The sequence below is a fragment of the Drosophila grimshawi genome, unplaced genomic scaffold (assembly GCF_018153295.1).
Source record: "Drosophila grimshawi isolate 15287-2541.00 unplaced genomic scaffold, ASM1815329v1 contig_1377, whole genome shotgun sequence".
Lineage (NCBI taxonomy): Eukaryota > Metazoa > Arthropoda > Insecta > Diptera > Drosophilidae > Drosophila > Drosophila grimshawi.
Genome location: NW_025062900.1, coordinates 6228598 through 6495288, shown reverse-complemented (window position 1 = coordinate 6495288; position 266691 = coordinate 6228598). Strand labels below are relative to the sequence as shown.

The following is a 266691-nucleotide window of genomic DNA, read 5'->3' as shown; positions in this document are numbered from 1 at the left end:
CAATGGCTTGCCAATCAATTTACAACGTCAAACCAAATAAAGAACAGACCAGTAAAAAAAAGAAAAGAACAGAAACAGTTGGTTAATTAATTGCTTGGAGCGCATAGAACGCACAATCAATTTATTCAAACTACAACGCACACAAGCGCATAAATCGAGCCCATCTCGAGCTATCTGTGTGGATATCTTGTTTGAGTTTTATCTTTCGCGCTGTGTTTCTCTATGCAGAGAGTGGAATGATCGCATCTACAACTTTTCAAGGTTAACAGTGTCTTGGGCCTTGCCATGCGTCGCCGACATCATAGGCATCAATTTATGCTTAGCCCGTGCTGGCCAACTCTCAATTTTTAGCCATTAAGTCACGCATATGGAAATTGAACAGATTTCTTAGGCACAATTTGATAGTCGATTAGTTGTTACAATTAAATTGATGTTGACAAACATTCTGATTACGATTATTGAAAGGCTTCCAATTAACCAAAGTGAATATTGACAAATGTTGTACAATCTGTAGGGTATTTGGATAGTCTGCCTATTCTCTGCTTATTTAATTCAACAATTTGTTAACTGATTTGCATAAAATGTGCGTGAGGACAGCAGCTTCAAACTTTTTTGCATCTATTTGTTTGTTATTGCTGCTGTTGCTTCTCTAATTGTTGTTATTGTTTTAGTAGGCGGCCGGCAGATAAATTGAAATTTATGCCTTGCTAATAGGCAAATGTATCCATCTGCATAATGAGAAGCATTAATTGAATAAAACACCAATAGAATGCTAGCGAGAGAGAGAGCGAGAGAGAGAGAATATATGCAGATCGTGTCACAAATTGGGCACACATGCGAGCGCGTCAGCTGAGAGAGAGTGAAAGACAAACAGAGGACAGAGGAGCCGAGGAAATGGCAGCTGAAGTCAAAACGCCAACGCCAGCGACAGCGTTGTAGCTGATTGGTGCACGCCAGCACCATTTTTGACGACAACACCAACAGCAACAACAACAGCAGCAGCAGCAGCAGCAGCAACGTCAAGTTCTGTGAAATAAATAAATATATATAAACATATATATATATATATATATATGTGTGTCTATAAGTATAAGCATTTCTAATGAAGTCAATGAACTTTTTTATGCGCGCGATGCGGTAATTTTTTTTCGCTCGCAAAATTTCGTTTTGAGTATTATCAAAAAAAAAAAAAGAAAAAGCAGAAAAAAAAACAAAAACCTACAATAAGTCAAGCTCAAAGTGCTGCTGCTGTTGTTGTTATTGCTGTTGACTGAGTGCAATGACTGCTACAACAAAAGCAAATAGCAACAGCAAAAAAAAACAAGAAAACAAAAACAACAACAGCTATAAATAATCTGCGTGCTGACTGGTGTGGGAGCAACATACAAAATCTGACAAGCAATAAAACCAACGAGGCGTATGCGCAATATATTATTGTAAAAACTATGAATTAAACTGAAATCAAAGTCAAATATTAGCAAAGTGTGCCATATGATAATTTAACTGTGGCACAAGCCCCCCAACGAAACTGATAAAAGTGATAGTGCTCAGCAGTTGTTGTTGTTGTTGTTGTAGTTCTTGTTGTTATTATTATTTTTATTATGTATTTCAGCTCTTTCTTTCTTTTGCTTGGCAAACAGTGTTAAAAGCAACTTTCGTTACCTTTTTTTTTTTATAACGTTCTTGCTTTTATTTTCTTTGACAGGAACGTGCCACAAAGATAAAAATAAAAGAAAAAAAAAAACACAACCAGCAAATATCACAAGAACAAAAATTAGAAATACACGTTCAGCAGTCAAAAGTATTCGCTAGACACATTTCAAAGTGTGTGTGCGTGTGTGGCATGTGTGTGCGTGTGTGTCTGTGTGTGTGCGTGAAAAGTAAAATTAGAATTTTTGTGCGTACGGCGCGAATGGCTAATCATAACAAAATGCCTAACAAAAAAAAAAATATATATATATAAATGATTTTACTTGAGCATGGACAAGAAAAGCCAAAAATACACAGCCCAGTAAGCCTTTGTCAAGGTCATGTGAAACTTTTACCTACTAAAATAATGCTCATAAATTTACATTGAGACAACAATTAGTTTGACAGCATCGTACAAACATCTCATTATTTATAGAGTGGGCATAACATTTGACCATACATTATTAATTTTATACATAGCATCTCTACAATGTTTACAATAATTAATACCAACAGAAACAACATTTAACATATTGTCAGCAATAAAAAATATATCAAAATGAATTGAATATAACATTTTTAGTGTGCATTAAAACATGATAATAAATATTAAGCTTCAATAATTCCAATCATAACAAATAATATGAATCATAACAGTAACTAATAAGTCGACAGATCTACATAATCTGCATAGGTGTGTCCAGAATTTGGAACATAGCTCTTCATTTATAAAACGCAGTCAAACATTATTTTATTTTAATTTTCGATATTTTTAGCATATACCAATATATTCATCTATTTAAATGCGCCGATCTCAGAGATGTGCAGTGATAGAAACAGTAAATTTGGCACATATATAGAACACAGTGAAAGTTCCTCGAAAATGTTGCTATTTTTGGAATATTGGATTTATGTGTATTTTGACAGCAACTCAAAAATACTTTAAAGTCAGATCAGCCTAGAAGTATGCAAATTTGTATCAGCTACTTAATTAGTTCAGATGATTGATCGAAGAATCCTCAGATATCTGTAGATATATACAAATAAGCTTTATAAATATATATACACATGCACAGCTATCATTAAGTTGATATATGGATGTATTCGCATACAACCGTATTCAAACTTCATTTGGCCCTTCAGTTTATTAAGTTTTGTGTCTTTTCGTCTTTATTGTTTTTTGGGGTTTTGTTCTTTTTCTTTTTTGTTTGTTTGCTGGTCGAGCCAATTTGTTGTTGTCTTTCAAATGCAAAAAACTTGTTAAGTGGACTTTGATGAATCGCCATTTTCAGTGCGTGGTTCTTGTTCTTGTTCTTCTTCTTTGCTGTTTGCCTATTATTCATGCTATGTCTGCCCAAGCCTCAAGCCCCGCTGCCTAAAAATCATCCCACATACACACACACACACACACATATGTTGTTGTTCTAGCGATTTCGAATTAGAAACAAAAAGTCGCCGAAAGCAAAGTGCAGAGTGCGTGTGGAGGAGCAAAGAACAAGCAAGAATACCAAAAAAAAAATAGAAGAACAAAAAAACCGACGCCCGAAAAATAAAAGAGTTGAAGACGTAAGAAGCAATAGCGAATGGCAGTTTGTTTTTGTTGTAGCTGTTGCTATTCTTGCTGCTGCTGCTGCTGCTGCTGCGGCGATGTTGACGTCGCTCAGCAAAATGCGTGTATTGCATCATCAAATTTAGAAAAACAAATTTGAACGCACAGCAGAATAGCAACAACAAGTTGAAACGATTTAACGAAGCATAGCCGATGGTTGCCTTCGTTAAGAAGTGCGTTGCGCTCGTTCGTCTCGTTTCGTTTCGTTTTGATTCGTTTTATTTCGTTTCGTTTCGTTCGGCTTCTAGCTGCGACCGAAACGCAGCGTTTCTGCTGCTGCTGCTGCTGCTGCTGCTGCTGCTGCTGCTGCTGCTGATGTTTGCTGCTTGTTGTTGCTGTTTGCTGCTTTCGCAATGTATGATTTGTGTGCATGTGTTGGTGCGCGTGCCTATTTGTGTGTGTGCGGTACGCATTTATGCTGATCATTGGAATTTTTTTTGCACCAATACACACACACACACACACGGACAACACTTGCGCGGTTGGTTTAATTGTTGTCGCTGCTGCGTCGCTGCGTTGCTTACTGATTTTTTTTCTGATTCGCTGATTGTCTTGTTGTTGTTGCTGTTGCTGTTGCTGTCGCCATTTGAAAGTGCAATAACCTCGCAAAAAAAGTTGCTTAGTTCTATAGATATTGCTCGTCGTTGCGATAGAGAAAAGTTTGCGCAAATTTCAAGTGGCGTATACTTAATTTTTATTATTTTTTCTTTGACGTTTACTATTTGCTATTTGACGCAGTTGTGCAAATAAAATGAATAAACTAGAATATGGAAAATAGATAGAGAAATATTCCACTGTTCAAATGTAAATAAAATATGGGAACTATTTTGGTCTTAAGTGCAAGCAAAAAAAAGAGATCTGGCAATGTTATTATTGATTATGCCTCCACTACTTTACTGCCACAGCTCATATTCGTTGGTAAATTAATTGTGGTGTGAAGTGAGGTGTTTGGCTCACATGACGTATGCGCAATTTAATCAGCTCTTCACTGAGTTGTAAGATATTGCTTAATAAATGTAAATATTTGTATTTTCTTAAGCAATTTATTTTATTTAAAATACTTAAAGATACAAATGTTTCAGTTCTGGTTGCCCCGCCCCAATTCACTTGACTTATTCTGCTTTTGAACTTAACTTTTAAGAAGCACTCTTCTTCTATCATTTTGGGAGCTGCGGTTTAGCTGATGAGGCACGCATTCATCACATGATATGTGGCTGCCAAAATTCCATATAATGCCCATGCACACACACACAAGCACACACACACACACACAAAGTGGCAAAGTTGCTAAGCAGAGTAAATGCTGCTGCTGCTGCTGCTGCGGCAACTCAATACATTTGCTCATTTTAGAACAGTTCTCAGCATTTGCAGCACACAAAAGAGCAGCAATAACAAAAACAACCACAAAAACAACAACAACAATAACTGACTAAGTTGTTTACGAAAGTGCGTGTAAAGCAAGCAATGAGAATTATTCAGTCATTTGGCAAACAGCAAACGGCAACCAACAACAATAACACACAGCTAGCTATTGTTGTAGGTTCCCCAGCGTTCTACCTGCAACGTCCCACACACACACACACACACACACACACTAACACACACAGATAATAGCACAAACAGCATAGAAAACTACCTGTCATTATTATTTGTGCCTTTTTTTATAGTTCGCATTCGTTTTTTTTTTCTTTCCATCACTTTTTTTCCCTCTTTTATTGCGGCTCTGCTTCTATGACATTTTTTTATTTTGCTGCCGCTGCTGCTGCGCTGCTGCTGCGCTGCTGCGCTGCTCTTTTCACTCCTCACGCACTGCGACTGGAAATCAAAATGCGAAAAAAATTCTCAATTAATTTATAGTTGTTGTTGCTCTCTCTAAAAAAAAAAAAATAAAACGAAAAAAATAAAAAAAAATCACCACAGAACATGTAAGAACTTTAATCTTTGTCACGCCGAAGATGACATACCCTTGCAGACCGAAATTAATCCGATTTTTATTATTAAATTATTTATTTATATGTTTTCTGTTTTACGACTGACCTTGAGCTGAAATTTCCACATTTATATTGTAAGAGAAAAGATGAAATATCGACGTCTATCTCGATCCCACAGCTAAGATCTTATCCATCGACTGATTGGCTATATTGAATCATAAAGTATATATTTAAAAATATATATACATATATATTCAGTCCGTTACACATGTCATGACAAATTTATATTACCGCTCCAGAAGAGTATAAAAAGAGGGGAACCAAAATTGCTTCTATCGCATTTTTCAAAGTCAGTAACCCTCTAACCTTGAATGTTGCTCCTATGATTCTATGCCATGCCGACCCGAGCAGAGCTCCCTCCAGTCCACACCCCACTCCCCTCCCCCCATCCCCCTCGAACGTTTCTTCAGCTTTGGCCATATTCCAGTGCGTATATTATGCTATTCTTTTTTCTCTTTTTGTTCTTGTAGTTCTTTCATTATGGAACGCAGCGGGGTGCTTATAAGTAGAATCCAACAAAAATTTACAAATGTATTCATGTTTGTACTAGGCTAGATCTGCTAAATATATATATATATATATATATATGTGTGTGTGAGTGTGTGTGTGTGCGACAGACATTCTAAGTTGCAAGTGTGTATAATTAATCTCTATTATAAAGTCACTTACTGAAATATGAGGTTGGAGAGCATGCAGGCTATTTCTTACTCTGACTTTAATAGCAACACATTTTTTAAGGCTTCTTTTTTTACTTTTGGATTTGACATGCCAAACCTTTGTTCCAGCCAGGTGCACATTAAATAGTTTTCAACCTATATCTAATATTTTTAAAAAATTTTAATTTAATTTTTCTAAAGAGACAGTTTAATTAGTTTCCAAAGTAGTTTTGACTACTTTCAAAATCTCAAAAATATACTTTTTGAAGTATGAAATATAGCTTAATTATTATATATACAACTCTCTTTGTATTCACAATTAAATTTATATACTAACTCAACTCCTGTTTAGAGTATTAACAAGTTAGAATTATATAGTTTTCGTAATTTTATTTTTTGCTGCGTTGCAAGTGCGTATGATGAATATTTATTTTTAATTTGGTTTTATGCTTTTTATGCCCATGCCTCGTTAAGACTATTATTTTTTAATACATATATATATATATGTATATATATATATTTTTTTTATTTTTTTTTGTGGTTCTATCTATAAGTATTTCCGTCTGCTAATGACAAAACACCTTTGCGCTGCGATCGCTGCTATTTTGTGATTTTCTCAGTTGCTTTTTTAATGTTTATGGGTTCTATTTCAGCGCAAAGTGCGTAAGCTGCATGAGACAACGACGGCGACAACAAGAATATTAGCAACAATAGCAACAGAAGCAACAACAACAATAAAATTATTAACACAAAATGGCGATGCGTGTCATAAAAGACAGCTGTCAAATGCTGCGGTGAGTTCAGCTTTGATTAATGCTCTGTCGCTTGCTAATTTTGCATTTAAAGCGTTTACACACACACACACAGGCACACACACACACACACACACGCAACAAACACACACATACACACACAACAAACACTCACAATAATCAGTCACACGCACTTTGCTGTGCCCGGTCAGACACCTATGTGAAAATATTGGATGACATTTTGCTTATGGGTGGTCTTTCAGTCCATTCATATTTCTGTCTATATGTCTGACTTGCCTGAGTTGCTTTCGTACATTTTGTGATTTATTTTGAAGGCGTTTTCATTTTCCGGAAGTGGTAATGTTTTTGGCATTGCATTGACACAGTTCTTAGAACTGAATTGTGCAATTCTTGCCAAAAAATATACATATACTCTGAAGAAATTTCTACAATCAATCTGAGATTTATTAAAACAGATTATAAATTAAATTTTGATATATGTATGCAAACATTGTGAATAATTAATATGTGTAGTATTTGGAATATAAGTTCTCGTATAACATGAATTTCTTGAATTTCTTTTGTCTATCAGTCTGTCTGCCAATCTATCTGTCAGTTTCTATGCGAACTACTCAGTTTTAAGCTTAACTTTATAAAACTTGCCATGTTTCTGTCGTTTTCCTGCTGGTAAAAAGGCTGTACTCAACTGGATCAGATATACATATCACATAGCTGCACTAGAAACGATCGATTAAAGAATGAATTCTTTTATTGACATCTTTTTTGTTTAACATGATAATGATATTAATAACATTTAATAATATTCTAACTTGAGAAATAAGTAACAGGAACAGAAGGCAGCTACTACTTTTCCTCGTAATTAGAACAATCACTGAAACTATTCCTTTTCATAGAACTACAAATCACAGGCCATGCGCCAGTTGCCTTCGAGAATCCAAGCACACAATCTGATTAATTCAGATTTTACTTTAATCTATTAGCTAAGTTGACTGCTTGCAACTATGGCTGGGGTGGCAGGCAGTGGAGTGCACACGGCATTTCGTCATAACTGTCAACTTAATATCAAAAGCAAATAACTCAACGTGACACTCGCATGGTAATTAGAGAACAGTAATTAAATTGTATGCTTGAATACCGAATGAGACGACAGACAGCAAAGCCAGTCAAAAAGAAAGGGCATCCCACACAAAAAGCCCACAAAATACAAAGTGAAGTAGTCGCCACAGAAGCCAAAAGCCAAATAGACAAAAGAGATGAAATGAAACGAGTCGAAAAGAGTCAAAATGAGTCGAAATGAGTCGAAATGAGTCGAAAGTCGCGTGTGTGTCACACCTTTCAAATGGGCCAACAAAGCGGCAAGTGTGAATATGTAATTAAATTTTATGAAATAAACTCGTAAATATGTGCACATTTAACATGATACTACACATATTTTATAGGCACACCTCTGCCTATTTCAATTGCCTCTGACTATGCCGCCCTCGTGGCGTATACGCGATTTTCCATTTACTCTTGTACTCGATTTAAACTCGCGTGTAACTTTGTGATTTATGCATGTTGAATATAAATTGGGTGTGTGTGTGTGTGTGTGCTCTTTCTGACAAGTTGGCTTCTTGGCCAAGAACAGCTGACACTAAATAGAGCTTAGCCCATTGAATGACGGACGAGTTATGATTTTACTCATAAAATATTACTGCAGCAACACCATTTTTTTCTGTTCCAAATACAAATATAACTAGGCACAATATGCATATACTTGCCACTACCATAACTTTCTCAAAACTATGCAGATTTGCCGAGGCAAAAATAATTTAAGTGTCGATGCTTTTTACAGACCATAAATTGTGGGAATATTCAACCCACTGGCTGACCGGAAAATCGATAACATCGCTAAATACAAATCAATAAAGCCGTATATCTCTCATAATTGTGCTGCTAGACTCACCAGTAGATTACTGATGACGTCATTTAAAGACTGGCATATAAATTTATAAAGTTACAAGCCTCTTTTACTAGTTTAAGCGTAACATGATAATCGAGCCAGAATTTTGAGGCCCTCTCAACTTTAAGTTTAGTGTTGATATAGAGAAAAAAACCTTGCATTTGACAACATTTTAACAATGTATAAGTGTGCTAGAAGTCATGCAACAATTAAAAAATGATTGTTTTTGAAAATCTAACAACTTTTAACAGAGTTATGGCAGAGGGAAGTTTGTGACCATCTCCATTTCGAAAGTTTCTACCCGTTCATAAAAAGCTATATATATATATATACACGGAAATTTCTTCGTCAAATCCACCTCCAAACACAAAAATCAGGAAAACATCCAAAACATCCACCATTGTAGAGCTAAATGATAGAAAATACAGCAGACTTGCCTGCTTAACAACTTTTCGTCTGCTTGCTTAAAATATTTATATTATTTTCACTTAATCTCAATTTAAATTAAAAAGTTCAAAGTTAAGCGGCTTATAAATATGATAACTTGTTTTCTAATATAAACATAACATAAACGTGCAGAGAGGCACGTAACTTTAGTATTAGTTTTAACCAAAAACATGAATTTTAAATCAGCATGAAAAGTTGACTTCCTATGTCATAAAACGATCATTTTATCGCACACACAGTAAAAAAAAATAGATGCACACAATGCAAATTTGGACGGAAGAATTCAAGTCCGATGGCTTCATTTCGAATTCACGTGCATATTAATAGATTAGATTAAAACTGTTGTTTTTAATGGGGTACGTTCGAATGCAGGCAGTGAACAACCAACAACCAACAACCAGTTAACAGTCAGAGGTCAAGTTGACCACAAAAATAGAATGATGACCTTGAGAACGGGCGTCGAATACAGTTTACAAGTTACAATTTACAGCTCTATTTGAATATTTAAACAGCACAGCGAGGGGCGTGTTTGGTTTTTATTTTTTTTTTTTAATATACCCTAGCAAAGTATATAATGATTAATGTATAATTCGGTTGTTAAAATAAAACAATTATCTTAATGTTAATATTTAAGCTCTATATTTTCTTTAGATTTGAAGATATTTAAGATTAAGAAATCTGTAGAATAAATCTTTTTAAAGCATATAAATATATAATAGATATTTAAAAAAAAATATAAATCAATTCAAAGCAAACATTTCTTAATAATTATTCTATATATTAATATATTTTTACATATTCTTAAGAAATTCGAAAAAAGAATAAACACTTAAAAAAAAAGGTTGAAGAATGTTTTATATATATATTTATATATACATTCATCTACAAAAGTATAATGTAAGATATGACACATAAGATAAATATTAGAAAACTATAATAAATTTGGAGCAGCCATTTGTGGCATATTTTTTAAGTTGTTGATTAAAGAATTAGGCTTATAATAAAATATACTTTAACATTTGAAAATGATTAAATTTAAGAAATTGGTAAAAAATTAAATAAGCTTGTTTTAAGCTTATTATATTAATGAAAATATTTTGATACTTTCCCCCATCCCTTAAGATCCCATTTTATTATGCTGCACGCAACTTGTGCACGCGTTGTCAGTTGTTAAAAGTCTCATGTAAAAAAAAGAAGAAAAAACAAAAAAATCGTAGGAAGCAAACTAATTACTTTATATATATATTTAAGACAGCCTTGGGTCAGTTCAATGCTTCCTTTGCTGGGCCTGCAGTCTGCCAAGCCACACACATGCATAAACATAAACATGTGTAAAGCATGTATATATATATATATATATAATCCAGCCATATAATTGTATAATCAAATTTGTGCGCCTAATCAAATGTTTAGTGCGGAAATGAACGCACCGAAAAGAAAACGACAAGCGACCAACAACAATAAAGCTCTATAAATGTAAACTTGATGATTGAAGGGCCTCGACTACAACACCAACAACAGCAACAGCAACATGAACAACAACAACAGCAACAACAACAGAAACAGCAACAACAACAACAATAGCAGTATTTAATTGATATACGCATTGATAGCGTAGTCCGCAGCTTTTTAGCTTTGCTGGTTTAGGTTACTTTTTTTCTAGAAGGGCAACGCAATGCTTGCCTTGGTCATTGTCTGTATGTGAGTCTCTGTGAGTGTGTGTGTGTTTGTATCTGCGAGTGTATATATGTGTGTGTGTGTGTGTGTGTGTGAGTGCGCTTGTTGTGGGGCCCTTAACGAACTACTCGAGCAATACTTGTGCGTTACAAAGTGACCAAGGTCAGCAGCGCCCAGACAACAACAACAAACACATCTATCAATACCAAAAAAAAAAAACAAGAAAAAAAAAACAACGAAATATATTTAGCTTGAGCAAATGTAACGTCATTAAAGTTTATAACTTTTATTACAACTAAAGCATTGTGCTTAGAACTGCAGATTGGCAGATTGGCTTGAAACGAGTTCACGCCTTACTTATGATCATATTTTTTTTGGCATTTCGACCATTCAAAATAGGTAAAGGGTATATGGAAGTTGTGCAAAAGTGTGTAGCAGGCGGAAGCAACCATTTCCGACCTCAGCAAAAGTCGAGTCAATCTAGCCATGTCTCTATGAGCAATCCGATCTTAGACTCTCTAAGAAAGCAGCTCAGATGTATTTTATTTTATTGCCAACTCTCTCCATTTCGCGAATATCGATAAATATATATTTCCGATAGCAATAAATACAAAAATTGAAAAGATACAGCTTAATATTCATCTAAATAACCATTGTCAACTGTTAAAAATTCATCAAGATCGATTGACAAACACGGAAGAAAAACATATATATCTATATTTGCCACATTACACAGCAGTAAGCACACACACACACACACACAGATACAAACACACACACAGAAAACACACACACCCATTTTACACACACACATGAATATTTAAGACATGTAAATTTATAGATAAATAAAGATTTGGATTCACGTATTTCCTCGTCAAAGGTCTTTTATGAAACTATAAATCCGAATAAATTATTATTCTTATTCTTATTATTATTATTATTTTATGTCAAGTTTTACAACTTCAAATATTTAATTACTTGCAATTAGCAAGTAAGAGTAAGATTTAAAATGCAAATTTTGATTAAGCGATGCTTGATTTAAGATTTCAATAAATTGTTTACACATCTTTACCTGCTTTGCATATTCAAACAGGGGAATCACCAAACATAAATCTAACCATAAAAGGCTGATAAGCCCTAAACTAGAAATATGAAACTTAAAGAATCGATGAGAGAAAGATTAAAATATAAAAATGTTTCAAGCCAATTTCCACAAAATCTAATATAATAATAATAATAATAATACAGAATCAATTTAATATTTAATAGAAGGAAAAAAAACTGTTAACCTTGCTGAATATGTAATTAGAATTGCCACAATTGATATGATCATTTTAATTACATGCCCAAAAACAGTTCCTAAGTCCGAAATGCCTGAACATTAAAATGTATCTGAATGTACCTGAATGTATCTGAATGTAGCTGAATGTATCTGTATTTCGCCTATGAGTTGTGGCATTTGAATACAGTTTGCACTGCAAATACAAATCAGTTGCGTAAATAATGCGTATCGTCAGCCGCTAAACTACAACAACAATTATGACAAAAAAAAAAAAACTACAACATATTTATTTTTTTTTTTTTTAACTGCTTGTTAGGCATTTATAAATTACAGCGGGCGACAGGCCCGGAGAGCATTAAGCATTTTGATTAGCAGCTGCAAAAAAAAAGAAATAATAATACAAATACATACACGCACTGAAAATATACATAAACGACAACAGCAACAATAAAGTGACAAACGCACTAACGAAAATGAAAAAAAAAAAACAAAAAAAAAAACAACAACAAATCGAAACAAAAATTCGGTTTCGATGCGATGCGTATAGCCCTGAACATAACCTTGAATAGAGTCGCGTTCAGTTGAGTTCAGTGTGTGTGTGTGTTTATGTGTGTGTGTGTGTGCCTGTGCTTTTTTTCCATTTTTTTTATTTAAAGATTGGTTAAATTTTTTTTCAACAGCCCAGGCTGTTGAATAAATGCGTTAGAGCGAGGCGCAGTGAGCGAAGAGCTCCAACAAGCAACAGAAACAAATGCGTTACGCATATGAGCAGAAACACACACACACACACACACACACAAGCACAACTCACACACAATGCGAGTGCGTGTGCAAGCGAGAGAGAGTGAGAGTGCGAGTGCGAGTGCGAGTGAGAGAGAGAAAGGGATAGATAGATATTTGTGTAGCTAGTCGCGAGCGCATGACACTTGGAGAGTTATGCGTTGAGCTTTTGTTTGGGCTGCGTGGGCAGTTCGCATGCGCTTCAACGCAACAAACTGTTGAGAATTGCGTAGAGAGGCGTGACAAGTGTCATCTTCATTTGTCATCTGCATAACAATAGCGAAAAAAGCGCTCTGAATTAATCATTTTATGGGCGAGTGGGGGTTTTCTTTACACTATTTCTATTTTAAGTATCTCCATTAGTTTGAGGACGCGATAAGTGCCATTGAATAGATTATACATCTATCTATCTTTAATGCTGCATTTACTTGGAAAATGAAGTATAATGTTTTATTATAATTATTATAAAAAATTAAATTAAATCTTAAATTGTTTGCAAACCTTTATTAGACATAAATCTTCTAGTTCCTAATTTTCAAGAACATTTCTTTTGATTGCCAGCCAACTTTTGTAAGCTAAAGTTTCTCATAATACCAAATTGTGAAATAAATCAATCTGGAAACTTTTCATTTTTTATTTGGAACTTTATTTTATTTATCTAGTTTTTTTTCAATTAGTTAGCCAATATTTTGAAGTTGTTGACTATTTGTAGGGCACTTTAGTGTTTGAAAAGCTCTCCAGTCCTATGCTGCTCAAGAGTACGAAGCTGAAGCACAAAAGGCATCAGCGAATGACGAAGAGCCAGCAAAGACAAATACAAAAAGACAACGAAAACGAAAACTTTGCAAACGCATAAAATTCTGCGTATTTTGTGTGTGTTTGTTGCTAGATTTTGTTTGTTTGACCGAGCCAAGCCGAGCCGAGCCGAGCCAAGCTGAGCTTCGAAACAGGGCCCAGAGAGGAAACCAAGCGATTTTTCTTCGCATTTTGTATGCGGCTCCAAAGCTGACCAAATAAAAACCAGAAATTTTACTGTGAGATCAGCATGCGCTGCGTGTTGCCAACTGTCGTCCGTCTGTCTGGCTGTCTGTCTGTCTTCATGTCTTCTATTTTGTCTATGCGCGTCTCTGTGTGCGTATCTCACACGCATATTGTGCGTAAGGTCGCAGCCTCAGCGGCGCATTTATCTATGGAGCGTACAATAACCGGTAATTATGTGGCCAAAATTGGCTCCAAAGGAATGATGACGCTGCAAACACAACAGCGTTGGAGTTGGGGCATGTGAAAAACCTTTTTTCAGATTTTTGGTTATCAAACACGGCGGTATCATAAATCTTTGGCAACTTCCGCATTTCAATTGTCGATTGCCAATTAAAACTGATTTGTTTTGCGGCCATTTTGCAATTTTTCAAACTTAACGTTTAGTTCAAAACTTATTCAAGCTGCAAACCAACAAAACTTAACGAAGCTGTTAGCTTTCGTTCAAATAATTACGCCGCAGAGGCAATTGCACTCTTCGCTGCTGTATTGCGCTTCTCTTGCGATCGTTGAATCGCTTGACGAACTGTGCAATTTGCCGAATTTCCCATTTCCCCAGGCCGCACTGGGGCCTAACGATCAGTGCGAAGAGACTGCAGCAGACAAACAAACGACAAATTTCCCATTCATTTCGCTTCATGGACAATTGCACTCTTTGCCCAAAGTGCGCTGCGCTCTTGCTGCCAGCGCACGTCACTTTTGCTTTCGTTCAAACTGAACGAATCTTTTGAGAAGAGTCATTGGAAGCATTTCCCCTACCTCAACTGCACTCTTATTAAGTGCTCTTCCCAGTGTTTTGTGGTTCTCTTCGGAAACTGAATCGAATTTAGCTTCGTTGAGTTGTTAAATGAATTATGCATTAAGCGTTTAAACATATGCATAAATTGATAATTTTATATATTTTGTCACCTTTTTCAACATAGTTTCGTTGATTTCGTGCGAAATATAATTCATTCTTCTATTGCCTTTTCGTCTAGTCGTTTATCAGACATGTTTTGCGACTTTGCTGATAGGCATAAATTGAGTTCATTACAGGAAAATGTGCGCCATGTCTGATAATAATAATTATCACGTCTGCCTTGACACAAACTGCACAACAAGCATAATAATAAGAATTAATATTAATACATTTTTGTTCTAGCCAACAAAAAAACAACTTCGAATGTAGCAATAATTATGGCTGAAATTGAGTGAGCTTTTAATTGACTTCGGTTCGATTTGTAGCTGCTTGAGAAATGGCATTTTATATTACTTGCCTGACTTACTACTTTCTCACTAGTTTGAAAACATCGTAAAAATATTCTAAATAATGTTTAAAAAAAAATAAATAGACTTGAATTGCTCGTTAAATATGGGGGCATCAATTGAATTGAGTGTGAGGCCCGTTAAGGAGAACCTTTGGTGCCTCAAAAGTGAAATGGACCCACTAAAAATGAGGAAACAAACAACTTGCTGCAGCACAGAAGAAGTTGGGGTCGACACTTCAACAACAACTTGGCAATAAATGTCAAAATATAAGAATGAAAAACAAAAAAAAAAAACAAAACAAAAAACAAAAAAGGACACAAGAGCACTAAGCTGAGCTGAGGAGCCAGTGGACGGCCAATAAAACGGCGCTGTCAAACATACAAAAAGTTCTAATGACAGTTCAAAAAAGGACAGCGACAAGGAAGACGCGAGAACAAGTGAGGCGAGGACAGGACGAAACTGAACAGGAGAGGAGAGGAGAGGAGAGGAGAGGAGAGGACAGGGCAAAACTGCCAATACAAAGACATTAACATGTGGCGCACACAAAGAAGCAAAAACAAAGGCAATCGACGGAGAGGGTAAACAGAGAGAGAGAGAGAGAGAGAGAGACAAATGGAGACAGAGAGAGAGAGAGAGGGAGAGAGAAAGAGGGAAAGCGAAGACAAACAACGCATAAATAGGGGCCAAGTGACTTGAAGGTCCTTCTTCTTCTTCGTCTTCGTTTTTTTTTTTTGCCCTAACTGAACTGGGTCACTAGATGGCAATACGTTAAGTACTTGCCACCTCCACATCCTTCCAGCGCCGCATGACTTTCAACTTGCCAAAATTTGCCAGCCAGAACTTCTCTTTTATTTGATTGTTTTTGGTCAATGGCCACGCAAACAAATTGCCGCCTTAATAATACCAACAACAATAATAACAACAACAATAACAACAACAACAAAACAACAACAAGAATTTGACGCCACAACAAATATCGTCCAAAGTCTATAAAAATATGTGTAGATATTTCTGATTTTTATTATGCCTGAGCACAAAACTTTGCTTGCAGTTTGCTTTTTATATACTTGATTGGCCATCTTAAAGCAATTTAATCGGGGGAAACCCCCAAAATGGCGAACTTAATGTTAGCAAATTTCTGCTTTAAGTGTGAAACAAGATCTTGATTAAGAGCAGAAAAGAAAAAGAGAAAGAACATTAAAGTCATCAAAAGGTAGACTTGGAATATGCTTCAAGAATTATGAATAATGTTTTTTTCTCAGATCGGTCGTTAAAATTACAAAAAAGAGCAACAAATACAATGTGAAACCTAACCAAAGAAGTAAAAAAAATATTAATTTTATCCTTTCTCTTTAGTGCGTGCTTTGCTTGGCAACTGAATACTAATTGCTTAACTGATCAAAGAGAGCACTCTTACACGCACACACACAAACAGAAACATACACACGCGTCTCATATATATATATACACATAATATTTAAATCACATTTCCAAAAAAAAAAGGTTTTATTCTTATTACCACCACCCCATCCTACCTCCCCTACCCTACCCTACAAACCAACCCTGCTGACAACTTTCACTTTCTTAGGCACCCCCTGCTCAATATTTGTGTGTGTATCTCTATCATGCGACTGGCATCATCTTTGAGGCCATTCATGCAGTTTCCTAGACAGCCCCAAAACATTTTCCTTATCAATTTAATGGCCAAGTGGCGTCAGGCAGCGAAAAAGAAAGAAAAAAAAAGCACCAAAACTGCTGCTAAAATGTGGAGAAATATTTTACAAATGTCACAAACAGCAGCAAAAGGGCAAAACTGGCAATGTCAGATGTGTAGGCACAGTGCACTATATATATCTATATATATATATTTATATATAGTTATGTATATAAGCTGTACATAGGCAAAGCATTAAATGTAAGATGAACTGGCTCCAGTTCCAGGGCCAGTTTCATTTGATTTGAGCCACGTCGCCAGAATGCAATAACTGTGTCTGGCTAAGCGCAAAACAAGGTCAAAAGATTAAAAACAAAACTCGCACACATACATGCCACATGCCACATACTAACAGCTAGCAGGAGTCACCATATTTTGTTATGCTGCGAATTCTTACAGTTAGTTTGCCTTAACCCATCGAAGGACATTCTTTTTTTGCTAGCAAATGTGCAAAACTTACAAGGAACTTACGTTTATATCAGTTTATATCTTTTATTTATCATTTATATTTTGCTTTTCCATAAGAATTATGAAGTTCAATAAAAGTTGAATAGATAATATTAATAATTGATAGAAATAATAGATTAAAAATTTCACAATTTTAGGTTGATATTTACCTGTTAAGTCTTACTATAAAATAATTGTGTACTTTTTCTTGCTGAGATTTTCTTTCAACAAATATTTGCAATTATTTGAATATATTTTAAATATATCTGCCATATCGATTGTTCGATATTGGTAGCTGAAGGGCATTCAGAATGCGGCACTTTTCTATTAACTTCTCTTTGCTATTTTCGGGCTGGATTTTTATGGTGCCGTCTTCAGGCGCCAAGAATCCTGCTTCCTTTTCATAGGCTCTGCTGTGGCAGCAGTTTTCTTTTTTCACTTGCAACATTATCAGCTCATTGTTGTTATTTTTGTGTGTGGTGATTGGATTGCTTTGGTCTTCTGTTTGACGCGCTGCTTTTGTTTTTCGCATTTTTCTTGAACTAATTTGAATGATTTTAGTGGCGCGCTTGACTGAATTCCTTTCTTCATGCTGCTGTTTTTCTATTTTGCTCTTTTGGCTGCCTGTCATATAAATTTCTAGTTTTTATTATCATATTTTCTCCGAAGATTTCAGTTTGGTTGTTATTGTTGTTATTCGGTTGTAATAATCATAAATTGCTATCTGCACAAATATTATGCATAAAATTCACAATTTACAAATTGTGAAAATTAATGAAAAGCTGCGTCAGGATATTTTACATGTGTGTGTGTGCCATAAACTATGCCGAAAAACAATGCAAATGAGGAAAGGGACTCTAAGGTCCTACTTGAAATTGAATATATATGATTTATATAGAATATACATAACTAATAAAGCGAATATATTTTATATAGAAAACCGTTTTAGAATACAGCCAACCAGCTTAAGAAATCTAAGTTCCTACTTGAAATAGCATTTATGATATTTACAATATCATTTCAGAATACAGCCAACTATGAAAAGAAATATTTATATATATATATTAAGCATTTGGCTAATGACTTAGTTCTTATCAACTGAACCCATTAAAAATGGGAAAAACTGTTTAATGAAATTGTTGCAGAATGCAGCATCTTCAAACATAAAAAGTATCTTTAAACTTAATCAACAGCCTTTAAATACTATATAATATACACTGACATATTGCTGATCAACTGTAAAAATCTCATGAAAATCGGAAAAGAAACGCAGAGTTTATCAGCCAAAACATTTTTTCATATTGCATAATCTACTTTGATGTATTGAATAGCTGGATTCGGAGACTTTCAAGTCGAGCTCTCTCGACTAGATAATTTGAACTGGTTTTAGTATTATGAATGTAGAATGTAACCTACTTCCACATTACATTTTAACTGCTGTCCAGTTGCTCGCCCTTACCACCTCTGCTTGGATTAAAGACATTACATTACATTATTATTAGAAATAGTCATAAACATATATCATATTGCAAAATTTGCATATTTCTGGGACAGGCCTGCAGCGAATAAGTTCCATGAATTATTTCAACCCAACCACCCACTGACAAGCTAGGCAAGCACCCCCTCCTCTGCCTGAGGACACGCAACAAAAGGCAATTGAGGTGAGTAGGAAAAAACAACAAGAATTAGAAATGAAAACGCAATTTTGCAATAAAAATCCATTGAGGCAAATAATGAGTCCGAGTTACAAATTCAAATGCGCTGTCGAACCAAGCCTCAAAAATACAAAAAACCAAAAAACAAAAAAAAAACAGGAAAGTAATAACGAAAATTTCGAAATTATGAAATTACTTAATAGTGCGTAGAGTATTTGCTGAGAGAAGGGGTTGGTTATAGTTAAAGTATTGTCATATTAGCGGCACAGAAGGTGGTCGAATCATAAACGAAGCGCAAAGAATGAAAGTTCGCCTCAGCATGCAAGAAATTAACATTAAAATGCAATAAAGGGCACACAACAGCCAAGAAAATAGCAACAGCAACAGCAAAAGCAACACTAACTACTTGTAGTTGTGGCCAAAATTAGATTTATGACAAAATCATAAAATTAAAAGGCTGAACGGCAATTTTGTGGGCTGGGCTCACAGTGCGTATGTGTTTGTGGTTTGTGTTTTGTGTTTGTGTTGTATGATTTCTGAATATACGCATTCTTTATAGTTTTTATGGTCATTAGCAAACACACACACACACACACATATGCAGTGCTTGACCCTAGCGTAACCCATTGCGTATACATAATAATATTATTACGCATACGCCCCCGGTTTGTGTGTGGCGCTTAGGCGCAGCTTCGTGCAAACAAAAAAACCTTTTGCCAACATTTTCTTTGTTTTTGATATATGTTTTTGTAATTCTTATGTTATTTTTTGTATTTTTTGTATTTTTTTTTTATGACATTCACTGTGATTTGCGTTTTTCGGGGCATGTCCGCTCAGCTGCACAGTAGAAGAGGTGTGTTGGCACTGAACAAAAGGATAATCAAATAAAGAAAAATGGTTGGCTAACTATTGTTCAGTTTTTGATGGCCTTCATTGTATGATTTACCAATTTTGTTACTGCTGTTGTGCCACAAGGTATACTTGTTAAGCGGAAGCAAATTTGGCGAATATATCAAAAGTTTTTGGACTTTTGTTGGTTAAATGAAAAACATCTTTAAGAGTAACTATAAATTATTCTTATATATATTTTTTTTCTTAGAGTGTTCAGCTGTTCTTTCTATATACATTGACATATATATTCCTTAAATTACTCCCAACTTTGTTTCATCTACTTCCAAAGAGCATTTGCAATTCGTTTAGCTCAACGCACATTTTGTGCCTGGTTTGATTTATTATCGTATTAGTTTCCACGCACATTTTATTTTTTTTACACACTTTTGCCTTATTTTACGAACAACCTGCTGAAAATGCAAATTACAATAATTATGTGTGGTTTTCCTCAAATTCTTCCTTTTCGTTTCGGGTTGCGTGAAGCATTGCTTGGCGGCGTTGAAAGTGGAAAGTTGAAAGGTCCTGAGTGCAGCACACCCTTCTTGACTTTCACCTTGATTCACATTTTGATTAATTACACAAGGAGCGAACTGCTTTTGAGGCACAACTTCCACGCTTTGAATATCTGTGTGGCTCAATCTTATAATTGCCTGTAACAACCCAAGAAAACAACAACAACAACAAAACAAGACACATTTCCGGCTGTTACAAAAAGAGAACAGGTCCGAGATAGATCAAGAGAGCGCAAGGGAGAGGGGAAGAGAGAGAGAGAGAGTGCAAGTGGGAGAGGGAGAGCAAATGACCTACCATACAAGATTTTACATTCAGCTAAATTCGATAGAAGCAGTTGGCGCGGCGCAGTTGAGCAAGCACTGAATGAAGAAGAAGTTGAAGAATATAGCATAATCCGCAAGCAGATATGGCGACTGTCAAATACCCTGTAAGAAGCAGCAAATGCTAAATGAATAATCGTAGGCTACTTCTTTTTAATTTTTAATTTGAAGCCACCCTCTAAACTTAATTTAATTTTAGTTTTAACTGTAATTTTAAACTTTATTGCTCAATATATTTTTTTTTAATGTGATTTAGTACACTTTAAGTCAAATAAATATAAACCACATAAAATAATTGCTTTCAGTCACACATAGGCATATTTTTAACTGGGTTTCTGCATAATCATAACCTATTTATTAAAAACACTTTTACAGGGTATTAAAGATAGAAGCAGCAAAAAGCAACCGCATTGCCAAAGATCATTAATTAAAATGTTGCTGGACCAGTTCTTGAGCGCAGGGCAAAAGACTGGCAAAGGGAAAGGGCGCGGGAGACACGCACAAGTTACAGCAAGCGCAAAAGCTTCAGCAGCAGCAGCAGCAGCGCAGCAGCAGCAGCAGCACCAGCAATAGCAGCAGCAATAGCAGCAGCAATAGCAGCAGCAGCGCAGCAGCAATAGCAGCAGCAGCGCAGCAGCAGCAGCAATAGCAGCAGCAGCGCAGCAGCAGCAGCTCAGCAGCAGAGGCACTCACAGTCGCAATCGCCGCAGCAGAAGCAGCATTAATAAAAGATCGCACGCTTTTTTAATCAGCACATAGAACATAGAAGCACACACACACACACACACAGACACACGCACAACTGTACAGAACTGTGTTGGTGTGCGTTGGCCTCTAGCATACAAAGTGCGTCGCTTGCCTAGGCACCCCCCTCTGCTCCCCCACCCCCTTTCTGCCATCGTCTATGCTCTCTTCTTCTTTATATGCGCGCACGCATTCCATGCTTCGCTTTAGCTCTGCGCTTTTTAGTTTGCTCGCCTGCTTTTTTGGCGCTGACATTCGCTGCGATGAGGTAATCGCCACATGCGTGTGTGTGTGTGTGTGTGTGTGTATGTTGTGTGTGTGTGTTTTAGTTGGAGTGCGTGAGCGCAAAGCTTTGTCGTTCTCGTTGCACGCATTGAGTGAATCGCGCCCCCCTCGTCCCTTCCCTTCCCTTCGCTTCCCCTTTGCTGGCTTACCTAAACGCTCGCTGGCCTTCCCCACGTACATATATAGGTTCTGGTCTAGCGTCGTCTGTTCGGTCTGTCCGCCTGTCCGTCAGCTCGTCTGTCCATCTGCCTACTTAGTCGCCAGTCTTAGCAGCAGTCGTCGCACAGATTATGGCCCTTTGACATCCCATAAATTTCATGTCCAGCACAGCGCACAACATTTTGGGTAGATTAACGCAAAACAAGCGACTAAAGAACACCGATATTTATTTACCCTCTGCTATAGATGGGAACTGCTTTTTAATCTATTTATACCTTATCTATATATATATATTGTATATATATGTAAGTGTACAGTAATTGGAATAAATTACATATATACATCAACTAATTAGAATTTTCAAGTAATTGAAATCTTACTGAAAGCAATCAGAAGTGTTTTTTGTGTCACTTTAAATATAATTTCTTGTGAATTATATTCGTAGTAAATAACTCCTAACCTTTCCCAACCCAACCAACTTTAATCGACATCAGAAACATTTAAAAATATTTTATATTATGATCACTTAAGCATCGTGACTAAGTTATTGCACTCAACGCATGAGTGTACAAAACTTTAAGTAAATATGTAACTAAATATATATGTTCAAACCGGTTTGCCACTAAAGATTCTAAATGTATATATTATTTATATATTTATATATGTATGTATATATGTATGTATATATGTATGTATATATCTCATATTGAGAACAAAGCGCAAACTGCTTGTTTTTGCATTCAGGAAATACTTTATCAATATATTAGTATAAAATGCATGTATGTATGTAGTTATGTATATATGTATGTAGTTATGTATGTGGTTATGTATGGATATATATATGCAGCTGTTGTTGGATGCGCCTCACTAAGCACAACGCTTTGTAAAGACAACTACATTTTTCAACTTAAAAATATATACTGCATGATTCACCAGATAAAAAAGAATATATATCTATATTTTTTGCATGGCTTTTTCGAAATGATTTTTTGCGGTATAGAATTTTCGCATGAATTGCAAAAGAAAATCATTTTTCCAAATTTAAATGCAATCGCTTCACTTTTGTCTAAATTATGGCAGTAGAAAAGTAACGAAAGAATCTCGATTGCAGCTGAAATGCACATTAAATGCCGCAACTCAATAACAGTAACAGTAAATTAACAGTTATCGCACACTCAATGCACGCACACACACACACACACACACACACACAGTCAATTGCAATTGGCAAAAGTTGACGATCCGTTTGCAATCGCCATTTTTGCTCATCCAATGGGAAACCAGTTGGCATTCATTCTAATGCGCTATCTCGCTCGCACACACACTGTTGCTGCTGCAGTTGGCAGAGTTAAGCGAAAGCTTTGCGAGAATTGCAATTTGAGTGTGTGTCTTATGTGTACGTTAGCTGTCTCGCTCGCACTGCAGCGATCAATGGCGCGAGCTGATGCGGCGAATACTCAAAGAAAACTAATTAGCTACAAATTGGCAGATACGATAGAAAATGGTTTCTTGTTTTAGTTATTGACGTTGTTGTTGTTATTGTTATTGCTGTTGTTGTTGTTTTAGTTCGTCTTCGTCTTCCATTTTTTTTTTTTTTTGTTTTTTTGCTTTTTGCACATCATGTAATGGAGAAAATGATTGATTAACTCGAGCCAAGGGCCCTGCAGGCCCAACTATATCTAGCTTCTTTGACCTGCTCGAACTTGGCAGCCGAAAGATGCGCAAAATTGTTGCCTAGTTCTAATTGTTGTTGCTGTTGTTGCTGCCGCTGCTGCTGCTGCTGCTGGCGCTGCCGCTGCTGCTGCTCATTGCGGCAACTTAACCAAAGTCATTAATTTGCAATTAGTTTTGAGGCAAGCGGCACGCGTGGGAATTGAAGTTGGAATTGAATTTGGAATTGGTTGCGATTTGCTTTTGTGAAACTTTTGAGCAGCGACTCATTGAGAAAAAAATAAAAAAATAAACAACAACAAGGAAAAGGTTCGCAGGCAGCAACAAATGTTTATAATTACACGCCAACCCACAATGCCAACCCTCCTTTTTTTTGGCATCACTTTCTTTTAATATTCACAATTGCCTTTTTCGTTCTGCTTTTGTTTTTGTTGCCCCTCTTCCTCACCTCTCCCCTTACACACATCTTACACTCAATTGAATTCTTCCGGTTGCTGCTGCAAGCTTCCACATCTACAATTCATGCATAATAAACAAATAACAAAAGTCTGGAATAAATAAGTATGCTCATCCTTGTAATGCCCTATAATCAGTTCAAATGATATTTGTTAGATTTGTGCTGAGAAACTCAGGTTTTCCCAATACAATAGTAAAAATATCCTTAAGAAAGTAAAACTAAAACAAATTAAAAACACAAAAACAATACATACCCCGTTATGCACTCATTACAGAGTATTAGCCGAAAAACGCTTTAAAGGAGCATCTTCAGTTTTGGGGTTGTTTCAGCCATGTTTTTCAGCATTTTCTGTTTATTTTCATTTCTCTTATTGTTTTTTTTTTTATAAATATAAATATATATTTTGTGCATAAAATAAATATAAATAAAACATGGTAAAACTGAAGACAAAGCCAGGGAAGTAGTTGAGATTTGTGGTGGGAAATGTTCTTTTTATGGTTTGCTGGTTAGTTTTCCGCTGGTTTCGGCCTAATTTAATTTATGCCTAACCTTTCTGAAGGTCTTGTAATGGAATAAAGTACTTAATATTATGATGTGATTATGCCTCTTATTTGTTATGTGTGTGTTATTGATTTGCGGGGTTAGAGAGGATGAATCCAAATGCTGTCTCTCATATGTAGTTAGTTTTTGGGGATTAAACGATGCGTGCAACAACGTGGAAGGGGCAAAGATGCTTGATATGTGTCACGTAATCAATAAATATTACGATGTATTTGAGTAGTGCATAAATAGTTATCGATACTTATCACATTTCAGCGATTGCAGGCGGATATCAAAATTTGTTGGCCTAGGCATTAAGTTAACATCAAGTTTTTGGCAACAAATTGTCAACAAAATGTTAAGAGACATTTTTCAAATAATGTTTTTACTGATGCATCGTGGCTATAAAATCTAGCTCTGAAATACAGAGGGTTGTCGTAAGTCTAATATATATTAATATAACTAATAATTTTATTATATTATTCAAATAATATAAAGTTTCTAAGTCAACTTACAACTTTTACCTCTTTATTAATTTAAATCCCATGTCTCCTTGTAAAGTTGCCTCAAATTCAAAGCACTCACAGCTGTTGCTTATCTTGTGCCAGCGAGACAACCCCCACCCACCACTTCAACTGCCACTCGACAACACCCAGCAACCCTCCACACCCTCTCCGAATTTGGGCAATTCGCTCAGCAGGTTCCATAGATTACATAATTGCCCGGTGGTTGCACACAGACTGAGGCAGCAACGCTGACAGCGACAGCGACAGCGACGTCGACGTCGACGTTTGTTCATTTGCCTCTGCTGCGATTGATGGATTGCATTCTGACTGTTGCCACACCGCAGCCGAGCAGCACACAGCGGGCAGAGCGACTTATTCAACGGAGGCATGAAAGAGCAAAGATCAAAGACACAAAAAGAAAAAAAAAGAAAAAAATCATTTTACAGAAATTACAGCAGCAACAAAAGCAGCAGTGGCAGAAGCAACATTGCAACATCAACTAAAGCACAGAGAGAAAGACAAAGTGAGACATAGAGAGAAAGAGAGAGAGAGAGAGGGAGAGGGAGAGGGAGAGCAGCAGCACACGAGACGCACTCTAAATTATATGCATTGACCTAGTTTTAGTAACCAAAAAAAAAAAAAAAGAAAAAAAAAGAAAACAATTTTGGGACAAGAATTGCATGGCACAGAAGAAAATGAATGCGTCCGTGAGCTAGAGAGAGATAGAGAGAGAGAGAGAGAGGGTGAGAGTGTGGAAGAGACGGTTAGAGTGTGGCAAGAGATCAACGTGCGTCAATTAGATGCAAGGCGCAGTGGCAGCCACCTACCCACAAAACGCATAGCTCATCGGCAATTTGGTTTTTGTTTAGTTGTTGCCCCATCGAAATGTCAACTGCGAAGCACAGTGAAGCCCAAATAAAACTGACGCACAAACAATTGTTGTGTGAGGCAACAGCAGATTGGCAAAGGCACAAAACAAAACAAATAAAACAAATAAAAAAAACTTAAGCAAAGCGTTAAGAAATATTTAAATGTTATTTTGGATGTTTAAAAAAATATAAATATTAAAAGATAAAAGATATATACAAGATAAAAGATAAGAGATAAAATACAAAAAAAATTATAATCTTATAAAATTGACACACAATTAAATATTTGATTTTTATATTAAAATAATTACTCAAGAAATTTATTAAAATATATTAAAGAATTCAACAATTTTGTGTATTTTGTTTTTGTGGAGTTTCACTGTAGTTTTATTCGTTTTGATTGTAATTTGCATGCGTAATCATTATCGCCGAGTGTCGACCTTTCCTCCATTGTCTGTCCCATTACAACACGATGCGTCGCATTGTCTGCCACAAATTGTTGCCTCTGATATCGCGCATTAAGTATCTAGTATCTCGTTTCCCACATCTCTCTCTGTGTGTGTTTGTGTGTTGTTGACTACTGCGCAGCTAACTGCAACAACTGACGACAGTCAACACATGCGTGCGTGACCCAATTTCTATATACCTCACAACCCAACCCTTCCCCTCTTAGCCCCCCTTTCCCCACTCTTCTATTCCCCTTCTAGCCGAAGCGCGTTAATAGAGCAACGATTTGCTCTAGTTCACAAATTGCCCCTTTGAATTGCGGCGCAACAAAAAATAAATAAAAATACGCATATCAAATATGAACTGTGAATCAATTTTTTTTTTTTTTTTCTTTTTTGCGTTGCATGCAACTGAACTGGCTAATAGCATATTTAATGGAAAAGTTGTCACATCAGAAAGAGCTCGATTAGCTGTCCTGGAATATGCCAAGTTAAAAGCCTGCTTCAAGTTATGTTTTGCCAAATTGCTGGCTGAATAGAAGCAGGTCTTAAAGAGTCTCAAAACTAAGACTAAAACAGCACAAGTATATATATACATATTTATATATATTATTGCTGTATATAGGATATGCCAGCGCCTGCTGATTGTAATGGGATCCAAATGGGAATATATTTTGGACTACAACTTGCTTGTTTCTCATTTCTCTCTTGATCAATAATAGTTCAATTGGAATTGAATACCTTCAACTGAGTTTTGCTTTTATTGCTATCAGAAATCGATTTATATTAATATTCGCAAATAAAGTTGATCTGAACTTTGTTGCTGATCAAGAATATATATGTCCATTTGGGATTCAGCAGGAAAAACACTTTCGACTATCATTTTTAATAATAGCTAATTCACTTATCGCATTAGTTTTTTAATAATCGTTCTCTTTCTGATCGCTTTGTTTAATCAAAACTAATAAATGGCCAAATTTATTGTTTCAAATTAATCAGCGAAACTAGTTTTACAGCTGCGATTAGGCATCGAATACAAACAATTTTCACACCTTGCAATACCAAAACCCCATTTTGGATCTTCTGCCGCAGTTATAATGATCCAAAGTTGAAAAATATTATAAATTTATTAACCACTATGCTTCCTTCTGTGTGTTATATAAGCATGCACAACTGCATGATACCCTTTCAGCCATTTTTAATGGACTCTGTAAGATTACTCCTGTTCTTCCCAGCGAGTTAAGTTATCAATTATATATATATATATAATGCATGCAAATAACTGAATCTTTGACAATGCGCTCTTGACTTTTCTTCAAGTTCAGTCACCCCAAAACGTAATAATCGATTGGCCCGGCTAAATAACAGAAAAAAAAGAAGAAGAAACGAATAAAATAAAAAAAATAAAAAAAGGTAAACAAAGCCGCCGCGCAACATTTGAATTTGGTCTAAGGGAAACCTGTTGGGGCTGCTTGGCTGGGGGCTGGGGGGGAGCTGGGCACAAGGTGAAAAGGCAATCAATGTCGTCGTCCTAGAAGTGCCTTTTACGCTTCTGTTTTTTTTTTCTGCTGCTGCTGCTGCTGCCATATTATTATTTGAGTAATCCCCCCCCCCCGCCAGCGCCGCTTCCCTCGCTGATTGTGCGTAATAGAGCGTTAAACTCTTCAAGCAACAGCCTTTTTTTTTTATTTTATTATTACGTATTCTTCTTGGGCTGCTTCGTTTTATTTTATTCCATTTCTTTCTTTTCCTCTTACCTTTAACTCGAGCAATCCAGCGCAAGGGACGTTCTGCAATCCTGGCGCACATCTCCAAAAAAATTATTACATTAGCATTAGCCGACTTGGGCGGTCTGTGTGTGTGTGTGTGTGTGGGGGCGGGGGGGGGAGGGAGAGGGGGAGGTGCTGGGTTTGTCTGGCGAGCGTGTAAGGTAGTAAAAATTATGTGTAAAATGTCCTTGAACCCCTTTTTCCGTTGTTGTTGTTCTTGTTGTCTTGCCTTTTGTACATCTGTACTCTGTTTTCTCCACTCCCCTTTCGCTTTGTGCCCAGCACAACTGTTTTTCCTCTTCTTTTTTTACATCTGCTTCTGCTTCTGCTTCCTTTCGACTTTCTGAAGGATTATTTCGACTGCGTCATTGTTTTCGAATTATGGCAGAATCATTTTTTTTTTGTTTTCATTTTTTTTTTGTTTTTATTTTTTTTTCTGTTTTTATTTTTTTTTCTGTTTTTTTTTTTGGAATTCAACTTTGTCAACGTCACAATATGTAGTATACCCGCCACTTCCCCCACCCTCTCTCTTGTGTTACCTCCCCCCACCACCCCCCTCCGGTTGCAGCTACCCGTTGGGTCTCAGCGGGTTCGGCGGTTTTCTTTAAACTGTTGCCCCTAATTCAACTGGGTATTTTTTTCGCTGTAAAACGTCAATTTTTTGGCTTTGATGTTAGTCAAAACCATTTTTGTCGTTTACTTCTTGCGGTTGTGGTAGGAATCCTGCAGCAAAGCGCGAGTCCTTAATGATTGTTAAAGCAAGATGATGGCAAGCTTAAAAATGGCAACTTGTTGATTTGACACACAAATTCAGGACTAAAATGGAGCACAGAAATTACTTTAAAGAAGTGCAGTAAGTCACATATCCATTTTTAACCTGTTTATAATCGAACTATGGAAATATCAGCCATTTAACGCTAACTTTGACTATCAAATATAAACACATAAGAATTGTATCTCATAGGAATAGTATCTCATAGGAATAGTATCTCATAGGAATAGTATCTCATATTAGAAATTATTGATTTGCTTAATGTTGTGATTTATTTTATTTATTTATTTATTTTATTTATTTATTTTATTTATTTATTTTTATTTAATTATCCTAGCTGTAGAAGGCTGAGACTTATAGTCAAAAGAGTTAAATAAATTTAGGTAACAAATTAAAGTGCAAAAAATAGATATGGCTTAATGTTTAAATTTAATTATTGTAAAAATAATTGTTAACAATAAAGAGGAAGTTAATTTAAGTGATTTTGTTTGCTGTTTGCTACTCAGAAATTTGCGTAGTTGTAATTTGAAATGAGTTTGGTTGAGGGCAGTTAAATGATTAGTTTTACTAATTAAATAATAATTATTTAATTATTATTATTTAAGATTACATATATATATATATATTATGTAAAGAACTCCTTTCACTTTTGCCATATTTTCACATTGCTTTAAGTTATTTCCTTGAACGATTTTGGTTGAGAATGTCTCTTGTGTAATGCTGATTAGACATTCAAGCACAACACTCGCTCTCTCTCTCTCTTTCTCTATCTCTCTCTCTCTCTCTCTTTCGCTGTCACTATCTGTCTCTGTTCATGTGTCTCTTTCAGACACTTGTGCAACATCTCTGGCAGATATTACTTCATCTAATTAGCACAATTAATACCCTAGACACAATTCTACACACAATACATACATATGTACATACATATATATACATATATATATGTATATATATCTATATAGAGATGTGTTTATGTACAATATGTAATGCCTAGCCCAACATATGAAACAATTTCATTGTCAAGTGTGTGTGTGTGCTTGTCTGTGTATGTATGTATGTGTGTGTGTGTGTGTGTGTGTTTGTCAGTTGCCCAAACTAGTTAAAAATGTTGAAAATGCCAACGAGCATAAAACGCACTTAATGCAAGCGTGCAAATTGAGCGATCCGTTTCTAAATTTAAGTACTCAAATACACATACATACATACAAACATACACACATACATACATATATTTCTGTGTGTGAATGTAAATATTTGTGCTTTGTGGCGCAACATACGAAAACATGAATGTGCGCCAAATGCTACAAAAACAAATGATATCATCTTATCTGAAAGCGCAACAAAAATCCGTCGAAGCATTCGGATATGTTCATGAAAAATAAATAAATATATATATATATATGTGTGTGTGTGTGTGTGTGTGTCTGTGTGTATACATTACAAACACAAATACAAACAGAAAGCGAAACATTTGTTTTTTGTGCAATTGTATTGCTTTGTGGGTGGGTTGGAGTTGAGTTGGATTGGGTTGGGTTGGGTTGGGTTCGTTTAGAAGGTAAAAAAAAAATGCAGTATACACACATAACCGACAAAAGTTTTTAGCAGGGTCACACACACACTGACACACACACAAATACATAGCTACACATAATTGCCAGATAGTGTATATAACGGGCCTACGCAGCAGCAGCAGCAGTAGCAGCAGCAAAGAGCAGCGACGCAGCAGCAGCAGCAGCAGCAGCAGTCAAAATGCTCGCACATAACAAATAAATGCTAAAATTTCACAAAAACGCACACCCAAAAAAAGCAAAACGCACACACACATACACACACACAGAGACACACACACACAAGCGCAAGCTGCAAAAGTGCGTTCGTTTTAATGCTCAGTGCGAGTGAGTGGGTGAGAGAAAAGCAGCAGCAGTCAGCAGCAGCAGTAGCAGCAGCGGCCTGGCGCCAAAAATGTGGAGCATACATATATTTATATATAAATATATATGTATATATATAAACCGCCCCAAAAAACTGTACATAGCCCAACAACAACAGCAGCAGCAGCAGCAGGAGCAGCAAAACAAGAACAGCAACCAAAAAAAAATAATAAAAATTTGCTGTGTAGCAAAGCTAAGCAAAAAGTGCGTGCAGCACTGCAAACGCAAAGCGACGCCAACGTCGACGTCGACGCGCTTGGCGGCCATGCCAAAATACGCAATACATATACAATACATATATATATATATATATATATATGTGTGTGTGTGTGTGTACATCGTGCATACACGCATATAATGGCCTGCATTGGTGTGTGCGCGCAGCAAACGCACAAAACATTTTCTTATTGGATTTCTCGTAGGCAGCATAGGCAGCAACAGCAACAGCAGCAGCAGCAGCCACATAAGCGCCACTCACACTCACACACACGCACATACACAGAGCGTGAGCGCGAGAGCGAGAGAATGAGCGATAGAGAGAGAGAGCGGGGAGCCGCGCCAAAAAAACAAAAAATAAATAAAAATAAAAGCACGAAAAATGCTCTCGACGCTGCGCTTGGTTGCGTTGACCGCGCTGCTTGTCGCTCCACGTGTTTGTTTGAATTGCGTAAACTTGCTGCTGCGACTGCGACTGCGACGACGGCGGCGACGACGACGACTCTGTTGTTTTTGTTCTCGTTCTCGCCGTTTTGGCTGCTGTCGCTGTTGTTGTTGTTGTTGTTGTGTGCAGGCAGCAATAAAATGGCAGCGCCTCTTTAGTTTCGTTTTACTTATTTCATGTGTTGTTGTTGTTGTTTTTTTTTTGCGCGCGCTTTGCGCTCTCTGAGCGACATGCGCGCTCCCAGCTGGGGAAGTGCCATATGCCGAAAAAGCTCAAGCTCCCTCTCTCGCTCTCGCTCTCTCTCTTGCTCTTGTTGCCACTGCAAAATGAATGCGTATTGTTATTCTTTTTGTTGTTGTCGCTCGTGTCTCTGTGTGTGTGTGTGTGTGTGTGATTTTTTTGCTTTTGTTTCGCCACTGGAAGCGTGCAGGAGAAACGAGTTTTTCGCTCAATAGCAGCAGCAGCAGCAGCAGCAGCAGCAGCAGCAGCAGCAGTGTCAGTTTCTGCACTCAAAACTGAACGAGTGAGAAAACAAACGCTTCTAATTGTCTCTTTGAGCGCTTTTGGGATCTTTTTTTCTGTTGCGACTGGTTGCTAATAATCAACATTTAATTAATAATAGAAATTCGGCATATTTTTATAGAGTTTTTCAATGCTTTTGTTGTTTTTAAATTGAAATTGCTTGCACAGGAATTTGATATTTTTGTGGGAATTGCAGTAAAAATATTTTCACAAATATTGTAAAAGCGGAAATTAAAGATTATTGCTTTGGTGTTAAGGATGTGAATCAGCTTTATTATCTTCTTTCAGCATTATTATATATATATTATTAAGCTTGGATATTGATATTCAAGTTATTCCGACATTTTATTCAAAGCTTTTATTTTAAATTAAATTAAATTCTTTGTTTTTGCGGTCAACAGATATATTTTAAATATTTAATGATTACAAGTATAAAATTAAATTCAATTAGCTTAAAATTCAATTGTCATTTATTTTCTAAGTAAATTTATAAAAAATCATATTATTCTCCAGCTTATTAATTTGAGGGATATTTTTGATTTGCAAATGAATCGCTTTTGGGGAGAATCTTAGATTTAGATTAAAGAAACATTAGCAGATCTTCGAATTCCTTTAAAATAGCCCAGTTAATTGTGAAGGACTACACCTGGCCAGCTGATGCAATCAGAGTTCACTTATCTCTCCCCTACCCCCAACGCCTTCCCCGCCCATCCACCCTTCCACCCTCCCGCCGGACATCCCCTGCTGTGTGGCAAAAGCAAGTTTCTATTTTTGAAGCCTATTTCACATTTACCCACGAGCATTTTCCACATGAAGGACTTGCAAAGGACTCTCTCTCTCGCTCTCTCTCTCTCTCTTATACAGACACATACGCACTCTCTCTTTTTCGTTTTCTCTGTCTGTCTCTCTCTCTCTCTCTCTCTCTCTGTCTCTCTCTTGCTGTGGTGATTAGCTCATGCGACTTATGCAATTTGCCTGCACAGAGTGCGTTCTCTCAACAGATTGAAGAGAGCAAAAACTGCAAAGCTGAGTGTGAGAGAAACTCACCCCAAAAAAAGGAGGAGAGTGGTCCTGGAAGGAGGTGGGGGGAGGAGTTTGGGGGGTCAGCAGTGCATACACACAAAACATGCAAAGTTGCAGCAATGACATCATAAGTCAAGCATAAGCAGCGAGTTGAGCTTAAACATTATTCGGCAATGGTAAAGCTTAATGTACAGTTGATTGTTGATAAGCGTACAATTTTCATATTTCCTATTAGCTCCGCACTCACTGTAAACCCAATTGAAGATTGCAAGTCCGTGCATTCCAATTGGACTGAACGCGCAAAAAACATTGCACAGCCGCTGCGCAAGTGGTTGTCAGAGAAGAAAGCATGCAGGAGAGAGCGAACGAGTGAGCGAGCCAGCAAGAATGCTAGCGAAGAGAGCGCGCGCCAAAGTCCAATAAGAGAACATGAAACTCTCTCGCACACCAATGCAAATTCTGCATTTGCAACGGCAAAGCGAAACAAAATCAAAAACAAAAGCTCATACACACACACACACACACAGAGGCAATGCAAAATGGGCGCACTCTCGCAGCAGGGACAGCGCCAGCGGCAGCGGCAGCGACGCCAGGCCCCAACAACGGCGACAGCAGCTAAACTTGTTTTTGCTACGAACGGGTCGGCAGAGGGAAAGAAAAAAAAGCACGAGAGCGAAAACGCGCTCTCACGCTGTCCTCTCCTCTGTTAGTTTTTTTTTCGCTGCGCTTTGCTGCGTTCGGTTGCGTTTTACACTTACTCTCTTGGAGCTGTTGCGCTGCTGCTGCTGCTGCTACTGCTGGTGGTGACTCTGCCCGCTGCCCGTCGCTCTTCCGCAGTTCGTTTCTGTGTGTGTGCGTGTGTGTGCGTTTGGCCGTGTATGCGTGCATTTTGTAAGCTTGTGTGCGTCGACCGCCGTCGCCTGCCTGGTTTTAGGCCATAAACGCAATTTTTGAATTTCATGCTCGTCTATTCGGCGCTAGGTTTCGGTGGTGCGCAGCTCGCAGCAGCAGCGTTCGTTGTGTGCATTTCTCGTCTCGTCTCTTAACATTTCCCCACAACGGCAACGGCAACAGCAATTGAAACAGAAGCTGATTACAAAAAAAAACAAAAAAAAATAACGCAAAAAATACACAAAAATAACGCAAAAATAACATTTTCAAAATTAAGCAAAAATACGATTGTTCAATAAAATATTACAACAACGGCAATACCGAAATGCAGAAAAAAAATAAATACAAATCCATTTGATATAAATTGCAAGAAAAATATGAATTAAAATTCAAGCAGCCAAAAAGAAGCGCACAAATATTCTGTTCAAAATAACGAAAGTTTTCATTTGAACTCTGTTTTAATTTATTATTTAAGTTTAGTTTATGTTTCAAACAACAACATAATATATATACATATATATTTAACAAAAGTATAAAAATATAATAAAATAAAACCAACAAAACGTCCAAGGCCGGCAAACACATACATATACACACACACATATAATAATAATAATAATAAAAACAATTTTTGACGGTGTATCTTTCTATGTGTGTGAGTGTGTGCGTGAGTGTGTATGTGTGTGTGTGTATTTAACAAGTGATTGGAGGTAATTTCATTGTTTATTGTTATTAATCAATACACACGCAAAAGTATCGACAAGTACAAAACGTATACAATTATGCAACAACAAAATATAAATTTATTCAATTCAAATGCAAGCTGAATAAATCATAAAGAATTTAATAATTAATAAAAAAAATATTAAATATAAAAATGAAGAGCATTAAATGAGCTAAAAGTGTATATGTTTAATAATAAATCTATACAACTATGATGAAAGTTCTTAGTTCAAAATTCAAGTTTTACTGTGCCTAAAATGTCAAGCAAAAATATAGCACAACTTAAGTTCAGCAAAAATATAAAAATTCAAGTGCGTTTTTGTATCTTTAAGATACTCAAGATGTGATTTTAGTTGGCAATAAAGAGCAAGATCAGCAGCTCCACAAGTTCTCAACTCAGTTCCGGGACAAATCCATACAAATGCAATTCGCATTCGCATCCCAATTTTGACTATGCGTAACTAATTGCGTTTCTGTGTGTGTGTGTGTGGTGTGTGTGTGTGTGTGACTGTGTGTGTGTGTATGTGACTGTGTGTGTGCGTGTGTTTTTGTGATTTTTACATAGAGCAATTGGGGTTGCTCTGCATGCAACTGAAACTGGAAAACGCAGCAGCAGCAAACGCAAACCAGAAGCGAAAACTTCTGCATTTTTAATCAAGCAACAACAATAGCAACAACAACAGCAATAATAACAACAACAATAACAACTACAACAACAATAACAATAGGAAATGCGCCTCAAACAATAAACAACCCTACCCGCTCCGCCCCACAGCGGCAAGAAAGAAGAAAAAAAAGAACCCAAGGCAAAGATTTTGAACTACACACAAAAAAAAAAAAACTAGAACCCCTTTTTGCGGCACGTGTGTGTATGTTGTGTTTGTGAGTGTGTGAGTGCAACATGAAAAGTGCATAAGGATTATGAAGGAATATCAAATAAGCTGGGAATTAAAAAAAGATACACACAGGATATGCACTTTGAAGAGACACTTGTTTGAACTTGTTGAGAACTTTATTAGTTCTAAAATCCAAAAAAAAAAATCTAAAAATAATAATTTAAATAAATTATTACAAGCGGAAAATAGTTTAAAATAACTTTTAATTCAATTGAAAAGATGGAAATATGCTAAAATGCTTTAAAATAGCAATAAATATATGTATTTATTTATTTCTAATACTTGAAGCTTACTCAAATTAAAGCGATGGAAATTTAAGTAGCTTTTAAAACTAAAATATTGATTTAAGCATCAGCCAGATGCCCAATAACTTTTCTAAGAAATGCAATCAACAATGCAAAATATCATCTTAAATCTGCCTTTAGACAGCTCATAGGTATAGGCCCCTAAACAGAACAGAAAGAATATATATAAAACAATAAAAAATAAATATATATAAATCTAAATTATAGTTTATAGAGTTAAATAGAGAACTGGCTTGAAGCTCACAAAAATGTGAATTGAAACTTGGATTGATTGCAGCTGCATAGTATTTGTTTTTTGATTTTTGTTATTTGTTTTTTATTAATGGGCGATAAGCGTTGACAATTTCCTGAAGCAAAGCACATGTTTAAGTGCGCCTCCATGTTCAAGAGCATTTCGGAGGAAAACAACAATAGCAACAATTTGAAGCGCGATTAAAATGGAAACATTTTGATAGTGGCAAAAAATCAAATGCAATGCCTTTGAATTTGGGGCTTCAGATTAACGAATTAATGGAACTTTTAGCGAAACATGTTCGAAAACTGATAAGCCGCATTAGTTTTTCAATTATTTGGCTCATGAATGAATTTGTTTTTTGGTCCATCAATTTAATGTGGAGCAATAGAATAGAACAAAAATAATATTTCGACTTTGGCATGCTTAACTTGGAGATACCCTTGCCATAATGGCAAAGGAGGATAGAGTGTATTACAAAAATCACCAAAAAATATATATAAATATGTATAAATATTTTTAAAAAAATACCATATGATATTAATGCTGATCTCTATTGTATTTTGCAGGTCCCAAATGTCACTGTGAAAATGTCTGCACAAACTAATCACGATAAAATAACCAAAAATTGGCGCATGCAGCTAAATGCAAATGCAACAGCAATTTTCGAACATTTAACCAATTAAAAATTATCAATTTATATGAAACAAAGCAAGAACTAAAAACAAAAATGAACTGAACGTAAAAAATCGTATAATGCAAAAGCAAAATTTTAAATTGGCAAAAATAATTTAGGGCTACAAATTTCAAAAACAAAACAAAAGAAAGGAGAAAAAAAAGAAACTATTTTGGCAAGCTGCGTGCAAAAAGAAAAAGAAGGAAAAAACTAAAAATACAAAATCGAAAAATAATTATTTGGCTAATTGAAAAAGTATAAAATAAATGCAAAGAAAACACACATAAATATAAATAAGAAAAATAAAACATATTAAATGTAACACTTAAGGGAAACCGAGAAAAATCAACAAAACAAAATCAGCTAAGTAAAAACAAGGAAAACCCGCAAAAATTTAAGCCAACAACAAAATTGGACAACTCTTCAAAATTATTGGTTCGGACAAAACGCAATACTAAACACAGCAACACAACAACAACAACAACAACAACCGCAACAACAACATCAACAACAACAGCAATCACAACAATAAGCAGCCACAACAACAACAACAACATCAACCACAACAACAACAAGCAGCAGCAAAAAGTGTGTGTTAGTTTGCATAAAAATTTCGTTTCGATAAAACATAAAAGAATTATTGAAAAATTTCAACTAAAAAACAAAACAAAACAAAAACAAAAACAATTTATTCAAATACACATTAAAAGAAAATATTTATAAATATATATATGTAAACAACTATTGCTTAAAATTATATAAGCAACTATTTGGTAAACATTTTTGATAACAACAACTGAACTGTAAAAACAAAATCAACAACAAACACAGTACAGAAAAAAATTGATAAACTTTTGGTAGAAGTGCAGTGAAGTGCATACAACAAATTACAAAATATTGTAATTTAATTATTATAAAAAAAGAAAAAGAATACAATTTGTAAACATTTTTTACAATTAAAAACTAAGGCATTTTTTGGATTAACGCGCAAATTTGCAATTGGAACTTAAGGTGAGTGTTTGAGAAATAGCCAAGATTATTATCCCAACTAGAAATGCTACTTTTGTCAGACATAGTCTTGCCAATTTTGGATAGTAATCCCTTTGTTATGAAAGATATCTACATAAAAACTTGAACACTTGAAACACTACTAAAAAGTTGTATTTGTTCTTTAAGCTAACTTTTGAATACTAACCAACACTACAAGAAAATGCATTAAATTCTCCAATACTGCTTGCAATATAACCTCAAAAAAGAAGTTCATTCAATATTTATGCTAATGACGCAGCACATTTTGCCTTATACAACTTACCACCATTATCCACCACCTCAGTTAACTCTAGCCCTTTACCTGGCTCCCCGCCACTCCCTCCCGCTTAGGCCCTTGACCATAAAACATTGTCACACTCAGTAACAAGTCGAAAGCATTTTTTTGTTTCGAAAGTTTTTGTGCCTATTTTTTTGTTTTTTTGTTGTTGTTTTTTACATGTCGCGATGCGTCGCAAACAAACAATTGCAAACATTTGCAGACGCTGACACATAACGCATGTAATTATAATAACTTATAATTATAATTTATGCAAAAAAGAAAAGTGCTTGAAAAATGAGTTTTTGTATTTTCAACGCACTTTTTTCTCTTCTTTTTTTGGTGCTATATGGCTTACAAATGAGACTCAACGTTGCATATTAATAACAATTAGGCCTCAACTGAAGAAAAGCAAAAGTTGCTTACACACACACACACACACACTCGTACGCAACGCATAATCATTTTTTTCTTCTTTGCATAAATTAAACTTTTCTTATGCTGCTGCTGCGTCGCAGTCGCCGCTGCCGCTGCTGCTGCTGTTACTGCTGCTGCTAACACGCAACCCCCTTGCGGCATTGACGCTGCCGCTGTCGCTGCTGTCGGCGTCGCTGCCACTTTGACCTACTTTAAGCGCAGCGCGTTCCAAATATTTTTTCTGTGCGTTTTTGTCTGTTGAAGTACACTGTATTTGCTGTCTCGCTCGCACTTTGTGCGTGCGCTTAAATGTAGTTCTTCTCGTCATTGTTGTTGTTGTTGTTGCTGCCCTTTGTTGCGGGTCTTCCGCATTTAATTAAATGCAACAACAATTTGGTTTATTTTCAACCTTTTGTTTTATGTGTGTGCTTCGCTTTTAATGTTTGCGTGCTTTTGTTTTTGTTACTGTCGCTGTTGTTGTTGCTGTTGTTGTTGTCGTGTGTTTGTTGCATTTTCACTTGTCGGAAGTGCGCTTTTACCCAGCTCACCTTTGTATCTCTCCGTCTCTTTCCCTCTCTCTCTCTGTCTTTCGCAGCAAGCGCTCATTTGCACAATCGTCAAGTTTCCTAGAATACACACACACACACACACACATAGAAAGCTCCTTAGCCCAACTACTCACTCACTCTCTGTCTCCCCCTCTCCCTCTCTCCGGCGCAGACTGCGCGGCTTTTCAAACTGACGCAATGTTGCGTCTCTCATTATTATTATTGTTGCTGTTGTTGTTGTCGTCGTCGGCAGTTGCGTAAAGTGCGTCCATTGCATTTGAGTGTTGCGTCTTCCCCCCACCCCCACTCCCACTCCCACCACGACCCCCTGCCTGTACTCATTATAGCTGTTTCATGTTCTGCTGAATGCTGCTTGCTGCTTGCTTTAATAATTGTGGCATTTTTTATGAGCAGCCACTGCAGTTGCTTGAATTTTAATGTGTCTCTCGACTATCAAGAAGAAGAGAGCAATGGCTTAAGCCGCGCTACTCAGTTGTTATTATTACAGTTGTTCAGCGCTTGTTGACAAATCGCTCGTGTAAGAGAGAGAAAGGGAGTGGGAGGCGGACTCTTCTCACTCGTCTAAGTGTTCGCTGCGTATGCAACTTGAGTAAAGCTTCTGTTGCCGTTAAAGCTTCTTTTGCTTATACAGCACTCTGCACACTTCTTTCAAGTGGTCTCGTAAATTGGCTTCGAATTGGTCAACAAATGCCAAATAAATAATAATTGAAATATGAAACTACTCGGCTTAAATATGAAATGTTATATATAACTGCACATTTCTCTGGCACACTCAAAATGGCAGCCTGTCACCCATTTGAATTTGAACGAAAACATGAAATGCGTTTCTATTTGTGCAAACACACACACACACACATGCATACATTGTATAAGCAGCACTCGCCCACTCACACACACACATAGCACGCAGCCAGTAGAGGGCGCTTGACTAGTCAACGCAACTCTATCGACTGCATGCAAAAGTTTTGCCAGCCCATTTGCCGTAACGTGCGAGAGTGTAAGTGTAAGTAGTGCGAAATATGCGTGTGCGAGTGAGTGAGGGAGTGTGTGTGTGCGAGTGAGTTAGAGTGCGTTGGTGTGTATGCGTGTGCTTTGGCGAAGTGGAGCAAAAGGCAACTGGCAATTAGCAGCTGGGGAATAAACAGCTACACACAATACGAATAGTTTGGCAAAGTAGCATTGCACATAGGCAACGCCATATCAACAAAAACAGCGTGTACACACATACATACACGCATATTTACTCCAGCTCTATGCTCTCTCTTGCACACACGCACACAGACATACACCTACACGCAGTTTGCAGATAGCAACCATCATATTTGTCTGTGTGTGTGTGTGTGTAGGTTTAGGCCTAGGCATATGGCCAACTCAGCCGGCCAGCAATATATATATACATATGTGTGTGTTTGTGTGTGTATATTTAAGTGCTACAGGCAACAATATGAGAAAAACAAATACAATGAGTGACACTGACAGGTTTTCACTGTACTTGAATAATATTTAATAAAAATATTTATTCTCATTTCATGACTTTTCTTTCCTATTTCTGTTGGTTTTTATAATGAATTTGTCTTCGCGTTTTTGATAAGCTTAATTAGCACCACATAAAAGCGCTGATTTCGCATTTTATTTTTTAGTTTTTATGGGCATCAGCACATGCAAGTTTTATTTGTGGCATGGAAATGAAACTATATATCGTTATAATGGTATGCAATGCTAATCATAAAGTTGGTGCGTGTTTCGCTCTTTCTTTTTATAGGCCATGTAACGTGGCAATAAAATGGCATATAAATTAGTATATGTTGCAGGGTGTTAGTTTGAGAAAAGTTCTGACATGCAAATGAAATGAGTCACAAAATGGGTGGCAGGGTGGCAGACTGTGTGAGAGCGAGACGAAGAGAGAGGGAGCGAAGCATGAAGGAAAACCACACAAAGTTATTTGCAAAAGTTAATATTTTTATTTGAGTATTTATTTATTGTCAACTAAAGTCAGTCGACACGAAAAATGTTAAAAAAAAAACAGATTAAATTCAATTAAACTGAAATTAAAATAAAATGAAATGATTCCAAGCCTTTTGATAACCATAATCATATTTCCTGTAAGCTCAATATTAAAACAAATTGTGCATTCAATTTGCAGTTCGTCCACCAAAAAAAAAAAACTAATCTACAATTTTTATAGCATAGAAAAAAACCCAAACAGTTATTTGTATGTTATTGTACAAATTTGTCAATTATAGCACTAAAAACGGGCTGATATGAAAAATACACACAGATACACACACACATACAAACACACACACACACACATACACACGCAGAATGAGAAGGGCGCAGTAAAAAATAAAAAAATATCAAGTAAAGTAAAAAAAAAAAACGAAGAAACAGACCTATAAATAATGTAAGTTTTACACAAAAAACTACACACACACACATAAATACAGTGTATACATATGTGTGTGTGTGTGTGCAAACGCAGCGCAAAAATATTTACGTATTTTTTTTTTTATTGTTCGGCTATTTGTAGATTGTGTCAGAGTCGCATCTAAATTATTGCGGCCTACAATTAAATTGGCTGAAAGTGCCTGTGCAGAGGGAGGGATGGGGGTGGGGGTGAGGGGGTTGAGGCGCTGGGCGCGGGCCACAAGAGGGCAAGCAGAGGTCTATACGCTCTATCGCCAACGCCTGCACAGCAACAAAACGTTTCAACAAAAAAAAAAAAAAAACCAACAAAAAATAAAGAAACAAAAACAAAAAATATACAGCAGCGATAGAAAAAACCTTGAGCTCGCACAACATAATTAAAAATGTGCGTAGACGCACACACGCAGACACACACAAACACTTTGCAGCTTGCTGAGCTTTTGCTGCTTTACAAATGACATTCACGCGCAATACAATCTAACAACAACAGAAGCAACTAAGAAAAAGCTCAACTGCAAATACAACAATGCGCGTGCCCTCCAACAACAACAACAACAAGAACAACAACTACAGCAAGCTCTAAGGAAATCTAAAAATGGCTGCGTCGCTTTGCTAGCCAGCGCCAAAATAAAATACACCAAAAACAACTACAACTACAACAACAACAACAACTAATTTCATAGGCCTACATATTTTTTTTTGCCGCTCTCCCACAAATGCAAAAGCTGGCGACGCTTTTGTGCTCACACACAATTTTCGGAGCTTTTCGGCAAGCATCGTGTGAGAGCTTTTGCAGTCGTTGAGATCGCCATGCGACTGGGCTGGTTTAGATCATAAGCGTCCATCACAACGAGGCGTAGTTGAGTTCTCCTCTTCTTCTTCTTCTTCGTCTTCTTCTATCCGACTAAACGAAAACTCTGTGCAGATAGGTCGGAGTTGGAGTGGGCGGAGTTGGTCAATTGAATAGATGAATGCGGCATGTGGATTTAATTGTAACATAATCGCAATTTGCGCCATATACTTTTTGATGATTCACAAATTATCATAATAATCTAACAATTCCATTTAAATGTATTATTTTACTTGCTAAAAGAAAATGAAGTAGTTGAAATTCTAATAGAAAGAACCTCAATAACTGAATCATTTGTCTATTAAAATCCATATCCTTGCTATAAGCCTATTTTCGTGAGTAGATTGTGACGTATCATTTAAATATTTAAAAATAAATGTGTTATGTATTATGTATTATGTGAATTGTGAAAAATTTCTTTTCGCTTTTCCCAGTGACGCACAAAATGCAGAATATTCGCCAACAAGACAAGTCTAAAATTAGTCCATTTTAATTGGTTTAATTATTTATGATAATGCCATTTAAAATAAATGTTGCCTCTTCTGCTACCACATTTCTTCTAGCTGCATACTCAAAGCTAGCTGCAACTGCTACCAACGCCAACGCCACAACCTCCGAGTCTGTTCAAACGGAAGAAAAATGATTATTTAATTGTTAGGAGCCCCTTTTGTGTTTGTGTTTTTGTTTTTTTTTATTTGGTTCTCTTCTCCCAATTTGTTTTTAATAACAGCTTATTAAGTCAAGTATAATATATACGCATGTTAAACACACACTCCACAAAACGGAGAGAAAAAATCTCGACTCTGTAAATTGCCCCAATCTTCGAGCGCCGGCGTGTGTGTCACATGAGATTCTACTTCATACACACATATATACATATACATATATACATATATATATTTTGATTTTTCGTTTGATTTTTGTTTTTTTTTTTTGGCTACGCCTTTCTCAAGCCTTTTCTTCTCCCTCGCTTTTGGCTCACACAAACACACACATAAATATATATATATATAACCCTTGGGAGGCAAGTGAGGCAAAGACGTTTGGAGTGCACTCGTCGCAGTTATGCGAACAGAAGTGGAAACACAAAAAGCACAAAAGAAATTGTTAAGGAAATTAAAAAGCATAAAAACAACAGCAACAGCTTCCGTTAAAACAAAGAACAAACCAAAAAAACAAAAGCCCGAAACAGACTGCATGACAGACTGCTTGAGTTAGACAGAGAGAGAAAGATAATAGAGAGTGAGAGAGAGAACAATCATTGAAAAGGGGTTCCCAAAAAAAGAAGAAAAAAAAGAGCACACGCAACCGGCTCACATATGCAGCATTTACCGTTAGTACGTCAGCACGCCAGGAAAAGCAAAGAGCTCCGCTTAATTGCTGGCTTGGTTACGCGACTCGATTCGACTCGACTCCGACTCCGACTCCGACTCGACTGTGCCTCTTCAGCGTATGCAATACCCAATACTTTGCCTCTTAATGGGAAACAAGTAATTTTCATGGCAATCTGGCTGCTGCTGCTGCTGCTGCTGCTGCTGCTGCTGCCATTTCCATTTTGGTTGATTTTAAAGCACTAACTAACTGTACATGGGTCTAGTCATAATGTATTTTTAATATGCAACTACACAGCTAATTTAATTATAAAGTGGCTAGACACACTTCAGTCTTGATACTAACGGAAGCGAGAGGCAGGCAGTTGGGGCATATATAGTTAAAGTCTCGAAAAACCCCAGTAATTCTAGTCAGCGTATCAAGTTTACTTGTAGACAATATAGACTCGATCGATATGGATCAGGTTGTCAAACTGAAACGATTTCCGATTAAGATTGCAGTTTTAAGAAAACAATCATATTTGATCTGTATAAATCTTTGATCTGTAAAAACCTTAACTAGCTAGTCAATTTTATCTAAAAACAATTTACACATTTTCAATAAATTATTTTAGTTGTTTTTCTTATTTCTTCTTACTTTATGTAAAACGATTTTCAGTTAATATTGGAGTTTTAGGAAAATGTTTAAAAAACAATCATCTTTGATCTGTATACATCGACTCTGCATTATCGACAAGTAAACTTATCCATCTAATCAATTTTATTTAAAAACAATTTACACATTTTCATTATTTTTTTAGTTAGTTGTTTTTCTTATTTCTTTTTACTTTATGTAAAACTTCCACTAAAACTCATATCTGAAACTTAATCGATTGTTCTTTGAATTCGAACACACTTCTCACTCAAAGTAGTTCTTTATATGACAGTTCTCAACATGATAATATTTCATACTCTTCAAGCCAAACTCACTTTGCACTAATTTTCCCATTTAAAAACACATAACGCTATGAAAGACAAGCCCGATTTTAAACTACAGTCTTGTAACTCATTTTTTTTGTTTTCGACCAATTCTTTTCCACTGCGCCTCTAATGAACTCTTCAGAGTGCCCCTATCCGTGCTCCGATTTCCCCAACCCCCAATGGTGGTGAGCCCTGCACTTGCAACAAAGTCAGCGCTTCGCTCGTTGCCGTGGCTGCATTTGGTAATTAGAATGGGTAACTAGGTGGCCAGCAGCAGTAGCAGTAAACCTCCTCCCCCCCTCCCTCCGCTCTCGACTGCCTAACAGCCATGCAGCCATGTGTGCAGTTAACCCTTGCCCCCCAGCGAACACTCCCCCCAAGCACTCGACGAACTCCAACGAATGCGACGCGGTTCGACGTTGAGTGCACTTCAAAGTAGCAATTCAATTTCATGGTTACCAAGATTGCCGACGTGTTTCTTTTTTCTTGTTTGTCGGCTGTCTCTTTTTTTGTTGTTGTTGTTTTTGTTGTTATTTTTTTGGTTTTTTTTTTTTTGATCTACCATTTTTGGACTGGTTCTGTAAATCACGGCCATAAAAATGCAGTTTCTGTTGCCCATTTTATGAGCTCATTCACACCGCGCACAACGCGTCCAAATCACCAACTGCACTTGAATTAATTTCAAATAGTCTAACAAAAAAATGCTCAAAATATGCAAAAGCAAAAGCAAAATAAAGCAATAGAAAAACGCTGCAGGCGGTCAGAGCTGGGTGTAATTGAAGTTGGGATCACATTTCATTATCGCTGATCGGCGCAGTGTGTAAATGAGACACCTTGCAGCTAAAGCCACGCAGCATGGCAAGTTGACGGGGAGGCGGGGCAGTGAAAATGCAACCACGCATAACGTTTGCCTGAGAAAATGCATAAATTAGTCGCTGCAGAGAAGAGCACAAAGGGCTCCCTTACAACTGATGGCTGATTTCGTAAGAGACCCCATCCAAAAAACAAAAAAAAAAACAAAAAAAAAACAAAAGCCGCAATAGAAATGCATTGCTTCATGTACCACTCCCCCAACTCCCCTCCACCCCCTGGGCCACACCACTTTTAAAGTGTGACTTACAAGCGAAATTAGGCAACGAAGCGTAAGAAGTTAACTTGACTGCGACTTTTGAGTCAACAGAGCGCAAAGTGGCCCAAAGCCAAAGCCAGCGCCAGTGCCAGTGCCAGTTGCCAGTTGTGGCTTAAAGATGCGTTAACTGCACTCTTGACTCTATGACTCTATATACAGTATATATGTATATATGTATAGCCACTTTTATTGTTTTGCCTGGTTGCGTTCCGGCAACGCCAAGCTGTGCAATGGTCTGTAAATCGGAGCAGGCAGGCAGCTTTGGGGCTTAACGTAAATATAGAACAGGGCTAAATTTCGAATGCAAAGCTTCATTTAAATGCATAGCCAAGGTTTTTGAGTTGGTCGCGAAGAATATTTACTGAATATACACTAAACTATTAACTGATTGCTCTCTGATAAACTATGTACAATTTGTTAGCCTAAATATGATTTTGTGAATCGATGTTTTTAACATGAATCCAAATTTAAATGCAGTTGTATTCTATATGCCAAGTCCTTATAAAAAAGGACCTGTTTTTGAAAATCGCTGCAGTTGATGACATTGAAAAGTTTTTATCTGTTAAAATAATAATTTTCCAACAGACAGTAAATGTTTACAGCCTTAAATTAGCTAAAGTTGGATGGAAAATAGTTAAAAACTTTTGATGGCAATTCCACAAATACTAAATATATTTAAACCTTCATTTTAGTGTCACTTGCCTGAGAAATACTATAAACTTTTTCATATAAATATTTATATATTTTCCAAATTAATTTATGCAATTTTCTTTTCGCTTTTCTCCACTTTGCTTACAGGTGAGCGAACGCTTTGTGTGCCAACTAATTAGGCCGTCTAACTGCACGTAAGTTGCTGTTGTTGTTGTTGTTGTTGTTTTTCCCATTTTCCAGGGATTTGATTTTTTTTTATATGGCATTTTAGCCGTTTTGCTGCTTGCCCGATTTCTAGCCATAAATTTAGCAATTAATGACAAATTTCACTTTGTCTGCCACGACTGAGGCGAGTGCAGACTGCAGAAGCCTTGCTGCATGCAGATCCATTAACCCTCCTGGCAACCCCCCGCAACCCATCCACACTGAATTTGAATGCTTTTAGCCACGGCCAACGAAGCGTGCCCCATAGTACATAGAGAAACCCATTTGGCACCCAATGCGCCGCCCACTTACGGTCTGGTTCGTTCTGCAATTGCATTAAAAAGCATAAATTTACTTTAGCATTGGACGTTATAAAATCCATTTATGCACTTCACTTGCTGCCTTTTTTTTTTTGGTTTTTTCTAGAATATATTTTTTGTATTTTTATTTTTGCATGCCAGGACTGTGTTTCAGCGTCCTTTCGTTGCATGCTGGTCAGACATTGTCCGTTCTTGCCCCCCGCCCATCCACAATGCAATCTACAATAATTTCTGATTTCCTTGCTGTCCTTTTGCTGTTGCTCTCATTGTTGTTGTTGCTGTTGTTGTTGTTGTTGTTGTTGTTGCTGTTGCTGTTGTTTTTGTATTGCTACAAAAAATGCCAATTTCTGCAGCTGGCAAAGAAAAAAGAAAAGGGCCACAAACAACAACAATAACAACAATAACGGTCTATGCAATTTTTACGAAAAAATTCCCAAACGCCCATTGAGGCGTTTGCCACGCCCCGCTGCGGTGCGCTTTGTTCGCTTGCCTCCGTTTTTCGTTTGTGTTGATGATGATGAAGTTTAATTTAGACACGACTCGAGTGGCAGCCACAGCCGCAGCCTCTGCCACTGCCTCTGCCACTGCCCATGCCTCAGTCGCCTGCAGACGTCGGCGCCCGCATGTCCCCAACCCAACCAAAGGCTAACCCCAACCCCAACCGCCCCAACTGGCATTTTATTGCATGTCCTGTGCCCAGTCTCCCCACATGCAATCCAACAATCCAACAACAACATTAACGAGCAACTTTTTACACACAAGCAATTTTGCATAATCTGCGCTAAATAAATACAGCCATTTGTATACCCTAACCAGACTAGATATATCTAAATATATATATATATCTGATGAGCAACAAGTCGCTTTCAGATTCAAATTTAAATATAAATAGTCAAACTTTTATAATCATTTAATTTGAGCTGCTTTTGAAACTGTTTCCAATTTTGAGTGTTTTAATTGACACTTTAAACTGGATTATTTTAAGTCTGCCAGCAACTTTTTATATGCGTTTTTAATAATTCTATAACTCTTGTTCAAGTAGTCTCTCTATTGTAAATGCAAATCGAGAATATCTTTTGCAAGCTTAAGATACAAATGTATCTGCAAATGAACTGCAACTATGAACAGTTTTTATGATCAAAATACTAAATATATATATATATAAATATATCTCAAATTAAGCAGAATAAATTATACATTCTCAAATGTAACTGAATATTTATTTATTCATTTGCAACATTATTAAAATTAAAGTTAATTTTTGGTGATCTGTTAGCAGTTTGCACTTATTTAGAATAAGATCGATTGTTCCACCGGAAGTAGGCCAATAATCGAGCTCTCAAAGAAGAATACTCCAGTTTTTGTAGAGTATACAAATTCTCCTTAGAATGTCCAGTTAGAATATAGTTTTCTGCTCGTTGCAGTTCTGTTCTGTTTTCCACTTTCCACACTTTCCACACTTTTCCACTTTACTATGCTATTCATTGGGTGCCTCTTTTTTTTTGCCTTTTTTTGTTGTTCTTTTCTGCTTTTCTTTGCTACTCTGCACTCTTTCTGTATGCATATTTTGCACATTTCACTTTTTGCATCTACGCTTTCCACAACCCCACCACCCACCACCCACTCGTATGTCCATTTTCATTTCCGCTTTGCTGCTGGCTAATATAATTTCGATATTTGCCTGTGTCGCCTAAAAGTTCGTCTCCACCACGTTGTTTGGGGCGTGGCTGGGACAAAGTGCTGCAGTGACGCCTTCTGCACTGCAGTCCAAACAATCCGCAAACTGCAACAACAGCATAAAATAACATTTGTCTCTTTCCATTCGCTTTTTTACCCCATCCCCATCCCCATCCCATCCCAGCCATATATGTTTTTGCAGCAGTTTCTGTGAAATTTGTGTCTGGGTTTTAAGCGCCGCTTTTTGTTTGCTTTTGTAATTTGTTGTGCCTCTGTGTGTGTGTGTGTGTGTGTGTGTATTTTTGTTTGCATGCGCTTTTCTGCAGAATTTTCGGCAATATTCCATTAATACTTTGGCGTTGCCTTTTATTCATCCGTCTTTTTTTTTTTGTGCAATGCTTTGCTGTTTGTTTTGGCAACGTTGAAAAAAACTTTTTAATAAATAAATTTTACGATAAAGTGCAATGCAGAATTTTTTGCCATATTTCCCTTGCCTTTTTTTTTTGTTTTGTTTTTGTTTTTGTTTTTGTTGTTTTCTCTGCAGGCCCTGACTGTTTTTACAGCATAAATAAATCATCGATGCATTGGCGGATTTATTTGCCAGTCGCTTTTGGGTTTGCTTTCAAATATATTGAATGTGCCACACCCCCCTCCCCCGCCCTCAAGACCCCAACCCACCCGGAACACCATATGCAATCCACAATCGCAACAGCAATTGCAGTTTTGTGTATGAACAAAAATTTGGTTATCAAGCGAAAATTGAAATGCATGTTTCAGGTTTCCTTTTTTCTGCAAACATATTTGGTTATTTATGAATTTAATTCTAAAAGTGCCACAAAATTGAAGAGTTTCTATTTAAAGCAAGGAAGTCTAAGCAGTAAAACGTAGAAGTAAATTCAACAATTACAAAAGTAGCGATCTGTGCAGGTCTTGTGAAAGAGAGGAGGAATCCTCGATGCATATCCTAGCAGAATGTGTCGCCTTAGCTAGAAGAAGATGCAACATCCTAGGGATGCTTGTTGTGAATTTCAGAGATATAGATGACCTCAACCCAACAAAGATGCTCACATTCGTGCGGGAATTAAAGCTGATGGAAGAGCTATAGACTCAGAAGGGGGATCCATAGATCCCCTCATAATAATAATTAGACAATAATGAAATCAACTTTAAACTATTAAAAACAGATGAAGTGTCTCTTCACAACACAATAAGCACACTTGAGAGCAGAAAGATTAAGAAAACGACAGTAATAATTGGCAGATGAAAGGATTTCTTGGTTGATTTAAGTTCTTAGATTTTCATGATGAGCCTGAGCCTGATCTAAGAAAGTGATTGTGTCATGATTTGTGTCAAGAGAGTAGACTAAATGGTAGGTAGATAGTATATAGATTGTATGTGTCTAGCCAAGTTAGAAGCTAGAAGGGTTTTCCATTAGTATATCTTGAAAGGAACAAATGGCAAAACATCCATCAATTTATTTGTAATTACTCCTCTCTCGCCTGCATACGTAGATAAAAGCAATGCAATTGCGATTGAGCCATGTGGAATAGATATGCATTCGTTTGCCAGACAATATTCATGGCTTTCAGTTGGGACAGAAACGGGCAAGTTGAAGGAGTTATAGCCCCGTTGCCCATGCCCATGCCGTGCACAGAAATACGACAGCAAATCACACAAATTAACTAGTAGACAAAAGTGCCGCAGGAAGCCACACACACAAACACACACACACACACACACACACACATACACAAATTTCTAATGAAAAATACGTCAAGCTGAATAAAAAAATAAAAAAAAGAAGGCTAACTGCAATAAATGCGATAAATTGCTCAAGTGCAGAGAGTGCGCAGCCACAGAAAATGGGTAGCAACAGCAAAATGCAAGCAAATTATGACCCCAGCTCAAAGAGAGAGACAGACAGAGAGAGAGAGAGAGAGACAGAGAGACTGAGAGAGAGAGAGAGAGAGAGAGAGAGAGAGAGAGAAAAGAAAGGTAAAAGCAAAGCCACAGCCAGTGCAGCTCGATAGTAGTAAATAGTAGTAGAGCATAGTAGATAGTAGTACTACGATATATACTATATACTATATATATACCAGATGTATATATATATAGACACGAGTCAAACGGGCAAACGGTCCAAATGAATTTTCACTCATTTCCTTATCGTCTGTGATTTCCTTGCCAGACGGCAACACACACAAACACACACACACACACACACACACACACACACAGAAGCATACACAACTACAACATGCTGACAATTTTAAATGAATTTTCTATGCAGGCAGCAGCTATCTGGGCGGGCAGCAATCCACAACACACAACCCACAGCCCACAGCCCACAGCCCACAACCCTCTGCCGTCTGTCGCATTGTCTGCAGGCGGAGAGAAAAAATGCAGTTTGTGTTGAAACTTGGTTTTCTTTTTTCCGCCCGCAAAAGGCAAAAAATCAATGAAAATGTAAAAGACAGAAAGAGAGACAGAGAGAGAGAGAGATTGAGCGAGAGAGAGATGGAAAGAGAGAGAGAAAGAGAGTGGTGCATGGGGGTTGAACCTGCACAACGTCATTGTTATCATCGCCATCATCATCATCATCGCCATCATCACCATCATCATCATCATCATCAGTGTGATGATGAGGCAGCATCAACGTTTTTGGCTTGTCATCATTATGAAACACAACAACCCTCTGCAGCCTGCAGCAAGGCAGAGGGACGCCAGCTGACTGCACAACCCACCCAAAAAAAAAAGAAAAAAGAAAAAAAGAGGAAGAAAAACTGCAGAGCCCAAAAGACAGCATAGCCACATAGCGCATAACACACACACACACACACACACACACACACACACACACACACACAGAGCACCGTCATTCAAAGGCCAAAAAAGGAGCAGCAGAAACTTTCACTTTTTGCATGTAGATTGCCTCATGCGGCATTTATCGCATAGTGCAATGCGCCAAAAAGCAGACGAGGCATATGTACACACAAGAGGACAAAGCGAGACAGTGACAGAGTGAGACAGCTGACAGAGAGAGAGAGAGAGAGAGAGACAACTAGAGAGAGAGAGAGAGGGAGAGAGGGAGAGACTGTAACAGGTTTAGCAAATGCAAGCAACCCTGTTATGTAGTTGCAATTATTTCATAATATTTCCATTTTCCAAGTGCAGCGCCACAAACTATAGCATACTTTGTAGCTGCTACTCGGAGGGGTTGCAAATTGCAACCAGTTGTGGTCGGTGCAGGGTGCAGGGTGCAGGTTGCAGGGAGGGGGTTGGGTTTTGGGTGGTTTGTTCAAAACTTTCGTTGTACATGGCAAGGCGGAAATGCGAACGCTTGGAAAAACTTTTGCCACCAGCTGTGTCTGTGTGTGTGTCTGTGTGTGTGTGTGTGTGTGTGTGTGTTTGTTGCTGCTACTATTGCTGAGGGTTGTTGCATGCGACGTGCACGAGTGTAGATAAAAATATTTTAATTTATTTTACTAACGGCTGCAGCAAACTCACAGACATTGCTGAAAAGAACCAGCCAGCTTTTCCCCATTCGACTACTTCCACTTCCCCTTCCACTTCCACTTCCTCTTCGTCTTCTTCCTCCTTTTGTGTGTGTGTGTGTGTTTTTTCTGTTTCGGTTTCTGTTGTTTTTCGATTCCTGGAGCTATGCATTCTGTTTGCAGTGGCACTGCATATGTTGCCGCACATGGGAGGAATATGTTTCCACAGATTATGCTCCGCAGAGAGGAAGTGTGGCACTGCTGCAGCTAAAATGGTATATGCTTATGCTAGGGATTTCGCTAGAGAATGCTGCATATGTTTCCACCGATTATACCCTGTACATAAAGTTGATATATTTATGCTTTTGATGCAGCTACAAAATATGTTCGATTTTTATAGATATGCTTAACATGTTGTTCAATCGTTGTCGAGCTTAAGCAATTTCTAATCTTTTAATTAGTATTAATATATTTATAAGAGACTCCATAGCCAATTACTGGGTATGTGCTAGTCTAATTAGCGCCATTGGCCAATTTTGCAGCTGCATTGGCCGCCTGCATCGCCCAAAAAAAATTGAATTGGCCAAGTGAGCGTTGTCTGGTCTGCGACTCGTTTGGCTTGTTTGTTTTCTGCTTTTGCAGTCATTTTATTTATCTTTGATAAAAGGTTTTAGTTTTATATCTAAGAGAGTCTCCGTGTGTGTGTGGCTTAGGCTAAAAGGTTTTTTGTTAAAGGGATTGGACTGAACTGGCTCTGACTTGGCTGCTTCGCAAAACAGCTTAAAACAATCTGAATTCAATTTGCTTAAAGTATTCCAAAAGGATACCTTAGAATGATAGTTGCTGTATTTTGTAGTGCTTCCATTCGACATAAAATTGTTTGTGTTTTGATAACTATTCAACAAAATTGAATTCAACGTAATTTTATATACTTAATCGTTTATAATTCCCATTGAAGTTGAAGTTGAAGGGTCTCTGTGGCAATTGCAACAATTCAATTTATTGTTGCATTATTCAACAACTATTCACATTCACATTCATAATCAACAAATATATTGTGCAAAAAGTCAAATGTTTATAAAAATAATTGATTTTTAATTTATTATAAATAATGACAATAAAAAAAAACAAAGCAGAGCCAAACATGTCTTCCAGCAAGTCACTGGAAATGTGTGACGCATTCAGCGACGCCTACGACAAACACACACAACTTGCCACACACACACACAACTTGCCACACACACACTTAAACACCCACAAAAATGTTGTAGGTACTTCGTTTTGTACACAAATGCATAAAGTATATGTTTATATATATATCTATCTATATAGGTACAGATATCTGTATATCTATGTAAAGCCGGCACTCAAATTTGTCCCAGACGCGTTTGTCACGACTTCAACTGACACAAAAGACGCACAAAAAATAGAACAAAAAAATACAACAACAAAAATACAACAAACCAAAAATAAAATAAAACCAAACGAAACGCAAATGTCGCATGCAATTTACTGCAAAAAAAAAAAAACGAAAAAAAAACAATACAGAAAAAAGCAGAAATTTGCTTTGTCGCATGACTTTTACTTTTTACTTTTTGCTTGAGTGTTGGTGCACACACACACACACACACACACACACACAGAGAGAGACACTCGCACACATTTTATTTATGAGTGTTGCCTTTATTGCTGTTGTTGCTGCTGATTGCGTGCAACAACTTGGCAAATGCGACGGGGACCTCTGCTGGGGTCGACACTGGAGACTCGCAACTTGGCAGCGTTGCCGCCGTCTCAAAGAAAGCGAAAGTTATGACATTTTGGCAGCCAAACGAAAGTGCGACGCGGCCTCATTGTACACATTGAGTGTAACTGTGTGTGTGTGTGTGTGTGTGTAGGTGTTAGATTTGTATCTACAAATTGCAGTTGTCATAATGCTGAATTATGTATTCCCAGCTGTTGAAATTCAGTCAGGATATACTCACACTTTTATATATATATATATATATATATATACTTGGTTACCTTTATGTATATATATACATATTTTGTTAGAGGTATAAACTCTCCTCCTTCTTGTGCATATCAAACGGTTTGTGCTGACTGACAGCATGAAAGACGAGATTGCTGACCAATGAACAGCATTAAAGGTTATCGCCAGAAAAGTGAGACTTGAACCATAGTCGAAGGGTGCACATATTCCACAACCACAATCTGAACCGATTTCCAAAGGCTGCTTTAATCATTGTTCGACATTCCCATATTAAAATTGTGATTGTGATTCTTTTCAAGGAATCATGTTTATCTTGGTCGAGCAAGGAATTTTTAATCATCATTTTACTCATGATTTTATCAAAATTTTTTCAAAATTCATTCCACGAATTTAACCCTTAAATTTATATTTTGGAATGGGTGCAACTTGGTCAACTTGCAACTTGATCAAAACTGAACCGATTTACAAAAACAATTGCTTTTTGTTTATAGTTTGCCGCCTAGATTGAAACTACATTTAATTATTATTATTGTCATTACTTACATTTCTTTAAGCAAACCATTTGACTTTTGCTAATCAGATTATAGTCAGAGTATTCACACAAAATAATGTGGTATTTATTATTGTAAATACAACTGTTTATATGTAAATTGAAAATCCCTGTGACTCATATAAGTCGGTTATAATTTCTTTTCTTGCATCATTATGATGTGAAAAGCAAAAAAGCACAGCTGAAAAGAAAATCGTTTAAGCAGCAGCGAAGCTCCCACTTCATTCAGCGACTGAGCGGGGGGCTGGCTGGCTGACTGTATGAATGAAAATATTTATGCATATAAAGCAGCAACAAGACACAGATACACACACACACACACACACACACATATACTTAGACAAAGTATCTGCGTTGCTGTGCGGGCATGTAAAAAAGTAGCGTAAAAAGAAAAGGAAAAAAAGGCAGCTGAAATAAAATAAAATAAAATTTATCTTGAACTTGAACTTGAAACGAAGACATCGAAATCAACGTAGGGGGAAGCGACGACGTCGACGTCGTCGTGTCTGATAATGTTGTTGTTGTTGTTGTTGGTGGTAATACATTTAACGGCAATCTGTTGTGTCAGATGATAATGATAATGATGATGTTGATGTTGCTGTTGCCGAGCGCTTTAATGACGTGTTTTATTTGCTGTCAATACTGCATACAAATGTCAATCAAGTGCTTTCGTCGATTATATATACCTTTCTATATATATATATATAATAAAATAAATTTTAAAATTCAAGTGCACTGCGCAATTTTCAATGCACGGAAAAAAGAAGACTCCAAAATAAAATTGGGAATACCAAAAAAAAACAAAAAAAACCCGCATTTTTGCAGCAGCAATTTGCAATTAATTTGATTTCATTTTGTGTGTGTGTGTGTGTGTGTGTGTGTGTGTGTGTGTGTTTCTCACAACTGCCCCGCGCCGCTGCCTGCGTCTGCTGTCTATTTGTGTGTTGAATGTCATCAGCTCAAAGTCATCCAATTGTGACTTTGAAATTGCGCCAGACACACAACAAAAACTGCAGCAACAACAACAACAACAACAATAACAACAACAAGCCGAAAGAAACCCGAAAATGAATTTGTTTTGTTAAATGTCAGTCGGTTGTCAGACTGCAAGTGGGGCCTGTGCCGGCTGCCTTTGGGGTAGGGGGTGTGTTGTGTATTGTTTTTTTTTGTTTTTTTTTTGTATCCACTGCGCAAAAGGGGCAAAAATGGAATGCATACATAATGTGTCTTAATGAGATAATCGCTAAATAAAATAACTAAATGAGCTTAACTCTCCAAATGCTCGACTGATGTATATATATATACAGATATATATAACAGACTTGCTGTTGTTCGAGGCTTAACTGTACATAATATACTCAAAACTGCATAATGAATCTGAGGCTTAAATTCAAATGGTTCACAGAATGAAAAGCTGTTCAGCTTTTAACGAGTTTTTATTGAATTTCAGCGGCTCAGAAAAAGTTTTCTCTCTCAAAAAAAACAAACAATTTTGCAGAATATAAATTTCAACAGTTTTAGTTTTAAAGTCTGAAAATTATTCTCTCATAGTTGAAAACTGTTCATAACTAAAGTAAAAAGTCAAAACACATTTGACAAATTTATGAGCCATTGCATATTTTTGGAATGCTTCCGCAATAGAATCGAATGGCTGAGCGAGAGAGATACAAATAAAAAACAGATTCTATGTGTTTAAGAGATCAAATGCAAAAGTAGACAATAACAAAATTATATCAAATGACATAACAGTGCAAATAAAAAAAAAAAGTTTTAAAAAAATATCAACAAAAACAACAAACAAAACAGAAGAAAAAAAAACAGATAAAAACCGTAAACAAATACAATGCGAAATGCAAAAATTCATAAAATAAATGATATAATAAATAAAATAAATGTAAATAAGCGATACACGAATGCATGTAAGTATGTGTGTATGTATATATATATATATATATATAAGATACATATATACAGTTGCACGCCGCCAACGCAGTAAGTGCAAATAAAAAGAGCGCAAAAAACTTGTATCTTTCGCGACTGTGTGCAAAATGTATCTGCAGCTGTCTATCAGTCGCCATTGTATCTATAACTGTGTATAACAAAATTTCGCGGCTGACAGTTGTTGATTTTTTTTTGTTGTTGTTGTTATTATTATGTATTAGCGTTATTTTTTACTCGCTTTGCCGTATTATTCGCTGTGTGCGCTGTCGTCGTGGAAGCAGCGTAGAATGAAAGATTCGTGGAACTGGGACACTTGTGTGCAGTGTGTCTGCGCTTTTTTTTTATTTATTTCTTTTTTTTTTGTTTTTTTATTTTATTGTTGCGGCGTTTCTGTTTTCGGTGGGTTTGCCCTGTTTGCCCCGGCAGTCCGCTGCTACACGCTGCTGGCTGCGTGTATCTGTGAGATACTTTTTTTTTTTGTATGCTTGCGCGTGTCTTTTGCAATGCTGCAAAGTCGAAAACGCCGCCCAGCCCAGCTGCGACTGGGTGGCTCTCTCTCTACCTCTCTCTCGCTCTCTCTCTCGCAAGTAGTGCTGAAAATAAAATATCAAACTAACAATTCCAACAACAACAACAAATAAAACACTTTTTTTGCGCGTGTGGCATTCGAATGGAAAATTTTTGTTGTTATTTCAGTATAAATATTTTGTTTTGCGAAATTTTCAATTATCATTTTTGATCAATTTGTTAAGCTCTGCACTTGCAATTATGCATAATTCATTTAAATGTCGTCATTTAGCTGGGATGATGGGGCGTATGATTTATATTTCATATTTAACTGCAATTGACGCGCTTCCGTTTCGATCAGCAGCAGCTGTCGAGTTATTTGCATATCTAAAATGCAAATAATAAATTTGGAAAAAATGTCCAAAAAACCAGAGAGAGAGAAAAAAAAAAAAAAAAAAACTTGAAATGCGAAAAGAGTACGGCAAGAACAAGACTGATATTTTTTGCCAAACAAAAAACACAGTCAAGATTGCAACCAAGGTCAGCAATGACGAATACGGCAAAATGCGCTGCTGCTGCTGCTGCTCTTTGTTGTTGCTATTGTTGTTGTTGTTATTGCGCTCTGTACCAGTCGCAGATCTGAGCAAATATATACACACACACACACACACACAGACACACACACTGTGCATAGTCAAAGAGTATGTGCAAATGAGAGGGCCAAAGCTGTTTGCTTGTGCAACAGAGAGAGCGCAACAAATGCGCCTTTATTTTACTTATTTTTTTTTTATTTATTTATTTTTTTTTTGTATATTTTTTTTTTTGGTTTGTCGAACAAAAAGTAAATAATTTTTTATTTGTCAGCGCGAGTCAGTCCGAGTCCGGGTTCTGTGCGCGTACATAGAGGTTCTATACACTATAAATGTTCATATATAGTTGCTATATATGCTATATATATGTGCTAACGATCCGTATTTATAGTCGGAACTCAGTTAATTTGTGCATTTAACATGACGACAGCAGCAGTCAACTGCGAATTTCGGTGAATATAATCAATTTTCGCAAACTGAGAACAAAAAAAGAAATAACTCGCTAAAGTCCAGCGAATTACTGCATGTAAAAAAGATGCAGGTATTTTGATTATCTTGTATAGCAACTATATTATTATTTATATATATTAATATTGTTTGCATTGTGGTATATGGAAACTATTTAGGAGGCAAACGAACTTTAGTTGTTCCTTACAGAATTGACAGAACATCATATCTGATTAGATTTTGTAATTGTTAAATTAATTGAGGTATTATTTAATTAATCAGTTTCTTATTTTTAATTTGAATACGCTTCGCATTCAATATATTTGGCATATAATCAAAAAAGTTGCTTCATGTAGACCAATTTATTTTCAAATTATTGACTGTAAATCAAGTTCTTCCGATCAAGATTAATTTTAAGTTTAAGTTAATGACTTGTATTTATTTTTGAAGCATTCGTAACTTTAAAGATAGTCTTGGTTGCATATGAAAATCTCTTTTATGTGAAGGTCAATCCGCAAGTCAAAAATTTCACATTCAAATGTTGCATGGCTCACATGCATTAATTGCTTAATTGAAGACACTGTGCAAAGCTGCGCCTTTATTCAATTCATTCAATTTCGCATTCACAACAAACAAACACTTCAGCATATGTGTATATATATATATGTATATGTATATGACAAATAGAGATCCACGCGCAGAAAGATCTTGAAGTTTCTGTTCTCACCTATTGCATGCTCGATCAATTCCTGGAATTCCTTTGACTAACTAACACGAAGATCTCGTTGCTGTTGCTGTTGTTGTTTGCTGTTCGCACACGCGCAGCAAACAAATTGCAAAACAGTGATAGAGAAAGAGAGAGAGGGAGAGGGGGAGAGTGAGAAGAGCACATCGCAACAGCGACGAATATCCTTGAAAAATGCAAAAGCCGATAACAATAATGGCAAAAGTAAACGCAACGAAAGCTTGCCGAGCAGGCGCAGAAACTGCACAACAGCAGCGTCAACAACACAGCAACAACAACAACAACGGAAAAGATAAATCAAACAGTAACTAAACACACACACACACATACATACTGGCTGCTATGCACCAACTGGCAGTAAACCATTTTTTTGTTATTTATTTGCACATACCCTGTTAGCAATAAATTATTGCAAGAGATAATTTGATAGGTTGGAAGGCGGCTACAAGAAATAGGAAAATATTTAAGAAATATAAACTACAGCTGCTTTCCACGTTTGGAGCGATCAGCGTAAATTTGTATGAAATGTAGAAATTATGCAATTGTTTGCAAAGGGCATCTGGCAGTCGAGCATGCTCTGCCTTTGCTTCGGTTTTTTTGTTTTTATTTTTGGCAGTTCCGAATTTGCCGTCGTCGACTGAGCAAATAACTGCATTTGACCTTGTTTCGCAGTGCGCCTGTGTTGGTAGCTTAGAACAAACAAGATATGCCGATTGTGCGCGTGTGTGCAGATGTATGTGTGTGTGTGTGTGCAGATATACATGCATGTGTATGTGTACAATATATACATATATATATATATATATACATATTTGCTGCTTGCTTGCTTTGCTTCTCACATTCATGAAGAACTCAAACTTGCTTTGTTCCAGTGTGTGTGTGTGTGTGTGTGTGTTAGTTTCTGTCTGGCACAAGTGTATTAATTCAGCTGCGCATGGCACACACACACACACACACACACATACACACATACTGAGGGAGAGAGCGACTCACAAACATGTTGAGAATAACTGACTCAAACATAAATGCCTGAAACATAGATGACTAGAAAGTTTGCCCCAAAGCAGAATCAGAATTATACATCTGACAACAAGAAAAATGGAACCTACTCAAAAAACGCTTACATTCGCTCTCCCGCTCTGCCTCGTTTTCTCTCTCTCTCTCGCTGTCTCTGTTGCTCACTTCCCCGGGCCTGCACTTTATTTTCACATTTCGTTTTTTGCTGTTCATCGCCTTTGCCAAAATACAAAATGTAGGTTAAATTTGCGGAAATCACGCGAGTGCGCATATAAAAAAATAATACGCAAAAAAAAAAGAGCATAGAGGAATTAATATATATGTATATATATACATATGTATATAAATAAAGGCTATAAAAAACAGATACGTGCGCAGATAGCACACACACATACACACACACATGCGCGCATACGTTGTATTCTTTTATTGTTGCTGTTTGCTCTGACGTGTTTTCTGTTATTCTGTTATGCAATAATCACTAATTGTTGACTGATAGTCATTCGCTGAATAACAAAGTGTGTAACTGACAAACAGGTGCTAAAACATTTTGCGCCATACGGCATCGATATCTATAATATTCAAAAATATTACCATTCTTTATCTTTTGCTCTTTTAAATGCCATCCGAAATGTTTCATTAACAATTTAAATCACATTTTGATTGTTGTTTTGTTGTTGTTGTTGTTGTGTCTGGCGCGTGTCTAACGCACAACTTTATCTGATATGATTTGTGTGAATAGCATTCCAATTAGCTAAACGCCATTTATACGCATTCAATGCGTCCAATCAGAGCTGCACAATGCTGATATACTTATTAGTGTGCATACTGATGCGCTTGTGTGAGTGCATTTTTTTGCAAGCCAGCCACAGAGGCAGAGACAGAGACAGATGCAGAGAAATGAGAGCGAAATATTCAACGAACGACATTGAAATGATCGTTCAGTTCAGTTCAGTTGGTTCGGCAACTGTTCGGCTCACTGTGCGTTGTTGTTGCTGCTCTGCTCGTTGCAATTTATTCGCATGCGCTTTTTGCTTCGTCGTTTCAAGTTCGTGCATCGCAGTGAATTTTAATTCGTCGGCTTTTGTGACTTTTTGTTGCTTGCTTTATTTTTTTTAGTATTTACTTAGTGCACGAAGGCTGTTCGTTAAATAGTTGTTGTTGTTTCGGCTATACAAGCATTACATGCCATCTCCCATTGGTCAGCTGCAGTGTAAAGTGTGTTAGTGTGTGTGTGTGTGTGAGTTCTTTTTTCTTTTTTGAGTTGCATTCGTATTCGCTCTGGCAGTGTATTAGTCAGACTTTGTCATCAAAGTATGAGTGAGCGTATAAATAATGTGGATAATTAAATAAGATGCCGTGTTTTTTGCGGTATTTAATTGTTATCGTATATGTGGAGATATATATCAAAGATTAAGTAAGCAATGAATAAAAATGTGCTTTGTTTTATTTTTAGATAAACAATGATATTTGCATAATTATTTAAGTAATAAATCAATTGAGATACTTATTTATCTCTCTTTCTCTCTCTTTCATTGCAGGTAACTAAATATTTGCATAACAATTAACTAAACACTCACTCGCCGGATTCAGCTCCGTTAGCGTAAGTTCTTCCGCAGCTCATTATCGATTTACATTTACATCCCTAAGAGCAGCATTCAGGCCCTGAACAATAACATCATAAACATATGCCCAAACTGCCAAACAGCCAAACTGCCAGCAATGCCAAACCGGGGCAATTTCATTGTACAAAGCGAGAAAAAAAATGTTACTTTCGAGTTTGTTAACACCCCATACCGAAGAGCATAACAATTTTAGCCCACCCATAGCAACCACCGCACCACTGATGCTCAACAGCTGAATGCACACAGTGCAACCTCCTCCCCCCACCCTCACCACTCCTCCTACCACTTTAACATGCAACCTCAACAACAACAAGCAAGTAAGGAAGAAAAAAATGCAATTTCTTTTGAAGAAAATTCGAGTGTAAAGCGCCGTCGTCCTGGCAACCACCTTTGGCTCTATATATATCTATATATATTACCCGACACAAGCCGCACGGGAAAAAAGAGGAAAAATCTCGGACACGCAACGAGTGCAGCCTGCTGCCAAGCTAACTGTGTCCTGTGCCCTGCTCCGTGTTTTGAGGCACGTGCTGGAAATGTGCTGCGCTGATAATGAAGCCAGGGACACGCTGCACACGCTACTGCAACCCTCTCCTACTCCTGCTTCTGCTGCTGCTCCTGCTCCTGCTCCTACACATGCCACACAAGGGCCACAGGGTCGAGAGTGGCGCCCCTTTTCAAGGGGTGGATATCGCAACGTAAATCCGTTTGTCGTTTTTATTGCAGCTGCAACAGCAGCAGCCGCAACAGCAACGTCATCATCAAAAGCAACCACCGAATCAGTGAAGTGCAACACTGCGCACTGCGCTTGCAATCGCGGTTTTATTTCATTCTGGGGTCCAGTTAATTAAGCAACGTCGTCAGCATCTTTGTTGCAATTTCTGGGCAAGGGTTGCTTTTTCCCATTTCCCTTTCCCTTTCCGTTTTTCCCTTTCACTGCTGCCGCTAAGCTGTCAAAATTGCTGATGTGACAGGCGTGTGCCGTTGCCAACTAATTGCAGTTGCCACAAACAGCCGTTACGTTGACATATCCCCTTTATTTTCTTCCTTTCCTGATATCCTTAAACCGGTTTCTTCACCATATCGATGATGCCTGCCTTCTGTGTTCAAATAGCTGCTTTACTTACGCAGCTCTGAACTGCATGTTGACCAAGTGAGATTTGCCAAGGCTTTTGACTCATTTCGGACTCTTTTTTGGGGGTTGACAGACTGAAATTGCTTTTTAAGCGATACTTTTGAAAGCAATTTGTAAACGCAGATAAGAAGTTTTATGTATTTACTACAATTTTATGGCTACTATTTATAATTGTGGCATTTGTTTTAAGTGTATTAATTAGCTCCAATTGTGACTGAGTTTTCCTTCATGTTGAACTAATCCTGAGTGGGTTAATCAGGATCATTGTTGTGATATAACATAATAACTATTGCAATTTTTGTTTTATTATTTACTTGAATTGTTTATTTAAAGTTTTTTTGAGAATTAAACCTGAATTTTTTTAAAGGCACCCCAGTTAAACATTTTTTAATATTATTTCTGTTGTTTGTTTGCAGTCATGTTAAGAATAATAGGAAATAAAAAACTTTCTAGAGAAACCACAAATTAATTTGGTCCTGAAAGGGTTATTATCATAATATAATGAAAGTCTTTAAGTCTTCGTTAATATATATATATATTCTATATTAATATTATATAAACTCTCTTTACTAAATATTGAAAATAATATCTGAAAGAAAGTGTTAAACTTTACAGCTCTATTTCTAGCAATTGAGTATTAGATTATTGATTTAAAAGCTAAAATAAGAACTTTTCTCAACTATTCAATTATTAAGCAGCTACTCGAAGTAAGCAATTACAAAGCCATCTGTTTATAATTTACATATTTGGGCATACCACACAACAACTTTTAACTGCTTTTCACATTCAACCATTTCGCATTTCGACATTTCAAATTTGGCGAGCAAAATTGCAGTCGATTTGAAGAAGTCAGAATCAGCTATGCATAGCACGACAAATTATGGCCAGGGGCTAGTGCTAGTGCACAAAATGTAAAGATGTCATTTGTCTTCATAGCAATACCCAACCCACAACCCCCATTTACAGTCCCAACCCTGTCTAAGTAATCCCAGTTGCCTGCTGCCTGCTGCCTGCTGCAAATCAACTCAAGTAAAAGTGTCAAAACAATACAAACGACGCACAGGCGCACACTGGCGCCAATCTAAAGCCCAACTGGGCACATACACGCACACACACACACACACGCACACACACACACGCACACATACACACACACACAGATACTTATACACAAGGAGGAGCCGCACACGCACATAATTTATGCCCATGTACTTGGCATGAGAATGGAGGAGCGAGTTGGAGAGAGAAGTGGAGAGAAGTGTGTAAAAAGGGACTCTCGAAACTTGCGAGAATTGCGTTTCGCATGCGAAAGGCGAAGGCCTCTCGCAGCGCACATAAAACGCAGACTGCAGCCGAACATAACTGCGGAAAAATCAATTTTCTTTTGTGCTTAAGGGTGGCTACAGCCCACCGCATTGGGGTAGGGGGTTAATGCCAGTGGGCCGGGTATGGGGAGGTGGGGATGACAGCAACAAAATACTCGACATGGCCAGCCCGAAAAAAGCATCAACATTTATTTGGCTTTTGGGGGTTGCACACACAGAGAGACACACACACCCACACACACACACACACACCCACACACACACACACACGCAGCAAGCAGTTACGCATTTGTGCAGCAAATTGTCACCCAGTTTTTGGCAAATATTTACACACACACACACACACACATACACACACACAGCCCACCCCACCGCCCGCTGGAAGAGTGAAAGTGTGGAGGGAATTGTGTGTTGGCAGCGCTTTGAAGTGCAAAAGTGCAGCATAATTTTTGGGGCTAATGCAATTAGGCAATTATTTATTGAAATAATGAAAAAAAAGTGTGTGTGTGTGTGTGTGTGTGTGTGTAGGTGTGTATTATGTGTGTGTGTATACTGAGTACACACTGGCTGCGTCCTGCGGCTGCTAATTACTCATGCCGCACGCATTTTTGGCGCACTGAGGCGTATACACAATAATTTACAGCTAGGCCGTGAAACGTGCACCGAATGCGCGAAGATAGCGCAGAAAGTGAGTGAAGCAAAGCGATAAATAGAAAGAGAGAGGAAGACAGAGAGAGAGACAGAGAGAGAGAGAGACAGAGAGAGAGTTGGGGCATGAGTTACAGACAGCAAGCTTGGGGGCAACTGCAGCGTTTTATATTTACACAAGTGCCTAAAACAACAAGGAGAAAAAGGAGAAAAAAAACGCACAAAAAAGAAATGTCATTAAAAGGCGCACCAAATGCCTATAAGTGTGTGTGTGTGTGTGTGTGCTGGTGTGTGTGTTGGTGTGTGACACGCACAACACCCCAAAAAAAGGTGCACAAGAAACTGAACCGAATTTTGCACACTCTGCCTAAAAGTCAAATTGCAGGCAACTTGTAAAATCCAAACTCAAAGTCGCACTACAAACTACTGCTGATCAAGAATATGTACAGATATATATATATATATATATGTATGTGTATCTGCCTCAATTAAGTCACAATATGTTAAATGAGTGTACAAAACGCAGTTGCCAAAAAATGTATCCCCGCTGGCAGTTTGGCCAATGACGTCAGTGCCAGCAGAAAATTGTTGTTATTAAAAGGTTGCCAGTCGATCCAAGCAATGTCCATATTGGTCTTATTGTTGTTGTTATTGTTGCTGTTGCTGCTGGGCAATTGAACACAGGCGGTGGCAGCAACACAACAATTTCTGTTGCAGCCCCACAAAAAAAAGAAGTTTTTTGGGTTCGCTCGTCGACCCAAAATAACCCAAAATTGTAGGCACATAAACGTGACTGCTGCTCTGTGCTCTCTCTCTCTCTCTATCCCTCTCTCTCTCTCTCTCTTTCTCTCTCTCCCTCTCTCTCTCTCTCTCTCTCTCTCTCGCTCTCTCTCTTTCTCTCTCTGATGTGTTTGTGTGCAGATTGATAAGGATAAGCAAATGGTTGTGGGGCGGGATGGGGCGCCTGACACTATTGGAAATGTGTCAGGCAATAGTTGGGGTATTTGGCAGCACAGCAAACTGAACTGAAATTATGAAATAAAAGTTGAAATTGCATTTTAAAAAGTCTGCTTAGACAGCTCCCAAGCTCTTAATTATGTTGCATAGATTGAGTACGAGATAAATAGTTAGATCTAAACTGAGTTTTAAATACAGTTCCGAAACAGCTTTAATGGTTGTGTTTGAGCTGAAATCAAGCTGAGCACAGGAATTAGGAAGTGTATCTTAAAATAGATTTAATTAGAGAGGAAATGATTGTTTATCATAGTTTTTTAAAGCACAAAGTTCTCGATAAACAGCTTAAAACTTGTTAAGATAAACCAATTAAGAGAAAATTTGTTTGGATAAATAACAAATTTACGTGATAAATTGCAGCAGATTGACTTGATTTAAGAGTCTACCCTCGCCCGTGATTTAAATTTAAGTATTTCATTTTCAATATTCATAAGTTTCACGCATTATTTAAAGCGTTTTCTTTTTTTTTTGGTAGCCCCCTTTTTTTTTAGCTGTTTGTTGTGTCAACCCCTAATGAGTTGTGCGTGCGGCTGCCACGCCCACTTTTTAGCAAATCACTTGACTTTTTCATTAATAAAATTGAAGTTGGCTGATTTTTTGTATTTCTCCGCAATTTTTGTTGTTGATTAAATACAAAAAAAAATCATCAGACGCAAAGAGTTCGAGTGGAATATTGTATACCCCTGCCCCCCGCTACACCCTCTTGTGTGTGTGGCATTAGCTACACCCATGCGTCTGAACCCTTTTGCCACACACACGCACACACACAGACAGTTTGTTGCTGTTGTATTCAATTTCATAATTTTTTCCACATTTTTCCTGTTTTTTTTTTTTTTGTTGCGTCAACTGAGACACGCAAAATGTGGCTTACCAAAAAGTGAAAGGATATGCATTGAAATCGCGAGTTCCTTTCAATAGCGAACGCACACACACACCCACACACAAACACACTCGCACACTAATGCATTACAACCCTCAGCAAAATTCATAACTTTTTTTTGTTGTTTTCCATACGCATTAATGCAGCAATGCGTGCGCTTTGAAGGAGTTAAATAAATTGTGTTGTGAAGTGGGAACCTAAGCGAAAGGACACAATTGCTGCGTGGACATGAACATGTTTCGCTGGCTGCAACGACAGTCCTTGATATGCATTGTGGATTCCGCTGAGTTATTACTTTTCCAGCCGGCAACTGATTAACGGCCGTCTTTTGTTTTAGTAAAGTGTGGCAAGGAGTGGGAAGCAGAGATCGCTCTTGAATAAAATATACATATATTTATATATATATATATATTTATTTATATATTAGTCCAGATACTTATATATATTTATATATTTATATATATAAACATTAATCTAGTTGCGTATGAGCCTTTAAAAATGTTAAAAACAACAAAATTTCAAATGTTGTCGCAAACTAGAAACGTATTTATATAAAATACTATTAATAAACATATAAAAATAATAAATGAATAAATAATAAAATAAATAAATGTATAAAATACATTAATTTTGAGGAAAAATCCTTGTGTTTTCCAACTTGAATGGTCCATTTCTATAAGCCCAAGTAATTATCAGAAATTAAAAATCGTTTCAGTTTTCATCATTGAAAACTCGTTTCAACAATTTTGTTTAGTTTTTTCTGAGTGTGAATCCAGAAGTTTATTTAAAAACTAAATCCAAAGATTGTAAATAAATAAATATATACTTTTTAATGGGTGTTAAAGTTTTTGAAACTTTGCACATCATGTATGCCGCCAAAGTTGCCAAACTCATGGAAATTGAAGTTTCCTTTTGACCAGTTGCCACCTCAACCTTTTTGCGAGTCCTGCTGCCAATCCGTGCAAATCGCCAGCAGTTTTTAGCTCACACACAGCTGTATGTGTGTGTGTGTGTGTGTGTGCGTGTGTCGCGTCACTCGTCAGATCGCTGTTCAAAATTCAATGAGCAAAGTGCCGCACGGCCGTTGAATTTATTGAAAAATCATGATATGTGCCCATCAGGCGAGACTCCAGGAGACAGGCAGCAGTCAGCATGAGCAGGCGGGGGCGAGAGCGATTGTGGCACGAGGCAGCAATCCTTGGCATGCAAAAGCGTCGATATGACAGCTTGACTGAACTAAAAACCGCGTTCCATTTTAGCTGAGCAAAAGGTGGGCGGGGTTTGCGGGGGAGTTGGGGCAGTTGGGGGAAATGATGCTAGACAAAAGCCCGCACGCATACACGGAAATATGATTTTTTGTTCGTGCTGGCTGCACAGCGGGTGGTTGGGTGGTTAGTGGTGCTTGATCTAAGTCTGAGGCTGTGGCTGAGTCTGAGCCTGAGCCTACGACTGCTGCCCCGCCCGCAGCCGCTCCACAATGCTGATTGACGTGCCTTTTATTGATGCTCTTGATTGGTTTTTACCTTTTACACACACGCACACAGCCAGATGCGGGCTGACAAGCCTGCTCGGTACACTTAGAGAAAACTTTTGTGCTTAGTTCAAGTTGAAACGGAAGGTCATTTCTGCCATTTACTTAAAATTTTGTTCAGAGTTTATAGCATATTAAGAAATAAATATAAATCGCTCAATAATTTGAGATAAATTAGTTTAAAACTTTTTGACTCGAGTATGAAAAATCTTTAGGAGCAAATTTGTACTTGAAATCAAAGTAAAATATATATTTTATATAATTCAAATCAATTGGAATAAATAAAATCAGTTCTTAGCTGAGCTCTCTCATCATTTTTTCAACTGCTTTATTCATCAAAATTGTTAAATATAGTTTAAGTATTTCAAATTTGATATCATCTTCTTCAATTGGTTTCAAGTATTAAGTATTCCATTGAAATAAAGATTATACAATTTGTAATTCATCAAAATTGTTAAGTATTTAAATTTTGAAATCATCTTCTTCAATTGGTTTCAAGCATTAAACATTCAATTGAAATAATAATTATACAATTTGTGCAAAGTTTCCATACAAAGATATTTGAAACCAGATTTTGTTTCCCTGACGTAGAATTTGATTTCTTTATCAGATATCGATTATTTTTGTATTTGATTTGAGCTCAAAGCTCAGTCTGTATTCTTGCTGAGTGTATTCACTCGCACCCACACTACTCGCTACTCGCTGCTTGCTACTCGCTGCTTGCTGCTCACTGCTCGCTACTCGTTCCACTGCGAATGCGAGCTGATGCTGATGCTGCTGTGACGGTCGTTAGCTCAATATGTGCGTACGTGTGTCTTTTGAGCAAGCCACCCAACCACCCAACCACCCAGGTGCCCACACACAACAGTTATGATTTTTATTACAGGTAAACGAAAAACGGCGCTGATGAATTGTGTTTGTATTTGCTTTGGACATTCGTCGTTGTTAATTTTTTATGCGCATGGTTAATGCCCGGCCACTGGCAACCATTGAGTGTGTTCGACTGTTTGCGTTTTTAATCAAATGCTTGAAAAGCGCTTCCCGAAAGCAATACTTTGAATTTAGTCCTGAGTCCCCGAGTACCGGGTCCAGAGTGCCGCGTATCGCTTGCTTGTTTAACTTTTATATCGTAATTGCATATCACAACGAGTGTGAGTGCGGAAGTGAGTGTGAGTGTGAGTGCGAGTGTGAGTGCGAGTGCGAGTGTGAGTGCGAGTGAGCATTGCAAACAAACTAATCAAATGTCTGCAATCGTTGCTTGGCCAGTTTCCACTTCCGTTTCCGCTTGTCCACAGATCTATCTCTATCTAACAGGACCTTCCCCGTCTCCCCCTGTCTCTCTCTCTCTCTCTCTCTCTCTGCTCGAGCCTTTAGCTTCGCACGCGCTAATGCTTTAATCCTTGTCCAGAGAACCTTCTGCTGTCCGCGTGTATTAGATCGATGAAGTATTAACGACTTAATTGCATGTTTGTTAGCCATTTTGCACCCCTCTTATCATTCACTGCACCCCGTCCCGCCCCCCCCCCCCCCCCGCTCCACTCCACCTGCCTCTTTCAGCTGCTATGTTTCTTTTTGCCAATATTCCTGTTTGAAGTTTATTAAATTCCCGCACAGGAGGCGTTGCAGTTGAGACCTCTTCCGCATTCGATATTGTTGTTATTTTTGTTATTTTTATTGTTGTTGTTGTTGTTGCTGTTGCTGTTAGCTCATTTGCTGAAACTCACAAAAATTCGATTAAAGTAATGGCTTTTTGAGCAGCTTGTTGTGGTTAAACGTTGTCAGGGTTGGCGATTGTGTGGCATGTCCGTGTGTGACTGAAGAGGATTATTAGTTTGTTAGGGTATTAATCAAGTTATTTATTGGATGTGGGGTAAGTCGGAAAGATAGTGTATATAGGAGTGTATATAATCCAGTTAAAGGAACTGAGCCTGGCAACTTCAGCACACTTATGTTGTCATATGGAATATAAATATACATATTATTTTCCATCTTTATTTAGAGTGTCAGTGATATTATATCAACATCGATTCGCTAATGGATCTCGTTAGTTACTTGTTTTATACGGCATTGGCATCTGTATAGATTTGATGTACACACAGCCATTGTTCATTGTTAATCGAAAATGTCAATTCGAATCCAAATTCAAATTCAAATTCAATCCTTATCATTGCGAACCCATTCCGCAGACAACTGTGGCAGCAGCAAATTAAATAAAGCTCAATGACAAACTTCATTAGCCAAAAAAATCAACGGGGCCAAAATGCCAAACAACAAAAATAACAATTTGCCATTTAGCCCACACAGACACACACACACACACACACACACATGCCAGCAGACTTAGGTATTAGCTAGTCCACACACACCCCACTCCCCACCCCCTTTCCTAATCCTTTGCCTGCTATTTTTTTGGAGCTCTGTTGTCGATACAGAATGCTAGGCAAACGTGATGTCAAAAACTAAATTAAGATTGAAATGTAAAACTGAAAACGTTTTACACAATTATTGAACGCTGTAGCCAAATCGAATTGTCCTAGGCGATTGATGGACTGCGAGCTGGCAGAGAGAGAGAGCGAGAGAGAGAGAGAGAGAGAGAAAAGGGAACAGAGGTGACATATCCACGGCTAACAGCCTTAATCGTACAGCGAAATCCACTCCAAAAAAGGCTGTCCAGTTGCTAACCCTTGGACATTTTGACGATTTGTGCGAATCACTCGACTGCATAACTTACAATACCGTAAATATAAATTCTTTGAAACAAAACAGGGGTGTGTGAGTGTGTAGGGGGTGCGGGGTGGGTGGTGTGGGGTGGTGGGTAGGAAGGTGTGCTTGTTTCGTTTGTAGGCTGGCCGCGTACTAATGAATGTTATTTTTATTTTATTTTGCGCAGACTGGGGCCTCGTCCGCTTAACATTATCACTCCAGCATGCATTTTGCAAATGAAACGATTTCAGTACACCCCCCCCCCACTCCCCCCTCTTATACTCAAATGAAAGCAACTCCCCACACAAAAGAAAAGTCAATGTATGGAAATTTTTGTTCAATCACAAATCCAATGATGTTCGCTTCGACGCATTTTGACAGTTAGACAGACAGAGTTGAATAGAGAGAGAGAGAGAGAGAGAGAGAGAGAGACAGAGACAGAGACAGAGACAGAGACAGCGAGAGACAGTTGGGGGGCAAGTTGAATTCGTTTTGGGGGAGGCAGGGTTGGGGCACGAAGTTGAGGGTCACTTTGATGAATTCGCCTGTTCCTGCAACAGCAGCAGCAACAGCAGCAACAGCAGCAGGCGATTGTTGTTTGTTTGAAAGGCTGCTGCTGCTTTTTCTTCCACTTCTATTCGAACTGCATGTCCTGTCTGTCCTGCCTGCTGATAGGCCTCGTGTATTTTCCTAGTGTTTTCTATTCCTCTCTCTCTCTGTCTTTATCCTACTTGCTGCACATTGCCCATTGATTTTGGTATCTTTTTTTGTGTGTGTTTTTTATGCTTTTTGCTTTCTTTTTGGCATTTTGGCCTTTGTGACGCGTAGTGCATTGATTAGAATGTTTGGACTTGGAGTACGTAAATATTTTTGCTTGCTTGTCAATTAGTGCGCTTAGCTCTTCAATGCTACTTGAAAGCAGTTGGTGGGTGGGGATTTAAGCCAAACAATGCCATTGAGGCTGGTTGAGTGCTTGAAAGCCCCCGGCAAACTGGGGTTTGTTTTTAAAGAGAATTTAAGGTTCAAAGTAGCAGCAGCATCAATCCTCTCATATTCATTCATTTTGAATTAACTTTCAATATTTTTCAAATTATAATAATAATAAAACAAGTAAGAATGCTGTAGTCGAGTGAGCTCGACTACGATTTACCCTGAACTGAGCTGTTAAATATGTTCTAAAACTATTGGCAAATTTCCTCACTATAATTTTTGCACCCAAATGTGAGCAGGTCTGCAAGTTCACTCATTTCTTATAGCAAGCTCAGACACTGAAGAGTAAAAAACTTGAGTGTTTCTTAACCGATATTGATGAAACTTGGGCAGTTGATCAATAATATGCATATACATATTATATATTAATTAAAAGAGTCTGCCTTTAAAATTGTAGCATTTATTGCTATGGGAAATTTAAATGTATCGATAATCGAAAATCGGAATCAGTTATCGATAAAATAAAGCAAACTTGATCTGCGCCAGGTATACAAGAACCTATATTCCAAATTATAAGTTTCTAGCTCTTATAGTCTCCGAGAACTGTGACGGACATGGCTATATCGACTCGGCTCAAGAATATATATATTTTATGGGGCCGGAGATGCTTCCTTCTGCCTGTTACACACATTTGCACAAAACCCTTTTACCCATTTTTAAGAAAGTATAACAATTTTAATAATAATAAAATGATTTAAATCTACAAAAATGTATATAATTGCATAACAAATATAATTTAGTTTGTGTGCAATTCATCAAATTTTTGCCAATGCTAAAAATGAATAATAAAATATAGAATAATTGGAATAAGATTATAATAAATAAGAACTTCGTTCGTAATACTCGCAATAGCAGAGGGTAAAGTACTCCAAACACACCAGAGAAACTCTTTCTCTCTCTCTCTCTCTCTCTCAGACTGTGCCACAGTCCACGATTTCAATTAGCTGTTTGTAAGTCAAGCAACCCTTTGCACTTTGACACTTGCATAGCAGATTAGCAAATGCGGAATAAAAATGCATTTTATCCAAAGTTCAGTTTTGACTCAAACTGAGCTGCTAAACTTTTCTGACAGCTTGCAAAATTGCAAAATTGTTAAGACAATTTCAGCTGTCAGTGGCCGCTGCGAAGTTAGGGTTTAGGTTCAGATACACACAGAGAGAGAGAGAGAGAGAGAGAGAGAGAGAGAGAGAGAGAGAGAGAGTGAGACATATGCACACCTGTCGTTTTGACAGGGGAAACAATTGCGCATACGACGCGTGGACTGCGTGAAAATTGCAACATTACCGCATGTAACGCAAATATCCTGGCCAACGTCCTGGCTGTCTGCTGTCTGCTGCTGCTGCTGCTGCTGTTGCTGTTGCTGCTGTGCCTGTTACCTTTTTGACATTTGATTGAGATTTGCTATCGGCGTATTCATCAATGATATATACAATAAAAATACACACACAGACACACACACACACATACAGGCGCCAGACTCATTGAAACAAAAACAAATCAAAAAAACGCTCTGTGTCCTGTGTCCAGTGTCCCGTGTGTCCTTCGTCTGCTGTTGCTGGCTGGCAACACACGCCCACAATTCAGAGTAGTTATCGTGCGGGGCACAGTGACATTTTTAGGCATTTGTTCAATACGTGGCCAGGACAAGTCGTGGCAAGTCGAGTCACGACGTGGCCCGCCTGCCCGCCCGCCTGCCCGCCCGCCTGCCTGTTACTTCTATTAGATTTGTGACGCTGGCCAAAAAAAAAAAAGAGAAAAGAGAAAAGTAGACACACAGCAAGCAGCTGCTGTGCTGTGCTGTGCTGTGTCCTGGCCATCAGCAGCTCCTGGCTCTGTGTATTTTTGCAATAAACCAACGCACACAACCTACATAAAAGGGAGCGGGCAGCGGGGGGGAGGTTGGGGGGCTGCCACTCTGGCCATGCGTACCTTTCGATCCTTGTGTGACATTTGAATTCGCAGAATGAATGTAAACGAGTCGATGGCAGGAAGCCTGCAGTCCACTGAGCCGCATCAGCGTCTGTCTATTTGTGCTTCTTTTATAGAACTTCTGCCAGTCCCCCAATCCGCCTCCCCTCCGCCCCCTCTCAATGCGGCCCAAACCCAACGGGTTTTGCGTATCTATTTTTTAATTTTGCTGACGAGGCACGAAGAGTGGAAAACATACAAACGCAATTGTTCCTCGGTCCACAATGCATTCCACGGCGGCTGTCTACTGACATGTGTGCGTCTCATGCTGATAAGCAGCAACAGCAGACGCCCCACAATCCCCCTCAACCCCCTCAACCCACTCTGATTCGATTTGACGAGTCTGTGTCCATGCTCCATGCTCCATTCTCCACTCGGTCCAGCTCAGCCGCGAAATGAAAAGTTAAACTGTGTGACGCGCTGTAAATGCGTGGCAGCAAAAGGGGTTCGGGTTCGGGTTGGGGTTCGAATTGGGGTTCGAGTTGGGGTTTAGGTTCGGGTTCGAGTGTTCGGCTTTGCTGGGGTTCGGCTTGTGGGATATGTGCTGCTTGAGGTGGGGGGCGGGGCAGAGGCAGTTGCCATTCGTTTTTGGTTTGGCGTGATGAATATTTACTGCGTGCGCTAACTGCTAACTACCTACAGGTATTTCCATTTTTTGACATTTTTAATTGGGTTTGAGCAATGCACACACAACAACACACAGTCCAACACAACACAGGCACACACAACACAGGCCAACACAAAACAGGCCAACAAAACACGGCAACAACACGGCGACAACACGTGGAGAATACGTGGAGAATTTGTCGCGAGAACTGACAGTTTTTTGCCACTTGACGTTTGTCGAGTCGCGTTCCTGATATATGTTTGTCTAAAATGTTTGGGGGCGGCTATGTTTCGGTAATGGAACCCCCCCTATTAAAGTTGCCAGTAAATTTTGAGATATTGCTCACAATATAATAGGCAGTTAGCAAAGTTAGAACTGAGAACTGAATGCAGAATTTTGAAACTAATAATAACTATTATTATTATTGCTATTATTATTATTATTATTATTATTATTATTATTATTATTATTATTATTATTATTATTATTATTATTATTATTATTATTATTATTATTATTATTATTATTATTATTATTATTATTATTATTATTATTATTATTATTATTATTATTATTATTTTTATTATTATTATTATTATTATTATTATTATTATTATTATTATTAATAGGTATTCTTTTAATAGAAAGGCAACTCAAGTCTCTGCCTAAATCGCATATTGATCAAGCAATTATCTTTCAATCAAAAGCAACTAGTTTTTAATCAAAACAATGCTATAAATATTTATTATCTTTAAGCGAATTCACGTGTCTTAACTGCCATATATTACTATAACTATACTATATATATTTACTATTACTATGCTATATATATTTACTATAAATTTTTACACTATATATATTTACTATATATATTTACTATGTGTATTTATACTATATATGTATGTTACTACTTATGCAAGTAGCTACTTTCATTCTATTAAACATTATGCCTCGTTGGGTCCACTCGAACAGTAACTCTAATATTTTCCTAATGCTCTTCTTCTTGCAGGTAACTATGCATTGCCAGCAATCATTTTTCGCTGTGTATGGCTTTCCCACAGTAGAAGAACGGACTGCTTCCATGCCGAATTAGTAAGTAGGCACCAAATGTGGCAGCAGCAGCCAAATTCAGAGACATTCCCATACTAATTATGCCGTTATCTGAGCAATTAATTGGTTTACGCTCAGATTCTTGTTTATGTAATATCAAAACAATAAACAACAACAACAACAACAACTGCAGTCACAGCCACAATTACAATTACAATTACAATTACAATTCATAATTGCGTCAAGGCAAGCGTATCTTTAAGATACGCGTACATTAACACAATGTTTTCAGCTTATTTCTACATTTTCTTCTTCTTTTCGTTTCTATTTTTTTTTTTTAATTTAATTTTTTTTTTTTTGCTGTGTGCAGCGTTGCGTAAACGCATACCTGTCATCTAAGCGGGCTGCGTTTTAATGTTGCCTCATTTATTATCAGACACTTGCATTTCCATCAGCATTCTGTGACCTGAAACACGTTGCATAACTAATTAATCACATTGGATTTGACAGTCTGCCGAGAGTTGACCACTGACTGAACTTTACATAGATATTAAGCGATAAGCTGCTGCTTGTATTGTTCAGAACAAGTCTAAACTTTGTATGTGAAAAATGTAGTTTTCAATAATTTAATTTCATTTTTATATGTGCCATTTTACTAACTCGAAAGTGCTCATTTTGTGCAATAAACAGGAGAAACAGGATTAAATACTAAAGAGCCAGAATTGAGCTGAGTCAATTCTGTGACATTTAAACTGTTATGTCAGCCATTGTCAAAATTTGGCCATCAGCTATGCTGACATAACCTCTGACAGATGTCGTTGCCACACATGTGGAATATCTGTGAGTTTTGCATGCCTGTCAGTTGCAGCAACCTTGAATTACTCAATTGTTACCGCACACACTTGAACACCGAATCCAGTCTCTATTTGTGGGTTATGATATCGAACAGAACCGTTACTGTTTACCAGATGATACACGCCCATATTTAGCCGGCAAGCAGGAGGGCAGAACACACCCACTGCGATTTTGGAGGCATGTCATAACTCAGAGTCTCTGTTATTATCTCCATAATCCGTGTCTCGTTTTATGCAATATGCCACACGGCTCAAGATAGACACTAGGCTTTGATGTGTGCACCATGGGGCGCCACAAAGCACAGCGGCATGCCTTGCCACAAAACGGTTTGCCTCAACTGAACTCTTTGTTGCAATGCTTATGCCACATTTATTTTTGCGATATTCTTAAATTATTTTTGAGCACACACAAGTATGCTGCAACTGCAACTGTTACTGCTACTGCTGCTGCTGCTGCTGCTGCTGCTGCTGCTGCTGCTGCTTGTGGTATGCGAACATGTGTAATACCTGCGCTTACATGCCACCCACATGACCTTTACCGAGCCACAATTTCACGTTTCAAGTTGCGTCTTGTCAAGTACAGCACTTGCTGTGCCACAACTTGCCTTTGGGTGTCGACCACAGTTGCCACTGACAGTTGCTACCTGGTTGGCAATTCAACATTATTATTATTATTCACCCAGACCACCCTGTCTCCCCCGCCATAGCAATAAGTTCAAAGCAAAGCGCTTTCTCAGAGATTCTGCAATTGCACACCCATTTCTTGGGAGGCTTGTCTATAATATTTGTGCTGATACTCGGAAAACTTAACCCAAAATCCCCATTTAAACTGCAGCTTTAAAAAAATAATAATGTTGAATAGAAGTTGATAATTTACTGCTCCCATTTAGCTGCAGATAATTGTAGTTATAGTTTGACTTTAACAAAATGCATACAATAGTTTTTAGCAGACTTAACTTAGTAGTTTTTAGCAGAGATTATTATGAAACTGATTTATCATTATTATTATAGATAGATAGATATAAATATATATATAAATACAATATAATAATCTCATATTCCTTGGCTGCCACTTCAACAATAGTCAGCTGAAGTTCCTAAGTGAAATCCCAGTTACAGTTCAAGTTTTCAACTTTAAGAAGAATGTGGAAAGGTTTTAGATAATATTAGTTTGTATATTTGGGGTCCTTGTTCATCTAGGGTCTGTTGCTGCTGACGTACAAATATAATGCGTGTTTTGAGTAGTTGCCAGACAATTAGAAAGTTAATATTCATGTAGCTTAAAGACAAAACTGCACGAATTCAGAGAAGCTAGAAATAAGAAGTACTTCAAAACATGAATGAGCGAGAAACTGGTATTCAAATAAGAAGAAAAAGAGAAGCAAAAAAAAAACAAAACACTGAAAAACAGTCGAAATTGCACTTTGTTGATTGAGAAGAGATAAAGCTGAAGATGGAGCAGAACCAATACAAATACCAAAATCTGGTATTTCATAATAAAGTGCGTCATATGTTTGAATTAATTCACATTCACAATCGAATCAAGCGAATATGGCAACAATAACAAACAAATGTGCTAAGAGCGAGAGAGAGAGGAAGCGCGTGCGAGCGGCAGCAGAAGAGAGGAGCAATACAAGCAGACAAAAAAGTACAAAAAATACAAAAAATAATATAAAAAAATAACAATAATAACTCGCTTCAATTTACGAACTGCAACTTTTGAAAATGTGAATCGTGTGATTCATTTATTTTGTATTCTTATGGCAATATCAAAGTAGTGCACAAGGTCAATTAGTTGAAATACCAGAAAAATATAGCAATTAAATTTTAAATTTTATTTATCGATAAAATTTAGATTTTTTGTCTTTTTCTTTTTCTTCTTTTAATTTTTTTTTTGTATTGCAAATGCAGCGTTTATTTATTCTGCTGATTTTTCGAGGCTATTGCGTAATTTGATTTGGAGTTTTGTTTTCAATGTTCTATGACGATTCCCATTGTTGTTAGAAAAGTGCGTTTGTCAGAGCCCAAAGAGAGAGAGAGAGAGAGAGAGGGAGAGAGCGAGAACAACCCCCAAAACGCAATGCGAATCCCTTCCTGTTCCAGTCCAGTCAGAAGCCATAAGACAACAACAACAACAACAGCAATTCAAATAAAATAATGCGAGAAAAAAAGCTGCTCAGCTTCTTTGTGTGTGCGTCTTCCAGGAACACACGTTGTGTATTAACATCTGTGTGTGTGTGTTGTGTGTGTGTGTGTGTGTGTGTGTGTGTGTGTGCGTGTGTGTGTGTGTGTTGTGTGAAAAGGATTTACGCGTTGTTATTTTGCTTGTATGTTTCGCACATGGCCTCAAAACAGATAGCTCAACAGATACCTGAGAGCTATTTTGCCTTCGACTCGATAAAGGTAAAAAGAAAAAAACTAAAAGAAAAAAATGTATTTCAAGTCCCAACTGCCTTCAGGTGTCGTCATTTGGTTCGGCAAACAACTGAGCTGAGAATTGAAAGCTAAACAGAATCAGGAGCACTCACTGATCCTACGGAATTTGCTCTATTTTTTCATTTGGTTTTTTTTTTTTTTTTATCACATTGTTGTTTGTTGTGTAATTGAAAAGCATTTGAAGTAAAAGAAGAGAAGCATTTCATATGCAGCTGCGTAAATTTTTGGCTGTTTTGTTGTTATTGTTGTTGTTGTTGTTTGCTCGTCAAGAAGTACAGTCGCATGCAAAGTCTTACATAGGGATTTTTGAGGATATGCTTTTCAGCTGTAAGGTGAATGACGGAAAAGGTTTATTCTCCAGTAAAAATGCAGATTGAAAAACAGTAAAAAGTCTAAAAAATTGATTAGAAAGTTTAATAAACTAGTTTCTTCGCATTCAATCTGTTAATGTGGATTGATCTAGATCAGTGATGAAAACAATTTGTGTATTCATATTTGAGAGTAAATTTTCTAAAATATTTGCAGCTGGGTTTGAGTTTATAGTCCTTCAATTAAGCTAGTTTATTGAACAAGCACAAAGCTCGTCCAGCAGCTGTCAAATGTCCAATGCAGCAATTCGAAACACTGACCAATTTGTGTTGTGGCCAAAACAACTTTGAACACTCACTCGCAAAATATCCGCTAACACTCGAGCCAAAATTGGCGCTGCTGCTGCTGCTGCTGCTGCTTCAGTTAACCGAACCTGAAAAAGAAGCAAAAGAACACAACTGCAAACTTCCCAGGAATTTGTTAATAGCTTTTTACCGATATCTTTTTGGGGCCAAATCATTCAGCGAGGCGACCGAAACCGTTGATTTTGAAAGAAACACACACACACACACACACACACATATATAGAGAGCAATATGGCCTGAAGGCGAAGAAGGTTCTGGCTTCCACATAACAGCGCAGCAAGCGGTGCGGGGCGGGGCGGGGCGGGGCGGCGCGGTACGTTGCAGGGTTTTGGGTGCAGGCAGACACAGGCAAAAGAGAGCAGAAAACAAAAAAGGAAAAAAGTGGCGCGGTCGCATTTTTCTAACGATTAAACAAATTCGAGGAAAAAAAGCGCATCCCATGCAACGGCAACGGCGCAGCCGCAACAGCGGCAACAGCGGCAACATCCACATTGACTTCCATAGTGGCCGTCACCTGCAGTTTCCAGGAATTGTGAATTTTGGCCAGCGTTCAAGGTTTTGAGACACGCAAAGGAAAGGGAAACCGTAGACGAGGCGCAGCGAAGAAAAAGAAAAAAAGAAAAAAACAAACCTGAAAAAGAAAAGGGAAAAAGTTTTGGTTGCATCGCTTGGCGGCGGCATTTTTGAGCGCGCCTAATTCCACGAATTAAATCGTATATCTTTTTGGGGTGCTCCACACTAAATGCTCGATTAATTTCTAATAAATTGGCTGCTGGCCAACGGAAATACTGCTGCAGTCGCAGTCAGTCGCAGTAACAGCCGCAGTCGCCACCGCAGTCGCAGTCGCAGTCGCAGTCATCGTGCCCTTCAATATAGAATTACGCACACAAATGCATTTCGTTCGATTTCGCCTTGCGACTTTGAAATTTGAGGCTTCTAAACTTTTTCTCAGAACTTGACGAAGCACGAAGCCTGAGCGAGCGAGACACAAACACAGAGAGAGTGTGCATGTGTGTGTAAGTGCGTGTGTGTGCGTGTGAGGCTGTGTGAGAGCGAGCTTTATTTCTATTTATGAGCTTTATGTGTGTTGTTATTGCATTTTACATTCGGATTTGAAGCTGAGAAAGTGCAAAGCTAAGCAGGCGCTGAATTTGTCTTCGATATTGAGTTATGTGAACAACAACGCATCAACATCTTAACTAATCAAAATCCAAAACAATTTCTCTCTCGTCATTCTCGTTGCAGCATTTGTCGTGTTCGGAGTGCGCGTCCTGAAATTCAACTGCTCTCTCTCACTCTCTGTAAACGAAGCGAAACCAAAACCAAAACAAACAAATAAATAAATAAATAAATAAATAAAACGACGTTGCAGCTAAATCATACGAAACAAATTGCAACCACAACAATAATAATAATAATAACAATAATAAATAAATAAATAATTGCATGCGCAAGTCATTGTCGACGCTCAACAACAAACGCAACAAACAATTGCAAAATTCCCTTTGGCTAAGAATTAATAGCGGCCAAATTGCTTTTATGCAAAGCCGGCTAAACAATTCGACGAAATTCCATTTTGGCAACATTGAAAACAAACTTAAAATTAACAACAAACAATTCACGCAACACAACAAGAACAACAACAACAACAACAACAACCAATCAAACAGTCCGCAAATTGTGGGCAGCAGCAGCAGCAGCCACTGCTTCCATTGGCCCTGGCCCGATCCTTTGACCAACCAACGAGCGAGCGCCACACAACAGCAACAACAACAACAAAAAGAACAAGAAGGACAACAACAAAGAAGATAAACAAGCAACAAAATGGATCCACAACAGCAGTTTTGCCTCAAATGGAACAGTTACTCGTCCAACTTGGCAATAACGTTCTCCAATCTTTTCAAATCAGATCTGTTAGCCGATGTCACATTATCCTGCGATGGTAAGTGAAACAATCTCTATATTATTATCCCTGAAAATTGAATTTAGCATTGACATATTACTTGAATTCGTACAAATTTTATGTTCTGACATCAAACGCAATGTTGAATTTTAAATTAAGTATGAAAATATATATTTTCAGCTGATTAGCTATGTAAAATGTATTCAGTATCGAATGGGTCGATATATATTTATACATAATTTAAATAAGAAATCAGTTCAGCTGAAACTATATACGAAATTTGATTATGATATGAAATTTAATATTAATTGTTCTGTATATATTAAGGAAATCCATAAATCGCATCATTTTCATTTAGCACTCAGTTTTGCCTTGTAAAAATATATATTTCTTAGACAAAAAAAATGAAAGTTACAAATTTTGTCATTTATTATAAATTATGAATATAAAATTCAATCAATATATTTATCAATCACAATAATTATCAGTATATAGAAATGTGTTCCCCGTTCTCTGAATTCCACTCTCGTTTCAATTCTACGCCAATTTCATATAAAGTTTACGGTCCAAGTTCCATTTAAATTTGAGCCTTAGCTAAATATTTGGTGGAAGATGAACTGAAGAAGACATCACCTGGTTTTTAGACTTAAGTTAGACGCACTTAGCATGGCTAACAATCAATAAATCGACTTTGTGCTTCTGCAACAGACACGCAAAGGCAGACAAAACCTGAAAGATGGACAGACGGAGGGACAGACCAAGAACAGGCAACAGACAACAGACAACAGACAATGGGACAAACGCACATAAATTGAGTTCCTTTTCTTTTTTTTTTTTTTTGGTTGCTTTGTTTTCTTTTTGGCTAATAAGCCGCCAAAGTGGCATAAAAGGCAAAAGGCTACCGGCAACATTTTCCAATCGCCCAAAAAGCGGCAGACATTGATTTTTCCTTCGCAGCTTGAAGTAGATAGAGTAGGGGGAGGGGACGGGGGGGAGGTGTTGCCGAAAGACGCGGCTCCTTTTTATGGGCCGTCTCGCTGTCTGTTGCGCTATATATGTGTGTGTAAATATATATGTGTGTATGTGTGTGTGTGTGTTACTATTTCATTTACAGCATTTTACTACAGTTTTATGGCAGCTTATTAAATGAATATAAATGTGGACGAACTCTCGTTGGCATTTAGCTCAGATACATAGGTATACATATATATATATATGTACATATATATTTATATGTTTATTTTGTATATAGGTTATGTATAGGCCTATATTTGCCAAATAAAATCTGAAGCCGCTGCTTATTGTGTAAGGTCAGTAATTTCTTTTTGTTGTTTGGGGCTTTTGCCGCTTTGCCGACTCATTTTCATTTTTGGGACCCTTCTCGGCCTTTTTATGCACGCGTTTTGATTTGGGTTTAAATATGCTGCGAGTACGTGTGTCAGCATCTTGGGCAACCATATATACATATATATATACATATACTTAGATATCCCGTTTTATGTGGGCTTATGTTTTAATGCGCAAATTGTTGCGCTGAACAAAAAAAAAACAAACTTTGCTTTAAGTTGGCAGACTTAAATTTTGAAAAATTGCGCATACGCCGTGTGTGCTGCGTATCCTGCGCGTATTTACAGTTATTGTAAAAGCAACCGGCAATTGTACGCTTTACATATCTGTCTGTCTGTCTGTCTGTTTGTTGACGTAGTCGCGCATATTTTTGTCGGTGGGATTATACCTTTACCTTTCCCTATCGCAGAGACTCAGTCTGTGGCCAGACGTCCTGTGCCTCGCCAGCCGGTGCCAAGGGTTTCCACAAATCCTGACCAACCAACAAAAAAAAAAAAACAAAAAATGACATACTCTAAAACCCTTTGCCTTTGCCTAGCTGCCGTTGTCATCCATATCAATCGAAGTGCTACTACTTTTGATTAAAATTTTGAAATGCGCCCCACCCAAAAAACAACAAATCAAAAAAAAATATTCATTCTTGTTCGTCCTTTTTTTTGGAGTACCGCTTTTAATTGTGGTTTTTAATATTTTTCATTCTAAAATATCACATATTCTAACGTATTCATATCCATTTTATGTTTGATTTACCATTTCTATTTTCTTCTTTTTTTTTTTTGTATTTTTGTACATTTTCGAAATGAAGCATTAAATATTTGCCAGTCCTTCGAACAAAGGCAAATAGCAAATATGTTTTCGATTGTTTTTTAATATTCATGTGCGCTTTGCTTTGGTTCTCTGTATTTGTTTTTTTCCACTTCTTTTATTGGTAGATGGGGTTACATTGGTTTCGGGCATTTTCAGCACTTGAGAAATGAGCATTTTTGCGAAATGAACATTTGCTTGGCCTTGGGCCATTCTCGATGAGTTTATTTTTTCGGGGGTTGCTATTCACCGAACGGCAGCAGAGTCATTAACAAGTACTCGCATTAGGTGTACTAATGGATTCAGACTTTGGCTAAGCTTTTTGGAGTTGCAAAAAACAAAAAAAAAAAAAAAACAAACATAATTTTTAAAGTTTCAATACAAAATTTAAAGCACTATGGAAATTTGCTATGGCAGCTTTATATATATATGCTCTACAATATTCATGTAAATATTGATATTTGTGCTAGCAACTCTTAAAAAGTCTTCACGCAATCTCTTCATAAAAAACCTTGACTTTTTAATCCCTCCCAATGGCGTCGCACTATTTTGCACTTGAGAACAGTGCATAAAAACATATAAATATGAATCATCGGCTCTTAGAGACGATAAGATTATATATATATGCAGAAACAAAAACAGCTTTCAACTGTTGCCATTGTATTAATGAATTTTAAAGTGCACCCGAAATCAAAACATATTTTCTAATAGTTTAATAGTTAATTGCTCAGATACATATATATATTATACATATATATATATATATATATATATATATGTGTGTAATACATACGCTTACGCTGCGAGGCAGAACGTAAACAACGCCAGTCAATTAGTATGGCATTTGTTGTTATTTTCCATTTCTTTTTCCCCCCATTTTTATTTGTTTATCAGCGAATAATCGCACACATATGCATTGGTGAAATATGCGTATATTTTCGGGTTTTGAATTGTTTTTTTTGCGTTTTCTTTGAGGCGCTTGTGACCTAATTTCTGTTGTATCAAGTGTTAGAAATTAAGCAAAAAAAAAATATATATATATATATATATGGGAATAAAAATAGAAAAATGAACGAAATAAAAATGTTAATCTACAAATAACAATTGATGTGGTTTAAATTAAATGCTGCGCATGCATTTCGATTATATAAGAGCTGTACATTTTTATATACCCTACATTTATATACCCTGACGAAAAGCATATAACAACCCGACTAAGAATGCTCTGCTAAATACTGCAATGCTAGCATTAACAGGCAGTTTTTTCGAATTTTGATAGTAGATAGGCCAAAATTGGTTATTGCTTTTGATTGATAAACAATTGCACTTAATTGGCTAGGAAAAAATTGTAAGTTTGATTGCATAAAAAAGACAGTAATCATAGACATTCTATTAGATCTTGTCTGCATTTATTGCTTTAGTGCATTTCCTCTCTCTCTCTCTCTCCCTCCCTCTCTCTCAGTTGTTTTGATTCCACAAGTAAATTTAGTAAGAAGTCACATCGGCTGATAGGCAACGCTTATCAGCCACATGGCAATATAAAAATTGACACACATTTCTGCTGAAAATAATTTGCTACAGCTGCACTTTGATTAGATTAAAGGCTCCGCCAACTTACATATTTTTGCAATCGACGAAAACTTTGCAAAGTATTGTAGAAATAAATCGAGCTATATATGAATATCTTGCGAGTTGTGTGCCAGTGCGCGCTTGTCGTTTCAATTTGACTTAAGTAGCACGCGGCACAAGTACAACAAGTGCCCCATAAACTTACAGCACAACCCAACCCTTGGTCTTAGCCATTGCTTGCCAAAAAAAAAAAAAGTAAAAGCGTGAAAAATGCCAACACACAGAAGCCGAGACCCAAAACTATACCCCGTCCACAGAGATGTGGTATATAACAAAAGGCAGCCAGCGACGACTAGTCAAGAAAACACATAAAAATATACTTATACTGTCGAAGGGTGGTGGGGTGGGGGGTGGTTGCAAAAGGGATATTGCGTATACGCCACAGCAGAAGCAGCAGCAGCAGCAGCAGCTGGTTTTGTATGTCACAGGTACACACACACACACACACACACACACACACAGCGGAGAAAAAGATGTCGGCCAAGACGTTGATGTTGAATAATAACTCAGACACACACACACACACAGACAATGTGTGTGTGTTTGCGAGTAGAGTCAAGAGCAAGGAAATGATTTCCTTGCTCGACTTTTATTATGCTTTTGTGTGCCTGATATCTATGCTTATTTTTATATATAAGTATATATAAGTGAATGTGTGTGTGTGTGTGTGACATGATTTTTATGAGTTCAAGGTCTCTAAGCGTTTTATGCTTGCGGCGCCACCTGTTGGCCGCATTTTATAGCCGAGCGCCGGAAAGTATGCTTTAATTTCTTTACTATTCGCATTGCGCCACAATGTGCGCTATAAAATCGGCTTTTGGGGCAAAACTCTGTTTGCCTATTTATATTATATTGATTTAAGCTGCCTTCTTGTATAAGCTTTAATACAGTTGATCTAGCGACTTACTTTTACACATGTATTTACATTAATAAGTATTTAGTTTTTCTATAATTTGCATTTACTCGTACTTTTGCTATAATTTATGATAGCAAAACTAAACCGATATTTGGAAACTGCGCCTTTTTGTTATTGTTAACTAAAATAGATACTCTAAGCTCTTGTTTTCCTTTTACTTTCTCAAATATTATCACTCCATTTATTTCTTTCCATTTTAGGCGCCGTTTTCCGAGCACACAAACTAATATTGGCCGCCTGTTCGAAAAAGTTTGCCGATCTGTTTGAGAATACGCCGACAAATGGCCAGTGCGTTATCATATTGGAGGCGACCACGCCGGACAACATGGCCGCGCTGCTGGAGTTTATGTATAAGGGCGAAGTCCATGTCTCCCAGGAGGCGCTCAACAGTTTTCTCAAATCCGCCGAGAGTCTACAGGTGAGAGTTTCGTTGATAGATTTTCACCTGATTTCTAACTAACACTTTCCGTTTGATCAGGTCAAGGGTCTGTCCACAGAGACGGGCCGTTTGGCGGCACAGCAGGCGCAGCAGCAACACATGGGTGGCGATAGCTCACCGCTTGATTCACCCACTGGGAGGCGCAACATGCGCAACAGTTTAAGTGGCAGCGGTGGCGGCAACAACAACAACAACAACAGCGGCATCGGCATCGGTTTGGGTGGCGCCAACAGCGGCGCCATTGCCGGCAATGGGCTGAGCCTGGCGGGCGCACTTAGCGGCATGGCTGCTGCTGGTGGCATGGCTGCGGCGGCAAGCGTTGCGGCAAGCGGCCTAAGCGCTCTGGCGGCCAGTGCTGGTGCGCTGGATCGTTGCGGCAGCGCTGGTGGCAACATCATTAGCGGCTCCGCGTCAAGCGTTGGTCCAATGAGCACGGGCTCTGCAGCTGGCGTTGGTGGCGGTAATAATGTTGGCGTTGGCGGTGGCAACAATGGACCCATCAGTCTGGGCAGCAGCGTTGTCGCAATGCATTTAGGCGGCTCCACGGGCAGCCTAAAGCAGGAATGTGACTCACTGATGCATCCGAGCAGCTCCACATCGCTGGGCGCCATGTCTGGCTATGTGCCGCCAATGTACCACCGTCCCATGTCCTTCAACGAGCCGCTGCGCAAGCGCGCCCTACGCAGTCCCTTCGCCGAGCAGGAGTTGCGCGGCAGCGTTCTGCGCGATGGCTCCAAAAACTCCTCGGAGTGTCCCAGCCCCATCAATAAGCCACCGTACCATCGGCCCTCGTCCAGCGCCTCCTCAACGGCGCCCACAGAGGCAGACACAATGCACTCTGAACGTGCCTCACCGCAGTCCAGGTAAGCGCCACCAAAATGTAGAGCGGGTTGTCCACAGCATCCAACATTGATGAATAATTAATATTAGGATGGGATGGGAAGGAGATGGGAAGGGGAATGGATATATAGAGATGGATCGAAACTTTGCAGAGCCATAACTTCGTTAAAAGTCATCAGATTTTGAATTTTCTCTCATTGCTTGACTTCAACATAAATGCTAAATTTAAAGCTGGAAAAGCATTTCTGGCTCGGAGTTAATGATATGATTAGACTCCCAAAAAAGTGCTAAATCTTTTCAGAACAATAACTTTCAAAAGTTATGCACAAAAATCCCAACAAAAAAAACGATTTAAAGTTTGGGCAAATGATTTTTGGTGGAAAGTAGTTAGCATCATCTATTAGAGCCAGGTATTCAGCTGCAATTCTTTGATAAGCCAATATTTATATATAGATTACTAATAATATCAATCAATTTGCAGCCGCTATGAGAACCACAGTCCGAGCACCACCGCCGGCAATGGGAATGCGCCCAGCAGTTTGGATCGCATTGTGAAATCGGAGCGGAATAATGGCAGTGCCAATGAGGCTAACGACGACGAACGCGAACTGATGGATGAGTCAACAGATGTATGCAGAACTGAAACTCAAAGCGAATTACCTAAAGATTACTAAAAGAAAACCCTTCTTTTCCCCTCTTCCTCTCTCTCTCTCTGTTTATCTACAGAATGGCGCTGAGGATTTGCGTGTGAAGCTGGAGAATTCAAGCTTTACGCCGCCGAAATTCGAACCAAATTCGAACACATCATCGACGACACCGAATGCGCTGCTGGAGAATCTAAAGAACGCGGATGGTTCGCTCTCTGGCAATTTGGCAGCATCGATAGCACCAGCTGACATGTTGAACGTGTGGAATGCCACCAAGATGAACAACAAGAACAGTGTCAACACAGCCGATGGCAAGAAATTGAAGTGTTTGTATTGCGATCGTCTGTACGGCTATGAGACGAATCTGCGGGCACACATCCGTCAGCGGCATCAGGGCATCCGTGTGCCGTGCCCCTTCTGCGAGAGGACATTCACGCGCAACAATACGGTGCGTCGGCACATTGCCCGGGAGCATAAGCAGGAGATTGGTTTGGCTGCCGGGGCGACAATTGCGCCGGCGCATGTGGCAGCAGCGGCGGCGGCAGCGGCAGCCGCCAATCATTCACCATAGGAAGCGGCCGCAACGGCAGCGGCAGCAGTAGTCATGAGCGCCCACAAGGAGGCGGCTAAGCAGCGTAAACGTAAATCACTCAAAATGGCATTGGAGAAGTGTATGCAGCGGCGGGATGCGATGGCATCCGCTGAGGCAGTGACTGGGGGAGATCATCATCATCATCATCAACAACAACAACATCATCAAATTGGAGGGGGCGTAGGATCATCGGGCGGGGAGACGACGACAACGACGACGTCGACGACGATGGCATCATCGACGGCAGCGGCGGCATCAGCGGCTGCGGCAGCGGCACTGCTCAGTTTTGAGCATCAGCAGCAGCATCGGCAGCAGGTGCATCAGGAGCTGGCGTTGCAAATTAAGGCGGCAATGGCCGCTGAACAGGAGCAACGTGAACAGCAGCAGCACCAGCAGCAAGCGGCGGCAGCGGAGGCGGCGGAGGCCATGGATACCACGGCCAATACAACAGCAACAACAACAACAACTGCGACAACAACAACAACAGATTGCAGCGATGCGGAGGCAAGCGATGTCAGTGAGGCAGCCAAGCAGGCGGCCACCACCATGGATATCGATGAGCCGATGCGTTCGCCAGATCCCGAGTCCGAGCTTGTTGTAGTTGAGCCCAAAATAGAGCCGCTGTCCGACAGCGAGGAGGAGGAGGAGGCGGAGCAGGAGCAGGAGCATGAGCATGAGCATGAGGAGCAGCATCAGGAAGATCAGCAGCAGCAACAGCAGCTGTATGAATCGGAAGCTGAATTGCAACGCACGCCCACTTCGACGCCCACCAGCCCCATGATGATGATTATGCCACACGAACCACCCACATTGACCTCAACGCCCAAGCTCAATGTGGATGTCAGTGAGCAGTAAGCAAATGATGATGAAAAAACACCCGCCACAAGCACCCCCCCACACCCCACCCCCCCAAAATGCCCCCGACAACCCTCTAAAATATTAAGAATTTATAAATGATTTATTGATGATGAGTGATTGAGTGATTGAGTGATGATGATTGATGAAAAAGAGACGTTTATGCGCAGATCAAGAAGAACAGCTGATCTGAAAAAAGAAATGAAGATAATGACTACTGTTGCAACTGTTGTTGCCCTCGGAGACCACCTAAAAAAGTCCCAGACTCTTAGAAGTCTTGGCAAAATGTTTACTATAAACTAATCTAATACTAAACTAACCTTAAACACACACACACACACACACACACACACAGTACACACACATACAAGTACACAACTGCAGTATTTGATGTTTTTAAATGATGAATTTTATTGACAATTTTAATTTCAGACAACAACAACAACAATTAACAAACAAACAAACAAACAAACAGACTAACAACAAATTAGCAAAGCAAAGCGCAGATTAAACATTTTACATTTTTTATTATTAAAACAAAAAAAGAAAAAGGAAAAAGCTGCAAAGCAAAGAGAACACAACAAAATGCAATCCGGCTGAAAAATCGTTTTCAGGGTGCTAATTAAAACAAAGGAAAACTAAAACCAAGTCAACAAAAACCAAGTCAGAGAAAAGCGCATACAAATATGGAACAGCAAAAATAGTTTATGCTTAAATAACAGAAAGTTTGAACGTTTTTGATTGGTGCCGCCAAACGTAGCTGCAAAAAATTAAATAATTGTTTGTGTATTTAATATAAATATAAATCGCAATTATTGTTTTTTGTAAAATACACACAAAATATATTCATTTTTAAACAAGAAACAAACGAAAAACAAAAACAAAAACAAAAAAACCACTGCAAGTTGCCTCAAATCAAAAAACAAAAAGACAAACAAATAACTGAATTTAAAATAGTGAATAAATAATAAAACAAAAAATAGCTACATACTACAACAACAACAAACTACAAAGAAACAATAGCAACAAAAACCGCAACCACAAGTACCTGCAATAATTAAATAGTATAAAGCGAATACAAAAAAACAAAAAAACAAAAACAAAAACAAAAAAACTAAAATACAAAAGCATTTAATTTTTTAAAACAACAAGAAGAAGAACAACAAAAAGACGGCGTGAAGCCGGCTGCAAGTTTTTTGCCAAGTTTTTTGTAAATAATTTTATTAAATTTATAAATACAAAAGGCAAAAAAACAGAAAAACAGTTGGCTGCCACGCCCCCTCTTCCCACACAGATGTGCGTTATTTTGTTTTAATGCAGAATCTTTCATTTATTACCAGAACATTTTTGGGCTTCTCAAAATTCACACACGCACAGCAAACTTTTTGGCCAAAATCAACTGCAAATGCAAAAGAAATTTTATTTATATCATTTTTTATTTTGTTCAACAACAATAAATAATTAAAACAATTGGTAAATTGGGTGCCTATAAAAAATATATAAATTAAACAACTATTAGTAAAATTTTATAAACAAAATAAAAATAACAAAATGCTTATATATTTAAATAAAGAACGAAAGTAAAAAATATAATTATAGCAAAAAAAAAAAAAACAAAAACAAAAATTGAGAAAGGAACTTGTTGAAAGTTAAATGCAAACAAAATGAAAACCACTCAAAAACGTTCTCAACAAACTTTGGTAAAGAAAAGCAACAAACAAACAAAGAAGCAACAACAAAAATTACAGCAAAATGTAAACAAACAAAAATTCGAAATCAAAAACTTTTGGCACACCTTTGGAAAACATTTTTCAAGAAACAACATTTTTTTTTTTGTTTTCATTTTCCCCCTAAAACCAAAATCAACAACCCAAAAATCCAGACAAAAAATGACAAAAACAAGAAGTAAATTTCGTAAATTCAAAATTCTGTTTTTCGGCTCTATATAATTTTTGTAAACAAAATGCTGTAAAAAAAAAATATTAATTGATAATTCTTGTTGTAAGCAAAAATTGAATTGCCAACGCCTTCTTATATATGAGAGGGCGTGCCCAGGCACTGTAAATAATGGAAAAAAAAATACAAAAAACACATACACACACACACAAACACACACACACAGCTTATGAATTAAGGCTCAGATGTAAAATGATATATTGGCATATTGAATGCCTAATCTTATGTATATATATATACATATATATACATATATGTATATGTATATGTATATGTATATTAAGCGCATATGTAGGAACACTTAGGCTCGCCAAAAGTTGCTTGCATGTAGATTTTTTCTTTTAGTTTTTCCTAACACTTTCTCTCTTTAAGTTGACACAATAGTGCAAGATTTTCGTTTACATATAACTACAGGGTGATACACACACACACATACACACACACACACAACATACACACACACACAGACACACACACACACAATTACAATAGTTGAAGAAGCAAATACACTCAAATAGTATTCAGATAACGGAATAGCCAAATGTTAAAGTATATGAAATATCTAGTTACATACATACAACTATATATATCAAATGTTAATACACAATATACACCCACACACACCCACACACACACATGTACACGCACACTTCGAATGGCTTCCCATATCCGCATAGATATCGGCCATTTTGAACCGTTACATTTTCTTTGTGTAGTTCTTACGTAAATGTACCCAAAAGCCCAGTTTGTTCTGTGATGTGCAGCGCTCGAACCACGTTTGACGCTGCAAAGATTTTTGTTTTCTACATATTTTTTTTAATATATAGTTCTTCGACCCTTGCTTCCTAACTCCTTAACAACTCGAACTCGAAAACACAAGAAAACACAAACTAAAATGAAGAAATATAATTGCAATAACTTACTTTAAAAACAAAAAACAAAAAAAACAAAAAACAAAACTAAATACTACAACAAACATAATAATAATTAATGTCTATGCACATATATATATTTTGTTGCTCCCATGGTCCCGTTCCCATCCTCCCCCCCCCCCTCCCCCATCGCTCAAAAAGCTACCTGGCCACGCCCCCATCCTCCCAGTTGATTGCAGCAACGCCTTTGCCGCAGCAACGTTCTCTGGAGTCTGAATTACATATTATTTTTAAGTACGTTGCTGTCGGCGTTGGCGTTCTTTCGGCTGCAAGTGGGCGTGGCAGCTGCGAACGCGTAATTGCTTTACAATTATGTTACAAATAATTATTACTAATAATTTGTCGTCAAAATATGCTTAGGATTTTGTTTTATAGCACTTAGTTTTATATATATATATATATATATATATATATATATATATATATGTATGTTTAGACTTATGTACCATATTGTATATGTACGTATGTAAATCAAACTCAGGAACTCATATACCTCAGAATGGAAACTACCTCTTTGTTTTTTTTTTTTATGGTTTGGCAAACAGCAGACAAACAATATGAAGAAAGAAAAAAAAACAACCAATCTAATTTGAAGATGCTAAAAAAAAAACAGCTTTAGTTCTTAGTCATGTATTTTTTATTGTTTAGTTTTTATATGATTTAAATCCTATCACGTAATTATTATACTAATCGTACGTAATATGCAAAAGACACACACAAAACAATAGCAACAATTACAACAAAGCAAATAGCAATAAAATATCGAACTGCAATAGTTAACTGAACTACCTCAATGGGCCCCAATAGACTGCGCATATTGCAAAAAATATCTTAAAATCTAAAAAATATACAGAAAACCTCAACAACAACAACAACAAACGAAAAAACTTAAAAACTATACAATTTTCTTTTTTAGTTTTCATTGTAAAATGGTGACACACAGACTATACACACACTTACACCTATACACACACACACACACACACACCTCCACACCTTTTGGCTTTTCATTTCGAAATATTTACAAAAACACTCGAGTAACAAAATTAATTTGCATCACACTTTTTGGCTTTAGAATAAAATAACAACAACAAAAAAAAAAACAAACCTACAAAATTTGAATGTAAAAAAATTACAACAACAACAACAACTTTGGCAAACAAGAAATGTTTTTTTTTTTGTATAGGTTTTTGTAAATATGCGCTAAATTAAACACGAAATTTCAACAAATACACGAAAATAAGAACATTTAATGTAAAGTTACAATCTTTGGCTATATAACTAACTATAACTAATTTAAAAAAAATTTTACTTTGTATGTATATGTGTAGAGGCAAGTAAGAAAGAAAAATGTGTATACATAATTTTCGGCAAAGCAACTAAATGAGGCAAAAACAAACAAAAACAAAAAAAAAAAACAACACAAAACATTACATTATATGAACTAAATATGTAAAACTACAATAACAAACAAAATACAAAGAAATTATTTTAAGGCTATAAAAATTATGAGAACTTAAAATTAACGAAAAAAAAAAAAACCAACACAAACGCTAAATAACGGTATACTTTTGCTAGAGCTACGCGTAACTGTCCAAAGAATTTTGTTGACAGCCACACAGAAAACAAAAAAAAAAAAAACAAAAACAAAAAAGAAAAAGAAAATTTAATTAAATTCAATTCAAAGCGAAACCCAATGGTTATAAAAATTAAAAATATGTAAAACTAAAATACAAACTTTAAATACAAAAAAATCTTTCTTAAAGAAATTTTGCATACATAAAAGCAAAAACTAAGCATATAAACCATTTTAGGCTTAAAATTTCGGCTTAAATTTAACAACAACAAAAAATTGCAAAAAAAAAAATGAAAATCGTAAAAAACAAGATATTTTTATGTAAAACTTAACGCAAAAACAAAAACAATTAGGCACTCGCAGAACATAAAATATAATGAAAAAAACAAAAAACAAAAACAAAAAAACAATTACCAGATATTTGCATAAATATTTATTTAGAGCGAAAAACGTAAAGTAAACATTAAGTTTTAGGCCAACTTTCGACAAAAGCGGCCTAAAATAATTTCTTTGTAAAAATGTAAGTGACAAAAATGCATAAATTAAAAACTAAATTTAACAAGAACACAAAAACACAAAAATGTCGCCATTTTGCATTTAGAGCGTTAAAAGTTGAAACAACAATCACAACAACAACAAAAGGCAAGCACCGAAAAAAAAAGATAAAAAATGTGTTGTGAAAAAAAGAAACCGTAAACTTTTAATGTACATACATACAACTAATTTAATACATAAATACAAATTAAACTAAAAATACTTGTGTATGTACTATAAATATATATATATATATATATATATATATATATATATATATATATATATATATATGTATATATATTTTGTGTTTATAACATTTTAAATGCTGTACAATTGTTTAATTTTATTTCATTTAATTTCCCCTTATTTTTCGTTGTATAAATTAATTTGTAAGCATGAGAAGTTTTCGATAAAACCAAAACGAAAAATTGTAATACTTGAATATGTGTAATGTGCACAGGTACAAAGAGCTACATTTAAAATATTAAAATAAAATACAAACCTATGCTAAAAACTGACAAAAAACAAAGTCAACAAAAAAAAAAAAAAAAAAAAAAAACGAAAGCAAAATGAAAATTGAAATAAAGTTCGTTGTATAAAGAAAAACGCGCGATGTAAGTAATTTTTGTTATATATTTTTGTTAGTACTTGTTTTCTATTAATATTTAGTTGAATATCATAAAGATGAAACAGAAAAAATACAACAACAACAACAACAAGCCAATTGTACTTATCCAGGCAACACACAACCTTTTTTACTTTCCATTTTTTCAAGTACACTCAAAAAAAAAAAAAAAAAATGAATTCAGCCACAAGCTAGTCACAGGACATTGACTAAAAGTAAAGGCGTTAATTTCGTTTTTGGTTTGGTTTACCTCCTGTGTATTTATTTCTTCTGCACAAAATCTTATCTAAGTTATTTGAAATAACTATAAAATGAAATATCAAGAAGAAGAACAAGAAGAAGAAGAAGCAACAGAAATGAAATTAATTTTAAGTGAAAATGTATGTGAAATATATTCTATATTATTTTGTAACATTATGTTTTATGTTGTACAATTATAATTTGCTAATTCAGCACGCAAATTGGCTTGTTTACCTCTTTTTAATTTGTAACGTTTATGTTTAAAAAAGAAACTAAATTTATTATATATACACACAATATATATATATATAAACATATATATACAATATATATACGCTAAATTAATGCAACTAAATAAATGTTAAAAACCAAAAAAAAAAAAAACACGACAAATTTGACGAATTGGCAATTTTTTATTGGTATCACGTATTTTTTCTTTGTTTAATGAAATAAAACAAAATTTATGAATTATTATTTTTGCAGTTATTTTAGCACGCGGACAACAGCAATTTAGTTTGTATATATGTATCTAAACCACATTAAAAACAAATCACACATCTATGTGAAGGCAAATACATATACTACAATTTAAAAAAAAAGAAAAGAAAACACAAACCACAAAGTTAATAACAGCAAAAAAAAAAAAACATAAGAGCAAAATGTGTTTAGGCCTAAGCGACTTTACAGTTCAGTTCAGCGTTATATCTATATATGTATATGGCAAAATATTAGGCTTAGACCACATAAAATCGGTGTTTGTACTCAACTCCTCCCTCCTCTCTATGAATGTGTAAATCAAGTTGTTGTAAAATTGTCTAAATGGAAATCGAAGAAATCGAAGCGAGTACAAATTAAATTTAATCTATGTGCGTATTTAATATTTGATTTTTATCTATTTTTCTGTACTTTAATGGTTTTCTTTATGTCTTCATTTGTAATTAAATTAAATGTAGGTCACACATAAAAAAAAAAACATAAAACGAAAAAAAAATTATGTAAAAAAAAAACAATTAAGGCAAATGCATACAAAACACTTTTGGAACAATGACAAGTACAAAATTTCAGGTAATACAAAATTTAGCAGTTAAATTTTAAATTAACAAATATATTATGAAAATACGTACAAATTTTTCGGCATAAAGGATAAAGTGAAAACAAAACAAAAAAAAAATACAAGTTAAGAGACAACTGCCAAATATTTGGCAATTGGTGTGACTTTTAGGACGGTTCAGTTGAAAAGCGAAATGGAATTATTTCAAACTATAATTTGATTAGTTTTTCATTTTGAAAAGAAAAATGCAACAAAACTTGAGTTACACAGACAACAACAAAGAATAGTAAACAATATTTTGACTATGTGCTGAACTGCAAAGTGTGCAAAATTGAAAATAAACCAAGAAAAATTTTATATTTTCAACCGTTTTTTTAACGAATGCAGAAATATGCAGTGCAAAGAAGAAGACGAAGAAGAAGAAGAAGTCCACATAAAATAATAAATTATGCAAATAAACTCTAAATACTTATATGGTGTGTACATATACATATGTATAATAAAGGCAAGCATAAATACATAGTTTTAAAGAAAAATCCGTTTGGAGCAAACTCAGGGCATTATCAAGACTCACGACGATGTATACATGCATTTAATACAAAACTAAAATATTTAAAAAAAAAAAAACATTTTTTCGATATGTATTACAACAAATGAAAATAAAAAATAAAAAAACAAAAAAAATGACGAAGACGATGACGAATACGAAGCAAGTGTAATAATCATGCAAAACGATTATGAACAACTCAGGAATTAAATATTAAATGAAATATTTTTAAAAATCAATGAACAAAGAAAACGACGGTCAAGTCAACATTTTCAAAAGTTGTGCAATATTCTTAAAGTTTTCTAAATACGTAATAGTATTAATCAATCTAATAACATGAGATAATACGAAATGAAAAATGAAAAAAGGAATGAAGATAAATCTAATGAGTGTTCATAAAAGAAATGGAGAAAAATGAAAGTAAGGCATGGGATTAGGCTGGGTAGAGTATGGTGAGTTTTTGAAGCACATGACGACTTAGCATATAGTACATACACACATACATAAATACATAAATACATACATAAATACATACATACATACATGCATACTTACACATAAGAATGCACTTGTTTATCATTAACTGATTTGATGGATTTTTATGTTATTACCAACCCAGAAAACACAATTACAACAACAACTATCACAACAAACAACTAAAACAACAAGCAACACATACACACACACACAGACACACGCATACACAAAGCGACAAGCGAAAATAGTGAAATAAATAGCTAAATGAAAATGAGTTTATATAAAGAAGGAAAACATAAAACTGTGATTACATTTGATTGTCGATGCGTTGATAAGAAAATGTTGCATAATTAATGATTGGTTGAAATACGAATACGAAATGAAAAAAAATATGAGAAATTAAAAATGAGAAACTTATTTAAACAGCTTTTGATTTCTTTTTCTATGTATGAAGACGAGTATTGGCAAAATGTCTATGAATGCGTAATGCGTAACTAAATAAATATTTAATTAGCCGAAATATTAAACTTCAAAAGATTTACTAAGAATAAAGAAAAAAACAAAAAACAAAATACAAATTATAATTACTTATTAAATTGATTTGACAATTAGAAAATAATGAAAGTCATATGCAAATTATTTTTCAGACTTTTTTTCATTTTGCAATAACTCTTAACAATTTACGATTACTATTTAAAGAAAAGAAAAAAAAACATCATATTTAGTTCACATTTCACTGAACACTTTCTGTATGTAGTGCACTTTAGTTAAAAATTAAAGTCTGAGATTTTACATTTATATGGTCAAAGTATACACCTAATTAAAAATATAAAAAAAAAACTTAAAAAAAAAACAACAAAAAAAATATTAAAAAATTGACTAAGTTTATGATTATTAAACTACTTATGAAACAGACAGAGAAGCACACACACACTCACACACATTCACACATTTGTATTTGGCTATATACTATAAATGTATGAAAGAAAAAAAAACGAAATTAAAAAAGTGTGTAAGAAAAATAGGGAAAGAAGGGAAAAGAAATGAATCTAAAACTGTATTTTCACTCTGTGCGTATGATTTCTATATATCTGGTATATGTGCAAGCGAGAAATTTAAGTAAACAGCTTAAATATATTTTTAATGACAATTCGGATTAAAAATTTACGATTATGGCATAAACTTTTGTGTAAAATATAAAATCTAAGCTATACACAACCAAAAAAAAGACATACAGAAAAAACGCATTGTAACAAAAACTCACACAGCATGGAAAATGGGGAAACAGATATTGAGCATAAGAAGTATATGAACGAAAAATCTAAATTCAATAAACTTGTTGCTAAAAATATAATACAAAAAAAAAACCAGTAGTTTTATTTAAATTTTAAATAGCAAATGCGTGACAATTCAAGAAACCGCAATGCCAATAGCGGACTGGCATAGATATCGATACTTGCGATATGCAACTATCGATAGAGTACTCGTCCCACCTATTTTACAACAGCTGATTGCTTGTGCACGAGAAATGTGAATGGTCAGACGCCATTGTGTTACGTGCTGACGAATCGAGTAAGAGCAAATTGTTGTTAACTATAGTTGTTTGTTGTTTTAATTCGTCAATTACGGATCAACGACACTTTATAGCTCTTCCTAAATACCGATTCGGAAACAACTTAAATACACACATTAATCTGTAAGCCATACAACACTGAGCACAACCAGCCAAAAGCAAAAAAACAGTCACAGTTAACAAAATGGTGAGTAATACAAAAGATATGAAAATAAGCCACCGAAAAGAAGAAAGAAAAAAAAAACAAGTTATTTTTGGCTGCCGCCCTAAGTGACGCAGGTGCAACAAATTATTGAGTGTCGAATGCCGAAAGTATTTCAATACTGCCACATTGGGTCGGGTTGTTGAGTTGTTGTTGTTGGCCTGTGACCTAAAACGATGCCCATATATGGAAGTCGTCGTGGCGTGCCGGCTGTGTTGCTTTGTGGTGGGGTGTGGAAGACAGGCGAAGAGTCGGGGTCACTTATCAGGCAGAGCCGTGAAATGACTCAAACTCAATGCGGGAATCTAAATCATAAGATAAACCATTTTCTATTTGCTGCTTACAGTCGGAAATGCAAATGGATTGTGCGCTGGATCTGATGAGACGGCTGCCGCCTCAGCAGATTGAGAGGAATCTAATTGATTTGATTGATCTGGCGCCCGATTTGTGTGAGGATCTATTGTCGTCGGTGGACCAGCCGCTGAAGATAGCCAAAGACAGGGAGCATGGCAAAGATTATTTGCTGTGCGATTATAATCGCGATGGCGACTCATACCGTTCGCCCTGGTCCAACACCTACTATCCAGCGCTGGAAGATGGCCAAATGCCATCGGAGCGTCTGCGCAAACTGGAGATCGAGGCGAACTATGCATTCGATCAGTATCGCGAGATGTACTATGAGGGCGGCGTCTCCTCGGTATATCTATGGGATTTGGATCATGGTTTCGCCGCTGTGATACTCATCAAAAAAGCCGGCGATGGCAGTAATAAGATACGCGGCTGCTGGGACTCCATACACGTGGTGGAGGTGCAGGAGAAGACAACGGGACGTACGGCACACTACAAGCTCACGTCGACGGCGATGCTGTGGCTGCAGACAAACAAACAGGGCTCGGGCACAATGAATTTGGGCGGTTCGTTGACCCGGCAAACGGAGCAGGACGCGAATGTGAGCGAATCATCGCCGCATATCGCAAACATTGGCAAAATGGTCGAGGAGATGGAGAACAAAATACGCAATACACTGAATGCCATTTACTTTGGCAAGACCAAGGATATTGTGAATGGATTGCGCAGCACACAGTCGCTGGCCGATCAGCGCGACCAGGCGGCCATGAAACAGGATCTGGCTGCGGCAATATTGAGGCGCAATGTTAAACCCGAATCGAACTGAGCAATTGGCGCTAATGGCGTTTATAGGGACAGTAATCGAATTGGCCGCGTAATTCAATTTCATTATATGCGAAAATAAGCAACTTACCAAGTAATTACAATGCGCATTTCTAGGCATTAAATTTGTTAACGATACGACAAAATAGACAAAAACTTGTTAAATGAAAAAAGAAAACAAAAAAAATGAAAAAAAAAAACAGAAACAGAAACGTATTAATGTAAATTGATTGCCCATATTTCAACTACACCTGCCCCTCGCCTTGTTGCAATTTACAAATACATAGAAAGCATTAAAGTCCACTTACAAATGTCGCGCCAGCTCCTCCGACGCCTTTTAGACAGTATATTTTAAGTATTTGTATCTGTATAATGCATACAACATCATTTTTGTGTATCGGAAAGGTGATGCAAAACATTCGCATTTCGTTTTGCACGTTTCTTTTTTTTACGATTCGATTCGATTGGTTTTGCATATTAATTTTTCTTTTTTGGGAAACGTTTGCAGCTCGTTCGAGAAAATAAATAATGTGTTTATATATATAAATAAATAATGTATGTATGTTTGTGTATTCTAACAATAAGAAGCTCGAAGCATAAATTTTACATTATGTACTTTTACTGAAACGCTCTGTATTATGTGAAAAATACACATTACGTACCGATCAGCGAAAATCTTGTTGAATTATTTACCTGGTAACACGATAAAAATGATATGATAAAGCACCGATTGCAACCATATCTTATCATATCATAGTGATCTCATCCTTAACTTCCGTTCGATTTCTTCAAAAGACAAAGAAATTGGATCTCTTTTTTTTCTTTTTGTTTGGTTTGGTATGGCTGTTTGTTTATTTTCATGAAAAAATCGCAAACTACCCTACGAGTTACAATGTATTTCGTCATTAAATATGATAAGATGTGTGGCCTTATATCAAATACATGAATACAAATGTATTTGACTTCATTTTTTTGTTTGTTTTTTTTTTTCAGTTATCTTTAAATCGAATTGAAACTTTTTCCTGTTATGCGTTTCGTTCATATTTGTTTTATCATGATTATTACAGATAATATATATATATTTATATATGCATATATTATATATATAAATATATATACATATATATATATATAAAGTGTATTAACGACTATATACAAAAAACGCGACAACATTGATAAGAACACTCGAGTGTTTTGTGTGTGCGTGAATGTTAGAAGTATATAGAAATGTGAAGAAATTTTGGGTTTTTAGTTTCATAATTAGCGCGTTAGATATCTACAACTTAAGCTAGTGATTACAAATAAATTAGATTTATTTAGGAGGTCGAAAATTAAAATAGTTTACGATTACATACAATATTTTACATGGGCTGTTTGAAAATCGCGTTTTTACTGACTGATTGGACGTGGACGTGGATGTAAGCGATAAACATATATGGATAGCATTTAAGAGACAGAATGAGGGAGATGCAGTAGAAGAGTTGTCCAGCAATTAATGCCCTTCTGCCGACAATTAGTGCGTTCAATAATTCAGTTATAAATAATAGTGTGCAACACAGTAATGTGAAAGTCTCTTAGGTACACCGCCACCGAGGCCAGCAGCTTATTGCATTTTGGAGACTTCAAACTTGGTATTGATGATCTCCTCGTCAGAATCGAGCACTGGCAGCGCTGGATCACCCATCGCCGATGGTATATTCTCCTCCACCCAACGCAAATCATCCTCTTCCGTTGTGGTTGCCCCACGCGCATTCGCTGGTGGTCGTGCGGTGCCATTTTGATGTGCACCGCGCATTTTAATGCCATACGCATCCGCCACGAACTGTTCCTCCTCATCTGAATGTAATGATTAGATTGTCAATTAATTTGTCAAGACATGAATAGATATTTTTGAATTCGCTTTACCCTCATCGTCCTCATCCTCGGGCGCATCCAGGAGTGGCGTAAACGCATAACGCTGATTGTTGTTTGTGGGCCGCCACAGTATCATAATGACCAGCAGCAACACAGAGAACAATATATGCCAGAAAGCCGTGTCCAACCAGATGTCGCGCCAGCCCTAATGATCGACATGTAAAACGATGTTAGAACTTAATACTTAATGTGTATATGGAATATACGGTCGTAAAAACTTACGGGCGTGCAGTTTTCGGTTCTACGCAAACGCAACGCAAACAACATGAAGATTACGGAAGCGATGACGGCGAATATCAGCGTATTGGTAAAATGTCGATACAGCGATAGCTTAACCATATTTCTAAACGAACCAAAAATTTAATATGCCAAGTGGATATATATTTTAGGGCATTTACCTGCGCAGACGCAACGTGCGTGTGGTTTGCACCAGCGACGTGAAAATGCCCCAACAAATGCCCGTATCGAGGACGGCCAATGGAATGGTGGCCACCAGCAGCTCACTGCGATCACTCTTATCCTTGGTAATGCGCAAATAGCTCTCCACGCAGGCCAACAAAAAGTATAAAGCGCCCACGCCCACAACGCGATGCAGCATGGGTCCCAAGCGAGGCCTATCATACGGAAAAATGATTAGATATAAAGTACATATAAAAGTACTTAACATAATATTTCATATATCTAATCTGCTAAAATTCAATTTCCTCAGGTTCAAATACTGTCGAAATATTTCTTATCTTTTAGTTTGAAGTTTCATTTTTGCTTGAATTTCTTTGTGTCGACTGACTTTGGTTGCAGTTAAGTAAATAAATAAGAAAGCAAATAAACGATATGAATAATATTTACTTGACAATGCCAAAGCCCAGGCTCATGATGATGACCAGCATGCGGGCCAGAGTACGCTTGGCACACGATACAAATTCAGCAACGAGTTCGGCATGCTGAACCGGATAGCCCGTATTGGCCACCGTATGATACTCGGCATAGAAGAAGGCCTTCTCGAGCATGCCCAGCAATATGACGCCGCCGATCCAGAATTGTATGCGCAACAAATCGCGCCATTGGGCAAACGATACAAATAGCCAAATTATACCAAAAATCACATAGACAACGCACATGGTCAAATAGAACTGCAAAAAATTATGACAGCGTTAACAACAGATATATAAAGGGCTACTCGTCATGATTTACCGGCAAGAATGGCCAATCTATAGCCGATATATAGCCATGCGGTCCCAGAAATTCAATGTGTACCGTTGCCCGAAAGGCGGGCGGAGACGTCGCTGTTATGTACGTAAGTATGGTCAGTTCCAGCTCATAGATGCCATCCTCATCAATATTAGCAATCGCTTTGGGTATCGCCTATAAAACGCAAGATAATTATAAATTTGCTTATGATTTATCAGCTTGAATCACTATAAAATAGATAAGGCATATTAATCAAATGTTGGCGAGGGTAAATTTTACCACAACACAATAAAAAGACCTGTTTTCTCTTAATTCACTGGTTTGCCTAACATTTTATCAACAATTCCCAGACTTCCGTAACAAAATGGATCGCACACATAGCTATAAACTACGATAAGTGAAATGCTTGATAAGGCCAAAGTGTTTGCTTTAGGTGCGGTTATTACTGAGTCACACTTTTGAAATTGATGTATATTTATATAGATATATGTTCGTAAATTTACCGAAAGCGGATTCTGGCTCTGCTTCAAGGGATGCACATCCTTTGGCTGCTCAGTGTTGTCCTGCAGGACAACGAGATGCGTACATGTGGCATTGCTAACCGTTGATTTAATGAGTTGACTAGCATTTTGCAGCAGATTCGGATTGTCGCTGAGCAGCTAAAAGAGAACGCAAATATTTTTGAATACAATGAAACACAATTCATTTGCGTTACTCACAAAACGTCCCTCGTAGAGGCATGGATGTTTGGTCAGCTTAAAGTTGATGGTAAGCGGAACTTCCGTCTCAGACGTGCACTCAACTGATTGGTTGAAGGGGGAGTGAAGGGAGTATGGGGAGGGTAATATTTTCATTTATTGCGAATTGGTAACACGTATTGCATTTGCAATACTCACGTTTAATGTAGATCTTTGTTTTGGCCAGCAGCGGACGCTGCTCGATAATCGAATGCTGATCCTATAATAACACAAGTAGAGCATATTAGTTTTTGATTAAAGTTTTGTTGTTTTGCTTGCTTTTTACTTGATCTATAACAATGTCTATGATGCCAGGATCTGATTTGCCGGCCGCCAGAGTGGCAAAAAGTGAAATAAACGCCAACGCAACTGTAAAATGTGTCGACATTATGAATACGTCACGGAAATCACTTAAATAAATATTATTTATTTATTTTCTATGTTTCTGGCTACGCGTTAGAACAATACTACAAGTTATCGGTCATCGATTTATCGATGGTTTTTGTATGTGCTCAGTCGAAGCTGCTGCCGGTTTTTCAACATAATGCATATTCAGATAACCAAATGCATTATTAAACCGGCGATCCTCAATCGCAGGTTTGTTAATAGGAATTAAGGAAAATAGAGCAATATTTTATTAATGTTTATTTGAAAATATTAAGTTATAGTTGGTAAACAGCTGTTCCCAATTGCAAGAACAGTATCACTTTAAATATTCGGTTAACATCACTGTTAACCAATATTCGCTCGCTGTGAATGGCAATTTATCGCGAAGCGAACCAATCTCAATCTTTCATTTCGGCAGCTTGCTTTATTATTTTTAATTAAGCTTTTTAAATAACGAAATAGCAGCTGAATAATACGTGTTGACTGGTACAAAGCTAGTGAGCATCTAATAGAATTAATTTTAAGCGCCATTTCCTTAAATTTAGACGCGCGCTGTTAATGAAATGTTAGCGTTTTTGGGGTGCCCACATGTGTAGCTGTTAAGCATGTTCACTTGAGTAACATCCGAACAAGAAGAGGAGCAAGAACAACAAATGCTTTTATATTTGCAATAAAACCATGGTAAATGTTATGAAAGGAGTGCTTGTCGAATGGTAAGTAAGCCAATAAATAAATAAATCGCCCACACTTCACAAATATTCTCCTTAGTGATCCGGCTATGAAACAATTTTTACTACATTTGGATGAGAAGCTGGCGTTGGGTCGAAAATTCATCATTCAAGATTTGGACGAGAGTCATCTATTCATTTCCACGGACATTGTTGAAGTGCTGCAGGCGCGTGTCGACGAGTTAATGGATCGCATCAGCTTTCCATTGCACGAGAAGGACGCCTAAGCAACAACAAAAAACCAAACAACAAAATACAAAAGTTCTACAAGCAAAATTATGACGGGTCGCGAATCGCATAGGATCAAGGATGCGGAAAAGAAACGTGTCCTGGATGAAGCGGCACGCAAGCGACGCGCACGCAAAGCTCTCGAAGCTTTGGAGCAGGACAACTTTCAAGATGATCCTCATGCGGATCTAGTGATGTCGAAAAAGTTACCCAAATTCCAGGAGAGCATCAAGAACGGCAAAGAGAAGAAGGGCAAACGCAAAGGAGCCGAATACTTTCGCGCTAAATATCGCAAAAATTTCCAGCAACTGCTCGAGGAGGATAAGCAGAGGCCGAATTATGAAAGTGCCGCTGCGCCGCCGCCAAAGAAACCCGTTCGCCATTTCTGTGCCGTCTGTGGTAACTTTTCGCAATATTCGTGCACCGCATGTGGAACGCGATATTGCCGCGTGCGCTGCCTGCGCACCCATCAAGACACACGTTGCCTCAAGTGGACCGCCTGATTTGTTTGTAGAGCCCCATTCCTCCATATCCAATACAAATACATGCAATAAAACCAAAATTTGAAAACTGTTATCGATATTCAAAAGCTATTTTGTCAATGCGGATAAGTAAAAGCCTGCTGTTGCGATTAATATGTGATTTGGCTTATATTATTTTCAATATTTTTCATACTTCAACATCTCATAATTAAGCCCACAAAGTACAGTTTTTATAAGTTTTAAAAATAAAAAGCAAAGCTAAGTTGGCTCTGCTGTTTGGCATTCAAATTGTATATTTATTTATCGATATGTTGTCAGCTGTTTCACATCGATTGCAAACAAGTTGCGCTTTGTTAACAATATGTGCAAATAGAATTCGATTATTTTTAGCTTTTCCGTATGCGGTCTCACAATCGCGCAGTCTCATAAAATTTTTCAAACTACTACGTTGCGGCACATGATTGTCGCATTGTACATTAAAATAAAAATTCAAGTATAACGGCCAACGTTTGCAAAACGAACATTTTCACATATTTTAAACTACTATTAAAATAAAACAAAATCATAAGCAACAAAGGCCAGCCGGTCGCGTTTTTTGACTGTTCCTTCGTCCGTGTGTATATGTGCACAATTGTGTGTGCGTGAGTGTGAGCGAGTGAGTTGGTGTGCGAGAGCGCGTAGCTAATCCAATCAGAAAAGGGATATAACAACAACAGCACCAACAGACGACAGCTGCAGTGGAAATATTAATTTGCACAATGGATCTAAATTTCGCTGATCTGAAAAAGGAGGCCGCCTCCACAGCTGAGGATATTTTCAATAGCGCCAGCAAGAAGGTAACCAATACCTACGATGATTTATTGGGTGACCTAAGCGGCGGTGACGGCGGTGTTAGCGGCAGTAGCAGCGGCAGCGCTGCCAACGTCAGCAGCGGAGCGCAGGACGATAATGCGCACACCGAGCGTTATTTTGCCAATGAGCAAAAAAATGTGGATTTCGGAGATCCGCAGGCTTTTGTGCAACGCATGTCTGCTGGCGCCAAGGAGGCACAGGAGCAACTGGATGCGAAATTTGCCCAGAAAACGGATGATTTTGCAGATTTCTTCAAGGACACGGGCAGTGCCGTTAAACAGGACATTGGCAGGATGACCAGTGATTTTATGAATGTGGAGCGAAATGTTTATGGGGATGCACCCAAAGCTCCAGCTGTAGCTCCTGCACCTCCCGTTGCACCTCTCGTTGCACCCCCCGTTGCACCCCCAGTTGCAGCACCCGTTGCAGCACCCATTGCAGCACCCGCGGCTAAACCCGTTGCAGCACCCGTGGTTGCTCCTTTACCCACTTCAGTGGCTGCACCCAAGCACGTGGAGCCGGAGCCAGAGGTGGATTTAATGGGCAGCTTCAGCAAACCAATGTCTGTTCCACTGCAACCATTTCAGCCCACAGCGCCAGCCAATTTCTATGACGATGATGATGATGATGAGTTCTTTGGCAAGCCAAGTTTAAATGCTGCACCCGTTGTCGCCACTTTTGCCGCAACGGGCAACAAGGATTCGGATACAGATTCGCCATCCGTTTCGTATACGCCGTCGCCGGCAAAGAAACCGATTACGGCCGCGCTTAAGGAGCAAGACAATGAGAAATTCATTTCTTCCGAGGATCTGGCGAGTGACTTTAAGGATACGCCACCAGCTGTCCCAGCACACGCTCCAGCACTGGCTCCAACTCCAGTTTCAGTTCCGGCGCCGGCTCCGGCACCGCCTAAGGCTATTGTAACCGATCTGGATGATGAGGAGTTTGAGGTGAAACCTCAGCCCAAAGTGGAGCCACCGAAGCCCGCTGCCAAAGTGGAGCCACCGAAGCCCGTTGCCAAAGTGGAGCCGCCAAAGGCCAAGACGCAACCACCAAAACAGCAACAACAACAGCAGCAACAGCAACCAAAGATTGTGTCAGTTGAGGAGATCTTCTACAAGTACGGACTTGGTAAGTGCCTCCAAGAATTAACCGTAAATTCAAACTCGGCAAGCCGACTTTTTAATGCCCTTGCAGCAATAAAAAAGTACTGAATAAATTTAAATAATACTTACACTAATAAGTATTATGAATAACATTTTATTTAGAAATGCTAAAATGTAGTAAATTCTAATTGATAAAATTAAATAAATTCAACTTAATGTCAGGCCTTTTCCGATAAATTAAAATCAATACAAAAGAAATTGCTGAAAAATGAATTCGTTTTTTTTTTTATTATTTATAATATTACGTGATAAATTGAAGAACACGTAGGGAATCAATGCGAAAAATGTCAAAGGCAAAACGTGCCCCGGGAAAAGCCGGTTATTATTCTAATTAATATGAGTGCAATCGCTGCTGCTGCAGGGGTATCTATATCAAACTGTATTTGTTTCGTTATTATCATATTTTTGTTGCCAATTAGTTACTGCCTGGCAATAATTAGTCATCGTTTTTGGTCTTATTGATAATATTATTTGTACATGCATTTTGTGTTTGTGTATTATCCTCGCGACCACACCTTTGGCTGCCTCTGCTCTGAGTTGTTACTTAGTTTGTTTGTTAATTAGTCACTTTTTTTTTGCATTTCGGTTTTTTTTTTCATTTTTTTGAGAGCAGTAAACAATCTGCTTGCTCGCTCTCTTTTAGGTGTTGTGCGTGCCTTTTGCTTTACGGCTTGTGGCGTTGGCTTGTCGTTTGCCGCTCATGATGTCATCATGATGTCGGCATCAAGTCTTGCGCTGTTTATATCTAACTTTGTATGTACGCAATTATCGCAAAATATATATAAATTTATCATTTTTCGCGTATAGTATTTCACTTGCCCAAAACATTTTGCGACACAGCTGGAAATTTACATGCAGCCTCTCTCACTCCCTCTCTCTGTTTGACGACGACGTCGCCCTCTCTTGGTCAAAAGCTTTGGAGTGCAACTGATCGGCAATTGTTATCGATAACGATTGCTCATCATCGTTTGAGTCACGTCTGCACAATTAGTCAATAGTAGAACTGATTTAATGCTGCATTTGAATTGCATGAGACGGCACATTTTTTAGTTTCTAATTTGTTATTCATCCATTCGCATTTGGCGTGCATGAATCAGCAGCATTTCTGCTCTCGCTTCTGCTGCTTACGTCTCGTTTGCTCATAATTCATATTTCACATTTCGCATTTATATTTGATTCTGTTTTAGTTGCTGGACTACATTTTAGCAAGCAATTATATCACACACACATGGAGAAATAAAGAGGGAGTGAGAGAGAGAAAAGAGAGAGAGGGGAGAGGTCCGTGATATTGACTCTTTCTAGTGCTCTTTAATTTAAGCCTTTGCCTGCATAATCCAATTATCTAGTTTAGGGGCCCGCTTCACTGCGCAAATTCATTTTAATATCATTTTCGTTCTACACTGTTTTCAATGCGTAAAAGCAGTATATTATGTTATGACATAGACATTGTAAAATCACAAAAAAGTTTTATAGTTATGCATTTTACGCTGTTAAGTTACACTGGAAGCAGTGTATTGAGCGGTCGGTGATGCAGCGAGTGTAACATTTTTAGTTTTTTTGTTTTACAATCTGCGCCTTTATTTTCATCGCATGCTGGCAAAATTTTCCAATTAGTAATCTTTTTTCCTCTGCATTGCCTTTGTCTTTATTTGCCGTGCTATTTTTATGGCAAGTACATGCTAAGTATTTGAGTCTGTCTGTCCGCTTGTCGTCTGACTGTCTATCTTCTTCACTTCCTCTTCTTCGTTTTCCAATTGGCATTGACTTTGATTGCGGCTGCTACTGCTGCTTGGCACTTGTCATCGACCCAGCTGAGGGCGCATTTTCGATAACGATACTCATTTCTCTGTACCAGTTGCTCAGTGCACATTGTCTTTGCATCTCATAGATGTGTGACTGTGTGTTTGTGTGTGTGTGAGTATCGTTTATCTGCACTGTTAAGCCTTTCTTTTGGCTTCCCCCTTCTATTCGCTTTGCCTCTGTCTCTGTCTGTCTTTCGGTTAGTTAGTCGGTGTGCTTAGCACATGTTAAGCTTGCACTTATCGGCGACTTTGCTTTACATTTATCGCCTGTCTTTTGTAACTGTTAATTTCTCTTATTTGCTCTCTATCACAAAAGCAATTAAGTCCTTATAAATAGACTGTGTATGTAATCGCTGCAAAAAGTTAAACACTTGTACATAAGTTTATATGCACATTGTTAGCTTGAATTGTATGCATGTCTAAAAAGTGTTGAGCAACAAAAAAAAAAAAAAAAAAAACTAGTGCACTTACTTACAAGGCGTAACGAGAATTGTGAAAGCGCCGCGAAACGCGACCCGGCGGTAAACAAAGTGTGCATAATATAATTTTAGATTGTCTGTGTGCGTTTAATTTTTTTTCAAGTGCTCCCCAGCCAGGCAGGCGTGATCGATATTGTTTTGGATCGCTGACGCTGATCGAAGACAGCTTTTGGGCTATATTTAAATTTGTATTTTCATTTGTTTTTATTACAAGCACAAACCTTTATAAACATCAATTTGCTTGTAGGTACACTCAACAAAAATTCAATTGTAAAAATGTAAAAGAAAGAAAATTTTTTTTTGCGAATGACTTCAGAAATCTGAGTAAAAACTTAAGAAAAAATATCATATCGTTAAATAATATATTTGTATATATTTTAGAAAGAATTTTCTTTGTTCTTGCTTAGCATATTTAATGGACGTCATAAAACTAGATGTTTATGAAGCTAAATTGTTTATTTGTATGCCAAATAAAAACAAACTAACAAAAATGTATCCAAATGTATCGCATCAAAATATGAAATTCAGTTGACACAAATAGGTCGAAACGGAGAAGTGAAATGTAGAACAAAGTTATGGCAACAAAATTGCAATACCATTTAACTTCTTATATAATAGTGACTTGGGTGAAATAGGAAAAGTATTTTAAAAGTTATTAGCTTAATTGTGATTTAACCTCTTTTTTTTTTAGGTCTGCTCGATTTGTAAAACTTTTCACATTTTGTTTGCAGTCTTGTGTTTGTCACATGATATATGCCATGTGCTTCTGCTTCTTCTTCTTCTTTTGCTTCTTCTCTTACCTCTTCGCGATGCTCTCGAATCGATTTGGTAATTGAGAAACTAAGCCAAAGTTTGTCAAATTTGTCAGAGAATAAAATGTGCATTATAAAAACATAAAAGAAAATCCATAATATATATATATATTATATATATATATATATATATGTATATTTATATGAGTATCCCAGCTAAGAGCTAGACACAGATGCTCTCTGTCGCTGTCAGCTTGATTTATTTCCTATCTTCCTTCCCAAGGTGTAAACAACACCGACCGATAGACAGAAAGACAGACAGGCAAACCAGCTCAAAACTCGCAAGTTTCACACCCCATTAAAGGGAGGGGGTTGGTTACAGCTGTAGTCATTGCAGGCGAGCTGCAATAAACACCGCACCCAAAAAAAGAAAGCCGCCGTCTGGTAATTTCCGGGCCACCTGCCTTAACCCTTAAGCAGCACCCTCCTTCAATTCATGGAGAAGCAGCGCATGCGATTCAGCGAAAGCCAGTGATGCAAATTAAGCTTTTTTTCCACCTTCTAATCTGGCTTTTTTGAACGTGTGAATTTAGCACAAAATTACAAAATGTGGAATGTTTTTTTTTTGTTTTGTTTTCACAATAATATTAATTTGTATATATGCAAGTTTAATTCAGTTTTCAACTAAATCTGTCTTGTCTTGGACAGAATTGCCTTAGGCAAATCTCTACACCCTTCAAAGCTGGTCAACTGCAGTAGCTAAACAGCAGCGATTACAAATCGATAAATTGTACTCACTTTTTGTGAGCACTGAGCTTGAGCTTTTTCTATTGCGAGTTCAGGGCTAAGCGCGGTTGCTCAACCCAACGCACAGCAGGTCGCCTTATCGATTTTACTAATTTGTACTCGCGCTCTCTCTCTCTCTCTCTCTCTGGCTTACGTTCTCTCTCGACGCCGTCGCTTTCGTTCGGCTATGGAACTAGTCCTTTTGAATTCGTGACAGGCTTGAAAGCTTTCAGCCTACGCTCAGTCTCAGTACGCGTCGTGTGCCTATCGGACGGCAGTGAATTCTTCTACGCAATTGCGAACAAAAATTTGCTTTTAACGTTACGTCGTAATATACCTAATTGCGTTGCGCTCGCTCTCTCGCATTCTCTCTCTCTCTCCCTCTAACTGCGCTGTGCTTTTGTTTGTTGCCTACTCCAAAAAAATATACAGAAAAAAATAATTGGAACGGCAAAGAAAAAAAGAATAGAAAAGCTACCGTTTAATTAATACTAAATCAAGTGTTTTGCAAACTTGTGTGAAACTAACAAAATGTGTACAATTGGCGAAGCCGGACAAAATGGCGTCTGTAAGCAGCGCCCATTGATTTGCTCCATTTTGGATCCCAGTAAGTGTTGCACTCATACATACATACATATGTACATACATACAATATACTATACATATATACATACATACATTTAACATTTAACATGCTTGTAAACGCTGAAGCAAAACTAACCTTTGTCAATCATGCTGGAATTTTAGCTATAGTTATAAATAATATCCTTTTGCTTTTAGCTTTAATTGTAAAAAATATGTTTTTTGTAAAATTGATTTTATTTGTTATTTTTTTGGCTTTGCGCCTAGATGCTCGCTTTAGTTTGACATGAGACACCGCCTAATGCACCCCTCTCTCTCTCTATCTGTCTCTCTCTCGTTGTCTATATCTCTCTCTTTTATATCTGCCTTGCACAACACAAAACTTAATGCTAAACTAACGAAAATCAATATATCAATCGCCTATTTGCAGATGCCTGGTTCAAGCCCGAACGTTTGCACCCGCAAGGTAAGTGTATGTGTGTGTCTCTCTGCATATGGGTGTTTTTGTGTCTTTCTGTGTGATCCCAGTGGCTCACAAACTGTGCGCAAACTGTGCTTGCACAACTGTACAAGCAAATTAGAAAGCTGTCGATTATGCGTTATGCGGAAAAACACATAAAGCAGAGACAAACAACAAATACTGCTGTCCATAATAATGATGTCATTGTTGCGCCCGCATAAAACCAACCCTTCCTCTTTAAGCCCATCCCCTCCCCCTACAGCCTAAAAGTATGCCATGTTTTACTTATTTTCTTGTTATTATTTTTTATTGTTTCTGTTATTGTTGTTGTTGTTGCCATGCACTTGCTCTCGACATATGCGATTGTTGTTTGTGTGTGGTGTGTGTGTGTGTGTGTGTCTATTGTAATTGAGCTTTATACAACCCTGAATATATGCTCAAGCAGATTACTCTCGTGTAGCCATTCATATTGCATACTGAGTGGCGTTTCTTATTCACATACCCTATTTAGTATTTAGAAAAAATGGATAAAAAGCTAAATCGATCTCTATTTCCATAAATAAAATAAGTTAAAGAGTTTCCATTTATGATACCCTTTTTTAGTCGAATCTATTATCAATCCGTAGAGATATTAATAAATATAAATGTATAAATGTATATGAGTAAATGGAAAGGCCCAGCCCATAGGGTATTTGCTAGTCGATCACAACTGCTTTTTTGTTTCATCTTTTCCTATTTTGTTGATTTCGCCGCTTTTGCCCATTGATTTTTTTTATTTGCTTTTTTCTTTATACCGCCTCCCCTTTTCCAAAGTTGACCGGACAACGGACAACGGACAACGCCTAAAAGGCAACAGCAGAAAACAGAACAAAACTCGTCGAGCGCTTAAAATGAAGCGGAGTCAAAAGTGCACCGTTAATTATGGTCAAAGCGAAGTGGACTTTTATTGTGCCACGCCCCCTCCCCAATCAGTAGGACGCCATAAATGCAGTTCAGTTACCTTCGCAACACAACCCCACACGCCCCGCTCCTTGTCGCGTTTGTGGCAGTGGAGCGTTAAATAAAACCGTAACCGGATCGCATGCTAAAGCGTTTTCATATATATATGTATATATAAATATATATGCACATTTATATAAAAGAAAACTTTTCACTCGGTTTGCTCGCCAAAATGCAAACTAATATGGGCTAAAGTGTGGAAGGAGCGTCGCGACAGGTGAGGGGTGGGTGGAGACGTGACTAGCAGCAGCCCCTTTCGCACGAGGCTCGCATGCAATAGACGTAAGCCGAGGCATGCACTACTACTAAATATGTATGCATATATATATATAACAGTTGTGCATATAACAGTTGTTGGCTAAGCTTATTTCATCAGCTTATGAAAGAATAATACAACAACGTCTATGATTATCATCATTGGCATCATCAACATCGTCATTTGACTGACTGACTAACGTCGCTTGAGCTTTGCACCCAACTGTTACAGTAAATACTTACACACATACATAGACAAGCCTAAGCACATACATACACAATACGCACAAACTTAATCAGTTTGTGTTTGATTGGAGCATTCCACAATGCGATTCAGATTTATATCAACTGTTGTTTTAATTTGCAATGATCAAAACTCGGCATTCCTTTATAAAATGTATATAGATTCAATTGGAAGTTCTAGAATCGGACAACATATCAATATTCCACACATTAATCGAGCAATAAAATGACTCATGATCACAGCAAATAGATAAATAAAAAGTGAAGTCAACTGCTTGCTAAATTTAAAATTTAACTGCTTGCTTAAATTCACTAATAGTAATAATCCAATGAAGACTCGATTAACAACAGCTGCCAATTATTGCTCATAAAAACTATTTCGGCTTACAATTAACTATTCTCCCACCGTCTCTAATACTTGAGGCTGCTTTGTTGCCACTCGCTTGGCACGTAAAAGCAATTTCTCGATTTTAGTTTTTATGCCCAATTTCGGTTACCGGGCACTCAACAGCAATTAAAAGTAGTCAGTCGACCCTCCATTTACGCCCAGACACCGTCAGGCATCCCGGACTGCTGCCCACTGTGCTGAGCACTCGACAGTCGCCTCTCTGTGGCAGTCTCCAGTCTGCAATGAGTCAGCCAGTCAGCCACTCAACCCATACTTAATTCTTAAGTTACCAACAAATAGCCGGCCAGCTCTTAGCCATAAACACTGAAAGCCAACGAGGCGGCGAGACTAGACAATATTCGTTCAACTGTAAAAATTAAGCCTTAAGTCTGAATGTGAAGTGCAAAATTGAAGCTTATAAGTGGAAAAAGTTCTTTACAGATATTTAATAAATGTATAGAATTATAACAGAATAATAGGAATAAAATTTGTCTGATATAAACTAAGAAAAATCGTTGTAAAAATTAAGCTGTGAATTTCACCAGTGACGTTTTTAAATAGAACAAGTTTATGCCATTGCTTTGCCACAGATATTTTTGACATTTTCAGCATTTTCTTAGAATAAAAACATAAAATTTCTTTGAAAAAAACCCAGAAACTCTTTGTGGTACATGTACTTATATAATTCACCCATTCTCTCAGTAATTAGAGTGACAAGCATCAATCTGAGCAATATTCATTAAATAAGTTTAGGTGGGTCACAAATGTCAATCAAATAATATTCAATTCCTCAACACTCTTGCTACATTGTGGCAGACAAAATTCTCTGATTCATGTCTAGAAATTTCTTTCGGTTTAGTCCAATTTTGGTCGTGACAGCATTTTAAATACCCACACTAAGGTAGCTTTAAGTTGATAGTCGTCTGGCTTCTATTTTAGCTGCCTTTCACCCGTTTTAATGCCGGCCGGCTTTTGTTATTTATTTTGTTATTTGTTACCGGTTAGAAATAGAATAGAAAAATAATGCTTACGTGCAGTCAAAACCGGAGCCAACTACGTATCCCCATATATTTATCTATGCACATAAATAGATATATACCACTTGTTTCCTGCCAAGCGAATAACCAAGATATTAGATCATCGCAAATTTCGCTTGGCTACTTTTTGCTGTGGCAAAAAATATATAGTATAGAACAATTTGCATTTATGTGCGATTCGATTTTTTGTTGATAATTGATAAGTAAAGTAAATACAGACGATTGAATAGGGTTCTTTATGAGAATGATAGCATTTTAATACCCTAAAGTAATATTCTTTATTGCAATTATCAAAATACAGATTTATTTTATCGTTAATTAAGTTCAAATTTTTTACTTTTCAATATTATTGTTCGATTTTCTTACTGAATTCTTAAAATTTGTACATTTTTATTTTATAAAAAATCCATCGAATACTTTTCTATAGTATGCTTTAGCTTAAGCTTGTGTAATACACCTCGATTATTGCACCTGTAGAAACAAGGTGTTTGGGGAAAGTGAAATTATCAGAGATAGTAAACAGTCTGATAACAAATTCAGGGTCATGTGCTATTTTTGGTGGAGTTGGAAAAAGAGCCGCCTACGTCAGTAGCTGTGTTTGCTCTTCTGACGTCATAGGACTAGATGTCCGAAAAAATTCCATTCCCATTCTGATTTTAACCATAACTAATTCAAATTGAAAACGAAATCATTTTTTTGGCGCGTTATTGTCACAATAAGCTTTCGACTGCTTGCAAGCAGTGTACACAGCACCCTAAACAGAAATTAACCTTGAAATTCTAACATGGAGAGAGATATTGTTGCTGTTGTCGCCTATGCAGCTCTCCACAGCTGACGTTCAGTTGTTGTTGTTCACTCTTTGTTATGTGCTTTTGTGCTTTCGGCGATTTTATTTAGCCGGCGTCTGAGACTCTCGAGCACTCGCATTTGTCTGCTAATTTTAGCCTTTTAGCTGTTTCAGCTATCTTTTTCATTGTTATTGTTGTTTGTGTGTGTTTAAGCAGTTCGATTTTTGGATTACGACGTGGGCTGCAGAGAATGAGAAAGAGGGAGAGATGCGGCGATGTCTGCACAAATCCTAAGGGCTGGCCACCAACTGAGATGATAGATGCAATTACGCTCACGAGCTTCAAAGCTTCGAGATAGAGAGAGAGCTTTTAGTGCGCTAAGATCGTTGAGAGAGAGAGTGCGCGGCTAATAACGAATGCAATTGCAATAGTTTTATTCGAGATTAGCTCAGCTGTTCAATATAACAGTTTTTCTTCTATCTTCAATTATGTGCTACGGTAGCCCTGGCATTGATGTCACTGCACGCTACCCGCTATCCCTCGACCATAGTTCGTTGTTGTACCTGCTATAGGCATATGGGCTTACCTGCTCTCGACGACGACATGCATGAAGCGACATGCTCAAAAATCTGAATCGAGTTTAGGGATCGGAATCGCGATCGGGATCTACCTACCGAAGAATGGATAACGAGATGCAGGCGACAACAAAACATTTACAGCTACGCATATGCGTGAGTAGCTTGACCGATACCCCCTCTCTCTCACGCACTCACTCACTTACGCTCTCTTGCGCTCTCTCTGATTCTCTGCACTGCTCGACCGTTCTATTTGCCTGACCATAGTCCGAAGGGGTGCCGCCTGCCCCTATACACAAACATACAATCTAAACATACACACACAGGCATACTCACATCTATCTGTGTAAGCGTGTGTGTACCTTGTGTACCTATGGCAAATGTGCCCTGAGCGCATCTGAATTTAATTGTAGTTTAGTTGATGTACGGACTTTGTCAACGTCACAACACAGAAGAACATAGCGCAGTGCTCCGGTTACCGCTTCACATTCGTGTTTCTCTCTCCGTGTTAGTGTGTGTGTGTGTTCGAGTGTTTTGCATCTGTAAGATACAATAAATACAACAAGAAATGTGCCCATCAGCTGTTGAACCCCTCGCCTGACCTCAGTCAGCCCGTCAGACAACATCGGCAGACAGCCCAGCTACATAAATACTTTCGATTCTTTGGCATTTACATTTTGCGGAAATTGTTCATGTGTCAGGAATTTTTGCTGTGTGGTTGTGTGTAGTATCTTTTATCTGCATCTTCTCCTTCGTCCAACTGCAATCTATAATTATATTTCTTGTACATAGAATATACCTATATTTCATAATTTCATTATATTGTTTAAATTAATTTTGCTGCGTACGCCTTTCGAATGCGTCAAAAAGTTACACTCAGAGAAAATATTATAAATACCATAAGCAGTAAGATACATTTAAGATCAATATGCATATTTAAGCATAACAAAAAGTGTTGTTTCATTCAAGAAATTACATATGTAAACTATTGCTGATCAAGTACATGTATGCCTTGTGGACTCAAAGGCTGTTTTCTTTAATCACAAATTGATAATACTCATTCAATAAAAATAGTAAATTATTAAATTAGATTTCATGTTGAACCCTTTGGTCTGCAAGCATTTCTCTGAGTGTAGGCTTATGGCACTTATCTATCATTGCAGTTAGCCGAAAGTGTACACGAAAGTACTCACACACACACGCATACACACACACATAGATACGCATTTCTTTTTCTGATTTCGGCAAGTCATTCGACAATTGTCGCTTCTGCTGCTGTTGTTGTTGTCTGGGGCCTCGAATCGCGTTGGGTTATATTCTATTGGTGTTCTGGGTTCGCTGATCGTTCATTCGTTCGTTCGGTCGATTGCCTCGTCGTTTCAGTTAACGGTTAATGCTAATTCCGAGTCCATACGCGTCGCGTGTCCAACTTCCTTCTAATACCGTTTTTGATCGCTTCGTTGCAGTTCTTTAGTGCTAATCATATATATACACACGCATATATATATATATACATAAATACAATCTGAATAGATTTAAGAAATGGCTGCCGCTTTAGAAACGCTACAATCGCTGCTGGAAACGCTCAACGAAATCAAAGAGCTGCCCATAAATCGGGAATCTTGTAAGTACTAATTTCCCAATCGGATTATTCACATTACGATCTGCACACAATTCATATACATATGTATAAAGATGTATCTGTGTATTTCGAAGATATTTCTGTTATTTCACTCGTTGTTTCCAATTGCAGCTATGATTTATTTTTAAACATTTTTTTGTTTGCAGAGAGCAAAGAAAGCTGTGCTGCGAGTATTGTTGTTGTTAAATATAAACTTGCTTTGCTATGGGTATATTAATTCCTTGGCTCGTTTCACTCACTACAAATGGTGCTAATCAGTTAAAGTGCGTTTCTCAGCTGTACTATTCTTTTCTGGGAGTTTTCCAATGTTCTTTTGTCATACTTTTGATTTGCATTTCATTTATCACAGTGATAACGTACAGTGGCGGTCAAGATAATATTAATGGTGGTAAAGTGGGGCGTGGCAAACATTGCACTGCTGAAACAAATGGTTTCAAATGATTCAAGATGCTATTATTTTCCAAATTCGAAATCTAGTACAGTACATCCACATATCATATTTTGTTTTTAGAAATATTATTTAGCAGCAGTGAGAGCTATTTTGACCGGCTCATTTCTGATCAATATAAAGTCTTTAATTTGTTTGCTAAGAATTGTATTACATTTCCATTTCATTTTATTACTTGCTATAAATAAATATAAACAAAAGATTCATCATTTTTGAGCCGTAATTTAACAACTTATTTTGTTAATATTTCCCAAAACAGACATGTGCACTATTATATGTATATATTTATTTATATAGCAGAATACATCGCATAAAATATTTATCGTATTTTTTTTTTTTGGTTGCTGGGTATTTCCGTGTCTTGCAGTTGCCATATTCTAATTATCTACAAAATTTTTGTGTGCTTTCATTTTGATTGTTGCTCACTGTTGCTGTTTGCCAATAAATTTAGCTTTTAATAATTTCATTATCTTCATTTTATTGCATTATGTGTCTGCTCGCTTATGCAATTTATTTTAGCAGCCTTTTCATGACAATGTCAGGTGCAATTATTATTATTATCCGTTTATTTATTTATTTATTTTGCATTACACGTTTGCAAATGCGAATTATGTCAGCGGCAACTGCTTGTCTCTCTCTATGTCCGTCTCTCACCCACTCTCTCTCTCTCTCTCTCTGTGTGTTTTCTACGATTTTGGTCAGCATGATATCATTTGAAGCAGAGCTTATTACTCACTCGCGCCAAAAACGCAAAAACGCAAAAGTAAAACAAAAATAAATCTTATTGCGTTGAGGGGGTTGTTGCTGCCGAGGGGTTGTCTGTCGGGTTGTAGACTATGATGTCACTAGTCCCATTTTGCAGTTGTTTGTTTGTACATTGTATATTGCCATACATTGAAAACAACGCCATTTGTTTGGATTTTGCGTTGCAATTTGATGGAAAGTTCATTGAACACAGTGCTTGCCAAACTGCACCAAATTAAGTGCAGCAAACTTGAGCGTGGTCACACACACACACTCACCCACTCACACGCACACAGTCAGTCACAGTCGCAGTCGCACTTGAACACCTCTGGTTTGGGCATTTGTTCGTCACGCTCAAGCTGAGTGTTTGATATATGTTTGTAGTTGTTGTTGTTGATTGTGAGCACTAATGAATCACAGTGCGAACATTCGAACAGGCAACCACAACCGCACCCACTACGTCAAACGTGAACGTAACGCATACGTTCGTATGGCATCCGATTGCTGCTATGTTTAGCCGAAGTTCGCTTCGGATGTGCTTTGACACGTTGCTTACACTCATAACGATGAGCGCCTACGTAGCCAAGTTTGGGCTTCGGCTTGTTGTTTTTGTTGCTGTTGTTGGAATTGCGCGTTATCTTTTTACTTTCATGCGCTATGGGATCACGCTCTCTTTTTGTCGCTCCCTCTCTCTCTCTCTCTCAATAAACAACAAGAAAACTTGCTCCATTCCAGAAAACTTGTTTGGGGTCTGCTCTCTCTTTCGCACCGAGCTCCAATTGAATACCAACAGTGTTGTCACCTTTGGAAATAAAATAAAGCTAGTTTTATAGGGAATATGAGGATATAAAATGCCATTACAATTGGAACTGTATGCATAATTTTGATTTAATTGTGCTCGCTTTCATTTTATTTGTATAATGTTGTTTTTCAATCTACAATTTCTTAATGTATATGCAAACACAAAAAAATGTTTTGCAATATATTTGAAAAAAGGCTAGATTTGGCGTAAAAAACGCTGAATGGACAACACTGGCTAACAGCAGCAGCGGCCGCAACACAAGCAGCAGCGACGACTGCGGCTTATTGGTTTGTTTTGTGTTTGAACTTCTTCCAGTTCTTTTGCTGCGTTCAGAGTAGACGGCGGTCCGCAGTATCGCACTCGTCAAACAGCTTACAATTTTATAACAGTTACTGTGTTTCACTCTGTGTGTGTGTGTGTGTGTTTCTGTGATTCCGTGTGTGCGTGTGCATTAGCTATTTATTAATTACCGCTAAACACGCCAATTGTGCTTTGCATACATTTTGGCGCAAAGTTCCTTTTTTTTGACATAACATCAAAGAAGTAAAAACTCGTAAAATGGCCGGTGGCAGCAAACGTTATTCGCGCAACAATTCCAATGGAAACTTCCAATCGCTGCCCGAACGTGGCCCAGGTAAATAGCAGCAAAAGCTATAACAACAAAAACAACAACAGCAGCATATGAGCTTATCACCTGTCTACTTTGATTTACCATTAAGCGTTATCTATCTATGCTTTGCCTCTGCCATGTCTTTGATTGCCAACGTCAGCAGCGACGCCAACGTGGCCGCCGTTTGTTCAATCGTTCAATCGCTGCATGTTCTTCTTCTTCTCGGTGTTGCCCAAAAGCATACAAAAAATACACTTTTTGCATAATTTGCTTTTAGTTGTCTTTTTTTGTTGAGTAGTTGCCTTTTGAATTTTGATTGCCACGTCGAAAAAATGTTGGTTTTTGGTAGGCGGGCAGTGGTAGTCAACGAACTTTTCCTGCCTGACAACCAAAAAACAACAACATAACAACAACAACATAACAACTTGAAGCAAATTGAGCAACGCGAGCATTTTCCATCATTTTATGCCTGCATTGCACTCTCCACATTATCACTTTTATATGCATGTGTGTGTGTGTGTGTGTGTATTCTAATTCAAGGTTATCAATGCCGCGTGCCAACTACGCAAACATTTTCAGCAATGCTCGTGACGTCACAACCACGCTGCTGAAGACATGTGGAATGAATTGATCCACTGGAAGGGGAAAGCTTTTAGCACTGCAACTTGTGCACGTGCTCGAAATTAGACTTGATTAACCAATTTATTGTTAATTATGAATTTTTAATTTTAATTTAATGTTTAAGCAAATTAATTGTAAGACAAATATTTGAGTTTAAGCAGCAAAACGAGTATCAGAATTTAATGAACATTTTCGTTGTCCTGTGACGTATTACGCACATCTCTAATTCTATGCACACACATACACACACACACATACACTCGCACTTGTCTCTCGTTCGCTTATCTAGCACCTCTTCGTTCTTCTTCTTCGTCGTTCTTCTTCCACTTCACTTTCAGTGCAAACTTGTTTTTCACATAAACCAGTTGACAGAATTGCCCAGTTCTCAGTTCCTTCTCCTCCTCCTCCCCTCCATTCCACATTCTCTCTTCCATATCCATCAACTTACAATGCATTTTAGTTGTTGCTTCTTTGATCACTCAACCTACATGGATGCGATACATCTTTAATTGTAACGAAGTCGAAAAGTCTCTTTTCAATTGATAAAAGAGAAACTTTCTCTTGGAACGCTTTCTTTGTGGCTCGCATATGGGAAATATATCGGATTGTTTCTCATGTTGACTGACTGAATATGTCTTAACCCAGTTTCAATTTGTAGCCAGCCCTCTCGCATCGTTTCAGCTCTTGTTTCCTTTCTAATTTACCGCCGCCGATTTACATAACCTCCTCTTCCGACTCTTGAGCTCTGCTTGGCAACAGTTATTTTTCTTAATTTTTTATATTTTGTTTTTTCTTTTATTTTTTTTATGCCCACCCCCTGCGAAACTAGTTTACCAAACGTTTTTTTTTTATTTGTTTGTTGTCGATATTTGCTTAGCTGTTCGAATTATCTATTCTATGTTTTTTTTTATTATTTATTGTGGCTTTTTACTGAAATCAGGCTTTAGCTTTCCATTGCGTTCGCATAAGGCAGACTCGATGGAAGATTTGTTCCGGACTGGAAGCGCATGGAAATCATTGTGATCTGTGATCGGTGATCATCACCAGCTGCTTTTGCTATTGATTTTATATTTCCATGGAGATCGCCAGCTGTGCTTTTGCTGAAGAATTGCACATGGCCGAGTTTTCTTTTCCAATAAAAATCAAATATGCAAATGAAATGAATATTTTTTGAATATTCGTGTTTGCTTTTCAAATATGTAAATCAAAATCTTGAAAGTTTATTTTTCTTTTTTTTCCATTTGGAATGTTAATTAAAAAAGGTGTTGAACATGAATATACTCTAAAAAAAAAGTGTTATATGGAAAACATTGATATAATAAATATTTAACGTATAAGCAGAAATTATATGTGCATATTATAAAAAAAATTTAATATTTTGTGTCATATTTTTAGCCAAGCAATAAAATGTTAAATTATTATTCAAGGCTAAAGCGAAATTGCGCTGATTTCAAATAGATATTTAGAGGGTATCTCTGCCACAACAATCAATCGATAACAATGTGTGTGTTGTGTTTATTTTGAAAAGTGCTCTTTAAAAATAGGAACATATAAAATTGTTGTTTAATTAATCGCCTTTCAATAGGCCGTCAGCAAATGTGTTTATTCTCGAACAGAACCTATTTATAGGTCAGTTTAATTGAGAAATGCTGTTCCTTAAGTTGAATTCGCTTTTGGATCGATGGGTGCATTGACTGCTTATCGCTACATTTAAGGAGGTGAAGGGTGGTTGAATCTCGGGTGGGGCGAGGGGGAGGGGTAGGTGGTTGTGGTTGTCTTCATTCAGTTTCCAATGAATATCGAACCGTTTCTCAATCGTTTGTTTCAAATTCACATCCGTTCCATAGCAACAAGACTCTCTCTCGCTCTCTTTGTCTTTCTCTCTCTCTCTCTCTCTTTCTCTCTATTATTTGGCGCTCTTTGTGCGTGTTTTTTCCGGCTGTGGTCCGGAAAATTTAATTTTGAGGCAAATATTATTTGTCTAGTAGAAAACTTGGCAACGAACGCCCAACGATCAAAAGCACGGCGCGCTAAACCACGAAACCACGAAGAACCAACGAAAGAAATGTCGAGCAGAACCTGTGAGTGTTATACTTATATATACATATATATATATATAGATATATATTATATATATATATTTGTATATTGTTTAATTTACATATATACATATTTATAGTATATGTGTATACTGTTGCTAAATCGTGCTCCATCTAATATAATTATTATCTGCCATTTGCATTCGGCCTGCAACCGAATTTATTTATGCTGAGAAGAGTCCCCAAAGATTGCATAATTGCTAAACCAAAATATATATAATATATAATGTATTATGTATATAGGTGCGTACATATAGACAGCTGTCTAATGATCTTTCTTTCTCTGTATGTGTGTGTGTGTGTGTTTATGTGTGTGTGTGTGCTTTTGTATATTTTGGTATTTTCAGTGGCTCGTCAACTGTGCAAGCCAAATACTATATTAGCACGAGTCGGCGTCAAACTGTAAAGTGCGTCTTCGACTGACTGCAAAACTGTAACTGACAAGTATGCAAATAAACTTCAGCTGTGACTGGAAGTACTTGCAGTGACTGTTAAACGGTGCATGCAAATGCAGCCACAACTGTAACCTGTGCTGTCTTTAAACCTTTATTATCGATTTAATGACTGCTTTTTATCAATTGAAAAATTGAAATTTCGACGACTCTCAAATTGTAGCTTATGTTCTAATTGTCTTTCTGTTTTTAATTTTTGCAGTGGAATCCCTCATCTATTGGCGTGATGTGAAAAAGTCGGGCATTGTTTTTGGCGCCGGTCTCATCATTTTGGTGGCCATCTCCTGCTTCTCCGTGATTAGTGTGTTTGCGTATTTGTCGCTGCTGGCGCTCTTCGGCACCGTCGCCTTCAGAATCTACAAATCAGTGACACAGGCCGTACAAAAGACAAACGATGGCCATCCCTTCAAGTGAGTTGCCTTGAAACTAGAATACAATATTTATTTATAGATCTATTATAATATTTGTATTCGAAAATCTATATTGTGTGTAGAGAGTATCTGGATTTGGATCTGACGCTGTCACAGGAGAAGGTGCAACATATTGCGGGCGTTGCTGTTGCACATCTCAATGGTTTTACTGCAGAGCTGAGGCGTCTCTTTTTAGTTGAGGATCTGATCGATTCGATTAAATTCGGTGTCATTCTGTGGGTCTTCACCTACATTGGTGCCTGGTTCAATGGCATGACTCTGGTCATCTTGGGTAAGAGCACATAATTTAACATATATATAGATATATATATATATATATATTCTGATCCAAATATTAATTCGATTTCAAACAGCCTTCGTCTCGCTGTTCACCTTGCCCAAGGTCTATGAGAACAACAAGCAATCGATCGATACCTATTTGGATCTGGTGCGCACCAAGTTGACAGAAATCACCGATAAGTAAGCATCTACTTTATATATATTGGCATTTTTAGCACTTTCGAATCCTTGTTCAAATTCAACACAACAAATTCGCATTAATTGCAAAAATGCCATTGTCTTAAAAAGAGCTCATCTTTTACTTGGTTGTATTAACTATTATTGTTTTTTTCTTTTAATTTCTTCTAGAATTCGGGTGGCCATTCCCATTGGCAAGAAGCCTGTCGCCGCTGCTACCGAGTCAGACAAGGACAAATAGATAGCAACAACTACAAGAGTAGATGCAACAACAACAACAACAAAAACAGCAACACGTTTATTTATTTATTAAGCATTATTTGAATGGTTTAATATATTCATCGGGGCATAACAAATAAATACATATATCAAATTGTATAATTACAACTTACAAACAACAACAACAACAAACATGCAATGTAAACCCAAACTTAAAACTTAAAAAAAAAATACAAAAAACAAAAATGAAGAAAACATTTAAACAAAAAAATTAATATCAACTCGTAGTAGTTTAAACATTGTCCAAGTGTCTTTAAGTTTTTAAACGAACGAAACAAATTTGAAAGAAAGTAAACAAAAAAAAAAACACAGCCACAGCAATGCAATTAAACAAACAAAAAGAAAAGAAAAAAAGAAAAGATTTCCTCAGTTCCAATCAAATGTCTTTGCTTAAACGAGAGAGATTCTTAACGAAGAGAACATTTTATTACTTTTATTTTAATTAGTTAAAACAAAATGCATATTGCTATGCAAAAAAAAAGAAAAAAAGAAATCAACAAAAACAACAACAACATTGTACACCCATTTTTATTAGCAACTTTTTTTAATTAAACACTCTTTGCTTTAGTTTTAATTTTAATTTTGTTGATTTTTCTATAAAAAAATCAAAATAAAAAAGTGAAGTAAAAATATATAAGTTAGAATTGGTTTTCTGATTTTTCTTCTTACATTTATTTTCATTTCTGTATCTCTCTAGCAAGTATATCAAAATCGATTTATTCTGATATATATATATATATATATATAGTAGGCTGATCTTTGATCATACATATATATATATACATACACAAATACAGTCAACGCTTTCGTCCTTGCAGCAGGCTCAACTTAGCCTTGATAAGGTGGCCCTAATTACCGATTGGACCAATTTTGTTTATAGAACGTTTCGAGTTGCGCTTGGCCTGGCCTGAAGAGAAAGAAAGAATAGTTATGAAGAGGACTTTCAGATGATTCTCCTTCGCCCTAGAAGCACATGCATAACTTACACATGACAAGTGACAAAATAAATAAAAAATAAATAACAAACTGCTTCGCCGCCTTGTTTCATAAACATTTACATTATGTACAATTAATTTGTAAGAGTTTTTACATCGTAAATCAAATATTTAATATAAATTTTTTGTAGCACAGCAAGTTGAGTTTTTTACCAACACGTTTTAAGATCATAATCATTAAATACATCTATTTGTAGCTTAAATGTTTTTATTGTAACCATTTGTTGCTCATTGTTATACAAAACTACAAATAATGAAAGTGAAAATTTATGTTTTGTGTTGCTTTCGATATAAAAAAAAAAAAACAAACAAGAACAAAAAGAAAATTAAGCAGAAGGAAATAAAGGACTACTGATAACTTTTTAGGCGTCGTTTTTTCTCCCGTATATAACTATGATAACAATAGATATTTTTGCATATTATATAACACTTAAAATGATATTTCTATAAATGTATGTAATATGTAAGTAAATACAAAATCATCATAAATACGAAAAAACGAAAAACATTTTCAAGTGCAAATGAACTTTTCGTGGTTTAATTTTAATTAAAACGATCTTCATATAAAGACGTATGTATATCACATAAATGTGCCGTAAGTTTGCTATATGCTATGCAGAGAAAACAATGTTCTTACTTATTACATTCAGAAAACAAAAAGAACATCAAACAGTTGATGATATGATCGTAAAAATTTCAATAAAAATAAACTTAAATCAAATCGAACTTGTTAAATTATTTGAGTAGGCGCGCCAAAGCAAACAGCATTCGTCTGTATTCGTCTGCGAAAACGGCAGCATACAAAAAGCTGATTAGCATCCGTTGTTTGCAAAGCTTAACGCCAGAGGGCCGGCAACTTGGGCGGCCAAAAAGCAAACAAAAAGCATACAACACTCTGTCGACAAAAAATAATAAACAATACGCATGTATGACCTTCGTACAAGGTGACTGGGACACTGAGCGCGAGCGAGAGATAAATGAAAAAGGCAAGCAGAGAGAGAGGAAGAGAGAGAGTGCGAGATGTGTCAGTGGCTGAGCAATGGAGATTGCGAAAAACCACAATATGGGTTGCATGTACTGCAATTCAACGTTAACATAGAATTTGCTAATGCCAGCTGGCAAATGACGCTGACAAGCAGCGGAGAGTTTCATAGCGCTGATAAGACGCAAAACAGTTTGCATTAATCCGAGTTGTTTACAAGAGCGAAACTCAACGAAAGAGAGCGAAAGCTTTGTGTTTAAAAACGAAAAGTGATTTAGTAGATAGTTTATAGCTGACGCCCAAATACCCTGCATTGAACAAATGTGCATGTTATAAACATTTAAAAGTAGTTTTAGTTTAACCTAATTGCAAGTATCTGATTTGTAGAGAGTTAAGCAAAAAAAATAGTACATATATATATATAAAATAAAAAATGAAGTAGGTGTGCTTTACAGAGTAATATGTCAAACAATATACCCTATGCGCCACTGGCTGCTGGTCATGAAAAGCTCTTGTGAGTAATAACACATGTGAGAAGCGCACGCCGCGTGAGAAGTGCTCCGGTTTTTGCAGCGAACGGTCGTATTTGGTCGCGCATCGTACTCAGGAATTCGCTGGTTCGCGTATTAAAAAAAGTCGCCTTCTAGTTTTTCCTACGCACCCACGCAGTGACAGCGACAGCATCTGAGCAGAGCAGCGCGCTGAGTGTTAGTTAGAAGCAGTGAAAGAAAGAAAATTGCTCAGTTAGCAGCAGAGAGTCGAAGGCAAAATGTCGAAGCCACAATCGGACGCGGATCGCAGGAAGCAGATTTCGGTGCGCGGCATCGCTGAGGTTGGCAACGTAACCGAGGTGAAGAAGAACTTCAATCGCCATTTGCACTACACCCTCGTCAAGGATCGCAATGTGTCCACGCTGCGCGATTATTACTTTGCGCTGGCCAACACCGTCAAGGACAACATGGTCGGACGCTGGATACGCACACAGCAGCATTACTATGAAAAGGACCCCAAGGTTAGTTACCAACTCCCCCCCTTCTTTTTTTTCGAATATCGATTTTAATTCGAAGTGGAGCAAAAAAAAAAAAAATAACCTAACCCAACTTTCGTTACACTTTTTGGAACTGGTTAAGAAATGAATCTGTAGTTTGGCTTGATTCGATTTGATTTCTTTTTTTTTTTTTGGTATTACGACATGCACATATTGCGCTCTCCACTTTCCTTCTGTATTCTTGCCAGTCTCTCTCTGTGTGCATTGGCCAAAAATATGTGTTTTTTCGCCTTTTTTATTAACTTCTCTTTTATTTTCATTTTTGTTTTCGTCGCTCGCTCGCTGCCATTTCTGCTGCATTTCTACATTCATTATTACCCTCTGCACACTTATTTTGCTTTCGTTTTTCTTTATTTTTTGTTATTTCTTTCTGTTTCTGTTTAATTGCGTCTGCAGAATTTTGCTGAAGTGCAGTGAGATCAATGCCAAAAACATTTGGGGTACTTTCACTGCGACACATTTAACCTGACTGTGTGGACCAAATACATATATACATGTTGTTGTGTTAGAATTATCTGCTAAAAAAGGCCGGTGACCCAGTCTTTAACCACCAGCTGAGTTAGGAAAAACAACAAAATCATAATAAAAATAGCTATTATTTTATTATCAATCAGCAGCTGTCACGATCCAGCACATAGAGAAATAGGCTGATAGAGAGCGGGAAAGAGAGGTCATTTCAAATATAATATTAATATTAACACAGTAATTTGTATACCCTAGGCTTCTTAATGTCTTAAAATGGGGTAACATAGTTCAAATTATCTATCTACATATATTGTTTGATATGTTATTTATTATACAAATTTTGAACACCACGTTTGTTGAAATCCTAAAAAGCAAATTTAATGGAGCAGTTTTAATAGAATTTAGAGTCGGACAATTATTGTTTTAACGAGACTATTTAGAAATTTATCAGCTTGTTTTTAATATGCATGATTATATAGCATTCTACTTGTTTTCTGTTTTATTGTTCTGCAATATTTTAAATAATTTTAAAGCGTATCTTCAAGCGGAATATTTTCGTATTAATGGCATACTTTAAATCGAGTGTGCGAGCGCTGAAAGCAGCTTTAAGCACACTTCACTCACAACTGCTTCTATACAATGCGTACACAGCAGACATGAAGTCTCTCTCTCTCTCTCTCTCTCTCTCACAAGCACACTATTGCAATCACGTGCTGCAGGCGTGCGAATTTCGCGCATATCTGAAGGGGAAAATTTGTCCTTGCCTGAATGTCAGTCAGTCAGCGAGTCCAAGTTGCTTCTTGTCTCGAAATCACTTTCAATTTCCACAGTGCACGTCTCTATTTGCTTATGCTGTAAACAGCTGATAAATTTATTCTAGATACATACATCTATCGATGAAATTGGTCAATTTAAGTAATTTATCTAAAGCACTAACAATTATAGCATAGTAACAAAAAAATACAAATGTATATAAATGTATATACATATCCAACAGCATAATAGTCAGACACATACACACAGTTATTCACACATATTTTCAAGGTCAATCAAAGGTTATTAACAAAAACGAGAGCCGTCTGCTGGTTGGCTGTGGGCGCCATCGTCAGGAAAATTTTCATTATAATTTGTCTTCGTTTTAGTTATTTTTGTTGTAGTTGCGCGTGCCAATGTGTTAGTGTAGATATATATATATATATATATATATAGATGTGTGTGTGTGTGAGAGTCTAAACACATTTATTTTGGTTCCAAAAAAAAATACGACAATAACCCAAATTTTCATGAGGTTCATTTACGCTTTGTTACACTTTCATTATGCGCTTACATGCAATCTGTGTTCTGTGTGTAGCCATGAAAGCAATAAATACTATGTAAATATGTATCTATCTAAGTACATATATGCTATGCTCTTGGATACATGGACAACAAATTGAAACTAGATACACTTAAAGCTAATTGAGTCCACTTCTTTTAGGGGTGCTTTTCTTCTTTGATGGTTGAGTTCGCTCTCAAGCAATTGATGATAGGTCAGGGGGTAAACGAACTCTATTCAAAAGATATTTTTTATATTTATTGTTTTTTTTTTTTTCAATTTATAAACATTTACATAAGCACAGCCAGACTGTATCAAGCAAAAGAAGCTTTTTATCTACCAGGTGTTTTCAACTTTAAGTAAAAAAGTAAATAAAAATATATACATTTTTTTGAGATACTTAAAGTATTTTAATTTAATTAAATTGATTTATTTATATATTTTTTTAAATAAGCACACCAATTGATCCGCATGGGAAACTTTCATTGGATACAACATGAGAAACTAATTAGATAGTTTTATCTGTTAACCGTCATATAGATATATGTATATATATATATATATATATATTTATCTATGAATATGAATATGAGCAGCTGCTGGTTGCCTGGCTCACATAAATTTAAATATTCATATATTACCCTTGTTTTAGATTCGATTACAAGCGCAAACAGACGGTATTTGTTATCATTTGGTCTATGGCCATAAGCCGCAAAAAAACATGTGTTCCCCCCTATCAGTTGTGGCAAGCACACAGCTTAAACACATATATGCATATCGAAATTCAATTAAGAGTCTCTTTTTGTCTGCGGTCGTAAATAAAACAATGGGTTATCAAACGGCAACAGTTTCCGCTTATTATTGGCTGGCCAGTTGTCTGTTGTCACAAGTGATTCGCAATTGGAAATATGACGCATCTGTGTCAATATAGAAGCATTATCTGTCTTATCTATACTATCTGTCTATGTAATGTTTAATTGCGATATTTATATATACTTGTATATTGTCGTAATTAGTTGCTAAACTCTGCCGAGACCTTGCCTCGCAATGTTCTTCACTATTTTACATATCAGGCAGTGCTGATAAGCGCTACATGGAACAACTTATAAACTATAAAGCGGCATTCCAAATCCAAATCGATGATGATCATTGTCGTCAAAACAGATCGCAACACTGAGCAGAGATGTGACGATTGGCTCTGATTACCTTTAGGTGCATTTCAGTTTACATGGTACATGGTGCATGGGGCATAGAAACATAGCATGTTTCCACAGCATGTATGGCAAGTAATGGCCTTATCAGACCGGGCCTGATCTGATCAATCGCTGAACCGGTGAATGTAAATGTCTAATTATAGTCTCCCGGCAGTGCTGAATCAAATTAGCAAACACGTCGATAAGGCGCCAACGGTTGCCCTTCTCAATAAATAACAAAACACTAACATAACTTTGTAATTGGGTAATTGGGCCAGCTGCTGTTCGCGTCACCGATCACGCTCCCAACCAATGTACAGTTGTACCGGCTCTTAACGACTACCACTACCACTTACAATAGGAGATAATCGAAGGTGTTGAAAACTATTTCAACAGCAGAATATAAAAGAGTTACTTGTATGTATAATGTCCTCATTGCAGATATCTTGATTCGATCCAAATTACTCTTTATTGTGCAATCATAAATGATATCATTTGATAAACCTATATCTCTCAGTACATATACGAGGTGTGTTCAAAAAGTATCGCGAATAATAATATCTTGATTCAGTTCTAAACTCTAAATGAGATGAACGTATTATGTATCTTAAAGATAGAGGAACTATTAGTTACATAAACAAACAAATTTTCATCATGCATCATGCAACTTTCTCTTTCTTCTCATCAAGAAAATATCTTAAGTAAAACCCTTCTTTTTTTTTGCCATCATTTGCAGCGCGTCTACTATTTGTCGCTGGAGTACTACATGGGCAGATCGCTAACGAACACCATGATCAACTTGGGCATCCAGAGCGAGTGCGAGGAGGCAATGTACCAGCTGGGTCTGGACATTGAGAATCTCGAGGAGATGGAGGAGGATGCCGGTTTGGGCAATGGCGGTCTCGGTCGCTTGGCCGCCTGTTTCCTCGACTCGATGGCAACATTGGGTCTGGCTGCCTATGGCTATGGCATCCGTTATGAGTACGGCATCTTTGCCCAGAAGATCAAGAACGGCGAACAGGTGGAGGAGCCCGATGATTGGCTGCGCTATGGCAATCCCTGGGAGAAGGCACGTCCCGAATTCATGCTGCCCGTTCATTTCTATGGCCGCGTGATCGATACGCCCGAGGGCAAGAAGTGGGTCGATACCCAGCGTGTCTATGCCATGCCCTATGACAATCCCATTCCCGGCTACGCCAACAACCATGTGAACACCCTGCGTCTCTGGTCCGCCAAGTCGCCCATTGACTTCAACCTGAAGTTCTGTGAGTAGTTGAATTGCTTAACTTAACTTGTGACTTATATTCAATTGGCAATCTTTACAGTCAACGATGGTGACTACATTCAGGCCGTGCTGGATCGTAATCTGGCCGAGAACATCTCTCGCGTATTGTATCCCAACGACAATTTCTTTGAGGGCAAGGAGTTGCGTCTGAAGCAGGAGTACTTCATGTGTGCCGCCACCCTGCAGGACATCATTCGTCGCTACAAGGCGTCCAAGTTTGGATCGCGCGAAGCGGTTCGCAACACCTTCGAACACTTCCCCGAGAAGGTGGCCATCCAGCTGAACGATACGCATCCGTCACTGGCCATACCCGAACTGATGCGCATCCTCATCGATGAGGAGCATTTGGATTGGGTCAAGGCATGGGATATTGTTGTTCGCTCTTGTGCCTACACCAATCATACGGTGCTACCCGAGGCTCTAGAACGTTGGCCCGTGTCCATGTTGGAGTCGATATTGCCTCGTCACTTGCAGATCATCTATCACATCAATTTCCTGCATATGGAGAATGTGAAGAAGAAGTTCCCCGAGGATCTAGATCGCATGCGTCGCATGTCTCTGGTCGAGGAGGATGGTGAGAAGCGCATCAATATGGCTCATCTGTCGATTGTTGGCTCGCATGCCGTCAACGGTGTTGCCGCCATTCATTCGCAGATCCTGAAGGATTCGCTGTTCCATGACTTCTACGAAATGGATCCCAAGAAGTTCCAGAACAAGACGAACGGCATCACGCCACGTCGCTGGCTGCTACTCTGCAACCCCGGTTTATCCGATCTGATTGCCGAGAAGATCGGCGATGAGTGGCCCGTGCATTTGGATCAGCTGGTCGCATTGAAGAAGTGGGCCAAGGATCCCAACTTCCAGCGCAACGTGGCACGCGTCAAGCAGGAGAACAAACTCAAATTGGCTGCCATTCTGGAGAAGGACTACGGCGTCAAGGTCAATCCGGCTTCAATGTTCGACATCCAGGTGAAACGCATCCATGAGTACAAGCGTCAGCTGCTCAACTGCCTGCACATCATCACCTTGTACAATCGCATCAAGAAGGATCCCACAGCCAATTTCACGCCACGCACAATCATGATCGGTGGCAAGGCTGCGCCCGGCTACTATGTGGCCAAGCAGATCATCAAATTGATCTGTGCCGTTGGCAATGTGGTCAACAATGATCCCATTGTTGGTGACAAACTGAAGGTCATCTTCCTGGAGAACTATCGCGTCACGCTGGCTGAGAAGATTATGCCCGCTGCGGATCTGTCCGAACAGATCTCCACCGCTGGCACTGAAGCCTCCGGCACTGGCAACATGAAGTTCCAGCTTAATGGTGCCTTAACCATTGGTACCCTCGATGGCGCCAATGTGGAAATGGCCGAGGAAATGGGTCTGGATAACATCTTCATTTTCGGCATGACCGTCGATGAGGTGGAGGCGCTCAAGAAGAAGGGCTACAATGCCTACGATCATTATAATGCCAATCCCGAAGTGAAGCAGGTCATCGATCAGATCCAGGGTGGCTTCTTCAGCCCTGGCAATCCCAACGAGTTCAAGAACATCTCGGATATCCTTCTCAAGTACGATCATTACTACTTGCTGGCCGACTACGATGCGTACATCAAGGCCCAGGATCTGGTCTCCAAGACCTATCAGGTAAGCAATGAAAATCTATCTAAATTACCTTAACAAATATATTTTAATAATATGTTGTTCATTTTTTTTGTAACAGAACCAAGCCAAATGGTTGGAGATGTCCATCAACAATATTGCCACCAGTGGCAAATTCTCATCGGATCGCACCATTGCTGAATATGCTCGTGAAATTTGGGGCGTTGAACCCACCTGGGAGAAGCTGCCAGCACCGGAGGATCAGCAATAAATCAATTAAAACATTTTTTGATATTATATTTTATTATTCGTGTGCTTTACTTTTGTTAAAGTCCCATTTTAGGAGCCAAATGCAAACAACAAACTAACAAGAAAACAAGAAATGAAAAGGAAACAAAGTTTAAGCTAGCGCTAAGATGTGAACATCGATTAGGCTCATTGTTAATTATTAAATATCTATCTTATTTAATAAATTCTATACAAATCGAATCTAATCTAATGCTAATCTTCAACTGGCTGGAATCGAATTAGCAGCAGCGACTACAACACCACGGTACCTATATCCGCCATTGAGACCTCAGGAACACTTACAAAGTAACTTAAACAAAAACTAGAACAACAAAAAGGAAATTGAATAAATAAAAAAAAAAAACAACAACACCAACATGATTACAACTTAGTGCAATGCTTTGTTTTTAGATATGGATAAAAATATGCGTGTTAAATAAACAAACAAAAGAAAGTTCAACTGTTACATGTAAAGAAAATAATTTAATTTACATAATAAAATAAAAACACTTAAATTCAATCAAATTAAGTCACTGAGTGGGCGACGATTTAGCCTTTTTCTCAGCCTTATCCGTATTGATTTCGAAAGGACACACGTTTTTTTTAGGCCACAGCAAAAGGAACTATCGATTGGCATTTAAACATTTACAGGATTTGACAAAAAATATTGGGCTCAAAGAAAAAATGAGATTAATCAGAAAAGCCGGGCAACTTGACCATTTCTAGGACTATCCGCACAATCCCTGATTGCAGTTCGATAGAATTGGTCCTTAATAATATGCTTTAAAAGTTCTGAAATTCTAAGACTATCTGAGATTCACCATCAACTTTATTCGACGCCCTATAAGTATGCAATATTTTTTGCTGGACTCAAAGAGCATTTCTCTCGCATTTTTTGCTTCTGCCTAAAAGTATGCAATTTATTTGTCGAGTAACCATTTATTTTAATTCATCTCAAATTAACCCTAAAATTAATAATTTCAATTTATTTCTTTTGTATTTAGTACATTATTTATAATATGTTAAAGCACTACTAAATGAAAATAAACGTGCAAAATTTATTAAAAAACAGAATTCCAAACAATAAAATGCCTATTAAGTTCACGATAAGTTATATATGGCATCTGTTTACATAGTAATACCAAGAAGGCAGCATCATCTCATTTAAGGACGTATTTCCAGATTACTTTTAATATTAGACGAAAAAAATAAAAAAAAATTGTTCAAAACGCTGTTGCCATGGAAACGATTTCAAAATTTTGGTTGCACACATATTAAAATACAAAAAAAAAGGATTTTGCTCGTTTTTCGAGCACATCAATCAAAATTGACAGATAATACCAATATATATATATATATATATATATACGAAACACATGGAGCAACGTCTAAGGCTACTGAGCCAAGCCTGGCCACCAAAAGCCACAAAACCAGTAAAACTTCGACGCATTCGTCGCATTGGTTCTGTCAATGTTGAGACCAATGACAGCCAAAGATGCCATTACAAAAGACCATTAATTGCTTCCTATCCTAGTCTGTACAACGATCCAAGGATAAATGATAAATATGAACAAATGCGGCAGCAAATAAATGCGATGGATTTTGCTGCTTATGGCCTACACAATTTGGACACAATTCAAAACTGCGCTTCGAGTTGCTGCCAACCGCGGCAAATGGCTGGCTTATGCAACTGCTCGAACTACGATGCTCATCAAGAGGCCTTAGAAGAGCTGAAGTATGTAGTGCAAGCACTGGAGAGTGAGAAGCAGTTGGATAATAACCACTATGCCCAGCCAGCAGCAAGACATGCTCGCTTGGAGCCAATCCTAACCAGTTGCTCTACCGAAGGTGATGGGAAATATGTGAAAAATAGAGAAGTTTTATTCACAACATTGAATGAGAACTTATCGGAGCATGTGGATATGGATATACCAGCAGCAAGCGATAGGGATGCACAGCTAGATACGCTCACGGATCTGGTGCGTCAGACCATGCTCAAACTGGACAACTATATCGAGCAACAAGCGGAGCAGAAGCAGCAGAACATTTACACCACTTGGACTCCGTATTCAGATCAGTCTATGCTGGGCAAGCTGGAGCAGCAGTGCAAGTGCCGAAGAAAGGGATTCAAGTTGATGCCAGTTATCATCATGCCTCCACCTGCTCCACCAGCCCCGCCCGTAGTCGCCAAGCCGCAAGCAAGTAGATCTCGTTTTTCGCGAAAGAAACGCATTTCAGCAGAAGCATTTTCAAATTCTGCAGGTAAGTTGCATAACCCGGGATACAATGATTGTGTATAGTAATATACAATATATTTGTAGTCTCGCATAGGCCAAAGATGCGCGACAGTGGCACCACAATGTGGTGTCCCTGCACTTGCTGTTGCAATAGTTATGGCGGCGTCACCCAGAGCTTGACACATTTACCCAACTCAGCATACCAAACTGGGGCCTTACAGGATCAAGTGAAAGTCCAGCCAGCAACTCCAATTCCAAGGAAACTGTCTACTCAATCCAGAGGAAATAGTCGCCCGGCGAGTCAGTCGGCTGAACAGCAACAAGAAATTAACGTTTGCTACTGCTCGGATGCTCCTGGGCAGCGTCCCAGATGTGGCAAGGTCAGTTTCCCAGCTACTGAAGATGAGGAGGAGCAAGAAAATAAAACCTTCAAGCCAGAAATGAAGGCGGAGCAGGTGGCAGCGTCAGGCAGCTTGGATGACTGGTTTAAGAACGCCGAGAAAAGTCTGGCCATGTTGGAAAAGCAGGAAAAGTACTTTTCAAACAATGAGTCCGATCATCCAATGATGACCGAGGTGTACACCTCTCACAAGCTATTGCAAACGGAATCCAGGATATCCATGGGTAGGGACGTGCACTTCATGGACACCTCAGAGAAGTCTGTCAGCACCAGCGACCTGCAACAGGAGAGGGACAAGCGCCTCATGGGCAACTCAGGGAAATCTGTGTGCCAGATGAAGATCGCAGCTGCACAGAATCCTGTGAAGATTGTACAAATCTTCAAGTCACGGTGTGGCAGAGTGTTATCCAATAAAAAGGCTAAGATTCGGTTTGTTCAGCAGCCCACAGAGCAGGCCAAAGGGGAGGCCATAGTTGTGCCTAAAGTGATACCCAACCAGCCGAGGTCCAGTCCGCCGTTACCCAAATGCCGTGTGCTGAAATCAATGTGCGAAGCACTGCCCAACGATGGCAACTGCTGTCGCTACTATTGTCCACAGAAGGCAGCAAGAGCTGACCAGCTCCCCGATGAGATCTTGAACAATAGGCAAGTGGCCCAAAAAGCATATAAGATTTCCCAGTACGAGTCGGCATGTGGCAAACGTTTGCGTGCCAAAGGTGGTCAACAATTTCGGTTTACTTATCCTACGCAGTGATCCTCGCCGGAAAACTCAAAACATCCGATTAAGTTTTAGTACATTTCAAGTATTTCGAACTGAGAGGGAGATGGCTACAAAATTTCCAGAGCAATGTTGAGTAGTACTGAGCCAGGAATGGATGCGAGCAGATCGTGGGAGTCGGCAGTCAGATACGACTGCGATTCACAAGTTCAATCTAGTCGTTGGATCGGAAGTATTTCTGAGTCACAAGAGAAAGCTAATTCAGGAAACGGAAACTATTTCGAGCCTGACAGCGCTGCACAAATTCCTCATGCATGGCATACTTCCGGATGGGATGCATCACGCCAAATGAATCATTCTGCGTCAGGTGCTTGGATCGAAAATGAATCAGAACAAAAGCAACCCTCCCCAGATGATCCTCAAAACAGACCTTCAATACTTATCGTACTGATAAAGTATGTCAACATTAATTTCAATTAAAATTTGTATTTTAATTTAAATTTGCTTTAATTTAGTAAGGCGGCAAATTCGCAAGCGAGTCACAAACAAGCAGCAAGAGGCCATCAACCTGGAGTGAAATATAACTATTGTAAGGATCAGTATGCTAGGCATAAGTTGCAACCTGTCTACAACAAGGCAGGTGGCATGCAGAATGGTATAGATAGCGACGACGGCAATGTGGGATGCCTAGAGAGAACACTTCAGGGTCTCATCCCGAATGAGGAGTGCCTCAGCTATCTGAAGAGTCTTACCTGCGCAAAGAGGCCGATCAAAAAAAAGAAGAAGCGTCGGCCCAAAACAGTGTTCGATCGTTTCGCAGATCCGCCGTTTGTCATCGAACCGAAAACCTTCATTATGGATGGCTGCAATGGGAGCTGCTGCCATTCCTCTTGCCATTCCTGTGGTTGCTGCGCTTCTTGCTGGTGCTGATGAACAAAGTTGCCAAAGGACACAACCCCAAATTACTAGAAACCGATTGAAGTAGAAATTCAACCAATTTTTGATGCAGAAACTATCTGGAGTAATTAACCTCCAGCTTACTGGGAAACTGTATATTTTGGGTAAAAACGAAAACAGTTGCGAAAACTGTCAGAATGTAAGAACATTTTATAAATTTGTAGCACCACGAAGCACTGACTCAGATAGGATCTGACCTTCACCGCGTACCGACGCCAACAAAAAGCAATACATGGATGGATTTGACGAAAAGAGACGTTCCATGAAGCAGGAGCTGCTGCGACGAGCCCTCCTCCTTAAGGTGGAAAATTCCAAAGAGAGGTCTGCGCTGTATGATGTGCCCACTACTAGGTGCAGTACCCAGCCAAGGGGCATACCCCTTACCAAGGAGCCGCAACTAGTGCGCAACATGCAGCGCAACTTCTCTAACTCCAGATGGGAACCGCTCCCCGGAACGGGCTTGGCGCAGCGCGAGATAGCCGGCTGCCTGGAATGCGGGGAAGCCACTCCAAAGAAACTGTGCCTCAAATGCAGAGCTAAAGGTAAGAGCACAGAAAAAAGAGCATCCCCACTTCAGATAAGAACGAATCATATTGTTAAAACTGCCACAGAGAAAGGGTATCGAGGATCCCGAGCTAGCTCGTTAAACTATCCATCTAGTTGGAACTTGGAGATGGTTGAGGATTCACAAGTGGTTGATGGTAGATCGGCAGAGCTCTCTCCAAGTGATATAACCAATTGCGATGCACTCCATCGCACAATTTACGATCAACGCTTAGCCGATCATTCCGGAGGAGCCAACCATCAAAAGAAAATTGATAATTGCGTGCAGTGCTCGCTGCGACCAATGACAAAGAGCTCCACGATGGAGCCCACAATTGAAGACAACTCACGCATCAGACAGGTTTTGGAGAAGCCAAAGCAAAGGATGCGCCACAAGTCGGTGCAGAGTGATATGGGCTATGTGTCTAAGCAAGTCAGCAGCTCACCCGACATAGTTAGGATGGAGCATGTAATAGATGCTTCAGGTTTCGGTAAACAGCGTGTCTTCAGCGGCGAAGCAGGAGGTCAGTCGGAAAACGCGTGCAGCTGTTGTTGTGTCTGGGGCAAATACCCATCACCAGGTTCAACGCATGCCACAAATGCAGCAGGGATATCTCGGAACAATGACGGCTACACATCATCGGCCATCGACAGTCGGGCCTCCAATGACAATGAGACCATTAAAAACCAACAAAAAGTTGGGGAAATGCATTATCCAACCTCGGAGCATTTGAAAATCATTGAGCACATTAGCCGACCACCCACCATGATGGATACTACGATTCCAATCAGGAAAAGTGATTCTGTAACCCAGCAAGAGAAATATGAATCCAATCAGAATGGGGTTTCTAGGATGGACTATGTGCCAAATTCCAGGGAAAGGTCTAATGAAAAGAAGAAAATTTCTTCAAGAAATGAATCCTATGAGCAGTATTCATATAATCCCAGTAACGAAAGCCTGTCCCATAAGCAAGCAGCTGTCAACAGCTCAATTCAATGTCCATGTTGCTCAAATGCTATGACACAAACCGAAGAAATTCGTCAGAAATTAGATGAAACTGCAGGCTCAAAAAGACGTCAGTCTGTAAATTTAGTTAAAACTGGTCACAAGGGCTCGAAAAGACGACAGTTTAAGAAGGGTGCGCCTCCACATCCCTTGAATGGCGTACAGCCGAGTCCTAGAGGCAACGAGCTTCTACCGATCTCACGAACAGCCCCCACTATCAAGCAGACAGGCAAGCAAATTCCAAATTACTCAACTATCAAAACACAACAGTTTCAATCCAGTTCTTTACCCGAATGCATTGTGGTCCGCGGTAATCATTTGGCCGAGAATTGCTGCCAATTCCAAATTCGAAACTGCTGTAAACCAATCACCAAACAGCCGGCAAGCTCGAATCCTTTTATACAACTTCATAAGTCATGCCAATGTCCAGCCTGCATCAAATGCAGGACTAAGGCCACAATGCCAACGATAAATCCTTCAAGAAAACCGAATGATGATCAAATGGCCAAAGAAAAATTGGAGAAGGTCAAGACAACAGAGCCTGAAAGTAGCATGCCAAAGTATGATGTCAAGGTTACATCAGCTAAAGCTAAAATTCAGCCGAATAAGGCTCCTGAAAATAGCTACCCAGATGCAAAATCTCCAGTTACATCCAGAAGCAAAGCCAATAGCAACCCGTCATCAACATATAGTGATGCCAGCATTAAGAGTAAGAGCGATTGTATTTGCCACAAATGTGGTGCACCCATCGATCAATTCACCAAAAAGGCAAAAACCGCAAGAGATTCATCTAATGAGAGCCATCGATATCAACTTAATCAAAGGAGTGCAAAACAATTGCAAGACGAAATTAAAAAAGAGAAGAACAAGTGTCAATCCACAGCCACAATGAATATGAACTGGAATACTTTAAGGGAGCAAATCCCATCTAAGGATTATCAAAAAAATTGTTGTACAACTGCGACGTGCTTGAATCAATGTGGCAAGTGTCGAATAACACCAGCGAAAATGAAAAAGGGCGACGTAATGGCAAATCTGGTTGTGGATGATAAATGTGATGTTAATCAAATAATTGAAATCCTTCGGGAGACAGTCGTCGGTTTAGAGAAGCAAGAGCAATTGTTACGACAAAAGATTTCAATTGTAGACCAAAATAGTTTTATTGAGAGTTCTGCAAGCGATTTCTTGCCTCACACGAATTCAAACTACAGATACAACCTGACGCTCGAGAACTATTATAATAAGATTCCCAACTATACAACTTCCCAGGCTAGTAATCAATTTAATTCGGACTTCCATAATCAAGGCTATCAGGGAAAAGGTCCTAATGACGTGTCGTACAATTCATTTCCCCAACAATATAATTATTACCAACAACCCTATGCCCAAACGGTAAAGGTTGCCCGGAAAAGCCAGGTTCAAGCAGAAATACCTACACAGATGGATTATGATTATCTACTGAATGAATCGGAGCAACAAATCAGCCGTCAAAATGAAAATTCTCTGGTTCAATGCAACTGTGAGAATCAGGCTGAAATTGATAATCGTGGCTATTCAAATGAAAACATTAATCATTTAAGGATTACAGATTCGAATGCGTCAGTTAAGGCCAGATCTCGTACGCGTAGTGGTGGTAATCCGGATACCATTGAGAAGGACTTGAAAGCATGCACAATCCTTTCATGTGACAATAAGAAGTGTAAAACCCCTCAGAGCTTGAAGCCAACTCAATCATTTATACAAATTTTTCACATGGCCATGGCCTTAAGGAAAAATGGAACCAGCTTTCAGAAAGATCCTATTAAAAATAGTTATTTCAAGACTAAACTTCAAAGGAGAAGACCTGAAGACCAAAAAGCTCAAGTCTCGCTTAAGACCAAAATGTTTTTAGACATTCCAGATTATGGCAGCTACGAAAGTCACACCTTAAATGGAATATCAGCAAAGAAAGATTCCCGCAAACAGCCCAAAAGAGAAACTACACAAGAAGTAGAATCAATGGTTAACATTCAGAAAAACAAACTTGGAGAACCAACGAAGTACGAAGCTTTAATTAAAACAGACCCTAAGCGAAAAGCTTGTGAATACTTCAGAATGGATAACAATAGTAAAAATCTCCGTAGTCAGCAAGAACAATCAGAAGAAGATCGATTCCGAATACATGAGAAAACACAGGAAAATTGTGATTTCGAAAAAGAGGAATACCAAAAACATTCAAGTGAATGCAGGAGACGAGACAAAAGCCAAGCCAAAGATCAAATGCGAACGCAAGAAAAAATAGTGGAAAAAGATCTGACCCAAAAGCATTTTAACCAAGGTCAAAAATGTGCCTCTTTTGCAAGATTTGACCATACAGATAATGTTCCACGACAAATTCGGCAAAATTCATTCCATTCCCAGAAGTACTCAAATAATAAGAGTTGCGACTTGGATTCCTGTAGGAATCGTAATGACTATTCAAAGGAAAGTGATGAGGAATGGGATCATTCGGAAGCAAAGAATTCAGCATCGATAAACAGTCTAGCTATGTGCAAATGGAGAAAACAAGAAAAGAAAGAGGAAATTAGATCAGAACTGTTGGAACCAACGAAACCACGGAAAGACGCACCGGATAATTTGGAAGAGAACACAACTAAATCAGGCAGAAGTCTTTATATTTGCAAGAGAACAGAGCGAGAAAAGAAGGAAACAGAGAACGATGATTCTTTGAAGTCTAAGCCGTCCCCATCAAGAAGCAAATTATTGTTTCGATGGAAAGAGGAGTCTTCCCAATCAGAACAAACCAAACGTTCGAAATCAAAATCACTAAACATTTATTCATTTGGGGATCGAATAAAGCGTGAAAGAAAGGAGTCTGTGGATTGCCTAGAAGCAAAATCATCACTGGTCTGTCTGTACCAGCTCAAACAGAAGCCAAAGTTAGCGGATCTGTTTGGCAGTTCGAACAGAAGCAACAAGGATAAAAATCAACACAATGCTCCCAAGCCACGAAGCAATTGCGATGATGTTAAAGTGCTCTGCGATTTAAGTTACAGATTTTCCCATCACAGTTACGGCGACGAAGATGGAAACATTGAGGACGATTGCGTCTGCGATATAGACAAAGAAAATCATGAGATATTGAAATGGCAGCCAAGTGGAAGTGTAAATAATTTTTATTGCATGCTACAACACAAAGGGACACATTAATTCGCTTTATCAAAATTGTAAATGTACCTTATTTAAATAAAAAAAAAAAACAGGGTGATTCAAACTGTTTGATTATATACTAGCACTGTAGCGATAAAATGTGGCGGCAGCTCGATCACAAATCTATCGATAAGTCGACACAATATCAACAATTGGTGTTCATTGGAAGCACATTTAACAAAATGTTGAGTTTTTTAAATAAAACACGACAATTTCTACTTCCAATTGCTCGCAATATATCGAATACACACGCAGCCTGCCAGAGCGATGCAAGCGTCAAGGCGACAAGCAGTGAAGCCGGCGTAACAAAGCCGGATTTGATATTGCCACAGAACTATGCACAATTTTCGCCCGTAAACCGTAACAGTGCCAGGCAGGTGTGGATTGAGAATGTTGATGCAGTGAAGGAGCGTAAAGTGGGCATGATGGAACTGCATCCGGATGTGTTCGCCGCACAGCCGCGGGTCGACATCATACAAGAGAACATCGAATGGCAGCGCAAGTATCGTTATGTAAGCATGGCGCATACCAAAACACGCGCCGAGGTCCGCGGCGGCGGACGCAAGCCCTGGCCACAAAAGGGAATGGGACGTGCTCGTCATGGCTCAATACGATCACCGTTGTTCAAGGGCGGCGGCATCGTACACGGTCCCCGTTCCCCCACATCCCATTTCTATATGCTGCCCTTTTACACACGCGTCTTGGGCCTGACATCGACGCTTAGCGTTAAGCTCGCCCAGGATGATCTGCACATTATTGAGAACGTGGAGTTACCCACACGGGATGCACAATTCATCAGGGATCTGATAGCGGAACGCAACTGGGGACCATCTGTGCTGATTATTGACAAGTGGGTGGCCAATATACATAATTAATATATATATCTTATCTTAGCACATTTCCTTTTCAGGCAAGAGATGTTTCCGGAGAACATTTGCTATGCCACCGACTCCATTGGGTATGTGAATCTGATGCCCTCATTTGGACTAAATGTCTACTCGATGCTGAAGCACGACACCTTGGTCCTCACTGTGGAGGCCGTAAAGCATTTGGAACAGCGTTTACTGTATCAGCTGCATCGCAACGATGCAGCTAGCAAGAGCCTTAAATTCAAGCTGGATCAAGTTTAGATATAAGTTTTCAATTAATTGTATTTCCTTGTATACAAATGCAAATGTTAACCACTTCGATTGTGGTGAGTTGTTTCGATTCTTAATTGGCCCTTTGCTTGGTAGTTAATGGATCCGTATCCATTTCGGATATCATCACTGAACAGGCGCCCTTCAAGCGATCGACGAATTGTCCCTGAAATTGACGAAGGAATCCACGCTCCGAGTTGCTGTGATTACAGAGCAGGACCGTGGTGCCGTTGTGATTAAAGTCCAGCACTTCGTGATGCGACATCTCGCCGGTGATGACCAGATCCGCCGGCACACCCTGCAGCACCGAGCCACCCGAGCCGGCACAGATGCCAACCGTTTTCACATTGAAATTTGAATTATGGCCATTGGCACAGGCCATGTGCACATCATTCTCAATATGCTCCTGCAATGCACTCACAATTTTGGCTAGGGGCATGTTGGTCTTCACTAGACGGCCGGAACCAGTATCTGGCTCAGCGCCCGGTTCTGGGATCAGCGGTTTAATGTCCTCTATATCAACAGCCTGGGCTAGCCAATCATTCACGCCACCTGGTATTTTGTCCCATGCCGTGTGGGGTGAGTAGAGTGCTATGTTGTTAACCAGACAAGAGGCCACCACTCGCTCCTTCCAATGGCCCATTGTGATGCGTGTCAGCGGCTTAAAGATGGGCGGATGATAACTAATAATCAGATCCACTTTCTTATCAACAGCTTCGCTCATCACCGGCTCCGTCAGATCATTGGTCAGCAGAATTTTCTGTACTACTTTCTGTAAATTACAGTTTGCTCATTAGAAAAATTTTTGCAAACTGAGATGAAATGTTGAATTACATCTTTTGCTGGTTCGATCAGAAGACCCACGTTGTCCCATTTCTCTGCTAGGGTTGTGGGGGCAAATCTCTCCAACTGCTTGACCACCTGCATTAAATCCATGCCACATCCTTGCTTGGTCATGCTTCTCACAACGGCCACGCAACTTAGCATATATAAACTCAATCTCTAACAGATCTTATTTTATGAATAAATGTTTCGGACTCTTATTTCTTCTTCATTTTGCATTAAGTGCTGCACAACGCTAGTAAAAGTGCCGACTTCTTTTTCCAGCACAGACTGTTTACGCGGTTGTTTGAATGCAGGTCATTTTTCTAATAGAACACGAAATATATTAAGTGAATATAATACATAAAATATTATTCTTCTTTTATTAAGTTAATTATGTAGTTTCATATTGAAATGTGCAAATCGTATTCTTCATTTTTAAAACAACATTTTAATTAAGTTTTAAGTAAATAAAATAATAAAATATTAATTAAAATAATCTACAATAATTTATAGCTCAAAGCGGACTTCATTTGCAAAAAAAAAAAAATAGAAAACACAAATGCGCATAAATGTACATAAATACGTACATAGATGTGTCAAAAATATTTAAGTTTCCAGGGATTAATCTTCCGATCCCGCATTCAAAAATTCCGTATGGTTGACCGACCTTGATTCTCTGAACTAGCAATATATTCGTGAAAATCCCAAGTGACGAATAACAGACAGATAAGAAAGCCGCAAGCAAAAAAAAATAAAAAAAACCATCAAATTGAGTCACACTCTGGCTTTGGTTGGGATCGATGTCCTTTACATTCGAGCTAATTATTTAAATTTTAATTATAGACTATTTTCTGTTCAATTTTAGAGTTGAGTTTGCTTTGCCATTCTCAAGGATCAGAACGCTGGGGTTGTTCCTTTTTCTACTGCAACAGCTGCAGCCATTTTTAGCAAATCTTTACATTTTCGTCCAGGCTTCGACTTCGCGTCACGCACTTCATTCAGGTTTTAGACGCTGAGCGTTGCGCACGTTGTACCTCCCATAAGAACAAGATAATTACATATGGTACTTAATTGTAGTTTTAAGAATTACTGTTCTTTTTGTTGTTGTCGCTATTGTTGTTGGTGGTGTTTATGATGTTGTTGTTGCTGCTGCTGCTGCTGTAAAGTGCTCACACATTCAAACCGCAGATAAAGTTTATGGCGCTACGCGCCCTATATCAAAAGCTTTTAACACAACGCACAACAGTCTGGCAACGCCATTTGGATTCCCCCACCCATCAGAGCTTTGCAGTGAATATAGCCAGAGCACAGCTAAATTTAACCAGCTTCGGCACAGCGTTCAGTGATATTTTCAACGCAAAGGAATTGAGACATATGACCGCAGTTCAGTCAATTAAAAGTTTAAGCGAAACGCGTACATTTCATATGGAAGAGCAAAACAAGTTACAATAACAGACAAGTCTGAAAGGTGTGTGCGCGAATAATAAAATATAATAATAATACATAATATCAATCAAACAACAGCAGACACATAGAGGAAAACTTATAATTTGTGTGCATTGAGAAAAAAAGAAACAGCCTCGGCTGCTTGCTAGAATGTATGTGTGGGGTGTGATTGTGTGTGTGTGTTTCTGTGCGTGTTGAGTGACTGTAAGTGTGTGCGAAACGAAGACAGGTGCGCAAGCTGAAAATAAAGCAGACAACTGAAAAATATAAGAATTTCCACTGCATGCGTCGTATTACCAGTAAATGAGAAAATAAAACAAGTATTTTTGTTGTTGCCAATCATAACTTCGACATGCGCTAATCTAGTCTGTCGTTTGCTGTTATTGCGTTTTCACTTGTATGCCCCACACTACATTCGTTTCACTCACACTTATGGTAGGCAGCGAATGCGCGACTGCCAGAGGAACGCTTAAAGCGCAGTTACGCGAGCGTCCAACTTATGTGTGTGTTTGTGCTTGTTTTGTTTGTGTGTGTGAGAAGCTAGTGAGTTAAGCAAAGCTTAAAAGCTAACTTCAACGTGTGAATTTCCATTTATTTATAAAAGAAATTTTTGCAGAATCTACGAGAAGCAACAGTTGAGCGCATACATATATTTTTACATATGTGAAAAGACTTAAGTAAAAAAAGAAAATTGTGTGCGGCATTAAAAAGCAGCGAAGCAAGACGCAACATAGGAAGAATATTAACTTTAACGCAAAACCGCAAAAAAGAGCCAGCAACAGGCAAAAAGTTCAAAATGTGGAACCAAACGGCAACAGCAGCAACAAGTGATAATAACAAGGAAAAGGAAACGGTAGAGGATTGTAGCTGTGCTGGTGCTGGTGGTGGTAGCGTTGGCAGCACTCTTCCAGCTCTCAGTGTTGAGCAGCAGCAAAAAGCAACAGCAGCAGCAATTGAAACTAACAGTAAACAATCGAAATCATCAGCAACAACATTTGGCGGCAAAAGCAGCGAGCAACAACAACATCAAGAAAGCCGAGCCGCCATTAACCAGCAAAAAGAATTTGCAGCACAAAGCGAAACAAGTGATTCTGGTTTCATATCCGGCCCGCAATCAGGTCAAATCTTTAGCGGCGAACTAAGCGACGACGAGCCCGAACAGGAGCAACAGAAAAAACATTCAGGACATTTGGACAAGGGCGAGGAGCAGGACCAACCCCGGGCCAAGGATAAACAGCAAGTGGTGCTCGATTCGGGTATCATTGACGAGGAACCAACGGAGGACGTATCCGACGAGGAGGTCGAGGAACAGGAGCAGCAGACAAGTCAAAAAGGGGCTGAATCTGGCGCCGAACAGCCGGCCGTTGAGCAGATGCGCTTCAAACACAATGTCGATACGGGCATACCGCAATGGACCGTACAATCGAGCCTCGCCAGCGGCGGCACAGCTTTGAACAATCTCAATACAACAACAACAGCAATAACAAATGCCAACGCCTCCGCTGGACGAAGAAGCGCCCCACAGAACAGCAGTGCAACAACAACATCTGCAACAACAGCAACAAATGCAGCTGGAAATACTGCAAATGCAACTGCCCCATTGAGCGGAAGCAACAACATCAACATCATCAATGCCTGGGAGCAATTCTATCAACAGAACGACGATGGCGACACGTAAGTAAAAAAAACATCAAAATCGCATTTTCGTAATTTACTCAAAGCAAAGGAGCAGGGACGTTATTCCATATTAATTGGAATCTTTAATTAAAATTGCAATCAACATTTGAATCCAAGATTCTCTTCAATAATATGTAAGAAATATGTGACTAAGAATCATCTCGGTTTTACCATAGTAAAATATTTTAATAAGCCACAATGCAATGACTATTTATATGAGAGTTAATTGTGGATAGCACAGTCATAATTCATTGATTGGCTATGTTACAACTGAATGCATAAGGAAGTGTAAGCTATACGTATCATTAGAGATTGTTAAATATATTTGAAATGCATAATATAAGAAAAAAGGCAGAGATTTATTGGAATATACCAGTTTTAATTGCTGGGCTTTTCTAAGATCTTTTCCCATGCTTGGCCGAATAAATGCAAATATATAGTTAGTGTGTAGAGAAATCTTTTAGTCATCTTAGTGTAGATCGCTATAAATTAGACTTGGCCACCAACTGGGGGAGACTTTCATGAATCACAAAACAATGAAGCGACTTTAGACTTTCAGACGACGACGACGATGACACGTGTTAGTCAGGCAATCAGGGGTTTTCCTGGTATGTGTCTGGTTGTGTATGTACTACCTGTACAGGTACACTCACGCACAGTAAACAGGTTTTTGGACATCCCAAATTTGTGGGTTTTTACCGCGAAACGATCAAACAACAAGTGGGAAATGTTCAGGTAAAAATGTTTCATTTACCTCATTTCTCAACATATTTACTGCTTTCTCTCTTTCTTTCTTTCTTTCACTCACTCACTTTCTTTCTCTCTTTATCTCTGTAGTCCACTGCATTTGGCCTGCATATCGGGCTATGTGGATGTTGTAGCCGCACTGATACGCATGGCACCACATCCATGCCTCCTGAACATCCAGAACGATGTGGCCCAGACGCCCCTCCATCTGGCCGCACTAACAGCGCAGCCAACGATCCTGCGTATGCTTCTATTAGCCGGTGCCGAGGTGAGTAAACCTAATACATAATTGTTGCAGCCGCACCTTTTAAAGAGTAACACCCATCAATCGATACATCAATCTAACTGTCTATCTATCTATCTATCTATCTATCTATCTGTGTGCAATATAATAGCCAACTGTACGTGATCGTCATGGCAATACGGCGTTGCATTTGTCCTGCATTGCCGGCGAGAAGCAGTGTGTGCGCGCCTTGACGGAGAAGTTTGGCGCCTCGGAGATTCATGAGGCACATCGCCAATATGGACATCGTTCCAATGACAAGGCAGTCAGTTCGCTGAGCTATGCTCATCTGCCTGCCGATCTGGAGATTCGCAACTATGATGGTGAGTACGCTTCATTAACTATTTAAAAAATATGTTTTTAAGTTCATATGTCAATTCATAATTATATATTCTGAAATTGTTTGAATAGATTGATTATCCTACCAGATCTTTTCCTACATCAAATACTTTGCTCCATTATTATAACTCGTAAAAATTTATGTAGAATTTAAGAAAATTCATTTTTGGAATCTATATCTCTGTATATACTATAATAATATGGTTTTGGCAAAAGTACCCAACAAAAATTGTTGGCACTTCTGAGACATTTGATTTGTTGCCAAAAGAAAATAAAAGATATAGTATAGTTCTATATTTTAGCTGTCCCGCCATCGGCTAGCCACAGTGCGAGACATTGTCTGCCAGCAGAAATATATATATTTGATATTTATATAATCCAACATATTCCGATGGCCTGTGCTGAACAGTAGCCAAAAATATATTTGGCCTCCCCACATTTTTCGCCTGAAAATATGTTTCTCATTGGCTTTTTTGCTTTGTTATTAATTTAGCCAAGAGAGATATATATATAAGCAAATGCCGTTTTCTGTTTGACGTCAGCAATGAATGGCATTGTTTATAAATTGTACGTTGAATTTTTCAAAAAAAAAAGTTTTAAATTGCGCAAATCTTGAGCGTCAAGGAAATAAAAACAAAAACAACAACAGCAAAATCGGTAATTCCATTTAATTTCCAGCTCATTTCATTTGCTTCTCACACACGAATCCGTAGCTTCAGATACTTTTACGATTATGTATCTGAGAGACGGCAGGCGCGGCCTTATTTCCTTGATTGTTATTATTGATTTATTTGTATACAAATGAGTTAAATGCGCCAACAACAACAGGTGCCTTTGGTTGGTGTGTGTGCCGGGTGAAAGTAGCGGGGTGTGTGCGTGTGTGGTTTGTTGTGCGGTGGTTGACTTGAAAATCATGTACTCTTCAAATTAGAATTTTTATAGAAATTAAAATAATATAATTTCCTTGCTTTATCCAGCAAACCTATAACAAAAATCCGTTGTTGCTTCCATGCACACAAATATCGCATTTCGAAAATCACTTGAAAATGGCAACTCGAATAGAAAACGAAACTAAACCGGAAGAAAGTAAAAGTCGTCATAAGAGCATACACACACACACACATAAAAGTATTTTTATATTGTTCAAACACAAAAGTGTTGAAGCTTGTGCAACCGTCGACACAAAAAGGTTAATAAACTTGACAGTTTGGCGAAGCTGAGCTGAGCTCTGCTGAAGGGGGTTTAGCTTCAATTTTATAGCCATGCATACTCACACACACACACATAAACTCTTATAAATGCGTGTTTACTTTAACCTTTCGTTTGTTTAATCGATTATTGTCGCTTTTGGGCTATGTATAACCTTGCTAAGAATATAAAAACCAGAACAACAACAACAAAGAGTTCGCCATTGATTTTTTCTTAGTGCTTTGCTCTTTTCTCAAACATGTGGTGAACAAACATTTGACAGCTTCTCTACTACTTATAAACCAGACCAAACCGGTCTCTGGTCCACATGCCTCTCACATTCAAGATAAAACAGCTGCTACTCGCCGAGCAACCACACACACACACATCTACATTTATATATGCTTGTAATCTATATATAGAAGAGTAGACATTGCACATAACATATGCGGAATGGACTTATGCTTATATATATATCTATATATCTCTTGGCTGGCTCAATGCAGACATAGCCCCCTCCCCCTAAAAAAAAAGAAACTAAATATAAAAGAAGCACAAGGAAAAACACAAACTTATACAAGCTGACAGTTTTATGCTCTGTTTTAATCATTTGTGGAAATATTCAACTAATAAATAAATCTATTTTTTTTTCATTCATTATCGGTATCTTTATGACACAAAAATCAAAGTTCCATAGGCAATTCTTCAATCAAACATAAATTTTCAACCCATCAGACAATTTGACGTCTGACAGACAGACAGGCAGACAGCCTGTTGCATGCCAAAGTCTAAATATCCGCCTCCATTTGAAGAGTATCAAAAGGCAAGCGAAACGATGACACGAAGACAACGACAGCTTTTTCTTTCAAATTTTTGGGTTTTCCCATGCAAAGGCAGACACATTAAGTTATATATTTATTTGTGTGTTTGTATTATTATTATTATTTTTTTTTTTGAGGCAATTTTAAATGTGCGCGATTCGAGTGTCTAAAATGCCAGATGTTATAAAATCATATTCAATTGGGTTTCTACACAAGAGTCACAAGACTTTCTTGTTTGATTGACGTCATTGTTGCACTAAATATATGTTGATTGATCCCTAAAAATAGGTAAACCAAACAAAAAAGAAAAGAACAGTTATAATAACAGGGGGGAAATGAAATTTCAGCGAATTGCACAAAGAAATGAGAATTCGTCATAGGGTTTTGTTAAGGAAAAACTCGAGTGTGAATAACACAAATAAATCCGTTTTTTATAAGAAACGGGAAATATCAATACTGATGTATTTATATATATAAATATATATGTGTGTGTTTGTTAAGTAGTCTACTATAAAAATATCTATTCCTACATCAGAAATGTTGTCTAAATTTAACGAGCTATTTTCTTATTCGTATTGTTTAATTTTTTTATGCTTGCTTTTTGCATTCTTTGGCTTAAATTTAATGCAATTCTTGCTTGTGGAAAATGTTACGAAAATAGTCGCTGGTTTTTCTTCTTCTTTGTCGTGCCTGGCTATTAGCCAAGTTATTTCAAATTTAAAGTAAATATGTCGGAAACAAATGCACATATGTAGACAGAAACTATGTGCCAGTTATTTCTGGCCACATTGTACGTGCAGTGCATAATTGTGAAGAGCAATGGCAAAGTGAGTTCAAGGGTTATCAAAAAAGACAACTTATCAGCAAAGTGTGTAGTGTTCACACACTAGAAATATATATAATATATAGTCGTGTGTATGTATATTTCTTGATGTCAACCACGCGCTTTTCTTTAGCCTTTGGAATTTCCCAGCTATTTCTGTAATATGGTCCTAATTACAACTAGTTTACCAGCGGTAATCGCTTTGGCCCTGACGTGGTCATTATAATAGAGGTGTATATATTTATACAAACAAATATATATGAACTTTATGCACGATTTGGGCACGCAATTGGACTGCCTGCGGTTTAAGGCATATAAATAAATGCACGCGACGACCTATTAAAAATAGAATTTCCGAATTTCCTTCTTGGACAGTTTTATGGGAACTTCATATGCCCCATTTTTTGGGTAATAAACCAAACAAATTATTTGCTTATATTGTGGTGATTAAAAATCGGACCTATCAGCAGACTTGTGTACAAATTTACTATAAGATGATGTTGCTCAAGTATATAGACAAGCTAACAATTATGTGAGCTTCCAACCATGTCCGGTTTAAACATAACTTAGTCATTAATAATTAATAATTGCTCCAATGATTTTCCCAACATATTTTTTCTATGAAGCATTGTTAAAGTTTCTAACGATTTCATTCATTTGTTTCTTCAAACGTATTCGTATTTGCGAATAACAACAATTTTATCGTTGTTTTCAAAAATGTGCAATGGAATTTCCCAACTAGAAGCAAGAAATGTGAACAGACAAACAAGCATATATGTTTGTAGCACATATGGCAAATCTCTGTGAATCTGTTGCAAGAACTAAATAACTTTCCAATAACGATATTTACTTCACTTCACTTATGATAATAGAACACAACACAACACAGCAGGGCTGGGCTCTGTGCCCAGTTGGTAACTGGTGATAAGCCAAATCCAATAGTCCCACAGGCAATTGCAGCGATTGTCGCGACGCGTCGTCGTCAAGCTAAGGCCAAAATCCTTATCTTTTTGAGAAAAACCCCAATGGTGGTCGTTTATTATTGCTCTGACGGCACTTATTGACTACATATGGCCCAAGTACACCACATTTACACACACACACACACACACGCACATTGCTTGTCGTCCAGCCCATCATTATCAAAAGATAAGTGCTATCAAAGGTTTTCCCATCAACCATTTTGAATACCCTTTGCCAAGGGTATTTCAGAATTATTTACTTCATTAAATGTAAAATGCATTTCTTAGACTATGAAGATACCAGATATATAATTTTCAGCATCTTGAATATTATATTAAGAAATTCAGAATTAAGAAATCATAGATAGTCATGGTAAAGGTGAGGGGAGAGTATTCAGACTTCTACATACCCATTTTATATGATTGAACTATTATCGATAGTAATAGCACACACACATTCCAGTACATTTGCCGTATCCAAATAAATTTGAATGCGGACAACACGTGCAGCAGTTTTTTAATACTAAGCCAATCAGAATGACTTGTCGTATTTTGCTGTAACCTTCTGCAAGTCAAGTAATGGGGCTTCGCACATCTATCTGCCTATATACAGATTTCTCGTAATTGAGTGGGGAATGCCGTGGAACGGTAGATGGATAATTTGATCATTTTGGAACGTAAGAAAACTTATGAAAACAAGATGACGCGTTTAAGAAACTAGTAGTGATTGTTGTAGTTGCTGAGCGGAATTTGCATAATATGTGTACTAAAATCTTGAGCGTACTTTGGAACCGTATTGAGCTACAGTGCCATTAAATAAACAGGTTTTTATTTTTGACGTACATATGTGTGTATACTTAGATATGGAGTAACGACTGCGGTGTTATGTGATCACAATTGGTAATTGATCATTAAGTGTGCTGTGTTTTTATAGCTGTGATGTGAAACAAGAGCTTAATGGTAATTAATCGATAAAAAGCCACTTAGGGAAATATTATATCTATACAATAGCTGAGCAGAGAGGTAGACAAATATTATACTGTTTTATGGCAAATAATTTCGATAATTATCGAATTGGGTATCATTTTGATTATTCAAAATTTTCCATAGCAATTACGAAACGATATCGATCATTAATGATTGTGTAATTTTTAAATGTTTAAGAAAGCTTTCCTCAATGTCGTTTGACAACAGAGCATGGTGTCAATATTATTAACCGAGTTTGGTGTTCTATTGTTTAAAAGTGACAGCTGTTCGTATAGGAAGTGATCCCCTCTCGAACACATTTCTTTCGTTTTTTACTCGAACATTATCGCCATTGAACAGCATTTGTTCTGCTACCCACCTGGGGTCTGGACTGGTGCTACGTTGCGTACGTAAACAAACAGGTTTAACCCACAATTGTTAATGCTAATAAATAAAATGATTATTTTACTAATATACTGGAAATGTTTTATTGACTGCCAGTGACATTTTCCATCACAACAATAACAACATGTTAGTCATAGCGAGTCAGCAAGCTTCTCTCGATGGGGTCAGGCCTCTCCCAGCGACCGATTGAAAAATAATAAAAATAAATAAATAACAATAACAAAACAACAACAACAAAATATGGTATTAAACGAGTATTGAGTATAATGAGCTCATGAAGTTAACTGGTTAAGCCCCAATGCAATATCGCCACTCATAACGGAAGTTGAAGATCATTATAATAATGCGACTCTACATATACATATACATATATATATATACATATATATATGTATATATATATATATATATATGGCTGAGACAATTTTCACCTCAATGTTGACACACTTTATTGTACTCGCCTACAATGGATGGATGGGTTAAACCCTAACAACAACAACAATAACGTATAAATGCAACTAGTCTCACACATAAATGGTCAACAGCAACTTTTACCGGTATTTATTTATCAAGCACTTGACAGTGCTTTTGGGCCAGCATTTCATTTACAACAGCGCCTGACCTCTTCTTGGCGCTGTGCTGCGGGTTTTGCCCATATGCCCGCAAGTATTATCCATATATGTATGTAAGTACCATACAGTGTGGTACGGGGTATGATTTGGAGTGGAGTGGTCACAGCAAACACGTGGCACGATCATTCACACCTCCAACTGTTCGCAAATACACACACACACACACACACTATCCCATCCATAAATATCGCATAGTTTTGCATTTCGTTTAAAAGAAAGTCAACAAATGGTCTCATGACATAACTTGACCAAAATTAACTTTTTAGGCTTGCAAAAAAAAAAATATCACAGAAAGACAGAGCCAGCGAGAGAGTAGAGAGTGTGTGAGTAATAGAAAAACCAAATTGATTACTTTGGACTTGGAAAATCCAGCAACATATATTTGTGCGACATGATCGCTTACTGTTGTTGGGGACTTAACGCTTCATTTGGCAACTGGCTGCTGTTTATTGTTTTTTTTTTTTCACATTGGGGTTTTCACTTAATTTCCACTTAAAACTTTCCAACAACAAATTGGCAAATGTGGCGCCAGAAGGCTTTAGCCAAAACAGCTATTAACTGTATATTGTTCTTGTATTTAAACAGTTGTCTTTGTGTGTATTTATTTTGTTTTTTGTTTTTTTGTTGGTTCAGGTAATTCCCCAATTCCCCAATGGCCTGGTTTTTTTGTAATACCAAATCCTAAATTCAATATGGCAAAAAAAAAAAACTTTTCAATGTCACAGCTTCAAAAAAATGTTTAAATATTTAAATTGTCTTTTCCAATTGTTATTTTACATCTTTTATAAATGATTTGCAGCGATAACACATCAATAAAATATCGATATGCAAAGCAGATTGATAATCGAGATAGTTTCACAAAAAAGAAACGTTACTAGTTTAACTTTAAAAAAGATTATGACGTTGTTTGAGTTGCCCCATCGCTAAATATAAACAAATTCTGATAGATATTACATTTCATGAGCAAAAAAGCAAATTTATGATTTAATTATGAATCAATGAACTTTTCAATTTATCCACTTGACTGAAGGACAAACAACCAACGAACTGCGCTTAACACGAGTGGGCAACAGATGGGCGGGCGGGCAGCAGAACAGATAAAAAACAAAAAACACGAAAACACGTTGTCAAAATACCAACAGCAAAAACAGAAACAAAAAAAAAACAAAATTATTAAATAAAACTCTTCAAAGTTCGTTGCTAACAATAAGCACAATTAATTAAAATTAAGCAAAGACAATAACAAAAACCTTCTCTTAATATTTGTGCTGTCAATAAATTTATGAACTTTGCGACTCTGGGTTTTTTTTGCTTAAGGTCACATTTTGCCTTGCCGCCTGTGCTAACAAAATGGAGCAAGGGCAAAGCGTGGTGGTGGAGCATGGGGTAGAGGGGGGTGGAGTGGGAGCCGACGATGATAACAAAAGACCAGAACAGTTGAATAATTGCGGAAAGTACCAAGTACATTTCATACACGATATATGCACACATGTATTGTGTGCTATGAACAAATAATATTCTAAATTGGCCTGGTGGAGAAAGGTTTGCTGCTCGAGGAGGATTCAGTCTCAATGCGCAATAGCATTTCATTTTGATAGCGTTTCGTAAAGCGATCGCTTATTAATTGCTCAAACTCACATTCGATTAGCGAGATTATTATACTGTTTTTGATATTATTTTCTGGAAAGCAGGCCGCTCGAGCAAAATAGCGATTTCAAGTTTAACTACTTCGCTTCTTCTTTTCTTTTTTGTCGTTTCTTTTCTTGTGCTGTTCATTCGCTTTTTTATTGGTATGGGGTGAGGGGGGGGGGGGGAGTGTCTTTGCTCAGACTTGTTGGCAGCCCAGCCCAGCCCCAGATGAAACTTTGGTTTTGATAATGATAAACTGAACTCTGGTTAGTCGCTGGAACCAATTTGTATCAATTTGAAATCTAAGACGCGTGACGCAGCTTGGGAATTCCCCAAGTTTGGAGCAAACTTTTTTGTCTTTAATATTTCATATTTAACTCTAAACGCGCTTTATAAATATACCTATATATATATATACCTGTACATATATATAAGAGTGTATTTATGTAAGTAGATATTTGTATAGGTCTTTGTATAGCTGTATATTCATGTACAAGCCAGCTATTTAAGACTTTAATCGTATGCGAACGATCGGGCCGAGGCGAGGCAATATAGCAACAATGGAACTGTGCTTGACTTGGCTTTTACTATCTCCTCCTTTATGCGCTCGTATTATTAAAATCTCGAGTTCTCTCGCCGTTTGCCAGCCATGCCCATGGTGACCACAGACAGAGATGCTGATGCTTGGCTGCTGATCGCTCGGACTCGCTCCGTTTGGCTCATTGGGCGAACGAACACATACAAAAAAAAAAAACAAAAAACAAACCTCAGAAAAAAAAAATGTTGTCATCGTTTATATTTAAAACTTGTGACACAATTGTTGTTATTGTTTGTTAGCCTTTTGGCAACCGAAATGAACTGAAGCCAATAATCCAATCAAAGCACCAACACAAACCCGCCTTTAACTTTCTTGCTAGATAGCTGCTTTCTTTCCCATCCAAATACCGATCATTTTAAGATGTCGAATTTAGTTTATATGTTAATAGTTGTCTTATATAAAGTCTCTACTTTTAGAATCGATTGTTTTGTCATTGTCAAATTGTTTAATCATGCCTGGGAATTCCCTTGAGTCAGATTTTTTAATCATCATAATGATTAACTTCGCAGCCTTCTTAATGATTAATTGCAATGCGAATTTGTCGCTGTCAAATTCAATTTAAATTTATCAGTGTCAACTTACAAAAAAAACCAATCTTCAATCAAATTGCTCCAGTTGCTGCATTCCAAGCTTAATATTAATCGATCTCAGCTGTCAAATCGATATATCTAGTTCACACACACATACACGCACACATGCAAATGCTAGAACGATAAGCGATCGGTAAATTTCCCAGCAGTTGGCAACGCATGCGCAACTTTTATGCATTTCATTGAAAGTTCTTACGGAAATTGAATTTCAATGAGCATGCTCAAAAAACAACTGAGCAGCTGAGTTGAGCTTTGCGTGTGTGTGTGAAAGTCAATCAACAGCACGTGTAACAGCAAACTTAAATTAACAGCAGCAACAACAACAACAACTGGTAACCACAAAGCCAAGAGCTATTTTTGATTTCAGCCGTGCTTTTGATTTTTAATTTATATACGCGATCAAACAGCGTTATTCGACGCGACCCATGCGAGTTTTGAAGTATTGCTATCGTTGCATATTTAGTTATTTATTTGTGGTTGTTTTTATTGTTGTTGCTTTCAGTTGTTGTTTGTCTTCGTATAAATTATGTGCAAACATTTTTGCTCTTCTCAACTTAAACCAATTTGAACTTGAGCAAACTTGTTGGCCGCCGCCGGCCCAACAAAAGTCAGCTTGTTTGGTTTGTTAACTTTACTTTATTTAATTTTTGTCTCTTTTTTTTTTAATTTTGCATTGTTGCTGTTGCTGTTGCCACTGCTGGTTTTTTGACTTTTGCTGCTGTTGTTATTGTATCTTTTGTTAGTGCTGCTGTTTTATTGTGGGAATTTCTTGGGTTTTTCAACGCACACTAATGCAAAATGTGTCTGAGTGTGTGTGTGTGTGTGTGAATGTGCGTTTATATTGTGTACATATGGCAAAAGCGCTCGCTAAGCTAAGCCCTCTGCTCCGCCGCGCTCTCCTACCTACTGTTGCCGTAATCAAAGCTTTTGCCATTTGCTGCTGCTTGTTGTTGTTGATATTTCAAAATGCTACTTGTCAAACAAAAACACAGCAAAGCTTTTTTCGACGAGCGCTTTTTAGAAGGGATCGTATTTCATTCATAAATGAAGCTTAAGCAGAGCGTACTGTGGTCAGAAATGCGGTTTCTCTGAATAAATATTCAATTCAAGAAAATATGTAATTAATTATAATTTAACTTTTTTTAATATGTGTTTATTGCTTTTACCTCGTTACAGGTGAGCGTTGCGTACATTTGGCCGCCGGAGCCGGGCATATTGATATCTTGCGCATTCTGGTTTCTCACGGTGCTGACATTAATGCCAGAGTAAGTTTGAACTCGAATTTATAAACGATTAATAATATTTTAATGAACTGTATTTCTTGTTTGCATTGTTGTGCAGGAGGGCAAAGGTGGACGCACACCGTTGCACATTGCCATTGAGTGCTGCAACGAGGATTTGGCCAATTTTCTGCTAGATGAATGCGAGAAACTCAATCTGGAGACAGCCACATATGCCGGCCTGACGGCATATCAGGTTGCCAGCATACTGAACAAATCCCGTATGCAGAACATACTCGAGAAACGCGGTGCGGAGACATTAACTCCCCCCGATAGTGATTATGACAGTAGCGATATTGAAGATCTTGACGATACGAAGGTGAGCGTCACAGCCTAAACAAAAAACAATACAAGAAAAATTGAATAATAAAAAAAAAAACAGAATCAACAGAATAGAATATCATTGAGATATCCATTAGAACATAAGAGTAACCATTACGGGTCACCACCAACAGCTTCCAAAATGTTCAAGAAAATAAGCTATGAAAGAGCCCAAAATACTGAGTGCTGGTATTCAGTAAAAAGTTGAATCTAGATATCAACAACAACAAAAATGAGAGAAATTAATTGTATTGTAACAAATAATGTATTGTTAAACTAAAAAAAAAAAAACAGAAAAAAAAGGAACAGCAGCAAACCCACTTTAAATGATATATACATTAATATACAGTAAAAGGCCGCTCTATGTTTTAGTAGATCGCCAATTTGAAAGCTGATAAATTGCCCATTGCAAGAACCAACCAACAAAATAACGAACAAAATGCAATAATACAATCTATATACATATGCTATGTAAACAAAAATCCATCCATCTCATTATCTGTATATGAAACATTTGTGCTGCTACAATGATCACTCGAAAATTAGAACAGTTCCATAAATTATTATAATTTGTGAATGCTATATATGTTTCAAAACGAAGAATAACAGTTCTATAAATTCGAATGATCACTGTTTTAAATGACGTATTCCTTCCACTTTATTCTATTATCCACTTAGTTTAAGATGTTCAAATGTAAAACGTCTTTTTCTCTCTCTATATATGTCTCATTCTGTATGTATTATATATGTGTGTGTGTGTGTTTTGTTTATTAGTGTGCGTGTGTGTAGGCAACTAACATTTAGATCTTATATATCTTAAAACTAGAACTAGTACTAGAACTACATACTATACAAATGTACGTATTTGGCAGCTAAACATGCTGGCTCCTAACTCTTTATAACCACGATATATTTGGAGAAAAAGAAAGAAAAGAAATAATTATATACCATAACTTAAGTTAGTTAAATCTAATTGATGTTTCAATGTTCTGACTGAATGAATTATGTTGCAAATAAACATTTTATTCTAAAACACAACCAAAAAAAAAACACAAAAACAAAAACTTTCTATATCAAAATTGAAATTATTTAACGAGCTGAGTTATTATAAAAAGTATGTAAGTATATGTATATTATATAAATGCATGTATCCTAAGTATTTACTTGTAGTTAATTTTTTGCACAAGCGTTTTGTTTTTTATTTTGTTGGTATTCTTTTACTTTTACTTTTATTTTTTTAAATTTTGTTTGTTTACATTTTTCTTAAATGCCTTGTGTTTTTTCTTGCAGATGTACGATCGCTTTGGTGATCCGCGTTACTTTGTCAGCTACAATGGCGGCAATCCGATGACAGTTGCTTGAGATCGCATCATCAATTGTACATAATATATAATGCATTAACAATCCATTCTACTATATTATAATTAACAACGCTATAATTCCAATAACTGCTGAAGCCAACCCATATGCGATATATTTTGACGCAAGTTCTTTACACAAAAACCACGACGATGAACAAATAACAATCACGAAGAACGAGTCACCAGCAATGCAACCACCCAACATGTACTTACAACTTACAACACACACAACACAAACATTAATGTATATTACATTGTTTACCATGTAAGCCAAAAAAAAAAAAAAAAAACTAAAAAAAAAATGAAAAGGTATTCGAACGGAATAAAGCGTATAAGGTTGCAGTATGGCAAGCATTTTATTTATACACACCACGTACATATCATATCATAAACCTATGAAATACATAATACATATTGAATGCACAAAACTTAAAATCGAAATACATCAAGTTATTAAAAGACAAACCTCAACTGGCCACTACAAAATTGTACTTAAGACTAACACATAATTTTTCATTTAATTAAAAAACAGTCCGAGTTACATGAGAGAGTTGCAGTCATAATTTCAGGCATCTAGCATCATCTAGCGTATGCTCTGGCGAAACACGCTCTTCTTGGCATTGCTAGTAGCGGTGGCCACCTTTTTGGATGCTAGGGGATCGGGCGTAAAGCAGTTCCATAGTCGCAGCGTTTCGTCGGCGCCGGCACTGATCACTGTGCTGCCATCGGGCGAAATTGCCATTTGCAGGACACGCGATGTGTGTCCGATCAGATCGGCCTGTTTCACCATCGTGGGGTACTTCCAAATGGTTAGCTGATTATTGGCAAATCCATGCGCCGATATCAGTTCCTTGTAGTGGCGTGAGAAGAGTAAGGCGCACACCTGCGACTTGGAGTCGACCGATTTGATTAGCGAACCGTTGCACACATTCCAGAATTTAATGCAACGATCTGCGGTGCCGCCGCCGGAGGCCAAGGTGTTGGCTTGCCACGGGCACCAGGCCAAGGCGCGCACCGCCGCTTGATGCTCGTTGAATTTGTGCAGTGGCTCTGTAGCAGTGCCGACGCCACTGCTGGCCAGCGACCACACGTTAACCAGATTATCATTGCCACCGCTGGCCAAGTACTTGAAATCGGTGGACCACTTTAGGCCGCACACCTCTTGAGCGTGGCCTGTGAGTGAAGATATCTTGTGTTCACGCGATCGTACATCGTGATGTATAATGGTGCCGTCACGGCTCCCCGACGACACCAGATACGAGTTCCAGGCCAAAGAGCCAACACGAGCACTGTGTCCATCCATGACACGAAGACGCTTCACCTTTGAGCAGTCCCACAGCTCGACGGCGCCAGTGCTGTTGCCAATGGCCAGGATCTGTCCCTCTTGTATCCAGGAGAGAGAGCATGCATAGTCACCCTCCTCGTACTCCTTCAGCTGTTCAATGTTGCCGCTGGCCGCATTCCACAGATAAACGCAATTCCCCAAAGCAACAGCCACAATATTATCCGCGCTCCAGTCCATCAGATTCAGATCTAGTTGGGTAAGAAACAATTAGCCAAAAATCAAGTTAAAAACGAATTATAAAATACAATTTCAAGTTGATAACTGTGACGGAAAGAAGACTATATGTGCTACATGGGCTTCTGCCTGTTACATTTGACATAGAAACTTAATTTAATTTCTGTACATGACTTACAGTAGTCATTAATAAAATCTGGAGCATCGAGTATGCGTTCGGATGTGGTCGGAATGTAACGTGAACCGCTCTTTGTCGAAATGGGCGTCTTGATTGAGTAGACAACCTTTAAGGGATTTGTATGAGATTCGGGTGCAGCGGGCGCCTTATTCTGATAGCACAGAATGCGTCCACCATTATTTTCGCCAAGCTGGGCGACTTCGGCGATGAGTTTCTTACGTTCGCTCTTATGGGCCGATGCCTTGACATTATTCTCGTTGTTGTTGTTATTAGTGTTGCTGCTGCTTGTGGGCTGCTGATCGTCGTTCTCCTCATCTGATTTATCGCCTGTCTCCTTGTTGCCCTGGGCGAAATGGAAGTGTGCCAGCTCAAAATTAGTAGCTGCACGATTTGGTATAAAACGATCACCGCCGCCCGGAGTCTTTGTTGGAGTTGTTGTCGACTTTTTGCCCTTGGCCGCTTCGGTGCTTTTGCCTGGCGTTTTGGTTGACGCCTGAACGCCCGAGAAGCTGGTGTTGTACGACACGGAGAGCACTGATCGAGTAGTGTTCGCGGTGCCATTGAGCGATGCCTCCAGCTTCTTCTTCCAGCGGGGCGCAGGACCACGCGTCTCGCCGTCCAGGATTAGGGCATTTTGTAGATCGCTTACAAAATTAAATTGAGACATCTCTCACACACCAATAATACTAATATTAAATATGTCACTCAATTGTTGAAAGAGATTTTATGGATAGTTTACTTAAATTTTGTGTTTCTTCTTTGGCGTGAAAATCGCAATGGCGGTTTGGAAACGCATAAGTATGAAAAATCTCGCGGCAAATGCTACCAGGGCTGCACAGTACGCACAGGATGTCCCAACGAGTTAACAATATAGCTACAAAGAAATGTAGTTCTCATTAATCGAAAAACACAAGCACAAACACAACATTATTATCCAATAAGTAAATCAATAAACATACAATACAACAATTGTGTTAAATTTTAATTCACTCCGTTTGATAGTATTATCGAAATTCAATATTCGATCACATCAAAACATATTATTTTTGTAGCCCTGGAACACAGCTGCTCTAATAATTTCAAACTTCACACCCTTCTATTATGCTTCTATTAGATAAATAAATGAAACACAATTTCTGCCAAAACTAGTTTTGGTTATAACAACTTTTGAATATAGTTCCAAGCAAATTACATTTTAAAAATTCGAGTTTCTCTAGAACGTTTAGCGGCATTTTGACCTGTGCAGAATTTAAGCAAGCTGTTAATAACATATATTCGAAATGTTAAGTTAACAGGCAGGCGGCAGCTACAGCCACAGCTGTCATACATGATTCACACACACATGTAGCAGGGTACGTAGTGCGTATTTATAACAATTGTACAAAAAATAAACGAAGAATTTGGATATTAATTTCCAAAACATTTAAAGCCAGCCAACAGTATTTGAATAACGCCCGCTACAATGGCCTTTAACTTCACCGCATTCACGTACATTGTGGCGCTTATCGGCGATGCATTTTTAATATTTTTCGCAATATTTCAAGTCATTGCGTTCGATGAGCTAAAAACAGATTATAAAAATCCAATTGATCAATGCAACAGTCTCAACCCGGTAAGTGAATTTAACTAATATCAATGACTAATAATGACTAATCGATGCCCCAATTTCTTGTAGCTCGTTTTACCCGAATATTTGTTGCACATTTTTATAAATTTATTATTCCTGTGCTGCGGCGAATGGTATTCTCTGTGCCTCAACATGCCCCTCATTGCCTATCATATATGGCGGTAAGTCGTCCATTGATTCTCAATGCGATTATGTCTTATGTACATTTTTCTCTGATTCCCTTAATTGTTTGCAGCTACAAGAATCGTCCAGTGATGTCGGGTCCGGGCTTGTATGACCCAACTACAGTGCTGAAGACGGACACGTTAGCGCTTCATATGCGTGAGGGTTGGATTAAATTGGCCGTCTACTTAATTTGCTTCTTCTGCTATATATACGGGTAATAATGCGCTAATAGAACATATTTGTTGTACTCTTTTGTCTAACGTTATGTTTTTTTGTTCATAATTCTGGCTAATTTTAGCATGGTTTATTCGCTCATCTCGACATAGAGGTGGAGAGCAACTGCCTGGGGATCTCATTGTTGTTGGCACCTACAGCGCATCCACTATGTACAACATTTACAAACATTAAACAAATTGTCATCTTGTATGCGCCACACACACCACACACACACACTCAACTCCGTGTCGAAGCGAACAATATTTTCATGTGTAAAGTTTTCGGAAGTTTGTAATTCATAAATGCGATTCATAACAAAGATATCTAAGGCAATCCTCTATTATATATATTTTGTCTGTATTGTTGGAGATTTGTAACGGTTTTTATTATTATAATTATTATTTGCATTTTGGTAGTCAAACCCTGAAACAAATAAAGTAAAACTAGAAATAATATGCTTGATAATGGATTTATTTTCCACATAGCTTGAAGGACAGCGGCCTCTTCGACTGACGCTTGAGAATGTTATATCTTTGGGGCAGCACTACGGATCTGAGCACTTGACGTCGTAAAGATTAGAGCACATTCTTATCAGAGCCAACACTGATATGGATATATACAAATTTCAACAGTTCAACCTACATTTTGTGTACATATCTTGATAATTTTATTTTACAATCGTTAGTCGAAAACTCGATTTTGCATTCAATCTTTGCTATAGTACATTTCAAACTCCAATTTTCATAAAAATATATATATATAGATGTATATGTGTATGCCATGTATTCACAATAATTTAGAATTGCGGGAGTTTGGGGATTTTTGGGGTGTTTGGTATGGGGATATTTAGCATTAATTATGACATAAAAACAACAAAGAATAGGAAGAAAAATATCAAAACACCGAATATCTTAATCATGAGCCAGCGATTTTTGGAAACGGATTGAAAATATTTAAGAATCTCGCCATGTGCCGCCTCAATATTCAATTCAGCGTCCGCCACATTCGTATCGATGCGTTCTACAATCTCCTCCTGCTCCTTAACCATGTGCGCGAGTTGCTGAAAGATGCCGCCCAACTCCACAATGGTCGATTCAATGTTCTGCATTGTCTCGGCACGCTGTTGCACATACGTGTCGGACTCATCGTAGATGGCCAGCTGCTGCTGCTGTTGCTGCAGTCGCGCCGGTGGACCGAGCAGCGGCGTCGTATCGCTGCCACCCATCATATCTATGCTCACCGCCTGATTCTCCTCGCTGAGCAGCAGCGAGCCCTGCTTAGCAGTCGATGGTGAAACGGTGTGAGCAGCCAGCGGACCGGGTCCTTGGCTAAAATGGTCGCGTCGCGTCTTCTGGTGCTTGAGATTTTCGGTGCGCACCTCAAGTATCTGCTTGAAGTCTGTACTCATGCTGGCCAGTTTGGATTGCAGGGCGAGCACCATGTTCGAGGAATGTGAGACCAGATGCTTGCCATTTGTGGTCCGTCGCTGATCCTTGGAGATGTCTTGCAGCTTGGCGATCTGTTGATTTAGCGCATTCAAATCGCCTTTGATGATGTACGTCAACTCCTGAATTTCCTGCGGTCTATCGTCAAATAGACTCTTCTTTTTGGCCACTAAAAATTTGGGGAAAAGTGTGAGCGCAAATCTGGCATGGCAAAAAACTATAACTAAAGTCAGTCCTAGAGATGGGCATTGTAAATTACGTTTGTAATTTGAGAGTTCTCATTTTTTTTTGTGTCACGTCCACGTCTATTTCGATAGTGACTTACACATGGTCAGCTTCTCCAGTTTGGCGTATGTGCTGGCAATGTTCTTGCCAATGAAACGGGCGACCATCATGAACTCGGAATAGCTCTGGACCTGTTTGGCCTTGCGCGGATCCCGTATGTTGACGGCCCGTGTGATGTTACGTGATTGTAGCGAACGTATCGCATTCGCAAATTCGCCCGTACGATCTCGGGCGGCCATTATGAATACCTCCGGTTGTTCCTCCTGTTCCAAATCAAAGTTTCCACGTTCCGGCTGCGCTCCACCAAAACTGTAGACGTTCTTCTCGTAGTAGTTGCTGCTGCTGCTGTTGTTGTTGTCAACTTTGTTGTACCCTTGGGTGGAATGATTGCCTGTAACGACAGCCGCAGCAGCGCACAGTGGCTGTTGGATGAACGTTCGCAACGCCTGGCCAGAGCGGGACGAGATACCGCTGAATAGATTCCACTGGCGGGCTGCTTTATCGTATTTATCGTCAGCGTCAACGTCTCCGGAAATCGACTGCGGTTCGCCAATATTAATGGCAGCCTCCAACACTGGCTGCTGTGTGACGTATAACACTGGTTGTTGTTGTTGCTGCTGTCCCAGTTGGATTAGTGAATGCTGCTGTTCCTGGTGTTGCTGCTGGTTTTGCTGCAATGACGTGTTTGGGACACTGTAATTGCTGCTGTATTCCTGCTGGTCCGTTTGTTGATGGCGTCGTCGAGTTTGCATCTCATTTCAAGTCAATTTGCTTCGCTGCCTTGATTACCTGCGTTTCCTGTTGTTAATTCTTTTTTTATTAATTGTTGTTGACGTTGTTTCTTTTTTATTCGTCATACACTACGCTTTGCTTTTACTATTGTTGTTGTTTTTGTTGTTGGACTTTTGAAACTTTTATTGCAATCGGAAGGCGTTACACTTATAACCTCTTTTGCTGATAGCTTAATTTGGTATTTGCTCTGTATTTAGTATTTTTATTAACATCACTCGCACATTTTCAGTGGACTTTGACGAATTAATTATTAGATGCTGGATATTTTGCCCAAAAAAAACCATACACACACAGCCAAGCTCTGTCCCAGATGACAGATGACGTGTTGCTGGCGCTCCGCGCTGCTAACTTAACTTAAAATACATGCAATTTTAACAGCAATATTTAGTGCGGAAAACTTGTTTCTTTATATAAAAATCAAACAAATACATTATAAATTGGAACCTTTATAGCATAGCTATGCTTAATAAGGAAAAAAAAAAACTATTATAAATCATGCTTAATTAAAGGCAAATTGTGATATTTGTCGTATTAAATTTGAATCTATTAGTATATCAGCTTAATATTGGTATTTAAATACCAGTAGACGCAAGTGGACAGCGCCACCGGCAACAAATGACAGCTGCTATTTCTCTCACCGTTCTTCCTCTATGTAGTGTTTTTTTTACATTGACGTCTCGTGTGCCAATTGTACAATAAATTGATGTTTCAAGTTAATTAATTGGAAAAAGTCGCTGATTATAAAAGAAGATGACGCTTTACCATTTTGGAAACTGTGTTGCGCTGCTGATGCCATATTACTTCACATACAAATACTCGGGCCTGTAAGTCAACAATCATAATCTAGGCCACACAATAAATCGTATTAATCAATAATGATTTGTTCCCTCCATTTCAGATCTGAATATGGTGCATTCTGGAAGTGTGTGCAAGCGGGTTGCATTTACATATTTACACAGCTCTGTAAAATGCTCGTTTTAGCCACATTCTTCTATTCGGACACCTCCTCCAACAGCGGAGAATTTAACTTCTTTACGGTAAGTGGATCAAAAATTTTCCAATTTGTCGATTTAAAATTGAAGGCATATTTTCTCTGAAACACAGGAGATTCTACGTTGTAGTGTAGATGTGGCCGATCTGCTTGGATTCGCCCTGATTCTAAGCCGCATACCTGGCAAGGGTCATTCAAAACTAATCACAGCTGGACTTGGCTGTAAGTGCTGAAACACAAGCAATCACTAAGAAAATTACTTTATTTTTTATTTGTAAACTTGGATTTCAGGGGCCACCGCCGAGGTAATCCTCTCACGTGGCATTATGCTGTGGGTGGGCGCCCGTGGCACTGAATTTAGCTGGATCTACATACAAAAATGTCTGGAGTCAAACGTTCTGCTTGTCCAGCACCTGACCACTGCGACGCTCATTTGGCTGTTCACGCGACATGATCTAAATAAGGCGCTGAAACCACTTGTTTCTATATTGCTGGCAGTCACCGTCTTCAAGGGCGTCTGGTTGGAGGGTATGCTGCATATCCTCAGCATTGGCGCTTGGTCAGCGATTGCGATTAAGGCACTAGTTGCTGCAGTCATCGGCTTCTGCTCTCTACACATTTATGCTGGCCTTGCCCAACAGATTGGCATTTAATTTGAACATATTTTTATTTCATAAATATTTCGGTTGTCGTGGGATTAAGTACAGTTGTTTAAAACAAATGATAACAATGAACAGTGTAGAGAATTACAAAAGATGTTAATGAATTATAGTTTATGATAATAACGATAGCAAAGTACGAGTTTTTATACAAAATATAAAAAGAGGAAAACAAAACACATCTGTGTTAATTCGCTAACTCGACAAATTCCAAATATTTCGAATATGTTTTTAAGCTCCACATTAATAACAAGTTATTTTAACAAACCAAAAAAAAATAATTCAAATACGATTCTTAATTTGCTCCTTAGATAATTCGAAATCTTAATCAACTCTGCATAAATAACAAATGAACAAAAAAAATAACAACATTTCTAGTACACTCTATAAGGGTATAACGAAATACAAAAACTATTTTAAAATATCTTCGATGAGCTTGTTGGACTCGGCGCCCAAAGTAATGGCATCAATTTCAAGAGTTCCTGGTTTTTTAGACAGCTCTATAAATCCGTCGCGCTTTAGGCCTGTCGAGTAATGTTGTTTAAGTTTGATAAGATAAACTGTTATTTATAAGTAAGTACAAAATGTACTTACACAACAAATGGCTAAAAGTCAAGGCTGCAGTTATGCGGTCTGGAAAAGATTTCACATACGAGTTGGCATCTATGGACTTTTTGTCGGGATTGTTGCGCAATATGTTCAGCAAATCCATCATAATGCTGTGCGAATCTGTGTTTTAAATAATTAATGTTAATTACATTTACATTTTGCTAACTCCATATTTTCCTACCAATATTGTTGTTCTTATAACTTTTGGAATGCTCGTATGCATTATTATTATTATTATTGTTATTGCCAGTGTTAATGCTTGGTTGTGAATTCGGCAGCTCAGCAGACTCTGTAGTTGGCATTTCCGGAACGTCGTTTACGGGAGCTTGTGATTGTCTTGGGGCCAATATCTCTTTTCCCAGCGCATCATCATAATCTGCACCAAATATTGTCCTTATTGTATTTTCGCAGATTAGCTCGACTTCTTCGCTGGAGCGCTTGGGGCGCTCTTTTAGTCGATCTGGAAATAGTTTACTAACAACAACAATATTGCAAAGAAATTAGTCAAAATACAATTTTAGATACGCACTCTTGCCTAAAACTGCTCAACATGGCTTTAGCATTTATATAATGCTTGTGCATATTTAGATCAGGTTTTGCTGCTCTTGCGGCCTCGTGGGTCTTAAAGTATGCTGATCTGTGGCACATGAGCGCTTTATAAGATAGTTTAATGCATTTATCTATTTGTAGTTTACAATTGCGTTTCCTTTTTCGTGACTGTACAACTATGGGAAGTGGAAGTAACGGCAACAGTGCCACATCCTCAATCTCTTGACGATGATCGACTGCTTGGGCACCGTTGTTTGGCTGATAAACATCCAATTCATTACCATCTAGTCTGGGCATTTTGTAACACAAACCAGTTAGTGAATGATCGGCTGAGCTGCACTTCACTGTAAATAGGTCAGAGTAAATAATAAAAAGAGATTACAAACCGTTGACTTACAAGAATTTCTAGGTTGTAGAAACTCTTCAAGAGCTATGAGATCCGTTTGATTAGATTCGCCAAAACCATCACTTAACATTAAATCCTGATCCATCTCGGTTAAAGTCAGTTCATGGGTGATGCTGATTTTATGATCCGATAAACAGGTGCGTGGCATTTGAATCGTTGGAGACTGTACACATATACAGATTAAAATTATTATTTTTTTGTTGTATATATTATATATGTATGTACTTGGTATATCTCGTCAATTTGTGGAGCATTACTTTCCGCATTCCACAGATGACATTCGGCTAACATGTGTCTATAATATTGAATATTTTGCTTATCCAAAAACTTTGGGCCCTCGATTCGAGCACGCTTCGAGACGCATAGGGAGATGATTTGTTTGCGTTTGCGGCAACCGTAAGCCATCTGGGGCCGAGCCCCAACAGGCACTTGAAACTCGTTGCCCATTATTTGATCCAGCAAATGTTTGGTTTCATCTGTTCAACATAATAATACTATAATTAAATTATGATAAAATAAAAAAGACGAGCTTACCAAGTAGGGTGTCCACCTGTTGCCCCAATATGTAGGTAGCACCGAATGTGAGACGTGTGAGATCCCTGAATGTAACCAGACTACGGCTTCGGGTTTGTAGCGCATTATTTGATTCTCTCTTGTCCTGATTGGAGTCAATAATCTTCTGAATTCGTTCGCTAGAAATTATCACGCATGTGAGCAAGTAGTTAAGCAGTTGAAATGAACATTTACCTGCTGGCGACAATGTCGATAGCATTAATTTCATGGCGAGAAAATACTTTTGCAGAATGCATTGATGAATATTTTTTTTCGCCTGCAATCCAGCAAGGCTCCAACGCAGGTGCAGTTAGCACCTGCTTAAGCGCCATATCTAACTAATTTGTAGAAAAAAAAAACGGTAAACTCAACGCATCCTTTATGGTTTTTGGCGGCGAAAATTGCGCATAACACAGCACTAAGAAATAATAATCGAATGAAAGATATGAAGCCGCCAAATTTAAATTGCTGTCTTCAGTAATACTTATTCTCAAGTGCATATTAGTGTTTAAGCGAAAGACATAATTCAACATTCCTGATATTGCTCAGCATGTATTCTAAGCTCCATATTTCTTATTTTTAATTGATGTTCAGATTTCTGACATTTTGTATTCTTATTGTTGTTGAAAGTTGAAAAAGGCCGAAATTTTCAATTAGCTGTTAATAACAGTTGAGAAAATGTTAAGGTTTTTGGGTGCCCACAGCTGCATATGTAGCTGTTAGTTTTGACTCAAAAAGAAGGTGGACTGCGCCAGTGTTTTTTTTTGTATATTTTCCGCAGCCTTATAATTCCAACTCCAGCAATTCCATCTCAAAGTCAAGTGCCAAGTGCGGCTCCATCTAAATGGTAAGCTTTAACCATTTACATAAAAGTAATGCAATGACTAATGCTAATAGCTATCTGTGTGGAAGCCGACGTGTTGGGAGGTGTGTGTGCGTGTGTTTGTGAGTGTTTGTTGTGTATGCTTGATTGTTTTTGATTGCGATAAGGGCGGTGTATTTATAATACATTTACTAATTACTTTCAATGCATTGCAGGGTGATAACCAAATATGTGACATTAGCAATGAGGTGCTTGAGGAACTGAAAAAGTTTCGCTTTCGCAAGAGCAAAAACAACTCGGCTCTGATATGTAAGAAATAAATTTTAATACATTTGTTCTTATTATTTCCGCAATGCTATGGCAAACATTGTAGTCATAGCTAGAGATGGACGCATGTCTGCTTTTTGCTCATCTCTAGTCAAATATTGCCCAAGGCATTCGTGACCAAAGCGAATTGAGTTAATTGATTGATTGTTTTTCTTTCTTTGTGAAGTGAAAATCGACCGGGAGAAGCAATCCGTTGTGCTCGATGAATTTATTGATGATATATCTGTCGATGAGCTGCAAGACTCACTGCCCGGCCACCAGCCCCGCTATGTGATCTACACATACAAAATGGTGCACGACGATCAGCGTGTCTCGTATCCGATGTGCTTCATATTCTATACACCGCGCGACAGTCAAATAGAGCTGCAAATGATGTACGCCTGCACGAAGAGCGCTCTGCAACGCGAGGTGGATCTGACTCGGGTCTACGAGATACGCGAACTCGATGAATTGACCGAGGAGTGGCTGAGGGCCAAGCTCAAGTAGTTAGTAGTTCCTGCTTACTACTACTCCAGCCGTTTTATAAAGCAATATTTTACGAGTAGTTTTTCTAATTACATATGCATGCCACATATATATGTTGTATGGATGCAAATATTTTGAGTGGAGCCGAAGCAAATACCAACGATAACGATACATACCAATACCAAACAAACCAATATATATATATATTTATATATATAATAATGACAATTTTTTCAATTTACACTACAATCGTATACATAGCATTGAGATACATACATAATTATCAATATGATTACATTTAAATAATGTATATGTAATGACTTTTAAGTGATTTTAGTTTGTGCATTTAAGTGTGAGTATTGAAATAATGAAATATCAATTGACATTAGCCATGATCTTATAGAAGCTGTGCTTGCCAAATTTATATTCATACAAATATATATATTTATTGTACAAAACGAATACAAAGCAAACATGACAAACAAAAAGAAAAAAACAATTCCATTTTATATACTATGCATATAGGCATATGTGATGCTTCAATAAAAAAGTGTTCATATTATAAAGCAAAAACAATAAATATTTTAACTATCTATCTATCTTTATTCATATTTATTAGCAGAGATGACTTTGAAATTGGAAAAAGTTATTCATTTCCAGCAGCACGGAGAGAAACACATAAATATCTTTTCATACTTTAATTCCTAGCTGGTTATATTGTTATCCATTAGTTGGGTTTAATTTCTAGTAGTGTAACCGTTGCGCCGCCGTGTGGTGCAACATGGTGTAGCGGCCGTCACTGGGTGTAGGGGGTGGCGGTGGTGGTGGAGCCAACATATGTGCCATGGCTGCCATTCCCATTTGTGTGGCAGCATTTGGTGGCGCCAAATGATGCAGCTGCAACGCATCGTGATGATGCATGGCAGCTGTTGATGGTGGTGCCGCGCCCGGATGATGATGATGGTAGTGATGTGACATGGGTGGCGGTGCCGGCGGTGGCAGTGGCAAATTCAACAGATTATTATTCGCAGCATGGGTGCGGAAATGCAGGCTTAAGCTATCCGCGGAGTCATAGGCCTTATCACAGTCGGGACACTTGAAATGTGAATGCTGCTCCAGTGTGTCCAGGCCCACTGGATCGGTATCGATGGGCTCATCATCGTCATCATCAACAATATCATGGTCTGTACTCGACTCGAGGGGGTGCAGCTTGAGCTTGTGAGTGCGCATATCGCGACGTCGACTGAAGGGCTTGCCACAAACATCGCAATGATGATTTTTAATGCGCGTGTGGGTGCTCATGTGCTTGGATAGATCCCCCGCCGTGTAGAAGGCCTTCTGGCATAGGGAACAGATTTGATCGCGTACGCCGCTGTGTATTTTCTGGTGCGCTTGAAAGTTACCCAGTGCTGAAAACTGCTTTGAGCAGATCTCGCACTGAAATGGCTTGTTGCCCGTGTGCGTCCTTTCGTGCACTTTGAGATTGTATTTCTGCGCAAAGCGCTGGGCACAATAGCTGCAGGCGTATGGCTTCTCGCCGGTATGCGTGCGTATATGCTGTGTCAGTTGTGCGGCACACTTGAAGCTCTTGTGGCACGTGGCCACATAGCATGTGTGTGGCAACTTTGGCACCGGTTTCGGTCCGCGTTTCTTGTGGCTTTCTGGCGGTTTGCGCTGATAACGTGAACGTCGTTTACTGCGCTTGCCTCCCTCCATTTGGCCCTCCTCCTCATCGCTGGTGTTGAGTTGTATATTGGCGGGCATTGGTTTGATTTCGTTGGTCACGAAATCGGTATTTGTGGCTGCATCATGTCTCCAGGACTCGTGCAGTCCTAAATATTGACGCAGACGCATATCGCTATTTTCGCACTCCTGCTGAAAGTGATAGGCGACGCCCAGGCGATAGAGGCAGTTATTGCAAATGCCAGCGGGCAATCCGTCTGTCTTATAAACCTGTAAGAGTTTTTAATCTTTACTTACAACAATGATGTGCCAAATAGTTCAGTAAACTTACTCGTATCTTTGAGCACATCATTAACATTTGCGAGGGCATCATGGCAAAGTCTGTGCTATAAATAGAAGTAAGTGGACTTGGCGCGCCTTCCTCTAGACACACCCGACATATTTTATGAACGTTAAAATCCATATTTTTTTATGATTACTTCCTTTATTTGTAGGTAAACATTTGAAGCCGTCCGTCAGCTGTTCAATGCTCAGTGTTGAGTGTAAGGCTAGTACGCTGATATGTAAAATGTAAACAAACATTTTTGAGGGTTCAAAAGAGAAAAAATAGGGGCAAAAATAAGAATTAAATTTCTTATGGAAATAATGCGTGGGCGAGACAAAATTGACATACTATTTAAAAATGTGATTGAGCATATAAAAACCATCAAGCCAACTTTCAGTCAGAATTCTTGAGCTGTATACTGTGCATTGTTAGTGTTGCAAAACATCTAACACTAACCACACACTAACTTGTCTAGTATGACCGTATTGTGCGGCGCTGACGTGACAGTTGGTTTGTTTGATTAGGCTCTCTCTTCTCTCAGCCAGCAATCTGCTATTGCTGCTTGCAAAATAAATAAAAAGAACAAGTGAAATTGAATTGTATATATTTATCGTATCAGTTAACGTGAGCATTGCAAGCTTTGCATACATGCAACTTGTTTGGCGTTGCGCAGCTGGAGGCGAAATTAGGGCAGCGTGGCGAGAGTGTAGCGAGCAATTTTGGATTTGGAGCACGCAGGCTGTTTGGTGAAATTTGTGTTGTTGGTGCGCTGCAACAGCCAACACCGCCACCAACCCCCCGTCGCACGCCTCCTCCCCACACACACACATACATACCATACACACAAACAAGATGCTGTGTATACAAAATTAGAGGGAGAATATTTGAAAATACACGGCCGGAATATTTATGCTATTGTAAACAATACGAGAGCCAGCGAAATTATTCGGGGTCAAACCGAAACAGAATAACAGAAGAAAACTAATTCCAGCGAATGCAAAGATTCCAAGTGGCAGTTTTACAAAAGCGCGTACAATGGCAACAAGTCGAAGCGAATGCGAACAACAGCAGGAAGCAGGAGCAACCTCAACGGCAACGGTAACGACGTCAGCAGGCCAGCTGCTCCGTCAGCGTTTAGTTAATGGCGGCAGCGGTCACGAGTCGTCGCCGACGACGTCAACGTCGCAGTCGAACGGCAAAGCAGCAGCAGCAACATCATTAATTGTTGGCAACAACACGAATAGCTCCGGCACTTTTATGAAACTGAAAACCTATCTGTTGGCCTTGCGTCCTTGGTCCCTGTCCGCCAGTTTGATGCCAACGCTGCTCGGTTCGGCGTTGGCCTACCGCTCTCAGTGGTCGGCGGACTTCTCCATGGTCACCTTCTTCCTCACCGCATTCACCGTGGTCACCGTGCATTGTGCCGGCAATGTGGTCAATACTTATTTCGATTTCATCAAAGGCATCGACAAACAAAAGGCTGACGATCGCACTCTGGTCGATCACATACTCACCAAGGATGAGGTAAGTCAACTCATATGCGCATTTTATAATAAAAATAATAATAATTAATAATTGTGTTATTGGTTTTAAGCGTTTTTCATTTAATTGTTGTCCATATTTTTTTTTTAGGTGGTTTCGCTGGGTGCTATCCTTTACCTGGCTGGATGCGGTGGCTTTGTGCTGCTCGCCGTGCTTAGCCCCGCTAAAATGGAACATTTGGCGCTTATTTACTTTGGTGGCCTATCATCGAGCTTCCTATATACGGGCGGAATTGGTTTCAAATACATTGCGCTGGGTGATCTGGTCATCTTGATATTGTTTGGACCAATGTCGGTGCTATTTGCGTTCATGGCGCAAACAGGTCACGTGGATTGGACAACGATAGGATATGCCATACCGCTGGCCCTCAATACGGAGGCCATACTGCATAGCAATAATACGCGCGATGCGGAAAGCGATGGCAAGGCTGGCATCGTAACACTGGCCATACTAATTGGACGCACTGCCTCCCATGTGCTATATGCCATGATGCTCTTCACACCCTACTCACTGTTTTTCATCTTTGGACTGAAGTATTCGCTGTGGTTTCTGCTGCCGTTAATTACATTGCCGCAGGCATTTCAAATCGAGAAACGTTTCCGCAACGAGCAGACAATGCATGCAGTGCCCAAGCAGACGGCCAAACTGAATTTCTTCTTTGGAATACTCTACATTGTGGCCTGCTGCTGTGCACAGCAGCTCCCAACTTTCGTTTGGCGCAAACACTAGATATATATATATATATATATATTTTATAGGAGATATGGCAACGACACTTCCTGAACGGCTGCAACGTTATTGGGAATTTCATTAGTTTTTCTATTTTTTTGTAGTATTTTTTTATTTGTTGATTTTAGTGAAATGTAGTTACGAATATTGTATTGTACTATTGTCTCAAAATTGCTGTTGCATAAATTTTTGGAACGCTTTGCTAGTCTCCTAGTCTCTTAACACTTAACTCTTATCATAGAACTGAACATATCGCCTCCCCTCTCCCCTTAGGCCCACAGCTTTGGCTAGAGTCACTTTATTTATTTCACCTGAACTACGAACTCAATCGATACCTATAGTTTTTATATATATAAATAGGTACTCTTCCTCTCACTCGTTGGAATCATGGACCAAGATCGTTATAGCGTCGGCGTGTGCAACAATATTGAAATCATCTAATGGCTTAGATATACATACATACGACAGATGTATGTGAAAACGTTAATGTTACTTTATAGAAAATTGCTTGAGAAACATGCAAAATAAGTTATGAATCGACAATGCTGGCTTTGCTTTTGGTGTAACAATAGTTAGCGTTTTTACTCTTACACCCAACATACACATATACATAATCTATATATAAATACACATTATATACGTATACATCATCATATATACAATACATGTAATTATACATGCATACACACATAATTAGATCATGTAAGCCCAGTGTCTAGCAGCAGGCTCAAGAGTGAGAATATCAACACATACACAATTTTTAAGAAAATAAAAATGAGAAAAATTAAAAATATATTATATGTACACACATACTTACAATATGGTATAGATGTACTAGAACAAATGGCAGATCGAAAGATTTGCTGTGAGTAACCGTTGTTTTCCAAGCATAAATCACAAAACCTATGCATATAAACAAATAGCTTTAAATAACAATAACAGAAAAAAAAAAAAAAAAAAAATACGAAAAAAATGCCTATTGTGTGTGTATAGAACAAATAGAAATGAAATTGAATTGTTGAATACAAATTCATAAAATTAGTACATTTTTGAAATTCATTTTGTGGCAATATATTTGTACGCTAAGCTGATAAATCGTTCTTCATATATTTATATTTGTATTCGTGTTTGTATCGTAACTTTAGTGCTTAAATTTAATTTTCGTAATTTGTAATGCACAATTGAAATGCTTTTGTTGTTTGCTGAAAAACATACGAAATATCGAAAGGACAAGTTGAAAAGAATTGAAATGGAATTGTCAATGTGAATCAAAACAATTAACTGAATGACAACTTTGTAGACTACTTAAAAAACAAAACAAAACAAAACAAAACAAAAAGAAAACCAACAACAATGAACAATAATAATTATAGTTATATGAGAAATTAAAAACATAATTAGAAATGTAACTGCAAATCGTGTTCAATTTATATTGCATAATTAAACAAAATGGGATTAGCGGATATTTCGATAATATTTAATCCATGCTTTTTTTTTTTTGGGGATAGCTTTAAATTGAGCAGTATTCATGAACTGCTGAGACTGTCTGCTTTACTTTGCATTAAAAAACTTGAGCAGTAAGGCTTAACCTACTATATTCTGTTTTAGAACAAGTCATGCAGTAAGATTGTAGAATTTATAAAAGTTACATAAACTGGAACATTTTGAATTTTCAAAACGTAGAGTTTATGAATTGTGTGGCAGTATTTATTTCTCAATTAGTAGCCACTTTTCTTTTTTTAGGACAATCTTGCCACTAGCATGGCATCGTATGGCTTCACCGCCGCCGTAGCACCCTCGAGTGGTACCTCCTCGGGCATCTGGCCAGGAATGGCCACCAGCCTGAAGTGCTGCAGCAGCGTTGTGGTCAACATAAACAGATTCTGACGTGCCAGCAAATCGCCCATGCAACGATGCCGCCCAAAGCCAAACGGATTGAACGACTCTGGCAATTTGATTTGCCCGTCGATCAGATAGCGTGTCGGATCAAATATTTCTGGGTCCGGAAAGTCGACGGCGTTGATGAGCATGCCACGGAAGCAGGCAATCACCATTGTGTCCTTGGGTATCTCATAGCCAGATAGACGTGTATCGCAAACGGCACGATGTGGAATACCGCAGGTGTGCATCATAAACATGCGCACCGCCTCCAAGGTGATGGCCTCGCAGTAGGGCATCTTGGCCCGATCCGACCATTCGGGTATGCGCTCCAATCCGACCGCCTCCTTGATTTCAGCATAGGCACGCTCCTGCATCTCTGGCTGCCTAACCAGATGCATGAAACAGAAGCCCAGACTCTTGTTCGTCGTCTCCGAGCCAGCGAGGAACATGTCCAGGCATATGGCCAAAAGGCTAGCATCACTGAACATGGAACTGTCGCTGCTCTCCTGGGCACGCAAATAGCTATCCATTAAATCGCGTGGCTCATCATAATTGCGATACGTGCAGCGATGCAGCTCAATCTCCTTGCCCATAAATTCATACAAAGCTCGATGGCTGTCCACAAAGCCATTGTACCCGGAATAGTCGGGCGCAATGAAGCGCAATAGTGGAAAATGACTGAACAGGGCACCCATCATGTCAATATTCTTGAACAGCTCGAAGAACGTTTCCAGCAATTCGGTTATTTCCGGTGAGCCTGGCTCATAGCGTCGTCCGCTGAGCATGCACCACAGAGTATTCAGCACATACACACTGGTCAGATCATGCATCTCGATCCGCGCCTGCTTGCCGCCCGATGCCTTTACACACGAGCGCAAATTCTGCAGCAGACAACTGGCCTCATTGTGGACAATGGCCATCATGCCGCTGCGTGCGAATCCAAAATTCTTGAGATGCCGCAAGATGAAGCGACGCTGCTCCACCCACATTTCACCATCGGTCAGCAGGACGCCCAGGCGGGCGTTAAAAGTGCGCAGGCGATAGAAGATGCCATCGGGACGACCATCAATATCCTCGTTGGTCATCATCTCACTAATGGCATCGTTCGTATACGCAATCACAACCTTATCCTTACCAATTTTCAGGCCATAGTAACCATATGGATTGACATATCGCCGGGCCAGCTCATCGATCACCTTGCAGAACATTCCAAGCCGCACACGCAGTTGAGATATCTGCAGAGCACTGCCAACAATCGGAAACCAGCGTGGACCTGGATTGTGGTTAGAATGATAGATTGATTCAATTGGTACAAAATGCATCTTTGAAAACAAATTTTAAATGATATTCGAAAATTAGATATTCGAAAAAGTCGACTTGGGTTGGTCATAAAATGATTTTTATAAGCAATCTTTTTTTTTTTAATATTTTCTAAAAGATTACCGAACAAAATGCAGTCGATCAAACTCTCATCTCATTCTCTTTTTGTATTTTAAATTCAGTTTAAGATTTTCCACTATCATAACTTTATCGAAACTGCACTGATTTTGAAAAGCATTACGATTTCGATCTAAATTAATATGACAATAATAGCAATTGAGAAACACGATTTTCAAACAAATTTCATGTTTTAATTGTATTCCTAAAAATCAATTTTCAGAAGCCATATCTTTGCAAATATGACTTGTCCTCTAAATTATAATAACACTTCCGTTTGGAAATAGGATTTTTCATATTTTCCTAGCTTTGCACCTACCGGGTGGAAATTTATCAGGCTTCCTCACACCGCTAATAAGGAAAAGCAGCACAATTGTTGCAAAGAAGATCACAGCATAAAACATATTAGGTGATGCTTTGATTTGTGGATGCTGTACAGATTAGCAAATAGTGATGCAACACCCGATGTTGTCACTTGTTGCTTTCACTTGCTGTGAAGCTGCTGCACGAGCGTGTTGCGTAATCCGAAGTTGCAAACACAGCGCCTGTGGTTGCAGCAGTTATTGTTGCAGTTATCTGTTGCACTATTGACAAACACTTTTCCGACTAAACAGCCTTCGCCTTGGCGCAATCTCTATTTATAGGCGCCTTCGGAAAAGCTTTCGTTCAAACTGGTTCCAGCATGTCTTGCGCCAGAGGAAACCTGGCAGGCAGCCTGTTGTCTATGTTATACTTTGAGAGCTGATCTACGACCAGCTTTTATTTTAGAGTGACCCTGATTTCGATTTTGAAATGAATTAACAACTCCATCTTATCATAAGTAATGCAAAAAATATACACTTTCAAATGTTAAAAAATTAATCTAAGAACTGCATTCATATTTTTGTTCTTGTCGAAATTTTAATTGTAGCTCGAATTAAAATTTCTTTTCTAAAATTGTATTGGTTTTCACCCTAATTTATAACTAATAAACTTATAAAATAGGTTGTTAACTTAATGTTGATAATCAAAACTAAATCTTAGCTTTTTCGATATCCCTAAACGGTTGCCAATTATTTAACCGATATACCTATTTTAATACGACCATAAAATATGTTTTATAATCTACTTTTTTTTTAATTATATATTTTCTACAAGATTATAGAATAACATACAGTCGTGCAAACTGTCTCTCTACTCATTCCCCTTTCATATTTCCCTATTGCTTTTTTTATGATCTGTTACGATTTTCTCCTGCTGGCGCATATCAATCCGCATACACTAGCCGAAAAAAACGTTGGAAAAATTTGTAATTTTTCCAAAATGATGACGGATGCTTCAGTCAATCAGTTTAACGTTAATGTGGCGCCAGTGTTTCTGACCCACTGACCATTGTCATTGCCGCTTTTCACAAAGTTCAATTTATGTGACCGCAACATTGAAAGTGGCGCAACAATGAAAACACGCGGTTAAATTATAAACAAAACATGGCCTAAAACAGTGCAAGGAAAAACTTGTTGAATGCAACAAAGAAAAAACCACACGAACCCGTTTGGAGGCCAAATTTCATTTGGTTGCCGATTATGTCATGAATCCCAACTGCGGGAAATGGTGGTGAATTGCCTGTTTTGAGGTGGCCACGAAAAAATACAATTTGAAAAAATCGAAATGGCAGCTTGTTAGCCTTTTTGAAAAAAAATTGGCGAAATTGCGATGAAAGGCTGCTCATTGAAGTGCTGGCAACGGAGCCAAACGGACGCAAAAGCAATGGGATTTCGGTAAGTGAGAATTTCAAATGTTTTTTTCAGTTCATCCTTCCCAGCAAAATGTGTTAAATATTCGGTTTGTTTGCAGTGTTATGATTTTGGCAGTTATGGGCTTAGGCGCCATGTACATGATGCATCTATTGGCCCAGGACTGGAATCGCATTAGGCCCATACAACAGGTGACGAACCTGGCGGGACAAGTTGGCACCGTACTGAATCTGCAGCGAATACCTGCTCTGATTGGGCAGGCCAGCAACGCATTGAATTTGCAACGTGGCAAACGCTCCACGTTGAGTCGTGAGTTGGACTGGGTGCATGGCAGACCGGGGACGAGAGATGGCGGCGATGCTGCAGTGAATCCGTCGATGTCCATTGATTGGAAACGCATTCTATCCCGCGATCCTTTCGAGTGCCTGCAATCGCTGATCTGTCAGCTCATGTCCGGCGCTGAGTCGCATTCCGCGGAGGCGGAGCTGCTGATGAATTACCTCGAATCCACTGTTGAAATGGCGCCAGTTAAAATTGGACGCGCCTTCAGTCGTGGACTGGCGTTACGTGGCAGCAGTGAGCGTTGCTACAATGAGTATCCATTCTGTTTGTACTCAGCCAAGACGATGATGCGTATCCTGCGCTGGTTTAGCGAAACGGGCAGCGTGCCCGAAGACGATGCATAGTCAAACAGTTGCCAATTATTGGGAGCTTTAAGAGGCGGCTATATAATACCTCTAATACATTTTTATGCTTACAATATTATTTAAAGTTATTAACTAATGTTTACCTTACTTGTTGTGCGAGGAACTTGAATAAAAAGATATATCTAAAAAATAACAATAATTGTTTGCCATTAAATACACTGGATTATTTTTTACAAGATATATTTGTATCCATTGTTATAGTAAAAAGTGTATTTGTAACAATTATCTTGTTATATAGTTTTTCAGTATGCAAAAATATGTATGTATATGCATAGGTATACATATTCTATATAAAATAAAAGATAAGTATATATATAGCGGAATGAATTTTCAAATTCAAATAGTGTTAAATTATAGTTAGCCTGCGGAAGAAGCTTTCTTTCTAATATCCGAGATAAGTGCATTTTGTATATATGTATAATAGGTACAAAATCAAGGAAACTTGCGTTAGCTTTGTGTGGTGTGTGTGTGCTTTACATAACAAATGAGCAGGCGAACAAGAATAACTTGAATTTTAATAAGCTTTACAAGCTTTACAAGTTAAAGTTAAACTTAGTTATACAAATTAAGTAGCTTCTTCAAACGTAAGACTGTTATTTGTTTAGTAGTGTAAAAAGAGATAGAGAGAGAGCATCAAAGAGAGAGCACTGCTATAGGAGAGAGCTTTCGTTTCGAATTTGTGCAATTCTTGAGACGCGAGATTCATCAAAAATTTGAGCGCCAAATCATAAATAATATGTTTTGTGGTTGTATAAACTAAATAAATATTGCATTACAATTAATGTTTGCCGTGGAGCGTAACGCTTGTGACATCCTTGACAATCATTTCGGCCACCTGCCAGGCAATCTCCTCCTGCACATTATCCTCCGGCAGATTGACCAACTTCCTCATAGCATTCTTAACGCTCAGCGACCAGGCTGGTGCCTTATGCGTCGCGACAGCATCGACAGCCTCAAAGTCCCGCTCATAGCGACCCAGTGAATTCACATGTCCAAATTTTAAAGCACTCACTGGACGTTGCCACAGCAGTTGGGGGTTTGTAAGCTGCCTGGCATCGATGTTCATATTAGCCCCCGTTGTTGTTGTCGTCGACTTTAGCATTGGTTTGTGTGTCGTCTCCTGACCAGCGAGCAGTGTATTGTGCTGTGATATAGGCGTGCAGTCCGACATGGACATGGTTTTGCGATGCCGCCGTTGCTGTTGTGCGCTCAGCTTTGGTGCTCCACGCAGGCTTAGCTTGTGCGGCAGACTAAAGGAATTCGTGGCATCATCCGACGCTTGACCGGGGCACGTCTTCAACTTAAGCTCATTGACATACTTGTCGAATATGTGGGATTTGAGAAAGGCGGCAAAGTACTTCTGCTCCAGATATTTGGCAGTGACTAGCAGTGCCAAATCGAAGGCTTGCGCCAGCTGGCCGGGCGCACAAATAGCCTGCTCGACGCGCAGCCGAAGCTTCTGTGACATCCACAAACGACACTCGGACTGTAGAGAAAAGTAACGATCATAGATGATCATCGCATCTGACTGAGCAACACGCTGATCATCGTAGCTCTTGCGAAAATTTATGGCCGTTATCCAGAACTCGAGGCATTCACGCTCCTGCTGCTGTTCCAGATATTCGGTTAGATAAAACAGTGCCAGCTCATCGTACAGCACATCGTAGATATTCAGAGATGCGGCATTGCCCTCGATTAGTTCCACACAGTATTTGCAATAGTAGCTGCTCTGCCGGAAGCACTGCAAATGATCCTGCTCGAGCTGTTGCAGCACATAGTCTCGCGCCTCATCAAAACAACTGGCTGGTATCGGTTTATCGCTGCCCTTGCCGCACAGAAGCAGTGAAATGTGCGCCAGGATGACAATGGGCAGGTCCACCATCAGAGGCGCATTCACAATTAAATACTTTTGATAAATGGCAATCGCATCGTTGATGCTCGCCGCACTTATCGACTGCTGTCCCGTTGTTGTAGTAACTTTGTGGCGACACGTCATCGTCGTCGTTGTTGCTGGTTTATTGTTCATCTGTTTGCTGGTCTCCGCATAGATGCGACTCTTTTCATCATCGGTGAGTGGCTTGCGCATTGACAAGTCACACAGAGTTTTCAGTTCAGGTACATCGTTCTCCTCATCTGCTCCGTTCACAGCAGGCGCCTCCTCCTCCTCCTGCTGCTGTGCATCGACTGCAGCTGCTTCTGCTTCTGTTGCTAAATCATTTGGTCGCTGTTGCTGCTTCTGCTGTTGGAGTTGATTTAATGCTGCGCGCTTAAAGTTCTCTATGTCCAGATAGAATTTGATTAGCGGTAGCGCCTGCTGCGCCTCCAAATATTGTACAAAGTAGCTGAGGCAATCGGGCTCACTGACAATAGCCGTTAGCGTCATCGATAGACGCGAGCTATATTTGAATATATCTGCAAGGAGCATTCATAAAAGGATATATTAAAGTTGGGTACAAATAATTTAATTATTTATATTAGAAAAGCATGTTTAAATCGAATTGGAATTCTTTCTGATGAGCGGACAATACACACACCACATACTTAATAATGAAAAATAATTTCATAAAATGGAGCAATGGTTTTGAATATGCAAAATGTGAGCAAATTTGAAATTGGCTACAGGGTATCTGCCAGTTGGGCTTTCTCAACTGGAGCACAACTGTCCGGAAATGTCCACTGCAAAATAAACAAGCAATCAAACTCACACACACACACACACACACTGTTATGAACCTATTATTTTGCAATATTGTTAGATTTACCTTCATCAGCTGGCCCCACATTTAGCAAGCTGTTGTTGCCTAAACTGACTGCATCCGAAGTTGCTGACAATGTCGCCTCCGCCTCCTCCTCCATGAAGACTTCATCACAGAAACTTGTTGTTGAGCGCAGCGAGTGACGCTTTTGCGCCGCTGCCGCGCAATCGACCACATCATCATCTTCGTTGTTAGCATCCGTGTCGTGAGAGCTGCGTCGGCGGCCTGTTTTTTTGTGTACGTCGTAAAAGCGGAATTGACAGCAAAACAAAACACAATAACACAGCAATTATTTATCACATCGAAAACTGTATGCTTTATAAAACTTACTCGTCTGCCTTTTAATATACTTTAGCATATTCACATTCTAGTTGTTCAGTTGGCAATAATATTGTATATTAATTAAGCACAAATTAGCATTCATAAATAGCACAATAATAAAAAGCCTGAGAAATTTTGGTAAATGCTTACGGAAGGCAGGGATGTACAACAGGGCTGCAAGTGCTGTGCTGTAGATATATCGATATTTTTCTGTCTGGCCGATAGAATAATCGATAATGACAGTGTGCACAAACGAGTAATTGTTGTAATTGCATACATGACGGCGCAAGCAGCTGAGCGACAACGTTGCGTTTTTCTCCACATAAGTTTCTATTTTATGTTACCCCAAAATTGGAGTAATTCTAAGCGAAAATTGTGAGTGAAGCGTCATCGCTTAGGGCAAACGAAGAACGGAAACGGAAACAAGAGGATCGCAACAAATCGCAAATCCGGACACTGATGAGCGCGACAGCCGTGACTACGGGCGGCGCTGCCGGCGACAACAACAACAAAAATAAGAACGAGAAAAGAAACAACACCGCAGTTACAGCCACAGCTCTGGATGATGTGGTGCAATATGTGACGTTGTACGTGCGTAAACCGACGCCGCTAAGTGGTGTCGTGCTGCCCTTTGTGCCACTCTATCTGACCGCTTTTTATCTGTGGATCTACGTGTACAAAAGCCACGACACCGATGAGACTGCCGCCCTGCAGCAGCAGAACAAAACGGATGATGTGTTCGATCGACTCGATCAGGATGACGGCGCCGCTTGGAATGAAATTGGTTTCATTGCTGTGGTAGCCATTGCATTTCTGCATGTGCTCACCCTGCTCTTCTGTTACTGGAGCGTTCACGTGCTCGCCTTTCTCACATGTCGACGGGTCAAGCAGCCAGCGTTGGGTGTTCTAGCCAAGGTGGTGCCCACTGCGAATAATGGCAACTCCAAAATTGTGCCCATACAGAGCCTGAAGCTGGAGGATGGCCAGCAGCAGTACTATCTGGTGTTTCAGAAGACCAAATACGTTTGGGATGAGAACAAGGCGACGTTCCGTTCCGTGGAATTTCCCGTCAATGAACTGCTGAGTACTTATGCCAACTCCCGCGGCCTGGAATCGGAGCAATCGATTAAGACCGCCATGCAAACGTATGGCAACAATGAAATGGATATGGTTGTTCCGGAATTTCATGAACTATTCATTGAGCGCGCCACTGCGCCGTTCTTTGTGTTCCAAGTGTTCTCGGTGGGTCTATGGTGCATGGATGATTTCTGGTACTATTCGCTGTTCACGCTCTTCATGCTGATCGCTTTTGAGTGTACGATTGTTAAGCAACAGCTGCGTAACATGTCCGAAATACGCAAAATGGGCAATAAACCGTATTTAATATATGCGCTGCGCCAGAACAAATGGCGTCACATTGGCAGCAATGAACTGTTACCGGGCGATCTGGTGTCCATTACCCGTTCTCAAAATGATAGCATAGTACCGTGCGATGTGGTCGTTCTGCGTGGCACTTGTATTGTGGACGAGAGCATGTTGACTGGCGAGTCAGTGCCACAGATGAAGGAATCCCTTGAATCGCTGCAACAGCTCAACACCGAACTGGATGTAGAGGGCGAGGGCAAGCTGACCGTACTCTTTGGGGGCACCAAAGTCGTCCAGCATACGGCGCCCAGCAAGGTATCGATGCGTGCCCCCGATGGCGGTTGTATTGGTTATGTCATCCGCACTGGTTTTAACACATCCCAGGGACGACTGCTGCGCACCATTCTCTTTGGCGCAAATCGGGCGACTGAAAACAATTCGGAGACATTTGCATTTATTGCATTCCTGATGGTTTTCGCTGTCGCCGCTGCATCGTATGTGTGGGTCAAGGGAAGCGAGGATCTGGAACGCAATCGCTACAAACTGTTTCTGGAGTGTGCTCTCATACTGACGTCGATTATTCCGCCAGATCTGCCCATTGAGTTGACGCTGGCCGTGAATACATCGCTCATACAATTGACCAAATTATTTGTCTTCTGCACGGAACCGTTTCGCATTCCCTTTGCGGGCAAGGTGCAGATCTGTTGCTTCGATAAGACGGGCACCTTGACAACGGATAATCTAATGGTCGAGGGCATCGCCGGACTGACGCCCAATGGTAAATGTGTGCCCATTGAGGAGGCGGAGGAAGCCACAATTCAAGTGCTCGCCTGTTGCCATTCGCTGGCCCTGCTCGACGATGGCCTTGTTGGTGATCCGCTGGAGAAAGCCGCCTTGGCTGCCGTGGACTGGAACCTCACCAAGTCGGACAGTGTGATACCGAAACGTGGCAAGCTCAAACCGTTGCGTATCGTGCAACGATATCATTTCTCATCGGCCCTGAAGCGAATGTCTGTCCTTGCTGGCTATCTGATGCCCTTCTCTAACGATATCAATTATATTGGTGCTGTCAAGGGTGCTCCCGAAGTCATTATGGGCATGCTGAAGAACATTCCACAAGATTACGAGAAGGTAAGTGGATCAGCCAAAAAATTTCAAATAGATAAACCAAGTTTATTCGTTCAATTTGCAGATCTACTTGGAATACGCACGCCGTGGTGCACGTGTTATGGCGCTGGGTATCAAGGAATTTGGAACGCTTGGCGGTCAGCGCATACGCGAACTAAAACGTGAGGAGGTGGAATGTGACCTGACATTTGCCGGCTTCGTGATCATCTCGTGTCCAATGAAACCCGACTCCAAATCCGTAATTAAAGAGCTCGTGCACTCATCGCACAAAGTTCTCATGATCACCGGAGACAGTCCGTTGACCGCTTGTCATGTAGCCCGGGAGCTGCGCTTTACGACCAAGAAACTTCTGATATTGACGCGACCGCCGCTGCAACAGGAAGGTATGGATGACTGGAGCTGGGTGTCCGTCGATGGCGAGCGCACCTATGCCGTGGACGAAGTGAAGGCAGCCAAAAACATTGCTATGCTGCTGGCCGCCCACGATCTGTGCATCACCGGCGAAGGATTAATGTATCTGCAGCAGTCGCATCCTGCCTACATGCTCAAGGTGCTGCCCCAGGTCACCGTCTGTGCGCGTTTCGCACCCAAACAAAAGGAGTACATCATAACGACACTGAAACAGCTCGGCTACTATACACTCATGTGCGGCGACGGCACCAACGATGTGGGCGCCCTCAAGCACGCTCACGTGGGTGTCTCCCTACTGACCAGTGCGCCCGTGAAGCGCAAACGCACCGAACAGGAATTGCAGCAGATCAATGCAGCTGCCACAGCAGCCGCCGCAGCTGCAACGGCCAACGCCAATCAACAGCTGTCGCCGCGTGAGCGTGCCCTGCGTCGACGCCAGGAGCATATCGATCGGACACAGGCGCGTCTCCAGCACGCCCTGCGCGACATGGAGGAGCAAACAATGGTGAAACTAGGCGATGCGTCTATTGCGGCGCCATTTACCAGCAAACTATCTTCAATTATGTGCGGTAAAGATGAAAATTAAACACGATTTAGAGAATGAAATACTAATAATTATAACTGGATTGCTTGCCTCCACAGTGAACCACATCATCAAGCAGGGCCGCTGCACTCTGGTCACCACACTGCAAATGTTTAAGATTCTGGCGTTGAATGCACTCATCCAGGCCTATTGTCAGTCTGTGCTCTATATCGATGGCGTCAAGTTCAGCGATACGCAGGCCACCATGCAAGGCATTTTTATAGCGGCATGTTTTCTGTTCATTACACGCTCCAAGGTAAGCTGCTGCTCGTGAATAATACACTTAGGGTTAATGAATATAAACAATATATATTGTCAATGGCAGCCACTGAAAACGCTGTCGAAGGTCGCACCACTACCAAACATATTCAATTTGTACACCATATCAACGATACTCACACAATTTGCGGTGCACTTTGGTGCGCTCTACTATCTAACCAGTGAAGCCACGGCGCTGGCGCCGCCCAGGTAAATAAATGACAGCGTGGTATCATATATAATATATATAATTAATCCCTTTTTAGAGTGGGCAAGGTGAAACTGTATATTGACATGGATGCCGAAGAGAAAACCAAATATGATCCGAATATAGTTAGCAGCACGGTTTATATCATTTGCGTATCGCTGCAGGTGGCCACCATTGCGGTTAACTATAAGGTCTGTCAGCCTTCTGGCATGATCACAAATTGCATATATTGTTTGTATTAAATTTTGGTGTATTTTAGGGACATCCGTTTATGGAGAGCCTGCGAGCTAATCGTATGCTAATGTGTGCCATTGGGGCCTCTGCTGCTTTGGTGTTGTTCCTCACCACTGGCATTGTGCCCGGCCTGACGCAATTCTTTGAAATCGTTGATTTTCCAGCAAATGTGCGTAGTATACATATATACTATATATATCTGATAATAATCCTTAATATTTACAGTTCCGCCAAACATTGCTCATTGTACTGGTTGTGGATATTGTTGGCGCGTTTGCATTGGATCGCATTTGTTCATTCCTATTTGGGGAGACGCGTAGCAAGTCCAAAGTCCTAAACTGTTAGAGCTAGAAGTTACCAACAACCACAAATGACTTAGACAGCGCATCATTCAGTGCGCAGATTCCACCTCCTTCTCCTTTAATAAGTACATTTTCAATATATCTCAAGTATGATTTTCATAAATTTGTGAGTTGAGTCCCTCCCTCAGGTCTATCAGCGGCTCCACTGGCTGCAACTTGTATTTAATCTTAGAGTGGTTTATTTTTGGCGTCGGTTTCTTAATTGTTTAAATTAATGAACAATACAAATAATGCATTTTTTGCTCATACATGTATTTGAAAGTTTTGTGCGCTTAATTTGTCGGATCTAATGAGTTTATTAATTAAAATATGCAATTAGTAAAATTGACGTAAGAATTTGTAATCGTAATAAATATGTAGCTAAAAAAATACAAATGAAATAGTGTAGATCTTTAAGTGTCGACATGAGTCTCTTCATCAAATTTGGAATCCTCGAGCTGCTTAAATTGTATCAATATGACCAAATATGTGGTCACAGCCGAAAAGATCTATAACAATTAGATTAACAAAATATGATTATAATTAACAAGTAATCCTTGACTAACCTTAAAAAGCGTTGAGTTGTCAATGGCAAAGAAACCATAGGCTGTAAATTGTACCTCCTGTTTAATGCTTTTAGTCAGAAATTTATCAATCTGATGGTAATATAAACAGGTATTTAGGTATTTCCATATTATACATTTAGTTTAGATATAACCTACGATATTTTGGAACTCCTTGCTCTTGCCATAGACACGTGCCAGTATTTGTGATGTGATATTTGCCTGCAAGAGGGAAAAAGGTCAACTGATTAAGTCAGGGATTAGACGAGTTAAGCCAACCAGAACACACCTCGCGGGTGGTGGCACCACAGTTACGCGACAAAAGGGCCAATAGGGAGATGTGCAGGCACAACCAGGCCATACACCACTGCATTATTTGGGACGTGATGCCGCCCCTGTTGCTCGAGATCTGCACGAAGAGATTATACCAATTCGTGGTCACCGTATAGAACGAGAAGCCCAGAAAGCACACAATTATCAAGCTGCAGCACTCATTGATGCTCTTATAAATGCGTAGCAGCCGATTGTGAGTGCGGTAAATGAATAACGAATCCTCCGCAAAGTTTTCCATGCGCGCCCGTATCTGACGACGACTCCTGTTCCGCTGCTGCACATACGTGTATCCATTCAGCAGCTGATTGACGAACTGAAAGCGAATGCATACGATGCGCAACAGAGCCGATGCAAACACTATGTAGGTGGCACTTAAACCATTTTGCATCGCAAAGAAGGCAATCAGAATATAGGAAGTGGGCGTTATAATGCCCTCAACTTCGCGGACGCGCATCACTAGAATATATGCCTGACAGCAAACAATCACCACGAGATATTTAATCGAGAAATTGCACTGATTGCTGAGCGCAACGCCAAACTGACGCAACACCTCCTGATCCAGCTGGAGGATGTCGTTTATGATCTGCAGTATGTATTTTGTATTCCGACCGCAAACCAATACCGCTAAGGAATGGGAAAGCGATAATGAGTGACTGACCGATCGGAATGGGATCTGGCGAAACTCACTCAGCGTATAGGTGGTAATGCAGAGCAACATTTCAATCCATTGATTCACATTGTCCGTCTCGCGCATCGAGTGGAACAGCTGAGCCGCATTGGGTGTCAATAGGCTGTAGATATTGAATACGGTCAGGGCATGGACGACGCCACGCACAAAGAACGAATAGTACTCGTTGGTCCGAGTGGGTGGTGCAACCTCATAGCTGGACACCTGCTCATAGATGGGCAGCAAACCAGTCACCTTCAGCACCGACAATATCGTGCTGATCTCCCCGAACGCGGGATTCTCGAGCGGACCAGCAGTCGATGGCGCTGTCTCTGGCCGAGCAAATGTATCATTGAAGAGCGGCATGCGTTGGGGCGAAATGCGTCGCGGATTTAGACGCGATTTATGCGATGCCATTTCAATTACCCAAGTGTTGGGACTCATTGCCGATGGGACACTGACACCGCCACAAGAATTTAACTAACTAGATGCTTATTTGGGTGGGTTCATTTGGAACCCCGATTGAAAACGCACATGGCCGTATCAGATGTAGATATGCGACTCCATTAAAATAATTAATTTGTATGTCGGCGCTTAATATTGGAAATTGCAATAACTAGAGTAACCCTATGGTTTTTAATGTGCACTCGTGTGTTGTTGTGAATGTACTCAATAATAGTGGTGAATGCACTCACTTGTACATTGGGTTATTATATAAATGTAAAACCCTTGCCAATACTTGGGACTTTAATCAATTTGAATATGAGCTCAAAAGTATTCAAAAAAACACATTTTATCTCTTTAAAACACTCATGAGTACACTCATGAATATTATTAATTCACAAATAGAAAGAAAATACTTATAAACACTATGAATATTGCCGCCTACCTATTCACACATTCACTCGGTCATATGAATAAATTATTACTCGCACTCACCTCCGATGCCAGGCAATCAAAGGAGCTGCATATAACGGCCATTATCATTGTCTCCGCCAGGACCCAGGCACAGGACAGGCCCATCGTATTGTATTCTTTGCGCAGCTTGATGGGTGTGGTGAGTGTGGCGAATGCCAGATAACTCTGATTGGTCACAGTGTAGAAGGAGAAGCCGAAGAAGAAGAGCAACGCAACACCAGTCACCGCATTCACATTCTCGGTGATGTACCGAAATTTGCAGAGTATCTCGATGAGATTGCTCAGCTTACACCAGTCATCCTTCTCATAGAGATGTTTCCTTTTCTGCGTGAACTGATCGAGCCGAGCGTTGAGGAACTCAATCCGCTGCGCCAGACACTTGAGGACAGTGCGCAGATAGATGGCCAACATGCAGGAGTAGAGCATCTGCAGGCTATAGATTAGCATGAGCATGCACTGACGCGATGGAATGATGTCGCTCAGATAGTGGATATAGTAGAAGGCGACAGCCACAACGGTTGCCGAGACAAACACCAGCAGAGTGCCCAGAAATCGGCAGCTATAGTTCGCAACGTAGCCATTCGCCTCCATATACTCATCCAGCTTGGACAGATCACGGATGGTGCGAAAATGTTTGGATGCATTCAGCACGCTGGAGACGACAATTACCGTATAGCTGGCTATGCAGAACAACGTCTCAATGGTTCGATTAATGTCCTCAGTGTCGCCTTGCGCATCTGCAATCAGCTTGTAGCCCTGCGATGCAAACAGCACATCCTCGCAGAGTAACACCGAACTGACCAATAGAATCACAGCCAAAGTTCTTGCGTAAATCTTTCCGACGGTGCTCATGCTAAAGTTATCCACCTGATCGCCATTAAAAAAGGGCAACAAGCCACACAGCTGTATGGGCGTGGCCACGCTCTTTATATCACGAAGGATCTTCATTACCATTCTGTGAACTCCGAACTACAACGCCAAATTGGAACAGAGCTGAACCTTCACATGCTTTACGCATATCCAGTGATTAAGTGCCTCTCATTTTGTCTTTGACATTACCATCAAATGTTGTCATTAAAACAAATTGGGGGCAATAAACGAAAAGCTTCTCCACACCTTTTGTAAGTTAAAGTTTCACGTTGGAAACCGATATAGCTATGTGGAGGTCAATTTTAGGAACATTTTTCATTACCCCTAGTTCCGCAAATTTCCACACTATAACTTTTTCAAACCTGTTATTAATTTAAATTAGAAAAAAAACTGTTTTCGCTTGAAGTTTACCTCTAGATTAATATTATATTATAGTTGAAAATACAGCTATAATGTTGCTAAACTTTAATGTAGCTGAAAAATCTATATCGATCAATTTTCTTAAATACTCAAAGACATTTCGCTTTGATTTTCAGAATGCTGAAAAGCTTCTTAAGGCGGTCATTTTAGAGATTCACACTTTTATTCAATTTGCCAAGCTGCTGTAATAAAATAATTGAATATTAAATGCGAGTAAATCTTTTAAAAGTACGCGCTAAGCATTTAATCTACGTAGCTGTATCTGGTAGGAATCCACCCCCAAAATGGAATGTAATTGCTGTACGTATTATTATCACCCACAAGCATAAAATATTATATTTGTCACACCTTTCACTCCCCCATTGTGAACGCCGAGATGTGCTGTGTGGGCATGGGCGTAGTCATTATCTCAGCTAAGGGGGTCAGAGCAAGACAAACGTAGAGAGTTAAAATCAAATTTTATCTTTAGATGTTCGGATAAACCACTTTAATATGCTCATTATAAGCATCTGAATTGATTTCATGGAATAAACATTAATAAATCGATACCAAAAAATCAAAAGACTTAAAGCTTATAAATATGCAAAAAAATGGTAATATCTCTTAAATATGAATTTAAAAGTTCTGAATAACTTTGCATAGAAGGCATAGTTTTTCTATGTCATAGATTCTAAAATGAGTACTCACTGCTATCCCCTTCCTACGCCCATGTGCATGTAGATGCGATGTTGGAGTAGATACCTGCCTCGGGACCGGCCATCGCTCGGCATTTTTTCCACCCCTAATGAGGGATTGCAATTCTCAATCAATGCGGCGCGCCGGCAATTTTTTCTTCTCGTTTTCCTTTATTTTTTTGTTTTTGTTGTTTTTAGGGGGAGATTGTGTGAAACTGGCACGCTGTTGCTTAGCTGTTGCTCTGCCACTGCCTCTGCTGCTGTTACTGCTTGCTCTGACGTCACGACAAGGCCGTGGTCAACGGGCAATGGCAACAGATACAGACACACAGTAGAGTGCCGTATATATTGGGGGCGAGAGCTCTTATCGCCATCATCGCCATCAAAGCAAATCAACGCGCAATGCGCAAATAATAATAAACAACAATAATCCGAAATTAAATCTTAAATAATATTGGAGTTATTTTTATTTGAAATGTGGATGCTGTTGCTGCTGCTGGGTGTGCTCTTGGTGTTAGATGCTGCTCCTCGACATAGCCACGCCCACTATACCAGTGGCGATGTGGTTTATCATACGTTACCACACTTCTGGACGGGCGTCGGTTTCTGTCCGGCGGGTGAAATCAATCATGGTGGCATCAGTGCCACCTTGGAGTCAACAGCAATGCAGCTGAATCTTCGCCAGATTGCTGCACTGCCCGTGGGAGCAATCACACACATACGCATTCATTGGCTGTTGGAGCTAGTGGAGTTTCTCGAATATAGCACGGAGGGCGTGCCCCGTTATGAATTTGAAAAGTTTGATAAGTTTGTGGATTTGCTGCAGGAGTTGCATTTATCGCCGGTTGTGGAATTTATGGCGAATCCCGGTCATGTATTCACTGCCAATCCCGAACGCAATTGGTTCCTCTGGGAGCATTTTGTGAAGACCATCATCAATCACCAAATAGGTAAACCAATCATCAAGAAGTCAAAATATCTTTCTGCTTCACAATTGAGATTTCATCCGTAATGTAGCTCGTCATGGCGCAGCTCGCTTGTCCAACTGGCGCTTCGAGACGTGGAACGAACCGGATTTGCGCAACTATAATCGCATCAATTTCACGGCCGAATCCTATTTGGAATATGTGCAGGCGGTGCGTCGTGGCCTGAGCAAAGCTGGCGGCAGGCGTAAGTCCAAGCGGCAACAGCAGCTCTATCGTGCCCTGCGTGGTCCAGCTGGCCTGTTCAAGTCGGAGGAGCGTCATCCGCTGTGCTGGCAGTTGTTGGATGTATGCAATCAGGAGCTGGCCAAGTGTCCCATCGATATACTCACCTATCATCGCAAGGGGCTCGATGGCAGCGCCACAGAAATACTCAATGGATCGCTGGTCTTGCTCTCCAACATATATCAGGATTATCCCCAGCTGCAGCATCTGCCGGTGGCCAATGAGTGAGTTAAGATTGTAGCCTTGCTTCAGCTAAAGCTTTTGTTTACGTTTCAGTGAGGCCGATCCAATTGCGGGCTGGAGCACGCCGAGGGACTTCCAAGCGGATGTGCGTTATGCGGCCACTTTGATGTCAACCGTGATGCTCCATTGGCATGCCAAGCTCGCTGGAGGAGTGATGTCCCAACTGGAGTCGATTAGTCATGACAATGCCTTTCTCAGCTATCATCCATACGAGTTTAGCCAGCGGTAAGCTAAATATTTTGTCTAATAGAGGGATTGATGAACAAATCTCTATATGATATGGAAGTCTTGTAAGGAAAAGGAATATTTTGAATTGAAGATCGTTTAATAATTGTAACCATCTTTTGGTTCTAAGAGCAATTCACAAGTGATGGGGATTACTCACAATATGGCAGCTTTTTGGATTTATATTTTTCTTGTATTTTCAAAGATATATATTGATAACAAGTTATTGCAAATCTTTCAGCACTTTGTTGGCCCACTTTCGAATGAATGAGACCCAACCGGCGCACTCGCAGTTCGTGCAGAAGCCCGTCTATGCGGCGCTTGGCATGCTGGCTAAGTTGGGCACTCGAGCGGCAGATCTGGAGCTAGTGAATATGGATAGCAAGCACAGTGTGCAGGTGCTGCGCACCATCTCTGGCAATGGCATAGCACAATATATGGCGACAATATTCCTCAGTCCCGAGCAGGCGGGACCGCAGCTGACTGCGTATCACCACAAGTACACGCTGAACATGTCCATCGCAAATGAATCGGCATTCATCACGGAGCTGCTGGTGCCGTACAGCACAGATCCGGTGCATGTGTGGCAGCTGTCTGGGAGTCCGGCATATCCCAATGCCACGTTACGCGAGGCAATGCGACGGACGCAGACACCCAGGCTATACGAGACGGGACCCATTTGGCAGTACAACAGCGAACTGGTTGTCAACTCGGCCAGTTTACCCTTGCCCTGGGTGATGTTGCTACGCGTCTGTTCGGCGGCGTGGCCCAAACTTAAGCGTCCACAGCAACTGGAAATTGTGGAGGTTACGCACCGGGAGGTCTTCATCAGTTGGAGCGAACAGGCGCGCTCCACACAATGCCTGAAGAGCTACGAGGTGTGGTTCAGAGAGCGAGCCGCATCCGATTGGCAACTTATCTCGAAGGGCTGGCATCTGCCGTATCCATCATTTCAATATGCGCCCGGCCTGAATGCCAGCGTCAACGGTAGGTTCCAACAAGAAACAACAACTATCGTAGGCGTCTTCATTGTAGTCTCTATTGTTATCTTGCAGGTTTCTATAAGGTGCGCGGCGTGGATGTGTTTAATGAGAGCAGCGCCTTTTCGCAAATAGTCGAATATCTGGAGTTATAATTTTAGCAAACGACTTTATCAAAAAACAAAAAAAAAACAAAACGTATACATATATAGATATATATATTGTATGGGTTTAAATAACATATCGTGCATATTAGATGAAACATAATCAGGCTTTGCTGGCGCTGTTCTCTCTCTTTCTCTCTCTCCAAAATTCTTCGCACTCTCAAGTTTCTCGCTCATACAACTTTCTGGAATGGAGCTGTTTACACAAATGGGGCACAAATCTTCCGAGCAGCGCAGCGTCTTGTCTCAAATACAAGTATCTCAAATACATAAATATCTATATAAATATATATATATATATAGAACATAACGTGTATTTGTGTTTGTGTGTGTGTATGTTTGTGTAGGTGTTTTTGTGTGGAATACAAGGTAATGCCATTGCTGGAGAGGCTAAGGAGTACAAAACACTGCCTTAAGCAATAAATAAATGTCGAGACTACGACTGTGCTCATCCCTAGGCATCCAGCACCAACCATTTCTCGTCAATGTGCTCCATTTGCTTGGTCAATATGGGATTCCGTACACGCACTTTGATCTCCAGCTTGCCGCCCACCTGCTTGCGACCATCCATCAGCTGCAGATGGAAAATAGAAGCAAAGCATTTAAAATATTAAATTAAAATGATATGGTGATTGGACATGGACTTACATCGTAGGTGTCATGGATGTCACACTTTGTTTCCAGCTGTTGCAGCTTGACATTGACGGTGCCAATTAGCGTGTCGGATCTCAAGAATCCTCTGAAACAACATATGGGCAGTTTACGACTTAGTCCACAACAATCAATACTGCAGCTGCTTATTGTTTTATTTTATTTTATTTTTTCATTTTTAATTTGTAATTTATTATTTTAGCGATTTGCGTACCATTAAGAGCATTTTGAAATGAGTTTTGTTGGGATTTGTGGCGTAAAAGTTGATAAAACATATTATATTAAAACATTTGAATTATGGGATCAATGTTTGCAACAATGGATATGTGGAAAGCTCTAAACTCTCAACTTGGCAGAGCTCTTCTACTTTACTAAAAAAATAAAGTTCAAATCATACTTGGTTTGAATAAAATCCAAAAGCAACAAAATAAGAACGGTATTATAAAAAAGCAAGGTGTCTCCAAAACCAAATAAAATTCTCTAGATACTGGTGCTATATACTAAGGCATACCCATAGCAAAAGCATACATAATGTATATTATTTTGTTCCATTGACTATAAAATACAATTTTAGATCTCGTATTTTTAGAATAAATTCAGTTACTTTGTTATTTTAGATCACCTTAAAAAGTTCGGATGCAAGAAATGTGAAGAATATTTAATATATTATTTATAAAGCCTTAATAAAGTATGCATCCTACATTTGTGTACAAATTTAAGACCATTAAGATGAAGAAGTTTTACGAATTTATGTTTAATACTCTAAGAAGATCTTATTGTTTGAAAATTGATATCGTATAAGAGCTTTTAGTCGAGATCTTTAGTATGGATCACAATTAGAAAGGGGAGCTTTACTTAGGTTACTTAGGTTCCTCCGCTTCACCTTGGTTAATTCATATGCATATGCGATTGGCATTTGTTAGAGATAATTATAGTGCTCAATATTACGTTTTGAGGCACATAGTAGAGAGCGTGTGACTCACCCTCGAGAATATATCTCGAACTTGACGCCATGCCGCCGGAAGATGCGCTGAAATTGACGATTGCTGCGCTGAATATCAACCTTGAAGCGCTCATCGTAGTCGGGCGTGTCCGTGTCCTTGATCACATTTGTTTTCGTCTTAAATGACTCATCCTGTAGCAATAAAATGTGGTGAGAAATGAACATAACTGTAATGCTGGAAACTTACATTCAACAGTGGAAATTCAACGCGAACATATGTGTCCACATCTTTGGGATTGGGCACATTGTAGTTAATGCCACGCACGACAACAATTTCGAGCTCGTTGTCCGTCAGATCCGTGTTGCAGTGGACAATGTTGAAGGAACGCTTCTCGTAGTGAAACTTGGGCAGTGTTTGATTCTTGCGTTTGGAATAACGCACCAGATCCAAATCCTTTTGCACGGTCAGTGCGAGATTCTCGAAACGATTCATGCCGGCCACATCGCCCATGGCCTTGTGATGATCACGTGTATTCTTGCACATCATGAGCTGTTTGGCCAGCTGCTCCTCCATGCGCACCCCGATCTCGCAAATGTCATCGCCCGGATCACATTCATCGGTAGCCACAATGGCAAACGATGCCTCCAGACTGTCCCGCTCCGATGGCGGCACAGGTAGCTGTCATTGAAAATTCAAATATATAAAGTAGTTCAAACGATAGTTAAATAAGATATCCACTTTGGCTTACCGTGCTCAGATCCACGGGTAAACCGCTGCTGGCCGCATTCAACAGCGAGTCGAATCCTTTGTAGATCCTAAGGTATTCCTTGGCCTGATCAATTTCACCAGCTTTCTTGGCTGCTACAGCGGCAATTTTGAACTCCTTTTGTCGCTCGAGCAGTAATTTCATTTGCTGCTCCGCCAAATTGCTCTTTTGATGATTACCGCTTGTACGCGTTGTTAGTTCCTTGGGCTCCACTGGCGGTGGCGCCTTGCGTCGTGGCACCGTCGGCGTCACTGTGCCAGAGCTGGACGGCGTGCCACCAGCCGAAGTGCTCTCTGTGGCTGGCGGTGATGTGGGCGACATTGGTGGCGTGGGTGCAGGTGCTGCTGCTGATGCAGCGGGCATAGCATTACCTGTGGGCAGTGGTCCAAAACCTGGTGGCACGGGCAGCTCATCATATGCAACGGGTTTGCCAGCCTTGTGTTGCCTGATAGCATCCTCGAACTGCTTAACAATGCGTCCGAAGCGACGCGCCTTGCTGGTGTTGTCCTCTGCCTTGGCGGCCTCCTCCACCGATTTGTATTTAGCTAAACGCTGCTGCAATGCCTCCAGCATGGAAGTTGGCGCTGCTGCCGGTGGCTCAACAGCTGCTGGAGCAGGCGCTGCTGGAGCTGGAGATACTTCGGGTGCTGCTGGCTCTGCACTTGCTGCTCCGCCCTGCATCTTGGCCATAAACGCAAGAAATTCACCGGGCGGCGGCGGCATATCGCTCAGATCCACCTCCTGTCCGTCCTCGCACATCTTCACAACCACATCGAATTGCTTGACGACGCGCAGAAACTGGATAGCAGCAGCTGTGTCGCCACTGCGCTTCGCCTGCACAGCAGCCGATTTATATTCAGCTTGACGACTGCGCATCTCAGAAACCAATGGATTGGCAGGCATGGCCGGCTCAGTAGGCGTAGCAGCTGGAGCTGGAGCTGGAGCGGGAGATGTTGCTGGCGGCGTACTAGGCGTAGGCGGCAATGGCGCGGCTCGCGATGGTTGCATGGGCTCCTCGACGGTTCCATCAACCGCTGCCGTCGCTGGCTTCACGCTTACCTCGGGCGGTATGTCATCAACATTGATAGTTTTGCCGCCTGCCGACTGCTTCTTCAGATCCTGCAGCGTTTTTAAGCCACGTGCAAAGCGACGTGCCTTGCCCGATTCACCTGCGGCTTTAGCATTGGCCTCCGCCTGCTTGTACATCTCTATGCGTTCATTTATGATGCCCAATGTGTCCACTGTGGTTGTCGGCAGAAACGTCTGCACCGGCTCCGGTTCCACGGCAGCAGCTGGAGGGGCAGCCGCAGCTGCAGGTGTTTCCTCATCGTCCTCGATGCCATCGCCCGCAATGCCATGCAACTCGCCCAGCAGATCGCTGTCATTCTCAAGCGCATCATCGTCATCATCATCGCTAACGTCACGCAGACTATCCGCAATCATACGATCCAAATCGCTGCTGGGCAACAATTGTGGCTTTGGTTTAACTTTTGGTTTTGACCGGCCACCGCCGCTGGTAATTGCCGCCAGCTCGGCTTCCAAATCACTATCGCCAGCATCATCGTCACCATAGCCAGCGCTCGGATCAAAGTCATCCGGTATTTCCGTTAAGCCAAACTGTGCGTGTACATGAGGATGAGGGTAGAGGAGGGGAAAGTAAAGGCATGACTCATAATACAAAATAGACTGACAATTCGATGTGTTTTTGTGGTTTATATTGTTTTCCTTACCTGGGACAAATCATGCTGTCGACGCTTAGCTGGCTCTGGCCTTTTGCGAGAGAACATTATTGACTAGTTAATGGATATATCACTATGTCTATGACTGTTACTTAGGCACTCGAATTCTTTGTTCGCAAATATTTAAACGCTAAATTGCGTTGCAATCGCCCTGACAGACAATAACAAAACTTGTATGTTATCGAATTTAGTGATGGGCGATAGATGCTACATATTTTAAATAACTTTACCATATGTTAAACGTCTGCATTTTATTCTCATAAGAGTCTTATTTGTGATTCCAAGTAGTTGCTTATTAGATATATAGGATAGATATATCAATAATCAATAGCTGCTAGTGTTTTCAATACTATTAATAAAGTCTACTTTCCAATAAGAGTTTTTATCGTTTTATCTCCGATTCAGGTCCATTGCAATTTGAAAATATCCAAATTAGAGAATTCAATCATTTCGTGCCATGAGCGCAGTATTCGTTACAAGTAACGGGTGCGAACTCGTCGACCATCACTAATCTGTCAGATGTTATCGATGATAATGCCACCACAGTGCACAACAGTTTGCGAAAAGTTCGTGTAAAAATTGCTATTGATTGACAAATTGTGTAGTGTTAAGCAAGCTCAAATTCGAATTGAACAACTGTGCTGCCTGTGCCGAGTCATGCGTTAATGTGCACACTCAATTAGCTGGCTGTAGGGGCTGTGTAGTGCTTGCAAAACCGTTGCCAAACCTGCTGCATTTCGGGTGTTTCGTTTCGTTTTTGTCTCTTATTGGCCCTTTTTTTTTCTCCACCTACGCTGCGCTACAAATAAACGGGCAAGGGGGGTGCAGCGTAGCACAGCTGAGAGCAGCCAGCCAGCCAGCCAGTCATCTAGTCAGTAAGTGTGTGGAGATAGATAATAAACAAACAGATTGGCATTGTCGCAGTTGCCGTTCACAAGGTGGAACGGGCGTGGGTAGCTTTATAGAGCTTTTAAAAAGACGAGTAAGAGGATTGCCAGCAACAAGTAGGCGGCTATGGAAGAGGTAACGCTGACGGAGCCCGAGACACGATTCTATAGCGAGCTGTTTCAATGCTGCGACGTGGAAAATGCCGGCAAGGTGCCGATGCTAAAAGCAACGGAACTCTTTCGCTCAGCGGACATTGCCAATGAGACGGTGATTGAGGTAGGTCCGCAACAAATTTACTGGTGTCGAAGTCGTGTCTTTTTAATTATGCGATCTGTTTGCTTTTACAGATCACCGCTTTGGCTGGTATACCGGCGACAGCTTTGCATATCTCACGCGCCCAGTTCTATTCATGCCTAAAGCTAATTGCGGCACATCAGGAAGCGGTTCCGTTGCGTCAGGAGCTGATAGCAGCCACTGTGCCATTGCCGTTGCCGCATTTCGGCTGGAAGGAGGCAGCCACAGCGCCGCCAGCGAGCACAACAAACGAGAATGGGCTGGGTGCACTGCCCCCACCGCCGCCCACCGATCGTCGCAACTCGCTGCGTCGCAATTCCCAGCAGCAGCAACAGCAACAACAACAGCAACTACAGCAGCTAGATCAGTTACAAGACGCCTCTGATGTGCCCAGCACCGATTCCGAGGTTGAGCAGAACGAATCCAGCTGTGGCGATAATTTTGATGAGTTGGCTGGTGCTGATGTTGCTGTTGTCAGCAGCAGCAGCAGTCGCGAAACTGTGCGTATTATTTTTCTATTATATCTTATCATACTTATGCATATAGACTTTAGATATAAACAGCGCTTTTGTATACTCTTGGAACGGATATTATGATTATGCCACGATTATGTGAAACATATATATATATATATATATATATATTTATTATGCTGTCAAGTGAGCATATTTTTCATCAGAAATATAACCCTTAGTCTCTATTTTATTTGACCTGCAGAACTATCAGTCGAAAATTTAATTCTTGTAAAAAAAAAACATATTTTGTTTCCAACGCGTTGATCAAACTCACCAATTACGATTCCAAAATTGTGGTATATATATCTGGTAGAGTATTTCAAGTTCTCGAAAATAACTCGACCTTTTTGACTTTACTCGCAGCGTCGACGTGGCGCTGGTGGCTCACCGGAAGCGTGGAGCACAAACAGCGATAGTCCCACGCCCACCAACAGTGTGGCGGAGCGTCCCTGGGCACAGGATACACTGTGGCAGGGCCTGCTCGGTGATGAGCATCGCCAACTATTGGGCACCGAGGAGGAGTCGTCGGATCGTCACAGTAGCGACGATGACGACAACGAAAGCGAACTGACCACGCTCTATCAAATCACTCCCGAGCAGCGTGAATACTACAACAAACAGTTCCGAACGGTGCAACGTGATCCACATGGTCTGCTGTCCGGGCAGGCAGCACGGTAAGTTTTCACTCTTCACTTATAGAAATTAAAGAATTTTAGATATGATATTATGATCAATTTATTTATTTCTTTTTTTTTACCAAACATTTATAAAGATTACAAATTTTTATTTAATTACAAATTTACATAGCATTTTAATTAATAAAAATTCTTGAATATCAATTTAATATCTCACTTAATTACAGCATCTTCTTTGAGAAGAGCCGCATTCCTGTCGAGGAGCTGCGCCACATTTGGCAGCTGTGCGACGTGACACGCGACGGTGCACTGAGTCTATCCGAATTCACAGCTGCCATGCATCTGGTTGTGCTGCGTCGCAATAACATACCATTGCCGAGCAGTCTGCCCCATTGTCTGCATCCGAATGTGTTGGCTAAAACATTGTCGACGTCGTCGTCATCAACGGCGCACATACCTCAAGAGCCGCCCGAGGCTGATCTCCTGCATTTGAATGACGACGACGAGGATGAGCATACTGACAATACAATCATTAGTAGCTCGCAGGCGAAGCCACGTCCGTTGCCCAATGATAAGAACATTATGAATCTGAGCAGCATCTCAACATCATCGCAGGCCAGCACAAGCAGCTCGAGGCGTGAGGTGACAACAACAACAGCATCAGCGACAACGCCGCCAGTTCTTAAGAATCGCAGCATTTCCAATTCGCCAAATGTGGAAAAAGCAAATCAATCAGCGTCAGCAGTATCTGCAACAACAACAACAGCAGCAACAGCGAGTACATCAGTGGCAGCAGCAGCTGCCGCCCTCACCACCAACGATGCCGCCAGTCAATGGACCAAGTTTAGCGAATCTCCTACAACGACATCAACAGCAAGTGGTGCTGGGACAGTTGCAGCTGCTGTTGCTGCCACTGCTGCATCCGGTGCAACTGCCACTGCTGCGCCAGCCGTTTCTAGTCCAGGTCTTAAGCCAGCGCTCTTCGATATGAAACGCACTGCCCAGGATGTGGGCTCAAATCCTCAAATTTTGCATCCCGTGCCATTGCGTGTAACGCCCATTGGTGAGTGTTTAACAATGCGATGCTCGCTCCTTTTTGTTATCTTTATCTTTTGTTTACAGGCACAGCCATTGCCACAGCCGGCGATCAATCGAGTCAACAGGCGAGCAGCACAAGTGCCAACGACATGGACGGTGTTGTTGTGTTGCGCGAGGATAGCCCCAATGCAATGGCAATGGCAATGGCAATGGCAACGTCAACAACAGCCACAGCAACATCGACGCATAATAATCAAAGTGGAACGCATCGGGATCGTGATTCCATATCGATTCAAAGCAGCGATCTCCGTGCCATACAACGTCCGCAGGCGAAGAAGCTGCCAGCTAAGAACATTGGTGCTCTGCCACCGCCGCCGCAACGTGAGCCCAGCATTGGGTCCGTCGGTGTCAGTGAGCCACCCGATCAGGCGGTGCCATTACCAGTTGTCTATGCAACGACCACACTTTCTGCCAAGAAGGAGCCACCGCCCTTGCCGCCGCCACGACCCCATCGACATGCGCGCAGCAGCAGTTTGGATTTGAACAAATTCAAAATTGGCACAGCGGGTTCCCAACAGCCGGAGGTGAGTCGAGTATATCTTCAGATATATTATATTTGTGTCTATTGTCCAATCTTAAAGTGTGTCCTGAAAACTGTAGCTGTTCTTAATTTTCTAACAGCTGCTTAGACTGTGTTTTCTCCAAATGCTATTTTAGCTGTGCTTAATTTACTAAACATTATTCATATTCATATTCCATTCCTTAATGTACTAAAACCTATTAACAAATTAAAGTATTGTAATAGACAAACTGTGAGTAACATTATTAAATAAATTATTAGAAGTTTGCTTTAAGAATGTTGGGCAGCTTTCTAGTTTTTAAAGTATTACTGTTACTATTGGGTTTATTACTGGTTTTCCATTTGTTATCATTATATTATCGCAGAGCTTAACTTGATAATTGAAATTTAATTTGAAAACAAGTTATTCGCTTATTGCCAACTTAATACTCTTAAGTAACCAGATAGCTTAAAGCATTTTTTTTGTTCACTCTGCAATAGTATAAACTGTTTCGGTGCACCGAATAAATATTTACATTGAACTGATGAAAAGTGTTTACCTTATTGCGAGCCCATATTAATTTCTATTTTACTTATTTTGTAAACAATCTGTGACATAAACCCGATTTCAATTAAGATAACCGCGCAAGCCAGCTTCGATATGCAAACCTCAGCGGGTTTTGCCGATTTCACGCACTTTGCCGACGATGCGAATGTTGTAAGTGTAACAAAAAGATATACCAAACAAAAAATAATAACATCAATCAAATCAAATGCATCCGCAATTGGCTGTAGCTTATTTATTTAGTGTTATGCCACCAAAATTAAGTAGTTTAGTAGCCATTGATGAATTGAACGAAGCGATTGTAACAAAATTAATACTAATGCCTTGTACACTTGCAGCTGGATGGTGGCAGTGGCAGTAGCAGCAGCAGCAATGCCAATGCCCATATCAATGCAGCTTCCGAGCAGCAACAGCATTCACTGCCGCCAGTGCCACCGCCGCCAGCTTTTGTGCCGCCTACGCGCATCACGCTGCAGACGCAACAGCGCATCTCTGCTTTTGAGGTCTATCGGAAGCCGCAGACGCCGGCACCAGCATCAGGTGCAACATCCACATCCACAACATCAACAGCTGCATCGCAGCTGCCCAATGCGGAGACGTTTGAGAAACGTGTGACGGCCATCAGTGACTCGTTGCGTCATGTGTCGTTCAAGCATAATCAAACTAGCACCACGGAGCTACTGCAGCGGCTGCGTGAGCAAAACAATTCGCTGCTGCATCTGTGCAATGATCTCAGCGACGAGCTGCTCAGCGTGCAGACCTGCAAGGAGGAGATGCGTTTCAAATTGGAGAGTTTGGCGTCTGCTGCCGATGGTGGTGGTGCGACTGCACACGCACCAACCCGTACCGGCTCCTCAATATCAGCGCCGGTGACGGCTAATGTGACTGGCGGCTCATCCGGCTCAGCCGGTGGCCATACAAATGTTTAAGCAGCGTTTTCCGTTGTTTGTTCCATGCACCGCATATATATGTACACATAAACAGACAGCACACCCCAAACACACACACACACACCCACATACATTTATTTAGAAGAGCAGGCATTGCGCGTCCGCTTATGCGAATTTTGGTTTTAGCACGCTGCTTAATTTTTGCTAATTTAATTATAGGCTAGTTAAATCTAAATTTCAAAAGTGAATGTAAGAAACAGATGAAGAAAATTGTCAAGCAAGTAACAATAACATAACGAATAACAATAATGCCGCCTCTATAATGATACATACATATATACATACATATTTATGCAGATCAATTTATGTATACTTCTCTTTAGAGCACACTGAGCTAATTGAACTAATTGTTAAAACGTAAATGTGTAAATGTAATTGTATAAGAGAATCATCGTTCGCTTTAAAATGAAACACTGCTCCTGCTCCCTAGACATATTGACAGATATGTGGCCACAAAGTGGCGCTAATTGTATTTCGAAACCAGCAACACATTAGGCGTTCTTTTTTTTTTGGCTGATAGAAAACAAAATCAAACTAAATATATAAACCACATTTCAATCACTGAAATAAAACATTTATTTTGCTCAACGGCATTAAATCGCAATTTATTAACTATTAATTTTGTAAAACTTGAAAGTTGATTCCATTAGAAAAAAACTATCTCTCGACCTTCTCATTCATTCCGGCAATGAAATAAACAAAATTATTATGTTAATGTGCTAAAAAAATCGTAACTTTCGTAAGCCAGGCTATAATGTTTAAGCATACGAAACATTAAAACAGATTACCACAAAAAATGAATATAATACACATGCACCAATTTCATTTCCTTCAAAGCTTAGCTTAGGTTAAGTTATTTTTTCGGAACTATTTTGTATGTATGCACGAATTGATATTATGTACATTTATCAAGTTTGTTTAACCATTTGTATAAACATATAAGACAAAAGAATAACGAAGAGAAAGAAAAAAACAAAACAAAATTATTTAATTTACCGGACCACAAGTATGCTAACGTCGAATTTACAAGATGATATACCAACAGAAATACCGAGTATATCATCCATATGAGTGCGTGCGAATTTTCTTTTGCATACTATTAAATATATATGTATAGATTAATGTATATTATTTCACTTTTCATCAAGCAAACAAAATCTTGTTAACAATTTTCAAAGATTTACAACTACAAAACTCAATGCAGTGAATGAAAAAAGTAAGACATTGAAAAATAAAAGTGATATTAAGCACTATGTAAACTTATTGTTACGTTGCAGCGTAATAAATGCGTATTGTTTTGACGGATATACATCTACATAAATAAAGATAAATGTATTAAGTTGATGTTACAAATGCTAAAAGGCAATAAATAATATACTGTATAGGCAAGAATTTTTATTTTTGAATTGAATTGACATTGTAATCGCCGCCACTCGAAAAGCAACCCTGTGTGCTGTGCGATAACAAACACACGCTGCTATCGATTGATTTGCATACGCCGCTGCACATCACTAACGCTTTGCGGCATTGGAGCAAATTTTCGCAAAATTTGCGATATAATTTGTGAGTGTGCATTTGTTGAAATTGATTGTTTAAATGGTTTAAGACGCATTAAACAATTGCTGCGTGCGTGCTTTATTTATGTGACCATCTTCTGCGCGCCTCACCAAGCCCAGCGAAACGGAAAATAGCGAGCAACTAAAACTGAAACTGCTGCGCTCAAGTGCAGGTTAGTTTACATACGTTTACCGTTTACACAATGGGTAATGGGAAATGCTAATGTATCGTATTGAACGAAAAAGTAAACAAAAAGATGATGTCTCTTCCTAGTAAGTGAATGCGTCAATGTTAATCGCGCTCTTTGCGCTCGCACATCTGCCAATCTTTCGTAAGCCGCTGCAATTGCAATCATCTAGGTGTGGCAAAGGTAAAAGCAAAAGCAACGCAACAGCAACAACCACAACTACAACAACAACAAAAACCACAACTGACAACGCTCCTCATTTAACGGCATTAACGAGCAACAGTAATTTGCAGACAACAGCAAATAAAATTCTATTTGGAAACGCCCGCATCAATATGAGCACAAGCAATGAACAGGATCTTGCAGCAGCCGCAACAGCAGCAGTCGCCAATGGCAATCCAACGGATGCGAAGAAAATCGAAGTTATGTATGTCAAAAATCACAATCAGCGAAAATCCAATATTACCTATAATAAAATCCTTTTATTACAATAATGTTGCTGTACTGTTCCACAGCAACTTTCAACCATATGACAAGCAATGCTGCTACAATATCAAAACGAATCATACGAAAGTCTATGGCTGTGGCATTGCCCATGCCCGTGGCTCCTCCAAGGTGAAGCTTAAGAATGTCGTCGATTATAAATGGGAGCACAAATACTATTATCCCGGTCATTTGGTGGCTGTGCATCGCGATGGCAAGCATTTGGCCTATGCCATTAATGGTGAGTGCTTAACAGCTAAATAGTAAACCTTTTATATAGTATTTTAGGGTTCGAATTTTCATGAGATTCCAAATTGCTATTTTTTTTGCTAATTAATGCACAAAAGCGAATCGATTGCAATCACATATGGGCATTTATAGAGGTATGCACGCAACAGTCGCACTCCCAGTTCTATAAAATTCTTCAGTTTTTCTTGTTCAAGCAATATGAGAGTGAAAAAACGCTGGATGAAATATTTTCGACTGATATCTAAGCACCTTGCACTTTGTTTAACTTCGAAATGTGTCAGAATTTATGAATAACTGTTGGGTGACAAATGCTTGGAAGAGCAATTAATACAAAGTGACTGAGGACATTCAGAAAATTCATTTTATTTTGATTGGCATTTGATACCATGAACTGTTGGTTTAAATCATTACTATTGTTTTTCTTAAAAGATACTATTCATAGTTTTTCTGTGGGAATGCCCATATGCTGACAATTGAAATAGATGAAATTATATTAATGTATGCAAATTTGTATAGTTAACAACAAAGCCACTGGAATGGAGGGCATGGTTCGTGTGTGCAATACCAGTACCAGTCAGCGTGCGCTCATCAAGGGCATGAACGGCGAAGTGTTGGATCTACAATTTGCCCACAGCGAAAACGAACGCACTCTGGCAGTTATAGATGTGTGCTCACTATTTGTGTACAAAATCGATTTAATCGATGGCAATTTGATATGCAAACTTGTACTGAAAGTGGATGATCCCATTGCCAACTATTCACCCGAATATGATATGGTCTCCTGGTGTCCATACATCACCAACGACAGCAGCACCAGCAAGAAATCCAGCGGCAGTGGCAGTGGCAGTCGTCATCACGACGACGATGAAAAGCAGCTATTGCTTTGGTCACGCAGCAAACAATTCCAATGCTTCTCAGTCCGAATGATTGTGACCGAACACGGCGTAAGTGTTCCAAGTCTTGAGAGCAGAGTTCCGATATTTAGACTAACTATTATATGTGGAATTTACAGCGCACTCAGATTAAGCCATCAGCGCTGGAAACTGGTTATCTGAAGATTGAAATGGAATCGTTAATAACCTGCGCATCGTTATCGCCGGATGGCACCACCGTTGCGGCCGCCTGTGCCGATGGTTTGGTTCGATTTTATCAAATCTATTTGTTTGATGTGCGCAATCATCGCTGCTTGCACGAATGGAAACCGCACGACGGCAAGCCGGTGTCCTCGCTGTTCTTCCTCGATAATATTAACCAACCCGTTGAGGAGTAAGTAAACCTAGAAACTATTACGATTGATTGTACTTAATGCATTTCATTCGCTTGACAGTGCTTACTGGCAGTATGTAATCACTTCTAGCGATCACAATACGGAGATCAAACTTTGGAATTGCTCGCTGTGGGAGTGCCTGCAGACGATCAACGTAATGGCCTCAATTCCGACCAGTGTGCAGCCGAACATGTTCATAGCTGGCATTGATCGCAGTGCCAATTACTTGGTTATATCCAGTCTCGAGTCCCTAGCCGTATATGTTATGCAAATTGGCAGCATAGGCGGCGGCAGCAGCAGCAACACTACCAATGCCGAGGAAAGCGACAGCAACGATTCGGATAATAGCAGCGATGCTGGCAACGCGATCAGCAGTACTGGCAACAATGAAGCCGAACTCCGCATACTGAACATTGCCGAATTCAAGTTGAGTTCGGGCATTCTCTCGTTTTCCATTGTGAATGCGAGCATGCGTCGCTTGAAGAGCACAAATGAGAGCTACTATCCGTTTGAAGAGCCCGATGATTATGATGATGAGAGCAATGCCACCACCGATGCGCTGGTGGTGCACATGTTTGTCGTGCAGGCCAAGAGTCTGCAGGAGTGCCAGATTATCTATCAGCCCTGTGTGCCCGAAAAGCTGAAGTCCGAGCGCAGTTTGAATAGCAGCAAGAATACCAGCGTCGTCAGCAATAAACGGTCCTTAACGCCCGACGGTCTACTCGGTGTCAATGAGATCAAGCAGGAGCCCAGTTCGCCTCTTAATAGTAGCAGCGGTTCAAGCGCTGTGCCCTTGGATGCCCTCTTTGCCAAGTCGAAGCGCAACTCGAGTAGCTCCGCGTCAGCTTCGGTGATTTCTGTCGCTGTCGCTGCAGCAGCGGCTGCGCCTTCGGCCATATTGCAGGATGCGACAGTCGTGAGCAAATCTCGGTCTTCGTCCCCCCAATACGGCAACGCCTATCCACAGCTGAATCTAATGACACCGGATGCATTTAGTGCTAGTAGCGGGCCCAGTGCCACCATGCTCTTGGCTACGACCAGCATTAGCAGCAATACAACTGGCACCGATGCCATCAACAGCACCACTGTTGCTTCGGCCAGTACGGTTGCCAGTATGGATTCAAGTGCGATCAATTCGCAAGTGTTGAACACCCTTCGCATGTTGGCCACAGTCACCGCGAATAGCACGGAACAAGTTAATACGTCTTTATTGAATCTCGTGAACAACACTTTGATTGAGGATCGGGAACAGCAGAAGCTGAAGGATAAACTGGAGGCGCGTAAAAAGTTTATTGCCATCGATCGGAATCCGGAACGCAATGCAGCTGAGAATTTGGCCAGTGGCGGTTCCAGTCCCAGTCGTGAGGTGCAAGAGATTATGGCCACCCAGGAGGATGCCGATGACTATGAACCGGAACTGGAGAACCTAGAATCGGACGAGGAAAATCCATACTTTATGCTATGCAAAACGGAAAAGAAGTAAGAATCTCTAAATGAGCCTCAATTTTATTCTATTCTCAATTGGAATTATAACTTTTAGAACGGATGAGCAATTGGCAAACCCTTCACCGCTATTGCAGAGCGTCGAGGAAGCGACAGCCACAGGCAATTGGTTGCCACATGAAGAACAGTTGCACCCGACCAAAAAATCCGCAGAGCTGCAAAATGCTGCACAAATCATGTCGCAGGCAGTGCAGCATAAGAACAATGGCAATGTCCCGCCCTCCCTTGGCAGCAGCAACAACACGACTACAACACTAAACAACAGCAGCAGCAGCAACAATAACAACAACAGCAGTAACAACAGCCATAATGCAACAAATGAAAATTGCCCGAGCAATGCAGAAATGAATGTAAAACTGGAACAGCTATTGGGTGCGTATATAAAAAAGTTAATCCCTGTGGCATAGAGTAGCAATCCTATAATCTACCAACTCACATCACAGATCTGGTCAAGGCGCAATCGCAACAGCTTAACAAACTGGAGCATGAGGTTAGCAAAATGCATCAGCAACAGCAGCAGCAACAATCCACCTGTAGCACTGCTGCTGCCTTGCAACCGAAAAGCGTCAACGAACTAGCCTACAAAATTGAAATGCAATTGTCCAAACTGATGGAGCAGTATCTCAAGCGTTATGAGAACGAGCACAAAAAGAAACTAGCCGAATTTCTGCACGCACGGTAAGTAAAAGATAAGGATACAAATTTGAGAGGTTTGGCAAAGAATAAATAACTTTTAAAATGTATGTTGGCTATTGCTCCTATGGTAGCAATATATGATAAAATAGTTACTTCAATCTCAATTTAATGAGCACAATTATGGATAATGTAATATATCAAGGGACTTCTAAAATGCAATACAAATTTTGGGAAAAGAAAGGATAAGATTAATCCGTAACTCTGTCATGAACACATAATTATTTTTATTAATTTTTTTCATTCATTGTTCGATCTAGTGAGACTCAAAATCGTGAGCTGCGCGATTCGATGCTGCAGGTGCTCAATCAGTATGTTATGAATCATTTCACGGACATCATTGGCAACGTGCTGACTATGGAGCTGCAACGTCAGCTGCTGCCGCGTGTCAATGCTAAAATGGATCAACTGCAGAATCAAATGCAACTGGAAATTGTGCAAAAGTTGAATGTGTTTGACAAGACGGTCAAGGAAAACATAGCACAGGTGGTCAAGAGCAAGGTATTAGAAAAACCCCAAATTTTCCGCTTTATATATATAATTTACATATTTGTATTTCTAGCAATTCCTGGACGCTTTTGGCAAGTCCGTGCTGATTGGCGTACAGACAAGCCTGCAGACGGCATTCATTGAATCGATGAGCAGCACTCTGATACCGGCCTATGAGAAGTCCTCGCAAAACATGTTCAAGCAGTTACACGAGGCGTTTAGCGTTGGCATTAAAGACTGTAAGACTGTGAAATCACTTAACAACAAATTGCCAATTGACTAATTATTAATTTAATCATTGCTGCTGACAGTCATGGTGGAGTTTAATGCGTATCTGCAGCACATGCCACAGCCGCACAATGGCGAAGAGCTGAGCAACAAGCTGGGCCTATTGAAGCAGCTGGTGGAGTCGAATTTGCTAAAGCATCGCACCGAACTTACTGACGCGATGCTGGAAACACAGCGTGAGGTGAAAAGCCTGGAGATATTGCTCGCCCGCCAAGTGCAAGAGACCATTCGAGCCGAACTGCGCAAGCACATGGATAACCAGAATATGGCGTTGCGTTCACAGGCGGCAACACCGGCGCCCACTTACGATCTACGCGAGAGCATTAGACAGTTGTTGCAGGCGGGTCAAATCAACAAGGCCTTCCATCAGGCATTGCTGGCAAATGATTTGAATCTGGTCGAGTTCACGCTGCGTCACACAGATCGCATGCAGGTATTTGCGCCCGAGGGCTGCCGCCTGGAGCAAAAGGTGCTGCTCTCGCTCATACAGCAAATATCGGCGGACATGAGCAATCACAATGAGGATAAACAAAGGTAAATCATTTTTAATTTTATTGCTTATATTTGTATTGGATTTTTTGTTGTTATTTTTATTCATTTGTGTTTCCTTTTTAGCTACCTCAATGAGGCGCTGCTGGCCATTAATATGTCGGATCCCATAACGCGTGAGCATGCACCGAAAGTGCTCTCCGAGCTGTATCGCAATTGCCAGCTGTTCATCAAGAATTGCCCGAAGAGTCCGCAATGCAGCAATGTTCGCCTGCTGATCGCCATGTGCAGTGCAACGTATCGTGATCAGTTTAAATGATATTGTGACGTGGCGGCAACCTCCAGCGTTTGGCAAGGACAACTCGAACCCAATACTATGCACAGAGACCCACACATATACCCACACACACACACTTAAAGCAACACACACACAACCACACACACATTTTTTGTAGTTAAGCTTATCCCGTTTGAACCGTCTCTAGCTCTAGCTTCAATTTGACCTCAATGCCTTTCCCAATATATCTACATTGTGTCCCCTCTCCCTTCGTAAGCTGAAAGTTTTCCACAGTTTCTTCGTAAATATTTGTTTTGTGCGTATATATGTTTTTTTTTTTAATATTATTCTTAGATTTTACTCTTATCTGTTCTTGTCACGATATTATGTTTTCCAAAAAAAAAAAAAAAAATGAATAGCGAAAAATAGAAGCGTGCGAGTCCAATTAGCGTGATCAACAATTGCAATAAGTTGTATCTTTTTGATATATATATATACATATATTTAAAGAAATATTGAGTATTTTTCTTTTTGTTCCTTTTGAGCTCTTTATCTATACACTTTCCATTTTTCATGACGCTTATCGAAGAGTAAAATACATGTTAAAGCAGAGCTATAGAATTACATTTAAAATGCTACATATTTTCAAAATAACGATAACGGGCTTTCCAACCGAGAGACGAACAAATTTGATGATTGCTAAACAAAAAGAATAACAGAACTACAAGTAAATGCGTAAATATTAAGCTAAGCCTAAACAAATAAAAAAAAAAATTTTTTAAATAAAAAAATCTAATATATGTATGTATTTGAAAACTAATAAATAATTATTGCATTCGGACATTGAAGGTTTCGCATGATTAAACAAATACATGAAATGTTTTGTCTAAATATATGGGACAATATTTTTTTATCTTTTTTTTTTTACTATTTTAACATGTCTCTTGCATATTTGGATGGTGTATTGTGTGCAGCTAAATCATAGGTACATCCGATTTATATATCGCATTCGGATGGCTGGGATGGGAAATGTTATATTCATCGGACACGATCCTTAAACATACGTTTACTGTAATTGAGCCGCATGGTCAGTATGAAAATACCAATATAAAAATTAAAATAAACATCTATTTAGTTTCAAGGAGCATATTGGCGAGGACCAAATACTTGCAGATTTCACAAGTATCAACTCTATCGAAGTGGATTCAATGATAATGGGGTCATCTAGGCAACCAAACACTTGTAAAAATTGGCTAATATTTCAAAAAGTTTTTGCTACCCAATGTCGAACTGATAGCTGCTTTACTCAAAGAGTAGAGTACAAATTATATTTTTCATCGTCATATATATGCAAATATTACAAAATGTCGTCTTGGAGACATACAAAAAGAAAAATAAAACAATTATGTTTATGTTTCTTGATTACCACAGCGTAAAGTTTTAGCAAATCTAAAGCTAGTTGTATTTCAAGCGCCATTCATAATCAGCTAATGAGTGCCAGCAGCTCCGAGGTGCGCTGCAAACAACTGCAGCCACAGCCCGTGGCACAAACCGTGTGATGCTGTGAAAGACAGATAGTAAAATTAAAAACTGGAAAATTATGGGAAAAATGATTTTCTGTTATGCACCTCAAACCAGTGTATCATGTGCTGCATGTGTCCGCCATGGCCGCAGGAGAGGCAAGCGTTTGATGCACCACGCACTGGCAGGCAGCAAAGGATGCAGATTAAAACTGGCCGCTTGCATGGCTCACATTTGGGCGTACGCTTCGGTTTGCCACAGCCGGCACACTCGGTGACAAATTCAACGCCCTGCGACGGCGGCGGTGTGTGCAGCGTATGTTTGAGAATTACCGCACGCTTCGTCAGGAGCTGCCAGCCAAAGAGGACATCCGCATAGGCGCGCTTGAATTGATCGAAGAGCGGCATTTTGGTGCGTCGAATTAGCGAACACGCAAACGCATCCGTCTGTCCCAGCTTAAAGTCCAGCCAATCCAACGAATCCGACCACGAATTGCTACGCAACTGCTTCAACTGTTGCCAAGTGCCGCTCGAGGCACGTGCCTGGGCGGATGATTTGAAATCAAGCGGCAAAACTGTATGATATGGCGACAATTGCGCATGGAGCTGGGCGGGCAGACGGCAGCTGGCCACGTCCATGTCCATGCCCATCAGGCCCGCCGCCGGACACTTGTCGAAGAGGCAGGCGAGAAGTACAGCGGTTTGAACATCCCCAGCTCCAGCATAATGCATAATGAGCGATTCGAGCAGTGATTTCTTGAACGGATCCTTGTAGAATAGCAGCTGGCAACTCATCGACGACTCGTGCGGTACATGCGGTGTTGCTATCAGCTCCGCCAGCAGCCAAATGGGCACCAAATCCAGTCGTCCGTGCGCGCGACAAATTTCACCATTGCGTCGACACGTTTCGACAATATTTCGCTTGTCCAGCGTGAAATCGCGTGCCATGTCACGGTTAATGTGCAGCAACTGGCTGGCATCGTAGATGTGAACGACGGGAGTGGTGCCATTGATTTGGCGCATCACACGCTGTTTGCCCTGTAGACGCTTGCAGGCAATCATGCGCTCCTGCAGATAGAACGAGGCATTCGGATCTCGTTGCGCTGTTGTTGTTGACATTACATTGCCCAGCAGTCCGCTGCCATTGATGGCGCTCAGGGTGCGCGGCGTTATCGACTGATGCTGGCGCAATGTCAGCCGCTTGGTGTTCATCACCTGGGCAAAGGTGGTCAACATGCCGATGGCATTGAAGTGCACGCCCGATGTGCGTGGAAATGGTATGCAGGCATCGTGCAGAGCACTCGACAGTGCTCCCTCTAATCGTGGCGATTGCAACAACATTTGGCTGCGATCCGCACCAGCGCCAGCAACGGATGTCACACGCTTCTTCATCGCGGCGACCAGTGCGCGCAGGCATTGTTCCAGGCAGCTGCGAGATTTCTTGACACGCTGCAGCGCATTAGTGCGCAGCACTTTGAGGAGCACACCGCTCACATCGCTGGACAGAGTGGTGCCCTGGCACAGCTGAAAATCGGGCGGCACATTCGGACTGGGATAGGCGGTGGGAAATGTCACCTGTAATATGATCGTGTGATCCGCAGCGCAGATCTTAAAGCATGCATAACGCTTTATTGCGCACAGCATATCCACATCCACGTGGGGCATATTTGTGTTCAGCAGCGAGAATTCGTGCTGCAGCGAACACGTCGGCTGGTCGGTTAGAGAACGTGCAATGTGCGTCTCCTCGCGTCGCGCATAGACGCCGCCAAAGCTGGGCGAGCGTGCCATGGGCAGAGTATTGGCACCCAAACCCGGCTCCAGTGTCGCCGCAATGGGCAGTGATGCAGCCGTCATCGGACGCGGCTGCAGCGTATGCATAAACTCTGGCGGCGTTAGTGCACGCAATTCACTTAAGTCCGGCTCGTAGCGTGACGAATCGCCCTCCTCATCCTCATCGGGCGAGGGCTCGCATAGCTTCAGCATTGTATCATCGATTTTCCAGACGCGCAACGTTCGATCACGCGACCATGTCACCAATTCCTGCCAGTTTTCACAGAAATTATATCAATCAACTTATTTTTGTCATTTGGTGTGACTTACAATTTCTGTGGAGTCCTCGCGATTGGGGCGCCAGGCAAAGTCCAGAATGACATCGGTGTGTCCAACAAATGAGCAAATGGGATCCGTTTGCTTGCTATTGCTCCAAAGTAGCAGGCTGTTCTCGCCGCGACCCAAATGCGGCACGACAATGCTGACCAAACCGTTGCCGATGGGCTACAGAAAAATAATAACGATTAGTTAGTTCAAAAGGGCCTGACCAAGATATATCCCAAGCTGAACAAACTGTTCAGACAGACAAATAGAAGTGGATGGATACTTGTTAACAATTTCTAATGGGTTAAACCGTTTCCCGGGCTTACTGTATATCTTGCCCTCCATACGGGTGATAGTGTGGTAATGATCTTCTCAGCTCTCCTGGGATTGCACACATCAAAGTACTTGACGGTGCCATCCTGACTGGCTGTGGCCAGGCACGTCTCTCGTTTGTGACTCCAATTGATGCCATGCACCCGATTCAGATGCGCGGTTATATAGTGTGTGGGACAGCTGCCCTTGCGTATGTCCCAGATCCGCAAGTCACCGTCGTGAGCGGCGGCCAACAAGTTACCCGAACGACGATTAAAGCCAACCTGAGTGGCGCCCGCTGCACATAGAAAATATCAATGAATATCGACAAGTTATATATATGTATATATATAAGACAGTTACACATGCAGACGGCGTTCAAGGATAATGCCGGCTTGCGCGGATCGCGCAGATCCCAAATGTGCGAGAAGGTGTCTATGGAGCAGCTGACCAGCAAATTTGGATTCTTGTTATGCCAGTCGATGTCGGTGACTGTGCGCGTATGTCCACGCAACGAATTCTCATAGTAGGGTTCGGCAGGACCCCAGCGCACAATGTCAATATTTTGACTGGTCTGCAAACAAGAATGTGAAAAGCATAAAAATATATATATTTTTTTTTTTTTTTTGTGTTATGTGCCTGCGCAAACTAACCGCTATGGCACAGTACTCTCGACGACTAGGACAAATAGCAAACTCGGCTACGGATATGTCGTATTTGGACTGACGCTCGTGACGACGCAGTGTTCCATCGTCTTGGCCCAAACGCTGCAGGGCCAAATGGCCGCGACCCGCCAACAGCACCCATTGACCGGAGTAGTCCACAGACATGGCCGTCGCCTGAGAATCGCGGTGCTCGTAACATTTGTTGCTCTGTCTGATGATGTATGTCTGTTCGGAGCCACCAGCGCCACCGGCGCCTCTTTCACCATTGCCGCTGCCAGCACGTAGTGTCTCTGTTGGCGGCATCCTACTATTATGCGGGTGTTGTGGGTTGTGATGCTAGGGATGTTGGTGGTAACATAAAATGCTATTTTTAATTAACTTACTAACTACAGTACAAAACAAAACGAACTGATAAGAACACGAACAATAACAAACTATCGCGATTCGATTATATCGATTATTGATATCACGCCAGGGCTGCATACACGATATATATGCACGTCACAAATGTTGCTAACAGAATATAAAATTATATGAAAAACTAGGAAATTATTTATAAATTACTTCTACTGCAAATATTGTATCCAAAATGATATACTTTGTAATCTTAAGTTGAATTATTGGCTTTAATTGTAGGGATTAGAATCAATGTTTTCGTTCACGAAATCAGTGCTAAGTTGGCATCACTGTAAGTTAAATTTCCCAAAACAAAGTTAAATTTATCGATACCATATAAAAAATGTGACTTACTGACTTACTGACTTATTGGCAATTGACAATTGACAATCGCTAGTGAATTAAAAAAATAAGGAAAGCAAGCAAGATGATGGAGAATCTTAACGACGATTGCCAATTGAAGATTATTGGCTATTTGAAACTGGAAGACCAACAAGCTCTGTATGAAGCAACAGAAAACTTATCAAGTCGATTGAACAGCAATATAATCTATGCCTGGCAGCACAAAACTGAATATGTCCTAAATCCCAAAGTGCTCAATGAAAATCTCAACCAACTGGAGATATTTCTACGCAGCATTGCTCCAACGATACAAAGTATTGATCTGATGGATGTCACGTTAAAGTTGATGGCACCTTGGGTGGGTCACAGATTCCCGAGCGTTCGAGAGTTGAGTTACGAGCTGAATCCTGATGATGATTGGGTAAAAGCACAGAAACTGTTAGTGGAACTGTTCCCAGGGGTGAGTTCTGCTTGTCCAAGAGGAAAGGTTAATTACAATGTCGCTGCCGAATGGATACAGTTGCGCAAGCTCGACTTAACCGATAGTTGGGATATAAATAAAACAGAAATTAGTCAGCTCACGATGCTGGAAGAGTTGATAATTTGTGCACTTGTGCCATCTGGAGATCCATTTGTGACCAGTGTGGCTAGTTTGCCCAGGCTTCAGGTGCTGAGCTTCATTACAAATGGCGCTCAATTTACCCCTGGAGCATTTATGAATAGTATTCTAGATTTGCGTTGTCTGGATATAGAGGAGCTTGTATTTAGTGACTCGATTTCTGATTGCGATCTGGCCAAACTCCAACAGGTTAAGAATTTGCACAAGTTAACACTTTCCGAAGAAGATGACTTTCAACTTGATAGTCTGCAATCTTTAGTCTCTGCTTTGCCTGTATTGGAACAATTGCATGTGATTGATTGCCAATTTTGGTGCAACGAGAATGATCTTTGGCAAACCATCGACATCTGTCCATCTCTCAAAGTGTTAAACATAACAGGCTTTCACTTATATGACCATTTCTTTGGCCAAAGTCGACGTTTCATGGAGAATGTGTTAAGAAAGCGTTCTACTCCTTTGACTCTACACTGGCATGATACTGGCAATAATGAGAATTTGGTAAGTCGCGAAGAATATCTCTGTATATATATATATATATATATATATATGTTTAAATAAATTCTTTCTTAATCTTGCAGATTCGTCAATGCTTTCAACATTGTAATTTGAAACTTTCTTTTGAGTCCTTAAGTAGGGATATAATCCCGCTCAATTCTGTTCAAATAAAACTTGTGCCTTTGAAGAAGTGATATTTGCAATAATTGTTACGTTTCACCAAAAGTAATTAATTGAAATTGCTAAATTTGTTTACTTACAATAAATATTTTTGAAAGATATTTATTTATAAGAATAAATAATGAATAAATGTACATGATTTAATCGACTTTTCAGAATCTATGTTAAGTTATAGGCTTATATATTTTTATTGTCACTAAATAAATATAAACGATCGATTCTATTTTATTAGACTCCATTTTATTAGTCAAGAGTCAATTTGTTTAACTTTATACAAAGTCTGCACTAATTGTTTGCGGTATTATTTCATAGAAATATTTGTATGCTTAGCTTAGAACTATGGTGTAAGCATCAAACTCATCTAAGGCTACACAGCATATCCACATCCACGTGGGGCATATTTGTGTTCAGCAGCGAGAATTCGTGCTGCAGCGAACACGTCGGCTGATCGGTTAGAGAGCGTGCAATGTGCGTCTCCTCGCGTCGCGCATAGACGCCGCCAAAGCTGGGCGAGCGTGCCATGGGCAGAGCATTGGCACCCAAGCCCGGCTCCAGTGTCGCCGCAATGGGCAGTGATGCAGCCGTCATCGGACGCGGCTGCAGCGTATGCATAAACTCTGGCGGCGTTAGTGCACGCAATTCACTTAACTCCGGCTCGTAGCGTGACGAATCGCCCTCCTCATCCTCATCGGGCGAGGGCTCGCATAGCTTCAGCATTGTATCATCGATTTTCCAGACGCGCAACGTTCGATCACGCGACCATGTCACCAATTCCTGCCAGTTTTCACAGAAATTATATCAATTAACTTACTTTTGTCATTTGGTGTGACTTACAATTTCTGTGGAGTCCTCGCGATTGGGTCGCCAGGCAAAGTCCAGAATGACATCGGTGTGTCGCTCCAAAGTAGCAGGCTGTTCTCGCTGCGACCCAAATGCGGCACGACAATGCTGACCAAACCATTGCCGATGGGCTACAGAAAAATAATAACGATTAGTTAGTTCAAAAGGGCCTGACCAAGATATATCCCAAGCTGAACAAACTGTTCAGACAGACAAATAGAAGTGGATGGATACTTGTTAACAATTTCTAATGGGTTAAACCGTTTCCCGGGCTTACTGTATATCTTGCCCTCCATACGGGCGATAGTGTGGTAATGATCTTCTCAGCTCTCCTGGGATTGCACACATCAAAGTACTTGACGGTGCCATCCTGACTGGCTGTGGCCAGGCACGTCTCTCGTTTGTGACTCCAATTGATGCCATGCACCCGATTCAGATGCGCGGTTATATAGTGTGTGGGACAGCTGCCCTTGCGTATGTCCCAGATCCGCAAGTCACCGTCGTGAGCGGCGGCCAACAAGTTACCCGAACGACGATTAAAGCCAACCTGAGTGGCGCCCGCTGCACATAGAAAATATCAATGAATATCGGCAAGTTATATATATGTATATATATAAGACAATTACACATGCAGACGGCGTTCAAGGATAATGCCGGCTTGATCCCAAATGTGCGAGAAGGTGTCTATGGAGCAGCTGACCAGCAAATTGGGATTCTTGTTACGCCAGTCGATGTCGGTGACTGTGCGCGTATGTCCACGCAACGAATTCTCATAGTAGGGTTCGGCAGGACCCCAGCGCACAATGTCAATATTTTGACTGGTCTGCAAACACGAATGTGAAAAGCATAAAAATATATATATATTTTTTATTTTGTTGTGTTATGTGCCTGCGCAAACTAACCGCTATGGCACAGTACTCTCGACGACTAGGACAAATAGCAAACTCGGCTACGGATATGTCGTATTTGGACTGACGCTCGTGACGACGCAGTGTTCCATCGTCTTGGCCCAAACGCTGCAGGGCCAAATGGCCGCGACCCGCCAACAGCACCCATTGACCGGAGTAGTCCACAGACATGGCCGTCGCCTGAGAATCGCGGTGCTCGTAACATTTGTTGCTCTGTCTGATGATGTATGTCTGTTCGGAGCCACCAGCGCCACCGGCGCCTCTTTCACCATTGCCGCTGCCAGCACGTAGTGTCTCTGTTGGCGGCATCCTACTATTATGCGGGTGTTGTGGGTTGTGATGCTAGGGATGTTGGTGGTAACATAAAATGATTTTTTTAATTAACTTACTAACTACAGTACAAAACAAAACGAACTGATAAGAACACGAACAATAACAAACTATCGCGATTCGATTATATCGATTATTGATACCACGCCAGGGCTGCATACACGATATATATGCACGTCACAAATGTTGCTAACAGAATATAAAATTATAGGAAAAACTAGGAAATTATTTATAAATTACTTCTACTGCAAATATTGTATCCAAAATGATATACTTTGTAATCTTAAGTTGAATTATTGGCTGCATAAAATTACTTTAATTGTAGGCATTAGAATCAATGTTTTCGTTCACGAAATCAGTGCTAAGTTGGCATCACTGTAAGTTAAATTTCCCAAGCCAAAGTTAAATTTATTGATACCACATAAAAAATGTGACTTACTGACTTACTTGCAATTCACAATTGCTAGTGAATTAAAAAAAATAAGGAAAGCAAGCAAGATGATGGAGAATCTTAACGACGATTGCCAATTGGAGATTATTGGCTATTTGGAACTGGAAGACCAACAAGCTCTGTATGAAGCAACAGAAAACTTATCAAGTCGATTGAACAGCAATATAATCTATGCCTGGCAGCACAAAACTGAATATGTCCTAATTCCCAAAGAGCTCAACAAAAATCTCAAGCAATTGGAGATATTTCTACGGAGCATTGCTCCAACGGTACAAAGTATTGATCTGAGGGGTGTCACGTTCAAGTTGATGGCACCTTGGATGGGTCACAGATTCCCGAGCGTTCGAGAGTTGAATTACAAGCTGAATCTTAATGATGATTGGGTAAAAGTACAGAAACTGTTAGTGGAACTGTTCCCAGGGGTGAGTTCTGCTTATCCGATAGGAAAGGTTAATTACAATGTCGCTGGCGAATGGATGCAGTTGCGCAAACTGGACTTAACCGAATGTTGGGATATAAATAAAACAGAAATTAGTCGGCTGCCGATGCTGGAAGAGTTGATAATTTGTCAATTTATACAATCTGGAGATCCATTTGCGACCAGTGTGGCTAGTTTGCCCAGGCTACAGGTGCTGAGCTTGAATACCGGTGAATCATTTATGAATAGTATTCTAGATTTGCGTTGTCTGGATATAGAGGAGCTTGTATTTAGTGACTCGATTGCTGATTACGATCTGGCCAAACTCCAACAGGTTAAGAATTTACGCAAGTTAACACTTTCCAACGAATTTAACTTTCCAGTTGATAGTCTGCAATCTTTAGTCTCTGCTTTGCCTGTATTGGAACAATTGCATGTGATTGATTGCCAATTTTGGTGCAACGAGAATGATCTTTGGAAAACCATCGACATGTGTCCATCTCTTAAAGTGTTAAACATAACAGATGTTCACTTACATGACAATTTCTTTGACCAAAGTCGACGATTCATGGAGAATGTGTTAAGAAAGCGTTCTACTCCGTTGACTCTACACTGGCATGATACTGGCAATAATGAGGATTTGGTAAGTCGCGAAGAATATCTCTGTATATATATATATATATATATATATATGTTTAAATAAATTCTTTCTTAATCTTGCAGATTCGTCAATGCTTTCAACATTGTAATTTGAAACTTTCTTTTGAGTCCTTAAGTAGGGATATAATCCCGCTCAATTCTGTTCAAATAAAACTTGTGCCTTTGAAGAAGTGATATTTGCAATAATTGTTACGTTTCACCAAAAGTAATTAATTGAAATTGCTAAATTTGTTTACTTACAATAAATATTTTTGAAAGATATTTATTTATAAGAATAAATAATGAATAAATGTACATGATTTAATCGACTTTTCAGAATCTATGTTAAGTTATAGGCTTATATATTTTTATTGTCACTAAATAAATATAAACGATCGATTCTATTTTATTAGACTCCATTTTATTAGTCAAGAGTCAATTTGTTTAACTTTATACAAAGTCTGCACTAATTGTTTGCGGTATTATTTCATAGAAATAGTTGTATGCTTAGCTTAGAACTATGGTGCAAGCATCAAACTCATCTAAGGCTACATATTGGGGATAAGGAGGAGGGAGACACTAATGCTTATCTGTGACAATAACAAAACATTTTTAGTGTGGAATCATTGACGCAGTAGCTCTGACTGCCATACAAATTGATGCGACTAATGGTTCCAGTGAGCGCACTCGAATATCCAGTCATACGCACCGTGGACTCGAAGATAGCCAGACCCGGTTTGGTTTGCAAACGCAATGTTATATCGACGGCATAGTCACTGTTAATCTCCTTGACCATCTTGTGATGTGGCGCCGCTATAAACGCCTGCAGTATGGAATTCAAATAGAGTGTTCGACATTGTGAATGCGCCGATAATCGCTCATTGATCAGACGCACCAAATAGCGGGCGGCGCGCTGCACTCGCTCATTATTGGTTGGGAGCTCCTCGCGCTGATGGCAGGTGCACCAGTGGGCCGCAATGCCCGCCTGCTCACAATTGCGCTCTGCTGGCACCGGCAGGAATAGGCTAATTCCACGTGGCATTATGCTGTCAATGTCGATGAGCTCAGCGGCATTGCGTTGCAGCTGCTCCGGCTCCAGCTGGCGCATATCGAGCAATTGCAGCAGTGTGGCATGCAGATCGAATGGTGTTGTCAAACGCTTGGCATTTAGCTCCAGATTGGCAATGGCCAGCGGATAGCGCTGTTTTAGCCAGGCGGGATAGAGTGCGATTAGCAGCGGTTGTCGTTCCTCCATCATGCCCTGATAGGTGCGTCGAAACGAGCCCCAGCGCAAACCGTGATCGGACATCAGGAGCACCAGTGTTCGATTGAGCACACCCGACTCCTGCAACCGCTGCAGATTCAACGCCAGCTGCGCATCCAACAATTGTGGTGAGTTAAAATAGTCGTGGGTCAACGCCACCGACCAGAAGAACGAAAAGAATAGCTCTTGACGCATGTGCGGCACCAGCTTTCGCATGTACTCCAACAGGACATCCGCTGTGCGTCTCCCGCCCATGCACAGATGGATATTCATGTCCTTCTTTTGGGCAATGTGCTTCTCCATCTCGAGCAGCATGGGACGCAAATAGTAATCCGTTGGCGGTTTGCGAAATCCTTTGCGATTGAAGTTGAACAATCCGAGGAAGCCGACATCCTCGGCATAGACCGTCCTGTAGCCGGCCTGTTTATAGCGCTTCCACAAGAAGGTGCAACTATCGTAGCTGGGATGCGCCAGCGGTGCCACACACGATATGTTCAGCTCCTGATCATCCAGGCCACTTAAAAGCGGCACCAGATTCGGAAACGTATTGTCGCCCACCTTGTTGAAGCCCCAGAACTCAACGTGCGTCAGATTCTTACGGATGTAGGCCTCCGTGCGACGCATTTGCCGATGGAAATTCAAATGCGAAACACTATCAATGCCCAGCACCATCACCGAGAGCCGTTCCTCAGCCTCTGCCGTTGGCGTATCATTAAAGCTGTTACGCTTAAGCGAAGACTTGGTGCTATTTCCACGCTTCGTCAACGGCTTATCGACGACAAAGAAGTGACAATCTTTGTAGATTAGCGATCCAGCCGGATCATGACATTCCAAATAGATAAACTCCAGTTCCTTCGGCAACTGTACGGCTTTGGCCAACTTAAATGACAACTGCGGCCGATAGTCGTTTGTATTGTCTGTCTGGCGACGCACCTCCGTATATTTGCAATTGATTTTGGACACATCCTTGATGTTGTAGTAATGCAACTGCTCCTTGGCATCCATGTTGAGCAGCAGCTTGCCGGGCACCACATCGCTCGTCCGCAACAGTGGCTTGGGGCATGAAAATGGTCGCGGATGGAACATGAACTGTGCAATATTATCGTCGAACACCTCAAAGTACGGCATCCGGCAGCCGGGTGTGTCAATAAAATATGCCCTCGTCACATTATACTCATCATCGATGCGTGCAATAAAATCAAAGCGATCGCGCAGTCTCAACAGTTTCGTCCTCAAATTGTAATCGACAAATAGATAGGAGAAGACGCACACGCAGAATATGATGATGACAATCTTCTTGAATTGGCTCCGATTCTTGGTCATGTTGTAGTAACGATAATAATGCTGTAGATCACGCTTTGTCATATACTTTGGATCCAGCAGATATTTACTTCTGCAAATAAATATAAAATGTATACATTTTTATGTAGTTTTTCATCTATATAAAAATATCTATCTAAGCTTACTGCAATGCAAGAAATGTGTTTCTAATTTGTTATATTAGAATAACTCGATAATAGCATATCAAAAAGTGCTCTAAGAAAAAAAAATATGTTTTTGTGACTTGAAATGCAACACTAATACATATTCATGGATATATCTGTGTGTTGAAAACAATTTTTAAATATTCTTTTATAATTTCATAGCCAAATTTTAATTTTATTACATTTTGCGAAAGAAGTTTGAGCTTAACTTGCTGAATGCCGTTTCGATCGGGCAAAGTTCAATGTCTTCAAACAAGCTGCTCACAATTTGCAGGCATCTATCATTAATTAAGGCGTCAAAGAATATAATAGCAACGTTGCCACAAACACACACACACACACACACACGCACACATACACAACACAAGTCAGTGAGGAGTCCTCAAACTTTTGAGCATCCTTTAGTCAGTCTTAGGTGTCATTTTATGAGCACAAGGACGTGACGTTGTCAATCTTTTTTTTTTTTGTTCTTTCTATTTTTATTGTGTTTTGTTGCAAATGAGTGGAGACAAGAGTCGAGCTACAAAGCTGACTCATGTATGTGTGTGTGTGTGCAACTACCACGCGCTCGAAAGTATGCAATGCAAATTTATGCCTGCATTTTGAGTATATACTCGTATGCAATGCAAGACGAAACCCGAAATGCTGCAAGCAATGACAAAAGACTATGGCAAAACTACTTATACACAAAGGCCTTTAGTGCTTGGTGTCTGCTCACAATACAGCTCCCATCACATTCTATTAGAACGGTGGCAAAATTGAGAGCGTATATGAAGTTGATGGCGAGGGCGCAGCGCGATTCAATGGCATTTGTGGACTTCAATGTAATGCTTAAATACAGCATGATGACCGAGGAGAGAGAGAATACCTATCAGACTCAAACTTAGTTCGCTGCTTCTCTAATCATTTCTCCCTTTTAATAATATATAACTAGCACAGATACATATATTCACGATTAGCTCATTTTTCTCATTTTTCTGTTCTGATAGCTGCAGTTGGCGAAACGAGAACTTAATAAATCGCTAAAAACGCTTGCAGCTTCTTTCAAACCCCTCCTTTACGAACTTATGGGTTAAGCCATTTGTCTGAGATTTATTTGTGCCTCTTCTGTTTGCCACACAATTCCATCAATTGCATTTCGGCTGGGCAAACAGACAAAGAACTCGCCGTGCAAATGGCATACGAGTTGGTCCGTAAAGCAAACAAGCAGACTGGCAGACTGCAGGCAAGACATACAAGCACACTTATGCCACACACACACACACACACGCACACACACACACACACACACACACACACACACACACGCTCGTACACACACCCTCACGCATACTTACTCATAGCTCATATCGCCGTATTTTCGGTTGTCCCTTGTCGTGTAGTAGGCACGCATTTTAGCACCTTTCAATTGAATGAAATTCCCACGTTTATCTCGTTGCCAGTTTTGGTTAAGGCCTTGACATTTTCGTTGCCTGTTTGCACTGATGTGCTTTTGTTGTTAATTGTTTGCGTGCCACATTTTTAATGGCAACACACTTTTTTGTGTGCACATTCAATACAAGATTTTCCACACAACTGCGCCTTCAATGACCGAACCACAACCCCCCCCCGCTCAAAAATCCCACCCAGTTGCGTGCTGCTGCCAACACAAAAGTTTGGGTATCCTGAGTTACCTGGGAGCAGCTGCAGACGCCTTTGCTGCCTGCCTACCAAACACTGGATGCTGTGCGGGTCCTGGTCGTCCTTTACACGCTAAATGCTCTCTCTGCCTCTCTCTCTCTCTCTCTGTTTTGACACTTGGCTGGGCTAGCGGGAGCATTGGAGACTGCGCAGAACCATCATTTTGACAGCTGCCAGGGATGCTGTGACTTATAATGCACTGCCAGAAAATTGAAGTGCCTAGTTAGGGAGTCGGCTATTAAAAATTGTGTGAATTACTTTTATAAAAAAAATGCTTTAATTCTGAACAAAATGATGGCTGCACAAAATTTGATATTGATCCGAGAGGGTTATTTACTAATTTGTTGATACATTTTACGCAGTTTTAAGTAATCCTACTTTTATAACAAATTTTATTTCTGTGTATTCCTTCTTCCATTATATTGATGATGAGAAGTTAGAATGATCGACTTTAATTATTTATTTGTTGATGATTATCAAGATCATGTTATTCTCAAGAGGCTGGAAAATGATTCCTGCTGCTGCAAACAATTCATGTACATGGAATAATACAGAAGTCTCTAAATCAATATACGAATACACAAATAAATGTGAGTATTTATTGTTGTTTTTTTTCGCACTTGTTGCTTTTTGTTGTTACTTGTTAAATGTGCATGGTGTGCAGGGGTGTGGAGGCTTTTAATTATGATTTGCATGCTTGCTTAATCAATATACAAATATGAGTGTGTTTTGATGGATTTATGGGGTCAAGAAACGCATGAAATGTTTTTATGGCCACTGAACTCGTTGACAGCAATCCAGCTGTGTGTGTTTGTGTGTGTTTTAGATGTAGTACAAACCCATAAATCCCTTGCCATCACGATCAAGTTATGCACTTAGTTCATGGTTTGCTTCAACTTTGATTCTCAAGCTCTGCAAATATTTGATTCAACATTATTTTTAGGCAATGTATGGTCTTAATTAGCTCCGTTTCCAAGTTGTATGAGAAACATTGGCAAGGACTGCCCAAATGCAAATCCTTTGACTCTTATCCTTGGCGAGCAGCATATCCTGCAGCGTTGCCCATTTTTGCTCATTAGTTGTGAAAAATGGCAGCGACCAAAGATGAAAAGCACGCAAGGATCAATTGACTGCAACATGTACATATGTGTGTGGGTTCTCTCTGTGTGTGTGTGTGTGTTAATAACACACTGCTGCAGGCCAAACATGGCATTTTTATGTTCAATAATTACAACAACAACAACAACAATAAGTGGAACATGCCGGCGTAAATCACCCGCCTGAAAAGAGCATTTCACTGTTGCCCTTCCCCGCCCGCCATCTCAACAGGACTTTCCAAGTAGAGCGATTAACAAGCGTTTGTAATGTTTCATTACTGTAAAAAATGAAAGAAAACAAAAGAAAAGAAAAGAAGAAAATAATAAATAAGTGGCAGCCACTGCGGAAAAGTCGTCTATAAAAGCGAGAAGCCCATAAAGCGAACGCTTCAGTTGAAATTTCAAAGTGTGCACAGCCAGCGGAAAAGTGCATCCACCTGCAAATAGCATCACCAAACTGCACGTGATTGTAATCAGTCTAGTTAGCTGCTGGCGTCCACTTTCCACTCATTAACTGAAAAATGCTGGAGCAGCAGCAGCAGCAGCAGCTTCGTAGCTTGGACAACCAAAAGCAGCGACGTCATCGACGCCTGCAGCTGGACAGAAGGTGCAGCAGGAGCAACAACAGAAGCAGCAGGTGTCGTGCAAACTATTTGCCGGGCCTGCTAATTGTGCTCCTCGTCCTGCTGCAGAACTTTGAGCTGCACATGTGCCGGCAATTGATGGGCGCCGGTGCCGATGTCCACAGACCCAGGGATATGAGCACCATCGAGAAACGCCAGCCCGAAGAGATATTCAGTGCGCCCAGCGATGCGACGACCAACATGGGTTACGATGAGTATCCGGTGAGTGATGGACCTTGGTGTTGTATCTATTCGTACACACTACGTTCAATTGAACTAAGCTCTAAGCTGAACTATTGAATCAAATCTCAGTTTCTAATGACGCCCATTTTTGCAATTTATTAGATCAAGAAAACTTTTCAACTTTTAATTAAATTTTTAGTAGATTTTCAAAAGAAAATTCCTTTTTTTTCCTTTGGAATAATACTGCATTTCAATTAGCAAACATAATTTCCTTCGAAATTCATATACAAATTTTGCACAATAAATTGTTTTTGAAGAGTGGCTAAAATTTTAAATTTAAACCACATTTGACTCTTCAGTGCGGAATAATCAAATATATTATCATTTATTGAAGCCTATTGCCTTTGTCCAACAAAGTGATAAATTAATTTAAAAATTAGTTTATTTTTTTCATGAAAAGTACTAAAATACTTAAATGAATTGAGCTATAAAGTCAAACTCGAAGGGAACTTATACTCAGTGCACACTTCTCCACCCCATTTAACAACTTAAAAACAAAATATTCAAACTCTGCGTGGGCTTTTGGTCAAACCCCAGAAATGCTTCTCGTATTACACAAGAAGTTGTTTGTAATTGTATCTTTTACATTTGATTGCTTGCCCTGCAGGTGAATTTCTTGCTTTGACAACGCTGGGGTGATTCGGCCCATCTCCCACATCCCACCTCCCATCTCCCATCTCACTCTATGTGCCTTTCTCCCTCTCGCAGTTGACGTCACGTTATTTGGCAAAAAAAAATGTCGTTGTAAAAAGAAGTCAAGTCAAGTCACCTTAAAAAAAGTGAATCAGCGTCTGCTAAACGCATAGAAATTGCGTATACGCCAGGCTCAAGTGTTGAAAACTATTTTACAAATAAATTGATCGGGCTTACTTAATAAAAAATGCAGGTTGCTTGAAGTAATTCAAATATACTCCAAACAAAATATATTTGCAGATGTAAATTGTGTTTCTTTGAAACGTATATTTTAAATGTATATAAATGAATTTATTTATTGAAAGTGAATAAATGTTGCTTGGCACTTACAACTTACACAAATTATCAATTTCTTAAAACTAGAATCGTTATTTCTTTAATTTCTCACATAAATTATTCAAATCTTAATTTAAATTGTTAATGGCTAAATATGATTTTGAAACACCAAAGATTTGTTTAAGCACTCGATTATGGGCTATTCCTTAAAACTTATCAAGTATTTTGACATTGTTTGTGGACACAAATTGCTCATAGAAAACTTGACTCTCAATTGCAATACCCATTTTGTAGATGGTGGTGCCAAAAAGGGCTGCTCTGTTGCTGGATCGTCTAATGGTTGCACTGCATCATGCGCTGGAGAACGAACGCGAAGGACATCGCATTGGTGACTTCTATGCCAATAAGAATCTCTTGCAACTAAAACCCACCGAGTTCAAACATGGTTTTGAGCAGCTGCAGCCGATGGAAGACGGTAAAGACTGCCTATACAGATTGTTTATAAATTCTATGATATATTTTAATATATATATATATATATATTTATAAAGGTAACAAGCATACGTCGATGAATAGCCACAACTTTCACATGTATAGCGATGATGATCCTGGCGTGATGATGGATTATGATTTCAAAGATTTAAATCAAATAAATCGCGCAACTGGCGAAACAGTAAGTTGGATATTGAAACCAAAATATGCAATTAAAGATAGCAATTAGCAATGGAGAAATGTGTAAGAAAATTTCAGTTAATGGCAAAGAGCTTTCAGAGAAGAGCCGGCGCTGCAGCTGGCAACGATGCGGCACAATCAACAAATGGCGGCTCAGCGTCAGCAGCGGCAGGATCTATAGCTGGAGCTGGTCCTGGTGCCAGGCGCATCCATCACGTTGCCAATGGAGGTGGTCGCATGTATTGGCGCTGCTATTTCAATGCCGTTAGCTGCTTCTAAACCAGCCAAGCAATCCAGGCCATAAAAAAAAAACAAAAAATATAAAAATAAAAATAAATCAACCAAATCCACCAATTTATGTAGCTCCAGGCTCGGCTCCAGCTTTTTAACACTTAAAACCATCATATTTTTGTGCGTTTCCTTGGCTGCTATGAAAGTTGTTCGCGTGATTAACTGAAATCCTCTGTAAACATGAATTGTAAACTGAAATTTTGTGTAATTGTATTTGTGTCCAAAAAAAACAAAAAAAAAAAAAAAACAACAAACTTATTTCTCTGTATATCGATGCAGCTGTGCACTGCGTAATAAATAAACTAGAAATCAACTTGCTTAGCTTATTCCTCAATCAATAAATTACTATATAGATATATGCATATGTATATATATCATTTGTATAATCCATAAACGTGGGATGTTAATTCACACTGCCTAATATTGATTGGCATGACCATAAAACATAGACTTCATTCAGTCACCCCACACTCATTGCGTTTTATTTTTTGCATGCAACATATTCGTGTCGTATCGGTTTGTTATCAGTGCTTTTAATTCTGGGTGCAAACACATAATACTCTTTGTTGTACTTAGTCGAGATTGGCCGTAAGCGGAAGTAGCACTTTGCGCGTGTTTATTCACTTAGTTATATTGTAATGTGGTGCACTCATTTAATATGCTCACAATTTGCATACACAATTTAAAAATCCCTTTTTTCCGGCATATCAAATATAACAGCACTTGTAGACTTTAAGTTCAATAAGAATATAATAACAAAAAAATAAGAATTATTAATTAAAGCTGAGCCAAATCAAAATATTTTTAATTATAATGTGGTATGTAGGTAAATAGAGCTTTAAAATTAGAAATCTTGATTTTAAATTGATATCTGTCATATGTATATTATACGGAGGCAACAAAGACTTTATAGGTATTTCTGGAACCTTTGAGATAACATACAAATTGTTTATCTACACACTTAAAGTTTTACTTGCAACGTTTGGCCAAAGTCTGCATATTTTATGCATACTATTAATTAAGATGAAGATTTCTAGCTGATACTACTTTGAAATGATTAAACATGATTTTATGCTGAATATTTTACACAAGCAACAAAATCCTCATAGGTATTTCTAGAACTTTCCAGATCCATTAGCAGCAGTTCCCTTTCAAGTTAATTTGAATTTCAACCTGCAACGCTTTATCCTTTTGCCAAGCTCCGCATATTGAATGCAAATCGTATGCGCTGCAAAACTCAAACTCAACTAGTTTCCGGCTTTGAGTAAAGTTCAAAGTGCATATAATTATTAGTTAGTAGCAGTGAGTTCACATCCAAACAACTCCCCTGCCAACCTTTGCTCCCCAACATGCTGATCGTTTTGCGTGTGCAGCGCACGTAAATCGCTTTATGGCCAAGGTTAATTGCCTGTTGCGTCGGCTGCAACAGCCTTGGAGCCAAGTCAAGTGTTACTGGCCAATATGTAAAATTAATGTTGTGTTGCATTACAAATTGATATGAATTTAAGAGCGACGAGTTCGGATGTTAATTGATATTCGAAGTCAAAGATCTGCGAGCTACGTTGCCAAAAATCATAATACTAAAATCGTTTTCTGTTTTTTATTAATAGGCTGATGCCATAAATCAATGTGCCAGCAACATGACGTCACTGATTTGGAGCGCCATCAAGTATGCAACAAGTTTTGTCATATCAACAGGTGACTTTAGTTTTCACCACACAAGCTATCATGCTGTGCAAGTGTGTGTGTGTGGTGAATAATAAGGCGCTTAAGCTGCACGTTGCCCATACGCAATGTTGGAAATACGCAACAACAACAACAACAAGAACAACAACAGCAGCAATTGTTGCAGCAAAGTACGGGAACAACATGTTGCCGCACGCCTAAACCAAGTTAACGTGTTTCCCCCTTACACACACACACGCACACACACACACACACACATAGACAGCGACACCCCCACAAACAACCGCTTGTTAACCCAACACCGTTCCTGCTTCCTGCTGCCGGCATCGCTGTTGCCGTCGCTGCTGTCGTCGATTCGTCTGCTGCTGCTGCTATTTTGTATATAAAGCCGAGCGCTGTGCATAGCCAACATCGAGTTAACAATTTCACTTCTTGGTGTTCACATCGAGCCACAAATAGGCTAACAGGCAAACAAAATTTAACCGTCAATCTCACTGGATCCTCAGTTCCCCAAATTGGACAATTTCACGCAAATAAATAAATAAAAATAAAAGCAGTTATCAGTTTTCGCGCTCGAATTGTTGCCAATCTTATTTGCTTTAGCCAACCATTATCCTTGTATTCTCCTATACAAATCGGTGAGTGTTCGTATTTATTGTATTTTTGGTTTGTATTAACTGTTGGCAGGCTTGCCAGGCACTAATTGATGTATTTATTGGTTAGCCGTGAATTATGTTAAGTGAAATATATTTGAGTTTCTCCCACAAGAAATCGATTGTGATATAAACATATGTGCAACTGAAAGTATTTTCGAAAGGTGTTTTTATGGATTTATTTTTCGTGTGACAAATTAATCTAAGTTTCAGTAATATATCCAAAACATTTTAATATACACGATCTTATTGAAAATACATTGTATTAATATTTAACTATTATAATTTGAGTTTACCTTTCCTGAAAAGAAAAAAATTATTCACTTAATTTTTTTTTTTTTTACAAATCCAAAATATTTTACCTACTTGAAAATATGGGTTTTAATTTGAAATTATTTTGCTAAAACAAATTTTAAAAGTTCAAAATATTTAAAATTTGTAAATTTTAATATAATTTTACTTGTAGGAAAATCGAAAGGAAAAAAAAATATAGAAAAGTATTTTCCTTTACTTAATCGAATATTTTAAGAATTTGGAATAATTACTAAATTTATATTTAACATTTATATTGCCATAATTCTCTTTAAATTGCTCCAATATTAATTGAGGGAGAGTTACTTAAGTTGCTTTATTTTAACAAACAAAGTGCTAAGCTCGTTAATAATTAAATAGTGAATCACAAAGCGTTGTTTTTCTAAGAAAAGGTCTGTCAAAAAGATTGACATTCAGACATTCAGCTGTGTGGAAAATTCACTTTTCATCGCAGTTCAAACTGGTTGACAAATATGGCTAATTAATCAAATGTCTGTGCACCTTTTCGCTTTTGGATAAACTGACATTCATGTGTAGCAATAAAACATAAGAACAAATTATTTATTAGGCCCCAAACGCTAAATCACTGCACATTAGTAAACCAAATTCAGGTGCCTGTTGCTTGGTTAGACACATGGAAATTGCTGGAAATTACTTATGATGTTTTAGAGAAAATTTCGCATTATTTTTTATGGCTTTCGACAATTGCAATTGGCAAAAAAAAATGTTATGTTTCTATTTAGCTGCCCCTTAGAGATTTATTTCAATTGCATAGTTTTTTTTTACCCCATCTTCTTGAGGGATTGTTTGTAAAAACCCACAATCAAATTGCATTTAATATTTATTACATTCCCCCAACAGCAATTTCAGAAGGACAGCTAAATTTAGACTGCCCAACTGATGAAAGCCAAAATTCAGTGTAAGGTTTGAAAAATTGCCAAACAATTGCTGAACTTTAGAAAAAAACATCAAATTAAATTTAAACCTAAGACAGCTTGTAGAAGTTTTAATGATTAATATTAGTTTTGATATATACTATTTAAAACCAAAAATCAAAAGCATTTTTAATTCATTTTTTGAAATGAATCTTTCAATGAGGGACAGCTAACAATGTTATAAGACTCGCAAAATATAATTTTGCTGTGATATCTATTTTTCATATCAATATCAATTATTCTAGTTGTTAAAATCCAAATTTATTGTTATCCATTTAATCGACTAGAAGTTTCAAATTTCAAGGGCTCAGCTAACAAAATTTGCGACAAACACTTAAATTTAATAGACTGCCACATTTGTTTTCCCCTTTTTCGCTTTTGATGCCGCATTTGTTATCAATGTTATCAATGCAATTGGGGCCCCAAAAATCCGTAAATATACCGAGCCGCCAAAGAAATTCGATAGCACATCAGATCACAGAGTATCAAATGAAATTTCGCCCCCAAAAAGCAGGCAACATAAATTAACTTGCAACGGTAAAATTACTAAAAACCATTTCTTGTTTGCCGCTGTTGCCAAAGAAGAAGATGAAAACATGTCACAAGTGCTACTGACACAAGGCGCGGCTCCCTCTCCTTATTCCCCTTGGCCATCAAATATCGTATCGCATGACGGACGCAAATAAATCATAAAATACCCCCAAAGCCCAAAAGCATATTTATATATACTTGAAGCGATGCAAAACTGAACTCAACTGTAAAATAACGTTTAAAAACGAGAAACGAAAAAAGGCAAAGAGAAACGAACTGAATTTGAGAACAGCCGTTGCCAGGAGCTACGCATAATCCTACGTTTAATCCTTGTGTGTGGCAGAGAAAATGCTGCACGTGAAAATTGCATTTGCTGCACATCGCTGAACGATTATCCATCTCTTTTTCGCTCTGTAGTAGCTCGGGCCGATATTAAGTTTCCAATTAACATTGCAGCGTTATTTATCGGCCACAATAAAAATGTCCTGATTATGTTCAGTCCGCTTCCCTCCCTCTCGCTGCCTCCCCCTCTCCCTCGCAGGCTTGTTGCTTTATTATTCCATTTGGTCTCTCAGTTGACTACCGTACACTGTTTGCCAACGCCCCGAGCACAACCAGCACCAACCCCTCCCCCCCCATTCCACATTCCCCCCACACACACATTCTTTCTCTTATTAGTTTAATTTATTGCAGGCCCGCCGGAACCCAAAGCAGCCGGCAAACTGTAATACTGACAGACTGCGCCGCAGCCAACTGTTAAACTAGTTGCTTTCATATATTTTTTATTTATTTTTTTTCCTCTCTATCTGCACATCAAACATTTTAATCCCCCCCCCCCCCTACACCCCTCCCTCATTTATGATATGGCATTATAATTATCTATGCCTCAGGTATTAACTATCTGATGTATGAATATCCCTTCTCCCCCCTCCACAAAGCACTCATGTCACACACATTTGTTGTTGTTGCACTTTTATGGTAGGCTTAAGGTCTATCCAGGTATCTGTGCTGTGTACATTGCGTAATAAATATGTAGAATAGCACCAGCTATAGTTCTAATCAGTTAAAATATGAGTTGTCAAGTGTTAATTTTTCAGTGAAATTTCAGTATACTTTATACTTTTAGTGCGACGTTACATTTTTATACCCTGAACCCATTAATAAGGTTGAAAAGGGTATAATGAATTTGAGCTGAGTTATGTAACCGTAAAGATATAGTCTTCCAATGTCTGATATAGGATATTTAGTACCTGTGCAAGCAACTTACTTAAAAGAATAGCATCTAAAATTTGAGCAATTAAATGATATGATTGCGCTGAAGAATAGGCTACATAAAATATTTTTACTATCAATTCAAAGATGGTATTTAAAAGTCAACTTCGATGAAAATTTATAAAGAAACAATAGTTTTTTTTCAGAAAAATAATTGGATGCAAATGTCTGAGAAATTAACAATATATGCCACATATACTTTGGATATATATATTTTAGAATTCTTAAATATCTGCTGGCTTCAAATTTAAGTTGACATTTCTAAAATTGTAGTTCTGCGAAGATTCTATTCGCATTTCTACTATTTCAAATTTGAGTAGATGTAAAGCAGACATATCCTAGCAAGTCCTAGACTAATCCAGTAGCTCTTTGCATATCCTGGTCACATTGTAAAAAATGCAAAGCCATAAAAAGACATATTACGCAGCTGCCACAAGATGTTACTGCAACATTTTATGGGGTCCAACAGGAGCAGGATGGCTACTCGAATGTGTGGCACGTTGAAGCTGTTTCGCGAAACTCATTAGCATTTACTGCTTGCTTCATTGCGTTTTGGTTTCGCGATTTTTGATGCACTCATTGCTGAGGTGTGTCCTTATCCTTAGCCCACTCGATGTACTTAGCCCTGTACCTGTTGCAAGCTGAGAGCAATGCCTAATAACCAACGATTTATGGACTGATGATAAGTTATTCATATTTGTTTGTCGGTTTTGATGTCACCCACAAACCCAAATGATGTCATTATGGAGTGCCGTAATTAGGCGATGAATCCGCGATTAAAACAGTGCCTGCAAATTGCTTGCCACACATGAATAAAATTCTGTTTACCATTTCCGAGTTCCTGCATTGATTCAATGCTTATGTAAACCGAGTCGAGTCCTGATTACAATTGCACTTCTTGCTTTTGATTTATATTTCGTTTCGTTTCGTTTCGTTTCGTGTTGTCTCCCATGGTGTGTGTAATTAGTGACGTCATGCTGTTATCCTGTCTGGGCATGTCCTTTGAAGTGCAAACTAAGTTAATTGCTTGCATTATGCATTGAGATAAATGTCTTATTTGTTGCATAATTCATCTGAAAGCCCAGTTTGGTTGCCGCTTCAACTTTACATTTGATTTACATCAATTTAATAAGGTTAATTAGTAATTCTGATATTAATTATTGCAGAAGGCGTTTCTGAGCACATTTTCAATAATATTGTGTGCTTTAAGTGTTTGCAAATTATTCCAGTTGAGCCCGTTGCCATTTTTAATGTGCAATTTGTAATTAACACTAATGTGTTAATTTGATTTCCTATCTAATTTTCAAGCCTCAACTTAATATTTTAGAAGAATCAATAACATCTAATATATGCTGCTATCAACTATCCACATCGATCCATGTGCAACTAGCAATTAATTACTTACCCAATTAGATCGATTGATTGAGTGGCCAACTTGGCCTCTTAAATAGTTGTGGCCACAACGCTTGTGGCAACAGTTTCGGAAATGCTAGCAACGCGTAAAGTTCAACGTTGGCTCTACGAGATCCACGCTTACTTTTCGATATTTATCGGTGTCACAAGCTATCGCTATGATTACGTCCTGAAACGATACACAAATACGAAATGGACACAATTGATTGCCACCTTGGCCAATTTATGTGTTATCGTGATCGTCATGATGGATCTATACGATCTATACGCGACCAACATGATGGAAGATGTTGCAGACATTGCTCTGAGTGTGGAGGGGTTCATAAATAATTTGTTTTGCCTGCTGCGTGTCCTGCAGCGTATTCCCAGAGAGCGAGCCACCTATCAAATTGTCGAGGAGATGCGCCGAATGCGACACATCTATCGGTATCGATGGCCACGCCAGGATTTGAGCGACCTACATTTGGATCGCATTTACTTGGCCAGGAATTGTATTATGTGGCTGACGGCTGCCATCCTAATGGTCTTCATGATGTCCTTCTGTACTAATCTGGCCTCAATGATACAGCATCCGCTGCTGGAGCGAATATTTCTGGTGCTCTATGTCCTGGCCTTTGAGGGCCAAAATGTGACAATGCATTTGCTTTTTCTGATCAGTTGGCGCATTTGTCGATGGTTTGAGCGCCTTAACGGACGCATTGAGCACCTGATCAAAGGGAATTCAGCTGGGGACACACTGGAACTGCATCATCTGAGCAGGCAACACTGGCAGCTGGCGAGGCTTGAGGATCGCCTCCTAGCAGCCTACGGTTTCATTCTAATGACCTATCGATTTGGTGTAATCATCTCGGCAGCTAGTTTGGGTTATTATATTACCAAAATGCAGTCGCTCGATAATCAGATGATCAGCATTGCACTGTTTGGTTTCATTATCCTAGATGGCTATGTGCTTGATCTGATGGCGCAGTGGATAATGCAAACTCATCGCAAGACTTCGTGGCTGCTCCGGCAACAGCATGATCTTCGCCATCCAGATGAACAATTTTCCCGTGGGGTAGTTACCATCACTTCGTATCGATTGCATTTACTTCATTCCGATTTCTTTCAGTGTGATCTCTTGGCACTGCAAATCGCCTGTTTTCCACAGAAGCTTAAGCTTTATGGCCTCAATTCTAGTGGAAAAGTAGCTTGGCTACGCAGCTGTGTTCTCAGTTTCAGTTGGATGATTGTTCTCCTTCAATATGGCATTGCAGCGGACCGTAAAAAATGAAGATACGATTCTCAACATGCTACAACAACTTGAGTACAACAACTCGGATTCAGAATGTTAAAGGACACACACATTTGCAGGCTCAATAAGTTGAACTATTTACTTGCAAATTTAAAATATAGAGATGCTTAAAATAAATATATATAAATGATTAAAATGGTAGAGTTTAATCCAAATCTATATTTATACAAAACGCTTCTAACCATTTGAACTTGCTGAACAAGTCACTAACTGAAATAACTTTAAATAACATTTTATTTGTTCTATTTTTAGGTAAAATTTAGTGGCTCTCGCCAAACTGGTTAACTTAACTTTTCCACAAAAACAGCTGTGCGAAAGTTGGCTCCGAACTAAAATTGCACAATGCGTAATCATCGAACACAAAGACAAAAACCGTATTTAAAAACAGAAAACACTGAAAACATTTCAAGGCCTTTTGTGTGTCGATTCGTATCTTGAATCACGTCACAGCAAATTCAATTACACTTTGAAAACAGTCTATTTTGCCATCTGTTGTTGTTTTTGTTGCTGCTGCTGCACGCTTGCACGTTGCATGTTGCAGGTTGCAGGTTGCAGGTCACAGTTTGCACTTTGGTGCCTCTATTGTGTTCATATTTATGTTCAAGTTCATATCCGATTTTAATTGCGGAAATGCACTTTTGCCTGGCAACCTGGCAACCCTCCCAGCCTCCGTCGCCTTCAGCCCCGCCCTGCATCAACTGGCATGCGAGTCACGTTTGTGGCAACAAGTGTTCAGTTTCCGTTTACACTTGAGCTCCATTGCAATGAGCTGTTATCCTTGTTGCCGTTCTAAATCAGCTTTGTCCTTTAACAAAGACTAATTTGGGATTATTTTACAAGTGAAATGCACAACTCAGTTTCCAAATGGGAAAAATGGAATGTGACTGAAAGGAAGAAAAATACAATTTTATAGCGTTTAAGTTACTTAATCGAAATCAAATTCGCTTCGTCATATATTCGTTATTAAATAATATTTGAATAATGTGAATCTATTCATTGTATTCATAGTTTGCCCATTGTGAATCTATATCTAACAAAATCGGCTCACAAACTTTCTCTTAATCTTAAAATTCTCAAATGGTTTGCAATGGTCAAAAACTTGCTGTTAAAAATATTTATTCAAAATGCTTCAAAAGTGACTAGTTTAATTCCTTTGTAATATTTGCTAAGCTCTCGTTTTTTTTTTTCGTTCTCATTTTAGTTCAAGCTCAACCACAAAACAACATGATGAAGTCTATGCAAATTCTGCTGTGCTACGGTCTGCTGTTGACCATGTTCTTTGCCCTGAACGAGGCACGACCCTCGACGGGCGAGGCAGCTGCTGTAAGTATAGCTAAAATACCCAAGCAAAGTTCTACTTAACTGATTGTATATGTTGTACACAGGATACGGATGGAATGGAGACTCCGGATGCTGAGGATGTGCGTGGTGCCTTTTCGGGCTATGAGTTGCCTGCTCAGGCCATTTATCCCAACATTCCCATGGACCGCTTGCAGATGCTGTTCGCACAGTACAGGCCCACGTAAGTTTTGGCATATTGATCGCTGATAGTTTATTTACTCAATTGTTGGCTATATGGGGAATTTTGTGATTCGTTTCCAGTTACAGCGGCTATCTGCGCACACCCTCCTATGCCAACATGAACGAGTTGTACCGACTTCCAGAGAGCAAGCGTCAAGTGAGATACCGACAGTGCTACTTCAATCCCATCTCCTGCTTCAGGAAGTAAATCTCTTCAGCTTCGATCTGAAACCATAGCACAACCAACACAAACAAACAACAAAAATAAAAAGAAAAAACAACAAAAAATGACAGCCCTATTGATAAATTAACATTTCAAACACAAAACAAATATTTAAAATTAGCATAATTCCAAAATGCCAATATTTAGTGCGGTTAACTAAAGTTAAGACTCCAAATTATATAAATGTCTATTAACATTGTTATATGATACACGAAAAATGCTTCATTGTAGTTTAAAAACAAAAAAAAAAACATATTAAAAAATATATATAATATATATTAATTAATAAACTTGCACATAAATTAAATTTATGTTTTTTCGCACATGGTTTTTGTTTTTATTTAAAAAAAAGAAAACTTATGCTTGCATATGGTGTGGTAAAATAATATACAAAATATAAAAATATACAAAATATACTAATATATTGAAGAAAGAAAGAAAACTGCAATTTCCTTTTGTAAATTTAATGTTTCAGCTATTGTATAATACATAAAGGACACATGAATAGAGTCAAACACTTATAAAATCTATCAATGTAAAATATGAAACTATTAATAAAGTTATACTATATTTAAAATAATTAAATGCACAACTTTAATTTCTATAAATCGCTTTCAGTTTGTTTCACAGTTGATTTTAGTAGGCTCTAAGTAATTGTCTTAGTAGTTATCTGGCAGTAGGATTTCTATAAAATCTAGATTTCCAGTTGATCCCAGCTATAATTTATAGTCCGTATCACTGACTATATTTTATATCGATTTCTCATATAGCCAATTGCCTCCTCTCCAGCAACTTGTGTTCCGCATTAACTTCACATCGATCCATTTGGAGTACCAAACGATTGGGTGTTGAGATCTTGTAGTGCCCATGGCGTCTATATCGCTCCTCGATGCGCAGCGAGGTGGCCATCACAAAGATGGAGAACACCAATGCAATCAGATATCGAACAACCAGCATTTTACTATATTTGCGATTGTGTTGCGTATACCTCAAAGATTCGACTGTGGCCTACTCAATTGCGGATCGTGACTTTTATAGCCAGAAGTGCTCAGATATCAGGTAGCTGAACAGTTTTCTCAATGTTTCCCGAGTTTTCCTGCTAAGCTGCTTGGCTGCTCTTTGATTTTGTATACTCTGATTCTAAATTTACATCTTACTGATGATTTGCTGTAAGACGCATAATTTTTACGGAATCCATTTAAAGTGGGTAAAATATTAGATTGAAGTTGAAGCACAAGGAAATGTCTCCAAATGGAAAGTGAAGATATTTATGCACAGATAATTATATATATTGGAAAATAAGTAATTCAGATGAGGTTTATTTAATTTGATCGATAATCTATTTCCGAGAAATTGTCAGGATATATTCTAATTAATATGTGTCATGCATTAACATTTTAAATTTTGCTAATCAATATGAGTTGATCATATTTTCCATTTAATTTCACTTCCAAACTTATTTTTATATTTTACATTCTATGCAAAAACATATAAAATTTTGTGAACAGTCTAAAATCCATTGCCAATATTTTTGACCTGAAACGTTTTCCATTTTACTACTTCGGATTTTTGGAAAAGTATTGTTTGTGTGTGTGTGTGGCGCAGCTTACGCGAATTAAATACGCTAATCCATTGGCAATTTTCACTTCCTGCACGAATAATGCAAATCCCGGCACTCAACAATATCCACTCAATGCCAGCTGTAAGCGGCACCGGCCTGATTTGCCCGTCAACAATGTAGATGTGTCTGTGTGTGTGTAATAATTGTGGGCATCATCAGTGGATGGCTGAACTGCTAACTGATGATGGCAACGAGTCATTGGCTGCCTCATCAGGCAACAGTTGCAAAGATGTTTCCAAGAAGCCGCCGCCTATTCGCTTTCGCTGGCGACCCTCGCTGATATTTTATGATGCAGCGCACCGCGACGCATTTAACCATTAGACATTTTAATTGTTAATTTTTTGCAAAAAAAAATTTAAATAATGGATACGCTGCAGGCAGAGGATGGTAGGCGCTTCTCTCCATCGAGCGCTACCTGCATTTATTATCTGGCAATTCCTGGCCCGACTGCAGCCGTTGCACCAGTCTCAGTCTCCAGTCTCAAGTGCCATCAACGTAAAAACAAGTGGCAACAATTTTCTATAAATTGCATTTGTGCAAAATTAAGTTCAATCTTGGCAGAGCGGCAAGCGGCAACTCCAACTCCACGTCCAAGTCTAAGTCCAAGTCCAGGTCCAGTTCAGTTCAGTTGAGTTCAGTTCAGCTGCAGAGCTGCCGATCTGTCCAGTGTCCGGTAGCCGCATCCGTTGCACTTCATCGCTGCTGGAGTAGCCAAACTCCATTAACTTTGCAATTGGCCACCATAACTTTTAGATGGCTAGTTTGCCTGGCCACCTCTGGGGTGGGGCTGGCAGCGGGGTGTTGCCACAGAGAAAGGAAGCCAGGGAACGGGCGGCAGCCACATCCCATCAGCAGCAGCAGCAGCAGCAGGCACATCGCTTGTTAGTTTTTGCGCCAGATCGTTTATAATAATTCGTATGCGAGTCATGTCATGGCCCCTAAAGTGTATCTGCGACTGCGCCGTCGACTTTTTCAAACACGACGTCGCATATCTGTATCTACGAGTTTGCTGCCTGGCCTGGCTCCCTGCCTGGTTCCCTGCCTGGTTCCCTGCCTGCCTGCCTTGCTGCCTGCCGGACTGCTTGGCGTTGCACAGTGCAACAAAACCAAACTTTTTTGTGTATAAAATAATGATTGGGCGAGGCATGTTTGGTCAACTTGGGAGGGTCTTTGAAAGTGAGTCCTTTTCATAGTTTTCACACAACAATTATTGAAGTCACATAATATTTAAACTTTGTATCAAATTACTTGCAATGTCTCAAATCGGTTTCGAAACTTTAACTATTTTTAGTTAAGCATCTGAATCTTAAACTGAAGCAGTTTTCAAGTCCCCTTCAACCACTCAATTTTTAACATAGTTTTGCTCTGATTTTTTTCATTTATTATATTTAAGACAGAATCAGGAGCGATTATCTTAGCTATATATTAAAGATAAATACACATTTTTGTAGACTGGACTAGATATAGTTGTCCGATGCTGATAGTTTTTTGTCCAAATAGGAATTCAATTTCATTTCATCTTTTATATTTTTTCTTTCAAAATTTCATATTCACAACTGATTTTTTTGCCAGCAACAAACTGTTTTCAGTCCATAGTGTGTTGGCCTGGCCAACAACACTGTGCGCTCTCTCTCGCTCTTGCAGTCAATCGCTCTTTCGCTCTGATCTGGTCAACTATGCAACCGCTGTCGAGGTTGGAGTCGCAGCCACCGCCCCGTTGCATGTGGCTTGCCTCTTGACTCGGCTGCTGATCTTGCGCCCATTTTGGTGCGCATTGCTTTGGGTCGCCACCGGTTCGATTGCAGCTCCTCCAGCGCCATTCCTCGCCGCCCGCCCCACCAGCGCCGCCTGCTCCATGTTTAACCACTTTATGTGCGCTGTGGTTGCGCTGCGGCATTCGCGTTCTATTGGTAAAAGGAAGTTAGAAAATGCTCTGAATTCATGTGGGCACTGGCGCTGGCATTTTTCAGCTTCAGCTGATTGCGGATCGCCAGCGAGGAAAGTTGCCTCCGAACGGTTCAGCTTTGGTTGGTCTCTGCCTGTAGAAGTTGGTTGGTTTCGCAAAACTAAGCAAAACTGAGCCATAAGCTGACAGTCATATCAAGTTTTACAATTAACCTACCCTCTTAATATGATAGCAATCTACTTACAGATGTAGATAAATATTATTAATACTTTAAGCTTTCAATATATTTAATATGTTTTTCAATTATTCTTTAAGAATTAAAATTGGCCCAGTTTTCTTAAAGATATGAAATATTCGAACGGAAATTCTGGGAGCAAATGAAATTAAATGGGAATTGAACTGAAATTACTCAGGAATTAAATATAAAGTATTGGAAATGTGGAGAGTCAGTCCTAACTAAAATCGAAATAAAAATAGATTCCGCTTTCACAAAGAGGAAAGGAGTTGAAACTATTTGAATTACACTTTTATTGATGTCGAAAATGTGTAGAAAATAAATCTTACTGTTAAAGTTTTCTTTTTAATATTATTAATAACATTTACATATTTACTAACCTTTAGTTTCAAACTGAACCCCAATATTTAACAAGCTTTCATTTCAAATTGTGGCCCAATATTCTTTATAAACTTTAGAAATACTAATACCCATCTTATTAATAACAAATAATTAATAGTCCCTGTGGTTTTTGGGAGCAACTCATCTGGAAATTTGAGGATTAAGAAAAACTTGCTCTAGAAATGAAGTTCGTGGACAGGTATGGAAATTGTTGACCTTGATTTTCGCCACTTTTTTTATAAGCTTTTCTTTCCAATCCGACATTTTCCAATCTAAATATGACAAGTAAATTTGTAGCCTTTACCGCTGGCCAAATCAAATATTGCTGCTAATCGAGAGCCAGACACTGAGATAATTATTTTAAATGTTGTGTTTTGGTTTTTGTGAATTGGGTGCAGGTTGAAAGATTTAGCTGGCCGAGTCGCGAGTCGCCACAAAAGGGCAAGCAAGCGACAAAATTGCGGCTGCAGCAAGAAATATGAAATTCCAGCAGCTGCGGGACACTTGAGGTGGTCAAGGCGGAACCCAACAGCAACGATTGCCAGCTAACCGGTAGTTGTTGCTGTTGTTGTTAGTTGTAGTTGTTGTTGTCGTTGTTGTTGTTGCTGTTGTTGTTGGTGGCTCTCTAGACTTTGGCGGCGTCGTCTTCGCGGTCGTCGTCACCATGTCGTCGCTCTGGACATTGCCAGCAATGTTGCTCTTATTTCAGAACATGAACAACAACAGCAGCAAGCAGCAGCACCAGCAGCAACAACAAGTTGCATCGTTTGTACGGGTCGCAAGAATGCCTTAATTCAGGAATTTAATGAAAAATGCTCTATGAAGCGGACCAGCAAATTAAAAAAAGGAAAAACTTTTGCACAGAAGCAACAGCAACAGTCGCAGCAGCAATAGCAGCAGCAGCAGCAGCAGCAGCAAAAAGGTTAAAATTAAAATCAACGCAGCAACATCATTGGAGAACTCTCGGCTCCCGGGCAAACACTTGATGGCTTTTTGCACAAAACTGACAGTGTGAGATCGGTGGCAGGTGAGCTGAAACTGTTGCACAGTTGAACAGTTCTTCTTGTTGTTGTTGCCAGCCTCTGCTGCTGTTGCTGCTGCTGCTGTTGTTGTTGCTGTTGTTGCTGTTGCTGTTGCGCGTTGTAAATTACATTTTCCAAATGCTTTTGCCATGTCGTACCAAAAACCCATGTACATATGTGGAATCAGGCCGAACTCCTCCCGACTCCTGCCTCCTGGCTTCCGTTTTGATTTGGAACACTTGTTGCTGTTTGCTGCTTATTGCTGGTTGCTGCTGCTTGTTGCTGGTTTGCTGCTTGTTGCTTGTTGCTGCCGGTTGCCGTTTGCTTATTGCTGCTGGTTGCTTCTTGCTTATTGCTGCTGGTTGCTGCTTGCTGCCTTTGCTTTAGGATTTGTCCTGCCGCATTGCAAATTCCTTGGGGATGTGTAAACACGCACACACACACACACACACACACACACACACACACACACACACATACACACACACACACGCACACACACACACACACACTCGCACACACACACACACACACATGTTGCTGTGGCGTCTTTTTCAGCTTCTGTTCTTGCTTTTGTTTGTGATTATGTTGTTGTAGTTTGTACAGATTGTTGTTGATTTGAGTGTTGATTGTTGTTGCAACATAATGCGGTAGGTGGGCACAGAAAAGGCCATCTCGCCTTTGATTAAAACCGAATCAATTATATTGTGCGTGTTTCGAGTGTGAATTGTGGCTGCGGCTCTTTAGACATTTCTATATATATTCATTTATTATTCAATGCGTGACTTAAGCGCCGATTTAATTGGCCTCAATACGAATATACAGAATCTTATGGAAGCTAGTAAATTACCTTAATTCTGGCCAACACAGGTAAATGCCTTAGATTTGATTTGATTTTAACCCACTCACTTTCGTTGTTCTTGCGTTAAATAAACAAATAAATAAATATGAACGATTTCTAATAAATATTGTTGAAACTTACACAAATTAAATATGTTAAGATATTCAAAGTAATTCACAAACAATTTTGGGCCTTTTTTGAATGATTTTTTTTCTTTGTTTGACAAGCGGCAAATAAACAACAAAATATATTAAAAATACAAACCAAAGATTAAAGATAAATAAACCAAAATCTACTTTAGAGATACAAAAATAAAGTTCAATTTGCAATTATTTATTTTGATGTATATTTAATATAAAAGAAAAATGCAAAACTTAAAGCTATGTCACAATTTGTATAAGTTTTTAATCTTAGTCTAAACTTTGAAGTTTTAATACATTGCCTCCGGTTCGATGATCTCGTAGGTGGACAACGGCATCACCTCGTTGCTCAGATAGTTGCCGCCACCGGTTGCCATTGGATAGAAGTTGTAGAAGCGTTGCAGAAATGAGCTGCGCCACAGCTGAGCTGTGGGAGCCGCTTGAGGAGGAGCAGCGTAATAGGCCCGTCTCTGTTTGTAGAAGGCGCCACCGACCACAGGTGCAAATTGTTGCATTGCATCATTGTTGCCATAGTCATCATCGACAATCGTTTCCTGGGAGGTGACCTCATTCGCAGCGGAGTCGTCAGCGATAAGGGGGCGTGCCAAGCAGCCACAGAACAAAACGCTGGCGAGGCACAGCAGCACGGAAATTGACTTCAAGCTGGACATCTTAGCTGCTTGACAGTTGTTGAGGGAATATCTATCCAAATGGCAGACGGGCTGCGTTTTATACTGATGCAGGTAAACACACATTTATTGGTGGCTTATGCGCGGGCGTTAAGCGATTTCTAATGATGCCATTCGGGATATGGGCAGCTTAACTGGCAGCTGCAGCAGCAGCAGGAGCAGGATTTACCTGAATACTCTGAGAAATTTCAGAAAATCAACAAAGGCAGATTTCCCTTTAATCATCAGAAAATGTATTAGTAAAACAACCAAGTTTTCTTATCTGTGGATTATTGTTTAGCTAAGTTTATAAGTTATTATAAATTATTATATATTATATATATAAAGTTATTATAAATTGTAAAAATAATTCAACTTTAGCAAAAACATACAACATTAAAAAAAGTGGGGCTGCTTAGATATTTGTTTCTAAAAAATGAAAAAAAAATTAAAAGTATTCTCAAAAATCTGTTTCATAAAATTAAAAATATTTTTGAAAAGCATAAGTAAATATAATATTTTTATATAATATATACCCTGTACACAAATTGACTTAAATGTAAAAGGTACTTCTAAAATCCAAAAATCAATTTCTTTTCTTAAATGTTAAAGCATTTTTTTAATGTTTTTTTTAGTGCAGTTTGTTAAATAAAATTCAAAATATGATCAGACTTTTAGAGAATCAACAAAGGCAGATTGAAAATTGAATATATTTCTAAGAAAAATACAAAATATTTCAATATTTGGTTTTTTAGAGGGTATTTCTAAAATACAGAAATCGGTTTTCTAGTTCTCAAAGCGACTTTCTAAATAGTAGGGAATATTTATTGTTTTTTTTTTTCTGAGTGCAGTTTGCTGTTGCTTGTTAGGCTCTAGATAAAGTCACTTAAATGCAAATCTTGAGTAGCTGAAGTTGCCTGCTGTTGCATTCAGTCAATGCATCAATGCGTTTCATGTTAATCAAACAGCGAAATCCATCAACAGGTGACACAGCAACAAGTTGTTGCTGTTGCAGGTGGAGGCTACAAACCCAATTCCAATTCCAATTCCAACTCCAAACCCAATCCCATCCCAATCCCCAGACATGTCAGTGCGATAATGGTGCTGCGTCTAAAAACAACTTCATTCACAAAAATCGGACGGAAAAAAAGAGCGAAAAAGAAAAAAACCCAGTCGAAGAAGCAACCAAAGGAAGCGAGTCCCATTAAAAATATCTTGTGGATGCCAAAGAGCTAAAGATACAAACGACGACGATGACGATGACGACGACGACGACGACGATGATGATGACGGTGGGTGTGCAGGAAGGGGTAGACAACCACAACAACAACAAGGCAAAGCCAAGGCAGCTACTTGACTACTTGGCTACTTCTTCTACTTTGCCACAAAACAGCAGCTGCGGGGGCGGCACAAAGGGGGCTGGACTAGCAGGCAGCAGGCAGCAGGCAGTAGGCAGGCGCAGCGTGGATAACGCTTGCAACATACGCCTAATGCCACAGACATCGACATCCGCCATTTAACTTCTTAACCCCCCAGTGGCTTTTGTGCCTAAATTTATGCACACACATGTTCCTACATCAAAATCTCTTGAATTTTTAATGCAACATCTTTTTATATCTGCTGAATTTTTTAACGTTAATGTTAAATGACCTCAGCGAGATGTTCTTAATGAAACAGTTTGCAACAGCATTTCCTGATGTGCTTAAATATAATATGGCTTAAAAACAAATAAGATTATGGTTCAAGTTAATAAATTAATAAATTATATTTTAAGAAAAATATAAGTTGGAAATACATAATAATCTTAAATAACTATCATAAATAAACTAATATATGCATAGAAATCTATTTAAAATTATAGAATTTAATTGGAAAATTAAAAATAAAATCAAAATTTTCTTAGTTTTTCATTGGTGAATATTCTTCAATTATTATTTAATTATTTTGCTTAAAGCAATTTTTAAATGAAAACCACAAAAAAATAAATCAAATCAATAAAATTAATTTGTTTGAATTATATTAAATATTTGTATAAAGTTTATATGCAAGATTTGATTAACTGATGGGAAGAGATGGCAGGTGTTTTGTAGCCCCGTGACCCATTGTGGGGTTAAGGTGAATCGCGTCTAGGCTGCTGCGCAGTCGCGACTGTCTACATTTGTCTGGCTGCCGTTGCCGTTGCCGCTGCCGTTGCAACGTTTGTTGTTTCTCTTGTCTCATTGGATTGCTGCTGTTGCAGCTTTTGGCCAGTGGACGGCAGTCGGCTCGATTATTGGACGTCCAGCTTTCAATTTGCAACATAAAGCATCTTCATCGTGGGCCGCATGAATGGGCACTGCAAGGGGAAAATGTGTTGTGGCGCAGTGGTGGCAGCCGGCAGCAGGGGGGCAACATGCTGCTGGTACAGGTGGGGCGTGGGTTGGTTGACTGACTGGCTGACTGACTGACTGCATTTTGGCATTGGCAGCAGGCACTCAGGCGTGCCGTGGCAGTAGTCGCTGACCTTTATTGATTGCTGTTTGACCTCGCCAGCAATCGTTGGTGTTGTTGTTGCTGTTGTTGTTGTTGTTGTTGTTGCTGTTGTTATTGTTGCTGCTGCATCTGCAGCCATTTGTACTTGACCGATCGTAGGCATAGATTAAGCAGCAGCGACGGCGACGGCAACTGCGGCGTCGGCAGCAGTAGTAGCAGCAGCAGCCGCAGCAGCCTTTTGCAGTTGCAGTTTTGCTATTTTACTTTGTGCCTTTTTGCGCAACCTTCATTGTTACCTCGTCATCATCATTGTTGTTGTTGTTGTTGTTGCTCCATTACTTCGCTCATATCAGTTAATTTATATGCGTTGCCATCTCTCTTTCTCTCGCTCAATCTTTGGCGCTCTCTTTGCTGCTTCCTTTTGATGTGTTTAGTCTAAGGTCGTTGTTGACTGACAGCAGAGCCAGCGGCAGCAGAAGCCGTCATTGACGCATTTTCTTCAACTTAGCTCCATTTGTATTTGCATGCTGAGTGCAATCATTGAAAAGAGAAGCAACAACAACAAGTAAACAATGCAAAGAGCAAAGAAATCACAGCACACTTTCAGCTTTGATGATGCTTCATGGCTCCGTGCTTTGTTTGACAGTTTCTATTAGCAGCAACTGCAGCAGACGTCAACGTTGATGTTTTGTTTTTGATTTGAGCAGTGCTCGAATGGAAAAAGTGTGGAAAGATTATGTTTATCAAAATTGTAGGCTGGTAATATTTAGAAATATGTTGGAAATATGTAGAAACTGAAGTGTAAATTATATCAAAACATTTGTAAATTATAACAATTTTACTTATGCGACACGTCAAATACTATTTGTACGAAAAAATATAGTAATTTTGCTATTTTTAAGCAATATTTTGTGATTCCCAATAAAATCGTATTGACCTTTGCCTGATCTTGTTTCGAACTTATGCTTAAGCTAAAATCTCTACTCAGCTTATCGTAATGATATTTAATGAACTCACGTGCTCTTAATTGAAAACATATCAAATATGAATCTCTTAACATATAATAATTCGCATGTTAATAAATATCATAACAGTTGATTGTTACACAAAGCAAGCAACCTGCTGCTTTCAAACCACTAATTACTCTTAAAATGTCGCTCTTAAGCATATCTCCATAAAAATTCATTCATATAAAATATACGCGCTCACACACACAGACGCGATTGCTCCACGAAGTGCATGGAACATGCACGAGCCGAAAACGACACGGCCCCCAAATAGAGCTGAGAGCCGACACGATCGAGAGCAGCCAAACGAACCGAACGGTCAGTTATATTTGCAACGCTCTCGAGTGCGGGTCGTTAACGGTTTGGGGAGCGCAGCTTTTCTTCACAAAGTTGTCTGCGGCGGCGCAAAGAAGAAAACGAAACAAAAACACAAAAACAAACAAACAATAATAATAAACGTAATTTAAACAATTAATCAAAACGCGGCGATCAATGAAACTTATACAAAAACCCAGCAGCAGCAATATTAACAGCAACAAGTGCCAGTGAATTATTGTACTTAATTTTTATGTACAAATAGTGAGAGTGTGTGTGTGTGTCAGTATGTGTGTGGATATGTGCTTTATCAATTGCTCCACATAATAAATTTCATTGAAGTGTTTGACAGCCGGCAGCGCAACAACTAAATAAAACTAACGGCAACGACAAAGGCGACAGCGACGGCGACTACGACGGCAACGGCAACAGCAACGACGACGACGGCTGCTTAAAACGGTAATTAATACAAACATACTTTTGATTTGGCAATAAACAAATGATTCAGCGATTGTCAGCAACAGTAAATTGTAAAAACACTTGCAGCTAGCTCTGCTCTCTCTCTCTCTCTCTACCGCTCTTTCATAGTGATTGAACGACGTCGACGTCTGCGTTGGCATCGGTGACAAAGCTTTTGCTCAACGCATGTTTGCAATTAGTCTGCGTAATTATTATTGTGGTTGCCAACGCCGACTCTGTTACAACAAAGTAGCACGCGCATAGAAAAAAATGACTCTGTCTCTCCCCCGCAAAGCCAATCGGCTCGCTCGCTCTCTTTTGTGCTCTCTTCGTGTGTGTGTGAGTGTTTATTTGTTACGTGTTTGCTTTTACGCCTTTTACATACCCTTCACATTATTATTTGCCATTTTGTCGCTTTTATTAATTGGCCTGTGTAAAAACGGCGACGACGTCGACGACATCGGCTACCTGACACGGCAGCTTTTGTTACTGCTATCAGAAAGCAGCGGCAATGCTCTCTCTCTTTCTCTCTCTTGCTCTTGCTTTTTCTCTCTCTTTTTTACACACACTCACACACACTTGTTGCTGCCGTCGCGTTGTTTTTACAGTTTTTTTTAAGTGGCGCTCATATCCGGCGCTTGCGATTGTTTTGGCTGCTGATAAGCGCACTTCTCGCCTCACTCTCTTCATGTTCTGGTTCTTTATTGTTGTTGTTGCTGGTTACGTTTTCTACGATTGTTGTTGTTGTTTTTGTTTGTTTTTCTTTTTTGCATTTGCATTTGCATTTCATTTTGGCTTTAGTTTTAACTTTGTTCGCAAAATATTTAACTTTGCAAAATGAATCAGTTTGCTGGACTTTTAATGCGTAACTGTTGTTGTATTTTTGTTGTTGTCCAGCTTAATTTATTGGCAAAACTTTTCAAATGTAAAACTATTTAGATTTGCATTTAAATTGAATTGTATTCATTCGATTATTAGATTAATTTAATTAATTCTTTTCTCTATGCTTAAGTGATGATGCCCATTATAATTCTTGCCATTGTTATTAACTAATTCCTTAAGTAATTAAGGCGCTCTATAAACACAACAAATACTTTCTCACTGAAGACCTTCACAGGTCCATTCAGACGTCAGAAATTATAAATATTTATAATTGGCTTAAAAATTATGCACAACTTAACACGTTTCGGCTATAAGCCCAATAAAGTCTTAGAACACATTTATTTACCTGATAGACTCTTAAATACCCATTAGAGAGATATTTTTAACAGTTTTAAGAATATATAGATACTCCAAGCAGGCTAAGAATTATGTCATGGTGTATACAAACCAGCTTGGAAAAATGTATCTTTACAATCAAGATTTTATTACAATCTGTAATCGGTTTGTTTCGCTATATGATATGCTATAATAATAATACAATAATCATTTCAAGTTGTTTAATTTCATCAGCCCTGTTTTGTATACCTGCTACAGGGTATTATGTTTTGAATGAATATCATCAGTAGGCTTTTCTTTGACACATTTAGATTGATTTAGGCAGCCAGCGAGTTTTATTTATATTCCAAATTTACATAATATTCCAAGATGCATAAATTTTGAGTTTTTAATAAAAACAAACATGGATCGAGTTTCTGTTGTGTGATTTTTGCACTGCTTGAGTTATGTAAATGAAACTGTTTTCAGCGATCTTTTGACCTGGGCACGGAATAAGTTGTGAAATTATCATTTTAACCCAAATGTGCTTCTCTTTGGGCCTTTTTCTGATTTTCTGCTCATCGATTTGTGACGTAAATGGGCCTTCCAAATTCCAGATTAGCATAATAATACCTGAACCTGTTGAACTTTGGCTGACGTGTGATCTTGAACGACGACCAAACCCATCTAATGTCAACCGAAAGTGGAATAACAAGTTCAGGTCAACGGGTTTCAGAATATTGAATGGCCTTCACACAACTTGGCTTAAGATCAACACTTATCCCATATATTAAGTGCAGCGACACACTGAGCCAAAACCGCACATGTAAACTGAATAGATTTTCAAAAGCAATTACATATTCTGCACTGAAAGCAGAAAGTTGTACAAAGGTATGCAGCATAAGGCATATATATTCTGGATCTGCCTCAACAGAAGTGTCGATTTAGCAATTTCTTTATGAACAAATCGATCCATTTAGCGATTGTCGCTAAAAATCGTTATACAATATCATTAAAAGATACAATTGTAAAGATAAAGTCTTCCAGTCGATAAATAACAAAGCCCGGCATATTATTGATCAACTGTAAAATGTTTGTTCAAATCGGATAAGAAACACAGGTTTTTTTAGTCTCTCGTAGACTGATATGGGCTCTAGATAAAAACTGCATATAAATTTGAAAGAATGCCTATAAATAGGCCTATATTGAAAACAAATTCTAATGCGTTTTTTCTCAGTGCATCTTTCGTGTCACATTTCATTGTCAATGTGTTCGTTGATTCGTCCATTGTCCAAACGAAGTCCAAATATTAAATATTTGTTCATTTATGATGACAGGTTTGACAAGTATTTTATTTTTATCTTGTTTGTTTTTGATATTTCTTGGCTATTTAGCGCATCAAATCGTATTGTTTGTTTATGTTATTGTTGTGTTTTTTTTTTTTTTTTTTTTTGGTAGGTCAGCATTGTAAAAATCATCAGCATAAAATCCGAAACTGGCAATCAACAACTTTAAATGGTGCGAAATTCGTTGGTCTTCAATACTTTTGACCTTTGGGTTAAGCCCCCAGAACTGATCCTCCAATAAACTTCCGTTTTGCTTAGCTTAGCGCTGCTTTGTCAATGGAATTTTGTTGCACAGCTCAAAACAATCAGTTTCAACGAATTTTTACACAATGCTCAGCATTAAATGGTCTCCTTATACGGATATCATATGTCATTATATCAAATATACTTTGTATACATATATATAAATATATATACATATAAATATAAGTGCTTAGCTCACACATCCTCGTTTCTGTCACTTGATAAGTTCACAAACCGAATCGCACCCCAAACAATTCAGTTCTCCGCCATAAAAAATAATTATATACTGATTGCCAGCTGAAGGAATACCCTTGCTAATATCTTTTCAGAGTGAATTCAGTAAATTTTAAATCCTTTCTTTTTTTTAAAAAAAAAGTCAAAAATAATATATATAATATAATAATGAAAAACGATGGAATATCTTTGCTAATATGCTTGATGCTAATTAGCGAGTAAATACAAATTGTGTAGCACAATAATAATAATTTTTATAAAAATAAAAATTGTTTAATCAAATTCATTCACCTCCTTTTCAAAAGCTTAACAAAATGATAATGCCACCTGAAGCGGATAATCAAAATAAATGCTAATAATAATAACAATTTCAATAACAACAACTTCCTGCACCGAGTGCGCCCTGTACAGTGGGCCCTTGTCAGCGCGGAAGAAGAGAGCTGAAAGAGCAGCGCGCTTCGCAATTTTTTGCCGATTTTGCCGCTTCATGTCATTAGCGGGTCTCCAAAGCAAATATTTGACGAAGACAAACGAACGATACACATACAAAAAAAGGGGGAAAAAAAAACAAACCCGTTTCACCCAAAAGGAGGGGGGCCTGCATGGATGGTTGGAGTGAGGGGGGAAGGGGTTGGCGCGGGTGTGGAGTTGTCTCGTTGTGTATCGTATGCCTGATGGCAGATTGTGAAGATGCCGAGATGAATATCGCGATCTTTTTTCTGTTTTACATTTTTTTTTTCTTCACTGTTCCGCTGACTGCGACATTTTTGTCACATGAACTGAGCGAGCCAGTGATCCTTTACCCCTTTCCCCCCTCTCCAAACCCATCTGTCAATGATGCTTTATGTACTCGCACTTTGAGCTCTGTTGTTGTCCACTCTTCTACTCACACACACACACACATACTCATATTCTGTCAGCACTTTTTTTTACGAACCACAACAAGCGGCAAATCACAGTTACACTTTTGTGCAACCCCCTCCTTCTCCCCCTCCCCTCCCCCAACCCACTTTCGATCGAGAGATTCACTCGTTATATTATTTATTTATTTATGTTGCTGCGTTGATCTTGCATTTGTCATGCTCTTAGAAATTTGATCCGTTGACAGATTTTTTTTCGTTCATTTCGTTTCGTTTCTTTTGCTCTCTTTTTGTCGTTTTTAGTCGAACTGCAGATCAAAGATCGTTCGGTTATGTGAACCATTGTTGTTGTTGTTTTTGCTGCTGTTGTTGTTGTTTTTGTTATTGACTGAGGTCTGCTCGCTTCGGTTGGGGGTTAAACATTGACGTCGACCGCAGCACTTCATTTTTGCCAATACACTTAGAAAAAAATGTTTACGGTTTCATAAATTCTTTGGGTGTCTTTTATTTATTTATTTAGTGTGTACTAAAAACAGTCCACAGTTGCTACAAAAATAAATTTAAAATTAAAGTTACGAATTAAATTATATAAAACTAGAAGGAAGAAATTAAATTTAAAATTAAGAGAGAAAAAAGTAAACAAAGTATATAATAAATAAATCTCCAATATTTATTGCAAGGCTTGACAAAACCCAGATATAGAAACCACAATCAATATAAAATATTAAGTAACAAATATTATAAAAGTTATTTAACTTTCTCAGCTATATTAAAATTTTTTAATCTATTGCCTAAATTCAGTGAATTACGGCTAAAAATGTTATACGTTTATTTGCATCAAATTTTTGGAAATATCTTGAGCTTTTTTTACTAAATATATTATTATAATTAAAAAAATGTGGTTTATCTTGAAAAAAGATATTTGAATTTAAAGCAGAGGTCACCAAATCATAACTAATAAATATATTTTGCGTAGTGTAATTTTGTTAATTTGTTTTGGTTTCGTTTGAATTGTGCCGCCAACTGAAATCATAAATCCATAAAGCATCCCACTTTGTCGGTGATTTCTCAAACACGAAAACTATTTCGCTATAGTCGCCGCAGTTGTTCAGTTGTTCAGTTGTTTTGTTGGAATAATGATTGTTCAGTTTCAGTTCCAGTTGCCACTTTACCAGTTGCCAGTTGGCTGTTTAAACTGGCGCCCACACCAAAAAAAAAAAAATAAATAAAAAAAAATACTTTGTGGAGAGTTCACTTCAACTTGACTCAAACTGACTCTCGGCTGAGGTTCAGCTTGGATCAGTTCACTCTGCTTAATGATTGCAAATGTCGTGATATTGTCTCGAGAGTGGGTTGAGCTGCTGCTTGGAGGTGATGCTGAACTTTAATTAAATGTGTGCTTTTGCAAATTTTCAAAACTGAACTTTGATACAAAAAAGCAAACAGCCACAACACAGCACAACAGCTGCAATCAGTTAAGCTGATGCAGATCAAGATATATGTAAATCTACTATATATAACAATTGCAATCAGCTTTAGTTCGTCAAATTCAAATTGAAATTTGAGTTCAGCTTGAGCTTGAACATCAGATCATCTAATATTAATTATTAGGCAATCTTCTAAAGACAGTTTTAAATCTAAATAAATGAAAAACTAATCTAAAGACTTCAACTCCAATTAAAGTTTAGCTGAAAGTTCAGATGTAATCAACTGAAAATTGGAAGCCGTTGTTGTATTTATATTTAAATGAGTTTAACTTGAACAGTTTAAGCTGGAATCAAGCTGCACTTTTTCAATTAATAAATATTACATGAAGTACAAATTGAATGCGAATGCAATTCGATCGAGCTGAATAAAGCTGGACTTGTATAACTTTTGGGAAAGTTAATACGGCTACAATAAGGGAATGACATATAATAGCACCGGGAACAGCCTTAACTGGAAACTACAACAAAGAACTTCAAGAAATAATAACTGGAATAAAAATAAATCTATAAAATATCTCAAATTCTCACTCAGAAACTGAACTGATCTCAACTTTGAACATGCAGCTAGAAAGGATAAAGCGAATATCAAATGCCAAAGCGAATGATATAAATGAGTGTATGTGAATGGGAATGTGAGTGGTTGTGCATGTGAATGTGAATGTGAATGTGAATGTGGTGCAAACTGTCGTTGGGCGCTGTCAAAGATGTTTGTCAAAACCGAAAAAAAAACCAAAAAAAAAAAAGAAAAAAAAGTGCTGTCAGTGCGTCAGTCAGTCAGTTTGTCAGTCAGTCAGTTCGTCAGTCAGTCACCTCCAAGCATCGAAGCGTTGGCGCAGACATCCACACACACACACACACACTTGCAATTCTGTATCTGTATCTGTGTGTGTGTGTTTTTTTTGCGCGCATCTAAAAATAAAACAACACTGAAAAATGCTAATGCCAGGCGACCGACAGACAGACAGACAGACAGGCGGACAGCCGGAACGACAACCGATCGACATCGAGTCGACCGATGCCAGACCTCAAACGAACGCCCGTTTGCCCTCACACACACACTTACACACACACACACACACACACACACACCCAAACACACACACACACACACACACACACACAGAAACACAGACATTCAGCACCCAAAATGACAGCGTCGAGTTCACTTCAATTTAGTTGAACCGAAAACTGAAAACTAAAAAACTGAACACTCTGTGAACCGATCTGAATATACAACTTGTACTCGTTGTACTTCATATGCATATGGCATACACTGAACAAAACCAATTGATGCTTGATACTCGAGAGATACTCCTGCCAGAATATGAAAGCAAAAGCAATACAATCAACAAAGAAATATATGAAAATACATTTGGAATAATTATTATTAAATACGTACTGCTTTTTAAGATATTTATCTATGATTAACTTATTTATTATTCCATTTCAAATAAAGGATTCTCTTTTCATATACGCTTTATTTTGATTTAATCTTATTTTTAAAAACAAACACGAAAGCCAAACTTGTTGGATTATTATTGTTCTATTCGAAAATACTTAACATTTGTAACTAGAGCATATTTGATTAATAGGAGCAGCTTTTCTTCAGTGTAATCGGCACACTCTGGCCTCGAATCGCAGTCTAGGATATTTCTTGCTATGTGTGTGTGTGTGTGTGTGTGTAAGAAGAGCTCGTTGCGAAAGTTTTCGTTTTTTTCTGCTGTCTTTTTTATGTGCTTTTTTTTCCTTGGCCTGCGATCCGAACTAACTACAACTCAACTCTGTCACAGACACGGCCACGCCACCGTAGACTGTAGATCAGCAGGCAAGCAGTTGCAGGGGGATGGGGAAAGGTACGGGGGGAGGGAGGAGCAGATACCCCAGGCCCGATCACACAAGTCAGGCGTGTGGGCAGCGCGCGCGTGTTGAGACTTTTGCACCAGTTATGCTTCAAGCCTGTCTTTGGGACATGAGCAGTTAAAAAAAAAAAACAAAAAACGAAAAAGAAACAAGGCACAGACTGTGCGACAAAGATCGAGGCGTCTGCGAGAGGCTTAGAGACTTTGCCAAGGGGTCAGGTCGTGGTGTGGCAACTGTACTCAACTCAAAGCGACGACACCTGCGTGCGTCTCTGCCACACAAATGCAGGTCAACATTTCAAGTTGCGCTCGCAAATAACGAAATTGAAGTTAACACTTGATGCATTCCTTGCGGGATCATCGCTTGCAGCAAGCAAAAAAAATAAATAAAAAATCATGTGAAAGCTGGAGAAATTTGCTAAAATTAAGCAATTAGTTAGTTCAACTTCCAAGTAAAAATAAATAAATAATTAAAAATAGAAATAGAAATAGAAATATTTACTTGGCTAAAGTTATCTTTTTTAAATGATTAATGTTGACTGCAATCAATCAATGATAACAGATTTAAAGTGCGAATTAAGAGTTATTTCACTGACAACTTTTTGGTTCTTGATTATTAATGGTTGACCCGATACTTAAGCGTAAATATTTTGCATGTTTTAGAACCTTTTTGCTCTGAAATTGTGATAAGTGATTGGCCAAAACATTGACATGAAAATGTGCTTGTTGCCACGTTTTGAGGCGTGTTGACCAACGAGTCAATTGTGAACTGCAGCAAAAATAAATAATAAAGCCGCAACACGCTTTTTGCCTGCCTCTGACTGCTTGTTGTGTGCCTGTGTGTGTGTGTGTGTGTTTGTGTATTTGTTGTCTTCTTCTACTCACTGATATTCATTTTTCTTATTTTTGCAACACTGAAGTTCGTCCCACACACACTCACACACACACTCACCTTTTGGGTGCTGTTCGGTCGAGTTGTCAACGTCAAATAAGAAAAGAAAAAAAAAAAACAAAAACAAATAAGATGCTGCGCCCTCTCGCCCTCTCGCCCTCTCACCTTGCTCTTAACTCTGCCTGCTGCCTGCTGCCTCCATCTTCTTCTTCTTCTTCTTGTATTGCTTGTATTTTTGATTCATTGATGTGCTGCGTGTATGTCGCTCACATATACAGATACAGATACAGATATATATATATATATACATATATATTCGTATATGCACCTAAGGCAACATATTTACCCTCTGCTGTCTGCTTATTTTGCGTCTTGTCATTTGACTTTTTGGCTCTGCCTGGCCAGCAAAGCACACACACACACACACACTCTCACAAATATATGTACACTCTTTCGAGTGTTTAAATATGTCGATCCAAAGTTGTGCCAACACATTAAAAATCTGAAATATATCAAAAACAAGTAAGAAAATCTAATTAAAGCATGCCGAACTTAAAATTCCCTTTGCAAAACGGATTCAATCTTGGCAAGTAAAAAGGTTTCTTGGCATTCTACTGATATATATATATATATAGTGATCTGATCCGATCCGATGTCGACATATTTATTGCCTGCAGAAAAGGGTCGGATATTTCATTCAAGTTTCATCAAGTTAGTTTTGAATTAGATCAAGAGTATATATAATTTGTAGACTCAGAGACGACTCCTTCAAAGCGTTACAAACATCACGACAAAATAATAATGCTATTTTTAAGGGTATAAATATGTATTTGACACGATGTTCCCAAATTCTACGTAATTCGTCAAAAAAAGATAAACGAAAGAAGATTATTTATTACCTTTTAAAACTACGAGCAAAGGAAATCTGTTAATTAAAAATATTAAAATAAGGTTAAATATTAAAAAATAATTGGCTAAGTCTATAATAAATAAGACCTTTTTAATATTCGACTTAAAATGCATTTTGCAAATGATTCAAGAAACTAACTAATTAATTTTGAAATGGTAAATAAAAGTAAGGTGCTGAAAACTGCCCAAAAGATTTATTAGATGCTTAAAAGTTTATAAAACTGCAACTAATATTTCATTAAGGCAGTTAAAAAATCTTTTTATTTTTCTTTTTATCATATTATTAAGTATATTTTGAATATTCCTATACTTAAAGCATTTAATTTCTAGCAATGTTTATAAGACAGATGAAATCGCTTTTGGGAACATCAACCGAAAAAGCGCATTTTTTTATAAGAATTTGTTTTGTTTTGCGTTGCTTTTTTTCGTGTCTTTTTTGTTGTTTTTTTCTTTGGTTTGCAGCATGTGGCATGTGTCGCTTTTATTTGCCTTTTAGTCGCATTTGTTGCGCTTTTTGCTTTTTGCTTGCTTGCAGTTCGCCTGAAAAAGATCACAGACCTTCTGACCTCACTCGTTTGCTGTCTCTCTCTATCTCTCGCCCGCTCTGTCTCTCTTTCTTTCGCTCTCCCTGTCTCTCTCTCTCTTTCTCTCTCTTTCTTTGTTTGGCTCCCACTGTCTCTCTTTCTGCGCCCTGTCAAAATGTTGTCCCGGCAAAAGTCGCAACCCCTGGGCACTTTGAGAGGGGGGAGGCCGGTGGGTGGTTGGGTGGTCAAAGCGGGAAGGGGATGGGGAAGGGGAAGGAGGGGGCGTGTTGGGGTTATATCCTACAATATATGCATGCCATTGCGATGCGTCGCAGTCGCTGTCGACGTCGCAGTTGCCGTCGCCGTCGCCGCAGCCGTCGCAGTTCTAAAAATATTTCAGGTCGCTCGGTCGTCGTTTTGGTCGTCGGTTCGCTTTTGGTCTCGTTTGGGTTAAGTGTGCGGCGCATCTGTATCTGTATCTGTATCACAGTATCTCTATCTGTATCTGTATCTGTAGCTGTAGCTGTATCTCTTGGCTGTATATCTTGGCGACTGGCCTATGGGCCAAGATACTTATAAGCATACATATATATATAAATATATATATTTATTTATTTCTGCTGCGTCTTTTGACGTGCGTTTTATATATTTTATTTTATTTCATTTCATTTTAATTTTTTTTCATTTTTTTCATTTGCAAAGGTTGTTTAGGTCGTTGCGATATCAAATGATATTGACTTGTATTGAATTACCTCTATATATATATATATATATATATATTTAAAGGTATATATTTTTATTGGCCAGGACAGGTTTTTTCATTAGAACGCTGTGCAATTAATATGCAGCTGTTTTGTTTTTATTCCCCCGAACAACAACTGGGCAAATAGGAAAAGTGCAACAAACAAAAAATTAAAAACAACAACAATTGACAGACGAGGCTAAAGTATCAAATGGACAAAAGCGAAACAGTCACAGCCAGTTACGCACACACACACACACACACACACACACATGCTTTGCGAGTTGAGTTTTGCATTTGTGCAGCTCTTCATTTTTTTTGTGTGTTCGGCTGCGTTTGAACTCTGAACCAGCTGACCTTCATTGAACCCTTTTCAGCTGCGCACTGCACTGCTAATCCGAACAAAAGAGAGTGTGACAATCAAAGAGAGAGAGCGTGCGTCAAAGTAAGAGAGAGCGCTCGCGCCAACTGATAAAGCTCAATGCGCACTCTTTGCCTACGCCTGCTCTTTGTTTAGCCGCTCTCTTCTGCGCTCGTTCGCTCACTCTTTTTATTGCTGCTGTTTGCATGTGTGTATGTTGGTGTGTTGGTGTGCACACGTGTTGAGCGGCGGCTCCAAAGTGGAGCCGCTTCGGCTTTCATTCTCAGTACGTGCCCGTTTGCGTTGCGAGTCGTGCGAATTGCGCTCGCGCTAAATGGCAACAACAGCAACAACAAACATAAAAAAAAAGAAAAACTGAGGAAGCTCAAAACGCTTGATCGCAACCTTTTTCTCGGTTACTTTTATGCAAAAAGCGCGGGCGCTCTACAACAACAAAAAAATAACAACAACACAACATTTCCAGTGCTGATAAACACAAATCCGGCCACAAATTCCTAACAGAAAAAAAATAACAAACGTGCAACGTGCAAATTTAGCGTGCGTCAAACGCGCAGCTCAAAAGAGATTAAGGATTAAGCGATTCCATTCCAGTTAACAGTTACAGTTACATATATATATTTTCTCTGTGTGTGCGTGTATGTGTGTGTGTGTGTGTGTGCAACAAAGCTGCACGTGTTGTGCGACATAACAAACAAAGAAGAAGAAGAAGAAGAAGAAGATAAAGGGATGTACAAATCTGCTGTCAAATGTCAAAATGCACGTGTCCAGTAATTAATAAGCTAAACAAGCAGAACTGTTGAAATTGAATGTTTAGCTCAAGCTTAACCGAAAATGTATCTTTGAGATACACAATATTAATTAGCAGCACAAAAGTGCAAATGTGAAATGCAAATCAGTCGAAAAGTGAATGCCAGCTGAAGTTCTCATAGGAATCGAGCCATTTTTTTAAAGGTCACCGTGACAGCTTAACAAATTATCAAATTAAAAAATATATATCCATTTGACCAAAAAATTATGCATTGAATATATTTTTAATGTATTTGTGTACGAAGCCACAACAACAACAACAACAACAGCAACAAATGAAATTCAACGCGTGTGTTGTTCATTAAAAAAAAAAGTTAAACAAAAACGAAGAAAGAAAAAAAATGTGATTATTTAAAAATACATTTTTTTGGGAGCGGAAACACAATAACAAA

General features: G+C 39.0%; 38 protein-coding genes across 55 annotated transcripts; 22 read left to right on the top strand and 16 right to left on the bottom strand.

Moving 5' to 3' along the window:
- Positions 1-80971: 80971 nt before the first annotated feature.
- On the top strand, positions 80972-89308 carry LOC6562352 (zinc finger protein chinmo). Its single transcript, XM_001988871.3, is given in 5 exon segments — positions 80972-81257; positions 86115-86332; positions 86393-87216; positions 87675-87822; positions 87920-89308. Coding segments are annotated over 5 exon segments (2676 nt in total). The 5' UTR covers positions 80972-81139; the 3' UTR covers positions 89288-89308.
- A 9429-nt stretch (positions 89309-98737) lies between these two features.
- Positions 98738-100848, top strand: LOC6562354 (F-actin-capping protein subunit beta). The gene is made up of 2 exons (XM_001988873.2): positions 98738-98988; positions 99350-100848. The coding sequence occupies exons 1-2, from the start codon at positions 98986-98988 to the stop codon at positions 100175-100177; spliced, it is 831 nt and encodes a 276-aa protein (XP_001988909.1). The 5' UTR covers positions 98738-98985; the 3' UTR covers positions 100178-100848.
- A 620-nt stretch (positions 100849-101468) lies between these two features.
- On the bottom strand, positions 101469-104424 carry LOC6561903 (transmembrane protein 87A). Its single transcript, XM_001988874.3, has 10 exons — positions 104299-104424; positions 104172-104232; positions 103995-104077; positions 103779-103934; positions 103279-103449; positions 102934-103217; positions 102486-102701; positions 102310-102430; positions 102079-102232; positions 101469-102009 (listed from the first exon to the last, which is right to left on the bottom strand). The coding sequence occupies exons 1-10, from the start codon at positions 104398-104400 to the stop codon at positions 101777-101779; spliced, it is 1581 nt and encodes a 526-aa protein (XP_001988910.1). The 5' UTR covers positions 104401-104424; the 3' UTR covers positions 101469-101776.
- Positions 104425-105019: 595 nt separating this feature from the next.
- On the top strand, positions 105020-105931 carry LOC116805248 (general transcription factor IIH subunit 5). Its single transcript, XM_032735990.2, has 2 exons — positions 105020-105112; positions 105168-105931. The coding sequence occupies exons 1-2, from the start codon at positions 105078-105080 to the stop codon at positions 105352-105354; spliced, it is 222 nt and encodes a 73-aa protein (XP_032591881.1). The 5' UTR covers positions 105020-105077; the 3' UTR covers positions 105355-105931.
- LOC6561904 (zinc finger HIT domain-containing protein 1) lies at positions 105406-105931 on the top strand. Its single transcript, XM_043214466.1, has one exon. It carries the CDS (start codon positions 105406-105408, stop codon positions 105856-105858), a length of 453 nt encoding a protein of 150 aa, XP_043070401.1. The 3' UTR covers positions 105859-105931.
- Positions 105932-106226: 295 nt separating this feature from the next.
- LOC6561906 (reticulon-1-A) lies at positions 106227-126224 on the top strand. Of its 9 annotated transcripts, XM_001988877.3 has the most exons (7): positions 110101-110187; positions 112107-112281; positions 112687-112722; positions 124622-124829; positions 124913-125121; positions 125204-125309; positions 125478-126224. In XM_001988877.3, the coding sequence occupies exons 2-7, from the start codon at positions 112206-112208 to the stop codon at positions 125545-125547; spliced, it is 705 nt and encodes a 234-aa protein (XP_001988913.1). In that variant the 5' UTR covers positions 110101-110187; positions 112107-112205; the 3' UTR covers positions 125548-126224. The 9 variants fall into 9 exon arrangements, with proteins under 9 accessions (XP_032592594.1, XP_032592595.1, XP_001988913.1 ...); XM_032736703.2 differs by lacking the exons at positions 110101-110187; positions 112107-112281 and adding an exon at positions 106227-107820; XM_032736707.2 differs by lacking the exons at positions 110101-110187; positions 112107-112281; positions 112687-112722 and adding exons at positions 116978-117157; positions 118468-118625.
- Positions 126225-128115: 1891 nt separating this feature from the next.
- LOC6561907 (glycogen phosphorylase) lies at positions 128116-134959 on the top strand. The gene is made up of 4 exons (XM_001988878.2): positions 128116-128574; positions 132320-132848; positions 132909-134515; positions 134592-134959. The coding sequence occupies exons 1-4, from the start codon at positions 128332-128334 to the stop codon at positions 134739-134741; spliced, it is 2529 nt and encodes an 842-aa protein (XP_001988914.1). The 5' UTR covers positions 128116-128331; the 3' UTR covers positions 134742-134959.
- A 1192-nt stretch (positions 134960-136151) lies between these two features.
- LOC6561908 lies at positions 136152-138870 on the top strand. 2 transcript variants are annotated; one of them, XM_043214686.1, is made up of 3 exons: positions 136152-137020; positions 137194-138568; positions 138629-138870. In XM_043214686.1, exons 1-2 carry the CDS (start codon positions 136333-136335, stop codon positions 138147-138149), a joined length of 1644 nt encoding a protein of 547 aa, XP_043070621.1. In that variant the 5' UTR covers positions 136152-136332; the 3' UTR covers positions 138150-138568; positions 138629-138870. The 2 variants fall into 2 exon arrangements, with proteins under 2 accessions (XP_043070621.1, XP_001988915.2); XM_001988879.2 differs by having other exon boundaries at positions 137080-138568.
- Positions 138871-139083: 213 nt separating this feature from the next.
- LOC116805332 lies at positions 139084-143866 on the top strand. 2 transcript variants are annotated; one of them, XM_032736599.1, is made up of 3 exons: positions 139084-139174; positions 139235-139612; positions 139682-143866. In XM_032736599.1, exons 2-3 carry the CDS (start codon positions 139303-139305, stop codon positions 143806-143808), a joined length of 4437 nt encoding a protein of 1478 aa, XP_032592490.1. In that variant the 5' UTR covers positions 139084-139174; positions 139235-139302; the 3' UTR covers positions 143809-143866. The 2 variants fall into 2 exon arrangements, with proteins under 2 accessions (XP_032592490.1, XP_032592489.1); XM_032736598.1 differs by having other exon boundaries at positions 139235-143866.
- A 64-nt stretch (positions 143867-143930) lies between these two features.
- On the top strand, positions 143931-145024 carry LOC6561873 (39S ribosomal protein L4, mitochondrial). Its single transcript, XM_032736263.1, has 2 exons — positions 143931-144658; positions 144719-145024. The coding sequence occupies exons 1-2, from the start codon at positions 143991-143993 to the stop codon at positions 144936-144938; spliced, it is 888 nt and encodes a 295-aa protein (XP_032592154.1). The 5' UTR covers positions 143931-143990; the 3' UTR covers positions 144939-145024.
- On the bottom strand, positions 144942-146019 carry LOC6561874 (NIF3-like protein 1). Its single transcript, XM_001988882.2, has 2 exons — positions 145782-146019; positions 144942-145719 (listed from the first exon to the last, which is right to left on the bottom strand). Exons 1-2 carry the CDS (start codon positions 145932-145934, stop codon positions 145021-145023), a joined length of 852 nt encoding a protein of 283 aa, XP_001988918.2. The 5' UTR covers positions 145935-146019; the 3' UTR covers positions 144942-145020.
- A 1065-nt stretch (positions 146020-147084) lies between these two features.
- LOC6561875 (NF-kappa-B inhibitor cactus) lies at positions 147085-162112 on the top strand. The gene is made up of 7 exons (XM_001988883.3): positions 147085-147240; positions 147835-148892; positions 149733-149910; positions 150038-150248; positions 160055-160143; positions 160220-160477; positions 161770-162112. Exons 2-7 carry the CDS (start codon positions 148015-148017, stop codon positions 161839-161841), a joined length of 1686 nt encoding a protein of 561 aa, XP_001988919.1. The 5' UTR covers positions 147085-147240; positions 147835-148014; the 3' UTR covers positions 161842-162112.
- A 51-nt stretch (positions 162113-162163) lies between these two features.
- On the bottom strand, positions 162164-164294 carry LOC6561876 (cell division cycle protein 20 homolog). The gene is made up of 3 exons (XM_043214437.1): positions 164277-164294; positions 163538-164223; positions 162164-163373 (listed from the first exon to the last, which is right to left on the bottom strand). Exons 2-3 carry the CDS (start codon positions 164202-164204, stop codon positions 162424-162426), a joined length of 1617 nt encoding a protein of 538 aa, XP_043070372.1. The 5' UTR covers positions 164205-164223; positions 164277-164294; the 3' UTR covers positions 162164-162423.
- A 571-nt stretch (positions 164295-164865) lies between these two features.
- Positions 164866-165923, top strand: LOC6561877 (protein cornichon). 3 transcript variants are annotated; one of them, XM_043214500.1, is made up of 5 exons: positions 164866-164889; positions 164967-165149; positions 165213-165325; positions 165400-165543; positions 165628-165923. In XM_043214500.1, the coding sequence occupies exons 2-5, from the start codon at positions 165000-165002 to the stop codon at positions 165653-165655; spliced, it is 435 nt and encodes a 144-aa protein (XP_043070435.1). In that variant the 5' UTR covers positions 164866-164889; positions 164967-164999; the 3' UTR covers positions 165656-165923. The 3 variants fall into 3 exon arrangements, with proteins under 3 accessions (XP_043070435.1, XP_032591936.1, XP_001988921.1); XM_032736045.1 differs by having other exon boundaries at positions 164866-164896; XM_001988885.2 differs by having other exon boundaries at positions 164866-165149.
- A 75-nt stretch (positions 165924-165998) lies between these two features.
- Positions 165999-168418, bottom strand: LOC6562083 (syntaxin-5). The gene is made up of 2 exons (XM_001988886.3): positions 167316-168418; positions 165999-167159 (listed from the first exon to the last, which is right to left on the bottom strand). The coding sequence occupies exons 1-2, from the start codon at positions 168025-168027 to the stop codon at positions 166402-166404; spliced, it is 1470 nt and encodes a 489-aa protein (XP_001988922.1). The 5' UTR covers positions 168028-168418; the 3' UTR covers positions 165999-166401.
- Positions 168419-168714: 296 nt separating this feature from the next.
- On the top strand, positions 168715-169894 carry LOC6562084 (transmembrane protein 147). The gene is made up of 4 exons (XM_001988887.2): positions 168715-168891; positions 168966-169104; positions 169172-169280; positions 169350-169894. The coding sequence occupies exons 1-4, from the start codon at positions 168818-168820 to the stop codon at positions 169709-169711; spliced, it is 684 nt and encodes a 227-aa protein (XP_001988923.1). The 5' UTR covers positions 168715-168817; the 3' UTR covers positions 169712-169894.
- A 58-nt stretch (positions 169895-169952) lies between these two features.
- On the bottom strand, positions 169953-172245 carry LOC6562085. 2 transcript variants are annotated; one of them, XM_032736486.2, is made up of 8 exons: positions 172029-172245; positions 171816-171973; positions 171507-171757; positions 171273-171444; positions 170856-171219; positions 170508-170800; positions 170312-170446; positions 169953-170241 (listed from the first exon to the last, which is right to left on the bottom strand). In XM_032736486.2, the coding sequence occupies exons 1-8, from the start codon at positions 172163-172165 to the stop codon at positions 170129-170131; spliced, it is 1623 nt and encodes a 540-aa protein (XP_032592377.1). In that variant the 5' UTR covers positions 172166-172245; the 3' UTR covers positions 169953-170128. The 2 variants fall into 2 exon arrangements, with proteins under 2 accessions (XP_032592377.1, XP_032592378.1); XM_032736487.1 differs by lacking the exons at positions 169953-170241; positions 170312-170446; positions 170508-170800 and having other exon boundaries at positions 170857-170963; positions 171022-171219; positions 172029-172156.
- Positions 172246-172540: 295 nt separating this feature from the next.
- On the top strand, positions 172541-173999 carry LOC6562086 (glia maturation factor beta). Its single transcript, XM_001988889.3, has 3 exons — positions 172541-172680; positions 172872-172965; positions 173150-173999. Exons 1-3 carry the CDS (start codon positions 172678-172680, stop codon positions 173467-173469), a joined length of 417 nt encoding a protein of 138 aa, XP_001988925.1. The 5' UTR covers positions 172541-172677; the 3' UTR covers positions 173470-173999.
- A 49-nt stretch (positions 174000-174048) lies between these two features.
- On the bottom strand, positions 174049-175648 carry LOC6562087 (zinc finger protein 235). The gene is made up of 2 exons (XM_001988890.2): positions 175463-175648; positions 174049-175401 (listed from the first exon to the last, which is right to left on the bottom strand). The coding sequence occupies exons 1-2, from the start codon at positions 175592-175594 to the stop codon at positions 174193-174195; spliced, it is 1341 nt and encodes a 446-aa protein (XP_001988926.2). The 5' UTR covers positions 175595-175648; the 3' UTR covers positions 174049-174192.
- Positions 175649-176050: 402 nt separating this feature from the next.
- On the top strand, positions 176051-178689 carry LOC6561636 (ubiA prenyltransferase domain-containing protein 1 homolog). Its single transcript, XM_001988891.3, has 2 exons — positions 176051-176980; positions 177089-178689. The coding sequence occupies exons 1-2, from the start codon at positions 176492-176494 to the stop codon at positions 177725-177727; spliced, it is 1128 nt and encodes a 375-aa protein (XP_001988927.1). The 5' UTR covers positions 176051-176491; the 3' UTR covers positions 177728-178689.
- A 777-nt stretch (positions 178690-179466) lies between these two features.
- On the bottom strand, positions 179467-180930 carry LOC6561637 (probable cytochrome P450 303a1). The gene has a single exon (XM_032735855.1). The coding sequence runs from the start codon at positions 180928-180930 to the stop codon at positions 179467-179469; it is 1464 nt and encodes a 487-aa protein (XP_032591746.1).
- A 1861-nt stretch (positions 180931-182791) lies between these two features.
- Positions 182792-183471, top strand: LOC6561638. The gene is made up of 2 exons (XM_001988893.2): positions 182792-182802; positions 182879-183471. Exons 1-2 carry the CDS (start codon positions 182792-182794, stop codon positions 183462-183464), a joined length of 597 nt encoding a protein of 198 aa, XP_001988929.1. The 3' UTR covers positions 183465-183471.
- Positions 183472-183648: 177 nt separating this feature from the next.
- Positions 183649-186731, bottom strand: LOC6561639 (A-kinase anchor protein 10, mitochondrial). The gene is made up of 3 exons (XM_001988894.2): positions 186572-186731; positions 186248-186466; positions 183649-185897 (listed from the first exon to the last, which is right to left on the bottom strand). The coding sequence occupies exons 1-3, from the start codon at positions 186597-186599 to the stop codon at positions 184264-184266; spliced, it is 1881 nt and encodes a 626-aa protein (XP_001988930.1). The 5' UTR covers positions 186600-186731; the 3' UTR covers positions 183649-184263.
- A 107-nt stretch (positions 186732-186838) lies between these two features.
- LOC6561640 (endoplasmic reticulum transmembrane helix translocase) lies at positions 186839-191482 on the top strand. The gene is made up of 7 exons (XM_001988895.2): positions 186839-189058; positions 189120-190035; positions 190109-190305; positions 190375-190517; positions 190574-190706; positions 190775-190918; positions 190975-191482. Exons 1-7 carry the CDS (start codon positions 187022-187024, stop codon positions 191092-191094), a joined length of 3690 nt encoding a protein of 1229 aa, XP_001988931.1. The 5' UTR covers positions 186839-187021; the 3' UTR covers positions 191095-191482.
- Positions 191387-194605, bottom strand: LOC6561641 (gustatory and pheromone receptor 32a). Of its 2 annotated transcripts, XM_032736127.2 has the most exons (5): positions 192674-193247; positions 191943-192610; positions 191813-191875; positions 191657-191746; positions 191387-191599 (listed from the first exon to the last, which is right to left on the bottom strand). In XM_032736127.2, exons 1-5 carry the CDS (start codon positions 193095-193097, stop codon positions 191504-191506), a joined length of 1341 nt encoding a protein of 446 aa, XP_032592018.1. In that variant the 5' UTR covers positions 193098-193247; the 3' UTR covers positions 191387-191503. The 2 variants fall into 2 exon arrangements, with proteins under 2 accessions (XP_032592018.1, XP_032592019.1); XM_032736128.2 differs by lacking the exons at positions 191943-192610; positions 192674-193247 and adding an exon at positions 193593-194605.
- A 1188-nt stretch (positions 194606-195793) lies between these two features.
- Positions 195794-198665, top strand: LOC6561574 (alpha-L-iduronidase). Its single transcript, XM_001988897.2, has 5 exons — positions 195794-196485; positions 196553-196967; positions 197020-197211; positions 197453-198198; positions 198267-198665. Exons 1-5 carry the CDS (start codon positions 196011-196013, stop codon positions 198344-198346), a joined length of 1908 nt encoding a protein of 635 aa, XP_001988933.2. The 5' UTR covers positions 195794-196010; the 3' UTR covers positions 198347-198665.
- Positions 198393-202635, bottom strand: LOC6561575 (coiled-coil and C2 domain-containing protein 1-like). Of its 2 annotated transcripts, none has more exons than XM_001988898.2 (6): positions 202447-202635; positions 200699-202333; positions 200197-200628; positions 199990-200141; positions 199004-199094; positions 198393-198929 (listed from the first exon to the last, which is right to left on the bottom strand). In XM_001988898.2, the coding sequence occupies exons 1-6, from the start codon at positions 202501-202503 to the stop codon at positions 198810-198812; spliced, it is 2487 nt and encodes an 828-aa protein (XP_001988934.1). In that variant the 5' UTR covers positions 202504-202635; the 3' UTR covers positions 198393-198809. The 2 variants fall into 2 exon arrangements, with proteins under 2 accessions (XP_001988934.1, XP_032592017.1); XM_032736126.2 differs by having other exon boundaries at positions 199004-199148; positions 202447-202572.
- Positions 202636-202972: 337 nt separating this feature from the next.
- LOC6561576 (ralBP1-associated Eps domain-containing protein 1) lies at positions 202973-209011 on the top strand. 2 transcript variants are annotated; one of them, XM_001988899.3, is made up of 7 exons: positions 202973-203619; positions 203691-204137; positions 204516-204826; positions 205015-205850; positions 205910-206409; positions 207022-207102; positions 207288-209011. In XM_001988899.3, the coding sequence occupies exons 1-7, from the start codon at positions 203470-203472 to the stop codon at positions 207876-207878; spliced, it is 2916 nt and encodes a 971-aa protein (XP_001988935.1). In that variant the 5' UTR covers positions 202973-203469; the 3' UTR covers positions 207879-209011. The 2 variants fall into 2 exon arrangements, with proteins under 2 accessions (XP_001988935.1, XP_032592016.1); XM_032736125.2 differs by lacking the exon at positions 207022-207102 and having other exon boundaries at positions 203024-203619.
- A 456-nt stretch (positions 209012-209467) lies between these two features.
- Positions 209468-216176, top strand: LOC6561577 (enhancer of mRNA-decapping protein 4 homolog). Its single transcript, XM_032736148.2, has 12 exons — positions 209468-209628; positions 209730-210070; positions 210159-210367; positions 210892-211319; positions 211388-211641; positions 211703-213121; positions 213183-213517; positions 213589-213823; positions 214099-214339; positions 214401-214566; positions 214639-215149; positions 215231-216176. Exons 2-12 carry the CDS (start codon positions 209745-209747, stop codon positions 215421-215423), a joined length of 4317 nt encoding a protein of 1438 aa, XP_032592039.1. The 5' UTR covers positions 209468-209628; positions 209730-209744; the 3' UTR covers positions 215424-216176.
- A 490-nt stretch (positions 216177-216666) lies between these two features.
- Positions 216667-220395, bottom strand: LOC6561578 (GATOR complex protein Wdr59). Its single transcript, XM_001988901.2, has 6 exons — positions 219961-220395; positions 219671-219881; positions 219322-219605; positions 219002-219175; positions 217010-218941; positions 216667-216942 (listed from the first exon to the last, which is right to left on the bottom strand). The coding sequence occupies exons 1-6, from the start codon at positions 220273-220275 to the stop codon at positions 216865-216867; spliced, it is 2994 nt and encodes a 997-aa protein (XP_001988937.1). The 5' UTR covers positions 220276-220395; the 3' UTR covers positions 216667-216864.
- A 345-nt stretch (positions 220396-220740) lies between these two features.
- LOC6561696 lies at positions 220741-225858 on the top strand. Of its 2 annotated transcripts, XM_001988904.3 has the most exons (3): positions 220741-221441; positions 225209-225594; positions 225675-225858. In XM_001988904.3, exons 1-3 carry the CDS (start codon positions 220796-220798, stop codon positions 225783-225785), a joined length of 1143 nt encoding a protein of 380 aa, XP_001988940.2. In that variant the 5' UTR covers positions 220741-220795; the 3' UTR covers positions 225786-225858. The 2 variants fall into 2 exon arrangements, with proteins under 2 accessions (XP_001988940.2, XP_001988938.2); XM_001988902.3 differs by lacking the exons at positions 225209-225594; positions 225675-225858 and adding an exon at positions 221908-222257 and having other exon boundaries at positions 220741-221827.
- LOC116805259 (GATOR complex protein Wdr59-like) lies at positions 222267-223204 on the bottom strand. The gene is made up of 3 exons (XM_032736149.2): positions 223122-223204; positions 222839-222975; positions 222267-222778 (listed from the first exon to the last, which is right to left on the bottom strand). The coding sequence occupies exons 1-3, from the start codon at positions 223138-223140 to the stop codon at positions 222362-222364; spliced, it is 573 nt and encodes a 190-aa protein (XP_032592040.1). The 5' UTR covers positions 223141-223204; the 3' UTR covers positions 222267-222361.
- On the bottom strand, positions 223304-224146 carry LOC6561695 (GATOR complex protein Wdr59-like). Its single transcript, XM_032736150.2, has 3 exons — positions 223747-224146; positions 223471-223667; positions 223304-223405 (listed from the first exon to the last, which is right to left on the bottom strand). The coding sequence occupies exons 1-3, from the start codon at positions 224059-224061 to the stop codon at positions 223381-223383; spliced, it is 537 nt and encodes a 178-aa protein (XP_032592041.1). The 5' UTR covers positions 224062-224146; the 3' UTR covers positions 223304-223380.
- A 48-nt stretch (positions 225859-225906) lies between the features above and the next one.
- On the bottom strand, positions 225907-230010 carry LOC6561697. Its single transcript, XM_001988905.3, has 2 exons — positions 229676-230010; positions 225907-228247 (listed from the first exon to the last, which is right to left on the bottom strand). Exons 1-2 carry the CDS (start codon positions 229729-229731, stop codon positions 226177-226179), a joined length of 2127 nt encoding a protein of 708 aa, XP_001988941.1. The 5' UTR covers positions 229732-230010; the 3' UTR covers positions 225907-226176.
- Positions 230011-231636: 1626 nt separating this feature from the next.
- LOC6561698 lies at positions 231637-234072 on the top strand. Its single transcript, XM_032735856.2, has 4 exons — positions 231637-231960; positions 233245-233426; positions 233539-233623; positions 233701-234072. The coding sequence occupies exons 1-4, from the start codon at positions 231637-231639 to the stop codon at positions 233899-233901; spliced, it is 792 nt and encodes a 263-aa protein (XP_032591747.2). The 3' UTR covers positions 233902-234072.
- Positions 234073-236009: 1937 nt separating this feature from the next.
- Positions 236010-243819, top strand: LOC6562673. The gene is made up of 4 exons (XM_032736153.1): positions 236010-236237; positions 243208-243329; positions 243392-243528; positions 243609-243819. Exons 2-4 carry the CDS (start codon positions 243231-243233, stop codon positions 243733-243735), a joined length of 363 nt encoding a protein of 120 aa, XP_032592044.1. The 5' UTR covers positions 236010-236237; positions 243208-243230; the 3' UTR covers positions 243736-243819.
- Positions 243820-244512: 693 nt separating this feature from the next.
- Positions 244513-244707, bottom strand: LOC6562674. Its single transcript, XM_001988908.1, has one exon. The coding sequence runs from the start codon at positions 244705-244707 to the stop codon at positions 244513-244515; it is 195 nt and encodes a 64-aa protein (XP_001988944.1).
- A 5479-nt stretch (positions 244708-250186) lies between these two features.
- Positions 250187-250681, bottom strand: LOC6562675. Its single transcript, XM_001988909.2, has one exon. The coding sequence runs from the start codon at positions 250649-250651 to the stop codon at positions 250187-250189; it is 465 nt and encodes a 154-aa protein (XP_001988945.2). The 5' UTR covers positions 250652-250681.
- Between the last annotated feature and the right edge of the window lie 16010 nt (positions 250682-266691).

Excerpts from the sequence above, each read along its gene's own strand:
- LOC6561875 (XM_001988883.3), top strand. The coding sequence starts at position 148,015 with ATGTGGAACCAAACGGCAACAGCAGCAACAAGTGATAATAACAAGGAA. Across the intron at positions 148,893-149,732 it reads CAGAACGACGATGGCGACAC|TCCACTGCATTTGGCCTGCA; the intron begins GTAAGTAAAAAA and ends TTATCTCTGTAG. Across the intron at positions 150,249-160,054 it reads GGAGATTCGCAACTATGATG|GTGAGCGTTGCGTACATTTG; the intron begins GTGAGTACGCTT and ends ACCTCGTTACAG.
- LOC6561906 (XM_032736703.2), top strand. The coding sequence starts at position 106,596 with ATGGATCTAAATTTCGCTGATCTGAAAAAGGAGGCCGCCTCCACAGCT. Across the intron at positions 107,821-112,686 it reads CTTCTACAAGTACGGACTTG|ATGCCTGGTTCAAGCCCGAA; the intron begins GTAAGTGCCTCC and ends GCCTATTTGCAG. Across the intron at positions 125,122-125,203 it reads CATGACTCTGGTCATCTTGG|CCTTCGTCTCGCTGTTCACC; the intron begins GTAAGAGCACAT and ends GATTTCAAACAG.
- LOC6561640 (XM_001988895.2), top strand. The coding sequence starts at position 187,022 with ATGAGCGCGACAGCCGTGACTACGGGCGGCGCTGCCGGCGACAACAAC. Across the intron at positions 189,059-189,119 it reads TTCCACAAGATTACGAGAAG|ATCTACTTGGAATACGCACG; the intron begins GTAAGTGGATCA and ends TTCAATTTGCAG. Across the intron at positions 190,919-190,974 it reads TCGTTGATTTTCCAGCAAAT|TTCCGCCAAACATTGCTCAT; the intron begins GTGCGTAGTATA and ends TAATATTTACAG.
- LOC6561575 (XM_032736126.2), bottom strand. The coding sequence starts at position 202,503 with ATGTTCTCTCGCAAAAGGCCAGAGCCAGCTAAGCGTCGACAGCATGAT. Across the intron at positions 200,629-200,698 it reads TACCCGTGGATCTGAGCACG|CTACCTGTGCCGCCATCGGA; the intron begins GTAAGCCAAAGT and ends TTTCAATGACAG. Across the intron at positions 200,142-200,196 it reads TTGAATTTCCACTGTTGAAT|GATGAGTCATTTAAGACGAA; the intron begins GTAAGTTTCCAG and ends TTATTGCTACAG.
- LOC6561903 (XM_001988874.3), bottom strand. The coding sequence starts at position 104,400 with ATGTCGACACATTTTACAGTTGCGTTGGCGTTTATTTCACTTTTTGCC. Across the intron at positions 103,935-103,994 it reads GCCTCTACGAGGGACGTTTT|CTGCTCAGCGACAATCCGAA; the intron begins GTGAGTAACGCA and ends GTTCTCTTTTAG. Across the intron at positions 103,218-103,278 it reads TAGATTGGCCATTCTTGCCG|TTCTATTTGACCATGTGCGT; the intron begins GTAAATCATGAC and ends AATTTTTTGCAG.
- LOC6561641 (XM_032736127.2), bottom strand. The coding sequence starts at position 193,097 with ATGAGTCCCAACACTTGGGTAATTGAAATGGCATCGCATAAATCGCGT. Across the intron at positions 192,611-192,673 it reads CATTACCACCTATACGCTGA|CGGTATTGGTTTGCGGTCGG; the intron begins GTGAGTTTCGCC and ends CCCATTCCTTAG. Across the intron at positions 191,747-191,812 it reads GCAAGGAGTTCCAAAATATC|ATTGATAAATTTCTGACTAA; the intron begins GTAGGTTATATC and ends TATTACCATCAG.
- LOC116805332 (XM_032736598.1), top strand. The coding sequence starts at position 139,303 with ATGGATGGATTTGACGAAAAGAGACGTTCCATGAAGCAGGAGCTGCTG.
- LOC116805259 (XM_032736149.2), bottom strand. Across the intron at positions 222,779-222,838 it reads GCGAGGACTCCACAGAAATT|GAATTGGTGACATGGTCGCG; the intron begins GTAAGTCACACC and ends GAAAACTGGCAG.
- LOC6561639 (XM_001988894.2), bottom strand. The coding sequence starts at position 186,599 with ATGCTAAAGTATATTAAAAGGCAGACGA. Across the intron at positions 186,467-186,571 it reads GTATATTAAAAGGCAGACGA|GCCGCCGACGCAGCTCTCAC; the intron begins GTAAGTTTTATA and ends ACAAAAAAACAG. Across the intron at positions 185,898-186,247 it reads TGTGGGGCCAGCTGATGAAG|ATATATTCAAATATAGCTCG; the intron begins GTAAATCTAACA and ends TGCTCCTTGCAG.
- LOC6562673 (XM_032736153.1), top strand. The coding sequence starts at position 243,231 with ATGATGAAGTCTATGCAAATTCTGCTGTGCTACGGTCTGCTGTTGACC. Across the intron at positions 243,330-243,391 it reads CGACGGGCGAGGCAGCTGCT|GATACGGATGGAATGGAGAC; the intron begins GTAAGTATAGCT and ends TGTTGTACACAG. Across the intron at positions 243,529-243,608 it reads TTCGCACAGTACAGGCCCAC|TTACAGCGGCTATCTGCGCA; the intron begins GTAAGTTTTGGC and ends ATTCGTTTCCAG.
- LOC6561637 (XM_032735855.1), bottom strand. The coding sequence starts at position 180,930 with ATGCATTTTGTACCAATTGAATCAATCTATCATTCTAACCACAATCCA.
- LOC6562675 (XM_001988909.2), bottom strand. The coding sequence starts at position 250,651 with ATGTGTGTTTACCTGCATCAGTATAAAACGCAGCCCGTCTGCCATTTG.
- LOC6561904 (XM_043214466.1), top strand. The coding sequence starts at position 105,406 with ATGACGGGTCGCGAATCGCATAGGATCAAGGATGCGGAAAAGAAACGT.
- LOC6561574 (XM_001988897.2), top strand. The coding sequence starts at position 196,011 with ATGTGGATGCTGTTGCTGCTGCTGGGTGTGCTCTTGGTGTTAGATGCT. Across the intron at positions 196,968-197,019 it reads CATCTGCCGGTGGCCAATGA|TGAGGCCGATCCAATTGCGG; the intron begins GTGAGTTAAGAT and ends TTTACGTTTCAG. Across the intron at positions 198,199-198,266 it reads CCTGAATGCCAGCGTCAACG|GTTTCTATAAGGTGCGCGGC; the intron begins GTAGGTTCCAAC and ends GTTATCTTGCAG.
- LOC6561873 (XM_032736263.1), top strand. The coding sequence starts at position 143,991 with ATGTTGAGTTTTTTAAATAAAACACGACAATTTCTACTTCCAATTGCT. Across the intron at positions 144,659-144,718 it reads TCTGTGCTGATTATTGACAA|GCAAGAGATGTTTCCGGAGA; the intron begins GTGGGTGGCCAA and ends TTTCCTTTTCAG.
- LOC6562086 (XM_001988889.3), top strand. Across the intron at positions 172,966-173,149 it reads AAACAACTCGGCTCTGATAT|TGAAAATCGACCGGGAGAAG; the intron begins GTAAGAAATAAA and ends TTCTTTGTGAAG.
- LOC6561877 (XM_043214500.1), top strand. The coding sequence starts at position 165,000 with ATGGCCTTTAACTTCACCGCATTCACGTACATTGTGGCGCTTATCGGC. Across the intron at positions 165,150-165,212 it reads AATGCAACAGTCTCAACCCG|CTCGTTTTACCCGAATATTT; the intron begins GTAAGTGAATTT and ends AATTTCTTGTAG. Across the intron at positions 165,326-165,399 it reads ATTGCCTATCATATATGGCG|CTACAAGAATCGTCCAGTGA; the intron begins GTAAGTCGTCCA and ends AATTGTTTGCAG.
- LOC6561636 (XM_001988891.3), top strand. The coding sequence starts at position 176,492 with ATGGCAACAAGTCGAAGCGAATGCGAACAACAGCAGGAAGCAGGAGCA. Across the intron at positions 176,981-177,088 it reads ACATACTCACCAAGGATGAG|GTGGTTTCGCTGGGTGCTAT; the intron begins GTAAGTCAACTC and ends TTTTTTTTTTAG.
- LOC6561577 (XM_032736148.2), top strand. The coding sequence starts at position 209,745 with ATGTTAATCGCGCTCTTTGCGCTCGCACATCTGCCAATCTTTCGTAAG. Across the intron at positions 213,518-213,588 it reads AAAACTGGAACAGCTATTGG|ATCTGGTCAAGGCGCAATCG; the intron begins GTGCGTATATAA and ends CTCACATCACAG. Across the intron at positions 214,567-214,638 it reads TAGCGTTGGCATTAAAGACT|TCATGGTGGAGTTTAATGCG; the intron begins GTAAGACTGTGA and ends TGCTGCTGACAG.
- LOC6562085 (XM_032736486.2), bottom strand. The coding sequence starts at position 172,165 with ATGGCGCTTAAGCAGGTGCTAACTGCACCTGCGTTGGAGCCTTGCTGG. Across the intron at positions 171,220-171,272 it reads TCTACAACCTAGAAATTCTT|TGAAGTGCAGCTCAGCCGAT; the intron begins GTAAGTCAACGG and ends ACCTATTTACAG. Across the intron at positions 170,447-170,507 it reads TTATAAGAACAACAATATTG|ATTCGCACAGCATTATGATG; the intron begins GTAGGAAAATAT and ends TTTAAAACACAG.
- LOC6562083 (XM_001988886.3), bottom strand. The coding sequence starts at position 168,027 with ATGCAAACTCGACGACGCCATCAACAAACGGACCAGCAGGAATACAGC. Across the intron at positions 167,160-167,315 it reads ACTGGAGAAGCTGACCATGT|TGGCCAAAAAGAAGAGTCTA; the intron begins GTAAGTCACTAT and ends CCAAATTTTTAG.
- LOC6561698 (XM_032735856.2), top strand. The coding sequence starts at position 231,637 with ATGCTGGAGCAGCAGCAGCAGCAGCAGCTTCGTAGCTTGGACAACCAA. Across the intron at positions 231,961-233,244 it reads TGGGTTACGATGAGTATCCG|ATGGTGGTGCCAAAAAGGGC; the intron begins GTGAGTGATGGA and ends CCCATTTTGTAG. Across the intron at positions 233,624-233,700 it reads ATCGCGCAACTGGCGAAACA|TTAATGGCAAAGAGCTTTCA; the intron begins GTAAGTTGGATA and ends AGAAAATTTCAG.
- LOC6561876 (XM_043214437.1), bottom strand. The coding sequence starts at position 164,204 with ATGTCTCAATTTAATTTTGTAAGCGATCTACAAAATGCCCTAATCCTG. Across the intron at positions 163,374-163,537 it reads AGATTTTATTAATGACTACT|ATCTGAATCTGATGGACTGG; the intron begins GTAAGTCATGTA and ends TTACCCAACTAG.
- LOC6562084 (XM_001988887.2), top strand. The coding sequence starts at position 168,818 with ATGACGCTTTACCATTTTGGAAACTGTGTTGCGCTGCTGATGCCATAT. Across the intron at positions 169,105-169,171 it reads GAGAATTTAACTTCTTTACG|GAGATTCTACGTTGTAGTGT; the intron begins GTAAGTGGATCA and ends TCTGAAACACAG. Across the intron at positions 169,281-169,349 it reads AATCACAGCTGGACTTGGCT|GGGCCACCGCCGAGGTAATC; the intron begins GTAAGTGCTGAA and ends CTTGGATTTCAG.
- LOC6562674 (XM_001988908.1), bottom strand. The coding sequence starts at position 244,707 with ATGCTGGTTGTTCGATATCTGATTGCATTGGTGTTCTCCATCTTTGTG.
- LOC6561695 (XM_032736150.2), bottom strand. The coding sequence starts at position 224,061 with ATGCCGCCAACAGAGACACTACGTGCTGGCAGCGGCAATGGTGAAAGA. Across the intron at positions 223,668-223,746 it reads GAGAGTACTGTGCCATAGCG|ACCAGTCAAAATATTGACAT; the intron begins GTTAGTTTGCGC and ends TCGTGTTTGCAG. Across the intron at positions 223,406-223,470 it reads CTTGAACGCCGTCTGCATGT|CGGGCGCCACTCAGGTTGGC; the intron begins GTAATTGTCTTA and ends TTCTATGTGCAG.
- LOC6561874 (XM_001988882.2), bottom strand. The coding sequence starts at position 145,934 with ATGCTAAGTTGCGTGGCCGTTGTGAGAAGCATGACCAAGCAAGGATGT. Across the intron at positions 145,720-145,781 it reads TGATCGAACCAGCAAAAGAT|AAAGTAGTACAGAAAATTCT; the intron begins GTAATTCAACAT and ends TGTAATTTACAG.
- LOC6561908 (XM_001988879.2), top strand. The coding sequence starts at position 136,333 with ATGCGGCAGCAAATAAATGCGATGGATTTTGCTGCTTATGGCCTACAC. Across the intron at positions 137,021-137,079 it reads AGCATTTTCAAATTCTGCAG|TCTCGCATAGGCCAAAGATG; the intron begins GTAAGTTGCATA and ends ATATATTTGTAG.
- LOC6561696 (XM_001988904.3), top strand. The coding sequence starts at position 220,796 with ATGATGGAGAATCTTAACGACGATTGCCAATTGAAGATTATTGGCTAT. Across the intron at positions 221,442-225,208 it reads ATTTATGAATAGTATTCTAG|ATTTGCGTTGTCTGGATATA; the intron begins ATTTGCGTTGTC and ends ATAGTATTCTAG. Across the intron at positions 225,595-225,674 it reads CTGGCAATAATGAGGATTTG|ATTCGTCAATGCTTTCAACA; the intron begins GTAAGTCGCGAA and ends TTAATCTTGCAG.
- LOC6561907 (XM_001988878.2), top strand. The coding sequence starts at position 128,332 with ATGTCGAAGCCACAATCGGACGCGGATCGCAGGAAGCAGATTTCGGTG. Across the intron at positions 128,575-132,319 it reads ACTATGAAAAGGACCCCAAG|CGCGTCTACTATTTGTCGCT; the intron begins GTTAGTTACCAA and ends CATCATTTGCAG. Across the intron at positions 132,849-132,908 it reads TGACTTCAACCTGAAGTTCT|TCAACGATGGTGACTACATT; the intron begins GTGAGTAGTTGA and ends CAATCTTTACAG.
- LOC6561578 (XM_001988901.2), bottom strand. The coding sequence starts at position 220,275 with ATGCCGCCAACAGAGACACTACGTGCTGGCAGCGGCAATGGTGAAAGA. Across the intron at positions 218,942-219,001 it reads GCGAGGACTCCACAGAAATT|GAATTGGTGACATGGTCGCG; the intron begins GTAAGTCACACC and ends GAAAACTGGCAG. Across the intron at positions 216,943-217,009 it reads ACATGATACACTGGTTTGAG|CATCACACGGTTTGTGCCAC; the intron begins GTGCATAACAGA and ends TGTCTTTCACAG.
- LOC6561697 (XM_001988905.3), bottom strand. The coding sequence starts at position 229,731 with ATGCGTGCCTACTACACGACAAGGGACAACCGAAAATACGGCGATATG. Across the intron at positions 228,248-229,675 it reads TACGGCGATATGAGCTATGA|AAGTAAATATCTGCTGGATC; the intron begins GTAAGTATGCGT and ends ATTTATTTGCAG.
- LOC6562087 (XM_001988890.2), bottom strand. The coding sequence starts at position 175,594 with ATGGATTTTAACGTTCATAAAATATGTCGGGTGTGTCTAGAGGAAGGC. Across the intron at positions 175,402-175,462 it reads TGATGTGCTCAAAGATACGA|GTTTATAAGACAGACGGATT; the intron begins GTAAGTTTACTG and ends AAACTCTTACAG.
- LOC6561576 (XM_001988899.3), top strand. The coding sequence starts at position 203,470 with ATGGAAGAGGTAACGCTGACGGAGCCCGAGACACGATTCTATAGCGAG. Across the intron at positions 204,138-204,515 it reads GCAGCAGCAGTCGCGAAACT|CGTCGACGTGGCGCTGGTGG; the intron begins GTGCGTATTATT and ends CTTTACTCGCAG. Across the intron at positions 204,827-205,014 it reads CTGTCCGGGCAGGCAGCACG|CATCTTCTTTGAGAAGAGCC; the intron begins GTAAGTTTTCAC and ends ACTTAATTACAG.
- LOC116805248 (XM_032735990.2), top strand. The coding sequence starts at position 105,078 with ATGGTAAATGTTATGAAAGGAGTGCTTGTCGAATG. Across the intron at positions 105,113-105,167 it reads AAAGGAGTGCTTGTCGAATG|TGATCCGGCTATGAAACAAT; the intron begins GTAAGTAAGCCA and ends TATTCTCCTTAG.